General features: G+C 38.4%; 2 protein-coding genes and 1 non-coding gene across 4 annotated transcripts; 2 read left to right on the plus strand and 1 right to left on the minus strand.

The window, feature by feature from the left end:
- The first annotated feature begins 3,355 nt into the window (after nt 1-3,355).
- LOC134543284 (protein held out wings) lies at nt 3,356-77,542 on the plus strand. The gene is made up of 7 exons (XM_063388194.1): nt 3,356-3,518; nt 8,418-8,551; nt 53,903-54,031; nt 60,266-60,406; nt 63,372-63,471; nt 67,615-67,962; nt 72,811-77,542. The coding sequence occupies exons 1-7, from the start codon at nt 3,356-3,358 to the stop codon at nt 72,837-72,839; spliced, it is 1,044 nt and encodes a 347-aa protein (XP_063244264.1). The 3' UTR covers nt 72,840-77,542.
- Nucleotides 77,543-103,741: 26,199 nt separating this feature from the next.
- LOC134543115 (cadherin-23) lies at nt 103,742-227,701 on the minus strand. 2 transcript variants are annotated; one of them, XM_063387940.1, is made up of 34 exons: nt 227,605-227,701; nt 208,715-208,772; nt 161,790-162,034; nt 159,762-159,913; nt 158,836-159,054; nt 155,988-156,149; nt 153,830-153,959; nt 153,104-153,279; nt 150,321-150,518; nt 149,988-150,126; nt 149,191-149,318; nt 148,254-148,381; nt 147,167-147,292; nt 146,676-146,824; nt 144,378-144,706; nt 142,341-142,655; nt 139,551-139,824; nt 136,649-136,813; nt 135,846-136,088; nt 135,571-135,659; nt 134,242-134,399; nt 133,517-133,698; nt 130,525-130,748; nt 127,883-128,071; nt 126,754-126,886; nt 125,454-125,614; nt 121,552-121,791; nt 120,657-120,842; nt 119,222-119,358; nt 116,550-116,748; nt 113,072-113,264; nt 111,631-111,766; nt 111,426-111,536; nt 103,742-106,071 (listed from the first exon to the last, which is right to left on the minus strand). In XM_063387940.1, the coding sequence occupies exons 3-34, from the start codon at nt 161,938-161,940 to the stop codon at nt 105,918-105,920; spliced, it is 5,676 nt and encodes a 1,891-aa protein (XP_063244010.1). In that variant the 5' UTR covers nt 161,941-162,034; nt 208,715-208,772; nt 227,605-227,701; the 3' UTR covers nt 103,742-105,917. The 2 variants fall into 2 exon arrangements, with proteins under 2 accessions (XP_063244010.1, XP_063244011.1); XM_063387941.1 differs by lacking the exon at nt 208,715-208,772 and having other exon boundaries at nt 227,605-227,689.
- Trnaf-gaa (transfer RNA phenylalanine (anticodon GAA)) lies at nt 178,312-178,384 on the plus strand. The gene has a single exon. It is a non-coding gene; the product is annotated as a tRNA-Phe (tRNA).
- Nucleotides 227,702-235,304: the final 7,603 nt, after the last annotated feature.

Consider the following 235,304-nt stretch of genomic DNA (forward strand, 5'->3'; position numbering starts at 1 on the left):
TTGCGCATTTTACAAAAGCTTCATCTTGTACCATCTTTAGTTTGTGATTCACTCGTTGATGGTGGACTGGTCAAAGATCATAACATTGTATCTAATGACAGTATTATCAAAGATCTAGTCATTCCCAAAAATTAATTAATTCCTTACAAAATACTAGTGACTTCACAGGTAGAACTATGACTTCACAGGTAGAACTATTTGTAACAGCCAGTCGAATTAATTTCATTCATTTCATTAAATTTTGTACTATGCTTTAACGAAGCCAAATTTTGAAAATCAAGACGATTAAAAACTATTGAAACCTAGATGGCTCGGTCTCACGCAACATATTGACTTTTTTTTTCATTACTTTTTTTACGGTATCTTTTTTAAATTCTTTGTTCTGTCACAAACATTTTCATTGATTTTTTTTTGCATAGTGTAATATGTGTGCAAAAAGTGGTGATAATTACGAAGATTTACGCGTACTTTTACATCCACTATACAGTACATAAAATAATGACCCAGTTATACAATTTAATAATATCAATTGTAAGCGTTGAAATGGGTTGGTTCAAGGTTACAACTAAAGAGTAACTCAAACAGTTTCAGATAAGCGCGTGCGCGAATACTGCTTTGTTGTTTTCTCGCTTGCAACGCGAAAGAATGGCTCTTTCCCCAGTGAGAAGAGGGTGAACTTGTAAAAATTTTGGCTAGAGGTTGGAGCCCCTCCCCATTGAAATCTCTTTGTATACGTGGAAGTCCCTGGTCGTTGAATTGGTCGTAATGGTCGAGACTACAGAGATCTTTTTCGCAGGTCTCCACGTTCACCTGACATAACGCCATGCTGTTTTTTTTCCTCTGGGGGATTTATAAAAGATCGTGTCTACGTTCCGCCGCTACCTAATGAATTATCTAAGTTGAGACACGGTATTGAAGAGGCTGTTGCTTCCATTACTACGGACGTGTTAACCAAAGTGTGGGGAGAATTGGACTTTAGGTGGGATATGTGCTGTATAACTAAAAGTGCACATATTTAACATTTGTAAGAAAAAAACTAAATTAGTTTACTTTTAATTTTATGTGTGATTTGTTGTAACTAATATTAATTAAACTGTTATGTACCATTGAAACTGGGACTCGCCTTTATGGATACCGAGTGAATATATGTTGAAAATATTTATGACAAAAACAAAGTAAAGGAAGGTATCGTGTTAAAAAAAAATCCCTTGAAGAAAAGAAAAAAACTTAAAAATAAGAGCAAGAAGGCGCAGGCGAGGAAGAAAGCGCGTACGTCTCACTTCACTTTGGCCCGTCCACGTGGCTAATTCGCCGTTAACACGCCTGTCTTGCTTTGTTTATCGACTCGCATGGTAACAAGCCCACAAGCTCTCAAAGTTTGGTCGCTCGCGCCAAATTTTTTTTTCGTTGTCGACTTACCAGCGCACACACCCCATTTTTTATTCATTTTATTTTTCTTATCATAATTTTTATTTGAGAGAATTTTTTTTTTCTCTGTAAATTAATTCCGATTAGCTCTCTTGCGCTTGTCGTTGGGTTTCAAAACTTTATCAGCAGATATTTACTAACTATATTATCAAGTATCTGTCGAAAGTCTTGCAAGTGTTTATGATTGTGATCACTTTTTTACAGCTCGAAAATAACGTGTAGTAAAATGTCTCGTGAGAGAATTTGCGACCCAACGATTTAAGAGCAACGTTTATTTTGGCAGCTGGGTTGGTTGCCAATTATTCCTTATCTCTGCGGGGGGGAGGGGGGGGGGGGTGTCTCGTTACGTGAAGAGGTACCGTGGCGTACCGATGATTGGTAGGCGGGCGCTAGCGGTTCCCTCTGGTCCTTATTTATGATGGCGCTAGCCCCGACCACAGAAGTCGTGGTTATGCTACCCTCGGTTCAAGTTTTATAGACCGCGTACACTCAGTCAGGCTACGGGTGCGATATTTTTCATATTAAGGTAGCCATAGCGATTTTTTTCTTCTGTTTTATTTTTAAACAAACCTTCCCAATTTATACATCTTCAGTCCGGTTTCGTTCATTATCCAACTCGACCGAGATTTTTCATCTCTGTATTTTATGTATCAGTTTGTAAGTGATTTGTGGAGAATTAGGGCAGTTATCGTGTTAAAGTAATACACACATATATACATATATTTTGAGATGGATATGTTCTTTGGTGTCTATGGACCATGAAACGGAACAACTGTGTAACAACTAAAATAGGAAGTTTTTCTCAGAAATCTACCTATAAAAAGTTAGCGTACGTGCCATCAACACCCTTCTCTTTCACGCAGTATAGTTCCGAGGAGTGGCTGCCTGAAGGAGATCAAACGTTCTCTCTGCTTCGGCGCTAATGTATTGTCTCCACCCTGCCTTCGTTTATCCTCATTTTCTTCTTTTCTCCCTCCCCCCGTTCTTTCTCGTGGCTGTTGCCAGCTGTGAAGTAGCTTTGTGTCCACGATTTATTGGGTTGCCTTTTACCCACAACTGCAATTAGGCCGTCCTACATTCACCCACCGCATGTCTCTCGCCGGTCTTAAGTATTGAACACCCGGATGTTATATATCAGCTAATTCCCCTTTCCCTTTAATTTTTTCTTTCTTTTTCAGTCCGCGGATCGCCTAGTAAGTTCCACAATCGCCAGGCTCTTAAGAATGAATTCGGCTGTAAGGTGTATTCAGCACCAAGGATTGATTTTTTTATCTTGCAGGGTGTGTTGATTGAACGTCCCCTGCCGTGTGTTGGAGGGCTTGTTGGGCGGGCAGCTCACGTACTAAGGGCGGTATTCCAAGACGTTCGGGTAAGGAAGCGAATAAGCACTGCCTTATTGGGGTGCAACCGTAACCTAAACGTGCGGGACACGTATTCTAAACCGAATCCCAGTCAAGGAAGCAAATCGGCAACCCTTCTTTTACTAAACAGTGCCCTGCGCGAGGCTAGAAACTGGTTTCAACGCTTTATAGCTGAAAGTTTTGCAACCACCGATACAATTGTTATGGCAGAAATACTAGAGATAGCAGCACAATCGCACAAGAATAGAACTGCCATTGTAATTTTCTAAAAAAAAAATTTAAGTTGCGATTTTTTCTTGTTAGCACCATTAAAGTGTACAAAATGTATTCCACGATAGTTTCGCTATCATGAAGTTTCATTTTGGTACACCTACACGCTTATGCCACTATTGTTCTGTTAATAGTGTCCGTAAACACCTCCAGGTGATTGTCAAGATACTTAAACAAACATCACTTGCTTCTTTGCATGTTGACACTTCTTGAAATGGGCAACCCTGGTACTGATTTAGAGAACAGTCACGATTCGATGCAAGTTACACAAGACACAGACTGTACACGCGAGCGAAATGGAGAGGAACTCTCGTCTCAAGATTCTGGCTTGCAGTGCTGCAGATGACCCGCCGCTGACCTCTGCGCAGCTGCAGCTGGCGGGAGACGGGAGGAGCTATCGGACCGAATCTCTGCGGCGAAGTGCTACATCTGCGCTCTTGCGTTCAAACATTGAGGAGGGTTAGGTCCCCACCGTTTTGGATTTTGTAATTTTTTTTTTCTCTGATTACAAATTTGTTTATCCCAATTTTTGTCATGTCAAGGCATGAATTTTATCTCCTAGACCTTCTCTACTTCGTTGCAACCGTATGCACGAGTATTTACTAACAGGCTCCAGTCTCCCGTGGAAGACTACTTTCACGCGGGCGACTACAGCTATCATGATAATCCCACCAGTGCACAAGTGTTGACTTCAACAAGCAGCCAAAGCTAAGTCCTATGCCGTGTCGAGCAAAAAAAAAAAATTACTGAAGCTTTATGCAAGAGGTATCAAAATATGTGAAATTTCCCGGCTTTATTCGCCATGCTAGATTTTTTTTTTTTGTTAGTTGCTGATTCCTGTTCTTTTTGAAGACATCTTGCGAAAATGGGACTGTGGAAGTAAAGTTGATTGCTGAAGTCAACATTCCTGAACTTGTGCATTTGCTCGCCTTTAATAATTAATCATTTTCTCCCCGCTGGCGCTGTTACAGATAGAATATCAGGATATAACGAGATACAAAAGCTCTTAAGATGTTATTTACGCTTTTTAATGCTATGCATTTCGATAAATATCTCAAAATGGAAATTATAGCAAAAATTGTGGAAAAATCCTAGATGGTGGGTCCTAATAATAAGTTTGACAAACCGATCGTATAGGTATAAAGAAGAAGAAGAAAATACGGGAATGTTTGGTGTGTGAACAGTCCTAACAGTGAATGTTGTTGTACTCCCCGTTGTATCTTCAAGAAAACGAAGAGGGTAGGTCAGTTACGGGTGGGTGAACCGGGATGAAATGCTATTACAGACTGTCTCTCAAGGTCCAACTGCTCGAACGACGCACGCAACTTGGAAAAGGTTAACTAACCTTGTCCTTTGTATGCCCGGTTCTTTTTTACCGGTTTGGTTGCCAGTGCGTGACGTTCTTCGGCCGTTCAACCCGCGAACCGAAACACGCGTACGTCTTCAAATCGAGCTGCGTTCGTGACACTTGTGCGCTGGAACAATCAGGAAAATTGTTCGGCTGGCCGTCCTTGGGAAACACCGAAAAGCGGCAGTTACTAAACGATGGTGTGACGTTCAAAATTGAGGAAACGCGATTTGAGTTGTTTTGAGAAGCAGCGCACAGTACAGAGCCCACAAACTATTGGCGAAGTCCGTTACGTTTTCCGTATGTCGATTCACTGGTTCTCCCGTGTCAAGCATTGCAGTTGATTTTTTTTTTGTCTTGGCAGCTATGAAATAATTTTACTGTTGCGAGACTTTTCGATTTTAAGTGTACCGAATACGCAAGCGTAATGTTGTCTTTTTTTTTTAATGCGCATGTTATTCCCGTTGTAACAACGAATACCAAAACGAAATATTAGTCTTTGGAGATCATATCTGAATGAACCTATTCTATTTGTGTGCAATTCATTTTGTTCACAGTGAAAACTTGTCAAGGCTTCAACATACCTAAGTCATTACTTTAGCGTTTTTAGGGCATGGAGTATCCGACTGTGTGTGATTGTTTTCAAATCACTTCGAGCTAAATTTTCTCATGGTATGACTCATTTTAATCGGTAAAAATTTTTTTGCTGTACTTGTTGTAACACACGGAATTTTCATTTTCTTTAGCTTTTGTATTAACGATTGGCTGATTGGCTGATTGGCTGTGGAACGGCAATCATTCAGTTGGCAGTCTTTCGCACTGTCCACCACTCGTCGTCACACCGGTTCGAGCCCCGGAGATTTTTTTTTTTCGCAAGTGGAGAATCGTGGCTGTTGCTGCTCGTAAGCAGATGGGAGTTCCTCGTGGATTCCTGTACGATTCCCAGGGGGAGGATTTCTGTATTGGGTGTGATGGTTATGATTTTGCAAGGACAATCTGTAGGGAAAGGGGAGGGGTGTTGGCTAGGGCCCGGGATGCACGCCTATGCATTTTGTCACTGCTCCATCCACTACACCCGTCTTTGTCGTCAGTGACTTCGACGGCGAACGAGACGTCAGGTCTACCAATTCATTCAGCCATTATTAATCCGTTCATTCACGCAGTGTCTGTCTGCTTGTGGTCACGAGCCCCTAGAGTGTCTGTCCCTCCCTCCCTCCCTCCTTTCTCGCTCGAACCTGCAGCCACTTGTTGATCGCTACCGCATTAGCCTCCTATTATGCTAATACGGGTGCGTGTGAATGGCTGGCGACGGCTTTTGTGCCTCACAATTCCCCGCTCGCCGGGCCGGGTCCCCCTCGAGGGAAAATAATAAGCTGTGGGGCAGCGACGAGGAAGTCCTAGTGTGACCACTTGGTTGATGGGGGGGGGGGGGGGGCGGACAGCCGCGCGTGGCACGCCTCCCCTCTCCCCCCTCAGACCTTCCTTCCTTCACCAATTTTTGACTTCCTGCTCCGAGTTGCGCGGCTTGTTTACCGTGGTCCGGCTCATGGCAGCAGTCTTGACAGTTCTGCCACTGTTCTGTCAACAGTGCGTGTGGACAACTTGGCTGTGGCGGCGTTGCGGACCCTCCCCCCCCCCCCCCAGGTTCTTTTCATTCCGTCAGTGCTCAATATTATCACGTCTCCTCCTCAGATTTTCTAACGACTGCGATGTCGACGCGCACATATGTTAATATGTTGCACATGCCCACGCGTATGTGTAAATAATTCGGTCAATTATTATTAATGTACCGGATGTTCCGGAACTTAATTACAAGCTGAGAACAGATTATAGGCTAATCAGTAACTTTTCTGAATTTAAAAAAAATGTGAGTACATACTCGTCAGAGATGTGTAACATCTAACCTCGGTAACTGCCCGAATTCATGTGTTCTCATGTTGCAAATACACTTGTAGTACGAAACTTGGATGCGAATTTTAAAGTAGAACTCTTTAAAGTAATGCCGAGTGTGATGAACATAAGCAGATTATGTTTTCAACTAAATTTCGTGACGTGAATCACACGTAGTTTCCGCACCCGCCGCTAGATTTCGCTGCGGAAGCAACTACGTCGACTATTGAATCATTTAATCAGCAGACATTATTTTTAAACTAGATAAAGAAACGGTTCTGATGAAACCGAAAAAAGACTTGAAAAAATAATTAAATAAAACTATAGTTTTTAAACGGACTAAAACAAAAAAAAAATCCTCTAACCCCGTACAGGTTCCTTACCCCGTACAGGTTCCTAACCCCGTACAGGTTCCTAACCCTACACAGATTCCTAACACCATACTTATTGTAATGAAAATTTGTGATTGTAAGTTTTTAAATACCCATATTAGAATACTTATAAGGTTTAAAACTAAAAATAAGGGGCTCTTGCTATAGATAACAGTAAGAAAGACAAGCTGTGACGTACACACCAAACAACAGTGTGTGTCAAACAAATTTGTAGCAAACAAACATACAAACTGAAATCAAAACAAGTTAATGTAGCATTGTCATTATATTCTGAGCTATGTTCAAAGTTTCAAGTCTCTAGCTCATCGGGAAGTTAGTTTAAAACCTATTGCATAATTGGTACTGAACAGACAAAAACACAGACAAGAAAGCTAGTTAATAAAAATGTTTTAAAATACCAATCTACCTACGCCTGTAGGCTGTGCCGAAAGGGATTTTTTTTTTTAATTTTAATCCTTATCTGTAAGTCTAGTAGGGTTATTCATGATTGCGGAATACAAATTTTTAGTCGCAGTATCTAATACATTGTTTCAGGTTTGGAATTTTAAAATTTTTGGGAAAAGAATGGCTGTAACTCTGAAACTACGACACTTTTTATTTTTTGATGTGTAAACATACATCTTAGCTCTCGGTAGGAGTAATATCGTGAAAATGGAACGGAAATCTATGAACGGAAATGTGACACAAAGATGGCAGGCCCACGTGTAGCAACGTAAACCCACATATAGTCAATTTCGTAAACATGGGGGGGGGGGGGGGGACATAACCAAACGCATAGGTGTGCCGAATGAACTTTACGATAGTGAAACTACCCCGTAATATATTTGGTTAACTAAAATAGTCATGGTACATAGTTATCATATCGTTACAATGATTGTTATTCATATTCTCCTTTTAAATTCCAAAGAGGCTTCGTAGCACAGTGGTAGAGAGCATGTGATTGGTAACATCTAGGGGAGTGGTTCAAATCTCGTCACTAGAATTTTTGACGTGACGTCTAATAAATCGATGTACACCGGCTGCACGCACGAAAATGTGTCTCGTTACGCACATTGTTCCTTTACGCTGTGTCCCGTTACGCTCATTGTTCCGTTATGCTGTGTTCCGTTACGTTGTCGGCGAGTGCAGTAATAATAGGTTATGTTACAATTGACTAAAAAATTATGGTGATTCATATAATTGATAATAGATATTTTATTACAGTTTATTTATATGAAAACTTGTTCATAATTATATTTAAACTTTATAGCTAAACGCCAGTTTTTAAAATTAATTACAAGTCATTTACATGTGAACTGTTTCGTCGACTGTTTATAAAGTGAAGTGAAAAGTTAATGTGGTTTTCATTGCTTATTACAACAACAATTTCGGCAATAAAGGTTAATTATTCTTGAAATTTTTTAAAATCTGATTACTAGTATAATTTCAAGTATTTATTCTTTTATTATTAAAATTAAAATGATTCAATTTTATTCATTAAAGTATGCAATCATTTCATCAATGTTTTGTTATGACGTCACGTTAAACTATCGTCCGTAAACCGACTTTACAGACATCCAAATTTTTATTTTAAATTCAGAACAATAAATAATTAATAATCAACTGTTCCCGGCTTGACGTAGAGTTCTGAGACAGCCTGTGTATGTTGTAAAGTGTCAGTTGGAACGTGCGTGTTGGATGTGTGCACCTCGACTGACCGCGCGGGCTCCTTGTCTGGTTTGGTTGCAGAGATCGCCAAAGTCCGCGCCAGCCTGTTCCAAATCAACGGCACGAAGAAGGAGCCCCTGGTGCTGCCGGAAGCCGAGGGTCCGCCCGTCACGCTCACAGAGAAGGTCTACGTGCCCGTCAAGGAACACCCCGATGTGAGTACCCAGTCCTCCTCCACCCCTTTCTCTCTCGGCTCTTGCACGCGAGTGACTTACCGTCGCGTCGCTCTGTCGCCGCTACGAAGAAACCAGTTCTTGTGAAGGGCATGTATGTACACACGAGGAGTGACATTTCCATGGGGACGCACCACAACGCCGAAATACCACAACGCCGAAATACCACAACGCCGAAATACACTAGCGCCGATAAATGTCATTGCAGGACTGCCACAAAGGTTAGGTTAGGTTAGACTAGGTTAGGTTAGACTAGGTTAGGTTAGAATAGGTTAGGTTAGACTAGGTTAGGTTAGACTAGGTTAGGTTAGACTAGGTTAGGTTAGACTAGGTTAGGTTAGACTAGGTTAGGTTAGGTTAGGTTAGGTTATATTACGCTAGGTTAGGTTAGGTTATATTACGCTAGGTTAGGTTAGGTTAGGTAAGGTAAGGTTAGGTTTGATTGTGGTATTTCGGCGTTAAGGTACATTTAAGAAACACACACAAATTCATTCAGTTGTTATTTCGGCGTTGTGGTAATTCGGCGTTGTGGTACACAGCAGTTTTCTAGCTGTCGGCGTTGTGGTCAATTTTGACATTCGGCGTTATGGTATTTGGCGTTATTGTACGTTCGGCGTTGTGGTAACGACCCCATTTCCATCGCCACAGCTGAAAAGACTGTACGATCATTCGCGATCTGTATTGTCGCCAAATAATAACGCCCATAATGATGGGCAGGGTCGTGTAGTTTTCGCACCCAAAAAAAATTAATCTGGATCGCTCATTAGACTACAATAAGGTTGGCCGCGCTTATAGCCTGTCTCACGCAAATGGCGCCCACTGTTGTCAGAATGATACCACCAGGCTTGTTAGCATTAAAATTAAAATTTCGTTTACTCTCAATAATTTTCATAAATTTTGGTGAATTTTTTAATTTTACTAATTTTTGATTTTTCCAAATAAATAAAATGATTTCTTTTGATAGTATTATTACATTTGTATAAATTCTGAAAGAAAAAGTAAATTCGAAATACCATTTAAATTATCACAGGAGAAACTATTTGTAGCAGTGGGTGACTATTAAGGCATTTCATTTGTCACATGGTCATAAAAAGCCAAAATTTTTAATAATAAAGAATATAAAAAATGACAAAAACTGTTGAAACCAAGATGGCGTCTTTCAGTTACGTTTTCTTAGAAGTAAGAATTAAATATTATTAGATGATGCCCTTGATGAAATACGAAAGAAAGTGTATTTACAGATTTTTCATTCCAATTTTTCCTTTTAATCACCAGTTTTTTTTTAAAAGTAGATTTAGAAGTGTTTTCAATAAATTATTACGTTGTTTTCTACAACTTGCATGCTATTTGCGTACATCTGGCAACAGAGCGCACTGAAATAAGGACAGCGCTAAAGGCAGATATCGTGCACTGGAAAGAGACGGTAAATGCAATCTTAGGACGAGATACGCTGCAGCGATTGTTGCCTCGTTACTTGGCGGCCGTCCGAAAAGAGAAGCACTCCAGCACTGGATGGACATGATTTGGTGTGCTGACAGTGTACACGTATCTGAAGTGAACCCAGCCAACCAAGAAAACACTACTAGACATCGCTGCAAAGTTTTAATGCCCCAGCTGGTCTGGAAATCTTTTTCGCGAAAAAAAAAAAAAAAAAAAATGCATGGCCCTAATAATTGAGCGTACCGCCAGGTAAAACGCAGGTTTCACACAAACATCTCCCGCCGCGAACACACAAATTCAGCTCGGGTGCTTTCGTATAATCCTAGGCACGCATCCTTTTCGTAAAAATGTTGCCCCTCCCTCCCCACTATATATATATATATTTTTGGCAGAGGGTTGTAGCGAAAGCTCACGCCGTTCCGAGGAAAAACGTGTCTCGTGTAGCGAGTTTCGCGGCAAACGGCGCAGTACTGTGTACGGCACCGCGGCCGCAGATCAGATAGCGCGCGGGCATTGTCTCGCCGTGACACGACCAAGCTGCAGATGTGGCGTAACGGCGTGTGCTAGCGCGGCTGCGCGCCAGCTCCGGGGTAAACACCAACCATCGACCATCCGTGTTTCGCTTGCTTGTTCGCTTCGTTGGCCGCACCGCAATGATAAAGCGGTATTCAGAGATGAAATTAGGTATTAGCAGTAATTATTTTATTTCTATTATTTCGTGTTGTTTCTTGATTAAAATAAGCACATAATTAATTTAACCATGGTTTACTGTTTATAGATGATCACGTATGTTTAACGTAGTCTAGGTGTTTTGTTTCATTGTCTTCAGCAACTTAAATATTTCAAAGCTAACATGAGATTAGGACCACGTCCGAATCGTGCGTTATAAATTTTTGTATTAACTGTAGTAAACTTTTTTTAAAATGAAATCATTCATAAAAGAGTAAATATTTTAGTTTACCATAATCATAAAAACCATACTTTTTCAGGGTTTTGGAAAAAAAACTAATTTTTATTGATTTATGAATGTTGTAAAATAATAATTAATTTTAACGATGAATGTTGCATTCAAACGATTAATATGAAATTGTGTACTACACAATGTCAGTTCATGCCTGGATTGAAAAATTTAAGGTTCTTGAAACCATTACGTAAACGCTTATTTAATTGATAAAACAATTTATAAAGCTTCAAATAAAATTATGATTCAATTTAAATCACTTAGAAAATACAAAATTATAGAAGCAAAATAATTTAGGAAGTGTTCCGGGTTTTTTCTCTGGAAACTTCAATTTCTCTATCAGCCCGTCTGAATGAATGTTATAAGCTTAAATTGGTTGCTGTGAATACATATTACGTCGACCCTAGACTGAAAAGTGTTTTGATAATTTTGTATAGGTTTTTTTTGAAACAGTACACCATGCTTGTGAAATGAAATTCAGGGAAATAAATTTATAATCAAGCGAATTATTGTTGTTAATAGTTTGTTAAATAAAACTAATATATTAATAAAAGATATAGTGACAACAATAATGAGTTTCAATATCACTACAATCGTATGATGTAATAGTATTATAAAAACACTTTTCTTTTGCAAGTTTAAAGGAAAGATTTTGTATTATACGGGTGTCGACTCGGTCTTGTGCGGTTTATTAATAAGTAGAGACCCGAAAAATTCGCGGATTCATTTAACGATATGCTAGAATCCAAACAACTGTGCCTTTATATTGCTTCTGTGATTGGCTTACAGTTTATCTGAAGGACTTTGAGCCAATGGAAGACCTTCATCAAAAAAAGTATGGAATCGCAAGTGTCCCAGTTGACAGGTGTCACGAATCAATAGTCAATGAGCAAGTGGCGTTTGCCTGAGTATGTAGGGGGTTGTGGAGTCTATCCTAGAGGTAATAGGAAGCGCGAATTTTTCCAGTCTCTATTAATAAGTTATGCTTATGGTTTTGTACTCCTGGTATGAGACCTATATTTATAAATCCACTCGCCTTGTACCTGGCGAGGAAATATTTGAGTAGGACGAGAATGGAAGTGAAGATGATCTTGCTCGTCATTGTTTAAGTTGGCGTTCCTGGGAATATCGAAGAGTTTCATTTTAAAAAAAACTGGTTTATACTCTTGTGTTTTGCAATTCTTTCCGTGTTTTAAAACTGTTGTTAACCTTGAAGGAAAATCGGGTTTATTTTGAAAGCTATCCACTTCACTGATCACGGTGGTATTGTCGTTCTCAAGTCTTTAAAACGTTTTTAAGAACCCAAATTTCGTATAAGCTGTCATTTTCTGACGGTGATCGTAGCCTTTCATAACGACTTGTTCGTGGTTACTGTAGCTAAGAAATAAGCTGTCTGTATTGAAAGAAAAGCTTTTAGTACGCACAAGTTGTTTTACTTGGATGTAAACCTATTCTTGAGGTTATGCTGGGATTATATGTAGGCCTACAATCGTGGGTGGTATCCAATTTATTCGCAGAATTATATTTTATATTTGGAGTAATGGGCATGTTTTGTTAAGGTGCATTAAAACCCATGTTATTTTTTTTGTATTTAAACTGAAAAAAGTTATAATGTTATGATATTCCGGATTCTGAAATTTTATAAGTTTATAGTTACTAAATGAGTTTTTCTCGGTTCCCTGCTCAATATTGCAGTACAATATTGTAGCTGTACACTCTTTGTTAGAGGATTCCAGAAATAAACTAGATGAAATATTAACTTTTCACTAATGTATGTCTTTGGCTCAAAACTGAAAATCGTACTTTAAATTTTGTAGAATTTTCAAGAGTGGCTCTATACACGCAGTAGAAAGGCACCATGGATACAATTGTGTGACTAGGCGTATGTCCGTGAAATTATTTTAAATCACTCATGACAGTGTTTGTGGAACCCCTTCACCATTAATTTTTTTTTTAAATATGTTTTTCATTATTATGGATAGTCATAAATTTGACCATGTTTGACTTTGTTGTAACTGCCGCGCTGTTAGCAAATAACAGTTGGCTTTGGAGGTTCAAAGCTAAGACGTGTGGCCAATAAAAAAAGTGTTTTTATTTAAATGTTCATGTATAATGTTTATTTGTATGTTTCATTTTTTATTCATTCTGTGAAAATTTCGTTCCATTTTGCACGCTCATTGTAAAATTTCAAAAAATAGGTTTTTTTGTTTGCCTGAGCCCTCGAGTATCTACCATTGTGGGTACCGCCCTGAGGTCCTTTGCGGTTTGTAAATTCCCCTTATATGAACGTACGTCCTTTAATATTTTTGTTCGCTGAAAGATTGTATTAGATGGTGCTATCTCGTGGGGTCATGAAGAACGAGAACGAGGTGCGCGATGCGCGCGCGGCGAGGCGGTGAACTCTTGAACCGCGAGGGGGGGGGGGGGGGGAACCCTCTTTGACGCGTGCTATGTTTAGCGGCCGGGGTCGTTCCACCCTATGCCCGGAAGGGGACTTCAGCGATGCTGCGAGTTGATGGGCCCGACGGAGTTTACGGCACGCCATCGTGCTTGTTCGAGACCGCCGCGTGGGGTGGAGAAAAGGCCTTGCGAGCTTTTCCCTCCCCCCTCCCCTCTTAACCCCTCTTCTTGTTCGGTTGGTTGATTGGCCAAATCGCTCTCATTCGTACATTACGTCAGTGTTTAGGGATGGCAAAACTTTTCAACACATCGATATATCGGTCGTTCGTAATATCGCTTGAGTTATATCGATATTTTCGATTGAGTCTATTATAATATGCAAACTCAGCCCGCTACTATAGACCCTGGCTAAAACCCGCGTGGTTGGTTGCTCGGACGAACAGTCTCGTGTTGAAATACGGTGGCGTCACCCCCTGCGCCTCTCTGATCACCAGCTCCTCTTCGACCGCTAGCGGTTGTCGCGAAGAAGACATTCCAAACTTGATCTCCTCCTCTCCTCGTCCTGTTAGGAGCCCGTGTTGATGTCACGTTTCGACACAAGCCCCCTCTGATGAGATGCACGGTTGGGAGCGGAGACTCGGTCGAGTCTGCCGGCTCCGATCGGCGGCTGCTGTGATGGATGGTCCCCGCGTGACACGAGGGGATTCGTGTGCGCATGCGCGACCTTCGCCCCCTCCCTCACTCCCTCCTTCAATCTATCTCTTCATCCGCCACTCCTAGTTTTATTTTTATTTTTTTTGTTTTTGTTTTTCACGTCGCGCCGGTTTTGCAAACAGATGGCTGAGGTTCCCGTACCACATGGGTGGCTCGGTCTTTGTAAACTTTATCAGGCAGTACCGCTGCAGGATGAGGAGCTGCAACTGCAGTGTCATCATCATCATCATCATCATCATCATAATCATCGGTGTCCAACCAGGTGTTCGTGGGTCCTAATACAGGAAATTATTTACATGTAAATACAAGAGAAATATGGCACTTAATTGGGCAATTTTCAACTGACAAACATTTTTTAAATTTGTGTTTTTAATTTTTTTTTAACATCCCTCCGTGTTGGAAATTACCCCCTCAGAAATGATCTCAATGGTGCAGTTAGCGCCATGCATCTCCCGTGAGGGTTGGCGTGGTCATCACGTCCATTGCAGGCCTCGAGGCCAGAATGCCGGACTGGGCCACGGAACAGCGGGGTCGTCTATAGAGTTCCACGGGGCAGAGAGTGCCGCCCGCAGAAATTAGGTTTCTGGATTTGGTGATTAAAAAAAAGGGATTTTAATCGAGTTCTATAGTGTTTTTTGAATTGAACACGTGGTGTGGGGTCGGGATTCGAACCCGTGCTACGCCGAGGGTCACTTGTGTAGAGACTCTTGAGCTCATGAACTGCAGCGAGGGATCAAACCCGCGATCCTGGCCGCTCATTAGGAACGCGCTCTCGCCAAAGCATCGGTGGAGAATACGGCGGGAACAAGTGGAAGTTCATCTGAATTTGGCAGAAGTCATTACCAAAGCCAGCGTAGATTTTTAACCGAGAAATTATTTTAGTATTGTACCGATTCCAGTGGAGTTTTTCTCTCTCTTCTTCGATATTCGTGCTACATTTCTCACGATTCCAAATTACGTAAGCGTTAATATTTATTTTATAAACTTGTTTTATTTGGCGAAGTTAAGTCGTGGCGCGTTTATCACAAGTGTTTTGTGTTAGTGAGTCGGGATGGTAAATGCGACGCTTGTTGATGCTTCTAGCGCGGTGTCGCCTTTACGTGCAAGGCTGTGATCTGGCGCGCAGTCTTCTCGTCGTGCGTAGGACAACTGTGAGATTTCAATGGCGATTATATTGCGCCATTATATGGCGGAGAAATGAAGATAGAGGTGTAACGTAAGTCTCTTTGAGTGTTTTCAAGAATATCTACCATATGTTTCATGCCTAAAAATTATTCTGAAAACACGCGTTTTAGCCAATTTTCACTATTCTATAAATACCGTTTAAAATGAAATACGGAAACAGAAATACTCATCTGCCCTCTGCGTGTTATTTAATGTATTTCTTAAACAGAGACCACTGTGAGATTTTGAGCAATGGTTTTTTTTCCCCTTAAGCTCAGCACACCATATGTGCCCAGTTGGCAGGACCCTCTACTGGAGGTCTCGTGAACCAGACACCTTTAGCCGTTACGAACTTTGATCTTATTTTGAAGACCGTGCGTAAAACGAGGTCCTTGTGGCCGGAAACACACTCGGGGAAGGAACGGGCCGTGGGAAACGGATTCGATCGGGGGAGGAGGTCCTCTTTGTAAATGCGAAAACCGGTAATAATAATTATCTGAAGTTAAAATCTTCTTCGCATCAGAGCCGGCAGGGTGAATCGAGGCGATGGAGGGTCATCGGAGCGTTAAACGATGGTGCAGCGTTCACAGCGGGAAACGGAAAAGTGCCACGATCAGGAAGCGGAGCGAGTGAAGGTTGGAGAAGAGGGCGCCCCCACGAGTGGGGCGCTCGATTGCGTGTCTGCACTGTAGTAAACTTGCGCGTTCTCGTGTTTGCACACATGTTCCTTTACAATTTTTTTATACCCGTGCCTGCAAAGCAGGGGCGTAGCCAGGGGGGGGGGGTTAGGGGTTCAAACCCCCCCCCCCCCTTAGCTCCAAATCTTTAATTAAATTTCTTATTCTTACTCAAACAAATTTCATATTAAAAATTAATAAAATTGTTACCATTACAATATTTAAATTTAAGAACCGAAAACTGCTAAAATAGCACTATTTTACACCTTAAAATCCAGATTTTCCCGGGGGGGGGGGGGGCGGGCATGCTTCTTAACACCCCCCCATACACAAATCCTGGCTACGCCACTGCTGCGAAGTTTCCACTCGTCGACGCGCGTGGCGTACGGCGCGGCACTCCACCGCCCGGCTACCCGGGTCGCACCCGGCGGGCAAGTAGGTCGCTCGGACTGCGGGGTCCCGCGGAGAAGGCGCGCGGGACACACAATGGTCATTGTCTGTCGGGGCCTGGCTCATTACCGACGCGCGGGGCCGGACTTTGTTAGGGTAATGAGCGCCTGCAGTCTTGCGCGTTACCGACCGCTCCCCCCGGCAGATGGCGCGCCGCGCCGCGGCAGTCGGTAATTCATCTCCGAGCATCTCCCTGAGTCTGCTGCTTACACGCTGCAACGGAAACGTGACGAACGGCAATACATGAGTTTGAATTTCACGGTTACCAAATACCTATTAAATAATTTAAAAAAAAATAGCCACTGCGCTTTAAAGCTCATAACTCGTTCAGTACATATGTGAAATAAAACCACAAAGTAATAATATAACACTAGATATTCTTCAACTTGAAACAATTTTTACGTAATTATAGCATAACGGAAGAGCGGAACGTGAACGGAAGAGCTGGGCATCGCCGAGCTAATCCGGACGGGTCCGCTTCCCGTGTCATTGTAGAACACAGGTGATTATGTGGGTAGTGTAAATAGAGCGAGTGAGAAAATTCTCGCTACTACCCTCGTGCGGACAGTTGGGCAAGCGCTCAGGAGAGTACTAAAGCTAGCTGTTGGAAGAGTCGAGTGGGACAGCACACTGCAACCCCCCCCCCCCCACACCCCTGCATTTACCACTGCACGCTCACCAACCCGGGTACTATACCCGTGTGGACCAGAGCAGTCTGGTGTAGCTGGCGAGCTAGTTCATAGACACGGGTGCTCAGTTCACTCGAGATGAGTGCACCGCGAAAATGAATGTGTACGGACCATTGGTAGTGTGCATTACAGAAACAGGGACTTGAGACAGGCAGCCTACGAGGATATTCTTTTCTCCCTTCCAGGAATGCTCTTTTAAATATTATCGTACCTCTTGCAACGATGGTTTCGCACAACTTTTCAAACGTTTTCTTATAGCACGACGACCACACGATAGCGCATTGTGTGCTGGAAGATCCTTCTGTTCTCTTAACCACCCCATTTTGGAATTGTGTGCGTGGACAGCTACTCTATCTACCACGTGCAGGATGATAGATCAGTCAGAAGAGTTCATTTGTCTAAAGGGGCGATTGGTTACCCGTGTAGAGAAAATGGGATAGCTAACTAGGGCAAGTAACAGGATTGATTACACTGGTAGAGTAAACGGGATAGCATTACTTGCCCCTGTTACTATCCTGTTCACACTACGTGTGTAATCGCCCCTTCACCGACACTCCTGCTGTATTACTCGCTTAAACCAGGCAGTACCGCAGCAAAAGTAGGTACACAGAAAAAATAATTTCTGTACTTTTACAAAAGATTTCTTTATAAACTAGTTGATTTTTCATTGAAAAAAAATTAATCCTTGGAAAAGAAAATCGAATATTCAGTAATTGTACTTTATTTAGTTGTATCATATATTATTATGCGCGCAGTTAATACTGAAAAGCTGTTCAGGGAACTGTTTACAAAATAACTTGCTGTTGGAGGTACTGGGACATCACAAAGCATAAATGCTCGGGTAAGGATCCGAACACAACATTGCTGCGAACTACATTTTGTAGTCATGCAGTTGTTTTCGTGGAAATGTACAAATGTACAAATATCTGTAGTTTAACACGCCCTTTTGGCCCGGATGCCAGGACCAGATATCAAACCGCGGTAGAAACTAGGTTTTGATTGTTGTGTAAATTATGGATGTAAAGTGACATTAATCTGTGCTCGAGTTGAATGACTACATGCGGGGAGTGCTGTCCGGGCACTGTGCCGAGGGGGAAAAAAAAAGTGGGCGAAATCCTGGTTCAGTTCCCGACGGGGTCTGAAGTTGAAATTTTCTGCCAGTGGAGAAACGTGGCGGACGTTTCCGTGAGCCAAAATAGTTTTTTTCTCCCTCCCGTCGTTCTACCCTCCCATTTCCATTCGCTCTTCCCATTGCATCCCGTCGCTGCTTCGACTCAACCGTCTAAAGTCCTTATGAATTCGATGTCGACTGACGTTAAAACACGAATTCATTCATTGTCGTTCATTAATTTAAAACTCGCAGCGCGTAACTCTTCTGTGACGCGCAGGAGTGTTGAAGTAATAGCTGTGTAATTTGCTCACAGCATTTGAAATGATCGTCCAGATAGGCTACTGTTGCGTTTCTCTGCTCAGACTTCGTTACGAAAACTGGACATAATTGTGTAGTTTCTCAATATTTTGAAGGACGTTTAGCCGGGAATGATATTCGGGAAAATATTTAGGCTAGTGCTTTTTTAATATTATTTATGTTATTATCTATACTTACCAGACTACACGGAAATTATGAACTGGTCGTCATGCAAATAAGGCTGTCAGGCGTGTTCTCAGCCCAGCGTATAAGCGTGTTCTGCCGATCTTTAAAATTTCCTGCTCGCTAGTGTCTTGTTCGTGAATGGTGAGAGTCGTGGTTTCGAGCCCGACCATTCTCCCCTCCCCCGTCGCCGGTAGTTTGGACTCCGTTTTACAAAGCACCCAGTCTGCAACCCAGATGTTACACAGCCCACTTTGATCTTGGAGGTGACGGTCTGTTCAGAACCAGTAACCAGCGAGACGTAAAGTACTATTAGTTTTTTTGACAATTATGTTGGCATGCGATCAGTTAGTTGGATATCGCTGACCTTGACCTCTTAGTGTTCCCTTTTTTTTTATCGAAGCGACTCAAATGGACACACAGTACCCCTTTTTTTTTAGGCTTCTTTTCCCCCTCCTCACCCCCTGAAGTCGAGCCTGTTGTCCTCACAACAAGTAACTTGCCTCAAATTAAAAAAAAAAAGTTCTTTAAAAATACATACAAATATTTAGTTACTGATGCAATGTTGACAAAGTGGTTTGCAGCATACCCTGAGCAAGTTTGCTGCGCAGATTCCCGCAGGTGGCGGAGCTGCCGCCATCTTACCTCTGGTGATGGAACTCGTTGTCGTGATGAAAACGGAAATAAAGAATTTAGTCCATAACATCACTTTGAAGATAACAGTTGTTGTTGGGCTGTACAAGTTTGCAGGTAAACAGTCTCAAGCTTGCACGGGTGAAATAAGGTCGAAAATTACGAGAGACAAAAAATAAGGGTTTAGGTGTTGAATATGCTACACCTGTTCCTTAACCGTATCCCTAGTGCACGAAAGGACGCGGCCAGTCCCTTATTTTTAGGGAATGCATTTTAGTGTCCTGTTCGTTGCCCAGATGCCGAACATGCGTAGAGCTCATTTTTCGTTGATTTCGTACAGATGGCGGATTCGCGTCTGACGCCATTAACTCGTATATAGTCACTTTAGTGTTCATCGAGGGACGTACCAAGCGTTTTGGTGAGTCAAAAAAAATACGATGGCGAAACTATCCGGGAATATTTTTTGTACTCTCTAATGGCCATAACAGGAACTAATCGCAACTTTAAAAGTACTCGAGAATATTTGAAAGGCTGCCCTATTTTTGTGCGATGGTGCTGCTGTCTCTAGTATTTTTGTGCCGTAAAAAAATTGTGCAGATGGTTGCGAAACATCCGCTATAATGCGTTGAAACCAGTTTCTAGCCTCGCGCGGGGCACCGTTTATTAAAACTGTTTTCGATTTGGACGCGTTCTGGAATGCGGGACGCGAGTTGGGTTACGGTTGTATGTATCCCAACAAGGCAGTGCTATTTCGCTACCTTACCCGAACGTCTTGGGATACCCCTCTTAACTGTTGGATGGAATGAGAGAGATTCGAATGCATGGGTTTAAATCTTCGATTATGGACAGCGAATTATAGCGGCGGGTGCGGGAACTTAAGTGTGATTCTCATTTAGAAATGTAGTTAAAAACACAACTTGCGTATGTATGTATCACGCTTAGCATTATTTTAAAGAATTCTTTCGTTTTTTTTTTTTGTGTTTTAAGTAGTGTATTTGTAACATGAGAACACATGGATTGGCTCGTTACCGAGGTTAGATGTTGCACATCTCTGGCGAGAAGTGAAAGACTCCCCCCCCCCCCCCTTTTTTTTTTTAGGGATACTTCCGTCAACTCCCCTCCACCCTCCCGAACGTTGGCATTCCGTCGCTGCTCCGTTCACGTCGTTCCACCGTTCCACCTTTGAATATATATACTGTATAGAAGTCGCGAGTGGATAGGATTTACTCTACGTTTTTCAGAAGCGAATGATGAGCAGCTCGGGAACTTCACCGCTGCAGTGCGCTGCCGTAACGCCCTGTATCGTCTTAGTTGTTATTTACACGTTAGAGCGCAGCGCTGTCGCCTGCTGTCATACCCCGCACCCCCCAGCTATCATTTACTGCAGCTCAACGTCGTTCAACGGGAGGGGGAAGGGGTGTTTGAAGAGTTCGAGACTTGTCCGCTAGGGACCACCACAAGTCGATGCCCTAGAGATGGTGGCGATTGCGGCGGTGAATTAACCAACTACCTCAAAACCGTATTAGAAATTAATACCTGGGCTGGCGACTTCTATACAGTGTATATATTCAAAGGTTCCACCGTCCCTAGCGAAGTTCCGCGTCGGCGAGAGAGACGATTCGTCCGTCATCTGCTGCACTACGTGTTTTCCCTCCGCGGCGATCGGCGACCGTGCGCGACGTCACGTGACGGCCGACGACGTAACGGGATACCCTCCACACCTCCCTTCACCTTCCCTCCTCCCTCCCCGGCTGTGGTCGTGTGTTTGTCCTGCCGGGTTCCCGTTAACGACGACTGATGCCCCGCGACCCCGCCTGTTGCGTCCGCGCTGCGGACCTGCGCCGTCCCCCGGAACTGAGGGGCGCACCGCCCGTTTCCCGTCCCGCGTTTGGGCTAATCTTTCAGTACTCGCCAGAGATGTGTAACAGCTTTGAATATATATATATATATATATATATATATATATATATATATATATATATATATATATATATACTGTATAGAAGTCGCCAGCCCAGGTTAAAATTTCTAAATCGGTTTTGAGGTAGTTGGTTAATTCACCGCCGCAATCGCCACCATCTCTAGGGCATCGACTTGTGGTGGTCCCTAGCGGACAAGTGTCGAACTCTTAAAACACCCCTTCCCCCTCGCGTTGAACGACCTTGAGCTGCAGTGAATGTTGGGTGGGGTTTGTGCGGGGAATGACAGCGGGCGACAGTGCTGCGCTCTAACGTGTAAATAACAACCTAAGACGATATAGGGCGTTACGGCAGCGCACTGCAGCGGTGAAGTTCCCAAGCTGCTCATCATACGCTCCTGAAAAACGTAGAGTAAATCCTATCCACTCGCGACTTCTATACAGTATATATATTCAAAGGTAACAACCAACCTCGGTAACATGTGTTCTCATGTTGCAAACACACTTGTAATACGAAACTCTCACACCAAATTCAACGTAGGATTCTTTAAAATAATAATTATGAGCGTGATTGATATAAAAAAAAAATTGTGTTTTCAACTACATTTCTTGACGCGAATCACACGTAGTTTACGCGCCCGCCGCTAGAATTCGTTGCTGCTACGTCGACCATCGAATAATCTGATTAGCAGACCGAAATTTTTAAACTATATGTATGTTACCGTTTTGCCATAACTGTAAATGTGAACGGCGTGTATTGCATAACATGTCTTGTTGGCAATGAACACGTTTATTCGCGCTATTATCAGGGTAAACTCTCGTGTATTTAATAAAAAAAAATCGTCGAAACTGACACCCTAGCATTCTTGCGGCACCCTCTGGCCGGCTCTGTCTAGAGACAGTCATCCACGACCCCGGTACAGCGCTGCGGTGAAGTGCAAAGGTCGTGGCCCTCAGCCCCATTGGTTGCTCTGGGCGCAGTTTAAAATGCTGCAAGTCTCCTCCTCCCCTCCCCCCCTCCTCCTCATCGTTCCTTCTTCATCTTCGCTAACCATTTCTCCGGAGGCGCCCCCCCCCCTTCCCTGCCCGCATTATTTATAGCCGTGATGCTCTGCGTTGACGAGATTTCCCGCCCGCGTCTGCTAGGCCTATCACCGACTCCGAACGCAGACTAGTATCCCACCTCGTCCGACGGCCGACCCCGATGGCCTAACGGGATCTCCGCGCGAAGAAGCGCATGTGCTGCACTGGAGGCCGCCACGAAGCCTTCATCCTGTGTAATATTGCAGGGGAATAAAACTTATTAGAGATAATGTAATTCTGCTATCGCAGAATAAACTACTTTGAGGATACCTCAAAATTATTTAGCTGTCACCGCAAGATAAAATTCCTGTCTGAATTCCAAGCACGAACTTCGGCCGCAGGTTCAACTTGAAGAAAAAAAAGTAAGTTGAAAACATAGGTACGATTTATTGTCTATAAAGTGGTTCCCAAGGCTCATATGCACCTTCTACGTGGTACCTGAGCAACTGGTCTCTTGAAATAATGGTAAAGTGTTTTAAAACGAAACTCGAAGCGTCTGGGTAAATGTTCTATTATTGAAAAAAAAGGTTCTACAACCACCTGAATTTGTTTAGGAAAAGGTCACGTGCGTAGCAAATGTACAATTTTTTTGGTGAATTTTTCGTACTACATTTTAAAAGTAAGGGCACCACCTACCTGGGCACACATAGGCTACTGTGTGCAGAGCTTCAGAAAAAAAAATTGCGATTTGAAAAGTGCTCAAGATACCCGAGTGGTGTCTGTTTACGAATAATAATAATAATAATAATAATAATAATAATAATAATAATGGGCTGAAGGCGGATGAATACTTCTGTTTCCGGATTTCGTTTTAAAACCGTGATTTCAGAAAATGTAACTGGCTATAGCGCGTTAATTTTTTTGGGAATACTTTTAGGCATGAAGCATCCGGTACAGATTCTTGAAAGCACTCGAGGGACTTGCATTATCCCTTTATCTTCATTTCACCGCCTTCTAATGTTAAAGGTCATCGCTCAAATCTCATAGTAGTCCTATGCACGACGAGAACACTGCGCTCCGGTTCTTAAGGCATTGCCGCGCTAGAAGCACCAGCAAACGACACTTATCATCCCGCCTCACTAACACAAATATATACAGCATGTCCGTAAAATAACGTCCCAGTAATAAATCTTAATAGCATCAACTGCAAGTGTTGTTAGTGTTGGTTCAAGGTCACGGAGAGTAACTCAAACATTTTTCAGATAAGCGCATGCGCGAGCAATGCTTGGTTGTTTTCTCGCTTGCAGCGTAAAATGGCGACTCGTGAGCGTAAAGCATTTCTGTTGTGCAATTTGCTAAGAGTGATTATGTAGTTTAAGTCCAACGTACGTTTCGTTTAAAGTTTAGTTGTGATCCCCCATGTGGCAAAAATATCCGCCGATGGTATAGCCAACTTGAGACGACAGAGCTCTTTATCGCTGGGCTCCACGTTCACCTTACATAACGCCAGGCGATATTTTTTTTTTCTGTGGGACTTTATAAGAGATCGTGTCTACGTTCCGCCGCTACCTAGTGATTTGCCAGGAGTTGAGACACAGAATTGAAGAGGCTATTTTTGCTTCCATTACTCCTGACGTGTTAGCTAAAAGTGTGGGAAGAATTGGACTTCCAGGTTGGACGTGTGCCGTATAACTAAAGTCGCGCATGTTGATCATTTGTAAGGAAAAACTAGGTTAGTTTACCTTCAATTTTGATGTAATGATTTGTTGCAAATTGTATGAATTAAACTTTTATAATTGAAACTGGGACATTCTTTTGTGGACTTCCTGTATTTTACAGTGTGTGTGTAAACGCCGGGGAAGGACGGGTCGACTGGTGGGAAGCCTTCTTTTCACAGACGAGAGAGCCAAACGCCCGATCGTGCATCTTCGGTTTTTTGTTTGTTCATTGTAAATAAATATGGCGGTGTTGATAAAAGAATACTAATGGTCAATTAGGTTAGGTTAGCTACATTATAAATACTTTAAAACATTGTGGACGGTTGATTTGGTTGGGATAGCTACATTAAAGATACGGAAAAAAAAGCATGAACTTCGGGGAACTTCGGGTTTTGGCTCTCTCGTCTGTGAAAAGAAGGCTTCCCGTCGACTGGTGTCGCGCGGGGATTGGCGGGGCGCCACGGTGCGTTTCAGATCCGCGCCCAACCCGTGCCATCCACTCACTCACCCACCCCATCCCGCCCGTCACTCAGCCCGCGATGCGATCTGGGCGTCTCGGCGCTCTCATCTGATTCCCGACCTGGCGTGAAATTCGCCCGCCCGAAACTGCTCCGAATCCTTCACTGCTGATGATTTGTTCAAACCGCTCCATTTAAATCAGTAGTTTCCTACAGTTCTGTGGTCATCACTATTTTTTTTTCTTCTCCCCCTCTCATCGATTTAAACGTTTTGAGGGGATCATGTCCCGCCATCTTGGATTTTTTCTCATATATATATATATATTTTTTTTGTATTTCAAGACAAGTAATAAATCTCAGACCTTCTGTGCATTTTTACTACGCGAGGTAATAATTTATTATTTCACGCGGGCAACTACAACTACCCTGATACCCACACCCGTTCGTTCACAAGTGTTGACATCGAAAAGTAGCCAGAGATAAGTCCTATGCCATTTCAAAAAAAAAAAAAAAATATAGCACGGAAGCTTTATTTTTTTTTGTAAGCAGTATCAAAATATATTAAATTGCAAGATGGCGAGACCTAATCCTCCTTAATCTCAGGTTCATAGTGACGTCCACTGAATTAACAGCTAGTAACCACATGTTACCACTATTTTCACCCAGCTGGTACAGGGATGTCTAACCTCCTTAGGACAGGGGGTGTAGGGTGTTGACTGAAAAAAAAAGTATTATTCATGCCACATCGTTTCAGGTTTATTTCCTGTAAACTAAGAACAACACACGAATAAATAAATAAATAATTAAATAAATAAATAAATGTAAATAATGTCAAGCTACTCTGTTCACAATAAACAATTAAATACTTCTATGAAATAAACGATTTTTCATATTCTTAGCACGAGTATTAATTTTTAAAATAACATGATTAATCTCGACACACCTCGACCCATCCTTAGGCTGAAATTAACGGAAGAAATTTAACATAACGGGATTCCAAACTGCCTGCACTCCTGGAACATTTCACTTATGAAGTGTGTACGTATAAACAATCATTGCATATTTCGCTTTGCCAAGACTATTTTTTTTTATTTCGAAATGTTTTGTTTTCGGTTTGAATTTTAAACTGTTTTATCGTACTAATAATTATGAATTTTTCTTCAGGTGACTCGTTTGTTTCTCGTCCTTTCCCCATTCCCCTCCCCCCTGATCTAGTCTCCCCCTTCAAATAAAATACGTTTGCATTGAGGATTTGCAGCACTCAGTTCAGAACACAATAAAAGGACTCCCGAGACCAACCAACCAATTACAAATTGTGTCACGCGCGGATTTAATTATATATTATAATCAGCAGTATGACCAGAGATCCAAAATATCACAAAAATTTATCTTGCACTTTGCTGTCACATGACTGTAAAATGGTTTTGCCTACACATAATATAGTCTGTATATTTAGTGAGAACTTAATAGCTAAATTTAATATATAACCATTACAATTTTACATGAAATGCTCTTTTAAATAAACAATGTTTCCAAGCCACGGCCAAACTTAGCATTCATCAAAAATTTCGAAATGTGTATAAACTTTTTAGAAAATTAGTTTTAGTATATTATTTAATCGGCCATATGATAGGCTTTCCTTTGAAATTGAAATTTTAAATAACGGACTACGGTCAAACCAAGTTCTAAAAAGTGGAACGGTGAAACGTTGAACACGCATCTGAGTGGTGGGGGTTGAATTCAGGTTCCTCAAAATCTGGTATGGTCCCTTGTACTAAACCATGGCCGATGGTTACTTCGTCTGTATCCCTGACTTGTTCAGTGGTTTCACATATTAATGACTTCGTTGTCAACGAGACATAAAATAAAAATAAATATGGTCTTGCAAGAGCCAGTCTTTCAGTACTCGCCAGAGATATGTGACATCTAGCATCGGAAACAAGCAAATTCATTTGTTCTCATGTTGCAAATAAGCTTATAAATTCGAAAATTGAACATAAATTTATCGTAGAATTCTTTAAAATAATACCGAGCGTGATAAATATAAGTAAATAGTGTTTTTAACTACATTTTTGGACGCGAATCACGCGTAGTTTCAGCGCCCGCCGCTGGAATTCGCTGCCGGAGCAGCTTTGTCGACTATTGAATAATTTTATTAGCATACTGATATTTAAAATATAAAAACTAAAAAAGAATTTAAAAAAATTCAAAACCCCGATAAGGACCTGATTTTTGACAATGAATTTTATTAAAAATACTGCCCATCTTGTGGAAACTCACTAAGCAGTTAGTACCTACTGTAAAGTTTGCCTTTGGCTTTGTGAACACTGGTTCGCGCCATCCTCCACATATGGCAGCACCTCGGTTACACATTTCCGTTCCAACTTAATCACGCCTACCAAATTCCGTATATCGACAGCTGATATGTTACATACGTATTAAAAATAATTGTATTTTTTTTCGACAACCTGGAAGTCTCTACACGATCAAAACTTTCTGTGTATATCGCGCGGCGTACTATTACTTTCCCCCCTCCTCCTTTTTGGAGCTTCTCTCTTTTTTTTTTCCATTAGCGTTTCCTGTATTCTGCGGTGTGTTGAAAATGGAGAATTGGGGGTGGGGGTGGAGGTAGGGGCACCGCAATGAAGCGGTGGGCGTTGGGACGACATCTCGCTGTTTTCCTCCGCCGCCGAATCACGATTTAATCACACGTCTAGGTGCTTGCTTCCCCCCCTCTCCTCACCCCACCGCTCACACCACCCATCCTCCTCTTTTTTTACCGCGACGATTTCGCTGGGAGGATCGCGTAACGCGGAGACAGGAATCACGGCACACCAGCAAATAATAATAATAATAATAATAACAATAACAATAACAGTAGTAATAATAATAATAACAATAATAATAATAATAATAATAATAATAATAACCAATCTATGTTGAAATGCTTGGCTCGTGGGTTTAAGCCGCGCGAAGAGTTGCCATCGTCAAGCCTACGATCCTTATTGAGAATATCAATTTTGATTATTTTTTATCTCCCCTGCACGCCTAAGTCTTGCCTGTATTTCTGATGTGTAACATCAAAGCTCTCGGTATACAGCATTTGGTAGGAGTTATTACGTTGGAACGGAAATGTGTAACTGCGGTGCTGCCATCTGTGGAGCATGGCGCTAACCAAAGTTAACAAAGACAAAAAGGGAAACTTTATAATGTAGTAAGAACTGTTTTAACGAATTTTAATAAGGCGGGCGGTATTTTAATAAAATTCAGTGTCGGAAAATGAAGTCCAAAGCCGTGGTTTAGTATTTTTTTCAAGTCTTTTTTTGTTTGTTTTTATCGGAGCCATTTCTTTAAAATTTCGGTCTTCAAATAGAATGATTCTTCAAAAGACGTAGCTGCTCCGGCAGCGAATTCTTGCGGCGGGCACGGAAACTACGTGTGATTCGCGTCAAGAAAGGTTTTTGAAAACACTAGTTGCCTATATTTATCACGCTCTGCATTATTTAAAGCCATCTACGTTAAATCTGATACCCCGAGTTTCGTATTATAGATCGTGTTTGCGACACGAGAACACACGAAAATTTGCTCGTTACCGAGGTTAGTTGTTTGAAACATGACTGGCGAGCATCGACAAACAGGGCCGGATTTAGAGGTCTGTAGGCCTCGGGGCAACAGAGGAGCGGAGGCCCCCTGGCCCCAAATTATTTTCCAAATAAAATGAACTTTTTTTTTTTCAGTCGAGTTTTCCAATAAATAATTTATTGTGAAATCAAGTAGATTCTCTTAGTATTAAAAAAAACATACATAAATATAATCGGGGACAAGAATTATATGAAATTAAATTTTAGTGTTAAACCTTCCGAGCTTTTTTCGCCGAAAAATCGTTGATGATTTCGCTGAAATCCAATTCTCGGAGTAAATCGCTTTCGATGCTCAGGAGATAAAGCTTCGATGAACGGTTTTGTCCCATCGTGGTTCGGAGCCTATTTTTTATAATTTTTCATTTTTGAAAATGAGCGCTCTCCAGTGCAATTTTTGAAACCATCAAAACCAAATACATTCTCAATGCAATTTTCAAGGTTTGGAAATGTAGCTCTGAAATTTTGATCTGCGAGAATTTGGTAGTAAAATAGTTCCGGAGATTGGTCTTTTCCATAGTCCTTTTGGATGAGTCCGTTCGTGGGGGGGCCCTCCGTTGGTGGAGGCCCCGGGGCTTTCGCCCCGGTTGCCCTACCCTTAAATACGGCCCTGTCGACAAGACTCGCTCGCATCTTCGCGAAGATCCATCCGTGGATATTCACGCGTTCCCGTGTATATGGTACGTTGGGGGTGGACTCAGGAATCGGGGCATCCCCCTAGCTGAAGGCGCGGAGTTGCCGGCCGATGTTTGAAGCGCGGCCTGTGGTGGAGGCAGACGAGAGTCGGTGCTGGGAAGCAGGTTCTCTTGGCCGGCGTGTGAGCAGCGTTTGGATGGAGGGAGTGGTAGGGGGGGGGGGGAGGAAGGAAGGAAAAAGGTATTTCGGGCCCGGCCCGCGCGCCAGGAATAGCCGGGGCGTCTGGTCGGCGCGTGCGCACGCCGGCGCCCGCGGGCCCTGGTATCGGGAAGCCTTCTTTTTCACCGACGAGAGAGCCAAAACCCGAAGTTCCCTTAAGTTCATCCTTTTTTTTTTCCGTACCTTTAATGTAGCTATCCTAACCAAATCAACCGTCCACAATGTTTTAAAGTATTTATGAAATAGCTAACCTAACCTAATTGACCATTAGTATCCTTTTAGCAACACCGCCATATTTATTTACAATGAACCAAAAAAAAAAAAAAAAAAAAAACAACCGAAGATGCACGATCGGACGTTTGGCTCTCTCGTCTGTGAAAAGAAGGTTCCCTGGTGTCGCCTACCTGGTCACACAGACGGTGCGCAGAGCTTCAGGAAAAACAACGCGATTTCAAAACTACTCAAGATATCCGAGTGGGGTATGTTTACGAAAAGCATTTAAGAGTTTGCTGAGGCCCGAAAAGTACTTTTAATTTTGGATCATTTTTTTTAACTGTATTTCTAGAAGAGTTAAAATGGCTGAAACGCATGTTTTCAGAGTAATTTTTAGGTGTAAAACAAGTGGTACAGATTCTGCATTACACCTTTATCTTAATTTCCCCGCAATTTAATGTTACGGTCAACGCTCAAATTTCACAGTTATCCTGTGGCGACTAGAAGTCTGCGCGGCAGTTCAGAGCCTTGCGCTTAGAGGCTACACCGCGCTAGAAGCACCAGCGAGCGTCGCGCTTATCATCCCGCCTCACTAACACACATACACCCCTGACGAGGCGGGCCCCTTAAGCTGGGTGCACAAGGATTTGAAAAAAAAAAATAACGGTAACTGTAACAGTAGCGGTCGTGCGCACAAGATTTGACCGCAATGTTTTCCAACCTACTGACTCACAACAGCATAGGACGGTCGTGTGTGTGTGTGTGTGTGTGTGTGTGTGTGTGTATATATATATATAATATTTATTTATATATTTATATTCTGTTACGGACGCATGGCGCAACACAAAAAATTAGAGTAGAGTAGAGTAGGAAGCCATTTTGTCGGGACTAAAGAACTGTTTAAAGTTTAAATTTATCAATCATATTGTGGCTAGAAATTGTCGGGATATTACAATGCTCAGGTGTAATTCCTGCTTCTAAAATTAATTAATGGTATCATTTATAAATCACTAGCGAAAATTGTAAAAAAAAGTGTCGTTTTTTTAGAATGGTATCTAAAAATTTGATGAAACCCTTGTTTATTTGTATGTTTAAAAAACGCTCACAAATTACTGGTCAGATGTCACGGGATAATAATTTCGTAGTTAATATAGTTACTTACTAACACTGCCGACAGATGTCGACTATATCACGAAATCTCATTGGCTAAAATTAACACTCGCTTATGGTTTTTAATTGTAAACCCAGCGTTAGGCTAAAGACCCTGTCACACTGTCAAATATTTGTCTCTAATATATTTGACAATATAGTTGGAGGGGAAGTATTGGGCGGAAAATAGCTTCCAATTTTCTCCATATAATATATTTGGACAGATAGACTCAAATATGTTTTGAAACATGCAACACAATCCAAGGTTTTTTTTTTGTCTGAGCTATCTCAAACAGTTCAATTTTAATCTCATTTTTAAATTAAATAACGCATCACAGTGCTGGGTGGAATTTTTAAACTTGTTATACTATTCGCGCAATGTTAAATGTATAAACTTATGTAAATTATAACTCACAATAATATTCGGTACGTAAGTTATAGCCTACTTATTTGGCGTTTGCATGCAAACAATTAATGTAAATAAAATAACAGAAGGACTGGAGTTATACGGTTGGTGAAGTATAAATTCAATCAAATTAAGACATTTAAATGCGCGTGATTGTTACAAATTAGCTTTGTGAACGTTATTAATTGGCGTAGCGTGGAAACGCGGTTAGCTATGACGTTGATTCGGGTGTCATTGTGAAGACCTAGCGAGGCACAAATTGGACCCAAGTGAGACAGTAAAAATATTCGCCGGAACGTAAGTGTAAATCGGTATTAAATTGCAAATTACAAAGTAATTGTAGATGTCTTATATACCTCGTAAATATGCTCTGAATTATCGAAAAATAAGCGTCCGAGGAAGATCGCGTCGAAAGAAATTTAAAAAAAAAATCTCGTGCCGAGCGAATGCGAGAACTATTCCAGCGTCGAAAAAGAAATGAATAATGAGAGTGATAATTAAATTACGTATTAATACGAAACACTTATGATTTTATTCTGACGTTTTCACGAAAAATCTACGGCACAGACCCGAGCTGCGCCTTTTGCTGTGTCAAACTTTTTGATAACAATAATAATTCACGCTTACCTTCGTTTTACACAAGAGCTGATCTCGTTAGAGAAGTTACTTACAGGTATGTCTCATAAAAGCAATTAGCATTAGGCTTGATTTCACACGTCTTGGTCTTGTCTTTAGTTTTAATTAAGGGATTTGCTTTTTTTAAATTTATTCCAATAAATCGTTTACGTTGGTTGTTGGGTTGCAAATTTTTCTCATCAGATGTTTTCTAAACGTTATTTTTGAACTGTAAAAAGGTCACACAGTTGGTTATAATAATGAACATTTGCGTTACTTTTTACCGCTACTAGGATGGTATTTAGTAAATATCCGCCGAAGAAGAGTTGATACGGAACATAATATGCGAGAACCAGGAAAATCCCTCGTTTTAAAATTTAAAAAAAAAAAAAACATGAAGCGACACATTGCGTTTTGAGACCGAGCATTAAAGGATGCAAATTTTTTTCAAACAACGACGGTTAAAAAATAAATAAATAAATAAAAAACAACGTTGATTTCAAAATGACTACTATCGCTTCCCTCTTTTATAAAACACGGTGTACTTGCGCTGCAGTAACACAGTACGCAATGTTGGGCGAAACAGAGAAAGTGAGCTACCATCTGCAGTTCCTCTGCTGCTGCCCCCCCCCCCCCCCCCCCTCCCGCACTCTCATCTTCGCGGCGTCCTACTTGGGTTGCGCTGCCGCGCCGTTGTCGTAACAGTGACGTCACTTCCTCGCGGTATTTCCGTGACTCAGGCTTAGTCACGGCCCGTGCGAGGCGCCGCGTGTCTGTCTGCCCGCCGCCATCCACGATGTGTGTTGTATTTTCTTCTGTTTTATTTGTTGCGCATTCTTTGCGACCCGGCGAACCGTGCGTTGCATGTTCTGCAACGTCGGCGTTACGGTGGGAATCAAGGTTATGCGTATTTGCATTCAAAGGTGAATTATTGCAGATTATTTTGGTCACCAGTTAGACTAAAAACCATTTACCGTATCATTGTTTCGATAAGAGATGATAATTTCACAATTATTGCTACGCCTTTCCCGTCCACGACTACTTATAGCAGTAGAGACACGGAATAACGCCGACCATTTAAAAGGAGAGGCATAAGAGTATCATAGGTCTGTGAATTTTAGCCTGACATCAAAGTAGTATGCGATATTTCCGGGCCTCGTTTTTATTGAGTACCTAGTCTATGTACTCGGCTTTTTCTTCAGGAAGTAGCTTCTCAACAGTTTTATAGACGAAATAAGTGATTTCAGTTAATTATAAGCGCAACGTAAGAAGCAGTTTTATAGTTTTAGGCTATAATAGACAATGCTGACGAATGCCAGTAACAAAAAGTTCATTAATATTAATAATCACAGTACTTTTTATTTCTTTTACTTTTTCCGGTTTTCTACCATATTTAGCCTTTGATACAAACTAAAAATAATTTGGCATGTAAATCCGCACAGCGGTTTAATGAAGTTAAATTTAGAAATTGTGAAGTCTTCTTAGTTGTTCACAAACCTAAACTTTGGACTTCATTAACGATATTTTATTCGTACATTGCGGGGTAACGAATGAGAAACGCTGCAGTTAATGTAACCTTATGGGGGGAATATGACCACAAAAATGTGCGGAAAATACAGAATGTATTAAAATTTAATAAATTAAATTTGTGAGTAAATTTATTCACGTTTGTATTTCATTATAAATTGAATGATTTGTTGACGGGTTGTTGTATTAAGTTTAATTTAAAAAATGGTTTTTTAATTATCTTGCAAGCAGTGAAATTAATATAACGTGGATGCCCAAGCAAAGTGGCTTTGTTTAGTAGATGGTTACTTAACACGAACCATGTGATTTTTAGGTAATTTAGAGTTTTTCGTCCTAGAAAATTTGATGATAATATTGCGTCGGTCTTGCAGAATTATACAATATGAATGCGGCTAGTACACAACCAAAAATTCTCAAAGAGCTGTACACACTACATTTGTCACCACTGTGTTGACAAAAATTGTTTGCAGGTTAGTGTTCTGCCCATGATAGATATAAATGTGTGTGGTTTTCAGTCGTATGTAATACTATTACAAAACTAGCACACATTATACACTTTTGGCCACATTGTGAGGCTGACAATCATTACATAAGATTGTTCTGACGGACACACTAATACACATTAATATCCTATTTACGTTACAACATATTATAATATATTTTTATTTGCTGTAAAGTAAATGAAACCGTTACAGTCGGCATTGAAGTCATTTTCGGGGATGACTGTAACTTTAATAATACTGTTTATAGACACTATGACTGTAACTTTAATAATACTGTTTATAGACTCTTTTTATATCTTGATGTGGATATGCTCGCCGACTTTTGGCTCGGCGGAGCATATCCGCTAGTGTACGGGGGCCCTGAAACCATGCTTTTGACAAAGGGAATATTTCCAACATTCGAGGTCGAAGATTTGTTATGGCGCGTGAAACTGTTTGGAGTGAAGTCAAGATGCGAGTGCTAGGACGCTGAGGAGGGAGGGAGTGAGGGAGGGAGGGAGGGAGGGAGGGTGCTGGTCCGCAGGACATCGGCTCCACGAGGCGGGCCGCGGTTCCGGGTCGTCTTGCCCCACGGCAGTTTGCGAAACTCCCGCGTCGCGACACCTCCTCCCCCTCTTACCCCCTGCACGGCTGGCCCGTTGCCACCGCCGCCTTCTGAAATACAGGCCGCCGCGACCGTCACCGCCCGTGCAAACCTGGCACCGCGCGCATCCCGAGTGAGCGGGGAGGGGAACTAGCAAGGCTGAGATCACCAGGATTAATTGCCTGGTGGTTTTGGCACCGGTTTTGGCTGCTTCTTCGCACATTTCATTACCGCGTCGTAAATATGTCGCGGGATGGGGCGACTCGCTAATGAGTGTGCGAGAAGAAACACCACTGACGTGTATGGATGCACTTGTTTTTCTTCTCGGTTTTCTATCCGAAATAATGCCCTTCTTCCCCCATCTAGTTCTCTCTCTCTCTCTCTCTCTCTCTCCTGTCCCCTCGTTTCTCTCTCTCTCTCTTTCTCTCTCTCTCTCTCTCTCTCGCCTCGTTGTGGCCACCTGGCCATATTAGTAATTTGAAATTTGGGAACTCTTACTGTCAGAATATCTTTTTTCCACCTTAAAGCGTTAGTTAATTTTTAAATCCTGTTCAATAAAAATTTTGCACTATCTATGTATTTTTAATGTTCTCTTGTTACTAATATTTCATTTTGAAAATTTCGTTTAGTTTTATACTTTATTCTCCAACGTTTTAATATCATATTTAGTTTTTTTTTAATAATGTTTAGTATCTGTTATTTTCGTAGTTTCAATTTAAGCAACTGCCAAAACGAGCATAACGGGTTTTGTGGCGAATGTTACATTTTCCATTACAGTTGATTTTCACCTCGGTGATAAATGCATGTGTTAAGCATTGCGCGTTTCGTTGTATTATCTGCTGACCTGCCAAAGCGAAGCTTTAATTTTGGGCACTCTCATGCTTTTTAAAATGTGCCTTCTTTCGCTCGCGCGTGGGCAGATTACAAGAATAATGGTAGTTTTTTTTTTCCTTTCAATTTTTAGTAATACTTTGCCCAGAGGGCGTTTGGGGACGTGGTTCACCTTTCGTTTTGGAGGAAAGGTGAGCTACACCCTTCCTCCTCTTTTCTCTCTGGTTCGACTATTTATGCACTTTCAGGGCTCAGCAATTAAAAATTACGTCTAGCCGACGAAATAAACCCCGGTCGAATTCCGTCAGGTGTTTCAGATTCTATTATATTTTTTTTTTATATTCACGTCACTCGTGCACGATGCGACCTTTCCCCGTCCTCTGATTAAGCTCGTCACCTCCTGAAGGCTCGGAACAAGCCTCAGATTGGACGAGGGCGGACCTGTCGCAGCCCGCTCATTGCTCCCGAGGGAAAAATTGTGTCCAATCATTGGTTTCATCAGCTCTCGGCCTCGTGTCTTGTCGAGGCGGCGTGCTTCGATAGCCGCGGAGGGAAACTGGAACCGTTATTAAAGGCTCGTTTACCCACCGCGTGGGTTCTTTTTCTTCTTTCTTTTTTGGTTAGTTGAATATATATGGTGCAGGGGCGCAACAACAAGGGGGGGGGGGGGGTGGGCAAGGGTATTTTGCCCCCCCTCTGAAACCTTGAAGTGGGGGCAAACGGGGGCAAATAAAGTGCTGTGTAATCAATTTTTAGATAGTAAAACTGCTTAAATAGCACTATTTTCCACCTTAAAATACAAATTTTCCCGGGGGAGGGCTTCAATAGGGGGGATCGATGATTCTTTATAAAAAGGTATATTGCCCCCCCCCCCCCCCCCACCCTTTTGGAAATTTAGTTGGCGCAACAATTATATATATATATATATATATATATATATATAGAGAGAGAGAGAGAGAGAGAGAGAGAGAGAGAGAGAGAGAGTTCGTATGAGCAATTCGTGTGCCTTTACTGAAAAAAAAAATGTTTTATGGCGAGTGATCATGACTTTATTAGTCAGGCAGAAACGTTAATCACGAATATTTCCTGATTTTATTTACTAACAACAGAAAACACATAGCAAGTAAAAGTACACATTTTTCCCCCACCCCCTAAAAAAAAACAGAATAGGCTTTAACGTTGAAAAAATGAAAATCCACGCATTGTTTCTCACCCGAGGCAGGTCAACAACTTATCCAACTTAGTTGGCTAATATATTATTTTTTTCAAGATATTATCCGTGAGTTGGGTATACTTAAAGATATTATATCTAAATTACACATACACACACACACATATAATGCATAGATTAAAATACGAAGATTAAAACATCTCGGGGAGGGGAAGAGGGCATTGAATAGTCGCCAAAATTTGTAGCCGATCGTAGATATTATTCTTATTTCTTAATGCTTTATGGCGTCATTGAACGGTATGGTCATTTGTCTCTTCCGTGTCAAGGTTCAATTGTTGTGTGTTTGATTTCTTGTCTGGGTTCTCGCTTCTTCGTATTTACCTATAAAAACTTGCTCGAAGGACAATGTTACTGGCTAACAGACAGCTTGATTGCGTCAACATGAGAAGAACCGTCAAGAAACTCACGTGAGAAACATTTTATTGGCAGGTCAACAGTGATGGAGTATGTGACTTGACAGTGTTGATTTGTAGGGGTGGGGGAGAGGGTGAGGGAAGCGCTTAAATGAAACCCACCGACAACGCACGCCATGTTTCCCATGTCGTGGAAAAGTCCGTGTTGTTAAACTTGACCGCCTGGTATCGCCTTTTATTTGCCCGCGTTTTGAGTTCGCTCATTGTTCATTTTATTATTTTTTTGGATAACAGATCTAAATCACGGACTCAACGTAAAATGTATTAAAAGAGTTATTGAAACAGTAATGATGTGTGTTTTTCTGTTTCTGTAGAGTAGCTTATTATTGATTGTTTTAAATATCATTGTACTCTATTAATTATTCTTTCGTATCCCACTTAAAACTGTGTTGACGTTCGCTAATTCGGCAGGATCGCCATGGTCAAAAGAGCTAGTACCGTAATAAATTATATAAATAGAAAATAAATATATGTTAAATATTTCACTATTATTTATTATAAATCCAAGCGTAATCGTTTTACAAATGAAAAATAAACACTTTTCCATCATTTAAATGATATACAATTCTTAGGAGGTTAATCAAATAATTTTGTGAAGTAAAGGATGTTTGTGTACAGTAGATATGTATTTTAATTTTAGTGACATACTTCGATTTGTTACTCTTTACTGATGGACAACTAAAATCATAATAAAGCTATAAATTTTGGTAATGACTCTTCATCTTTTATCTGGTTTTGATATTGATGCTTTGGAGTGGGAGTTTTGTGATCTGACCTCTGGACTTTGTTGGAATACTCGGTGAATAATAATATTAATAATAATAATAAATGACCTATAATATGTGGAATATAACTTGTCTCAACTTTGATAGTTCTCCAAAGTAGTACCATTGGCGTCCATTTCTCAACTGACACTTGCAAAGCATCGCGTGATGTTTGTTCACGAACTCTTGACAACCTCATGAAGTTTGTTTATAGAAACCTGTTGACAGAACAATTGTGGTAGAAGGATCACGTAGGTCTGAAAAAAAAAACTGTCAAATATGAGAAAAGCTGAATACCGCACACTGTATAGAAAAAAAAATATCTTCTGTAATTCGGGAGGTGGAATCCTAAATTATTGCGTTTCGCGGTTTCCTTATTGCGTTTCGCGGTTTCCTGAACTCGCGAACGGATTTTTACCTGGGAAAGGGTGGAAGAGAGAGAGAGAGAGAGACACACACACACACACAAAATAGTCGTCATTGTGTGCGGCGCGGCGTGAAACGGGTCTGTGTGGCAACAGCACCTGGGCGTGACGGGTAAAGTCGCTGTATACGGTCTGGACCCCGGCTTTCTCCTTGCAAGGACACGTCGATGCCCTGCTCTCCCTTCCTCCTCACTTTTAGTGCAGTCTCGGACTGAAGATGTGTTTCCTCACTGACTGAAGATGCGTTTCCTCACTGACTGGAGTTGTGTTTCCTCACTGACTGAAGATGTGTTTCCTCACAGGCTGGAGTTGTGTTTCCTCACAGAACTGGCGAAATCAGCTGCCTTAAAGCGGGTAGAATCCAAAATAATTTTTCTTCTAATATTTCGCTGTTTTGTCACGATTTTTTTTTTTAAAAAAATAAATTCACAATATAACCAAACTTAATTTTTTTTATAAAAGCCGTTTTCTACTAAAAAAGACTTGATTTAATGATTTTGATGAAATTAATTTTTTTTGCGCGCGTCCTTAAATGTATTTTAGCGTAATTAAAATGTTTTTTCCCCCCAAAACCTGAGAAACTTGAAATTTTCAGGGCTAGGGAAAATTAATATCAATTGATTAAATGAATGATATACTAAAAATAAAGAATTTTTCAAGACGAAGGCTACATGCGAACAGTTTATAGAAAAATGTACATTCTTTCAGTTCATGTTAGGACTGACATTAAAATTTCCCTTTCAAGATCATACAAGCCATTAAATAAGCACTCTCTTAGTATAGAACACATTAAAAAAAACAAATAAGTTTTTATCATGAATTAATTTTATATCATGTGAAAAACCCGAAACGTTAGGAACGAAAGAATTTGTTTGTGTGCAAATGGGTAGCCGACAGACAGGCACATTTTTAAATAGTTTAAATGTAAAGTAATAACATTATGTTAATCATATTTAAATGAACTGTAAATTAAATAGTACATTCGTCATTGAAAAGTAGACTTGTAAGAAGTGCAATTCGGTTTTATAATCGCAACAGCGTACCACCTGCGGAAGCCATGACACAAGTTTTTGTAATAGTTGTATTCTCATATAAGCCCTTCATTGCCGGCTGGTACCCACGCGTAATTGAGAAAGCCATAACTTAAAAGTCTTATCGCAACAAGGTACGTAACTTAGAACTGTCATAAGTTGGAACGATGATAATTTAGAAACACATTATAACTGTCTTAACTTAGTTACACACTATTTAAAACCATCAAAAATTTGGAAACTCAAATTGTAGAACTATCTAAAGATAGCCACACAATTGACGGTTGGCATAACTTGAAAATCTTGTTTGTTTCTGAGTTGTGTCTTAAGTTGCGCGATTTAAGTTTGCGTGATTATTAACTTTCTTTAAATTATTCATGCAATGGGGAATTTTGATTTAATGCAGTTTTTTTTTGGACACACTCCATTGCAGTTTTGCACTGTTTCTCATGGAAAATTCCGAAAAGAAAAAAAATAATTAAGAAAAAAAAAATTACAGAAAACAACACTGAATCAGCTGATGGGCCAAACGGAACCGACGATGAAACTTAACAAGTATTATGGACAACACATTTTTTGTCCGAGGTGTCGTCGTCGTGTTGTCTATGATTCTTGTTTAGTTTCATCATTGGTTCCGTTTGTCCGACATCAGCTGATTTTTTTTTTATCTACATATTTTTATTTTTTTTTATTTTTGGAATTTTCCGTGACAAAGAGTACTAAACTGCAATGGCGTATGTCCAAAAAAAACCTGCATTAAACACGTGATTCTTGTTTTTTTTGCGTGTTTCTAAGTTGCGTGCTGGTTACGACAGCTCCTCCGGGTACAGACATCTACGTCTGCGCAGCATGCAGCACGCGCCGTGGGCTGGGGCGTGTGTACGTGAATGGAGGGAGGGGGAGGGGGAGGGGTGTTGCGCACGCGCGCGCGTGTTGATGTGTGGGAGGACCGGATTGGGTGGTCGCTCGCGAGGGCACTATTGTCCTAGCAGTCGTGTCTGTCTCGGGTCGGCTGGCTGGCTGCATGCATGGATGGATGGATGCATGCATGCATTAGCTAGGGACCGGAAAAATTCGCGTATTCAATGACCTCCAGGATAGACTCCACGATCCTGTGCAAACTCGGGCAAACGTCACCTGTTAATTGCCTACTGACTCAATTGGGAGACTCGTGATTCGATACTGCTTCGACTGAGGGCCTATATAATTGGCCCACACTCCTCCAGGTTAACAGTGAACCAATAGCAGAAGTTGAGTAAAGGTACAACTATTTGCATTTCAGCATATCGTGAAATGAATCCGCGAATTTTTCCGGTCTCTATGCATTACACACTCTAAATGCTTCCTAAACGTACCTTGTCGAACACATGTGCCAACTTGCAACTTTTTGGAAATAGTAATTTGACTGAAGTAAAATGTATTTAAAACCGTCCAGAAGTACCCAGATTAGCTTTTTTTCTCTCTCGTAGGTTTACAAAAAAAAAAATTAGGGTTGACTATTAAAAAAAATTTACAGGAAGTGTTAACATAACAGTGGCGGAAAGGGATACGTAAAACACCTTTAAAGAGAACTGGGAAATTTGAGAAAAAGTTGCTCAGTAAATCACGGTAAAGCTAGTTTAGACAATTATTCTCGGTAATATCAGCACTTCACATTACCGGTATGACTTTAACCGTGCCCGTGAATGCAAAAATAAGTGTTACTTAAACATCGCAAGACATCCAATCAATCAACCGAGCGTGATTCATTCGTTTGTTGGTGAAGTCTCGGGCTTTTTATCAACCCGGATGTTGTTCCTCGGGGACGAAGGGGGGGGGGGGGGGGATAGACAAGTCCCGAGTGCTTCCGATCCGTCGAACGACTTCCGTGTCGGCGTCTCTCTTACCCCTCCTTTTTTCTCAACGTCTTTCCTCCACCCATTTCTCCTCCAAACATGTCTTCCCCACACGTAACTTCACCCCTTTCTCCTCAACGCCTCTCCACCAACTGGTGTGACAATATTATGTATTTCAGCAAAACATGCCAAATTTTGAATATAAAATTAAAATATATTATTTATGAAATGAATAATTTCTTAAAAGAACCAACTTTGTCATAAATTCAACCAACTTTACGTTATTTAAAGTAAATTTTTTTTTTAGAAAACACCAACTACGGTTATATCTACGCTGTTCTGTGTAAATTTGTGCACGGACTTAATAAGCGATGCATTCACAATATTTTTTTTAGCAAGCTTTGTAATAAAAAAAAACAACATGTTCTATATAAATTAGTACGAGATGCAACATTTCTGGTATGCCACACCACAAAATATGTGACTACCAAAAATAAAATGTGAATTAATTTTCACTAGTTTGTTTGTCTGATAATAGCTTATGCATTACTCCTCACAATCAATAGAGCCACGTTAGTAATGTATAGAGACCGGAAAAATTCGCTATTTCAAATCCCTAAAGGATAAGACTCCATGATCCTCTATGCACTCGTGCAAATTACATCTGCTGATTGGTTACCGACTCGTAACAACACCTGTTGACTGGAATGATCGTGATTCGCTAATTCTTCTGTTAAAGATTTTCCATTGGCCCAGAGTCCTTCAGATAAACTGTGGGCCAATCACTGAAGCAAAATAATGTCAAAAGTATTTGTACTCTATCCTATCGCGAAATTAATCTGCGAATTTTACAGGTCTCTAGTAATGTACATATTATGAAAGCCACTATCTAGCGGGTGGGCCCCAAAACTACTTCAAGAAACCAGGTCTCATCTGACAGCGGTGTCGGTTGATGTAGGTTCCTCAACGTAAGCTCAGGAGACGACTCGTGATGGGATTGGCCGAGACCGTGGATCAGGGAGGGGGGGGTAACGCGCGGTGGCTGATGGGTAAGAGGGGTGGTGGGAGGGAGTCGATGAACGAGAGTGCGTGGGCGGGCGGCGCGCACGCGCCGGGGCAGGTAATCGGCCGCTTCCGGTGCCGCTCGGGCGACCCCGCCGTCGCCTGCCCCGCGTGATTGGCGTGTTCATTGGCGCGCGTCCGTGCGCCTCGTGAGTGAGGGAGGGAGGGAGGGGGTTCACACGGCGCGTGGCCGGGCGAGGCAAACGTCTGTCGCCAGGGGGAAAAAAATATAATACTGCAGAACTTCCTATTTTACTGTTTTTCGGTACTGTAGGTATATTTCATGTAAAATGTGTGTGGCTAAGTGTCAGAGAAGACGAAAGCCTTAATTTCGCCACGGAAAAGAGAAAGAAAATATAACGAGTGTCTGAACAGTGTGTTAAAAACAATTGAGTTTAGAGTTGTCAGGAGACGGCAACTTTTTAGTTGTTGAATTTTACCTCCCCATCGCCATATTGCATCGTTAGGGGCAAGCCTTTTTTTTTTCCCCCCCGCGAAAACGTGATTGGGTGAATTTCTTTCAGGTATTTTGTCTACTTTTTGAACACCAATCACAGTAATTCAGTGCGGAAACAAGCGCGTCCTGAGTTGCCCGGTGAAATAAGGCAATGACTTCTCTTGCTGACGGCAATTTCAAGGGAGAAACCGCTGGGTTGGGCATACCTTATTGCAGTCTAATGAGCGTTCGGATTTTTTTTTCGCGATAAATACATGGCCCTATGCATCGTTAAAAACATTGCGGAAATGGTGGTTTGAACACGCCTGGTGATGGTTAGTAAGTACGAAATAGAATGCTCGTCGTTAAAACACACGCCCACTTCCATAAAATACAGCCATTTACTAAAAATTGTTTCCACACTTAAGCCAATATTTCGGGTTTCCCGCAAACATGACGTCGACCGTCAGCTGGACAAGAAGCGGCCTCATGCAGTAGGCATGTGTAATGCATGCGTGGGCACCTCCTGGTCTTTACACTTTTTCGAGGGATTTATTAGGTTTTCAGGACTATGCTGTGTTGTGTTATGTATAGAGACCGGAAAAATTCGCGGGTTCAATGACCTCCAGGATAGACTCGACTACACTCTACACACTCGGGCAAATGCCACCTGTTCATTGGCTGCTGACTTGTGAGTCGTCTCGACCGAGTGTCTGTGATTCAACACTTCTATGGCCCTCATTGCTCCAGATTAACAGTGAACCAATTGCAGAAGCAGCGCTAAGGTATAATTATTTGAATTGTAGCATATCACGAAATGAATCAGCGAATTTTTCAGGTCTCTAGTTATGTAGTAAAAACACTGGTGTAGTATATTTAATTTTTTAATCAAATTGTCCTGTGAAAAATAACATGTAAAACGAATTTATGTAGCTTATACATATAAAATAAACAAAAATATTAATTGCACTTTTTTTTAAATAAACATAGTTAAAGCTATAATTTCCTATTTCACGTCAGTGAGAGTTTTTTTTTTTTTTTACGCATTCTGCAAAACATTCAAAATGAAAATACACCTATTAGAAAATAGTTCAGTTTGTTAAAATTTATTTTGAGCGTAGAAAAAATGCGAGGAAATATTTTGTATTGATTAAAAACACTATTTATACGATTTAAAATATATTTGTACGTACGTATAATAAAAAAAGGCATGCGAGTCTTTCAGTACTCGCCAGAGATGTGTAACATCTAACCTCAGTAACGAGCAAATTCATGTGTTCGCATGTTGCGAACTCTTGACATGAAATTTAACGTAGGATTCTTAAAATAATAAACAACAAATGTCGAGCGTATACGCAAATTATGTTTCCAGCTACATTTCTGGTCAAGAATCACACGTAGTTTCTGCGCCCGCGACTATGATTCGCTGCCGGAGCAGCTACGTCGACTACCGAATCATTCGATCTGCAGAGCGAAATTTTAAACTATATAATGAAACGGCTCTGATAAAAGCGAGAAAGACTCGAAAAAAAATGTCTATATACAAAACCGCTGCCTTAGATCTGATTTCCTACAAGGAATTTTATTAAAATACTGCTCATCTTGTTAAAATTCATTAAAAAGTAAATGTACTAAAATGGTTTTCCTTTGTCTTTGTGAACTTTGGTTCGCGCCACCCGCCACAGATGGCAGCACCACGGTTGTTTTACGTTTCCGTTCCTTTACTTCTGTGGCATTCACGGAATTACTACCACCAAATGCCGTGTACCGAGAGCTGGGATGCTGCACACCAATAAACTCTCAGTAAAAGCTTTCAAAGGATGGGGAGAAGTGCAACATGCCGCCCGTGTGTGTGTGTGTGTGTGTGGGGGGGGGGGGGAGAATGAGGGTTCCAGAGGCTGTGCCATAACGTGGGCGGGAGGGCGAGTGGGGGGGGGGGGGGGGGGAAACACTAGAGAAGGATAGCCGTGCCAGTGCTACATCACGTGGTCTCTTGTCTGGCCGTGATGCATGGTCCGACAGATAAGGCCCCCCTTCTTCCCTCTTCAAGCTTTCTTCCACTCCTTTTTTACGCTTCTTGCCTGTTGGGGCTGCGAAGTCTGGGTTCGTGTAATAAAGTCTCGGATCTGTTCATGTGTACACCAAATTATTGATACAAATAATTCGTACGATAAAGTACATGCTAAATAAGGAAGAAAAAATAGCTTTGCAGTTGTCACAAAAATATTTTTATCAATATAGACCTCACCAAATATATTCTGCCATTTTTTTTTTTTTTGGCTCAGTTAAACCATTTATTATTGACAACAAAATCTAGTTGTCACTAATATATACGAGTATTACCAAATCAGTTTTCCTCACAATAAAATATTGAGGGTCAATATTGGCAAAATTATTTAAGGCAGCCGAAAACTATGTTATTTTTGATCCAGTATTTATAAAAAAGTTTCGAATATTATCTATGTTGTAATATTGAACAATCTCCTGCTTCTAACCGACGCGACGGGAGGAAATAACTAAACAAAATTTTAAACACTGCTGTCGTAAATTGCTATTAAATAAATAAAAAAAGTGCGTGAGGCCGTCTCGCGCGTTAGAAGTGAAACTTCACACTTCATTTGTAGTGATAGGTAGTTGTTTTCATGTAAACGTGCGAATACAAATGAAAAATATCTGTAATTTTTACATGAATATTTCTGTTCCGTTTACAAAAAAAGGGTGCGTGTACTTACATACGCGCGTCAGAATGCGAAATTGTAGTTTTTTTTTGCTACACCAAGTGCATGCAAATAATTAATTAAAATAAAAGAATAAAAGGACTGGAATGACCAGAATTCAATATCAATCGCTAAAGCATGTGATTTAAAAGTACACGTATAAAATTTTATTTGTTTGTAGCCTGTTTTCATCCTGTCAGTATTTTGTTGCATGCACAGTAATAATTCGTTCTCATCATTATTTTTGATGTGACAACGTCTAATAAATCGATGAACACCGGCTGCACGCACGAAAAAATGTCTCGTTACGCTCATTGTCCCGTTACGCTGTGTCCCGTTACGCTCATTGTACACTTGCGCCGCATCTATCTCTCTTCCACTCGATTGAAACAACCATCGATTTGACTTTTTCTAGGCACATTAAACTTGAAACACTCCCATTCGTTTCCTACTTTTCCTATCATCGTCCTATCCTTAACAGAATAACACAGATTGGAGGAAGTTAAATAGCAAACATGTAAGGTACTTGCGGGTAATAAGGCCATACTTATAGATGGAGAGGGAGATAGATATACCTATATATTGAGAGGGAGATGGATATATAGATGGCGAGGGAGATAAGAGTTAGGACTGGCGTGTGAAGTTCGTGCGCACTTCGTGCAGTTGACGCGTGGAAACTGCACCTCGCGATTCCAGTTATAGAGCGTTTCGCGGACTATTTTGGCATCAGTCCCGTCGACTTCAACACATCCTCCCCCGCAAGGTTCACTCCTCATCCTGTTGGGGGGGGGGGGGGGGGCTGAGGCCGCCTGTTCGCTCCGCGTGTGACGTGGCATCAGGTGTCCGCCGCCTGGGGCTATTTCAGTTTACATGTCCCGTTCCCCGCATCCTCCCCCTTCTCTACACCTAGATGCAGGAGAGAGCTGAGTGCTGAGTGCTGACGATGTCACTGGCAGGGAAATCAAAAGATGTGTCGCCCTTCCCCCCCCCCCCCCCCCCCCAGCATGGTTCCACGCCTTGGCACAGTCTCTTTTGGCTTTGAATGTCGCAACTGTTTGCTCTTTCGGCAGTGCCTATACCCTTGCGGCAGTCAGATGTTCGTTACGAATAGCGAGCTAAATGCACTCGAGTGAACTGTTTTTTCGATTAAGTAGTTTGACACAGCTTTCGTTTTGGTTAGGTAAAGTAACATAAACCATCGTTGAACCTAAAATATGCTGCCTTAAAGTTTAATCCCATGATCTCTTTATAACACCAAAGCTAGTTTGTGTGTATGTATGCTATTAGTCGTTTTATTATATATACGGGCTGTATTTATTCTATAAAATTTCCAAAAGATTTGAATTAATAATTAATGCTAGATGTATTAAAATGCAACTAACAAAGGAATACATTGATTGATTTATATATAATTTAAAATTACAACTAAAATAACATTTAATTTGCAAGAGCTTTCAAAGGGAATCTCAAAATCAGTTAAAATATCCAGCCATAGGTCAATAATTTTTTATTGGATTTTTTTTTGTTTAGGAAGAATAGCTAAACGTTTTTGGAAGCATAAATGCTAATGTTCATTGTACAATTATTTTGAAGTACAGAATGGTGATGCCTCTTCGAAACACGACGAACAGTAAACCTCTTCTGAACTTCACGGAAAAAAATTAAATTTGACTAGCGAAATTAGTAAATAGGGCGTGTGACTGTGCTCCCTTTAAGTGTAATTCTAAGGGGGTAAGGGGAAAGAAGTAGTAATAAATACCATGGCTAAAGACCAGAATAGTATTCAGGTATTTTTCAGTGCGGTTCAGACGGTTCTGCACGGAAAAGAAAAAAAAAATACTTTTGACAATCAAAGCAGCAGGGAACAGGAATTGGAATGTGCGCAAGAGTAGGCCTAACGCTATCTTTTCATCGCTGATTATATTGTAGATTCAATAGAATACAAACGAAAATGACAGGCGGGTCACCGAACAAGGCTTTCATACAAGTGTGCACAAACTGGAAAAAAACAGGGAAGAAAAGAAGGTTTAAAAGCATGAGATTAAGACAAAGACCCGGATTTGTGAATGACAAAACAAAAAAAAAATAAAAATGAACGGAGGAGAATAGTTTTACACAAATAACCAAATCGTGTTTTTACATCGAAAACATTGGCTTATTATTGGCATCAAAAAATGCCAGAGGCTGCGAAATGACTTTACGGGTTGTTATTGACTAAAATGTTGTGTGGCGACCACATAGCTGGTGTTTTAAAGATGGAACACGTATTCCAAGAAGAGGCACGCTGCATACGAGTCGAAGCGATCGACAACAGAGGATCTCGAGAGAGCATCTTCACGACCCGAACTTGGCACTGGCCCGCGGGACCACATCAGATGGCCATCTCGAGGGGCCTTGACCGACAGAGCTCGCCTCGCCGCCCGGCCAGTCGCGGGCTGGGAGGAACGGCCACGGGCTGACGGCGCGCGGAAGCGAACAAAAACTGCCAATGTGATGCCATCACGTTTTCTTTCCCTTCCCCCCCCCCCCCCCCCCTTGGATGCACGAACCTGGTCCTCCCTCGCCGCTGTGACGTCATACGCTGCTGAAACCCGTGCGGCCCGATGGAAGGGGTTCCCATACGTGCCCCCATGAAACCTTCCCCCCGGCAAAAATAACTGTGTTCAAGCGGCCTTGGACGTTTCAGCAACTTGCCAAGTACCTAGTTTTAGTAATAATTTTTTTTTTTGCGTAAGGACACACGTGTAAAACATCTCATTTTGTGGCGTTGTGCACAGTTAAAAATATCAACGATATTATTTGTAGATTAATTTCAAAATATTTATATATATATATTTTTTTTTTCACTTTCAAGTTAACATTATTGTACTCTATTAAATTTGTCTTGCTGCTTGCCACTTTATACTATATATTATATTTGTCATCACATAACTTATAAGGTTTCCAATCAAGTAGCAATAGAATTGAATTTTTGACGTGACAACGTCTAATAAATCGATGAACGCCGGCTGCACGCACGAAAAAGTGTCCCGTAACGCACATTGTCCCGTTACGCTCATTGTACGCTTGCGCCGCATCTTATCTCTCTTCCACTTGATTGGAACGACCACCGATTTGACTTTTTCGAGGCGCATTAAACTTGAAACACTCCCATTCGTTTCCTACTTTTCTTATCATCGTCCTATCCTTAACAGAATAACACAGATCGGAAGAAGTTAAATAGCAAAACATGTATAAAAGTTATAGTTAAAATAATCTGTTCGTTAAAGTAATAAACATATTTGAATTAATGAGTGCAAATGAAAGTAAAATTATCAAAATAAATTGTAGATTTCATTTCACTCCTTCTTTGTATCCATACAAAAAATAGTAATGATTCGATAAAAAAATGATTCAATTTTATTCATGAAAGTATGCAATCATTTCATCAATGTTTTTGTCATGACGTTGTCACGTTAAACTATCGTCCGTAAACCGACTTTACAGTCAAACCAATTTTTATTATTTTTTCTCCTCTCTTGTGAGGGCAAACCACGCATCACCCCATTCCCCCCCCCCCCCCCCATGAGAACTGAACGTAAGCCCCGCTGGTGGACGGCCCTGTGCGTGCGCGGATCTCGTCGCTGGTCGTCGCTGGTCGTCGGGGTGTGAGGCCACAAGGCCCGGCATTGACGGGCTGCTGACCTCCCTGGGGCGCCACGGTGATTGGCAACAAGGCCGCGCTGTGTGTGTCCCCCCCCCCCCCCTACTACCCTATCTCTGATCTCGCTGCTCCCTCGAGACACACGGCCGGGGTGGCGCAGCTGTGTGGGCGGGAAACCTGTGCGGGTCGAGAAATGCCTACGTCAAAAGTTAATTTTTAAATATACCTAAGGAAATGTTCACCGACGTTTAGGTCGACCTTGCAGTAGCCATCATCGGGGCAGCAGTTATCTACCCAAAAGCCAAACAACTAATATGAATTTTTTTTTATTGGTCAAGTGGATTAACTTATGAGTAGAGACAAGAAAAATTCGCGAATTCATTCCGCGATAGGCTAAGATACAAATCGTTATACCTCAGTGCTGCCTCAGCTATTGGTTCACAACTCACCTGGATGACTCTTGAGCCAATGGGAAACACCCAACCAAAGCTTTTATCGAATCACAGTCTGCTACGCTGGAACGTCTCACAAGACAGCAGCCAATGAGTGGGTGGCATTTGACCGAGTGTGTACGTAGAACTATGGAGTTCATCCTACAGGTCATTGGCCCCGCGAATTTTTCCGGTCCCTACTTGTGAGGGTAATTTCACTCCTAGGGCACGTGGCGGACACGCACCCATACTCTCCCCCCACCCCGGGTCAAGAAACACAGCATCCGTTTTCGCAACGCCCGAGGACAAGACAGTCAGCGCGCGGCTGGCCGCACGGGTAGAAAGACAACGTGAGCTGGACATTAAACAGTTCCGCCAGCGGCAGGGGGAAGGGAGAGGGGGAGAAGACGCCGCGTCCCCCCTTCCCAGCAAAACAAGCAATGCCCTTCCATTCTTCGCTGTTAACCTCCATCCAACTGTCAGCGGGGTTCCGTTACGTTTGTTTGTCTGATGTAGCTTTACGTCGCGCGGTCGTGAACAGAGAGGCTTTAAAGGCAAGCGAACCTCGTAAAGACAGTGGTGGACGCAGAACTTGTATAAATACGAGCCATGTCGAGATATTGGGAGCAATTCCACGTCAGCGCTTAGGCCCCGGTCTGCAATGGCACGGGAAACGGAGACGGATCTCCAGGAACAACATTCCACTATCGCGTCTGCGGCTTCCAGAATGCACGGGCAAGGTAACAAATGGCAACCAACGAGATTGCATAACATTGTTACGAAATATTAACTGAATTACAAAATATGTATACTTCGAGATCATATCACTGGCAGAATTTACATAAATAATGAAAATAAACGACAAAGTTATAATAAAACACTGTATATCCTTGTACTAGAAACATTTTTTAACGTATTTAGAACATAAACAAAAATGGCTGCCGCCGCGGCCAAGTACTCGGCTTCTATTGGTCGACACGGAGCATCGTAAACTGAAGAGCTCAGCACTGCCGAGCTGATCCGTGTGGGTCAGTCTCCGTCTGCGTGCTATTGTAGAACGGGTCTTAAGGGGCCGGTTGCACCAATAACTGTTCGGATCCGAGATCGCAAGATCTTTGTTTCAGTGTGATCTCAAGTCGAATCTGAGATCCAGTGTATATGTGTTGCACCAAAGTGAACTTTCAAGTTCAGACATTCGATCTCACGATCTAGGTTAGGTTGGTAAAGATCGATTGTAAAATGAAAGCAAGTTTTCAATTGGCTACTGAATTCCGTCTAGTCACAGAGAATTTTCTTTAGCATGTTTGAAGTTCTTGCTGTAAATGTTGGCATCGTGATATTTAATACATAAAAGCCTATTTGTTTATTGATTACAAACTTGTGGTCGGTTGTGAGTTGACTGGGGTACACGCGGGTACACATGACGATGGAAAAGAAAATTTCAGTACCTAAAAAATGTTTTTTCTCTGGAAAAAAAAATCATCCTTGTCGATTTGGTGCAAGAAAGACTGGATATTTTAGAGTGTAAGAGAACTGATGGCGTGTTTTGTAAGCAGAAGGAAGAATCTTGGCAAGATTTGGCATCATATTTTAAATAACATTATGATGACAATTACCGTACTTCGGGCATACCTAAAAATATATAGGCCTAAATTTCCTGTAAACTATTGTACCCCATCAAAATATCAATTGTAAACAAACCAGTATCTATGCGAACACGACTACAAAACACAACAAACTAACGAAAAATACACAAGATCTCAGATCCAACTGCTCTGAACCATCGATTTCGGTGGTTCAAACAGAGGTTCACCTTAATCCTCTGTCAGAAGGTGAACTCGAATAGTGCAATCCGTTTGTGTGTCGATCCTGGTTCATTACCTCGTATGATCTCGGATCGGCCAGCGATCTTCAATGGTGCAACCGGCCCTTAGTCTACGTTCCCGATAACCCGTGGACTTAATTTATTTCACCGTCACCGCCGATCCGCGGGGCAAAAGAACAAGACCAGCTCCGGCGTGAGACAAAGGCACGCGAAGAGCAGGGTTCGCTGTGCGCGCGCACGCGCATACACACTCACACACACACCTACCTCATCAATAAAACATGTCCGCGGCGCGAGGCAGCCACATTCCGGCCGCACCCCGCCCGTTGACATCATCGAACAGCGCACCAAGCGGCGCGGCCTGCAACTACGAAACACCGCACCGGGTAAAGTCACTGCCCAAGTTAGATTCCGGGACGGTTTGCGCAGCTGACGTAAACGGCATCGTTTATAACCACGCCACCTATTATTATTCATAACCCGCTGTGTCTCATTCCTCTGGGATTGGCAACACTTCGATCAGGTTTATAAATTTTGCAAGAAACACTCGGTAAACACAAGAAAGCTACGGTAGTTTACAAAACACGCATGTTTACCCTGTAACTTCAAACTGTAAAATTAAAGAAAACCTGTTATTCATTGGACTTATATATTTAATGGTTTTTTTCATAAACACTTGTGAAATTCTTAATAATCTAATTTAAAGGCATCATTGTCTTTCACTGTAGGACAGTTTAATAGGTGACAACGTGATGCACGTGATAGAAGAAAATTATATCTCTCACTACACGAGTCTTCATTTTTAATGTTTAACAGTAGTATTTGGAACATTTCGCTGTAAATATGGCAGGTGGAAAGGGAACACAGGCCAAAATGCAAAAAAGTTGAAAGTTGGTCAAAGTTTGCATTGCGGGTTTTGCATCTTGTGTAATTTATAAAGTGGTATCTAACTCTATGCATCTTACATTTATTGCATTCTTGCATTTATTGCATAATTTACAAAACTGGCTTTTTTGCAAAGCGATCAATGGAAGATTCATTTTCATGCTGTCTGTTTTCTTCTTGATTTGTTTTGACATCTTATTGTTGTAGCCATGGGACTCGGATGGAAACTGTTATGAATGACAATTGTTATACACAAGAAGACTTTTTGATTTTCCCACTTATTATATTCCCATCTCTATTTTTATAGTGAGGGTTTTTTTTTATTGAAGGAGAGGAACCATGAGATTTTTGGAGGGAACGTTTTATTTTTCAGGAAATTCCTTACTCTTCCTTCTTTTGTATGAGTGGTTTAAAAATATGCATCTCATTGATTAAGCTATGCAGTATTAACGGTATTATCAATCACTGTTGATACCACTGTTCTGAAGAATATAAACTACGTACATAATCATTCTCATTCACTCCAGAACATCATACTGTACCATGAAACGCTTTGACGTAATAAGGCTGTATGAAGTGGCTATAAGACTGGGATGTAAATGCTGGTTTTTTAAACCAGTAATGTTTCTTCGGTCTGTTTTTGACGTCGCGAGATTAAGTTTCACAAATATAATTGTAAGATTCTACTACGTTTGCAATTGTAAGTACTTCTAACGTGATCCCTGTGATGGGACGAACGTCGACGAGCCAAATGATAATTATTGACTATAGAGTGTGTGTAGAGGACTGTATAGTCTTAGCTTGAAGGTCATTGAATCCGCATATTATTTCATGCCCCTAATGAATACAAGGGAAGTTTTGGGTTCAGCGGCGGATCCAGCTATTATTTAGGAAAGGGAAGGCTAGGTTTCTACACCATGTGTGTTTATTGTCCCTGTTGGATGATTGTAAACAGGGGCGGCTGCAGGGGCGACCAATCAGGAAGGGCCCCGCGCCTAGCAGACCCCACGCTGACAAATTTAATTTTAATTTTTCTTGTTTGTCTAGTTTTCTGTGAAAAATATTGGAAATTAATGGGGAAATGAACAATTGAATTGTAACTAGCAAAGAATTTTAATTGCATACTCATTGATTTCAATTGGGTTTTTTCGTAGGATTTAAAAGATTTTGTTGCCTCATGTAATGACACGATTTGAACAGAGTTTGATCGTTAGCATTTTTTTTTAAAGTAAACGCGAGTATAATTCATCAGGAAAGACTATTTAAAATTCTTAAGCCAATTTAGAAAAAAAACACATAATCAAAATTTAAGTTCTAGGTTGGCTTAAAAATGTTGTTTCAAAGAGTTGAAAACCTTAAATATAAAAATTAACAAACAAATATCAATTATTTAAGCATCTCTTCATCGAAGATGAAAAAAAAAAGAGGCCTGGACAGGTGGTAGAACCACCCCAAGCATTAAGTAATAATAAAAATTGGTTAATCACATTTTTAAGTACATGGACAGACTGTGTGTGTGTGTTGATGTTTCTCTCAGTGGCAGTAGAAAAACTCAAGAAGTTGGCAAGAGATGGAGCGGGTGTCTGCAATCTTTGCCATGTGGATAATTCAAGTCAAAAAGGGCACACTTCCCCACGCCCATTTCCCATGTGGATAGCAAAACATATATATATATTGTTAGTGATGAAGTTTTAATACTAATTCCTTGAAACAAGTTTGTTTCATGCTATTAAACAGACTTCCAGACATGTACTACTAGCTCGCTGTAGGAAAGGTTTTGGTGGAGATTAAAAACTGACGAAAACTAGCTTCTACTGCACAGCTTAGGTTCTTCCCCTTCCTTCTTTGCGACAGAGAATTACCGTCACTCCCCTCTCTGTCGCAAAGAAGGAAGGGGGGGAACCTAAGCTGCGCAGTAGAAGCTAGTTTTCGTCAGTTTTTAATCTCCATCAAAACCTTTCCTACAGCGTGCCAGTAGCTTTGAATATATATACTGTATAGAAGTCGCGAGTGGATAGGATTTACTCTACGTTTTTCAGGAGCGTATGGTGAGCAGCTTGGGAACTTCACCGCTGCAGTGCGCTGCCGTAACGCCCTGTATCGTCTTAGTTGTTATTTACACGTTAGAGCGCAGCACTGTCGCCCGCTGTCATTCCCCGCACCCCCCACCAATCATTCACTGCAGCTCAAGGTCGTTCAACAGGAGGGGGAAGGGGTGTTTGAAGAGTTCGACACTTGTCCGATAGGGACCACCACAAGTCGATGCCCTAGAGATGGTGGCGATTGCAGCGGTGAATTAACCAACTACCTCAAAACCGTATTAGATATTTTAACCTGGGCTGGCGACTTCTATACAGTATATATATTCAAAGCCAGTAGTAAGGGGTTGCACTGCCAGCCAGAGTGACCCGCGGGAGCGTGAAGGGTGGCGAGGTGAGGCGGGCTCGGCGCTGACCGGAGGGGGTCCCGTGTGTTGCAGTTTAACTTCGTGGGTCGCATCCTGGGCCCGCGGGGCATGACCGCCAAGCAGCTGGAGCAGGAGACGGGCTGCAAGATCATGGTCCGCGGCCGCGGCTCCATGAGGGACAAGAAGAAGGTGGGTCTCCAGGTCGGTTCAGCCCCGCCGCCAGTAAACACTCCCCTGTATTATTGTACCGCGTGGGGCGCCGCGGAGATGCCCGCCCCCCTCGGCTGGCCCGTCGCCCAGGTCCGTGCAAACCGCCCTCTCGTTCTTCTGTTGCAACCACCCTCTCTCCCTCCTGCCTTACTTCCTTCCGCACCTCTCGCCCGGGATCACGGCACGCGACAGCGGGGTTTTGCCCGCGCGACATACGCGACAGCCACAGATGCGTAGAGAACAAATATATATATATATATATATATATATATATAATTGCGAGCGAACGTAATGAAAGATTTCTCAAACAAATCCAGGAAAAAATATACTCTCAGGGGCGTAGGAACCGGGGGGGGGGGGGGGACAGGGGGGACGTGTCCCCCTGAACTTTTTGTGTGGAGGGGACTGTCCCCTCCCCCCTCCCCAACTTTCTAGACCGCGATATTTTTATTTTATAATATTATTCTGCCCAATTTTATTTGTAATTTCTTCGCTCATCAAATTTTATCTTAAGGAAACAATAATAATTTTAACATCAATGTATCCAATGGTTAGATACAAAAACTGCTTAAAAAGCGCTATTTTGCACTTTTAAAATCAAAATTTTCCGGTGAAGGACCCCCGGTCCTCCCGTATTAGTAAGAGGGAAATGGGTTTACATGGCATCAAAATCATTATTTGTCCCCCCCAAATTTATGAACACAGCTACGCCAATGTATACTCAGTATTACACGAATAATGATTGTGTTACTAGTGCACCAGTTTAGTCATCCACAGATGTTTACAAGTTCGTTTTAACTCATCTGTTGTAGAAAAAGAAAATCGTTTGATTCAATTTGAATATTTATCCGAAATAAAAAAAAATATTGCGAGCGAACATAATAAAAGATATTTAAATAAACAACTTAATATTACACGAATATTGATTGTTGGAAAACAAAAGTTCTGATGCTCAATTCAGTAACTTTGATGCGTAACCATAAATTATGTGGCATCCCGTGAACGTTTTGTCGTGCTGAACCCAGTGACGTGTCGGACGTGATATTGGTTGTAAAATAATAATTTTTACTGGCATCGCATCCGTCGCTTGTCGCGTGCTTGTGGTCCCAGCATTGGTACTCGCTTGTAGACTTGGCGAAGCTGTTCCTGGTCCTCTTCCCGGGTTGTTCTCGGGTACTTTCGACTCCGCAGTTGGTCCGCCCTCTTCTGTGACTTGCGTCGCTACCCGCATGAACCCCCGCACATCTGTGCATGGTCCTGTATGTACTGTGGTGATGGGCAGTGGAATGCTAGTCCAGCTACCAGAAATGTAAAGTAGGGGGTAAGGTGGGGTAAATTGATGGTCGGGTCAACAGGAGGTAACATTTTTTGAACAATTTTTCCCACCTTTTATACTACTTTTATTGATTTAAAGTATGCTGGAATTGTTGCTTATCTTATTTGGCAACATTTAAAAATTTTACCTCGGATCTACGCGACCACTGATTGCCCCCATATTTCTCTTTGTAGTTCAAACTATAAACTTTTTTTTTGTAGAAAAAAAAAGTTTACTTTATAATATACAAAAAGGTTGAAATATTTTAATGCTTTAAATAGGTAGATTTATTTTTAAAATGTGACATTTAAATGAACATAACATTCTAAAGGTTAGAGGTGAGACATTCTACAATACATTCTTTTTTTCTTTGACGAACTTTTTTTACTGTAGTGGATGTCTTATTGCTATATATTTTTCCAGGTAAAAATATTTCATGTGGTTTTGTGTATGTATAATGTTCTAAAAATACCATATTATTCAAATGTAAAATTTTTATATATATATATATATATATATATATATATATATATATATATATATATATCTGGTACCAGTTAATTCTATACTTGCTGCTAAGTTGGGCTACCTATGTCACAGTAGGCTTACATTAAATGGATAACCTGAGAAATCCAGTGAATTTGAAAGTGGTTTTAGAAAACTTGAAAATGTCAGGAGAAAACTTGAAAATATCAGGCGAAAACTTAAAATGTCAAGAGAAAACTTGTAAATATCAGGGAAAACTAGGAAATGTCAGGGAAACACTTGTAAAAATCAGGGAAAACAGTCTACTTTAATGGATGATTTTAACCTGAAATATAGTGTTGGATAAATAATTTTTTTGAAACCATACAATTATTCTAACTGCAAAAATAATAGCATTGGGTGTCAGTGAAATAATTTTGAGTATGAGAGGAATCAATATTAAATAAATGAAATCATACTAAAAAAGTTAACCGACGTTACAAACTTTTCGGCTTAAAACAGCTGGAAATTTTTGTATTTTGGCTTGCACATTTGGTTGAAGTAGAACTTTTTAATTTTGAAAATTACTGTAAAAATTTTTTTTGTCAGAGAAACCTTGCAATGTCAGACTAAGTTGATCCTGATATTCTGTAGCAGCCATAAATGTGTTTTCAATTATATGATGATTTAAATAGTAAAGATAAGCCATTTTCCGCAACGTTGTGCAATCTGACGGTGCTATGGGGACAGGGTTTCGAGCGCCCTCGAGACTATTGCACAGTTATTGTTGAGGTGCGTGTACACTGTGTACACTGTGTGTTTACTGTAGATAGCTGGTGGGAATTTGGCTGGCTGTTTATTTTCAAAGAGGCTACGCTACTGCATGCAGTTCCCTCGGGGAGGAGGGGGGGGAGTAATAGTCAGGGGGGTGGGGGGTACCCCTAGTGGGTGAACTTGTGTGGGAGAAGTGAAGGAAGTTTACGTTCTGTAATGGTTGTAAGAGGGTGAGGGGGAGGCTGTGTGTGGACTCCAGATGCCTTCCTGCTACCCCGGTTGCGTAAACAACCGCCATCTTCTCTTTTGCAGCGTTGCGAAAATAACTTTTGGCTGCGAGAGTTAGCTGCCATCTGCACTTTCAGCCTGATTTCCTTCCCCCCCCCCTTTTTTTCCCCCCCCCTTTCCAATGTGGAAGTAATGTTTTAATGCCTCATAGTTTAAATGTGTGTTTTGTTGCTATACAAAACACTGATATAGAAATGAGAAGTTAGTATATTTTTTTCTTATGTATTTATTGCATCCAGTTAAGAAACAAAATTATTATTTTAATTAACATTGTTCTTAGTTAGTTCATTCTCTTTTAAGATGCTCTAATAAATATATATATTTTTTTTCAGCCAGTATTTTTTGATCATCTTACACATAGCTTTTTGAATACTGCAGACTATTTTGTATGTGATTTTACTCGAGAATGTTAAATGGCAGTTCAGTTACTGGCTGTTCCTTGGTGCTGTAGAAAACATTTTTTAACATTGATTGTGACTTATTGTTTCCCTTCTTAAATTTTCATTAATTTTACTCTAATATTATATGATGTGTAATATTTATCAGGTGAGTAATATTTGTTTAATTTGTTCAATAAGTATTTTCAAAATATTCTTCTCATGTGTTACTTTAATAGTACTTTTTTTTATGTAGTTCCTAAATAGTTTTTGGTTTGTTGTTGTTAACTGCCATGACTATATCTGTGTTTTAGGCATTTGAAATGTTAAATGCTCATTATTAATTTCCTGTGAGGTACAGTGAATTTTTATTTCATTCTAAAATCATAGATTTGTTTTGATACAATTATATTTTGCAAAGAAAAGATCATTATATATTTTAACTTTACAATTAAATTAATTTTATGCAACTAATTTATCATGTAGCAGTTCAACATTGTATTTCAAAATGAGAGTTGATTTTGTTAATTTTAAAAGTCAGAAACTTTGTATTATTAAGGCATTTTCAGACATACATGCACAAAATAATTTTAATGAGTAACTTGTAGGTATGAATAGTAATAATGTTTTATTTTATGTGGAAAGTGCAACTTGTTTGGAAAATTTTTGAAAATTGGTTAAAATAACCCTACGTTAGTATTAAATCGTTTTTGATATCTTTTTCATGCAGCAACACAAGTATGGCATAAATAATAATTGCAGTAAGTATGTAAGACAGTTATGGGTGGATGTGATAATTTACTTTAAAATGGGTTGAATTTTTAATGTCTTGGTATTATAATTTTTTTTTAAATTGTTATATATTGGTTAAATGGGCTAAAAATATTTTAGACAAAATTAGATATTTGTGAAAATCTTTATTGGATGATAGAACTAGCTTGTCACTGACAGCATTCTATGGACATAGACACATCATCAGTATTGTATCTAAAACTATGATCATTATTTAAAATGGTCCTGGAATAACCTTTTTAAGACATGTTTATTCTTGCTGAATTGTGTTTATTTCACAGATATTATCTATATAGAAGTACAATGATTAGTTGATATTAAAAATAAGATACATTTTTTTAGACATTTTGTAAACTTTATATCTCCCTGTACACATTGTAATGTTTCTTAGTGTTTGTAATAATGGCTATTGAAAACTAAGGAACACAAAAAACATGCTTTTAAAAATGTTCTTGAAGAAACACTTCACTAACAATTTTCTTGAATAATAAGAGCTGTAAGGTTGAATTATTTTTCACATGCTGGTTAGTAGCTCTTTTATATTGGCAATGTTTGAATTATTGTAGTTCAGTGATACTTGGGATGTTAGAGTTAAAGGAGTAACATATAGTGTAACCACAGAGGCTGCCAAAGTTTTTAACTGTTGCATATAATGCAGTAAATTACCTGTGATTACTAATTTGCTTTGATTGAAGTATTACTTAATTGCTACTGTAAACTTATGGGTGTAGTCATTTTTTAAAATTATAGACTTTTTTTAAACATTTTGAATGTGTAGGTAGTAATAAATTTCTGAGTTACTAGTGCAAACAAAATTTTCACACAAGCATTGCATTTTCAATTTTTACGGTCCCAGAAGTAAGCGAAAACAGTTTTGTCAAACTTCAGAAGCTGTAGTCACATAAAAGATAAAAATGTGTTATAAAATAAAAATTTTGTCCTTAATCATAAAGTTTTGTACAAGGTCTTAAGGCAACGATACCATTAATAATGTAGTGGACTTTGGACCACTTAGGTACCAACTGTCTGCTCATATTGAGTTCAGCAGAAAAAGTATTCTATCATTGTGAGCTCTTCCTCTTTGAGAGTGAAATTTTGGACTAAAGCCCTCTTCCAAAAAATTTTTCCTTTAGCATTTGAGGTGGTACATAAATACTTTAGTTGTCTTTAAAAATACCATTTTTTTCCAGCGTATTGTACGTACTTCTAGTGTGCGCTAGGACTTTCCAGTTCCCTATGGAGTGAACTGGCACAGTGGTAAGACACTGGCCTTACACTCCTGAGAACCTGGGTTAGAGTCCCGATACGCCCATCCTTATTTCGAGCTTTCATAACTATAGGCCATGGTTAGAGACTCGTGTATTCTCAAAACGTGGGAGGTTTTGCGCGCCGTTATGGTTGGTAGAGTAACATTAAATATGGCGTAGCTAGCCAATGGTGGACAAACCTTGGATGTTCGGTTGTTCAGCGGCAGTGTTCTCTTTGGCCCGGTCATGTGTGTGGAACTGCATCTCTCACCAACCACAACCAACGATGAAATAAATTTCGCGGAACGTCATCACAGCGTGTCCACGTCCATCCGGAAAGTCAAACACGGTTGTCTCTAGCCTCGGCCTATTCTCTTCCTTGGTCCGTCTCGCATGTTAAGGAGGTTAAGCTTTGTTCCCGTGACTTGGGGGTCACTCACACTCAAGGGCGTAGCCGGGGGGGGGGGGTGTTTATGGGTTCAACCCCCCCCCCCCCCCTTAGCACCAAATCTTTAATTAATTTCTTATTCATCACTCAAACAAATTTCATATTAAAATTAATAAAATTTTTACCATTACAATATTTAAATTTAAGTACCGAAAACTGCTAAAATAGCACTATTTTACACCTTAAAATCCAAATTTTCCCGGGGGAGGACCCCCGGACCCCCCCCCCCCTTTTTAATATGGAGGGGGGGGGAAGCCATGCTTCTTAACACCTCCCCTACACAAATCCTGGCTACGCCACTGCTCGCACTACGACAAAGTTGTGCCGTGCTGAGGCACGTCATCCGTGGGACCACAAGCCCTTGATGTCCGGGCATTCATTGTCGCTTCACGGGAAAGGTGGAGCTACCGGGAGCCCAGCTGTGCGAGGTACGACAGGCTCGCCCCTGTCCCCTCGTAGCCGGGGGGTCGCGGGAGCCCCTGGGGACGGGGGCTGAGGTTGTTTCCGGCCCTTGCGCAGGAGGAGGCGAACCGGGGGAAGCCCAACTGGGAGCACCTCAACGACGAGCTGCACGTGCTCATCACGGTCGAGGACTCGGAGAACCGGGCCAACCTGAAGATGCAGCGTGCCGTCGAGGAGGTCAAGAAGCTGCTCGTTCCCGTAAGTCTTTCCCCAATCCTCCCCGGGGATCATTTCAATCCAGTTTTTACTTACTGACGGGGTAGTTTCCTTGATTATTTTGCTCATATAGGTTTTTGGTTTCTCCTCGAGGATTAAATGGACGGTCTCCGGGTAAAAGGTAACAAGTCACATTTTGGTGATTTTTAAGTTTATTCCAGCAATAAATTCTTAAGTTTACTTAGGATATATACCTAATGCATTTTTAATCATTGGCAACTATGTTGGTAAATATGTTGGTAAATAAAAGAATAATGCAAGAAAATTTTTTAAGTATTTAAGTTCAATTTTTATCTAAGAGTTTTTTGTTTCTCCTGCAAAAAGTGAATTCTTGACTTGTTAGCTTTTACCCGGAGACCGTCCAAATTACATTTGCATGGAGGAAGGTGATGCAGTGACATGGCACTGGACTCACATTCCAAAGGAGAACCAAGTGAGAACCGGTACGACCATCCTGATATTGATTTTTCGTTGTTTTCCGAAATCGCTTCAGGCAAATGCCGCGATAGTTCCTTACTATAGGCTCTGGTTTGACGTCTTCGCAAGTTATCTCGAGGAGTTCATCCTATATGATGACCTCGCTGTCGACAAGACGCTGTGGGACCTGCCTAGTCAGGGGTGTATTAGTGTTAGTGAGTGGGATGATAAGTGCGGCGCTCGCTGGTGCTTCTATAGTGCGGTATCACATCTTGAAGTGCAAGGCTGTGTATTGGTGCGCAGTCTTCTCGTCATGCATAGGACAACTATGATCCGAGTGATGACAGTGACATTAGATGATGAAAATTTTATACCAATGTAAATAAAAATGAAATAAATAATGGTATGTAAATGTAACATGTTAAAAAAATAAAACATTTCAGAAGTACTGTATACTGTATAGTATAACTAAATAAAGCTCTGTGATAAAAAAAACACAAACTTTTTATGTAACAAAGTTGTTAATGTAAGTCCCTTGATTGCTTTCAAGAATTTCTATGGTGTGTTTTATGCCTACAAAATATTCTGAAAACACACGTTTTAACCATTTGCACTTTTCTAAAAACACTGTTTAAAAACAAAATATGGAAACAGAACTACTCCTCCGCCTTTAGCGTAGTTAAATTTTTTTTTTGTAAAAATGACCCCAATTGATATCTAGAACAGTTTGCAAATTGCGTGGTTTATTTTCTGAAGCTGTGCACACCTTAAGTGTGCTCAGGTAGGTGAGGCCTTTAAGCTAATTAAAAAAATCATTTAATTTGTAATATAGTAAGAATGGGTCTTAAAAAATTGGTTACAGCAATCCAATAAGAGTTTATTTAATGTAGATAGGGCCACTGGATTAGATTATATAATTGAAAATTATTTTACTCTCTTACATTTAACTTATAAAGTAAACGTAATTAGTGATCAAATTAAATATTAAGGCTACAAATTTAAGATAGACCCTGTGCTTGGGTTAGATATGTGTTCCAGAGAGAATTCTGGACAACAGGAGCTCATCTGTAAAAAAAAATAAACTAACCAAACAAATTCTTTTTCAGGCATTAACTCTCCAACATTGTTATTTTCTTGGGGGAATTTGTAATACAACAAATAGTTTTCTACCGCTTGATAGTGGTAAAGCCAAAGTAAGGGGTCCTGAAAAACTCCTTAATTTTTGATTGCATGAGAGGTTACGAAATATGTCCAAGGGCCCTTTGCTTTAAGGACGTGGCTTCAACACAGAAGCCAAGAAGTAGTTTGTTTATATAATGATAATGAAAAAACCTTAAAACTCTAGTATGCTCAAAGAGCATGAATTTACGTGAATCAAGCATTAATAACCTTAGTCTTTAATCTATTTAGCCATAGGATTTCTTTCATGAGTCTCAAAAAATGTGGTTTTCCCAAAATTCTGGAAACTGAATTTGTTTTGTAAGAGTTTTTTGGAATATATATATATATATAAATTAGAGATTATGAATGAAATTTTACAACTAATCAGACATACAACATGCTACATCAATTACTCAAAACGGTACACCACATGATCAGGTACTCCCGGGTAATGCTGCTAGAGTTGAAATTTGAATACTAATTAGTCATAAAGGTTTTAAAAAATATGAAATAAGCACTTATTGGATTAAAAGAAACATATTCAAAATATATGCAATTGTTATACTACAAATTAAATTTTTAGAAGCTAAATAACTTGGGGAAAATGGTATGAGTAAAAAAGATATGCAAACTATCAACAGTTGTGTCATTTAAACGCTAAATATAAATAGTATACTAACCTTTTGTCATCAGTTGCATGTGAAATACCTAAAAGACTCCCACAAAACTTTAGGTCTTCATTATTTGCTATAGTAAAGGTAAACCAGCAGGATTTTATCTGTGACCTAGCTGAGATAACCGCTAATAACCATATAATAATATGGTCTAAAATAACTAATAATAAAATAATAAAAATAATATTAATTTTTTTTTCAAAATTTCTACTAGTTTTTTTTTTTATCTCTGTGGGGGGAAAATCGCACCCAATCTTCTTGGAGTTGTGCTTGTATCAAACTAGCTCACAAGAAATAATCGTACTAGATTAGGTGGTAAAAATATTAATAATTTTTTTATATTTGCATTTTTGTGTGGGTGTTTCATACTTTGTTGGTGTAATCGTGTCTGGAAAATGGCAGCCAAAAAGTTTTGGTTGTAGTGCTTCTTTTAATATATTAATATATTTACAGTTTTTTTTTTGTGTTTAAACGTTTAAACACATTCCTTTAAGTGCTGAACAAAAAAATTCCAGAGCATTGTTACAGGTGTTAGTGTTTGTATTACTGAATTATCCTTCCTAATTTTTTTTTCTTTAAATTTTAATATTTCCCTGGAATATCAAATCAAATGCTAAAGATTTGATGGTGCGTATTTGAGGATTTGACTGTGGCATACCTAAAAAAAAGTTGTTTCAATTTCCAAACGCTTTCAGGCTGACGGGGAGGATGAGCTGAAGAAGAGGCAGCTGATGGAGTTGGCGATCATCAACGGGACGTACAGAGACTCTAGTGTCAAGGCAGTTGCCGCAGCAGGTACGTGCATCTTGCCGCCCCAGTGCGTGCGCAGCATTGACACTTGATTCATCCAGGGCCATCGAAGGAAATTAAGCTCCTGGGAGCAAATAATTTTGTTGAGCACCCTCCATATTATCTTTGAATATATATACTGTATAGAAGTCTCCAGCCCAGGTTAAAATTTATAATACGGTTTTGAGGTAGTTGGTTAATTCACCGCCGCAATCGCCACCATCTCTAGGGCATCGACTTGTGGTGGTCCCTAGCGGACAAGTGTCGAACTCTTCAAACACCCCTTCCCCCTCCCGTTGAATGAACTTGAGCTGCAGTGAATGATTGGTGGGGGGTGCGGGGAATGACAGCGGGCGACAGAGCTGCGCTCTAACGTGTAAATAACAACTAAGACGATAAAGGGCGTTACGGCAGCGCACTGCAGCGGTGAAGTTCCCAAGCTGCTTATCATACGCTTCTGAAAAACGCGACTTCTATACAGTATATATATTCAAAGGTAACAAGCAAATTTATGAGTTCTCATGTTGCAAACAAACTAATAATACGAAACTCGGACACAAAATTTAACGTAGAATTCTTTAAAATAATGCCAAATGTAACAAACATATTGATCAATAAAATGTTTCCTTTTCAAATTCTAGATGTGAACCACACACTTTCTGTGCCCGCTGCTATAATTCGCTTGCCTGAATCGTAAACGTCACTTGGCACCATCAGTCGCAGATGGCAGCACAAAAAAAAAAAGGGAAATTTTAAACTATTAGAAGAAAAAATTCAGAACGCTAACATTGGACATGATTTTTTACTAGGAATTTTATTAAAATATTATCCACCTTGTTAAAGTTAATTTAACAGTTAATACTATAAAGTTTATGCACACGTTATATATTATACTTCTATGACATTACTAAAATATTAACCTGAAACATTAAAAAAAAACACATGATAGCAGTAAGTGTATGTTTGTATATATATTTTGGCTTAAACTACTGAAATTAATCTGTGAATACTTCCTACGAACATACCTTAACCTTATTGAGCTGATTAAAATGATTATAATATTATAATTTATAATGCTATTAAAAATAGTTTAAAAATTTTTTTATCAGTGATTATATTTAAAACACATCCCTTGTGGTTACCAAGTGCCTGCTCTATCGCTGTACTAGGATTTTAAAACTTTAGTTTACTTTTTAATGTGACTATTTTAGTTTACCCAATGTATTCCAAAAAAGTTTCACACTCATAAAGTTTCAGAAAGTCTCGAAACTTGTCCCCTTCCCCCTTCCGGAAGCCCCAGCATATTTAGTGATTTTCATTAAAACAATTTATCTCAATTATTTTACTAAATCAAATAATTTTTTTACACATATTTTTATTAATATTGAATACATACTTAGTATTTAATTAAAGTAAATTTCAAAATAGTTCAGTGTCTTAAATCTAAAAGAAGTATAACTTATAATGCACGTACATAATTACACACACCTTTTTTTTCTTCTAAATTTGCTAAACTAAGTACTTTTTTAATGTGCTTTAATTAACATGTTGAACTATTTCACCATGATTTTGAAAATTTTTCAGTTAGCCTTAAAGTGTTTTCAGCTATGCATCTATGGTTATGCGCAAGTTATGTGGCATGATGCGTTTGTGTTTTTAACTTGTATTTCTTGTCGAAAGCAGCTAAATTAACAGTGTGCTTATGCAATGTACATGTCATAGTCATACAATGCCAGTGTAGATTTGTTTTATAATTTAGCATTAGTTATATCTAGGGACACCTGTATTTCATGATTTCATTTCATGTCAAGGTATTTCACAAAACACTGTAGCTTTTTCTAAGAGTCATGGCAAATTGTGAGGGTGCAACAGTACGTTGACCACATTCTCATTGGCCCCGTCAAGAGCGGGACGACACCTCTCACCGACCTCAGCCAATAACCACAGGAGAAAAGCAACAGTATTTTGTGAAATATATTGACACGAAATGTATTCGCGAAATACAGGTGTCCCTAGTTATAACATTAAATAATTAAAATAAAAAAATCCATGTCTGTTGTTACAATTCTGCCACTCCATATTTCATTACTATTTGATAAAAATATTTTTCTGAAATGGAGACTGTCTATCCAAGTAAAAAAATTTAACACCAGACCAACAACAGATATATAGAAAATCATGTAACAATTCTATGGTAATAAGCAGGTTTCTTCAATGTCAGCAAATATGGGTAGGATTAATATTTTTGAATGAAGTAATTCCTGCTTCATTTTCTTTCTTCCTCAAGTTTTACCAAACATTTTATCACATTATATGTCTACAGGACTTGGAACAAGATTTTGTTCAATTTTGGCTAACTTTGAACTACTAAAGTAAAATTAATTAAAATAAAATATTTTTGGAGGGCTAAGATTTAATGTCATTTGGTTTCTACATAATTTATTTATGGTCTTATGTTATTTGCCATTTGTTGAAACTTGCTTCTGATGAGTAGTGTACTTATTTACTTATGTATACATATTACGTGCCACTGCCCTCCTTAAACAAATCGTTATCATCCAGGCTGCCCAAGTTAGTCAAATTTTTATATAAAAAAAAAAGGATCAGTTAAGGACCTGTTGACAAAAACTGGAATCGGTCAAGGATGGCCAATGGAATAAATGTCTTAAGAAAACTACTACACTACTAGTAACCAACACCTTGTTTAGAAATTGTGCAAGATTTCACTATAAAATATCTGCCTTGTCTCAAATGGTGTAGAATCCATAGGCCGTGAATGAACTTACAGCACCTGTTATTGGCCCTCGGCCCTGAAACTCTAGCCACCAATCTGTTGCATGATCTAAAATAAGAATTATGATATGTAGAGACTTGGAAATTTCGCAAATGATTTTGGTACGTAGCTGAAAATTGAAAGTCCCCTTGTGTGATGTTCCCACATTTGTTTTTCCAATGGCTAGTTATTAATTTTTGGGAAAAAGAAGAGTAGAGAGGAACTTGGATCCCTATTTAGTGAGCTGTTAGTGATTCACTCACTTACTTACTGTTAAATGACCGTTATTGGCTTACAGTAGCAAAACGGCGTGTCAGAATAACTGCTGCCTAATCATATACTGGTTGCCAAGTTTTTGGGGTCTTACTTGCTGCAGCCAAATTAATCTGCGAAATTTCCGGGTCCCTGATGTTGTGTAGAGCCTGCCACTTCGCAGTGTAGCCAACCAACAGGCTGGACTATGCAGTCAATCATGTTTGAGGGAAGGTGATGTGTTCTTTGGCTGCCCATTACGTCTTTTGTGTATCCATATGGAAGTCACACTAACAATAGCTAAAATATTAGCATTGGCTCTATGTCTTTTAGCGCGTCAGGCCAGCCGAAGGTTCCGGCCACACATTCCTCGAGAAGTCAGGCAGTTACGAAAGTAACGAAAATGTCCTGAAACAAACACAGTGCTGGAAGTATTGCTAACTTGCATTTTGTTTTTTGATGCATCACTTCAGTTTATGGTCACGCATTAAATATAATGAGTTGGAGACTGATCATTAAATCATTTGAAAACTATCTGTGAATTTTTTTTTTTTTTCTAACATTTACAGTAGGGTCTCAATGAACAGAACAATACACAGTACAAGTAGCACTAAAAAAATGTAGAACTACACGATTTGAGCTTACTTAAAAGGTCAGGTGCAGTTCGGAATAAACTAGTTTTGTAATCACTCAAGTTAATTAGGATTTTTACTGTGTTGAAAAAAGGGGAGGGGGAGGGTGGTGACAATCGCTCCCCATTGTCTCTCCCATAGGACCGCCACTGTGTTAATAGCACAATGCGGAACCTCGGTTAGTTGAGACTCCACTTTAAATCGGCTCGTTCCTAATAGTAGATCTATTTCTTATAATGTTTGATTGTGTCTGTTATGTATGAAAATAGACGATTTGATACAAAAAAAAATATTGTAACAAAATTATTTTGAAAGTTTAAAAAAAATTGTTCTGGTATTGGTTCATAGACACTTTGGAAATGCATAGGTGTTTGTAGGACAGCAGGGAGGTAGAACTGCGTTGCGAAGTGGCAGTGTTGTTGTTGTGTGAAGTGTAACGGCTGGGTCGACAGCAGGAGGGACGGGGTCCCCGCTAATCCGTTGCAAAAGCAGAGTTGTACGGCATGGTCGCAGCTTGCGACGAGGAGTGGCGCCGGCTGACGGCGGCCGCCGCCGCGGAGACCCAGCGCCTGCTGTCCCCGGGCATGCCGGGGCTCGCGGCGCCCATGCGCTCGCCCGCCACGCCGCTCGGCGCGCCGCTCATCCTCTCCCCGCGCCTGCCCGTCTCCACCACCGCCTCGCTGCTGAACGGCTCGGCCCACCACCACCACCACCAGGGCGGGCCGCTGCTCTCGCCCCACGACCCGCACGGCCTCATCTATGCTGCTGCGCCCTACGCAGAGTACGCCAACTACGCGGCGCTGGCCGCGTCGCCGCTGCTCGCCGAGTACGACCACACGGGTGGGTTGTTCGCGCGCTGATGCCCCTCTCCCGCCCACCCCCCCGGCCGCCCCTCCCTCCCTCCCTCCCTAGCGGCATCGCCTGTCGCTGCTAGCGCGGTGCAGACGGACACCTGCCTCTGAATACAGTGGGAGTCCCGCCGATCTCAACCCCACTCATCCGAAAGATTTTACAGTGAAAAGTATTTAAAAAAAGAAATTGAATTTTTTCGTATTTAAAAACTTTTTTTTTTTGTGTGTGCCAATATAATTATCAACATTTTTAGTGATTTCATGCTTTCAAAAGCGCTGCAGGTTTTGTCAATGTGAATTTTTATAGAGATGTACGTGCCACGTGCTGTTGCATCGCGACAATATTATTTGGCCAATCCAGACGGGTCTCGGTCCCGATTAAGTTTGGATTAGCGGGACTCCACTGCATTATGTGTATAAAAAAATTTATCGAAATGTCCTGTAATTTTTTTCAATCGAATTTTGCGTTGCCGTGGGTAGTTCATTTAACTATCTGATGATGTTAATTTAATCTCTTGCTCTTCATTTTTGGAAAAGCACGGGGAATATGTCTACAATTAAATTTTTTTTTGTGATTAATTTATAGTTCATTTTTTTTTAATGAGCTTAGGATTTTAATTATTTCAATGACACCATGGATGATAGGAACAGATGTCCTCAACCCTTAGTGAAAAATTGTAGAATGAATGCAAAGTGATTGTCATTGGTGAGGCACGTTGCACTCATTGAACAGCAAAAAAAAATCAAATTTTTAGTGTGATTACTATTTTCTTAAATCAAATTACTATACTCCAGGTGATTAACATTTATTATAGTCTTTTTTAGGTGCCTGTGAATTTCATAGCAGTAAGAAAGCTGGGGAGAGATATTTACTGATGTATAAATGAGGGGTTTACTTGGTCAAAACGTATATATACTAAAGTAGGTAATGAAATATATTTTATAGCATAGTAGGTAACTATTTATTTGCTTGAATTGTTTCACCATAATGGTGCAATTTGTTTTTAGTCATTTTCCAAGTTGCGGATGTGAGTAGGTTAGATACTATATTTTGTACTTAGATTCATTATGTTGTGACTTGGTCTTTTTTGAATTTAAGTTTTAAGTGATGACATAGCAAATTTATACACTTAGTATAATTGTTTTTAAGGTGAAGCATTTAATGCTTACGTCAATATGTTTATTTGTTATGTACCTAATTCATCTTGAATTGGTTTCTGTGCAATAGGTAATGTTTGCAACTTCCTATTTGGTTACAGAGTTAAAGTTAAGCATACTTGTTCATTGTTCATTAAAAAAATAGCTGTAGTAGTTTCTCCAAGAAACTGATATTTGCTTACTTTGCAGACAAATGTGCATTTTACAGATTGCGACATATACAATACATGTTGAATCTTTGTCCCTCAAACACTACATACTTGTTAAATAATTTTTATTTTGCATTTTAACTGTATCATATATTTATAGCATTTATAGCATTTTCTTCTTATATTCAAAATCATGCTTGACACCATTGAAATAAATGGGAATTTTTTTTTTTAATTTGTTTGTACGTTTAATGATATGAATTTTTATAGATTTCTTGAAGCTAAAAAACTTGAAAGGAGACTTAACTAATAATTTAGTAAGTCACATGTATTTTTCAGTAGCTTATTTAAAAAAAAACTGGATAAGGTAAAATAATTTACGGAATTATAACAGTTAAAATGAAAGTAGCAAACAGTGTTGTGGAATGTTCTATTCTTAACAGCTGTTTAGTGAAAAGAGAAAACACAGTAACTGTTTCTATTACTGATTTAAATGTTCCAAGCTCAATGAAAGTTATGTAAAATGCACAGCTGTTAATAAGTAATGAATTGATGAGTACTATAGTACTCTTATTTTGCACAAATTTGCCTCTTACAAGCAGGCTTTAGCCATTTAAAGCCATAACAAACTTCAAGTCTGTGATCTTTTTACCAAGTGTAATTAATAACAATAAGCTCTGCTAGAATTAACCTAACCCTTAGTATACTAGAGCTGCTAAGCGGTATATTATTTGATTTTGAGAATCCTGTTTTGTGCATCACGAAAACCAGTTGGTTCCTTGAACAATGATCCACTTTACTTCTCTAAATTTTGTGTGTGTTGGAATCGTGAACATCGGAGCAAAATATATCTGCACAGTACTGTTTAATTCTCGGAAAAATTTGAACCTTCCTTTATTTATTTTTTTGTAAAAAATTATTCATATATCATTGTATTTGTTTTACAAAGGGTTAAATTCTGTTTCTGGACTTTGTATTAACACTAGCATAGAGATACTTTAATTTCAGTTTATCTTATGTTTTAACAATTTTTTTACATGCACCATCATGGCCATACACACACATGTAAGATATAGTAAGATGATGTCACCTGCCGGATAAAAGTTTGTATTTATTTTCTTTTGTAATAGCGCTTATGTACAATTAGTTTTTTCTTTGAGCAAATAGTCCCTGATTTCTTATGTTTTTAAAGCTTTGCTTTCTTCTAAGACCTACTGTTTTCTGCACAGCGGAAGATAGGTTTTCATAAAAGTGAAAGGTAGAAAAGCCTGTAGGATTGTTTGCTTTCCCAGTACTACCTAGCAGCAACAAATTAACATAGGGTTTTTCTTTAGTATCTGCAGAATAGAATGGGGATGGGGGAAGTTTATCTCAGGAAAGAAAAAAAAATCTTTAAATGGGCCACTATTATTAATATGTGTAAATATTCATAACTCATGATGAAAGTAAGCAACGTTGGATCCACTTCTATAAACTTTTATTAAGTTTCTGTAAACTTTTCTAGTTAACAGTATTACATTTTCGTAGCATTAGGTGAAATATTTTACAGTGTTGTGCTCATTATCAATTTTCAGGATATTTCGCTTTACCTTATTATAAGTTACCTTTTGTTTTTGATGGAATACTCACTGTTTCTATTGCCTTTCTTGGTAGCTCTCTCTCTTTCCCTTTGGCTTTTCTGTTCGTACCATTTTCTTCTCAGGCTCTGTTTGTGAAATCTCCCATCCCTATTGATGGGACAGCTTTAATATGTACTCATTATTATTGGCAATTTACTTTTAATATATATCTTTTGGAGTAATAATTATTTTCAATGAACTTTTTTTTGCTGGTTAATTAAAACTTTTGTCGGTCAGTGGTCAGTTCTATTGTTGGAACTCGACAAATAGTCGGACTTTGCTTTTCTTGTGTCTAAAAGTGACAGCTATTTTTTGTGTTTCAGCAAATCCTTTGTAGAAAATTAGCTCAAAAAAAATTGTATTCCAATGATAAAAGTTTTTGAGACATTCATCTCTTCATTTTACAATTTCTCTTCAGAAATAAAACTGTTTGTAATATATATATATTTTATATTCTCTTAAAGCTTAAGCAAGCTAAGGTTGTTATACTCGCTTTTCATGTTGACTGTTGAATGTTCCTATTTGGTGGTCCAAAGGTTCAGATTCCGTGCATGTACTGTGATTTTTCAGGTTGAAATTTTTTTTTCTGTCATGGCTCAGAAAGCTTTTGTTTGTACGTTCACCTTAATTATGCGAAAGGTAATGGTAAAACACAGTAGAACCACCCTGCCATTTTTTTTTTCTCAGTCGTATCTCAATGGTGATGGTTTGGGATCAAGTTAAAATGCTTACCCTATTTTGGGTGAATTAAATTTTGTAATCAAAATCACGTGGAAATTCTTATAAGATGAATTTTGATTGATTTCATGTCTATTCAATCAGCAGTGCAGTGGCTAGATGTTAACTAGTTGGTAAGACTTGAACTACTTCATTACCTCGTGATTAAATAAAAAGAAAGGAATCAAATATATATTGGTATTACTAATTAATTTTTATGGGGATAAGAAAGATAGACTGTTGGAAATATTAGTACGTAGTTAAATGCACTAAAATAAACACGATTGACTCAAAAATTAAATCAAAATACTTTGCCAAATTAAAAAAAAACTAAAGTTATTAAAACAGGCAATAATAATTCTCAAAACTTTTGATGTGAGTTCTAAATAATCCAAGTGGATAAGTTTTTTTTAAATTAGCTTTTTTTGCAGACTTTACTTTTAATAAAGCCATTTTAATATTATTATTCTAGTTATGTCAATTAAAATTTAAATACATTTTATTTTGCTGTTTAGTGAAGTTTTAAATTTGTTTGAATTTGATGGTTTTTAATATTTTCTGAAATAAGTTTACTGTGAAAAATATTGGGTAGGATTCAACAAAAGTAATACGTTCTGTTCTGTAAAAAGTAAAAACGACTTCTACCCTGATTTTGTAGTCTAAAACGGAATGCAAATTTTTCTTGTCTACCGGAAATGCTACTGTTAACATTACATAAGTAGTTAATTGTTTATATGTATACTTATTTATACACTTATTAATAAATAAAGCAAAAATTTGCGTAATGGTTTTAGAACCACCACACAATTCAATCTGTATTATAAAACAGAAAATATTGGTTCGGCATACAGTTTTGCTCCGACTATAAAGGTTTTTTTTAAAAAAAAAAAAAACATATAAACTTGTACGGGGTTTAGTTTAGCCATACCTATTGATGCTCAATGTTTGCTATCATTACCTTATAAATACATCTTCATAAAAAATGCACACAAACATATGCTAGTGCATGTTGAAAAAAAAAAAATTATTATTTGTTTTACATAGCAACATCAGGTCCAGTGGAGCAGACAAATTAATTTTCCTGCCTTTTTTTTTTTTTTTTTTTTTTTGCATGGTGGGTGGATACGTGTGTGTGCATGGCCAGATGGGAAGGGGTAAATAGACGTGTGTCAAGATCTCCATTGGTCATTCCAGAGCAGCGGTGGGTCACTGCTGGGGTTTGAACCACTGGTTGCATGCGCGGTGGCCCGACCAACGGTAGCTCCGTTCCCTCGAAAACAAGAAGGATCGGCAACCGCAGCTCTCTTGGAAAAAAAAACACACACACACACACTTTCTCGTTGATAGTCGTTTTGACTCTTCGCCGTTACCATCTTGTTGTGCGTTGGTCGTCACACGGTCGGCGACCGGCCCGTCGGAGTTTGCCGCGGCAGGGTTGAAACAGTCTTTGTGTATGGTCGACATCCCCACTGTTCCGAGGGTGTCGCCGGTTGTACTTTCATGCCATGACATTAGGTGTTAAGCTTGAACTGTGTGTTATTCCTGTGAAATATGAACGATTGCAATTTCGAGGAGCCCGCCTACCTTATGCTGTTGTGTACTGCTAATTTACGTTTTTATAGAAAACTACGGAGTGTATTCGCTATTTGATTTTCATACGAGCAATGATGTTGGATTTCTACTTTCAAGATTTTGCAACTGGTTTAATATTAACTTTTAAGCCTCGGAATTTAGTCTAGTGTTGCACACTTCCATGCTGCTGTTTCAAACCTTCCAACATTATATCTCTTAAACCACCCAAGCAAAGGTTGTGCATTAAACTTTGTTACATGTTTTTCAATAATGAAATTATAATTTCACGGCATAGTCTCGTAGGTGGGTACATCACGATGAAACCTACGTGCTTTTTGCCTTGCTCTAAAGGTAACTAGGCATTTGATGCACTTTGCAGATGTCTGGCATAGCATCTCTTGGTTTTTGTTCAAATGATAAAAACTGTAGGTAGGCGGACCCCTTTATGTATAAAGCAGGATATTTTTTTGTAGGTATTGCAGAAAACTTGCTAGAAATTTAAACATGAAGCTGTACAAGCTTGCAAGAGTACCTAACAATGTTGTCACTTTTAAGCTGTGAGGATTAAGTGCTTTTTTTTTGTCAAACAGAAGGACAATATTTATCGTGGAGTACAAATTAAATTTTTGCTTTTTGGCTGAACCAATCAGAATAAACACTCGTTCAGTGGCTTGGATATTTTGACGTGCTGTATTTACGTTATTTTATCGAAAAAAGTTTTGTTTCTGTATCCATGACATATTGACTGCTTTATCCAGAACATTGTTGTAATCTTTGAGTGGTGTAGTAATTGCATTCAATTCTTACAAGTGGCTGTGGGCAGATAATGGGTACCAATACCAAGTGGGTGCGGAAGGAAAAAAAAAAAATTCCGTTGGTTCTGCTGTAGACGTACCACTATGGAAATGCGTGCACGCATAACAAAATGTTAAAGATGTAGGAATGTTGGATGTAGGCTTTGCTCGCGTGACTGTGTATTTTACCAGAGTTGCCGTAAAATGTTGGCGATGCTTCATGTGCACATGAAGTTATGCGCTGCTGGATTGTTTTGCTGGGCGTGCTCTCTATTGTCAGCCTCTGTCTGACCACAGCTGCTCATTAGCTATCAAATAGTTGCTTGAAGCATTTTTTGAAAACAGTGCATTTGAAGATGACATTATTAACCTAATTTCATTCAAATATCAGCTCAGAGACATATTTTATTTTACATCATATCTTCACACGTGTATTATGTATATTTAAGAATTCTAGTGATATATTACAGTGTATATATAAATATTTGAACTAGATATATCTAGGGAATATTCATGATTGGAATCATGTTTATTATATATGTTGAATATTTTTTATTCTTATCTTGGTTGTTTGTCTTTTAGAGATTATAGGAATGTGTTAGTTTGTAAGTGTTGAATTGTGTGTAGGTATAGTGAATACATGTTTTGTTTTTAAACTTTTAAGAATGAATGTGATAGTTAAATGCAGTAGATGAGATTTTTCTAGCAAATTTTCAAATGTATTATAAAAAAGAAGACTTGCATATTGCGGTGAAGGGTACTCAAAGTATTTTAAGTTAAAAAGAAGTATTAGTGAATACATTATTTTATTCCTAAATAATTATATGAATTTTTTTTTTTTTTAAAGTGGAACACTTGGTGATGGTTTAAACAGTAGTTGCTATATTTAATGTTTGAGCATTTCCATTTTGCTACCACTTAAATTACTACATAACAGAGTTTAATAGATCCAGCCTTCATAATTTTAGTGCCTTTTTTTCTATCACAGTAACATTAAATAGTGTGAAAATTCCAAGCGAAAGTTCACACAATAACAATTTTTAATTTTACTAAAAAGCTCGTGGGACCAAATGGTTTAAATAAATGAAGACTTTACAGTTACTCTGCTCCCATTTACTCAGTAACGCAATAACATTCTCACATCTTCCCCCCCCCCCCCCCCCCTCCTCAAAAAAAATGCAAATATTAACAACCTAAACGTTAATTTGTTTAGTTCAGCTTTTAAATTTATGAGTGAAAGTTATGGTGTGAGTGAGATATAAAGCATGTAGTATGAACCTTGACCTTTATAACTATCGAAAGCATTTCTAAAGAATACAATATCAACCATCTTAGATATTTGTAAATAAGTCATATTTGTGAAAATATTTACAAATAATTTTTATTAGTTTTAAATTTGTATATTTTTAATCATTTAAATGAAAATTCTTCAAAATTTTAATATTTTAAAAATATTACATGTAGATTTTGAGCAAATATGATTTTATAATTTTCTCTGTAGTGCCATATTTAAAAGCTACAATTTATATTATGTACACATGGTGCTTTTTAAAATGTGTTATTTTAGTAGGTACTGGATGAAATCCATGTCAAATAATTTAAAATAATTTATAACTGTTCACTGACTTTGTTGGTGAATTTGGGTCACAGTGCTTTAAGATGTAGTAGCATGTAAGTTAAAAGGTGTCATTTTTGTCAATGACAGATAGGAAAAATATTTTTGTTTAGGAGTAGCTCCTGTCGTAAAAAAATTATCAAACTATGACTATTGTATTTTTAATAGCGCTAAAATATTGAGAAAAAAAAATGGATTTAAATATCAGTAAACTGTCCGATTCTGATGTCAATTAGCTGCTTTGAATACACACATTTTTTTTTGTTTCTAGTAAAAATTACGTAAATAATTTTTTCCTTTGTTTTTAAGGGGTTGTATTTTTGGCACAACATCACAATTAATGTTCAGTTTGTGTGGAGACAAATAATGCATACAGAAAAGTCATTTGAGGTGCTGTTTACGACTGTCACTCCTTTTGCAGACTGCATTAGTTGACAACAGGCACAGTCATTAATATCTCTCTTGATATTTACAGAATTTAAAGTTATTTGATATTGAACAAAAATTATTTAATTATTAATAATTTTTAAAGTTTTTAGTTGATTAAAAGTTTTTTTCATCACAAAAAACTTCTAAGAAATTGGAAAAAATTAGACATGTTGTTGAGAGCGCAAGGTTTCCAAAATAAGTAATGGATGCATTATTACAGTCCCAAGTTGGAGAAGATGTTTGGCCACTAAAAGAAAAAAAAAAATTAAAGAAAATGGTTTGGGCTTAAAAAAAAAACGCTGGAGATAGATAATGTATTTTCATGAAACACTTGCTTTAAAGTGGCTTGTTTGTGTGTGCCTGAATTCAGGTGCGGCAGCTAAGCAGAGGAGACATTTGACTCAGTTGCGGGATCACCCGTATCAAAGGGCAGGGGCCCTATCCTGAAAAAATTTCTCTTTCCCGTGCCAAGGTTAGTTAATGTGTGTTCTCTTTCTCCCCGACTTGTATTGTTGTCTCGTGTTTGCAGTATCTCTAAAGTTGAGTTTCTGGTGTGGAATTTATTTTGTGATAGGTTTTCTGAAGCTTTCTTCTTTTTACAGTTAGCACCAAGAAAACCTTTTTTAAAAAACTTTTCTTAGTTATGAAGGTTTTTTATATAGAAAAATCTGTAATTTTTTGAAAGGAAGTCATGCATAACTGTAAGAAGAAGCTAAGCTTTCTGCTACAGAACGTAAACAAAGAGGAAGGAAGGCCTATTTTCTGTTTAATTTAAAATTTCTATTCATGTAATTCAGTTATCTTATTTTTTAGTATTTATCAGACAAGCGTAGTGATTACAAATGTTAGCCATCTAAAATAATACACAGTTTTTGCTGCCCTTGTAGTTGTAGTTTGTAGAGGAATATATTCCTGTCACATTATCTAGTCCTATTTGCAATATACTTCTCTACTGTTTTTTCTGTAGGTTCAGTAAAGTGCACCTTTCATCAGTTTAGCATAGTGTGAGTTTAAGACAGTGGAATGTTGGAAACTCGAGATTGGTTAGTTCTTCAAACCTGTATTGAAAAATGTGATACTCAACTATGCTCTCTCATAAAGTTCGCAGATTTTGTTTTTCAAAAAACTTTATTTTCGCAAGTGGTTGTGATATAACTAGCTTCCTGAGAACACTGAAACCAATGTTTGCAATTTTTATGCAGAGTTGTCCTTCTTTCCTCAACGCTCTATGCATTGTGATGGAACAGTGAGTTTCCTGATGTAAAGGGATTGTACTGCACAGTGTATTTTTTTTTATCAGTTGAGGGAAGGACAAGCGACACTCTTTTATTATATTTGTGTATTCTTTCCATTATATTTTGCATTGTTTTTTTGTGTATTTTGTTGATTTTAGGCAACTTGTGCCAGTGGAATTACAATGAGATATTTTTTATTTTTCACTGGATTTGTGTATGATTCATACAAAACTCGGAAACCCCAAAAAAATAAGAATAAAGAGAAAATTAGTGAAGCAAAATATGTTATGGCTTTGTTTTATTTTAATTTTCTCTCTACCAGAATAACTTAACCCTTTGGTGGATGAAAGCTAAGCGAACAGTAAAGTCATGAATTTGGATGCTAAAAACAGGACAGTTATTAAAAGTACGTATTTGAGTATGGCTGCTGTAATTATCTGCTAGTTCGTTAACATTATTTTTTTTTTCCTCTACAGTATTTATCTTGAGGCTGAGACTAAATTTATAAGATAGTAACACAAGTCCTAAACAGAAAAGTTTTGTAAAGCACAAACAAACAAAAACACACACACGCTGGGTGACCAACATTTTTTTTGTGTGATATAAGTTGTAACATCTCTTAGTAGGTACAAACTCTTTTTTTGGCAGAAAGGGCTAGGACATTTTAGAGAAAAGTTGCTGTTTGTTGTAAATTTAGTTCAGGGCCATCTAGAGGTATTGGCAGGGGGTGTTGGGGGGGGCAAAATTCCTGGAGCTCTGGCACCAGAAAGGGGAAGGGATGCTGGTGGGGTTTTGAGATAATTTTTAATACTTGGGATATTTACTCTGATAGGATGATGAAAGTTACTAGTCTATTGTTAAGGGAAATTAGGCTCAGACATCTTGGATTTTCTCATCTTTTCGCTATAATTCTAATCTTGAACTATTTATCCAAAATTTTTGGCATATCAAGGCATAAAATCACATCTCCCAGTCCTTGTATACCTTGTTGCAAACCACACATTTACATACAGGCTCTAATCTGTGAGTGCCACGAGGAATTAATTACGACAGTTGTTGTGATAATCACACCAGTTCACAAATGTTAACTTCAGAAAGTAGCCAAAGCTACGTCCTGTGCCATGTCAATCCAAAAAATAGTTAGCATGGAAGCTGTATTGTAAGTGGTATCAAAACATTTGAAATTGCAGAATGGCGAAGTCTAATCCCCTTAATAATTATTCATAGGAAATCTTCCAATTAGCTATATACGTAGGTCACAGTTATGGCCACAGTAACATTTGCGAGTTATTAGACTTTTTTTTAAGTATGTGGGGTTTGAAGGTTTGTACATTAAATAATATAGTAGGGGGCCCGAAAAAAACTACGTATTTGCATTGGGCCCTTGTTTTTTCTCGATGGCCCTGTGTGAAATAGTGAATAGGAGTGAAGTAAAATATGTATTAGTGCAGGTTAGAGTTGTTGTGTCTGTGTTCTGTGATTTACGGACAAAAATTTTCCTCTGCGTCGTGAACTTCACACTGTTATTTGGAGCCATCGGAACTCTAGCTGTGCATCTTTTAACCTTGCAGTAAACCAGGGATGGGCGATACGGATAAAAACAGATACCGATCCAATTGCTGATGCATTTCTTTAACAGATCTTATAACCAATACAAAACCGATTCAATAGGTTTTTGTAAATAATAACATTAAAAGTCTTCAGATTTTCAATATTTGTAAGTAATAAGTCGGTACCCCCTTGATAACATTCTTTATTAAAAGGATTTTTGGTAGGTGACAAAAAATTTATTACAGAACAATTGTAGTAAAAGATGCCTGTGGAACTATAAAGAGGCGAATAGAAAAGTTGGGTGATGCCAGAATGGATGAAATAGCACATTTTTCATGTGTATGGGTTTTTTAGGTATTGGTAGGAAATCATTACATTGTAAATCTAGAACATTGGGAATATCTGTGGATACTGATAGTAATACATCGCTATAGTAAACCACCACATCTAGCATAGCAACCTTGGTGCATTGTTGCTCTTTCGTTCGTGCAGAGCTCTTCCGTTCGTGCAGAGCTCTTCCGTTTTTCTCCACACATTATTTCCCCCTGCTACCCTCACTCTGCCACGAGGTCAGACTTCAACCTGTGTCATCGCAAACCACGCAAGGGGTGGCCATCCAGGCTTCATGTTTGATGGACAAGGTTTTCTTTCTCGTGTCTTTATTTGCAACCGTCTTTTCTGCAGGAACTTGTGATACTATTTTATTTAAGTTAATTTGTTTTTCATTAGGAGTTTGTGTCTGTTTCAGAATATATATTTAAAAAAATTCAATGAAACACAAAGCTTTTTTAATGAAAGTAAAAGAAGTTCCAGGGGCGGGTGATTTTCATATACTCTATCCATTATTAAGTTTTTTTTTTTTTTAATTTTCCTACAGCAATGGAACAGACTGATAATTTTCTCCTACGGCGAAGAAGGCTGTCTACTACTGTTCATTTTGAAATTTTTTTTTGTTTAGCCTTGCAAAACTTGCTAAATGATGATTAAGTGTGAATGTGTGTTTTAGTTACAGTCATAGGTGCTTACAATTAGTGCTTTTATTGTGCAACCCATTTATTTGGTGATTTTGATTTGAGTTGAAATTCTTAAATGAAAATATTTTCTGTAGTTGGATTCTGGTGCCTCATCATCATTAGGTTTTTGTTTGTGTGCGAGAAAACGTTGGAAAATTTTTGCTGCTTAAACCATCCAGCAACTTATTTTCCCCGACATTCAGGTAACGGAATGTTCTTTCCCAGTTTTGCCACACCAATTTAATTTTTACTGTGGCAAATTTTCTTGTTTTTGTATAATAAAAGAGCTGATGTGTTACATCTTCTGTGACATTTCATCAAAAAAGGATGGGTGGTAAGTTGTTTTTTCTTTTTTTTTTTTTTCTTTTTTGGGATTTGCTTATGTTAAAATGTTTACTTCTCTACTTTTATCTCACTTTAAAATTTAGTTATATAACTAATTAGCACAAAAAATTTTTTTGTTCTATTCTCAGTGTCGATACATATTTTTTAAAATATTATCATCTAATTTTTTTATTTACCAATTTATATACATAACTTGTGTATATTAGTGTTTTATGGTAAAACAAATGCAGATGCAAGGGTCAAGTAAATTAAATGCAACACAACATTCATTTTATTTTTTAAAAATTTCTTACAACTTTTTAAAAACTTTTTTAAAACTTTTTTTGTAAGATATGCTTATTTGCACCTAACTCAAATAATTTATCATGTAGTAGCATTTACTAACGTTCACTTTGTAATATAATGGTTAGCAAGAGATGTTTTTCTGTGTATTGTTATAAAAGAAGCTGGGAATAAGTGGTGGCTTACTATTAGACATTACAAAACAGAAAACTAACTTAATGTCATTGAGCTCATTTTTAACGTTGAAGTAATTTTGTAATTATTTGATAAAAGATCGCGTGTTGTTTTGCGTGTGTTTGGGGGTTTTGTATTTATTTTTTTATTATAAATTTTTTTTAGTTTGACTGACTGAATTTTTCTGAATTGCTCAGTATTCAAAAACATTAAGTACTAGGAAGGGAAGTTTATACTAGACGGTGAGAAATGTGATTAGTTTACAGATGTATTTGGCAGCAATGTATATTTAATTTTCAATTAATCTGACTTAATAATTGAATGCACATAATGGCATGATAGTTTTTGTTAAATGCAATAATTTTCAAGCGAAAAGAGAAAATTTGTTAAGTATAACAATTCTGTACAGAATTTTTTTTGCAGACTATTTGTTTTTATAGTGAGTTGTATGTGTTGGGTTATGTTGCTCTAATATGGTTCTGGTTTTTTTCTTTATAACTTGTAATTTTACTAACATTCTTAATTTTGTAAATAAACTTAGCTCATTGATAACACTAAATTTTTAGGATGTGGTATGCTTAGGGGACGTAAACATTAACAGCATCAAAAATGCTCACACGCTCTTGTCACAATGGGTTGCACAGTAAAACGTAATCACCTTGTGAATGTTCTCTGCTCGGAAATCTAATGACTAAAAAAAATAGTAACGTAGAGTGACAAAATGAAATGTCGGCGAAATATGTTTTTCTGTCTCATTTATTTGGGGGTCATGGACTAACAGCGGTGAACTGATCTGTTTGCTTAGTTTGTCTGTGTCTGCCACAGCTCACATCCTGGTATTCGTTAAGTACTAACGAGAAACTGAATATCCACTTGGCCAAGTTACCTCTAACAGGAAACTATCTTCCTTAAGGAGCCATTGCAACCAGTGAATTTTTTTTTGTAATATTTTTTGTGCTCTGTGAAATTGATTTCATCGGGAAAGTAAATAATTGGAATGTAAACTGATGAGGGTGGTACTGGATAGGTACCGGGACATTTCCCGCAGTGCAGTCCATGAGAGGTAGATGACGCCCTGTTTAAGAGTGCATGCAGCGTCTTTTTTGTTTGCATGGTTGGCACATTTAGAACGTTTCTTTCTTGCCCAAAGCCAGGCAAACCCAAAATAACAAGTGATTTATCAAGTTGTAAGTCTGAAAAACATTTTGTGGATGAACTCTACAAGATAAAGTATATTAGTACTAGAGTTTTCAATTTGTATGTCTGTCATTTCTTGATTTCAACCAATTGTAGTACATATTATTATTATTTTTTTAACAAATTCACCTCAGAAAAAATGTTTGTTCTGATAATGTGCTGCAATGGCTTCTTGTATGCTTTTTTAAAATGTCTTCTTTATTTATTTTGAGTGTGGATTCAAAAATAAATAAATAAAAATTCCTAAGCTAATGAATTTTTGAAACATTGTTTTCACTGTTACCTTCACTTAAGTGTTGTGTGTGGTTTAGAAAATAATTCTATGGTTGAATGTTTAGAATAATATGTTCACATTAATTGTAGTAACAGGCAGAAATATCATATAGCAGAACTGTCAATATTTTCATTTTATTTTTGTCTGCATTTTACTACTGATTACGTTAGTTATTTCCTTGGTTCTCTATTATGGTTTTAAAGCAGACAATATTAAAATTAAATGGTAGCTGACACTTCTGTTATTGATGTTTTAATTTTAGGGGGGCTTTGTAAATGGGCTATATATATTTAGGGGAGAGTGGTAGAGCCTATTTGTTTTTTTTTTTCTTCTAAAAGTTTAGTGGGGGAAAAATATAATGATTCCTAGATAATGTGTTGCAGCTACATAATTATTATTTTAACAATTTAGGGGTGTAAACTTTAACCTTCATTGGCTTGCCACTTTCTTTTAAAAAAAGTTTAATTTTTTTTTTAAATTTTAGTTTTTTTAATCTGTGTTTGCATCTTATTTTCTCAACATTTTTGGTATTTACACAAGTGTGTGTGTGTATGAGGCAGTGTATGGAAACACAAGTTTTGACTAGTATGAGATGAATATTTCATAACAAAATGTTGTTAAACTTTATGTGGCCTAGGCAGATGGCCATCTTAGCTTCCAGAGTTGTTTGGCCTTGAGGCAGTCGTCTTTCGACAGTTTTTTTACAGCTGGAGTCTAACAAAGTTAATTTTCCTGTAATTCTGGATAGTCGTGTCTCCTATGTAAACAAAGTAATAAAATCCTAGACATGGTTTTTGTTTCATTCTTGATGATTTTGTAAACATGGCTTTGGGATGTTCCAAGTATTTTTTTCTTTACCTGAGAAGATGTTGTTTTGCGGTATTTTTTTTATGTTGGTGTTTTATTTGCACCGTATTTTAAGTTTGTTCAAGTATTCTATGTTACTGCCATTTGTGTTGCAAGAATTGAGAAAAACTATCCTTCAGTTGACTTTCCTATTTATGTTATTTTTATACGTAGTTTTCGCACGGTTTAGGGGATTGTATCTAAAATGATAGGTTTGTTCGGTTAAGTCAGTGACATTTTAACACAAAAAAAAATCATTCAAATGTATTTATTCTTGCACAATGATTTCCTCCTTCTCTCCCTTCCAAAAATGAAGTTGCATGAGCGACAGGTGAACTTCAGATGTGTTAATACGTGCTCACATTCTGCTTTTTTTTTGGTCATTTCATGCCTTCTGCATTAGTAAAACTAGTCTTTAAGTTCCATATGGTGCTTCATATAAGAGGGAAACTACAAACTAGATCTTAAAGCTTTTTTTTTTGGCTAAAGTAATTTTGGTCTAAAAACCTTTAAATGAATTGCATACAGGCTGGCTGTATTTTATTTGGTCGTAACTTAAATATGAATTGAAAGAATTTTGTTACATAATAATACATGGTATAACATACGTATTTCAAAATAACTTGTGTTTCTAGACTGCTTGGAAGTGTAGTGTTGGACTGGGTACAAAAAAATGTACAAAATGCTTTAAATTGACAAAGAAACCACTTAAAGTTAGAGCGCTCTATTTATAAACATTTTTATAACTGTGCTTTAGATTAACCATTTGAAATCGTGTAGTTTAATTAAAAGCAATGCAATCAATAATTTTTTGACTATCTGATAAATGGCATAATAATGGTAGTCAACATATAATTATCGTATTAATCCAGTTTAAAACGTTATTTGGAAACATAGATTTCAGCTAGAGCTATGTTTATTTTTAGTTTGAATTTTTTTAAATAAACACACTTTTATGTGATTGGATGGTAATTCAAAAGAAAAGTTTTGCATTTCACTTTACTTCAATTGGCAGCAATATGTTTCTGTTGCTATTTTTATTTATTCTGTAAAAGCAACTTACGACACTTGCATGACTATTTTATGAAGAAAGAGTTGCATATTTTCGTGCTTTGCTCCAACATTACTAATGGAAAATGACTGACTGGATGCCTTAATGAACATTAATAGTAAACTCTGTCTTGTTGCAACTTGCATTAAATGTAATTTATTCTTGCCAGTAAACATAAAAACACTCTAAAACTGTTTGTCAACTATCTTGATAAAAAAAAATTTGACATCTTTGGCTTTTAATTTATTTCCTTAAATTAAAAAAAAAATTGTTGTTAAGTAATGCCTGGAGTTAACATTTTTTTAGAAGCATGAAGTCATTAATGTTGATCAAAAAAACTTTTTGTGAATAAATTATTTTTCTTGATTTGCAAAAATGTGTTAATGGAAATATGAGTTTTAATAAAAAAAACTGTTATTAATTAATACTCTTTGGTTTTCGTAATAAAACTCACAAAATCACAGAAGTTAAATGATACAAAGGAATCTTTTGCAATTATTATACATATGTACTTAAAAAATCTTTACATATAAAGATGTAATTAACTTACTTTTTTTGTAAAAAAAATTGTAAATTTTGAAGTATGCTATATTTGATAAAATTAAAGAAAAAGTAAATGGAACCATTAATTTGATCAGTATTTCCTTTTATAAAACTGTTTCTAGGTGCTCATATTTTTATTAATATTTTTTTTCACTTCACTTCTAACATTAGATAACAGTGGAATGCAAGCAGGTTTAGAGTGTTTAGAGTGCAGTTTAATTTCAGTGGCTTCTGTGCAAGCAGTATTGGCAACCTGGTTCCAGATGCTACCCATATTTCCGGAAAACGGTATAAACTTCCCAGCGTCTTATTTTTTTCATCCCCTTTGGTTTTCTATTCCCAAAGTTTCAAAAATTTTGTGAATGATCATTTTGGAACAGGTTGCCAATATGTATTAAAAAAAATAGTATCTTGGGGTGTTTGATTTTTTTTTTTTTTTTTACCTATTAAATGTACTTGTTAGCTAAGATAGAACCACTGTAAAACATACTAACATATTCTGTTTTTTTTCTTTTCTTCTTTTTTAACCCCTGGTTGCCCACGATCTATTGGTCCTGGCCTTGCATAGGCTTCGAGCGCTAACCACGGAACCCTAGCTTCCTCGTCCACCCGCCTCCGTGTTCTCAGTAACAACTCTGCACGCACGTACGTACTCTGCAGGAACTGCTATGCTACTCTTACAAAGTTTAAAAAGACTTCTTCTTGTATTAAAAAAAAAAATTAATATTTTTTCACATGAATCTTTAATATTGACCCGAGCATCTGCACTCTCATAGAGAATAAATTAAAAAAAAAAAAAAAAGGCATGTGAGAGGACCGATGGAAGAAGTTTGGGAAAGCAGCTACCAGTGCGGTGTTGTTCTCGCGTGATTGGCCAACCTCTTCGCTGCAGCAACGCGAGGAGACCATCGTCCAACCACGCCATTGCAGCGAGGGTGCAGTTCGTTAAATTAATTTCTTTTGTTTTTATTGCAATATGTGTGTGTGTTTCTTGCAGAGAAAATTTTTTTTCGTGCAGCTATTATTTAGATTAAAGTTTTTTTTGCAGGTAAAATTATTTTGTAAAGTTTTAATATGAGTCATAAACTTTCATGTGCTTTAACTTGTTGTTGGCTGCTAAGTAGTAACTATTTTTTCTTTGAATATATATATAGATAATATTTTAATGATACTTTATTACACCTTAACACAAAAAATATATTATATAATTTGTGGGGTGGTAGGAAGGAAGGTTAGTATTTTAGTGTTTCTTGAATATTACAACATAAGTAAATATTTTGCAGTTGAACAGAAGTGGTGCAATTCCTAGCTGGCCAGTCATATTACCTAATACTTACAAATTGAAAGTTGCAATATTTTATTGTACTAATGATTGACTGTGTTATAACATCGTAAATTTTATAGTTGACTTTCTGTGTGAATTTTTTCTCTAAATGTTTTACTTTATTAATAACCACATCCAAACACAACATAAGAAATTGTATGTTTAATTCAAAGTAATATTTAAAAAAAAAATTTGTTTGATTAACAGTATGATCTTGTCTGCATGGAAACTGCCATCATATTTAAAAAAAAGTTGAGTATTACACAAAAGAAATTCAACATTCTGAATTTTATAACTAAGGTAAAATTTCAATCTGTCCAGTAAACATAGAAAACTACACAAAAAAACTACAATTTTGGGTCAAGAACTTATGTGAATATAAGTTACTAAATGAAATTTGCTTGAACATTAGCTTATTCAAAGCCTCCGGAAAAAAAAAAGTATGGAAATAATTAAATTAATAAGTCTGACCTTTTGCTGCAGTACAAAGTTCAATTTTTACTGATTACTGAAAGTAATATAAAGTAATACCTATGTTATTAAAACATTTTTGCATAATGTACATATTTGCATATTCAGCTTTTTGGTTTGGTTTCAGTGAAAGCACTTAAACAATATAACTCAAAAAATCTTTTTTTTTCTCTCTTTAAAAATTCAAATTCATTAAGCTGACTGGTTACAACCAATCAAATTAGGACTTTTAAATTGCCTTGACTTAGGTTCTGTATTAGATAAACCATTGCACAGATTATTCTTGTGGCTATCATATGTATCTTGTTAGCAATATTTTTTAAACATTCAGAAGCAAATGTAATTATTATCATGGTAAGATTCATGAATATTTGTATTGTGGTGCTTTTATTAAAAATTGCCTTAATTTTTACAGTTAATTTGATTAGATATCATTTGTTTGATATTAGTGTGAAATATATTTAATGTGAATAGAATACTGCACAGTTTTTAATTGTAACAAAGTTTTAGTTATTCCATTTAGTGGAAGTCATTGTAAAGTCAGTTAGTTGTTTACATCACAAGGGCAACTTACGGAATGTAGGAATCAGCCATTATACTACTGCGAGATACTGCGTCGTGGTAACATGTACTTCAAATGATGACTTGTCAATTTTGAAGGCTTCAACATTCATTGATGATCAAAATCTTCATGCGGTAATAATTTGTTTCATAAAAAAAAATTATAGTGTCTTTTGGTGCGTAATGTAAATGTTCCATGCACTTCAAGTTTGCCAGAGAAGTTTATCAGAGCAGATTTCCTATTGTAAAATATTTGAACTGGATGCAATGTATTTTTCCTATCGCCGTAGGCCAGGCGCCTTGGCTGAAGTTTAACTAAAATCTCCGTCCATAATCACTGCTTTTGATTATTAGAGCGTATAGGAGGTTATGTTTTTTTGCTGACATACAGCAAAGCTCATAAGTGGCGTTCAGTGTTGAGAGCTTTGTTGGTCAGTGCGTGCCATCACAAAGCCGGTAAATGGACTGTATAAGGCAAGAGACTTATCATGAAGTTGAACAGGCCTCAGGCCTCGACTTATTAAGTGTCCACTTATTTTGTTCAACTCTAATTTTATTTAAAAAATATATATATATATTATTGTGGCAAGACAATTTCTTTGTGGAACTGAATTCTCAGATGATGCGTTCAGTACACATTATTTCTTACAGTATAAATGCACCTAAACAATATATAAAGTTGTGAAATTTTAAGCAAAAAGAACACTTATTTTATTCAAGTTGAAAAAACATATATTTGTTGTGTAGTGGCAAGCATTATTTTTTTTTCTTTTCATGTCTATATTATTTTATAATTGGAAGACAATTCTTTCAACAATTATTGTTTTGAGTGTACTAGTTTTGTTAAGTACAATATTTTATCTACTTAAAAGCATACAAAATGTATCAATTTGAGAGATGTCTATGAGAATATTATATAATACTCCACGAACTTTTTTCGTGTGGTAGGTATTGTTTTAAAGAATTTATATTGATAAGCGGTTTTCCAGCACACTATTCATGTTGCCTTGTTTTTCCAAAAGCTAAGTGTTAGTTACAATAACTTCTTTAAATAAAGAAGTGAACGTTTGATCAGGGACAGAGTGTTAATGCATTGTCATAATGATGCTTTCATGGGGTAGGAATTAAAATACTACCTGGATGTAGTCAGATCTGAATTTGTGTGTGTAATGATATTAATTTTACAAACATTTTCTGCTGCTTGGGTTAGGGTAATTTTGTAACATATTTTAATGTAGAATACATACCACAATGTTCATTAATTTATACGTATGTAGAGACTAGAACATGTATCATTTGGACCTTATTAGATTACTTATTTACCATGGTTAGATCTTGTGTGGGTAGAAACTAAGGGCTCAGGGGGCAAATAATTTTGTTAGAGACCCCTCCCCATTTCTTAGTGTACAATTTTTCAAACCCCACAATTAAAAAAAAAAAAAAATCTTAAGGACTGGACTGTAAATGCTACAGTAGCCATAACTGTAAATCTAACTTGTGCGTGTTGCATAATTGTAAGTTTTCCAATGAATTATATTAGCAGTAGGCTGTAATTTTTGTCCTACTCTCCGAGCAAACTGAACACTCTTACATTAAAAACAATCTCGCAACTATGGTGCTCAGGCCAGGCCCCAGGTATTTTCCCCCCTCCCCCACCAACCAACATTTGTGTCTGGTTTCCAGTCTTTGGTCAAAAATACAATGGGAGCACCAAAGCCTTATCTTGCACAAACAACTTTTATTATTCTTTATGGTCAAAATAAATAAATGTATGCTTAACCTGGAAACATTTTGTTTCTCTATTTTTACATACGAATAAAGAGCCTGGAGAAATTATGTTGCTTCATTCTCGCACCTCGGTCAGGTTTTGAGAGAGAGAGAGAGAGAGAGAGAGAGAGAGAGAGAGAGAGAGAGAGAGAGAGAGAGTGAGAGAATGACGAGCCATTATGTAAACTTTCTTGTTTTCTCTCGTGATTCTAAGTACACATGCCCCAAATTAAAGCATCTGCTGTTCAATATGGCTGAAAAAATAATTGATGTACATGTACATGTTTCAATACTGAATATTTGTATTCACAGTGTATAATAACTTGAAGGATATTACTCACACAGATTAAATACCAGTTTGCATTAAGGACTTTGTTCAAAATTACTTTCGCCTGCCTCGGCAAATGTCCGAAGGCATTTGTTTTAATTTTGCAGGACTTTCTGGTTGGCAGTTGCAGTCTTTTTTTACATTCTTGAGCTCAATCTGAACTTCTACTTATTTGCACTTTATCTGTAATCGTATCTGAAAAAAGAATGTGTGTGATGGAAACTTCATAATATATAAATAAAATAACTACTTTTGTGTGATTATTCTGCAGTGTTAAGGATATACATCTATCCTTGTACTGTCAGACAAATTGATCAGCATAAAAAAGTTGTTCATGATCGCATACATCAGCCGTAAAAATTTGCAAGCCCGTCTGTTTCTGCTGAAAAAAAGGTTTGATTTTGGCACTATGATAAATAACTATCTAGCTAGCTAGCTGAAAAGGATAATAGTCATTGGTGGTTGAGTAATCTGATCCGTTAAAAGAAACAAAATCACCAGCTTAAAACACTTAACACGACTACAACACTAAGTATAAATTATGGTTTCATACAGAATTGAAACTAATGAATATTCTAGTGTGCTGGAAAACTTTACTATCCACATGGTGCAGTTGTGTTTGTGACTATCATGTTACAGATATAGGTGTATAAAATGTCTGGTTTGTGCACTGTTTTGTAATGTTAGTTTAGATTTCTTTTTAGACTTGATACGCAGCCTATATACTGAAGCGAAGCTGTATATTGAAGATAATGTTAGAGTTTAGCATTCTGTTGCATGCATTTCTGATGTGTTTTATGGATAGATGTTACTTAGTAAAAATTTTTAAAAAAGAAAAAAGAAAGTGTGATCATAGATTTTATAGTGTCCAGTGTTATAGAATGTTGTTACAGGTATATTATATGATTATTAAATATATAGAGTTTCTTTATATGTTTTTCACTAGAAATATTTGTACAAGTATATGTGTATTAAGCAAAATTATTAATTAAAATGTGCCAAATGTGAAAACATGTGGAAAATACTTTCCAAACATATTTTATAATTATTATATCCCTTTGTTTTTATTTATATTTGTGTTAGTGGAAAAGCAATAGTTATGGGTACTTAAAAATATGTAATAATTATATGTTAATGTTAGCATTCAAATCTAGTGTTAAAAATACGTGATTTTTGTGTTTTAAATTTCACACAACCTAATCAACTCATTATTTTTTAAGCACGTATTTCAGGGATTGCATTCTCAACAATTATGCTTTATGGTGATTCTATTTGGTTATGATCACAGTTGAGAAAGACATTGTAAAAGATAATAATTAATGGTTTGTAACATATACTTAAATTTTTTATGATCTCCATCTGCATCTTGAAGTTAACTACTAAAAAGACATTCTCTTGGTGCTACTGTGAAAAGTGAATAGTACAACTATGTATGAAAAGTTCTCTACAAATAAGCTTAAAATATGAATATTTTATAATAATAATTAAATCATTTCACCCATCAACAGCTAAATAAAAATATGAAGACAATTTAAACATTTATGTTAGAAATTTGCAAGGTTTATGTTTAAAAGTAATTTGGTGTAAGTTTTTATTTTGTGATATTGGTTATTGGAATTCATGTGACTTTCTATCTTTACAAATTTTATGTTGAAATAAACTTTTCCAAATTTTAGTCATAAGGTAAAATAAATAGGTTTTTGGTTTGATAATTAATTTCTAATATTGTACAGTTTTTGAGCACCAGTTAGAAACTATTATTGTGTACAGAGTAGAGTTAAATCATTATAAGAATATTAATCACAAATGCCATATTGCAATATGCAAGAAATAATTATTTTGCAAATGGTATTAATTATCATTTAAATGTATTTTTATTTTTAACATTATTCTATTAAAGAAAATATGAATTTTATGTAATTTCCAGACATTTATTTTAACAATTTATGGAAGCAACACATACAAGCTGTAAATAGTCTAATTTATTCCCACCTTTTGTCATTTTAATTTTCAAAATATTTACATAATTACAGGATCAAAATATAATTTTTGTGATTTTTCTATTTTATTATTTACACTACATTGTAAGTAGAGTGCATGATTAAATGTGAAATATGGCCTATATCTCGAACTACTGTAAAAAATCTTCACCTGCCTTTTAAATGTTTAAGATAATCTTCATTATTTAAATAGAATTTATTATCACTTACGCTGTCAAGATGATGTAGTCACAGTTACTAAATATTTGCAGGATAGTAATTGCCTTTTACACTACCAGTACGTTAATGATTTTTTAAAATCAATTTTCTGGCTTAATCTTATAAGTTATAAAATAAAAGAAACTGTATTAAATAGTACTTAATAATAATTCTGGAAAAGTAGTGAAGGTGCCATTGAAAAATAAAGCTGCAAAATATATAATAGAAACATTAATTGATGTATAAATTTTTTTAAAAATTTTTTACAAGTCTATATTGAATCTTTCATTTAAATAGATTTCAAATAACTTGTAACTTTTGAATATGAATTAATTATTTTAAGAAATGGGTAAAATTAACAAAAAAAAACTTTTTTTTTGATGGACAAGCAATGATTCAATTGTTATGACTTATTTGTCTTAGATATGACAATAAATTTTAATGCATCCCATAGGGTTTTATTTCTGAACCTATTTCAGCAAAATGCTTCGAGGAAAAAAAGTTTTTGAAAATTAGAAGCATAGATACCTTATAAAGGCAATACCTTAAAATTAGGTAAGTGCAAACAAATTATACAGATTGTAAGGCTTTCGTATTCTTACAAATTACATTGGTGAAAAGTTTATAGCTAACTAAAATGCTTCATTTACAAAGTTGTGATTATATTAGACTTAAATATAATTGTTTCATACATATGGAAATTCTGTAACCATCTCTACCTGGAACTATCAAGTTGGTCCCATTGAAATGTCATAAATTCAAATATAATTTTTTTTTTAGTAACAAGGTTGTAGTTGGAAATGTTTATGTCATAAGTCATAACCATTATATTATATTTTAACTGCAGCAAGCATTGATTTTTTTTTCAATATGAAAAGCTGTGGGCTGTGTGTTCATTTCAGGAAACAAATAAAGAATCATGATTGAGGTAGCAGTCTCGGTTATTTAGATTCATAGAATAACAGTTTGGATGCTTGCTTGAGCCCGTTGGGATGTAGACTGAGATGTAGCCAGGGGTGTATGCAAGGGAGGGGAATACAACCTTCTCCCAGGTCCTGAAAAAAAATCATGAAAATAATATCATGCCCACCACGGGCATGGATCCTGGGGGGGAGGGGAGGGGCATCAGGGGCCTCCCCCCTCACTGAGGGGGCTCGCTTGCACTTGTAACATCGTGACTGAGAAACAGGGTTGATAAACACAAATGTCAAAACTATGTTTTATGGGAAAACTTTTCTGTACATTTTAAAGTTTTCTGCTTATCGTGAGCATGTAGGCAGTGTATAAGATACGAGCACTGCATCCGGAGATGACTTGTGTTGGTTAAAACGTACGCCCAAAATTCTTGGGCCGCACAGGTTCCCTTACGAATTTATGTACCCCCCCCCAATTGCGAATCCTACAGATTTGCACCAACAAAAGGAAAGAAGTTGAAAGCAATCAGTGGGCAAAGTGGTTCTATTCCCCCCTCCCCACCACCCCCAACTTCTTTCTGAATTAAACTCTGCACATGTTGTTGGTTGCGACCTGCATTGTAGTGAAATATAAAAAAGATCACTAGGAGCTTTACAAGACTTCGAATTACATTGTAGAATATTATTTCCCTGCCAATGTATTTTTTTTTTAATTTGTCAAATTCATCTAGTGCAAATATTTGTGTCTCAAAAACATAATTTAACAGGTTGTCCACATTATGAAAAGTCAAAGAAAGTCAGGGAATTTACTTTAATTCCTGGAAAAGTCATGGAAATTTCTCCGTACTAGTAATTTGAGGGGGAAGTGTCATGCTATGGTATGCCATAACCCAGACTTTGAACACTTTTATTTTTCAGTTGGTGTTTTAGTGCACAGTCATACACACTGTAAAATGGTGTATGCAATGTTATGTTTGAGCTAATGTAGTATATGGCTTGTCTTTATTTCTTTCAGATAATTGCAAAATAGGTGTATTATTTATCTAAAAAATTAACAGGGAAATTTTATAATTTCCTTGTGTAAAGTAATGGAAAATTCAGGGAAATTATTCTACAGAATTGTATGGGCACCCTGTCTGATTTAAAAAAAAAATGATATTTTCATTTCAAATTTGTACATTTTTATGTTCATTAGTCAGAACAGTTATAATGCCTTTTTTTTTTACAAGTAATCTAAAATTATATGTTTAAATGGAAGATCCTAGCTGCAGTTATCATTAAAATTTTTTAACTTGATAGTTATTTTTGACTTTTTTTTTTTTTCACTGGCACTATCAATATTTGCTTGAGCATATAATTTTATACACAAATGTTTCTGCTGGCTGATGCAACTTTGGATGTATTCATCACATTAGGTATATTAAAGGAATGTATTTTTTTTTTTTAAATTTATTATGGGAACTATGTTCTAATAAATTTTTATAGTTATGTTTGTTGCTGCTTAAAGAGAGAAAAGTATTATGACAGTTGTACGGGATACATCAGGCATGATTCTATAAGGGGAAGGAAAAAAAACCTAATTTTTAAGTCAAGAAATACTCATTTACTGTAAAGTTTTAAAATCATGAGTAATGTCTGGCTGCTAATAGTGTTGGTGGTGTGCATATACATTTAATTATTTAAACTTAAATTTTTGAAATTATTTTTGCAAATGTTCTTGGTGAAAATTTTGTGGTACAAAGCTAATATTGAGTAGGGTATTCATTGAAAAATTTATATTTTGGCTAAAACAGTTAATGCTGTGGCATCATTGCACTATGTCATTTTCAGTGTAATGGAACACTTTCAAGAAAGTTTTGATTTGAAATGAAAATTATATTCTGTAAGATCTTATTTGAAAAATGTTAAGATCGATTGGCCGTATTCAGTTTTTATAGAATGTTTCTGACCGCACACTGAAACAGTGGCGTAGCGAGGACCATGTTCCGACGGCTGCCTACCCTACTCCTGCCCCTAGAAAAAACTAATATAATAAGATATCTGGTACAGAATTAAAAATTTTATGGGAAGTGTTATCGACATGCAACACCGTCAAATAGACGTATTTACATGGGGTGTCGGAGAGCCTCTGCACGTTTTTGCTACGTGAGAATGGACGGTAAATGGGCGCCACCATGCGGAAGGGCACATGACCCCGGCGAAACTCTCTCAGCAGGGTCGCGACATCACCCGTGTGTGACGAGACTTGAACTCTGCTCCCTGGTACATACTTGCCTTGATCCTCCCGATCTGCCTGGCAACGCTCGACAGTTGCGACGCTGTGAGCTCTCGAAGGCATCCCACGTGTCTGGTGTCAGCCGTCAGGGACCTGTGGTCGCAAGATGCGGAAAGGAACGTCTCACAGTTGACACGATTTTATTACTTAGCTCCCACGACTCTCGTGCAGTTCTTCAGCTAACAGGTGAAAGCCTCGCGGCACGAATCGTACGTACTTTGAAGTCGGTCACCCTTGTGGCCGACACCTCTCACGTGTTGACTTCAAACACCCCTAACGGAGTAGAAATAACGAAGTAAAGAAGCTCACCCACAAGTCAGGCCCTGGAAATAAATCAGAAAACAATTTGAATGATTCAAATATGGGAACAGAATTAATTAATCAGTGATGGCAGACGATGAAGTCTCCGGGTGCACAGGCTGCCTGTTTGTCGGATGATTGATGATGAACTAGGTGGAACACTGGACAATAGCGACTGACTAGCGACCCCTCGCAATTACTGTTGCAAGTATTCAAATTCGAGATACTTTCATTTGAGAATTAATACATGTGTATGTACATAAAAATAACCCTTAATAATGCCAGTTATTAATTAAATGTCAAAAAGTGTTCTGCTTCGGGGAATCCTCGGCTTCTGTTCGAAAATGTTTGGGATATGGCCTTGTTGCAAAATCTATATTTACTACAAATAAAAGCAATGGTACATAGTTTAGGATACTGTAGAGAGAAACAAATCACTGGGGTCAAAAACAAACAAATACAATATTACTTTGGGTTATTTAAGGGCTCATGGCACAGAGTGTAAACGCAGTTGCACACTCCCTCTTCTGGGCTGAAATGTACGCGTGACAACCGCTATGTTAATCACGCTAACAGAGTGGAAAGGATGTGTCTCGGAAGGAGGTGGAGACACATTGGGCTCAAAGGTGTAGTCCCGGTCGATGTCACATGAAAGGGCCAAAAAAACTATTTTAACTTTGGGGCCCAAGATTAGGAATTTTCTTTACAAAGTGACATTCTTTATAGATATCTGAGTAAATTTATTAAATTAATTTTAATGTCCCAGTGCCAGAATATTGACTTTCTAGTAGGTAATATCTAAGTTCATAAAAAGAAACATTTTGCATGGAATTTTTGCCAATTTAAAATATTTATGCCATATTAACTAAAACTTGTGCAAAGCTTAGCAATGGTTGGACCCATTACATAAATAAATAAGGTTTAGTGGTCTTGAGTTGCTTTTACACTGGCAAGGATAATATGAGATATTAAGATTTTTTTTCACGGTTTGCGACATTTTTTTAAAAAAATATTTATCAATGATGGATTCAGATGCATTAAAAAAAATGGTTGCATCTTGTTATGCTGTTACATATGCAAAATGACACCTAAAAAAAGTTGAGGTAATACTAATTTTCACATTTCTCAAATAAGTACCACAGGGATAAAACAATATTTTATTATCAAGCTTTAATCACACAAATAGTTGAGATGTGTCATGTCGGCTTGAAAAAAAGATAAGTTTCAACTTCATGTATCACTCTACCGTTACATTTACTCTGTGCTAGGCCCCTTCCCGAGCCAAAATCTTGGCTACGCTACTGTATTAAAATTTCAGGGAAAATACATTTTGTATAATGTTTGCATTTCTCATCTGCAAATGCATAAATACACTTTCTTATCCCAACATTGTCTCCAAGTTATTTTATTCTATAAAGAATAAGATATTCATGCATAGCTAATGAAAATAAATCCTGGAAGGTAAATATTTTTAGCTAATATTTTATTTTCAAGGAATGCTGACATGCTATGAGTGTTGCTTGGTCATTAAATAAAATTTATTGTCCAATACTCAATGTTTGTGCACCACTAATAACCTTTTGTGTTCATTTGTAGCTATGAGTGTTAAGTGAAAAACAAGTGTATGTCTAGTAATGTTTGCAATCTCTTTTTGTAGGTTAAGATATGTGTTGTGTAATAAAATATATAATTAAAGATTTTGTGTTTTATTTTCTTCCTGGTTCCTACATTTCATACTGCAAAAGCTTGGCTCTTATCAACATAAAATACAGTATGTTCAAAACATTCAGATGGTGGGGTTAAAATATCTTTCTGGTGAAACTTTTAAGGAAAATAGTTTTTTCTTGCCAATGAATGTCCAACCACCTCTTGGATATATTTCTTTCAAGATTGAGTAAATATTATAAAACTTTTTTTTTGTTTTACAAAAATTCAATCTGTTATTGAACAGTTGATTGTGGCATGTGAACTCATGAAATTCAACTTGCAGATTCTTGGCTGGATTTTATTTTTACCATTGTATTTCAATAATAGGTTGTGGCTGTTGGAAGGTAATTTTCATTTTGTTTATTATGTTGGCACTGGTAGAGGCAATAAGAGTGTGTAATAATAAAAATATATTATGAATAAAAGAACAAGAAAATGTTATATAAAATGGCGTATGTATCTTGTGGTTGATTGTAATATTGGAACAAGATGTATTGTGATGTGATATAAAATAAAGTGAGTAATAGTATAAAGAGCAGTGTAATGATTAATAGTGAAAAATCCACACTTCACTAATAAATAAGATAAAAGGGTGAATCAACAGGTTATGGGCCCAGGAAGTGTAAGTGTGGGTAGGATTGCGATCGTAAAACTTAGTGTGGCATGTGTAATATGTACCTAACAAAAGAGTGGAAAAAAAAAAAAAAAAACATCAACGTAATTATGAAGGAGGAGGAAAGCGTTGAAAAACTTAAAAACATTGAGAACTTTAATGTGTGGAAGTTCCAGTTGAAAATAATACTAAAATCTCAGGAACTGTGGTCGATAGTAGATGGCAGTGAACCATATAATCCTGAATCGAAAGAAAAAACTTTGTGGATGAAACGTGATGCTGTAGCTCAGAAGCTAATAATTACCACCATCGAAAAAGGACCGCTTATACATATAATAAACTGTGAAGATTCGAAATCAATGTTTGACAAATTGTGTAAAATTTATGAACGGGACAGTGAACAACAAAAATATAACCTATTACAGGAGTTTTTCAATTTTTCGTATGAAAAAAACCTGGACATTGCCACCAACATCAGTAATCTTGAAAATCTTTCTCACAAACTGAAAATTCTGAAAAATGAAATCACGGAGGAGATGATCATTTCGAAGATTTTGTGTATAATACCTGAACAGTTCAAGTATTTTATAAGCGCCTGGGAGTCCATGCCAGATGACAAGAAGACTCTATCTACCCTAACCTCAAGACTTATAGCCGAGGAGATCAGAAATGAGACTATGAACAATACCGGTACCGACAATGTAGCGTTCAAAACTGAAATAAAATGCTTCAAATGTAAAATGACTGGTCACATAGCTCGAAAATGTACTAACAACAGTTTTCGACCAGGGGTAAGTAGGCCTAGTAATAGTAATAATGAAAGTGTAAAGAGATGTTTCAACTGTAATGACATTGGGCATTTTGCTTCACAATGCAGAAAGAAAAAATCGTGCTCAATCTGTAAAAAGAACAATCACTTGGAAAAAGACTGTTTTTTTAGAAAGAAAGATAAAAATACAAATCAGGTATCCTTCCTTACCTCAAACAAACTTTCTTCTAATATAAATGTAGATGCTAAGATTGAGTTTGTGATTGATTCTGGAGCAACCTCACATATGGTTAATAATAAAGAAATAATGAAAAATGTAGAAAAACAAAATGTTGAAATAGGTGTAGCAAAAGTAACTCAGACTATGAATTCAAATTTGAAAGGTAATGTTATTACTGAGGAGTGTAACTTGAGTGATGTATTATATGTTCCCGATCTAAGTAAAAACCTAATTTCTGTGAGTGCTATAACCTCAAAAGGTGGTTCAGTTAATTTTATTGATGACAAAGTTCAAATTAAGAAAGGTGATTGTATCATAGAAGGTCAGAAATTAGATAATAATTTATATTCAGTAAATTTAACTATGAACTATCAACAGGTTAGTCATGAAAGTAATGTAGCTGTAAAGGAAAGAGATGCTCTAACATGGCATAGAAAGTTAGGGCACATTGGTTTTAAAAATATGAGTAGCTTTTGAGTATGAGTCATGGAATGGATGTTTGTAAGAAAAATATATTGTATACGTCCAAGAAACTGTGTGAAACCTGCGTGACGGCTCGCCAAACAAGGCAGCCGTTCAGTAGTATAAGAGAAAGGGCTAAGTACTAGACCTCTTCAGATCATTCATACCGATCTTTGTGGGCCGATAGACCCAGATACTTGGGACAAGAATAGGTACTTCCTTGTACTTCTTGATGACTTTACTCACTTTGTTATGGTATATCTGCTAGAAAAGAAAAGTGAAGTGTTTGATCTTATCAAACAATACTCAGCTGAAGTAGAAACAAAATGGAACTCAAAAATAGGTCGGTTTAGGTGTGATAATGGAGGTGAATACACATGTAACAATTTGAAAGAGTGGTGTAAGGGAAAAGGGATTGTCCTTGAGTATACTGTTCCATATTCACCTGAATTAAATGGGAAATCTGAAAGAATGAATAGGACTTTAGTTGAGAAAGTAAGGGCTCTTTTATTTGACTCAGGGTTAAACAAAGAAATGTGGGGAGAAGCTGTTAGGGTTGCTGCCTATCTGATGAATAGAAGTCCCACTGAAACTCTTGAATGTACTCCATTTGAAAAATGGAATTCAAGAAAACCAGATCTTTCCAGACTCCAGATTTTTGGGAGTAATGCTTACAGTCATGTACCAGGACATTTAAAAAAATTTGACAGTAGAACTAGAAAATATATATTCATTGGGTATACTGTGAATGGATATAGGCTGTGGGATTCTAAAGCTAGAAAAATTGTTATTTCTAGAAATGTAGTTTTCTCAGAACAAGTTCAATGTCAAATACAATCCGATGTTAGTAATAAGAGTAAAGTACAAGTAAAACTGATAGATGAAATTCCTGAGTGTGACAATGATGATTCTTTAGTTGAAATAGTTGGAGAGATAAGAGGAAATTGTGAAAATAGGAATCAAGATCAAGTAGTAAATGAACCTATACAAGGAAATGTGAATCAATACAATGAAGTAAGACCTCAAAGAAATAAGAGAAATCCTGTTAGACTTAATGACTATGTGTTGCTTACTTATGAGGAAGCTATAACAGGAAATGATAGGGACATTTGGAAACAAGCAATTGAAGAAGAAAAAAGATCTTTATTGAAGAATAATACTTGGGAGTATGTTAAAGAAAAAGATCTAGACAATTCTAAAATAATTAGTAGCAAGTGGATTTTTACTATCAAAGATAATGGAAAGTATAAAGCTAGACTGGTTGCTAGAGGGTTTGAACAGGAAAAGGGCATTGATTACCATGAAACATTTAGTCCAGTAGTCAGTAATGCAGCCTTGAGACTCATTTTTGCTGTTGCTGCAAATAAATGTTATAAGATGATTCAATTCGACATCAAGACTGCATTTTTATATGGTAACCTTGATGAAGACATATTTTTGAAATTACCTGAGGGGTTTGAAGAAAAAATAGTAAAACTCAAAAAAGCTTTATATGGGTTGAAACAAGCTCCACTGAAGTGGAATCAGTGTTTTTCAAAGAGTTTAACTGAGAATGGATTAAATGCTGTTAGTGTTGAACGATGTATTTTTAAGACTGGAGATTCTAAGATAATCTTAGCACTTTTTGTTGATGATGGTATTGTGATAGGAGATAATGAAGTAGAAATGAAAAGATTGTTGATTAAATTGAGTAAACAGTTTGAAATAAAAATAGATTATAAACCTAAATATTTTTTAGGGATGACAATTGATGAGAAATCTGATAAAATTATATTGAAACAGTCAAAGTATGCTAATCAAGTAGTTGACACGTATAACATGACTGATGCCAAAGTATCTAGTATTCCTATTTGTCAGGCACATAAAAATTCAATTACTGATAGTAGAGTCAGTAATTTCCCAATGAGAGAAGCAGTAGGCAGTTTGCTTTATCTATCAAGTAAAACTAGACCTGACATTGCATTGGCAATGAACTTTGAAAGTAGACATCTGGAAAATTTTTCAAGTAATGATGTTATGAATGTGAAACAAACCTTGAAATATCTGAAAGGATCCATTGATAAAGGTATTTCTTATATGAAAGATGATAATAATAGTAATATCCTTGAAGCATTTTGTGATTCCGACTATGCTAATGACATTGAAACTCGTAAAAGTATATCTGGGTATGTAATTTTCTATTCTGGAGGGCCAATTGCTTGGTGCTCAAGGAAGCAACCAATTGTTGCTATGTCCAGTACTGAGGCTGAATATATTGCTGCCGCTGATTGTGTAAAAGAGTTGTTGTATCTAAAATGCTTACTTGAAGACATACTTAACAGGGAAGTAAAAGTAGTTATGAATTTGGACAATCAAAGTGCTATAAAATTGATTAATAATGGAGTTTTCAATAGAAGGAGTAAACATATTGATGTACGTTATCATTTTCTTATGGAACAATTGAGGGAAAACAAAATTGAAATAAAATACATTGAAAGTTCAAAAAATATTGCTGATGGTCTAACAAAACCACTTAATACAATAAAGTTTGAAAAATTTAAATGTGCTGTTATTGTGTAGATACTTTATCTTTATAATTGTATATTACAGATGTTGACTTAATCTGTATTGTTTTTATAAAAGGGTGTTCTGAAATGATGTAACTTGTAAATGTGATAGTAAGATGTGATAAATTACTGATAAGTGATTTTTTTTGTAAATCTATTTTGTAAAAGCAAAATTGAAAATTAAGGGAGGATGTTGGAAGGTAATTTTCATTTTGTTTATTATGTTGGCACTGGTAGAGGCAATAAGAGTGTGTAATAATAAAAATATATTATGAATAAAAGAACAAGAAAATGTTATATAAAATGGTGTATGTATCTTGTGGTTGATTGTAATATTGGAACAAGATGTATTGTGATGTGATATAAAATAAAGTGAGTAATAGTATAAAGAGCAGTGTAATGATTAATAGTGAAAAATCCACACTTCACTAATAAATAAGATAAAAGGGTGAATCAACAGTGGCTTACAGCTGAATGATGGATTACATTGCAGAGAGTATGTTAACTCTAGTTGTTGGCTATGTAGTTCAGGGTGTCTACCAGATCTATTAAATGAAATTCCCTGATTTTTCCAGGTTTTCCAGGTCTAAAACTGAATTTTTCCAGGTTTTCTTTAACACAATTACGACATACCACGAAACTGAAAAAAAACTGCATAACAGTGCATTGACGGGTTTCAAAGTATTTAAACTCAATTAGTAAAAAAATTACCTTCTTCCAGACGTGGCCAAAGTGACTCAATTGATGGCAAATAAAACACGCTGCTACAAATATTTCACACACTTACTTTTGCAAAAACAATAGTAAAAGGAAGCTCCCATCAATTTCGCAGTGACTCAACTTTGGCGTCTATTGAACTTGCTTCAGAACTAGCCAAATCCAACACTCGAGCCTTCTTCAACTGTAATGCCTTGATCTCCTCTTCAACTCTTCTTTTTTTTTGCCTTCTTCTTGTCTGTAGCTTCCTTTTCTTTTTTGTTGTGTTTGCAGGGCTTACTTACGCCTACAACTAGCATTTCTTACATAGTGTAACGTGGACTTGGTGATATCAACATGCTCTACAACTCCAGAACGTTGAACAAAGTCGTACATCTGTCTTTGTGCGATCAGTATTTCTTCCTGCAAGTTTTCAGTCAGCAGATTAGAATTCACTGAAAATCCTCTTTCCAATGATGCATTTCCATGGGAAAGTACCAACATCATCCTCACAAACTTAAGAAGGCCTGTTTTTGCAGCTACTGTATGTGCCTTAAGAATGAGCATCCACAAGTGATCAAGGCGCCCGTCTTCTCGAGAAAAAGACGAGAACAGTGCTTCAGAATCTTGCGAGGAACATACCAACCGACATGATCACTCAATGTTATCAGCTTCTTGTCCTGATAGCCACCTGTTTTGAAGACAACATTCTAAACTGTTTTTCACACGCTGTTTCCTCACACCCAAATTTATTAAAGCCACAGACAGACATAAGCAGGAAATTCCCTTGGTAAGTTTGTACTTCAGGGGACTTTAGTCTTGAAGTTTTTTTGCCATAACCTTTAGACAAGTCCAAACATAATTTTTCAGTAACAGGACAGACTTTTCTGGTACTTTTTCTTGATGGCATGGCGTACTGCATAACCCAACTTGATATTGTTAGCAGTTAATAGATTTTCTTGGTTATCTACATCCAATCGAGATACATTGTGTTTCTCCCTAAAGCTCTTCAGTACCTCTGGTTTCAAAAACTTTCCTGCCAAAGCTAATAAAATGGATACCAGTGAATCACAGAGAAAAGGTGCCATGGGTGCTTCATTTTGGAACATTGTGAGAAAAAATTCCAGCTCTGATGCCAAAGAGTGGAAGAATGTCAATTTTACTTCTAGAAGATTATCTTCAAGAGCAGTTTTCACTACACTGAAAGAGACAGATGAAATAGAAACTTCACTAACAAATTTCTTTAAATGGGGTAACGTTTTCATGGCACGCTCAGCAACTGCAGTATTCCATCTAATTGCACAACATTTCTTGTAAAAAAGCTCTGATCCAGTTATTCTAATGTAATCTGCCCTCCTTGCAGGTACATGCTTAAACAGTAACTGTGCCTAAAAAAACTAACAACGTCCCATTGTGTAGCAGAAATTCCAATTTTGAAAGCACCATGGACCATATGAAGCTCACTGCTACCAATTTCTAGCAACGATGGCGAATCTTCACCAAAAGTGTCTGTGATAAGTATTTCCAAAGCTAAAAAAAATGCCCAGTTTATGTTGAAGGCATCCATAGATACTTAAAATTAAATGCACCTGTCGGTATAATCCGAACGTGGGAAGTACATGCTGCAGCACGTCACGTCAGCAGGATAACAGACCAGCTTGAACCAGTTTGTATCACGTGATTTGAAGCCACTTCCGAATCCAATGGAAAATAAAAGAAAATGGATGTGGGAACTGTTCGTTATTCGCCATTCAAAAATAAAAATGGGAGGGGATACACTTGATGCTACGTCAATGCAAGCTGATCAATAAACAAAAAACGTATTGCCAACTACAACCTACCAAACAAAAATTCCCTGATTTTTAAAAAAATCCCTGATTTTTCCCTGATTATTCCCTGATTTTTTCCAGGTTTTCCAGGGTCGGTAGACACCCTGGTAGTTGTGAAAAGAAAGCATTACACTTATCTTGTAATCGTTGTTGCACAACTTACGTTGTGACTGGTTTTACAGTATCTGTCAGAGGAGTCATGCAAAAACAAATGCAGACTTGAAACTCAGGGTTGGGTTTGAATATTAGCACAGTTTTTTTTTCTTTTTTTACAGTTTTATTACAAATTCACACAATTTGAACTTAATTTATGTTGGTACCGTAGCAGAAAAATACAAAATTTCGATGTATTATTAATTTCAATAATTTACACTGTCTTACAAAATACATACATATATTATTTACACGTGGCATAATATACAATCACATTTCACAACCAAAAGTTATCCTCTTTTTTTTACCTTTTATATGGTATAAAAATAAATATTAACCTACTGAATTAATAGGCAGTGATAAATGCCACACATATTCTTTATTTACAATGCACAAAAGTTTTAAGCTTTGGTGTAGCTTGCATTTATTATGACAGTGTTGCAATAAAATTTATTCTTTAAAGAAAGATCCTGATGCAGAAATAAATTAGGTATACTATTCTACATAACTAAGCTAAATTAAAGGCTAAGGTTGTGCTTTTACCTTATATTGAATTTCCTGATTTGAAAAGTTAAGAATTCATTGAATGGCGATAAGCAATAGTGACCCCAAGTGCTGAAACACAAATATTTAAATTTCCTAAACTTCCCGCAAGGTATGTTTTAGTGATCAGTTAAGTGATACTTACTTTAATTTTTGACCAACATTTTTAAAAGAAGGTTTTGTGAATGATCTATTGCAGGGTTTCTACAGGTAACAAAAGTCACAAAAGTAATTAAATTGGATAACTGCTCTTGAAAGTCTTGATAAAGTCCTGAAATAAACAAAAAACTGCACTGGGAGTACGAAACTTTGATTTTCAGCAGCCAATTGCTAACTTGCATTTTGTTTTTTTGACACCTCTCTTAAATTTGTAGTCAGTCATACATCCTTTTTCATCATGTGGAAATTTCTCCGAAAAGGTTTTATCTTTCTAACCCAAAATCGGCAAGTTCCAGAAAATATATCTATTTTACTATTACGTTAAATGTTTCTTATTATAAACAAAAAAAAATACTCTAGATAAAAATAGCTGTAAGATATTTGTATTAAAAATTAATTAAAAAGTCCTGAAATTGGTTCACAATGTATTTGTAGACTTCTGTATTGTCTCTGTTATGATTTTAGCACTTGGTTCAACATTGCTAATAGCAATAACAGTTTGAAACTTAATAATATTTTACAAAGAAAGTATTAATTTGTAGCTGTTTCAAACCTTACAGATTCCATTGCTACTTTTAATTGACATTGATTGTCAAATAATTTTAAACAGTTTACACGGTTAATAAAGGTTTAATTTAGTATAGTAATAAAAACAATGAGTAATGGTTTAATTTCTAAAATGTGAGCTATTCAGACAACTGGACGTGTTAAGATTATAATAACTTAAGGTTTATTTTTAAATATTCACATATTTTTCTTTCAGTTTTGATTTTGAAAGAGTGAAAAGACAATCAATGCATTACTCTTTAATGCAATAAGGAATGGTGGAAGGACAGAGGAAGATGAAGACATTTTACTTGGATGACCCGGCCACAGGCTGGAAAAAGTTGATGATGATGATGATGATGATGATGATGATGATGATGATGATGCTTTAATGTATTTTGTTCAAACGTGGAGTATTAAAAAAATGTTAGCTGAATCATGTTAAGATGCCAAGAGCTGCAGGTGAACGAAATAATGAAAATCAGCTCATTGTTTCCGCCATTCAAGAGGCGAACTGAACATAAACGAAAGTCAGTTAACGAGTGCAGCTGGCTGGCCTGTCTGAGTGAGAGAGAAGATATTTCTTGCTGAGGTCCCCTCTTGGTGAATACTACAAAAATCGCCTAGCAGACGTTAAAAGTCGGTGAATAATCCAATTACACTGCAAAATAAAAATAACGGTTACAACCTGAGGTAGCGTTTCAAAGTACGAGCAGTTTCGAGCTTTTATTTTCCACACCACTTGTTCCCACTGCAACAACAGAAGTTTATAACACTATACTCAAATAGTTACTTGCTATATAAAAAAAAATTACGCTGCGTATCTTCAACGTTGTCCGCAGCATGAAGGAGACTGAAACACACTAGAATTTTAGTAAAAAAAAAAAAATAATCTTTGGTATTTTCTCGTTTTGGTGAGTGGAATGAAGACGCACAGGGATGGTGCGCCGATGCTCTGAGGTTGAGTTCGAGCGCGGGGCGGCGAGGAAGAGCGGCCCCTCACAGCTCCGTGGTCTCCAGCTTCTTCGCGATGAAGGGGTTGCTCAGCTTGTCCAGATGCTGGTACAGGTTCTGGTGGAACAGGAGGCCGCCGGACCTGTTCAGGTCGTTCTGCTCTTTGAGGCCGGCCGCGTCCGGCCGCATGTTCGAACGGCTGGAACGAGAGGAAACACACGTCTGTGCAAACAAAAATTGTAGATGTTCGTTCGTTCGTTCAGAATCTTAAATCTCAGAAAATTCTTCACCGATTTGCTTTGAAAATTTGAAGGAATGTTGCATTCCAATACAAACAAGTTTTTATATACCTTTGTCACACCTGTGACATGTAAGAAGATAGATAAAAATATAGATTTTTAATATTTTCATTGCTATAGAGACATATATAGAGAGATGTAAAGATATACATAGAGATATAGATAGAGAATTAGAGAGATGGATGCTTTGTACAGTAGAACCTTGATTAATGGGGGGGAAGGGTCAGCTTGGATAAGCAAAAATCACGGATAATCGAATGAAAATGTATTTAGGTTATACCATGGGGAGGAAACTGGTATAGGAATCGGTTGCAATGTTATGTAGCTTTTTTTTTGGTAGTTTCTGTTATTCCCGTGCCAGCGGAAAGTATCGCTAGTTGTAACATATTAGATCATACTGGAGACTTTTGACAATTATATTTTTACATATTAACGTAAATAAGTAGCTTTTAACAGAAATATTAATAATTTTTATTTTTAAATTCAAAACTATGTTTTACTTAAGTTATAAGTAATATTGTAATTATATATTTGACACATGTAGTCATAGTAGTGTGTTTGTTTGTGTTTGTAAGTTGGAATTAACGTGCATCTACGAACATACAATTATTTTTCATTTGGAATATTTAATTTACACAGTTGGAGATATACCTACTGATAAAACATGAAACTAAAGCCAGACTTTGCATGGAGAGGGAGGCGAGTGCAGTGGCATGCAGGTTGAGGACATGCGTTGTGATTGTGCCGTTTGGTTTGGTTAGGCATGTTTTTGTGCTCTGGCAGAGCAGTGAATTGTAAAGCCGTAATATCCTATGAAAAGAGCCGCATGCGGCTTGCGAGCCACGGTCTGCGACCCTAGCTCAAGGGGAATGATCCAATAGTTCCATTCGTATTCATTTCTTTGCTCTTGTTGATAGACGATACCTACGGACAAGAAATGAAAAATTCCATTGACCTTTATGAAAAGAAATTACATTTAGTGCTGGGAAAAATTGTATCCTATGTTGCATATGTAAAATTTAATTCTTGAGGAAAGTACTATGAAAACACAAACATTTATAAAAATGTTTACAGATTTCCAATTTCATAGTAACTACAAAAATGATAACTTTTATGTACAAGTTCTTGGCAATTGTTGCGGGAGTAATTTGGTAGACATTAATTTAGCAGCTTCTGCGAAACAATCAATGTACATATTTATCAAGATCTTTGAGAATATAACTTTTTGTCACATGTGGATTTTTATTGGTGACTTTTGTTTTTAATGATACTTTCCACATGTGCCTATGTGCAGGGCAGAAATTTAGGATAGGTTTGCGAGATACATATGGGTAAAACATATACCGTTATTTTCACACTCGATTATAATTGTGCAAAATTTGTATGTAACAGGACAATTGAGAGTTTTTTAAAATTTCGGAAAAGGTATACCTTTTTACAGATAAATGTGCATAGTCTATATTAGCCTGCCACTATAGTTCAGCCCCATGATATTTTGACACATTTATTGTAATATTTAGCATGGAAAATGGATTGTGTTTTGCGGAAACAATGGAATAGTCCGTATTCAATTTAATGTTAAGTAGGTAAAGAAAAATTCCCAGTATAACTTTTGTTTTGTTAATATTTAAGAAACTGTTCGAGTTCGACACTGCCAACCACAGAAACAAATGTAATATATTTGAAATTTAAATTGTAGTTCATGTACAACCCAGCCCTCACTAACATGGAGGATTTATTATGACAGGTTCTAAGTAGGGGCCCAATTATGTGAAGATTGGTTTTTTTCTATGCTTATTTTTTCGTATAACATACCTCCAAGTAGGTCACTTGAAACTAAACTTATTTTTTCAAAAATCTCAATTGGTTACTAAAGTTTAATTGAAGTCACTTGTCATTTTTTGTACGTTTTTGTAGGTTATGACATTGATCAACATTTATTATAACTTGACATTGGTGTTAATATATTTCTTAAAATAAAAAAAAAATTTTTTGTGGTTACGTAGTTTGTGTTATGAAGAGGGGTAAAGATGACGCTGGTTATTTGGTTGCTATTCTGGAATCATATCCTTAATTGTTACCATCCTGTTTCTGAGATTGTATATTCAACATGTTTCCCTACACATGTATTGGTATTGATTATGTGTAATATCGGTTGCTTAAATTTGTCAAGTTTATATGTTCACATGTTAACTTTTATAAGCCACTTTTGTAAAATCTATTCTTTCATTTAACATATTATTCATTTGTGAGAGCTTATGGTTTTTTTTGCTTGCATTTTCATGTTTTAATAGAACTTGTTAAATGAGTGTATATACTACAGAGACTTATGAAGATGTTATTTATTTCAGTGCCTTGCTGCCTGACTAAAAATATTTGTGTTTTGTCTTATCAGAGTGATAAAAGTCGTTTCTGAACTGTAGTTGCATTGGTGACCATGGTGCTTCACAAATATAGCTGTCAGAAATTCTTACATTGTTGATGTGTCACATTGCAAATAAACTTTCTCTACACTTGCATTAAGTTAAAACTTTTTGATTAATCTAATTTCCTTTTTTTATCATCCTGTAGTGTAACCTGACAAGCAGAATATTTTTCTCCACTAATTTGTTAAAAACTTCTGTTAATTAATATTTAAAATAATAGCACATATAGGTTTTTCTGCTAAAACAAGATAATATAACTCATAAAAATACTAATTAATTAAATAGTGTACATAACAATTCAATTAGAATGCTAACTCATATTCCCAGATGAGAACATATTTTTTTAGTATATGGTATACCCTTTTGATGTTTGTAAACATGTTTTTATATTCATTAGGGAAACTTTTTAACAGAGGTGTTATTTTCTCCCCAAACCTGTCCCCTTAAAATTAGCATTTGTAAGTAAATTAAAGTTGTAAATCTGGGATAAAAAGTTGTGTATGTACTTTTGTATGAGAGTTTCTAGAATATTTAATAATAATTTCGTTTACTATGTTATGGCATGTAATTTACATTTTAAGCAAAATTCTCGTGATATCCACAAGTTTTTACAAAAGGAATATATCAATATCCTATGTCAAATCTATTGCAACTTGAAACAATGTCACGATGCGTCTTAATTTTAATATACGGAGGCGGCAGCAATTAATTATGTAACATGTTAGAACCCACATGTATATCACGTCATAAGATTAGCAGCAAATAAGTATTACATCCGAAGCTGATCCAAACTCCATTATGCTTTGACAAGAAAAAACATTTTCATGGTTACGTTACCGCTACCAAACATAAACAAACAAAAAAAAACATGAATGTGTGCGTGCGTGACAGCTTCCCACTGCGCATGCGCAAGTTGTTAGTTCTTATTTTGTCCGTGCCAGCGTCAACTTCGCTGCAAACGCTCCATAGCAGCCATGATAGCAGTCTGCTTATCGTGACACGCGTTTAACATGGGAGTTTCCACTCTTTCAGAATGATTGTATGCTCGTTGGGTTATACAATACAGCAAAATTTCATAAGTAATTTATACAAAACTAATGTACAAGATTTACTGACACTAATTATTAATTGTTTTAAATATGTATATATAATTGAAATTATTTGTAATGATCTAAAAGACACAGTTTCAATGAATAATGTGAATTATATTTACAATTTAATGTGTATATTTACGTGCAATTTAACAAATAACTTGCCTTGAATAAACAAACAATTCTGAAAATATGTACAAATGTGTGTACTAGTTACATTTTAGTAAAGTACGTAGTCTGTTACAAATTTTTGCTTTTTACTTTTGGAAACTACCTTTCTTATTTCTGTTTTCATATTCCTTGAAGTCTAATACGGGCAATTCTAGTATTTTTCTTTGTCGGTTCATTTCCACTTTTAATAATACATAGTTTATAGTTTTACTACTTATCCTTTCCCTAATGAATTACACTTCGCGGGCTTGGTTTTGCCTGCTTCCCCCCCCACCCCCACCCCCCAATCTTTCCCTTCCAGGCTGAAAAATATTTTTTCAGAACCCGGTTAACAGAATGCCTGGTTAATCGGGTCATGGATAATCAAGGATCTACTATATATGTGTACCTACTTCAAACATATTACAAAAAAAAAATGATTGAGGCATTGCAACACATTCCAGCACTAGCAGTAGGTGATGTAATTAAAGGGGGTTGGTCTGGACCAGTTTAATTTTTCAAATGTTGACCATATTTTCACTACGGCTTATTACATTTAATAACTCAAAAGGTAGGGATGATTTTATGGTTTTATTGTTTATGTATTTATACTTTGTCTGTGTTCATCAAAATAGTTTCTTTTTAGCTGACACATTATGTACTACAATAATATCATTAGTAAAAATTTAATAAGCATTTCTGGAACAGAACTATTAATAAAAACAAATCATCAAATTTTTGTGTGTTTGAAAAATGTGCCAAGTCATTAATGTAAAAACATCATAACTAATAACAAATGCAAGATTAAACTATATGCAATATAAAGAGATGCAATACTAATTTAATTCATTTTGCTACAAAATTCATGCTAAACAAATTACATTCAATGAATTTTACATGGAAAAAGATAAAAAAATTTGGAATTTGAGTTAAGTTTTGTCGAACTGCTAATTATTTTCATGTTTTTGTTTGCATTTTTGTGCTAAATGGTGTATTAACTTGTATTTCAATGTTACACGTTGTGTTGACCTGTTTTGCGATGTTATTTCACTTTTATCGCAATTCAGTGTATAATCTTTTCCTTATCAATAGGGCATTGAACTTAGCTTTTAACTCTCGGGGTTCTCACACTCTTACTCTAGACAATTTCCCTGAGTTTTCCCTGGCCAACCAAATAAATAAATGGTCGTGTGGACACTACAGGCATTAAATGTGAAGCTTCACACACAGGGATAGAAAATACTGCAGGGCACTCAAATATTTAAAACATGTGTACAAGTGTGTAAGTATACAAGCAAGCAGGTGAGTGTACAGGTATGTGAGTATATAAGAATGCATGCAAGTATGTGAGTAGTAAGTATGCTTGTACACAAGTATGCAAGTAGGCAAACATGCCATCATGCACCGTTGCAGTCATCTGGGGTTTGATTTGATGGCTAAATCTTATACATAACTTCATGTGGCACTTTTTTTACCCTCTCATCGTTACACTCATGATGACATCGATTCAACTTACCTTTTGGTTCCAAAGAAGTTTCACTAACCCCCTAAATGATGTACTACTTTACTAAAGTATTGTATTCCCACCTGTTGCAGGTTCCTAGTGGGCGAACTATAAAGGCAGTTCCATTTCCCGTTTGATGTGTTGTGTCGTTGGTAACTGCATTTTCGTCAAGCGAATCCCTCTCCGATGCTTGGCTGTAACAGACAGTAATGACAGTTAGCTTGAGCACGATATTTAATGCTGTTTGATTGGAAGGAAGAAAGTAAGTATAAAAATCACTGCCCCTACCTTGTAGAATCTTCTTCTTCCTTGTACCATTCATTCTCGTATGCTTGCAGCCATATGGGGTTTGAGCCTTCTACGCTGTGCTTGTTTGTGTTGGGTACTCTGCCGGTCACATGGTTCAGATCTGACTCATTTGAACCTGAAAAAAAAAAAAATGACAAAGCAGTAATGATTGAAAATGCAAGGGACAATTAACATTCTTAATTGGGATAATTAACATTCTTAGTTCACAAGGAATGGTAAAATGTTTGCACACGCACACACTTATATGGACACACACACACATACACACACATGTACACACACAGACGTACACACGTTTGTTTGTCTGTCGTGTATGTGTTCCAATACCATTCTTCCGATTGCGATGAAACTTTGGTGAGTTGTTGTGTGCATGCCTGTGAAGGTTTCTGAATCAGTATGATCATTTTAAAATAGGTGGCAATAATAATAATAATAATAATAATAATAATAATAATAATAATAATAATAATAATAATTTTTTTTTGTAAAAAGTGAACTGACAAAGTATTTAGATGTGAGCCACTTTGGACTTAAGTGGCAGGCCGGGGGATGAGAGGTGGCTACGCTGTGCTGGGTACTGGCAGGTTTTGCAGCTGACAATGTCACTAGTTGGGAGTGAAACGTACAGACAAGGCCTCCCCAGGCTGATGTAGTCTGAACAATTTTCAATGCTGTAACCGTACACTATTTTGACATGATTTTATTCGGGAAAACTTGCTTAAGTTTTATTTTATAATAGTTATTTTACATTTAACTGAACATCATATGCTATTTTGGGTGTTTTTGTAATTTTTACTTAGCATCACTGTAATAAAAAAATTATATGTGTATATGTAAAATTATTCAAGTTATTTTATGAAATAGACTAAAGTGTTTTTCAGACTTATTATGGGACTGTAGAAATCTCTTAACATATTCACTGGATATTAAGCATAATCAAGTAAATAATACACATTCCTTTTGAGAAATATACATTTCTGTGCATTCCATTCGCCTGCTCACCAACTGAACTAGTAGTCAAACCTCAATAATAATACAGGTTTGATATTTCATTGCAAGCTAATAAATATGTTCCAATTCAGAACCCTCCCTTAACATATTGAATAATTTCAACAAAAGTGACGTATCTGTTAGGAGTAAAAAATTGAAAATTAGAGACACTGCATTGTTTTCAGGAGCGTACGCATAATTTAATTTCAGGGGGGGGGGAGGGGATAGAACAACTTTGCCCGCTTTTTTCCTTCTAATTTTTTCCCTTTTGTTAGTGGGAATGATAGGTTTTCAGGATTTTGGAAAAAAAAAAAAAAGGAGGGAAGGGGAAGAAAGGGGAGAAATATGCTTCCCCCCCAGCTCTTGTTTGTGATTGTGTGCATGGGCAGGAATGTGACGGTCCGGTCGGCAAGCGGCGGTGACGCCTCACCGAAGGCGGCGACGGTGGCGGCCTTGAGCTGGCGCTGGAACCTCAGCCGCTGCGACAGGCAGATGGACGTCACGAGCACCAGCAGGAGTCCCAGGAAGAGCGTGGAGCCCGCCAGCCACGTCAGCATCATCACCTCCGAGTCGCCCTTCAAGAGCTGGGCTTCCGCCGGCTGGGTGTCCAGCACGTTGAAGTCCTGGCGGGCAGTGGCGTAACCAGGATATCTTTATTTTTTCCCTCCCCCATCATGTTTTTCTCAAATATGTTTCAAGTACTTGGAAGTTCTCTTTTACTCAAGCCCACTGCCTTTGATAGATACTAACTACTTATTCATTGCCTCATTATTATTATTCCTCGTCATTAACATCGTTTGTTATATTTCATTGCTGAATCTCATTCCACATTTTCTCCAGTATGTTAATCCCAAGGCCTCTTGTTGTTCTTGTCCATCAACAGTTCTGTATCTCAGAATCAAATGATGTCTCCATGGGCAGTGGCGTAGCCAGGATTTGCATATGGGGGGTGTTAAGAAGCATGCCCCCCCCCCCCCCCCAAACGTATTAAAGCGGGGGGTCCGGGGGGCCCCTCCCCCGGGAAAATTTGGATTTTAAGGTGTAAAATAGTGCTATTTTAGCAGTTTTCGGTTCTTAAATTTAAATATTGTAATGGTAAAAATTTTATTAATTTTAATATGAAATTAGTTTGAGTGATGAATAAGAAATTAATTAAAGATTTGGTGATAAAAGGGGGGGGGGGGGGGTTAAACCCCTAACCCCCCCCTCCTTCCCTGGCTACGCCCCTGCTGGCAGGCAGTCAGCCGTACTTCATCCCTCTCAGAGCACGTTGCAAGCATTCGAACCTCAGCAGAGTCCCGACAATCCAGTACTAGATCGGACCGGACCTTATATTGGAATGAATTTGCCTTCAAAAAGCACCAAATACAAGTTGTAATTATATAAAACTATAAAAAAATCAAAATTTTTTTAAAAATACTAGCTGCCCGACCCGGCTTCGCACGGCTATACTAATGGAAAAAAATTAAGCCACATCTCCCATTTACAGTAATGGTAAATATAAAAAATTCAGTGAAAATTTATTACAATGTACCGGAGAGAAAATGAATAGCACCGATGGTTTCCCGACTCGTGCACGCAACGTACAACTGATGTACCCGTACTTCGCTACGGCAGTCTACAGGCAGATCACTCTTGCGCCGCTCATTATACATGCCCCTCCTTGTAGGTACGCCACTGCCGCGCGATGCCCGTTGCCATGGAGACGCAGAAGGCATGAACAATGCAAAATCCTGTTCTCATGCAGACAAAGTACCCACTGTTGCCTGGTTTTAACCACCCATTGGATCTAATTTTCGGAAAAAGGTCATCCTGCATAACATAAGGAACATTACTGTGAAGTTTCAAATTTTTTACAAATATATACTTGAAAAAAAAGGCAATTTTTGATATTTAAAGTACCCGCAAAATTTCAACGGTGATGAGGACTGCACTAACAATGAAATAGTCGTTGCCATAGAAACGAATGAAGCATCAACAAAGCAACAGCCGTTGCCATGGTGATTTCCTACCAAAAATAGAAATTAAAAATTTTGTCTAAAAAATAAAAAAAAAATTTAGGGGTGGACTACCCCTAACATTTAGGGGGATGAAAAATAGATGTTGGCCGATTCTCATAGATACCGGATAAGCACAAAAAATTTCATCAAAATCGGTCAAGCCGTTTCGGAGGAGTATGGCAACGAAAACTGTGACACGAGAATTTTATATATAAGATAAATACAACCTTTTCCTACAGTTGAATTTTACTTTTAATACTACTGTACATGGATACCTAACTTTTTTAGCTTGCGAACTGATTTAGGATTAACAAATCAAAACAGCTTTGTGATTAAAAATAAAATAAAAATTTATTGATTAGTAAATCCTGCTTTTTTTTTAATCCCTGACCGGATTGACCGGGTCTCAAGACAAGCTGGATTAGTGGGACTGTACTGTTGAATGTCGGGCAAACGGAACCAACGACGTTTGTGCCTGATGACGGGAACATAAGTCAGTTCCCGAAACGTCGCAACTTTTGTCACTGGAAACCTGCTGTGTTCGTCAGTGCTATCGTCGTTGTGTTGCCCATAATACTTGTTTATCTTCATCGTTGTGTTTATATGTTTGTTGCGTTGTCCAGGTTTGTTGTCTGCCTGCATTTAATCTGTCTCGTTGTTGTTAGCACACTGTGTGTAACAACCCAGATTACAGCCTTCCTCATGCAATCCAGTAATATTCATTGGTTATAAATTTTTTTTGTCAAATTTCAGGTTTAATGTAAAGTTTTTTTCCTTTTAAAAGTTATTGTAAACGTAAATATCCGGGTTTATTGTTTTTATTTTCAAAATTCAAAAATTTATATTTCAAGGTTTTTTTTTTTTTTTTTTTTTTGCTGGCTTCTTTGTGTGGGAAGGCGTGCTGACGTGATTCTTTTTTTTTTCCATGACCGAGGCTTTGTTTCACACGCTAGGCGTGTGAGTCACAGTCACGGGACTGTGAGAAAGAGAAAAAATCGCTGCGTCGTGGGAACAGAAGTAAGCATTTCGTGGAAGCCTCTGTTACCATGAATAACTTTGAAAAAAGAAAAACTTTAAATCTAACCTGAAATATGACAAAAAATTTATAACAAATTATTATTGATGAATGGCATGGGGAAGGCTGTAATCTGGGTTGTTACATGTGTTCTTCTGTGTTGTTATATTATTTTTCCATGACTTAAGTTTCTTCAACGGAACTCTTGTACTGTATGATATTTATATGATGAACATTTTTTGTCAATGCTGTTGTTGTTGTGTTGTCCATAATACTTGTTTAGTTTCATCGTTGGTTCCGTTTGCCCGACATCAGCTGATTCCGTCTTGTTTCCTGTGAATTATTTGCATATTTTTATTTATTTTTTATTTTTGGAATATTTCCATGACAAACTGTGCAAAACTGCAATGGCGTATGTCCAAGAAACTGCATTAAATAAAGACGAAATATTATGCTGTCGATGTCGAGTTTCGAAAGTACTTTTGGGACTGGGATTTTCTCTGGTAGGAATACAATCTCTTGTAACAAGTCAGGCTACCAAAGAAACGGTGGGTGGAACCAAAAAAAACCTTCCAGGTGGTTTTTTTTTTTAGTTTTAAGCGTTTTAGTTTTTAGTAACTGTAGCATTATCATTTCACCATGTTATAAATAATGCTCAAACCAACATATATTTTATTTTGCTTTTGTACATAATATATTTGAATTAAGTGTGTATCAGTCAGTGAGTGGTTGTATACCGATGGTGTGTGTTCAACCATTTATCGGTATATATTTTCTTGAAGTATTATTGATGGTTGAATTTTAGTCAGAAACTTTTGTTTTGTAGTATTTTAGAAGTTTTTGACCCTAATGATAGGGAGCACCCCTACAAAAGTCCCTTCCTGTGGTCCTACCTTGAACAGGCGGTCGAGCCTCTCTATGTTCTGGTCGATCAGCCACAGCACGTCGCTCACTTCCATGATGGAGTGGTCTCGCTGGCTCACAAAGTGCAGGTACAAGTCTGTCTTGGTTTTGTCGACTGAAGCGTCATCATTTTCGTGTACTTTGAACTCGTCTACATTTACTATGGCACCAGTCACGTTTCCAAGCACCCTGAAAAAAAATAATTAATTATTCAAACAACCATAAAATTATACACTTGTATTTTTAATTTAAAAAAAATTAATTAATAAATTTTTAAATATAGGGACTATATGAAAATTATTGTTTCAAGTACCTAATATTATTTATTCTACTAATTTTCTTCAGTTCAATTTTCTTGACATATGTAAACTACTTTATATGTTGATAATATGCTCATAAACACATAATTTGAAGTTATAGGCTTACTGTAGAACACTACCGCAAACTCTTGGAGTGATGTGAATAAGTTATAATATACCAGTAAAGTTTGTTTTTTATTTATTAAGTGCGATTGATAGTTGTCCTCTGTTTCTGGTTTTTAGTTATCATAAATACTGCACCACTGGCATCAAAATGAACACCCCTAATGTTCAAATAGCTTGCAGCTAAGCATCAACCATGTTAAACTCCGTATTCCAGAGCCAAACAGGCCGAAGTCCCAATTCGCCATTTTCTTTTTTTGATTATTGCAGATTATGTCTTAAAAGTTCATTTTCTGTTAAACCATAACATTGCAGATCACTCACAAATTTTTCTGAAGCATTTAGCTAGTGTTATGAGATCCTAAATCCAAAACTTTAGCTGAGCTAGAGAAACGTACTGTATTGATCTGTGTATGGGTATCACATTTTATGCATATTTTTAGTTTTAAAAAATGTATAGCGGATTTATAACTTTCGGTAAAAAAAAATATAATAGCAGTGTGTTGTTGAGCGTGTGTAAATAACTCTCCTGTGTTGGTTTTTAATATGTATAACATCACGAGCAATAAAAAAAGGTTTACAAAAAGAGGACCGTGTTTCTTACGTGCAATAAAGACTTAACCTGTATTAAAATGTATTCTACTGGAGACAGATATTTGTTGCGATCTGTATTCGAGGGCTACCCTTACAGCAAAAAAAAAATTGGATTTTTATGACCAACATTATAGGTGCGACCATTCTGCGGGTAAATACGGCGAGTCCAGTTACAATGTTATGCACCCGTGGCTGTTGGAAAAAAAAGTCACTCATTAGGAAGAAATTAATAATAAGTCTCGGGAACACGCCCATGGAGGCATCATTTGATTCTGAGATACAGAACTGTTGATGGACAAGAACAACCAGAGGCCTTGGGATTAACATACTGTGGAATGAGATTCAGCAATGAAATAGAACAAACGATGTTAATGACGAGGACTAATAATAATGAGGCAATGAATAAGTAGTTAGTATCTATCAAAGGCAGTGGGTTTGAGCAAAAGAGAACTTCAAGTACTTGAAACATATTTGAGAAAAACTTGATGGGGGAAAAAAATAAAGAAGAAAAAAATTAGAAAAAGGAAGTGACAGTGGTGGTAGCAGGAGGGGGGTGGGAGATAGTGGGAAAAATCACCCCGGAAGTTATAAAAAAAATATGTGGGATTGCAGTGAAAGCAGTTTATTTTCATTGATGCAAGGTGAGCTGTTACAACACCTGGAACAAGTCACACAATAAGTTATGCAAGTTGAGAATAATAAAGTAACTGTCTAAACCCTTTGTTGTTAATGAAAGTTTTTCGAATACAAATGAATTTTTTTTTTTAATCCCCTCTTGAAATTGATTCCTGTATCCACCAATGGGAATCAGTGAGAGAGGTAGTTTACATACACATGAAATATTAGATGTAGAAGAAAAAAATTGTCACTGAAAAGCCAGCAAAGTTATTGGTAGTTGATAACATTGATGACCGAGAAGTGTAAAACAGGTTCTCTGAATTTCAAGGAAAGACAAGATAAGGGTCGATGATGTACAAGCCAGAGCAGGAGAAAATAAATCGAAGGAGCATGTCAGGAAAAAGAGAATAAGATTACCTACTAACAAAATTAATAACAGCTGCAACGTACAAGAAACACCCCCCAAGATATACAAGTTAGAGGGAGAAAAAGCACATTGCTACAAGTTTGCTAAAAGATGGGAATGGTAAGGAAAAAGGGTAATAGCAATCCTTTCATACTGCTGAACCTTTCACTGGCTGGTGATTCTACTGGGTAGAAATGATTTACCGCCAACAGCAAACAACTTTCCAGTACTGATAATCACACTAAGCAACAACACTCTGTATTCAGTATAAAAATCAGTAAAGTTTACACACTTACTGGAAATTCATCCACACAGAGTTGTGTACATGTTTTAAAATCTACTTGCACAGTTTTAATCAAAAAATTTTAATTAAGAAATGCTTTTTCAAAGTCATAGTATATTAGATAAAAAACATCAGCTGTAAAATGTAGAAGCAAGTGTAATAAAAACATAATACTATAAAAATTGTAAATCGTTATCAAAAATAAACGGATGATGTGTACGACTACGTAAGTGCAGCATAATGCATGATATTGTTAAGAAAAATGTAGGTTTTCAAGCAAGAATGAAATTCCAATTCAAAGTAGTACTGAAAACTATCAAGAGTCATACGTATACTTACTCTCTGAACACATCAATTCTCTCGCGAACCTCCGGAGGATGTTGTCGCAGCACAAACTTCACCCTCTGGTCCTCCCGCAACAAGTAGATGAAAACCCGGGCCAGATCCTCAAGACCTGCCGAGTCGTTTGCGAGGACCTGTGTGGAAGAGGTGTTATTGATAGTCTAGAAGGAAATCCAACTAGACATGACATTACGAAGGAAAGTAAAAACACGGAAGACAATAAATAGGCCTGACTGACAATCTTAAACAAAATAAAGGCAAATGAAGTCTTTTGTGCATGGATGTAAATCCTGGTGGGCTCCCCCCCCCCCCCTCGCCACAGAATCAATAAGCTTCTCACTGAGGGGGCCCGCTTCTGCTTTAAAATATTAACTGTGAAGCAGGGTTGATAAACGTAAACGTCGGAACTATGTTATATGGAAAACTTTCTGTATACATGTATTTTAATGTTTTCTGCTTGTTGTTTGCATGTAGGCAAAAATATGGACAGTATACAAATACAAGCACCCTACTCAGAGTTGACTTGGGTCGGTTAAAACCCACATGCAAAACTCTTGGGCCACACGCACCCCCCTTGCGATTCCTACAGATTTACGCCCCTCTTCATTGGAGCGATAATGATAGACCTGTGAAAATATGTTTTACTGCTTAAATACCTGCTCTTTGTTGCTCATGTGAACCACTTTTGAGCCGGAGATGTGTATCATTCCTCCGGAGTGAACACCTTTCTGAGTTCCCGCTGTAGAATAGCTAACAGACTACCAAGCTGATTAGCTAGGAGACTACTAAGCCGATGAGATAGCGGAATTCTCCCAACCGATGGGCGTGGTAGGTTATTTCAGTGTTCCCGCGAAGACACGAGGGTACAATTTACAGGATTTATTTACAGTACGTAACCTTTGTACATTTCATTTAAAATTCTCTCATAGTTTCTTCAAGTAGATGCTCTCATTTTAACTAATGTTCAGTATACATTTTTTTCATGATTTATTAAATTAATGTTTCTTTGACCTACTTATTTAAAACATTCTGCTGCATTTTGTTGGCATGGTTATAAGGATCATGGGCTTGGAAAAGAAGAGCTTTGGGTAATAACCAAATAACCCCTTCATCACCCTCTCCAAAAAAAAAGAAATGTAACTTGAAATAAACTTCTAGTGGCATTGCATATTCTGAGGATTTACAATCAGTTGAAATGATAAAGTTAAAATAGTTCTAAACATTACATCCAGAAAAAACAATCGGATGTTTGACAAAACTGACCAACATGCAACTCAAATTTGTAGGACTAACAGTAAACCTTAATAATTGCAATGACATTTAAGTTTTACATCCATGCAGAAATTTCGTTATCTCTCGTCAATATAAGTCAGGTTCAGTATGCACAAGTACGTAACACACAAAAACTTGGACTTGGGCAAATTTCTATTACCATGAAGTCAAAGTATCCTTTCATTCCTTTCTGGGGATCAAAGTTCAGCTGCACGGCACCCGATTCTCTGTCCACGAGGAAGGCCGGCATGTGAACGTTCTCCAGACCTTCCGGCGACGTCATCTGGATGTCTCCCACCTGATAGTACGTGACCACCGCATTCTCTCCCTCGTCCACATCCACAGCCTGGAACAGGCAGAAGTGATCGGTGATGCCAGGTACCAAGGGTGTATCCAACTCAAAACAGAAGGGAGGGCATTTTTTTTAAAATTCAATCTCTTTCATTTGGGAAGAGGATCCATGGTGGCATACACTAATAAACAATAACCCAAGAAAGAAGATACTTTGAAAAAACAAATAATAATTGAACAATAATACGTGAGTGTTATAAAATGTTTCAGGTTAATAATTTTAGTAATGCCTTAGAAGTATAACTTTTAACTCACAAGTACACACCTTTTTTTTAATGTATGCCCTAAACTACCTACATTGAAAATAGCATTTTCGGAAGGTTCCAAAAAGGCTGTACAAGTAATAAATATGCACTGACCACAAGTCTGTTTCAACAGAGACGTGGCATCATCAGCTAGGGAAGTTTAGAATAATCAAGTGAATATACATGCACTTGCAAGTATTTCTGGCATATTGCAAAACCATGAGAATTGGTTGGTGCATGATAAATGGATAAAGAAATTTATGACTTTGTAAGAGAAGAGGAGTAACCAAAATGAAGCTTTGTTCCATCTTTCGTGCATTCGGTCGATAGAAAACATTCCTTCAAGCGAAACAGGGACCGAATTGGTTATGCTACAACAAGGTCATTCAAGTTTTGCTCCAAGTGGTTTTCAAGAAATGCAAAACAAGTTTAATCAAGTCTTGTAAGCTATAAACTGACCTTTATGTGCATGAACTCTGCGCCAAAGTCGGCCTCAGTGGTGACGCCCCCTGTGAAAACCTTCTTGACGAAGAGCGGAGGGTTGTCATTAATATCTTCCACGTTCACCAACACTCGGAGCACGGTACTGTCTGCTGGGTCGTACGTGTCTTGGAGAGTTGGAGAGTGGATGCAGTCTTCTGTTGCCTTGACGAGTAGCTCGTAGGTGCCTTGCACTTCGCGATCTAGCTCTTGCACCACCTAGAAGCACATTATTTCACTACTAAGTAATTTAAATTACTTATATCTTTTTTTGTGATGAACTCATTTCAAAATTCTCCCTGTTAGGGCCCAGGGCCCTTGTAACTTCCCCCCACTTCCCCCCTCTTTTTTACTCTTTTCTCGACAGCACTGTTAATGACCAATTTGCACATGAATGCAAATTTAGTGCTGCTGTACCTTAACTTACATCCTATTTGGGTCAACTGCCGACGTGTTAAATGTAAGTTTTGATTTTAATAGATTGCATATGCTTTCAAATACCTAGAGTACTATCATAAAGCTAACACTTAATGCATGCTTAAAAATTCTATGTAAAATTTAGGAAGTTCAGTTTGCTATAGTCATATTCCAAAAACTTTTCTGGGGAAAGTGGCCCCCTTGGAAAATGTGGCCACAAGAGCAAATTCTCTTTTCCTCCCCCCCCCCCCCCTCCCTCCCCCTCCCCAAAAAAAAAACTGGGCCCTGGGTCAGGTGCTTCCATGAGTTATGAACTAAGACAAACTGCTTCATAAGGTAACTTAATCCAAAGCAAGATCATGCTCAAATGTGCATTTTTCATCAATCTTTTGTATGTCTGCTGCTTTATTTCATGATTTGAAACTGGTATTTTGATCAGCCCTTATCTAATTATTATATGACTTGCTGTTTTTCAACAGAAAAAAAAATCTAATACAGTTCAAAAATTTATTAGATATAAACCTTAGATGATTGAAAATGGCTAGAGGGCTTTAAAATTTTCACATGAGTAAAATACATTTTTTACTTTGCTCAGAGGAATGTTAATGAATAGTTTTAGCTGAAATGCATTTGGATTTATTCAGTTTAACAACAATTCAGCCCATCAATTAATTTTCTGTGAGGAATTATTTCTGAGCAACCTTAGAAACTGTGGCTGTAAACTTTCTTTCACATTTCCATACATTTTGCTTCATACTATTCTCACATCAAACCTAGATTGCATTACATACCTCGAAACAGAATAATGTGCATTGTGTAATGTTATTTATATACTTCAACAAATCTTAAGATTGTTTATAATCCTTATATATAGAGACAAGATTCATTATTTTATATTTAGACCAAATGTGTTTTTAAAACAGGAGAATTCAGTGTTTTTTTTTTATGAAATGAATTCTTTTTATTCATAAAAGACAGCATATTATTCAATAACTTAAATGTTTTATGCTACCTACTTATTTCACAAAAAAACTATATAATTTTGACTAATAAATTATTCACATTTACAATACATATAATGTTTTAGAATAAGCAAGTCTAAGTATTCAGAACAAAAAAAAAAATTGTCAAGTATTTGTGTTTTTTTTAAAAAATGTACTAACATCGTTGACGTCAGCCGGGGCTTCGCCCCACGTGCCTGATCATCCTCCATTCCCTTTCCCACCACCTTTCCTACCCGGCATTTGTGTCGTGACGTACGTAGCCGTGTGAGATTCAAACTGCGCGCCACGAACTACAGCAAGAGGGCGCTTAGATGCAGTGCACCGCACCCCTATATGTGTTAATAATTATTGTAACCCTTTTCTTTTCGCCCCAAAATAGTGTCACGACGATTATGTATGTGAGTGCTTTTGTTTCATTAATTTATGATGTTTTTGTAATAAAATACGTGCAAGCACGGACAAGGACGCTCCCTAGCGGGTGACGGAGGAACTAGCATATAACATGATTTAAACTGTTTTCTACCATATAAGTAATAATTACAGACGGTCTGGTCATGGGTGAGATGTGCTAATTTTTATAAAGAGTTCATGTTATTTTCAATAATAACCCGGGGCACGCAATAGCTAAGATGTTAACGGTAATTGTGTTCGGCGCGAAGGGCGCCATGTTGCCTGCCGCAAGCCCTTGTCTCAGCCCAGTCTCCTTCTACAGCCGGCCGAGAGCGGACGTCTCTGCAGACACCCCGAGGACATCACTGTTGTTTCACCGAGAAGTAGTTCTGTTAAGTAATTTATTCAAATCGTTTTCATTCTATCCTCGGAGCCTCTCTCGGTCGGAGAGACTGCTTAATTAATAATTCTCCGGAGTTTTTGGTCATCCGCGTATTAAGTAACGACTTGAGGCGACCTCGTGTGTGGTTCGCCTCCTCACCTAAATCGCTTCGTGCCTCGGGCGTTTTATAACAGTATCAAGGAAGGAGTGTATAAGGGCATGTAACGTGAGTAAATAAAACCAACTTAATTGAGTCACGTGTCTTTGTGTTTGGGGGGGCCAAGTGGGTCCTTAACCAGTCAGTGGCGTGTGGGACGCCCTAAGAGCCCACTGCGATTAATTAGAAGCGTGCCCGACGCTGAGAGCGAGCTTGGTTAGGAACAGGTGTGCATTAAAAATCAGGAGGGCTAATATCTCGCCGCACACGGGCCACGTAACGCCCTGAGTTAGAGTTTCAAGCCGGGTCCACGTGCCCACTCACGTGGTGGCGCCCACTATTTTCACCAGTAATTCGAACCTTAACACCGGTACGCCCTCATCGTAATGAGTTACTAATAATAGTTGCTAGATAAAAAAAGTTTTTTTTTTTCAATCTCTTTAGTGCATACATTTTTGTATAAAACTTCATGAGGAATAAATTACATTCATTGAACTAAAAATAATATTAAAGTATTATTGTTTTGTGATACAAGTTAAGTTTTGATTAAAAATGTTGTGAAAATTTTTATGATTTTAGTTGCATTTCAGTGCTTTATGGTTTATTGACTTAAATTTTGGTGTTATGGTGTACTGAAATATTGTTCGGTGTTATTTTGGTTTTATCGCAATTCACCACATAATCTCGTCCCTACTTGTACACAGAAATTGTACTTTCCAATTGAACATGAATTTGTACTGACATAAATTAATGTGTAGCCACCACAACTGAGACCCAGTGGGGTTGGTTGGTGCAGAAGTAAGACATTGGACTCGTGTACCAGAGGGCCCGGGTTTGTATCCTGATTTGGCTGGCCATCCTGGATTCCATTTTCTGTAACTTAACATGATCACTCCAGGGAAATGCCGGGATTGTCCTTAACTATAGGCCATAGTTGAGTTCTCGCCCAATATCCCTTGCGTGCATGGTTGTGTGTTATATTCTCTTATGATGACCTCTGTTGATAATACATTAAGCCCAAAATGAAAAAAAATAAATAAACATGTGAGCGAGTCTTTCAGTTCTCTTCAGTGATGTGTAAACATTTAACCTCGGTAACGAGCAAATTCATGTGTTCTCGTGTTGCAAATAAACTTATAATAGGAAACTTAAACACAAAATTTAACTTGGAATTCTTTAAAATAATGGCGAGCATGATAACTTTACGAAAATTGTGTTTTCAACTAATCACACGTGGTTTCCACACCCACCGCTACTATTCACTACGAAATCATTCAATTTTCAGAGCGAAAGGTTAAACTATATAGGTAATGAAACTGCTCCGATAAAAGCAAAAAAAACTTTAAAATATACTAAACCCGGCTTTGGACGTGATTTTTGACAAGGAATTTGATTAAAATACAGTTCTGTTCCATGCAATTTCCGTTCCGCTCATGAAATTAATCACTCCTAGCAAATGCTGCATACCGAGAGCTAAGATGTTTACACATAAAAATAAAAAGAGCAGTGTCCCAGCAGCATCCCGACAGACCGTGATCTCGTGTCGGAAGGCCTCAACGGTGAAGATGTTCTCTCCGTCACCCCCGACGATGAAGTAGCAGACGGGCGGGGGAGGATCGTCCAAGTAGTCGACCTCATCCCGATCGACCGTGTCCACCAGCTTCCTCTTCTCAACGCCCGGCGGTACGTGCTCTGCAGGGAAATGCAACACAGGTTTGTACGACCGGTATACACTCACTCGATTCTTTCGGAAATATCAGTCATATCCAAATTTTGGTCTGTAATGTAGCCTTCCAATGTAGCTAGTTTTTCCATGTTTGGTCGAAACCTTGTTTACATTTATTAAGATATTAAACAGTAGTGCAGCCTTCCACAATAGTAGTTTCACACCAAAATTAATATTTCTAAAGGCCCTGCTTAGCATTTAGTTTAAGCAACCTTCCATCACCTGCCTATATAACACTGTGACGAGCTTAGTAAATTGGAGGCTTGCGTCGAGCAAGGCGATATGATACTATAGATGAATGGTTACATGGTCGAAAATGTAAACGTTTTTCCATCAAGCTATAGATTATTCAGGCGTACACAGACAAAAATAAATTATTTTTAGAAGCTTCCTATTTACAACACAGAACATTTTGTAAGATGTAAAGTTGAATAACTAATTTTCTTGCAGTCTAACTAGGTGTGTGCCAGAATGCTAGTATGTTGGATGGTTCATTCCACAATTTAATGTATTTTCCAGCTGACTGCACCGAGTCACAACCGAAGGGCTCCCAACCAGAAATTAGAAAAGTTAAAGTGTCACGTGGTTGCTCAAAAAGAGTTAATTTTTTTATAACTCCACGAAATAACACAGCGACAAAACAACATTAGTATGTAGAATGATGTTTGCGCTGAAGTAAAGTGATGTAGGTTTTATAGTAAAATAAAAATAAATCTTCTAAGTGTTCTTCTTTTACATCTTATTTCTTTAGTTTCATGTCCATTAACAGTATTTTATCTTAATGTTGAACTGATTTCACAGTTGGAAGTAATGTTTATGGAAGCAACATACAGTACAGCATTAATGCACATCTTCAGTTATTTGAATTTTTGAATTATCGCAAGCAATTATTTCATATTTTGCATTTAAACAATTATTAATTTATCTGTTTAACCATTTTCAACCTATCAGTTTATGATAGACGTTGTAGCAATTTGGCATGGGTAAACAGATTCACAATATAAAGTGAGGGTTGCATACCCTACTTGAAAATAAAGTTTCAAGAGTAGTGCACGAACATTACATACACTGTGTCAACATTAATTTGGACATCCTGATAACTTACCTGTAAAGTTGACTACCATCTTGTCCACCAGAAATTGTGGTTCATAGTCATCAACATTCCTGATGTACACTGTAAGGTCAAGGTCGGTCGACAGCGGAGTAGGAATTCCCAAATCGTATGCCTCGACCCGAATCTACAGTGGAAAAATTACAGTCATTACGCACGAAGTAAACAGTATGAAATCTGAATTCGAAAAACTTCTAATCAATCTTAATTCTGATGTACCCATGACTCGCACTGACATTTTTGACCAGCATTCAAACAGTAACCCCCAATGGTTGGCAGCTATGGTGCCACGTAACTTTTAAGGTGTAATGAGCAAAAAATTGTGTTTTTTAAATGTTTTACCATCTTATGGTAATGTTTATTTACATTAGACTCTTAAGAAATCCATTGGAACACATTTTTATGTACTACTTGAAATTTTATCGCAGACGAACCCAATCGCATACAAGGATAGCTATGTTTAAGTAAGGGTTTGTGCTACTATCCCTTATGTCATTTACTCATTTACACATTAGTAATGCAGTGAGCCAGGTTTTTATGTTGTTATAAAAAAAGCAGGTTTCTTCTTTAAAAATTGAGGATTTCATATTTATCATGATTAAAAATAAAAATAAAAACACATGTAATAAGTACATATCAAGCACAATAACTTTGATCAACTGCTTTAACAATTTGTGGTAAAATACTAAAATGTGTATTAAAAACAATACATGAATTGATAAGAGTAAGTTAAACAAAAAACTCAATTATAACATTCAATATGTATGTACTTAAAATATAAAAATATATACTTCATAAAAGTCTTCATTAAAAAAATAAACCAAAGACCTACATCAGGACTTGTCAGTAAATTCCAACATATCAACATATGACTTGATGAATCATTGTTTTACTTTACTAGAAATAATTTTTAACATATACCTAATAGAGTTCTGACTGAAAATACACTTTAGTCATCATCTGCCATATATTAAAACTATACCTATTGTTATTACTTATAATATTTTTTTTGGCAAAACATTGATTCAAAATTTAATGAACAATATTAGTCAAAAGAAAACAAATAATAAATAATGTATCAAGGAATGGCTTGAAGCTGGAGGGAACAACCACAAAATCTCACCTCATATATCTTTTGTTTGGCCCTGTCCAGTCGTTGTCTCAGAGTAACAATCCCAGTTCTCTCTTCGATGCTGAAAGTTTTCCAGTTGCCCATCAGGTCCTGCCTGAGCCGGTATCGCACAGCGCCGTTCGGACCAATGTCGTTGTCAGTTGCGTGGACTTGTATTACAGTGCTCCCTATTGTGGCATTCTGCAACACACATCATCATCAATGAAATTCAAGTTATGTGGAAGGCCTGAGCGAATACTGGGTTTTTGGATGCAAAATGAATGTTTATACCAGGGGCGTAGCCAGCGGGGGTTTTAGGGGTTCAACCCCTCCCCCCTTCCCCTTAGCACCAAATCTTTAATTAATTTCTTATTCATCACTCAAACAAATTTCATATTAAAATTAATAAAATTTTTACCATTACAATATTTAAATTTAAGTACCAAAAACTGCTAAAATAGCACTATTTTACACCTTAAAATCCAAATTTTCCCGGGGGAGGACCCCCGGACCCAATGCTTTAATACAGGGGGCCATGCTTCTTAACACCCCCCATACACAAATTCTGGCTACGCCACTGGCTAATACTAAATCGAATGCCAAAAATATTCATGAAGTTGAATCAAACTGCAAATATTTTTCTCAGGAAGGCTGTTATAAAATTAATAATAATAAAATATACTGAAAAAAGGGTTAATTAAAAAAAATAATAATAATTTGGTATTGTTTAGGTATTGAATTAAAGAATAATCTTTATGATACTATTCAAACAAACATGTAGAAAAAAAATCTTACCAAAATGTATATTAAAAATTGTAATGAATATAGTCAGACACTTATTTTACACATAATAATTTATTGACTATTGGAAATCAGTACTATGAACCTGGAAAATTAACATTATTTGTGCACTAACATTAAAACTGCAGTAACTGAGAACCCATGAATATAAAGCTTTTCATGTTTCGAGTTTCGAGAATCATGTGAGCTTTACATCACATTCAAAGTACGTATTAAACGAAACAAATTTCTGTTTTCTTGGTGTTAGTCAAACTGAATATCTAAAAGCTCTTCAGTTTAATTCGCTGAGTCGAAGCTTTAAACAGGCTTATTGTGCACATATTAGTATTTCTGGTGCAGACATCAGTGGACATCTTTACTGGTTCGGTATGACGTCGATTATTCGTTAAATGTGGCTTTTAATTACATGCAACCACAATTTTCCTTTCCGACCTGTCGACTCACTTGTTAGAGCTTCTGGCTGATGAAGCAAAGTTTCCTCATTTGATTCTAGGTTGGGGATTTTGCACTTAAGAATTGAGGACTGGGTGATGTGGAGTCCCTACACCATACTTCTGAAGGCAATATGGCAAACTATTGTAGGATCACCTCACTCAGTCCTCCCTAGTCACCCCCTGGCCACCTTCCTGTGGCCAATGACATGATAGTGAAGGGGGGGGGGGGAGGGGGGGGGGGACAAACCAACTTCCAAGATGATCAATCCTTTACCATTTACAACACAATTTTTTTTAAAAATGGTAGAATTATTAGGGTGATCGAACATTACATAAAAATGTTTTAAGTTTTGTTATTTTTTGTACTTAATACTAACAGATTTGTTGCATGTCTTTTTATTTGCTTTCTAATAGCACAAAAATAAATGAATATATTTTTGCAAATGCACGGACAATAATTATTAAGACATTAAACAGTGATGCCAACTTTCAAGAACAATAATTAGTATTAGGTGAAGGCAGTCTGTAAAAGGACTATCAGAAACACTATACAACACTATCCTAAAAAAAACTACAGAAACTTTTTTTTTTTTTTTCATAATACAGGAAATTTGTAAACTTCATGGTAGAACACTAGAATATATTTATTTTCTTGAAATAAGCAGGAAAAACTTCTGGTTAACCTGCAATTAAAAGCATTCAGGACTACCAATACATGTCTCCAAAGCGCGAGGCGCCAGCTTATCAACTTTCCTTCTTAAAGTGTCACTAAACAAAGACAAATTAGCATGGAGAAAATGACACACTACTGAAGAGGATTTGTTGAATTGTTGAAGCTTAAAGCGCAGACTGTTCTAGACGTGTACAAAATTAGACTAAATATTAACTTAAATTGTAATGTCCGAAGTGCCATTCGTAAACCACGTAACTGTGAAGGAAAGTTCATATCTGTTACAACAGATTCATGATTGTTGGCATGCCTGAGCAAATAATTCTGCGACTTATCAGCAGTTGACTTACAGCTGCACAGTGGCGTGCCCAGGATTTTGCTCTGGCGGGGGTCAGGCAGAAGGCTAGGGCCATTCCGGGGGGCCTGGGGGGTATGGAATACCCCAGCTAGGCGGGGGGTCCGTTTACAGTAGTTTAGTTACGCTAAAAATGCAAAGTGAACTAACTTTAACTAAACATTTATGCTTGTGTCATTGAATTTATTTTAATATCATACTAAATATTTTTTTTCTTCATTTTATGAATTTAAAATTAAAATATTTTTAGCCCTGGGCGGGGGGGGGGGGTGGGGGGGGTCCGGTCCCCCCCCCCCCTAGGCACGCCCCTGCAGCTGCATGGATGCCAACTTCTGGCATGTAAACATGACCAAACCTGCGGCACAAACGCCGGGGAGGGTCCCGCTTGCCTCACCTCGGGGATCCTGATGGTGGTGTTGTGAGGCGGGCTGGCGAACCGGGGCGCGTTGTCGTTGAAGTCTGTGACGCAGATGCGCACCTCCGCGGTGGCTGCGTTGGGGGGCGTGCCCAGGTCCTGGGCCCTCACCACCAGCGTGTAGTTGCCATACAGGCCCTTCAGCGGCCGCACAGCAGCGATCCGCGCGCTCGAGTAGTCCAGGTTCTCCACCCGGAACAGATCTGCACACGGAAAAATTACCTAATTACCATTTGGTCTCAAAGAAAAACCTAATAGTTTTAACTATTAATGCAATTTTATAACCTTGTGGATATATGACATTACAGTTTGCTATACAATGAAATTCGTAATTATAGTTTAACTCTCGAAATCTCGAAATTCTTTTAATGTCACTGTGTTAATTATTTAATTTACATATCTTTCTTTGATACATCATATTATAAATACTTACGTAATAGTAGCCTAATTTTATTTTTCACTGCTAGTATTTTTGAGCCGTATTAAATTAATTTACAACTTTTGTAAATATTCGTAATACTGTTCGAATCCATGTACATACAACGATTCCGGGTTCGGGTAATTGTGGATTCCAACCGTACCCGAAAATATCGGGTACTCGCACATCCCTAGACATTACTAATTTACACTATGTATCATAGAGAAAAAACCCTAAGAACTGATGAAAAACAAAAGATGAATACCAAGCAAATATCAAATGGTTAGTGCATGTCAGTACAGAGAATACCAGAGAAGTAATTATTCAGAACAATATAGCAGCACAGAGAAGAACCCAGTGGGCTGACGACGACAAGAACAGTAAATGCAGACAAAATACAACCTTGGACAAAAACATTGACAAACAGAGGAACCCCAATGATGATTCAAAACAGATAACCTGGACAGCACAATGTAAACAGTGACACATATGCAAAACCCAAAAACGAAATTGAACAAATACGGTAACACCCTGAACTTTCCCGATAGGTGGGACTGAGCGACAACCGTGTAAGTCGAATTCACATAAGTTGGGGTACAATTTTGCATATGAATATATATATATATATATATATATATATATATATATATATATATATATATATATATATATATATATATATATATATATATATATATATATATATATATATATATATATATACATACATACATACATACACACACACACACACACACACACACACACACACAAATTATAGTTCAATTGGGAACAAAAAGTAATTAAAAAAAAAAAGGTATGTAATAAAATCTTAGATAATACAACAAATTATATTATATTTTGCAAAATTGTAAACAGACATTATTTTGACGTAGAAGGCTTCTTAAAATCTAACAGTCATTTATCAGATCAAAGATATTTTCTTCTCACTGAAAATTTCCTTCGCATGAAACATTTTTGAACATGTCATAAGTTGAACAATAGTAGAGCGAAGTGGAGAATCGAGAGTCGCGAGACGTAAAAAATTGTGTAACTCCGGATTCACGTAAAACGGGGTAGCTTGAATTGAGGTATTGCTGTATTCTGACAACAGAATGACAACACAGACAAACAAAGTATGCTTTTTGAGACAAAACAGCTGTTGATGTTTCGGGAACTGAGATCTGTTCCTGTCATCAGGCACAAGCAAACTATTCTTGTCGCAACTGTCTCGTCGTTGTCTGTGCCGTGATATTGTTCTAATTCCTCCCATGGAATTCTCTGTGTTGTCTATGAATTTAACATTTGTCATCTGCTGATTTTAGCTTGGTTTTCTGTGTATGTGTTTGTGTATGTATCTGTTTGGACTTGTAAATATTGTGTGTAATTTAGTGTATAGTGTTTGAATTTTGAACTTCCTGCGCTGCTTGCTAGCAGCGCCAAGTTTTTCAAGTTGGCTGCATGCCGAGGTGTGTAGCCCTGCAGCTTCCGGCAACGAAGCAACAGTTGTTGTTGAACCATCATGGCGGTAAGTTGTGCTATCGTGCACGCTTGCTGCCGATCGAGTTGTTTGCAAGTGCATCGTCATTAATTGTGTCATTTTATCTGGATTTTACAGTCTCGTACGTTTCTAGACAAAACAGTATCTTTTGTTTGTCTGTTCTTCAGGTTTTCTCTATGACACACAGTGTAAACTAGCAAGGCCATGCCCAACATACTGTTTAAAACAATCTGCCTCATTGCTATAATCATTCAAAGAATGTATTAAAACCTATAGCCTACCTGCAATTGCAACCTTGAAGGAAAATACAATTAATTATGATGTACATAAAACATTTCACATAAGTCAATTTTCATGATATATCCTTGTTTAATTTCTTTTTGGATTTATGTGTACCATTTTTGTAAACAAGGAGAATAAAATCTTTTAGTTGGCATAAAAATAAAAAATATAACTCTCTTAAAAAGTTTTTATGTAAAACTTCATAGCTGAGAGATGAGTACATATTTACTACTTACAGAGTTGTATATTTTTCGTACATCTGTCAAATGATCTCTTCTGTTGAAGATAATCACTAAATATTTATATTTATAGTACTTATATGCAATAAGAAGTCTTAAGGTTGTTTTATGTAAAAATATTAAAATAAGTATAGTATAATTTAATTTCAAAAAATGTTAATACTTACTTATTATCTACATTTAATTACTAGCAGAAAATATTGCTTAAAAATAAATATTTAAGAAAAAATTACTGTCATATTTTCAATTGAAATGAAAAGTGTTTCCTCAAAATAATTGTAGATGTTTTACTGATCTAGTGGTAACTCATTACAAATTATCTCGCATTGAAAGGATTACTTTAAAAAACATATTTTAAGATCCCTATGAGACATTTTACTTTTAGTAACACTTCAGTACAAAGTATCATTATTAAGTACCCAAACTGAGGATGTTTTTCAGATAGATAGGTACGCTTTAATAAGATTTCACTGATAGTGAATAATATAACACAATTATCTTAGAGCAACCATTCTTGTAAACTCTTCTCACCCAGGTCATCCCCAGATACGATAGAAAAGACGATCCTGCCGTTGGGAGTGTTGGGGTCATCCAGATCTGTTGCTTTAATGGTCGTCACCGCTTCCCGTAGTTCGTGGAACTCGGTGATGGTAATGCAACCAAGAATTGGCTCAAACACCGGTGTCTCATCGTTCACATCCACGATGTTCACCCTGATGGAAGAAACAGCAAGTGAATGATGGTTCTGATATTTAATATAAGTTATGTTGCTTGGCTCTAACCTTAATTTTTATACAAATAACAAGCTAATACCTGGCATGCTTGCAATGCCTCTTTCAAATTTTTTTTATTTTGATTACACTTATACAAAGCTTGCCTCTCTTTCTCTCTCTATCTTTCTATCTCTATATCTCCAATTCCATATACATATATCTTTCTCCTATTTCTCTCTATATCTTTATGTATCTTCCTATCCCTCTATATCTGTATATCTTCATATCTATCTTTATATCTTGCTTTTTATCTGTATCTGCAGATATATCTGCAGATATTTAACTTAAGCAAATATTGTAAAATAAGTATAAAGACTACCAAAATATTTTTGGTAGTGTGAGATAGGTACACTTTATTAACATTTTTTTTTGCCATTTTCTCTGTGGCTTAGAATTACTGAAATGCGTATATAGTCAGTAAATAGAAAAAAATTTAATCTTTTAATTTTTCTGAAAGCAATGTAGACTGAGGCGCGAGCTCACCCAATCTGCTTGAAAGCATTGCGACTTTCGCCGCTGGCGTAGCCGAACTGGTAGTTGTCCCACGCTTCAATGATGAGCATGTATGAGCTCTGCTCCTCGCGGTTCAAGACATCAGACACATTCAGAACGCCCGTGGAGGGGTGTATCTGGAACTTGCCCTGGTGGCAGCCACAACAGTCTCACAATCCCGTCTCGTGGGGAAACCTTGCTTGCAAGCGACACAGCTAAATACATAACTAAAACTCAAATGTTCTGCTGCCTAACAGACCAATATAGGTACTCACTCCATGACTCCTGTAGATTCATCACAATAGCTCTCTTGCATTTCTATATTTCGTCACAAGTTTTGTCACCACATATTACTTAACTGTACTTGCGAGCTTTAATAAAAGGTACACAAGAGATCACAATTATAAGCATTTGATTGACTTTTTACTGCACTTAGATAACAGTTACACAATATCTGGTAACAAAATTTGTGATGAAACACATAATTGAAGAGTGTTATTATAATAAATTTACAGGAATAGCTCTAAAATAATAGTACAGACATAGAAATAAAATAAACAACATGGTCTAAAGTGTGAGCCTGAATTTCACAGTTGACTAAGCTTCCCCTGTTTATTGAGCTGTATCCTGAATGAAATCTTATTAAGTAGGTAACCTACTCATTTATATATACTTTGTTGATGTGTTTGCTTGCAAATGTAGGGAGTTACCAATATTGCAATATTGTAAGCTGCACCCTATTTCTAATTTAAAATAATTTAGAAACCATCACTTCTTCGGAGGACCACGCAATCGCAACCCAGAGTCCATAACTCTCAGAGTTCGATGAATTGAGATGTATTTTGTACTGAGCACTCGTGCTTATCGTGCACACACTTGCTCACAGTTTTTCTGACTCACACTACCAACATGCCAGAAACAAATTCTTCACAATCTTAAATTCCATATGTACCGCACACAAACATGCTCAAATACATTAAAAACATATGGGTATGTCGTAAAAACAAATAATTTTGGTGAATATAAGAAACTATCAATTGTAGGATATATCCCATTTTCTGAGCTCAAAATTGAGGTTAATATAATCACGAAAATTCAGTACTTTACCATTGCAAATATATACACTCTGACAAAGTTTTTTTTTTTTAGCCAGGAAATCATGTAGCTTTTTTTTACCTAATTTGAGTTATTGAGGCTATATATAGGGATTATTGACAAAAAGCACTCCTGTCAATTACTATTTTTACCACTTTATAATTCTGTAAAACCAAATTTATTAAAAAAAAATTATAATAAACAGCAAAAAAGAAAATTAATTACCTGTGAGGACATACGATCCAGTAAGTACGTAATTGTGCCGAAATCTCCAGAGTCAGCATCCCTTGCTTCTATGAGGGCAATTTCAGTACCTTGGCAACACACACATTTATTAATCAATAAACACCAGAATAAAATATGTCAAATAGTGCAAGTATCAAGATGTCTAATAAAATTATGGTTAAGTAGGGCTGTGCATGTTATAAACTGTTACCAGTTCAGAAATATTTTCACAAAGTTGCGGACAGACAGCCGGCAACGAGGAGGAGTGGACTCACCGGGTGGGGCATCCTCCCGCACCGTGATGTTGCTGACGTCGCCCACGAAGTACGGGTTGTTGTCGTTCTCGTCCAGCACCTGGACGAACACTTCCACGAACGAGGCCCGCGGCGGGACCCCGGAGTCGGTGGCGCGCACCGTGAAGTTGAGCCACGGGGTCACCTCGTGGTCGATCCTGCTCGCCACGACCACTTCCCCCGTCTCCTCGTCCAGGTACAGGAGGTCCATGATGGTCCGAGAGCCTGCCGGCAGTCGGTAGGCCTCGCTTGTCGCCGAGGAAAACTACACAATAGGCAGTTAGCGTGGCGCTGGTGGGCACCAGGTGTACCGGGTTCGATTCCTGGCCACGTCTGGGATTTTTTACTTGTGGAAAATTCCCTTCCTGTGCTAGGGACCAGTCCTTTCCTTGTGCGCTGCAGAAGACAGTAAGCAACCATTGCAGAATCATCTCGCATTGTCTGCCTTAGCCAGGCCGTGGCCATATTCTCGTGGTGATAACTGGAGTTTTAAAACAGCTTCTGATCTGATCACTCCCTTTACCATCACAATCACTTAACATATTTATGTTTAAATCTGTTAGAAAAACAGAATATTTATCACATTGGCATGCTTTATGAACAGTGGAAAACTTTTTCATAACAATACAGCTGTGAAAAAAAAATGCTGGAAAATATTTTATAGAACAAAGTCTAGCAATATATCTTCTTGCAGCACCAGCAAAGGATAGCAAGGAGGATAGATATTTTTTTCCAAGCTAGTGTCTTTTTACAATTTATTTATTTATTAAGAAGATAAATTTTACCTTCTAGCATGTATTTTATTGTTCTGTTTTTGTCTGCATCATCAGCAACCACATTGATGACAGTCACCCCGTTCTTGCTGTTCTCAGTGACCGAACGTCGATAGAAAGGACGGCGGAATTTTGGGTTGTTGTCATTTTCATCTTCCACAATAATGGTGAGTATAGCTAGAATCAATTGAAATAAAATAAAAGAAGTTCATCTCAGAAATATATAACAAATATAGCACCTATTAATAAACTATTAAATTTTATTTAACTTATTTGCAATATTTCAGCTCTAAGGGTAGTTAAGGAGTATAGTTTGGTTTAAAAGAAAAAAAAAATTCATATTTCCAAATCTACCAGATCAAAGGGTTAGAAACTGAGAATGACCAACAAGCATATAGAGTTACAAATTTTTTTTTTAAGTTATCCAAATTTTGTCTTTTAATGGTGTGAAAAGGGTGTAAATGTTGTTTTAATAATAAAAAATTCATAACTCCATAGCAAACAAAGTTGAATGTAAGGATATTAGCATAAATAACATGAATATGTACTTAATTACGTAGAGTACTTTTACAATTTTTCAATTTTGACCCCAAAAAAAGTGAAATATGGGTACATTAGTTTTTAAAGTAATAAGTAATAAATCGTACATCCAAGCAAATTAAAATGAAGATAAGAATCTGAGAAGGAATAATGTTCAAAATTATGATTTAATATCATGTTTAAACCCTTAACATTGACGTTGTCCGGGCCTGCGGCCCCCTTTGAGCCCGATATGCCACCGCCCAAACACCACCATCTCTGTTCAAACCTCTCCCGCTTGTGCGTGCGTGTGTTGGTAGCCCGGCAAGAGGGCACTTAGCTGCAGTGCGCCGCACCCCATTATGTATTAATAATTATTGTAACCCTTTTCTTTTCGCTCCAAAATAGTGTCACGACGGCTATGTATGTAAGTGCCTTTTGTTTCATTTAATTTGTGATGTTTTTGTAATAAAATATGTGCAAGCACGGACACAGACGCTCCCTAGCGGGCGACGAAGGAACTAGCATATAACTTGATTTAAACTATTTTTTACCACATAAGTAATAATTACAGACGGTCTGGTCATGGATGTGATGTGCTGATTTTTATAAGGAGTTTATGTTATTTTCTATAATAACCCAGGGCACGCAATAGCTAAGATGTTAACTGTAATTGTGTTCGGCGCGAAGGGCGCCATGTTGCCTGCTGCAAGCCCTTGTCTCAGCCCAGTCTCCTCCTACAGCCGGCCGAGAGCGGACGTCTCTGCAGACACCCCGAGGACATCACCGTTGTCTCACCGATAAGTAGTTCTGTTCAGTTAACCATATTCAAATCATTTTCATTCTATCCTCGGGGCCTCTCTCGGTCGGAGAGACTGTTTAATTAATAATTCTCCGGAGTTTTTTAGTCATCCGTGTAAGAAGTAACGACTTGAGGCGACCTCGTGTGTGGTTCGCCTCCTCACCTAAATTGATTCGTGCCTCGGGCGTTTTATAACAGTATGAAGGAAGGATTGTATGAGGGCCTGTAATGTGAGTAAATAAAACCAACTTAATTGAGTCACGTGTCTTTGTGTTCGGGGGGGCCACGTGGGTCCTTAACCAGTCAGTGGCGTGTGGGACGCCCTAAGAGCCCACTGCGGTTAATTAGAAGCGTGCCCGACGCTGAGAGCGAGCTTGGTTAGGAACAGGTGTGCATTAAAAATCAGGAGGGCTAATATCTCGCCGCACACGGGCCACGTAACGCCCTGAGTTAGAGTTTCAAGCCGGGTCCACGTGCCCACTCACGTGGTGGCGCCCACTATTTTCACCAGTAATTCGAACCTTAACACCGGTACGCCCTCAACATTTTTCTATTTTCAACTGCAAAAGGGGTGAAAATACCGGTCAATTTTTTTTTTATTATAAAATTCATATCTCTGAAGCTAATCAAGCAGGATATAAATTATGCGCTATGATTTATAAACATGCAAAATCAGCCAAACATTTTATTTTACAAACTGCTGATGTTTTTTTTTTTAAAAGGTGAAATATTGTAAATATGGTTTTAATATTAAAAAATATCTTTTGATCAAATCAAAATTAATTTATGATTTCGGAAATGATTAATAAAAGTACTTTCAGCATCTTCTCTTATTCAACGTTCTCCAAAATTATAAGTGTATTATAATTATTTTGGAATTCACATGTGTGGTAAAAAGGAAAATCCCGGATGAGTTTGGTTAGTGTATTTTAACATATTTACTTACCTAGTACTGAATTTTTACATGGGCATCATGTGTGAAAAGAGGAGAGAGGTAAAATATTTGGGAATTTTATTTAAGTAATACATACTAAGTAAAATAAGAATCAACTTATATGTTGGATAATCAATTTGATATCTGTACTCTTAATTTCAAATAAAGATATGATTGTATCAAATATGCTCCAATAATGGGAGGTATTTGTAATATGGTTAAATTATTTAATTATTCTAACATAGCTTATACGACAGTAAATGAAAGTATTAGTGTAAATTGTAGTATATTAACCTAGTTAAAATGAAATAGGTGTATGTTTAACTATTTTTGAAATTGTCTACCTCATGAAATAAAATGGAGGCAAGGGTGATTTCATCAAGGTAAAATATATACTTGAACACTATAAAACAGAAGTTTTAAAACCAGATTCTTGATCTATACCTACTTAAAAATTAAAAAGGCCTACGCAAATTCATTTTAAAAAATAATTTTTTCAAACGGTTTTGTCATGAAATAAATTCTTAATGCACCTGACAACTTTGTGTGTAGGTGTATTTATTTAGTAAAAACGTTTGGAATTAATCACGTAGTTTTCTTTCAAAGGTAAGATTTTAGCAATACCCTGAACTTGCGCGAGGTAACATGAGGTTGCCAACCTTTGGTGACCTGCTTGCCCTTGACGGACGCCACGTCCTCGACCACGAGCCCCAGGCGGACGGTCTCCACCTTCTCCCGGTCCAGCTGCTTCATGACGCGGAGGTCGCCCGTGTGCGCGTGCAGCTCGAACGCCCCCACGTAGTCGTAGTCGGAGACCTTGACGATGGTGCCTTCCTCGCTGCGGGCCTCCGAGCTGCCGGCGTCCAGGCGGTACTTGAGCACCGGCCTGGCGTCGGGGTCCACCGCCCGCACCCTGTGCACGTGCTGCCCCACCTGGCGGGCCCACGCCAGTCCTCCTCCTCTCAATCAGATATCAGAGTATTCACGAGTATCAAATACTTTTCAAATCAAATTATGTCATGCAGTGAAACTTTTTTTCACATTTCACAGGAGTTCTATATAGAACGATTTGTCAATTCACTACATGCAAATTTATTCATTCAATTTTGTGTTATTGTTGAGAACTTATGAAAGTAATAATATAAACAATTCAAATATTTTGAGAATATATTTTGATCTTATATTTTGTCTTAAATACACACACACATGCACACACATGCACACGAAAACACGTTACACTTAACTTGCACTGTGGCAAATGATAAAACTAAAACACGTGGTACGTTGTTCACTAGGGTATGTTCTAGCGGCAGTCTCGGGGCGAATACTTGGCGGTTGTTACTGTAGTTTACTTATTAGCATGTGACCCAACGAGGTTTTTCGCTGGCCATGGATCCACATTAGGTTTATTCTGAGTTTGTCTCGTTGTGGCCGGCAGGCAGGAGCGTGGCTGCATTCGTACAAGTTCTGTGGCTGGAGTCGGCCGGCGCCGTATACCGTACACCTCAACACGTGTTGCGTGGAGGTTCTTGTGTTGAAGGCGGCGGAGGGCGGGCCTGGGACGCGCGGGGACGTAAAGCAAAGGTTTCAGGTGAGTGACTGTATTTACCAGCAAAACGAAACTCAATTGAAGGAAAAGTTGTAGCTTCCCTACGGGACGAAGTATCCGCCCTGGGCCGCAGTCCGCGAGAGACTGCCGGAAGATGGTGACGCGGAGGAGGGGGGCCCTCTCATTCCGAGCAAAAAAAAAATACTTTTACGTGAAAACTTATGAACAAGACATAAAACAATCATCTTGAATAAGGAATTGGGCTGTGTCCTTTATCGCTGAGGTCTTAACATGCCTTGGTTGTCTAAAACTTATACACTAATTTTGAAATTAGGGTCAAAGTTTGAGACTGTTCATTCCTTGCGTTAGCTACTCCATTGGTATTTCTGGATCACGTGGTTCGGGCGATGGGTGTGTTCTGCCAGCATTGACAGCTACTGGTGGGGTGGGGACCGGGATTTACTACCACATATCCTTGCTCTTTGTTTAATAAAACCTATTTATGTTAAATGCTTAGAACCTATTTAACCTGTTTTCACCAAATTTGCTTCTTAGCCATGTTTTAATACACAATAACAAAATGAAGAACATCATTTATTAAATCATAAATGGGTTGTTCTTTTTTCTACTGTTCCTCCTCCCCCCGTAATGGAGAAGATGGAAAAATCCTAGGGCTAGAATCTAGTGTTCCACTTCTGCTAGAGAGAAGGCAAATTTCCAGTTGGGTGCAGTTTAAGTTAGACTCCATCAACATCATTCACTGAAACACTTGTGATAACAATATTTAATGGCTGAGTGATCACCCCTGGTTTCAGTTCTGTAGGCACTTGTCACATAATCTCTTGTCCAATCAAATTTTTATATGCTCTCAGATTAAATTAGAAGAATGTTGGGTCTTTCCGGCTCACTATTAAAAACTGTATGGGCAGATATAAAAATGCTAATATGTAGAAGCATACCTATTAATGCAAAGTTTCCCAAAATTGTAGACAAAGATAACTGATTTGGCAGACTCTGCTGACATAGTTTTGTTAGTATGTTTATAAGCTAATTTATTGCCATTTTCTTTATAATAGAACTAAGGGTAAAAGAGCTTATTTGTTTTTGTTTTGGAGACTATAATATATAAAAAAATATATTTGGCATCAATTACAATACCACTTCTTTTAAATACTTGAATATTGGATCTGGACTGATTTATAAGAAAAAATTAAATATTAATGTAAGTAAAGACCTTGCAAGATGATCAGAGAGAGAGAGAGAGAGAGAGAGAGAGAGAGAGAGAGAGAGAGAGAGAGTGAGAGAGAGAGAGAGCATGTTCAAAAACTATTTTTGTTTTACACAAAACAAGTTTTTGTGAGCATTACAGACATAGTTATTGCTTTTAATTGTGCACACACTCGTAATTGTATCGTAGAGTAAGTTTAAAAGCTGTAAATGTTGTTCGTAATTAATATTAAAGGACATTTTTTGTGTAATAATATTGTCTTGTAGTGAATTCTCCAAAACTTCTGCATTCAACATATAGATTATTGTCATCCTGAATTGGCTCTGTACCCAGTTGATTCACGTAAACGAGGTTTTCACTGCACATTGGTGTAAGTTCTATTAGAGGGGTGATGACCTCCCTCCTCCATTAAAAAAAAAACAAAAATTCATGTAACTAAAAAAAAAACAGTCTACTCCATACCACAACCGCCTTTGACGAAGGTTTGATTTTTTTTTTTGTTAAAATGAGTAATCCTACATGTTTCAATGTTGCTGTACAAAGTACAAAATTTTTTTTGTGGCGTCAGAAATGCGTTAAAAGAGCCTTTTAAGCACGCAACCAACCAAAACTCTCCTATCCTCGGCCCCTTTCAAAATTCGTGGCTGCTGCGCATTGGTAACGACCGCTCACCTGCGTGTTCTCCCGGATCCTCACGGTGCCCGGGTCCACGAACACGGGCGGCTTGTTGTTGACGTCGACGACGGATATGTTGACGTCGGCGTACGACTGCAACTGCTCGGAGCCGACCCCTCCGTCAAGCGCGACCACGGCCAGCCGGTAGAGGAAGGAACGGGGCTCCGTGCGGTCGGGGTCCAGGTTTGCTCCCGCCGCGACGCTGATCACCCCCAGCTCCGCGTCGATCACGAACTTGTCCTGGGCCCCGCTCTGGATGCGGTACACCACGGCGCTGTTCGGCGCCGAGCCGTCTCCGTCCCACGCCCTCACCTGGGCACGGTCCACATCACGGCTACAGGGACGTCGGAACCAGCAGGGACAGCGCGGGATTCAAGTTCAAAGTCGGATCCCTTTCTCTGGTGAACATTCCACGAACAGCCCCATCCCCCGCCCCTTTCCGTAAGCACACGTGCACAGGGCCCCGGTAAGGCCTGTTGTAGGAGTTGGTAATGACTTGAGTGGGAATGTCGGTAGAGACGGTCGGCGGACGTGAGAGGCTAGCCAGTTGGTGTTGTTGTATTTGAGGATGTGGAATAAAGATGAGAGTTGTGTAAACAAAGTAATGTAATAAATATATCAAGAGTAATGCCAATAATACCAATGATCACTTAATACCTGTTAAGATCTTCAACAAGGCCCTTCTCCAAAATATACGGCCCGTAAAAGAAAATGGGCTCGGGCCCAACAGAATCTAGGTCCGCCACTGCACAATGATATATATATATATATATTTTTTTTAAATTGAATTAACTGTAGCTTAACATCTCGTCAAACAGAAAAGTCATCAGAGACTGATGAACTCAAAAACATAGTGTAAGGAAATGGCAATTTTCATATACACTACTGTTAAGGAACGATCCCACATTCGGATAGGGTGATTTTGGGAAATCGTGAGAAACTGGAATCAGAATATTGTCGCAACTCAACCACAGATCTAACTTTTTCGTATTTATTTTTTGTTATTTTTCAAGTAGGTTTCTGCGAATACTTTTTTTTTTCATTTCTCACATGAGTTGAAGAAAATTTGGTCAAAAATACAGTAAAATATAAACGACAGAAATATATATATGAAACCCTAAAAGAAAGATGTAAAATGAAAGTAAATAAATAAACCTGGCAATACATTTTCTTAAACCAATAAATATTTTTAAGTTTGAAAATTGTTTGGTTGATCCAACTGACAAAATACATAAAAAAACCAGGGTATAGTTAGAAATTTAAAATCCTAATCACAGATTATTTGTCACATTAAACACTGTATGTATAATATTGCAAAAAAAAAATCTAATTTTCTCAATAAATCATCTTATCTTCATGCATTTAAATTTTTTTAAATTAATTATTTTACGATTGTGTATTACTTGGTGTACCTATTGATAATGAATAACTTAGATTTGATATTTCGAAATGAATATAAAATTATTTACGAACAAAGAATATTTTTTGAGCACACGGAAACCCCTAATTTTAAGGGGTGTACGGACCCTACAGACATGGGCGTCGCAAGGATATATTTTTTTTTGGGGGGGGGGGGGGGGGGAGAGACTTCAATTTATTTAGTTGTTGAGGAATATCCATCCCCTGGGGGAAAAAAAAAAGGTGTTGGGGGGGGTCCTCCCCCGGGAAAATTTGGGGTGTGAAGGTGCAAAAAAGGGTGGTTTTTAGAGCATTTTTCTTTCCTAAAATTTTCTAATTATAGTCGGTTGCAATATACCACCTATAATTTATTTTTTTATAAAAAAATATTTTCAGAGAACACATTTGTAAAAAAAGAAAAAAACGGTTAACATATCTGCTGGTGCTACATCCACGCGAAATCATTTAATTTAAACATCAGGAGAAACTGCGAAACTACGAAACTAAATATGTTATTGGAGGGGGGGACGATGAAATTGAAGACTTTTACTATCGGGGGGGGGGGGGGGGGGGGGGTGGTACGTGTCCCCCCCCCGGTTGCGACGCCCATGCTGCAGATGCCGTGGGGCGTGGTACCTGCAGCACGGAGGTTCCCCCGGGCGTGTCCTCGCGAATGGACTGCCGGTAGCTTGCGTGCTCGAACTGGGGAGCGTGGTCGTTGGCGTCGTGAACGTATACGACGACGCCGACCCGGGACGCCAGGCTGGGGTCGCCGTGGTCCCTCGCCTCCACCGTGAGGCCCACGGGCCGCACGGCGGCGCCGCTTCCGCCCCCGCCCCGCGCCGCCAGCTCCTCGAAGTCCAGGGGCAGCGCGGGCTGCAGAGCGCCCGTCACGGGGTCCACGCTGAAGTTCCCGCGCTGGTCCCCGCCCACGATCGAGTAGCGGACGCGGCTGTTCCTGGTGCCTGGGAAACGATAACCGGGGGCCCGACGACTCTCAGCCAGGGGCGTAGCCAGAGGTGGGTATCAGTGGTTCAAACCCCCGCCCCCCACCCCCTCCTTTAGCACCAAATCTTTAATTTTATTTCTTATTCATCACTCAAACAAATTTTCATATTAAAAATATTAAAAATTTTCTACCATTACAAAAATTTAAATTTTAAGAACCGAAAACTGCTAAAATAGCACTATTTTACACCTTAAAAATCCTAAAATTTCCCGGGAGAGGACCCCTTGACCCCCCTCTTCCCACCGCTTTAATCCGGCTGAGGGGGGGGGGGTCCTTGCTTCTTAACACTATCCCCCCCATACACAAATCCTGGCTACGCCACTGCTCTCAGCAACGTATCAGACAAGAGGCCAGCCGTTGCACAAAGAAACTGTGCAGTTGCAAAACATGACTTGTAAGTATTTTAAAATTTTTATGGTTTCGAAAAACGGAAATTTTAAAAGTTTCATACAACTTTCGAAGAAAATAAAAAAAATTAACAAATGATTTAAGTATTCATGTAAACATAACTATACCCTACAAACTAAAAAAATTAATAAAATTACGTCTCGGGAGAGGCTATCACCTCCCCACTGCCCCTCGTTTGGAGCAGCGCTTGGTATCAGAGTAAGGAACCCTCACATTAAAATGTCCTTCAAATAGCATGATCATGCACACATACAAGGGCATACCCATGCCCCCCTCCCCCCCTCTAGAACCAGGTTTTTTTTTTCAATAATAATGCAACTCATTAACCAGCTTTAGTGACTCAAGTATGGCTCCAATTTTGGCCGTTGAATAATCAAAATGAGAGAGTAACAATGTCATTAAACACATAAATGCACCTGCCTATGTTATAATTTTTTTGCCATAAGTAAACTAAACTTGCAAAAAAGTACTAATGAGTTAATCCATTTTCTGCGACTCACTCTACAATTGATACAGCTCATTTTCCATTTAAATTTTGACACTTAACATTCTATTTTTAATATGTCTGTGGGTTGGTTAAGAAAGAAAATGGTATGTATCTTTGATTGGGTCTTCTCGAGGTACCGTATCCTTTTGTAGGGTCAAGTTTTACAAGATTTACCAGTGTTAACAATTAAAAAAATTATATAATGTATATTATTTAATTTTTTTTATGATAATTTTGTAAATTGTCCCTAATAACAAGTATTCCAAAAAAATAACTAAAATTACCATATTCATCCAAAAATAATGTGACTGAATATATGTGACACAAAACTTTTTGAGTATAAGTTTATGAAATTGTAATTCAATTACATAGCACTTGAAAATTATTTAAATTAGTAATATTATTCCATATTTACTTGACCTTTCCTGGTGCCACTTTTGTCAGTAGCGTGATTTACACTGCCTATTTTGAAACACCAAGCCACAGTTAGAAAAAAAATATTGTTTGTTGTATGACTGTAATTCTATAGCGGCTGTTCAGAAAGCAAAGAATGCGGTCATGAATATGGTTGGTCGCTGGGAGGGTGAAAGAGGAGAGAGGGGTGCCTTTGCCAGCAGACACGGTTGAAGAGAAGCAGAAAAAACCCTATGACAAACTCCATTTGCAACCTCTTTCAAAGTGTTACTCTCCCTCATCTGTCATGTCTATCATGTCCAGAATCCCCAGCCTAAAGTGGCGTAAGTGACTCAGTTTGCAGACAGTGTGTGTAGTTTTTCAACTAATCCGAGGTTCGGTAGGCGGTAATCAACCAACGTCTAATGTTGCATAAGTGACGCATTTAAGAGGCAGAGCTTGAAGTTTTTTTTAACCAAGCTGTTCCGAATGCAAGATACAAGTTTGCGATTGTAATGCACGCATTAGTTTCAGCAGTTTTGGTAGAAATCATCGCTATATATTATGGTAAATATGGTACATACTAGTTACGGCATGTTAAAAAAAAAACTAATTTCGAATTGTAACGTCTACGTACCATTCAAGTCAATATCTCGAGCTTCAACCTGCAGGGGTGCTTCAAACTCAAGTTTGTTTTCGATTAACCGAGCTTCATATTTGCTCTTCAGGAACTGAGGAGCATTGTCATTCACATCCTCCACGTTGATGACCAACTGTGCAGTGTTCCTGAAAGACGTAATTTACACTACTATAACTTAGAAAAAAAAATTATTGTGTTGCTGTTATGTTAGCAGTAATGTCTTTATTTTATATAAGATGTTTCCTAATACTAGTGCCAGTTTGAGAAATATCCCTTTTAAGAATGTTTTTACTTAAATAAACTACATGTTCAAAAAAATACACCCAATTACTTGCCAATACACCTTTGTGCCTTTAATGAGCGAGTTCTTAACGTACAATGTCTTAAGCATAAGTTTATTTTTAAATTAAATAATACTTGAGTGTCTCATCAAACAAAAACAAAAAAAAAAACTTTTTATAAAAACAAGCTAGTTTTAATTTACTTACCGGTTTCCAAAACCCAGATTGTCTCGAGCTTCAACAGTAAGGTAGTGTCTAGACAGCAGTTCCCGGTCAAACACAGGTTGTTTTGATTTGGTGGTGATGATTCCTGATATTGGGTCAAGGTGTAGCCTAGAAGTGAAAATTATTTAATTTAAAAATTTCAGAAAAAGAATTTTAACAAATTATTTTTTAACAGGCTTATAGCATGTGAATCACTTCCAAATATTAAACATTAGTAGAGGCCTGTGTGAAGCTTACTACACAAATAAATCGAAGCTCTTTTCAATATTTGATTTGACACCTCCAGGAAACTTGCTATTTGTTTTATTTGAAACTTCGGTTGTAATGTAAAGCTTCACAGCTGATGAAGCTTTGCATTTGTTGCAAAGCTTTACTTAAAACATTGGAAGCCTAAGTAAGATTCTCTGATGAAAATATTTAGTTTTTTTTTTTTTTGTGTTGTATATGTTTTGCTTCAATAAAGTTGGTGCATTCATGAATGCTCAATATTAATATTAATAGTTATTTTATAATTTATTGAATTATATTAAATATAGGGCCCAATTGGTTAATCGCTTAATCAGTTCAAACTTTACAAATTTTAAAAGATTATATATTTTTTAACTTAAATCTTGAATTTTATTAAATTAAGTTTAATACAGTTTTGCTGAGAACAATATTAGAAATTTTATTTGACTTCTCAAATATTTAAAACATTTAATTTGATGGTCACTTCGCATCAAGAAACTTAGTATTGGCACAGGCCTACACATGACTAAAATGAAGTAATGCATAGGCCATACCACGATATACCAATTAAATTACAGTACAAAAGTAAAAGTAAAAAAAAAAAACATGACTTATTTGATACCTCCATATGATGTCATAAATTATTGTTTAGAGTTATAAAAATAAATTTAGAAGAATTAAACTATTTTTAACGAGCATGAGATAAGTGCACACTTAATTTTTCTGGGTGTATTTTTAGGTTCAGAACTTGCAACTCACGGATGAACTTGTCATCATCGAAATAAACGAAAAAAGTTCTGTCAGTCTGGAGTGTGTTCTCCGACACTGCTACCCAACTCACAGTTCCGACACGCTGCCCCCGAGGTTGGTGTAACGTATGCCTCGAGTGCCGAAGTCGCCGGAGTCTTCGTCGTGGGCTTGGACCCACGCCACGGTCGCGCCCGTCCGGGAGTTCTCTGGCACCGTCACCTAGGGAAACATTCGCAGTCATCATCACTCGTTCATCTTGAATTTTGTAATTTTGTTTTGCTATATAATTTTTTTTATCTAAATTATTGATACGATGAAGGCATAAATAAACAATATTACTCGTGTTTGCTTTGTTAATATATCTTATTAGTTAAAATACTCCATTGTGTACCCATCGGGAAGAAACTGATTATTTCACACAAATGACTGCAGACAATAACAGTTAAACTAGACCCTTGTTGCTGGCTTCAACGAGTGTCCACAGCAAAGTTTTTGGCAGGGCCTTTGCTGAGGGTGGGGGGGGGGGGGGGGGGAACATTCCCAGTCGAGTTTCAAGATTTTTTTAATGCTTACCCTAATAGGATGAAAATAACAAATATTTTGTTAACAGAATTAGTAGGAAACCTTAGGTGCAAATTACCCTTACAGTTAAAGCCACAGTAATGTTTTCAGTTTTTAATTTATTTTTTTTAAATTAAGGATTTGAAAAATTGTGCATTAAGTAAATGGGGGTCCGATACATTTATTTGCTCCTGGACCCTTTGTTTCTATAATTGGTCATGGTTCTTGGTAGAAGTTGATTTATAAAAATGGTTAAGATTTTAACAGCTATCCGCAAAATTATTTCTAGGAGTGTCTTAAATATTGGTGGCGGCATATAACTCGGAGAAGAACTACATGGAAGTAGATTAAACATGATTTTCTTAATTTTGCTTCTTAATTTTCTCTTTGTGTCAAACCTTACATGTACTAAAGGCATGCAACTGTATTGTCAGCTAATATTCTGTACGTCTTGCAGTGTGTCTCACCTCGTACATAGGATCTGTGAACTCTGGGAAGTTGTCATTCATATCTCGGATGTGCACAGTGACTGGAACCAGACTGTACTTAGGATTTTGGGGTACAGTTTCTCTTGCGATGAGGGTGAAATTGATTGCTGGAGGAGGAAAGATAACAATAAGAGCATTTATCAAAAATACTATCCCAGATGCAATCTAGACTAACAGAAAACACTTAATAAAATAATATCTATACTGGACAATGTAAATTTGTATATACACATTACATATTTATTTCCTAATGAAAATATACAGTTTATAAACTTAATAATACAATAATAGAGTCCAAACGATTGATGTCATTTATTTAAAGTGCAAATACACACTTGTGAAACTATCCAAAGCTGTAAGGACAAAGTAAATTCTATACATTCAACCCACAATCACTTAATGTCACTACCCAAAACTTTGTTGAGGAACAAAAAATAATAAAGCATACACTGAACATTTTTGAAATAACCTTTGATGACAAAATCCCAGCAGGTAAGCACATACTAAGAGCATGAAAATGAAAACACTTATTTACCCATTCAAGCCAGCAGAAAATTAAGAGAATTATTGAATTTTGAAATGCTTTTGAAAAAATATTAAATGGCAAAACTGTTAATTTAAAAAAAATAGTATGTATGTGTGTTTTACACAATCAACACACTGGCACAGGCCACTATAGGTTCATGGTATTGTAGCAGGTTAATGGGTTGAAGCAAATTTTTCGAACATGATTAATTCTATTCGAGTGATAGTAACATATCTTACTAAACACATACCTGAGATCTTTTCATAATCAAGCTTGTTTGGATTCTTGACTCTGATGAGAAATGAAGCTTCGTTGATTCCGGTGTGAGGTGTAACATCAAATATCCCATGATCTCCATCAATAAACATGGTAAATGTTCCGTTAGTTCCCTGTGTAAAATGAAGGTTAAAACAAAACAAATTCTGCTATTTCAAAATATGCTGGATAAAAAAAAAAGATCCATAAATTTTTGGTGATATCAGGATGTTGTACTGGTATCGGGAATTGGTATCGCAAAAGGAAGTATAGGAACAGCCCTAGTTATAATCAATCCCTCCTCTACCGGTTTCAGTTTGACACCTACCTGGTCGTGGTCGAACACTTCTGGTATGGCGTTGTCTAGGAATGTTATGGGGGTGTTGGCCTGAGCATTTTCGTTCACCTCCCCTACGTAAGACTTGCTGCGAAAGGTTGGAATCTCATCGTTGATGTCCGTCACTATGATGGTAACCTCTGTCTTCACCACTGGTGGCGGGAACATTACTTCAGTTTCTTCTTGAGCCTAGACATGACAGAAAAATAAATGTAAATCACACATAGGGTGTAAAAAAAAGGTTTGAAAAGAGCTTATTTACAAGTAAGAAATTCCTACTTCTGCATGTATTGTGCAGATGTGGATGCAAAAACTCATACAGTCACCTACACAACAGGAGACATAACTCTTAATTTTTCTTACAACAATCTCTAGTTTCTCATGCATCAGAAATGTATTTCTTTACATATTATTTACCGCAGTACATATGTATTTTTCTATATGTATCAGAAAATTGTGTAGTTTTTAATTATTTATGGTGAAGTTAAACACCTTGTTCTGAGAAGTGTCTTTTCTACAGATTGGCTGTTACAAAAACTTAATGCATGAAATGGTGTGATACAGTATGATGATGCTAGCTGCAAGAGTCTACCTCTAAAGGCTTTAATGCTAAACTGATCTCACAGAAGAGATAGAGGCAGTGGAATTCATATGAGAGAGGCAAGTTGTTTCGGGCCAAAGCCCGGCCAAGCCTCTACACCTCCACCTCCTAGGTCTGAACCCGTTAGGGTATACCAGGAGCACTAACTTTTCTTCTTTTTCATCCAGATGACAGCTGGTGTCTCGCTGGGCATCTGGATGTTGGCCTCAGATGTTCTATGTGCCAAGTTGGAATGGTGTTCACCATTCTCTTGCCTCGACCAAAAACAACTTATCCATTCTGTTCACCGCCGTGCCAGCAGCCAGAATAAAGCTTTGTCAGTATATAAATTTCCTTGTCCTCTTGCGTCCACGCATAAGATGATTGCACGACGGTGGTTGTTTAAAAACACTGCTTGTCAAGCCACGTGGGATCTCACGCATGTTTCTGCATTGGGACGAGAGAGGCAATGGGAGTGATTGCTCTTCCCCTATAAACCACCCCCTTCCCCCTACCAAAAAAAAAAATGAAGTGATGCCAAAATAATCTTTCCCAGGCCGCACCATTTTTTGTAAAAATTATTTAATATAATTTTTTTTTTAGTACTAATGGTTAATGGATTCAAATAGCCTTTTCAGGAGCTATTAGTTTTCAAACATTTTGACTTCCCATTTAACTGAAGGCATTCTATACCATCATAAACCCTCCAATCATCTCTCCTCAAATAATTTTAAGCGAAGTCCACCATTGGTTTTATTAAAGCGACTTTGTGGAGACATGTTAAACGCATCAATGATTAAAGCCAGGAAGTGTCACGGTAACCCTTACAAGTATTCTGTGTAAGCGAGTTGAGTTAGCGCAAATCATATGAAATACATCTGTACTGTTCATGTTTTTTGCAAATAAAATTTAAAAAATGATTATTACATCTTAAATTGAAGTGATGGGGTCCATCCCTTGCTGTTCGCCCCAAGTCCCTGAGACGTCTGTAAGGGGGTTTAAGAAATAAACCCTATCACAGTAAACCTCTCAGCGGCGGTTGATAAACCAGAAACGCCCCAGTTTAGTGGCTAAGCTGTCGCACAGTCAAACAAACATCCTCTCTATCTACTCGTCCCATCTCCCTTTAAATAAACATTTCCCTTGCACACACTAATCTGTCTTCTTTCATAAGCAAACCTTTCCACTGACGAAACACAAGGCAAAAATTTTTTTATATTGTGATTACAGTTAAGTCTGTCTAATAATTTTAAGTGATTTTGTTCCTGCCATGTAGTCAAGTAATGTATTGTACAGTTTAACAATATTTAATCTGGTGCGTTCAGGATCTCTGCAATGCTGGATTAGCAATATTACTAGATTATCGAACGTCATAATTTTAACGGGAATACCAAATGTGAAAGTACGAAATGTGACCCACTCGGAAACAGGAAATGGTGTACTGCAATGAAAACCGACAGTAATGATAAACGCCGAGCGAACTAAAAATGCCCGGCAATGCAATGATGCCACATGGCGGCCAAGGTCAACTGCCGAAAACCCACTTGAAAAAATCTGAACATGAGCTGGATTACATCATAATGTGCCAAACAATATAATGCTATATTCAAGAACTTTCACTGAACTACCTTGCATTTACTTGACTTAAAGAGGATTATGATATAAAAGCTTTATTTGCAATAAAGCTTTAGTGATGAATTTTTTGCTTTGACATGGCATATGACTTGTTGAAGTCAACATTTGTGAACTGGTGTAGTTATCATAATAGTTGTAGTTGCCCGGGTGAAGTAATGAGTTATTTCCTCAGTGTGCTTACAGACTAAAGCCTGATAATAAATATGTGGTTGCAACAACGTAGAGAAGATCTGGGAGACATGAATTATGTATGCCTTAAAATGTCAAAAATTGGGGCAAATAGTTCATAATTTGAGTTATATCAAAAAGATTTAAAAATCCAATATGGCAGGGACTAATCGCCTTAAATTTTGAGACCAGCAGAAAAGCTAAATGACATATATTAGTAAATGTAAAAAAAAAAATTAATCTGACAGAGATGTAACATGAAAATACTTAATATTCAGTAACAATTAATTACAAACACGATCAATTTAGCATGCATGTGTATCCCTCCCCCAAGCTTATGTTAATCACGTAAGTCAATCTTTACAATTACAGATATGCGTGTTACAGGTACCGTAATTTCAAGGATGAAAGCCCCGTTGCTGTTTGCTGGATCTTCTCTGTCAAGCTTGCTCGTGGTGAACACCACGCCAGTGTCGCCATCAATGCCAAAACTTCCTTTCCCGGGTCCTTGAGTTATAAAGTATTTGATGTGGTTATTTATACCACGATCCCCATCGACTGCCTTTACTGAAACACACATTTAAAATATGTATATTTTCACAACATTTCACTAACATGCACCAAAAAAGTAATGATTTATATTAATACAAAATGTAAATGTTTGTTCGTTCAAAATCTTAAATCTCCGAAAGTTCTTCCCAGATTGTTTTGAAATTTTGATACAACATTGCATTCAAATATGCACATGTTTTTATGTACATATGTACACATATTACAATAAAGATAGAGACAGATGCTTTGTATATGAGTCTAATTTAAAAAAAAACTGAAAGATGCATAGGAATGCATGCTGGGCATTAGCTGATATTAAATAAAAAATAATAAATTAAAATATAAATTAAATAAATTATATATAATATAGAGAATAGAATAATCTTTTACATACTAAAAGTTAAAAAGTTAAGTAGCAAACTGGAAAAAATCTTTCAAAAAAAATTAATTTTAGTTTTGAATACCTACATAAAGATTCTTTATTTGTACTTAAAACCATTTTTTAAGTAGGCCTTATTCATAAGAAGAGAACTAGTTAAGAGGTAGAGCTAGTTTTATTCCATACCTTGCAGGACCGAGGTGCCGATGCGGGCGTCTTCGCTCACCCTTGTGACGGGCGAGGCGACCACGAACTCTGGGGGCTGATCCTCTACGTCCTGGACCTTCACGACGATGGCAGCCGTGCCTGTGTTCACCTGGGACACCCGCACGTACGTCAGCTAACATCGTTACACCTGATTCCCGCGTGGTCCGTTACCATAGCCAAGACTCCAGTGACACACACACCCATCAGATTGCACATCACGTTGAAAACTTTTAAATTGGGATGCCAGTTTGGAAAGCGGAGTGTGATGAAAATAGAACGGTTTTGGAAACGTAATCTATATAAATAAAAATGTAAATGTTCATTCGTTCAAAATCTTAAATCTCCGAAAGTTCTTCCCAGATTGCTTTGAAATTTTAAGGCAACATTGCATTCAAATACGCACGTGTTTTTATACACCTAATTCACACCTGTGAAAGGTAAAAAGATAGATAAAAATATAGATAGGTAAAAATATATATAGATGTATGAATGTTAGTGTGTTGGTCTTCTGTTTTGTAAACTTAAAGATATAGACAGGAAGATACAGACACAGAGATATAGAGAAAGGGAGATACACAGATATATATAGAGAGATATTGAGATATAGAGTGAGGAATGTACCTATGGAGATATATAGAGAGATGTAGAAAGATATAGATAGGGAGATATAATGATATAGATAGAAACATAGATGCATAGAAATATATAGAATGATATAAAAAGATAATGGATAGATATGTGTATAGAAAGATAGAGAAAATATATTTATATACATAGAAATATAGTGAGATTTATAGAGGGACATATATAGAGAGAGAGGCTCTGTGTATGTTTAATTACTAACTTCAAACAAATTAAAAAAAGAGGCGTAGCAACACATGCCAGGCATTAGCTAATAAAAAATAAAACTGGCTCAGTATATTCAAATTGCACATATATCTAGATAGGGTAAGGGATTAGGCATGCATCATTTATACAATTTTTGTATATTTACAGGTCACTGTGAATAATAGCAAGTTTCTCTAACGTTCAATCCGAGTGATTTGTTTATTTGAGAGCTGATATTGGACACACACATTAACCAATTTCAATCAAATAAAATTCATTTTGTGCAAAAAATAATGAACTATTAAAAACATATTTGAAAAGTTTTAAAACATTTACAATATAACAACTGTGAGACAAAATTACAAAGAATAGTGCAAAAAATTTACATTGTTGAAGCATATGGTGAATGTTTACAATCAGAATTGCAAGAAACAACAATTAAAAGAAAGAACAATGAAGTTGAATCAAATTGTGAATATTGTTCTCGACAAAACTGTATTACACTTATTTTTATAAAATACAGGAATGAAGTGAAAAAAAATTATGTTTGATGTTTATAATGTTTGAACTGATTAAATGATTGATCAATTGGGCCCTATTAGTAACATCATTCAATAAAAAATTATAAAATAACAATGCATAATATTCATATTAAGCATTCATAAAAGTAAACAGATTGCCAACTTTGAATATTTTAAACAACCAACTTTATTTAAGCTAAATACATACAATAAAAAAAATAATAATAAACATTTTCATGAGCGAATCTTAGGCTTCTAATGTTTTAAGGTTTTATAACAAATGCAAAGCTTCACATCAGATGCTAAGCTTTGGTGAAGTCAAATTGAATATTCAATTGATTCACTTAGCGAAAGCTTCGCACAGGCCTACCCTCAGTTCGTAATTTTGTAGGGTACTCACAACCCATTTTAAACAGAGATTGTGAGTTTCCAAACACACAGTACAACAATGGTGGATCCAGAGGAGAGAAGGGGGGCATAGCGGCAATCCCCCGCCCCCCAACCCTGAATAATTTTCAGATTTTCTCCTGATTCCTCACATAGTTTACCAAACTTACTAAAGTATTATTTTACGGCAGTGCTGTAGGTAATAGGATCGTTGTGCACCACAAATGAAATGTAATAAATATTTCAATTATAAATGTACTAGAAAATTTAGTTTGGCCCTCCCCTGACCGTCAACCTGGATCCACCCTTGCAGCACCCTACAGCCGGACCGAGCTCTGCAGCGGGTGCCGAGCACAGCAGCTGGGGCGAAGTGTTCCACGTGGCGCGCACGGTGCACCGACCCTGTCGTTGTTGGCTCTGTCGACGGCCAGCACCCGCAGCTGGTACAGGAACTTCCTCTCGTAGTCGAGCTGGCCGACCAGGCGGACGACTCCCTTGCCGTTCTCCGTCGAGATCGCGAACAAGTCATTCTCCCCTTCCAGTTCTTGTAGGTGGTACACAACCTGGAGAAGACATTCATGCAGGTAACATTACAAATATTTTTATGATTGTTAAAATACAACTAGAGTAATTTTAATGCCACGTATTTAAAGGTACTTATAGTTTGTTATAATATTTAATAAAAAAGAAAATTCTGGAACATACTAAAAATTGTTTTGATAACAATTCATTAACTTAAATGTTATATTAGTTTAATATATTATAAATTATTGTGAGATTTAAATATTATGTACACTTATTCTTTTTTTAAAATATAGCCTGTAGGTATAGGGCCTGTAAAATATACTTGACACTAATTTATAATGTGCAGCAAAGTGTACAGGTTACATTTATTTTTTTAAAATCTATAATACAAATTGTTTGAAATTCACCAGTAATGACATCACATACTGACTGAAACTTGAGTAGACAAAGCAATACTGGGTTTCATAACCTACAAAATGTACCTGACATGACTAGTGGTGGATACAGAAAAAAACTCAAGGGTGGGGTGGAGGGGGGAAAGGAGATAAAAGACATCTTGAGCTATGTACGCAATAACAAATCAAGTCATTTCAAGCAAAATATTTAGATTTTATCTTTAATAATGAAGTCGTTCTTGGTAATTCTATGAACGCGTTCGAATTGCATTGTATAACATGGGCAGTGGGGGGGCGCCCTCCCCTTGCAGTGAATCACGCTCGATGCTGGGGGGGGGGGGGGGGCAAGGGGGATGGCGCGTGTCCCCCGCGTCCCCCATGTATCTGCCACTAGCAGTGACACACTATTCTGACAGTTCTGTTGGCAGATAAACAACGCTGTCTATAGTTTGGCCCAAACATCTTGCGAGCTGTCAGCTCAGGGGGTGACAAGTGTCACTGTTAAGAGGTACAGAAGGTGTAGAACGGGAAAGGAATACGTATCAATGGGTTGTGGCCAAGGAGACTGAAAAATCTCCTTGGGCGTTGCGTTTTTCTTCTTCCTTGATTGCTATACCTGTTTAAAATATGTTGACAATGTAGATACACGCACCAGTGTCATTAAGATGATTCAGATGTTTTTAGAACAGTTCATATGTAACTGGACAGTGCCAAATCAGCAATATTTGGTTCCGTAGGGCTCCACAGGCTATTTGGCTCTGTTGGTGTGTCCCGAGTAACGTGGTTCCATCGAACTGTGCAGTATGACACGCAAGACGTATGACAGAGTATCTTAGAACTCTACATCAAGATGAAAGCAGTAGATAGGCCAGTTAATGAGAAAATGTTTAAAAACAAACAAAGAAGTACATACATAAAAAAAATTGAAACACGAAATCATTTTGCATATAAATATGATTTTTTTTAATTGGTCAGGTTTGTACTATTAAGAACTTGCTTAAATGAACTAAGTATATTTTAAAATACCTAACTCCCCAAGTTAGCGCACTACAATTTTTTTTTTTTTTTTTTTTTTTTTTTTTTGCAGTTTGAATTGTTAAATTTACCTGATTTTCACATAAGTCATATGAAGAATTTTTTTCTGAAGTGTTATTATTATTAATAGTAGAGTTTTTCAGGATTGCATAGCAAAATCCTGAATATGGAAATTCGTAGTCACAGTATGTATTAGCATGTAATTTTAAGTGCTGGTCAATAACCTTACGATTTCCATTGAGTATTCATGATCTCATTTTAGAAAAACTTTCAAAATTTGTATTGGCTCATAATGAGGCGATTTCACCGGAATTTCATTGTTGGAATTCACAAAATCAACTGAAGTATAATTTCCCAGGAAAATTATTTCAAAATTTCTTAAGATAAATTAGAAAACCATCGTCAAAATAAAATTCCAGTTTGGTTTAAAAGTGCTGTTTTGAAGATTTTATTTTCCAATTTTCCCTAGGAAGGTTTGTTACATATCCCTCCTCCTTCGGCCACCACGGCGCCCCGCAAAGTCTAGGGACGCCACTCTATGTCTGTTGTTAAGGGCCTATGTACAGCAGTCCAAACCTGTGGGCGGTTCCTGTCCCTACCCTAATGTGAATGACGTCACATTGTCAAACGGAGAACTGCCCTATATAAAATTGCGATCTCAGAATATACTGATTTCTGAAGTAGTCACTAGAGAGCAGTAAATAAATAGCGCCAAAATTTTGTCTTGGTCTTCTTAGCTTCCTATCTCATCGTCAATTCCTTTCTGTTCAAGAGCAAATTTTTGCAATGAAAACAGGAAACAGAAAATATCATGATTGTTCTTCTTCTTCTACGCTACCAAAGGACACAGAACTGGGGGGAAACAGTTCAAGTTGACCAATGTATTCTGACCACTGTCCACACAATCCATGACATCGTAGGACCACGTGGAACAATCAGTGATCAGTGTCCTCCGGACACATTTCGGGACATTGTTGCTATTGTGGACGGGCCTTTAAGACCATGGGTCCGGACTATTGTGGACGGGGCCCAGATTGGGACACAAAGTTCAAGATTACCAATGTACTTGGACCAGGCATTTTTGGACCATCGCTCACACCACGCGTGATGTCAGATGGTCACGTGGGCCAATCAGTGATCACTGTCCACCGGACACAATTTCGGACTATTGCAGACGGGGCCCAGATTGGGACACAAAGTTAAAGATTACCAATGTACAATGTACCCGGCAGATTCGGACCATCGCCCGCGCAGTGATCGGTTCGGGACGCTGCAAGTCGTGGACGGGTCTCACCTGGCCGTACGGTCCCTCGTCGCGGTCCGTGGCCTCGAGAGTGGCCAGCACCCCCGGGGGGCTGTCCTCGCGCACCTCCACGGTCGGCTGGTACGGCCGGAACACGGGCTCGTTGTCGTTCACGTCCTCCACCAGCAGCAGCAGGCTCTGCGTGATGAAGTTGCCGTCGCCCAGGTTGCCGTCCGTCAGCGTCAGCACCAGCGCGTACTCGTCCTTCGCCTGGACATTGGAGTCGTTTATTATCTTTGAAAGATTTGTTCAATGGGAGTCAAGGGTGCCCATACCTATCGGCAGGATGGGTCCGTGGCTCCCCGTAGCTTTCAGGCAAAGAAAAAAAAAATTAGGTGTTCATGAGCATTTTTGGCAAATTTTGAGTCATTTAAGGCCATTTTTGGCCATTTTTTTTGTCATTTGAGATAGTTTTCCCCCCTCCCCCTACAAATTCTGCCCCCCCCCCCCCCGCCTTTACAAACTTTGATATGGGCGCCCTTGATGGGAGTGCATGACTTGATGTAGGCTTTTGGACATACGCCATTCCTTAGCCCTCAGAGAAATATGCATACCGGGTCCATACGGGAATTGATATTATCTTTGAAAGATTTGTGCAATGGGAGTGCATGACTTGATGTAGGCTTTTGGACACACGCCATTGCTTAGCCCTCAGAGAAATATGCATACCGGGTCCATGCCGGGCATTGATATTATCTTTGAAAGATTTGTGCAATGGGGGTGCACGACTTGATGTAGGCTTTTGGACAAATGCTTAGCACATAGCTAAGCAATGGCGTATGTCCAAAAGCCTACATCAAGTCACGGAGTCGTTTCTCTGCCTGACCTAACTTGCTATTGAGTGTGCCGGGGAGGGTTCCGGATTAGGGAAGCCTTGGCCGGGGTCCCAGCACCGGTGCGGCATCTGCGCCACTCACCTCCCGGTCCAGCTCCTGCTCCAGGTAGACGTTCGCCTCGTTGGTCCCCAGGTTCTCGATGCGCAGCAGCTCGCGGCCCGCCTGCTCCCTCACCCCGAAGGTGAGCGGGTCGCCGTCGGGGTCCACGCCCCGCAGCCGGTAGATCAGGCTCCCTGCCGCACGCCGCCACCCTCTCAACCACTCGACCCCTCGACCCCTGGAGGCCCTGTCGCACGGTCAACTACACCCGCGTTCGAGGCAGGGCCGGTGCAAGGTAAATAGGCGCCCTAGGCGATAAACCTTAATGCTCCTCGCCCCCCCCCCCCCCCGGAACCCCTCAAAAAAAATTTTCTCTGCCTCAAAATACATCACGTAAGCCTAAGATTTTGTCAACAATCAAATGTATGCAGGCTTTTTTTTTTTTTTTTACTTTTTGACTTATTACATACCATAAACAGGTCACCGTGGACTTTAAATAATTATTTATATCAATATAAACATTCCAAAATGTTACAAAAGTCCATTTTCATCTAGTTTCAATAATCGTTAAACATGTTATATCAGCTGTTATGTGTCGTGCTGCGCCGCCCCCAGCTACTTGGCGCCCTAGGCGGTTGCCTACTTCGCCTGTATGGACGCGCCGGCCCTGGTTCGAGAGGTGGTCTTGGACGGGAAGTGGCTTCCAGGTTCCTCCAGTAAATGAATTTTTATCAGATAACCTTCAATGTGGTTTAAATCATATCACACTATCAAAGTTGTTCTTTTTTTTGGTCTGAGCTATCTCAAACATTTCAATTTTAATCTAATTTTGAAATAAAATAATGCATGGACGTAATTTTTGAACCTGTTATCCGAAGCACTAAGAAAAGTCATAATTAGTTGTTTATATGACAGACTTCGCGACAAATCAACCCTTTTTTTAAAATGCTTTTTATTTTTATCTTTCGTTACTTACTGTCTTTTAGTCGGGGATTTTTCAAAACTTGTATTTAATCCTTTTTCGATTACAACGTTTACATCCGTTGTAGGTTATTCAAAATTTTTAATTTTGTTTTTTTATTGCGTATATTAAATTCGTTTTTTCGAGATAATACTTTCATACGAAAATTAGCGCATAAATTTGTATTTTAATTGATGTTTCATTCAAGAATATATATTTTTTCAAACCATTGAAAAAACTACTCGAATATTCAACAATTGAACTTTATTTTGTTTTACTATGCTTAATAATGTGCGCAGATCGCAAGTAATACTGGAAAGCTATTCAGGGAAGGGTTTACAAATAACTTTAACTATTGAAGGTACTGGGACAACCCAAAGAATAAATTCATGGCGAAAGGATCCAAACACAGTATTGCTACGAAATCTATTTTGCAGTGATACAGTTGTTTTCGTTAAATTCATAAATTTACAAATATCTGTGATTTTTACATGAATATTTCTGTTCCATTTACAAAAAAATATATATTACTGTATACTGGGATCTGTTTAGGCGGCTCGCACACGTCAACTAGCCGCCTAGGCCATGGTTGCTGAATGCGACACTCAGGAGATGAGGGTTAGTGGGTTCGATCCCATCTCTCCGGCACTGACAAGGTATCCAAGTGATTCTGAGCCCATTTATAATCTTGGAGGTCTTGTCGTCTTAAGGGCGAGACACCATCTCAGTTCAAACAACCATTAAGCCGCAACAATTTTCTACTGTCTAATTTAAAGTAATGTTTGAAGTTAATAGTGACTGGCAGCTACAAACAGTTTCCATTAAGACTGTAATAATAATGTCAATAAACACTGTTGGGAACCAATGTTTGTGAACCAGGTTATAGTTAGGCCGTTTGCCGCCATGTTACTTTTGTGGAACCAGTGTGAACAATGATGTTAGTGCTCAAAAAACACTATGTTACGATCTTTGAAATTCTTTTGATGTGTAATCCGTGGCTTAAAAAAGGGTAAATATTTCAAAATAAAACGATACGAAATTGTTTCGGAATAAAAAAAAGCTGTCGGAACCAACATGGCGTCCGTCGGTTCGAGCAGACGTGGACTCACCGACCGGCGTCTCGGGGCCTTCCTTGAGCCGCAGCACGATCTCGGCGTGGCCGTTGATGAGGAAGCGAGGGGCGCCGTTGGCGGCGGCGCCGCAGCACAGCCACGGCCACAGCCACAGCCACAGCCAAGGGCCGGCGGCCGCGCTACGCATGCTGCCCTCCGCCGCCGTCGTCGTCAGTCCTCCTCATCGCCGCGGGGTCACCGCCGCCCGCGCAGCCTCGCGTCCGCGGCCATCCCCGCTCCGTCTGGAGGCACAGCAATCCCGTCAGCTCTACAATGGCACGGCAACGGAGACGGATCTCACGGAACAGTGTTTCTACAACAGCACGCAGACGGAGACAGATCTCACGGAACAGTGTTTCTACAACAGCACGAAGACGGAGACGGGATCTCACGGAACAGTGTTTCTACAACAGCACGCAGACGGAGACAGATCTCACGGAACAGTGTTTCTACAACAGCACGCAGACGGAGACAGATCTCATGGAACAGTGTTTCTACAACAGCACGCAGACGGAGACAGATCTCACGGAACAGTGTTTCTACAACAGCACGAAGACGGAGACGGGATCTCACGGAACAGTGTTTCTACAACAGCACGCAGACGGAGACAGATCTCACGGAACAGTGTTTCTACAACAGCACGCAGACGGAGACAGATCTCATGGAACAATGTTTCTACAACAGCACGCAGATGGAGACAGATCTCATGGAACAGTGTTTCTACAACAGCATGCAGACGGAGACAGATCTCACGGAACAGTGTTTCTACAACAGCACGCAGACGGAGACAGATCTCATGGAACAATGTTTCTACAACAGCACGCAGACGGAGACAGATCTCATGGAACAGTGTTTCTACAACAGCACGCAGATGGAGACAGATCTCATGGAACAGTGTTTCTACAACAGCATGCAGACGGAGACAGATCTCACGAAACAGTGTTTCTACAACAGCACACAGATGGAGACAGATCTCATGGAACAGTGTTTCTACAACAGCACACAGACGGAGACGGATCTCACGGAACAGTGTTTCTACAACAGCACGCAGACGGAGATAGATCTCACGAAACAGTGTTTCTACAACAGCACGCAGACGGAGACAGATCTCACGAAACAGTGTTTCTACAACAGCACGCAGACGGAGACAGATCTCACGGAACAGTGTTTCTACAACAGCACGAAGACGGAGACGGGATCTCACGGAACAGTGTCTCTGCAACAGAACGCAGACGGAGACAGATCTCACGGAACAGTGTTTCTACAACAGCACGCAGACGGAGATAGATCTCACGAAACAGTGTTTCTACAACAGCACGCAGACGGAGACAGATCTCACGAAACAGTGTTTCTACAACAGCACTCAGACGGAGACAGATCTCACGGAACAGTGTTTCTACAACAGCACGAAGACGGAGACGGGATCTCACGGAACAGTGTCTCTGCAACAGAACGCAGACGGAGACAGATCTCACGGAACAGTGTTTCTACAACAGCACGCAGACGGAGACAGATCTCACGGACCAAGTTACTACAACAGCACGCAGACGGAGACAGATCTCATGGAACAGTGTTTCTACAACAGCATGCAGACGGAGACAGATCTCACGCAACAGTGTTTCTACAACAGCACGCAGACGGAGACAGATCTCACGGAACAGTGTTTCTACAACAGCGCGCAGACGGAGACGGATCTCACGGAACAGTTTCTACAGTAGCACGCAGACGGAGACAGATCTCATGGAACAGTGTTTATACAACAGCACTCAGACGGAGACAGATCTCACGGAACAGTGTTTCTACAACAGCACGCAGACGGAGACAGATCTCACGGACCAAGTTACTACAACAGCACGCAGACGGAGACAGATCTCATGGAACAGTGTTTCTACAACAGCACGCAGATGGAGACAGATCTCATGGAACAGTGTTTCTACAACAGCACGCAGACGGAGACAGATCTCATGGAACAGTGTTTCTACAACAGCACGCAGACGGAGACAGATCTCACGGAACAGTGTTTCTACAACAGCACGCAGACGGAGACAGATCTCATGGAACAGTGTTTCTACAACAGCACGCAGACGGAGACAGATCTCACGGAACAATGTTTCTACAACAGCACGCAGATGGAGACAGATCTCATGGAACAGTGTTTCTACAACAGCATGCAGACGGAGACAGATCTCACGCAACAGTGTTTCTACAACAGCACGCAGACGGAGACAGATCTCACGGAACAGTGTTTCTACAACAGCGCGCAGACGGAGACGGATCTCACGGAACAGTTTCTACAGTAGCACGCAGACGGAGACAGATCTCATGGAACAGTGTTTATACAACAGCATGCAGACGGAGACAGATCTCATGGAACAGTGTTTCTACAACAGCACGCAGACGGAGACAGATCTCACGGAACAGTGTTTCTACAACAGCATGCAGACGGAGACAGATCTCATGGAACAGTGTTTCTACAACAGCACGCAGATGGAGACAGATCTCATGGAACAGTGTTTCTACAACAGCATGCAGACGGAGACAGATCTCACGCAACAGTGTTTCTACAACAGCACGCAGACGGAGACAGATCTCACGGAACAGTGTTTCTACAACAGCGCGCAGACGGAGACGGATCTCACGGAACAGTGTCTCTGCAACAGAACGCAGACGGAGACAGATCTCACGGAACAGTGTTTCTACAACAGCACGCAGACGGAGACAGATCTCACGGACCAAGTTACTACAACAGCACGCAGACGGAGACAGATCTCATGGAACAGTGTTTCTACAACAGCATGCAGACGGAGACAGATCTCACGCAACAGTGTTTCTACAACAGCACGCAGACGGAGACAGATCTCACGGAACAGTGTTTCTACAACAGCGCGCAGACGGAGACGGATCTCACGGAACAGTTTCTACAGTAGCACGCAGACGGAGACAGATCTCATGGAACAGTGTTTATACAACAGCACTCAGACGGAGACAGATCTCACGGAACAGTGTTTCTACAACAGCACGCAGACGGAGACAGATCTCACGGACCAAGTTACTACAACAGCACGCAGACGGAGACAGATCTCATGGAACAGTGTTTCTACAACAGCACGCAGATGGAGACAGATCTCATGGAACAGTGTTTCTACAACAGCACGCAGACGGAGACAGATCTCATGGAACAGTGTTTCTACAACAGCACGCAGACGGAGACAGATCTCACGGAACAGTGTTTCTACAACAGCACGCAGACGGAGACAGATCTCATGGAACAGTGTTTCTACAACAGCACGCAGACGGAGACAGATCTCACGGAACAATGTTTCTACAACAGCACGCAGATGGAGACAGATCTCATGGAACAGTGTTTCTACAACAGCATGCAGACGGAGACAGATCTCACGCAACAGTGTTTCTACAACAGCACGCAGACGGAGACAGATCTCACGGAACAGTGTTTCTACAACAGCGCGCAGACGGAGACGGATCTCACGGAACAGTTTCTACAGTAGCACGCAGACGGAGACAGATCTCATGGAACAGTGTTTATACAACAGCATGCAGACGGAGACAGATCTCATGGAACAGTGTTTCTACAACAGCACGCAGACGGAGACAGATCTCACGGAACAGTGTTTCTACAACAGCATGCAGACGGAGACAGATCTCATGGAACAGTGTTTCTACAACAGCACGCAGATGGAGACAGATCTCATGGAACAGTGTTTCTACAACAGCATGCAGACGGAGACAGATCTCACGCAACAGTGTTTCTACAACAGCACGCAGACGGAGACAGATCTCACGGAACAGTGTTTCTACAACAGCGCGCAGACGGAGACGGATCTCACGGAACAGTTTCTACAGTAGCACGCAGACGGAGACAGATCTCATGGAACAGTGTTTATACAACAGCACTCAGACGGAGACAGATCTCACGGAACAGTGTTTCTACAACAGCACGCAGTCTGAGACAGATCTCACGGAACAGTGTTTCTGCAACAGCACGCAGACGGAGACAGATCTCACGGTACAGTGTTTCTACAACAGCACGCAGACTGAGACGGACGCGCACGGATTAGCTCGGCAATGATGAGCTCTTTTGTTTACGTTGCTCCGTGCTAACCAATAGAAGCCGAGTATTTGGCTGCGGTGGTAGGAATGTTAATTTGTGCTCCAAATACGTTTGAAATAATTTCAAGTACAAGAATGTCTAGTGTTCTATTATTAGATACTTTGTGGTTTATATTTATTATGAATGTAAATTCTGCCCGCGCTATGATCTCGGAGCATAATATATATTTTTAAATAATTTTTTGATAAGAGGAACAATTGTTGCAATTGGGTTAAAAAATAAAGTTGTAAAATTAAAATATATAATATTTACGTACTATGTGTACTATTAATTCCGCTCTTTTTTTTTATTATAAAACCTTAAATTATTATCTACAACTTTCGTCTGAAATAATAATTCTAGACGATCAACTATTACTACAAGGACTAGAATAAACAAGGGTTGGAGGACAAAAAAAAATTCTAATCCATCCGTAGCCACACCATCAAATTCGTTCGGATTGTTTGTAAATATTATAATTTTCATCTAATACTTTTGTCTGAAACAATTTTTGATTAGATGAACCATTGCTGCAAGGGATTGAAAAAGTGAGGGGTAGAATTAAAAGTATTCATAACCCCACCGAAAGGCCAACGATCTGTGCAACTTTGCAGTATGTTCAGTGAGCTGTACCGTATTTCAATTTACAATTATTGTAATTTATTTACTGTTTATTCAACCAGCAAACACACGAAAATATTTCAAAATCAAAATTTACATAGAAAATTCACACAGTTACCTGACAGAAAAAATTATAAATTTTTCTCTCTTCTTGTATCATTGTACGATAAAAACCGGACGCTGAAAAGATAAGCGCTTACAGTTATAAAACATCACAATCGCATCGAACGCTGGATTACAGTTTCCAGGAAAATTGGGAAACTGGGATTAGTTTCAAACGGTTTCTAACATGATACGTACCACTTTCCTGGGAAGCCATCTCCACACAGTGCGGGGAAAGGTTCTGCAACCGACGGAGCTTTTCCTCGAACGACAAATACTCTGAACGCGGGGAAAGGGGAAGTTATTTAATGTCAATCATTACACTCTTTCTGGTGGAAAAAGCGAGTTTCCAGGTCACCGCGACGTCGAAGCGGCGTGCGATAGAGGTCAAGGGGCCCGCCTGGTCGGGGCGTATCTGTGTTAGTGAGGCGAAGTGTCGGTCGCCTGTGTTTCTAGCGCGGTATCTCCTCGAAGCGAAAAGACACTATGAGTGGTAACCGTAACTTCAAATTGCGGAGAAACGAAGATAAAAAGTGTACTGTAAGTGCCTTGCTTGATTTCAAGAATCTCTACCGGATGAATCGTACCTAAAAACTTATTCTGAATATTACAGTTTGGCAACGAAACACGGAAACGGAACCACTCATGATTTTCCGTAAAAAGACGCCACTCGGATATTTCGAGAGGGTGTTTTTCTGAAGCTTTCCACTTCACGTGTGTGCCCAGTTAGGCGAGGTCCTGAGGAGAAAAAAACCCCTAAACAGAGCACTACATACAGATAACTCTTTCCCCCAACAGAAGATTCCTCGAAGCTGCTGTTTTGTATAAACGACTCGAGTGTCGATTGTCCGACCTGTAGGGCTGGCGAACCGAACTGCCGGGTTCGATTCCCGGCAGGATCAGGGATTGATTTTCTTTTTTCCTTGTTTTATCCCTTCATCAACATACTGCGAAAGGTAATGGTTGATCACCGCAGTTTACCTTCGCGATGGCTGGGGGGTACAAGCCAGCTTGTGGGCTAATCACCCTCATCATCATTGTTGATTGTACTGTAGTGAGCGAGATAACCAGCTACTCACCTGAGAACACACTCGTTCCAAACAACTGTGTAGCTTAACGCCATCGTACTGACTCGCTAACCTGTTACTTTGATCTAACGAATAAAGTTGAAGGTTTGCACTTGGTACCCGTTTGGCGTTGCTTCTGATTGGTGTTTGAAGTTTCAGTTAACATTTTAAGTACAAATAAGTTATGTTTAATATAAACAACATTATTATTGTTTATGGACAAAAAAATTACAACCTTGCTGGGCACAGTATAAAATCCGTTCGGAGATTTAAAACAAAGCGAAAAGCTGCTTGATAAATTCAGCGAACATGTAACACTTCTAAATATTATCTAAAACTTTTGTCAGAAACAATTTTTGGTGGGACCAACTTTTACTTAAAGGGGTGGGGGGAAAAAATGGGCAAATGGACAACACATTTATAATCCCCCAAAGTATACGCAGTATCAAAACCGTTAATTTATTTAATTCTCAGCTCATGGAAGTAATTTTTTGTAATGGAAGTTTTTACTAGCGGCACAGCACAGAACTTGGGTACCTGTTCCAGACACATTGTCAGTCTCAGTTTTAATGCCGTTCTCATAGAGAATATAATCCATTAATTCTACAAAAATTCAGGATGCATCGAACAGAAAACATTTGAAACATTCCGACTACTGCAGGGAATATGAGAAAATTGTAGATCGATAATTTTGGAATACTTAAAAACAAAAACAAAAGGGGTTGTCTGTAAAGTCGGTTTACGGACGATAATTTTACGTGATAACGTCATAAGAAAACATTGATGAAAAATTGCATACTTTTTAATTTTAAAATATTATTTACAGTTTTTACAAATTTAATATAATAATTTGTTTAAATATAATCACGAACTATTAGTTAAAAAGCCCACCTTAACCTGTTTGATATTACAGAAGATTTTCTAGCACGGTGGTTGGCCGGTTCTTGCACGCTCGGCTCAGGCGGAACGTGACAATTTTTCGTGCGTGCAGCCGGTGTTCATCGATTTATAAGACGTTATCACGTCAAAAAAGAAAGTAGGGTGTTTTGTACATAGTGTTTTCAGAAGGTTTCAGAAGTTTTCGGAAATTTGCGTTTGCAAAATCGTGATAAAAGTAAACGTCAAAACTATGTTTTATGGAAAAATTTCCGTATATTTAAAGTTCCCTGCTTATTGCAGGTATATATCGGCCAACATAAAGGGCACATTATACAACATGCAATGACCCAATTCAGAGATGACTTATGTCGGTTAAAACGTACGTGCATAACTCGTCCCCCCCCCCCCCCCGTCCCCCATCACAACACACTTGTGACACTACTCCGTGGGGCTTACCTTACAAATACTACAGATTTACGCCCTTGCCAACAACCAATATATTAATATAAATATTTTAAATAATTGCTTTTATTTTCACCTCGGAATCATCCTTGATTTCTACTTCCCCCCCCCCCCCCCCCCCCTTACACCAAGTAAACAGCATCGGGCAGTATCGCCGCCCAATGCCTCAGCTCTCCAACCGGTAATTGAGTGACCCGGGGTTGGGTGGGGGGGGGGGGGGCGGTCTCTCAAGCATACGACCACCGCCACCACGAGTGCAGTCATCAGATCGGTACCGTATTTTCAGTTCCACCCCAACGATTCGACGAAATCCGGAGCGTGGCGATCCCTCGCGCGGAATGACGCGCTATTTGTCGGCTTCCCACGCCCCCGACCGCCGACGTCGCGGGCCCATTCTCCCGCGGCAGGGATGAAAGGAAGACTCTATCTTCCCACGGCGAGTTTTGTGTACCGTTCCGCGGGCGGAGCGGGAGACCAGGCTGTAGCGGCCCGCGACAGCGGCGCACGCGGTAGTCCGGGGACAGGGGAGCCGGGAGCCGGATTTCGGATTCCTGACCTTTGACCTCACGTTTTCAAATTCCTCGAAATTTTCCTATCCCCCCCCCCCCCCCCCCCCCCCCCAAATACGGCAAGTCCAAAAAAATAATAATGTCGCAGTTATAAAATTTGATAGTATCAACTGCAAGCGTTGTATAGAGTGTTTGTTCAAGGTCACAATCAAAGAATAACTCAAACCGTTTTAGATAAAAGCGTTCGCGTGTACTGTTTTGTTGTTTTCTCGCTTGCAGCGCGAAAGAGTGACTCTTTTACCCAATGAGAAGAGGGTGGACCTGTGAAATATATTTGGCAACAGGAAGGTGCCACTCCCCATTCGAATCTCTTTTTGTGCGGGAGTGGTTGAACGTCGACGTTCTTGACCGTTGGATTGGTCGTAATGGTCGAGAACGACAGAGCTCTTTTTCGCTGGCCTCCACGTTCACTTGACATAACGCCGTGCGATTTTTTTTTTCCTTTGGGGTATTATAAAAAAATCGTATTTACGTTCCACCGCTATTTAATGATTTGCCAGAGTCGAGATACAGAATTGAAGAGGCTATTGCTTCCAATACAACACATGTTAACCAAAGTATGAGGAGAATTGGATTTAAGGTTGGATGTGTGCCGTTTAACTAAAGGTGCACATATTGAACATTAGTAAAAAAAAACTAGGTTAGATTACATTCAATTTCATTTATGATTTGTTGTAAAAAGTCCAGATCTAACTGTAATAATATACCATTGAAACTGGGACATTCTTTTATGAACATCCTGTATTATTATTTATTTAGCTTTAGTTAAAAAAAAAAGTATTTTATTTCTATTAATTCAAATCCAATTTGTCATTTTCTTTTCGATTGACATTGTAACTAGAAAACCCAACATCTTAAATACATCAAATATGTATCGAAAATCGCATTACTATTTTAATTACCTAAAGTGTTATATATATAATTTTCAAGCCATATTTCAGAATTAAATTGACTTGACAACCATCATTATATCTATGTTTATAGTTATCGCTATAAATTATCAAGCAGGCCAAACTAAGCGAAATAAAACGTTTATTTATTTACCAAATATTGAATGCATAGTTTACAGAAAATCAAATCGATATAAATCAACTTCTGTAGTTGGTCCCTGCCCTGGGGACTTCTCGATGGTCCAGCTTACAGGGTTGTTGGCCGCGTAATGAGAGATCGTGCATTATTTTAATCACGATGGTAGATAAGAGACCTTCCCTGTGGCTTCGAATATATATACTGTATAGAAGTCGCGAGTGGATAGGCTTTACTCTACGTTTTTCAGAAGCGTATGATGAGCAGCTTGGGAACTTCACCGCTGCAGGTATTTGCCCGCACCCCCCACCTATCATTCACTGCAGCTCAAGCTCGTTCTACGGGAGGGGGAAGGGGTGTTTGAAGAGTTCGACACTTGTCCGCTAGGGACCACCACAAGTCGATGCCCTAGAGATGGTGGCGATTGCGGCGGTGAATTAACCAGCTACCTCAAAACCGTATTAGAAATTTTAACCTGGGCTGGCGACTTCTATACAGTACATATATATATTCAAAGCCTGTGGTCGCCTGGCGGTGAGTGAAAACACGGAAACTCCGCAACGGGAGAGGCGGTGCTGCTATACGAGCCTGGATTCACGAGTTTGCTCGTACCAGGATTCGGAATGTGGCATTCATTCGAGTGAAACAAACGTCTTCACAGCCGGCGTGGTAACGGAGGTGAGTATAGATAATGGAGGTAACTGATATTGCTTGATGACGCAGGTTTTTTTTTGTTTTGACGTGACAACGTCTAATAAATCGATGAACGCCGGCTGCGCGCACGAAAAAGTGTCCCGTGACGCACATTGTCCCGTTACGCTGTGTCCCGTTACGCTCATTGTACGCTTGCACCGCATCAATCTCTCTTCCACTCGATTGGAACAACCATCGATTTGATTTTTTTCGAGGCACATTAAACTTCAAACACTCCCATTCGTTTCCTACTTTTCCTATCATCGTCCTATCCTTAACAGAATAACACAGATAGGAAGAAGTTAAATAGCAAACATGTATAAAAGTTATTGTTAAAATAATCTCTTCGTTAAAGTAATAAACATATTTGAATTAATGAGTGCAAATAAAAGTAAATTTATCAATTAAATTGTAGATTTTATTTCACTCCTTCTTTGTATCCATACAAAATAGTGATAATTCAATAAAAATGATTCAATTTTATTCATAAAAGTATGCAATCATTTCATAAATGTTTTGTTATGACGTTGTCACGTTAAACTATCGTCCGTAAACCATTTTTTTAAAAGATATAAGTACTAGGGATGATGGAGTAGGGAGAATCTTCTACTTAATAAAAATTCTTAACACTGACAGACAATGCACAGCCTAAAACGATTGACATAAGAGATTGTGAAATTGGGAGGAAATATTCATTTGAGTATACGGTACACTAAGGAGGAATTTCTGAAATTCAATTTCTAAAGGGGTGCAAATGGGTAGTAATGACTGTATGTATGAAGCGTAATGCCATTCAATTAAATTTCGCTTGGGAAGGGGGGGGGGGGGGATAAAACCAATTTTCCCGATGTTTGCTTTCAAACATTTGTCTTTTATTGATGGCAATAATAGTTTGTTTTTTTTGTTTCAAGAAAGGGGGATGATGTATATACCCCCAATCACACATCTCCCTCCCTGGGTACGCCGCTGATGATTGATAAAAGTTGTATCCCAACAAAGCAGCTTTATGTTTTCGTTGCAAAATTAATTGCCAGATAGGTATATGCCACGCGTTATCTAAAAACTATTGCAAAATGCCAGACAAGCATTTTCTGTTTCCACAGCTCAAATTGAACTTCTATAATCCCATTATATATATATATATATATATATATATATATATATATATATATATATATATATATATATGGAATTAGCTGTAATACTAAAAAAAAATTGGTTGTCAAATTTGTCAAATCGATGGTTTTTCCAATCGAGTGGAAGAGAGATAGATGCGGCGCAAGCGTACAATGAGCGTAACGGGACACAGCGTAACGGGACAATGTGCGTTACGGGACACTTTTTCGTGCGTGCAGCCGGCGTTCATCGATTTATTAGACGTTGTCTCGTCAAAAAAAAATCCAGCATGACGGACGACGAGGCCGCACGCACCTTACTGCGCGGGCGAGGAACTCGTCAGTCAGACACGGGCGGAATGCGCCGGTGACCTTGACCGACAGCGACAGGCACGCAGCGCGCCTGAAGCGGGGAAGGAAAGAGGTGAGGAGGGGATAAGTGCGACGCTCGCTGGTGCTTCCAGCGCGGTGTCTGTCGCCTCTGAACTGGCGCGCAGTCCTCTCGTCGCGTCGTGCGTAGGCCAACTGTGACACTTGAGCGGTGACCATAACGTTACACGGCAGAGAAGCGGTGGTAAAAGGTGTAATGAGAGTTCCTCGGGTGCTTTGAAGGGAGCGCTATCTTCGCTTTCGACGTTTTTCACGGCGGGAGAAGGGAGAACTAAAATTCGCCGACCACGAGTCAAACTCCCGAATAGTCCGCGTTCGTGCGTTTTAGGATTTTTATTTTATTTTCTTTTGTAAAAGCTAGTTTTTTTTTATCCCCCGGGCATGAGTAGGTAATTTTTAAACATCTAGGTGATCGTTATTAAAATAAAATGTTTTGTAAGTTTAGGACTCTTACACAAATATTACGTAAAATCGTTGTTAGCCCCGTTCCGCAATGACGTGGAAACGTACAGAACAGAAACGGATCGCGTAAACCCAATATATTTGTGTTTCACTATCTGCCTGTTGCTTCCAAAGTGCAGATAAACGTAAAAAAATGGTAACCGATGAGATTATCACATTAATTACGTGGAAAATCTTGACATACGAGAACAAAACACTTTCGGGATTTACATATATAATTAAAAATATACCACAATGGAATGGTCGTATACAGGTATAATTGTATTTAAATCAAGTTTTAACGTATTTAAAACGTAAATTAAACCAGGCAACCACCGCTGGAAATACTCTGCTTATATTGGTCGCACGAAGTGAACAGAAAAACTTGGGGTCACCAGACAAATGTCATAATTTTTCTTCTGCAGATCTCCCAAGAGCAGTTGGCAAGGGGAAAATTTGGGGGGGGGGGGGGGGGAAGAAAAGGGAAGGGGAGTGATAACAGAATAACGTGAGATTCATTTGCAAATAATATACACACCTTGGTTTCATACCATTACATTCTAAATTATACAATTCACTAATAGAGGTAAGTTGGCATTCCGTAATCTAGGACTATTTGCGGGCCTTTAGTTCAAAGCCCGGTACATTCCAAAACACGAGTTTCATATAGCTATGTCAACCTTTGGCATACACAGAAATTATTCTTTGGGGGAGGGGGATTGGAGATAAGGGATTTCAGAAAAAAGGAAGGTAAAGATGTATTTTTTATTATTTTAGTTTGCTGCACATGTACTTTAAAGAGTGAAAGTAATCTTAGGACATTACATACGTAATGGATAATGTTGCACTTAGTTTTTTTGACTGCTTGTACTTGATATTTCTTGGTTCATTAAATTTACTATACACTGTCGGATCAGACCATCACAGCGTCGCGAGGTCTGGAATACTCTGAAGCTTAGTGCGTAAACAATTTCAGAGATTTAAGAGATAACAATAGTAAACAAAAAAAACTTAAAAAAAAACACAAGGATAATAATATGATTACCAATGCACCAGTTCACCCAGCTGTCGTAAACGAGAATTTTGTCACGTAGCCTATCTCAGTAACGCCACGCCCGCGACGCGATGGAAAAACAACATATTTCCAACAGGGAAGAAAGACATCGTCGCGTTGTCACTCCAGTTCGCGGCTCGCTCTGGGCGCGGTACAGTCTGGTCGAGCGAGCACACGGTCCGTGCTAGAGAGTTGCGCGACAAGACGAATGGCACTGCGTAGCATTCGTTAGGGTTTTTTTTTTTTTTCCCCTTCGACAAAGATTGGGGAAAAGGGGAGGGGATATTTCGACCCGGGGTGTTCGGGAATGCGGTCCGGGCAGTCGGGCGACTTGCCCCGGTTCGCCGCGAAGCGCAGATGGTGAGAAGGGAGGGGGGGGGGGGGGGGGGGGAGTGCACGCCACCCTGATCCTGGGTCCCCAGAGCCCCGGGTATCTCGCCCCAGTAAGGATCTAGGCCAGCCGTCGCCGAGGTAAAAGGCTGCATCCTAACACCAGCCCAATGGATCCCTTAGCCGAGTGCATCGTAGTAGACGCGGCCATCTTTTTTTTTTTAGTTTCTTCCGAATTATCACAAGGGCTGCATCGGCTGCACCTACATACGTCCACTGATGTGTCCCTGCGTCAATTAACTTCGTAATCGTGTTTTACTTTGTTTTTTGTATAATATCAGCTGCACCCGGCGTTGGCCGTGCTGAAAACACGGTGATATATTGTCCGCGAGTTAGAGCGAAATGTAAAGCGCTAGGTATTTTACAGTGTGGTGGACATAGAGAAATGACACGCAATTGCTGTTTGTATGTCTGTGACCTATGATTTTCTGTTTACCCGTGGCGATAGGTTGAACGGTTTAGAAGTTGATGCGCGGCGAGTTACAAAAAAAATGGATAGCATAAAAACCTTCTCCATGAAAAAACACTTCGATGTGCCAACTTTCATGGTAATTGGTTCGAACGGTGACACAATTTATCGACGTCGTACATACATACATACATACATACATACATACCAACATCCAATTATATATATATATATATATATATATATATATATATATATATATATATATATATATATATATAATTTAGATTTTTGGCACAATATTTGCTTGAAACGTTATAAGCTTAAGTGATAACTCAAATAGAGACAAATAAAAACCTTAATACAAATTGCCGAAAAGCGAACTTAAACTTACAGGGGTATTTAATCATCATTATAAATATTTTTAATGTTTTGAAATTCAAAACAATTTTTTTATATAAACCAGAGCTCTGATATGTGGTTGGTTAACATTTTTCTTCTGGCGTAGTTTATAAACCAAGCCTAAATCACAAAGCAACGAATATAATTAGTCGCAACTCTATGCTTTAACTAACGCTATTATTTTATTTGGAAATCAAGGAACTGTGCGGTATTTATAAGCAACCTAAAAGTCGTTAAATTTTTTTAAGTAAATTTTAAGCAACCTTGATTTTTTTGTGGTCGTTCGTTGCTGGGAATATTCGTCATTAATGTTTAAGATTATCTATTATGCAATACGGAACAACAAAACAGTATGTTAAAATACTTTATCATTTGTTTCAAAAATTAAAAACTGCATAGCCGCAGAGTATGAGTGTTGAAAATCATAACTTCAATTTTAATAGAATAAAAAAATTACACACGAGCACACGTCTGCACATGTGCACACGGCAGCCATGCTTATTTCATTGCTACCAAGATAATTCAACATTGTCCAAAATTATTCCAAAGTATAATATATTTCGGAACTACCTATACTCAATACGCCACTCTGTTAGTACACCATTCCATAAATTCTGGTATAAGAATGTTTGTGAAATTATTTTTATTTAAGTTATTATTTTTTAAGAAATTTCTATGTTTACTTTATGTTTAAAGCTTAATTTTTGATGTCGGCATTTCTCACCGCACCACACCGCGCCCCCCTGGCTTAAAGCGCGATGCGATGAATGCGACTGTTTTATTGCCAATCCCAATCGACACATCCGTGTCGTCAGCGCGACTTAAAATGGCGGACGCGACAGACTTCCCGATTAGAAAGATGTTCTATTCCCATCGCGTCGTTACTGAAATGGATGTCCGAATTTTGTTTTGGAAAGATGGTTGAACTGGATGATTGGTAATACCTACTTTTATTATTTGAGGGTTTTTTAAGGTTTTTTTTTTTACATTTATTTGTGTATGTCTGAAATGTGTTCACGCATGATGAGTTTCCCCCCCCCCCCCCCCATTTTTTTTTTTCAATTGAATATCAAATCTAAATTAAACTTTATTTTTTCCCAAAAATGTCGAATAAGAAAAAGCCCGAAAGCGTTGATAGCTGTCATAGGTTGGTTGAGTATGTCGTTAGCCAGAAATATTTTTTTTTATTTAATAGTATATTTTGGTTCGTCGCATGGGTAAAAAAAAAACCGCATGTTCACAATAACGCGGTATTTCGCTGTCGCATCGCGTACTACGAGTCGCGCCGTCGCGCCGCTGTGCCGTTGTGCTTCCAGAGTGAAGCTGGATACGTAAACTTGACTAGAAGCACAAGGACGCAAGTTCGCAGCACGCAACAAACGCAAGATAACCACCGTAGTAAGGTCCCGTCTCACTGTCAAACTTTCGCTTCCAACACCTTCCTCATGTATTAGTGTCAAAATAAAGATGGAGGGTCATGACGTCACCAAAAACGTCATTGGAGCCATGTTTGTTAGACAAGTGGATGACGTGAGTTTCCATCAAATATTTTGCACATAGGACGGCTGAACACTTATATTTATTATGTAACTAATATTATTGTGAGTTAAATTTATACATGTTCAAATATGTAATCTTAAAATGCACTAATAGCATAACAAATTCAAAATATCCACCCGACACTGTGATACATTATTTATAATGAGATTAAAATTTAAAATATTGAGATAGTTCGGAAAAAAAATCTTTGATAGTAGGCCTATGGCATGATTTAAAACAGGGGTGCCCACACGGGGGGGGTAACGACGCAGACTGCGTCATTAAAATTTCAGGGGGGGGGGGGGGGGTGGTTAAAAGACGAGAAAAATGTATATATTATTTACATAATTATAGCTTCTAATGTGAAAATACGTTTCTGGTGCTTTGATAATTGAAAGGGATATTGTAAATCAAATTGGCAACCCCACACTTTCCTCAACAAAAGCAGCTTGGCATCTGTCGGTTCAGGATGGAAATATTACCTGATATGACCAAAATTATTATTATTATTAGAAAATCAGTTTTAATTAATGCAAAATGTGATTAAATATAATACTAAAAAAGTATAATATTATAAAATAATTGAGTAAATCATTGAGAAAATGGCATAAAAATTCGGTGGGGGGGGGCCATCATTAGGTTTTGGGGGGGGCATCATTAGGTTGGGGGGGGGGTGAGTCATATTGTTTGGGGGGGGGGGGGGGACCTCTGTTAGAAACATATTTGAAGTTATCTATCCAAATTTATCTGATGGAGAAAACTGGAAGCCATTTTTCGTCCAATACTTCCCCTCCAACTCTATTATCGAATATAGTTGGAGAGTGTGACAGGGGTTTTATGAAACAGCAAATCGCAAGACATCAACGAGGGGAGGTTTTGATAACCTGTTTTATCTTTGTCTGCAAATCCCTATAACGCATGTGGTGACGTCATGGCTACGATGTATAACATTAGCAGGTACACAACGAATATAGCCTCACAGAAAACTGCAAATGTAAAAAAAAAAAAAATCTAACTTCACTACAGTTAGTAATTATTTGTGTATTTGTTTCGATACTTGCTACATAATTATATATATTTTAATAATTGCTTCCACAGTAGAGCCTTATTTTAACTGTTTCGTATGATATATACATTTCTATTTACTGGAGTGCAGAAATACAGATGTAATTTCAAACAAAACGAAGATTAATCATTTTTAACCATATTTCCTTTTATAATACAGTAATAGACAAGCTTGTCAACATCCGCCGAAATAGCTCAGCTGGGAGAGCGTTAGACTGAAGATCTAAAGGTCCCTGGTTCGATCCCGGGTTTCGGCAAAGGGATTTTTTTAAATTAAAAAACTTGTCAACCATCACGTTACTTTATATTTATAATTGAAAACTTATTTAAATTTCATTTGAAATAAAAGTATTTTATAAACTTTTTCACGATTTAACATGATATAACTGCAAACTTGTAAGAAAATGAAATGATAACCTGAAGATGATTGCGCAAATCAATAACTCTTTACCACACGAATACATAAATTGTATATACTTTTAATAAAATAAAAGAAATACTGTTCAAAAATTAGCCGTTACAAAAACTGTGGAGTAGACAAACAACATTACAAAAAAATTCATAGCATTACTGCTGCGTCCATTGGCGTAGCCAGGATTTGTGTATGGGGGTTGTTAAGAAGCATGGCCACCTCCCCCCCTGCCCATCCCCCGTATTAAAGCGGGGGGTCCGGGGGTCCTCCCCTGGGAAAATTTGGATTTTAAGGTGTAAAATAGTGCTATTTTAGCAGTTTTCAGTTCTTAAATTTAAATATTGTAATGGTAAAAATTTTATTAATTTTAATATGAAATTTGTTTGAGTGACGAATAAGAAATTAATTAAAGATTTGGTACTACGGGGGGGGGGGGGGGGGGGGGGTTGAACCCCTAAACCCCCCCCCCCCCCTGGTTACGCCCCTGGCTGCGTAATTTCTACCTCTCCCCTGCCGTGTCCCCTGCCGACCGTTACAACTAGCATATAACATATAGCATGCTTACTTTTGAGTGGCGTCGCCGCTGACGCATTCTCCTGATCTATCGGTTCCCCACCACGTACCTAACTATTCCCCTCATGCGATAGAAATTTCCGTAACGCTCAAAAATTGTAGCCCCTTCAGCAAAGAAGTTTCACTTTAAAAAAGGAGTTAATAGACTATTCAGGGTATATGAATTAACAAGCAGATTTTTGAAACATATATATTTGCATCTCGCTACTACTACCGCTACTACCACTAGCCAAGGCATTTTTCTTATTTACAAGGTGCCAACTTTCAGTCATTAGACTATAGTTGTATCTGTTGGTTGACCAACGGAAATGAAACACGTGTTGTGCTCGGTGGAATTACAAAAAGTTGAAATAGAAAAAAATGGGAAAGTGGAGGTATGGGGATTGTGGACTAGCCGCGTAATAATTAGATACAGAGGAAACGGAATTCCTATCGAGAAAACCTGTCTCGCTTCCGTTATTTTCACCACCATCGGCGTGGGCCAAATTCAAATTTTAGCCATAGGGACGTGAAAGAACGCTAGTAGACAGACAACACACGCTTACAAGCTTATGTTACGGCCGAATTTAAAGAAAATAAAAACTCTCAAAAACACGGAACAGGGAATGTTTTCTCGCATAACAAATACCAATCCCAGCAGCGAAACTTAGGCTGAACAGTCGACTCATTTGAGATGACGATAATGACGTCGCCTTGAAAATGGTTAATTATTTCAAATCTTCGCAACCATATGTTGCATATGCGTGCATACGCATTTAAAAAAAAAATTCATTTCAAGGGTGAAATATCTGCAGATTTCGCAGGGGGAAGGGGAGAGTACACGGAATCTCCGGCCCAAGGTTTTTGCAGTGGGCCTTAGTGGACTACAAGCAGAAAGCTTTATATGTATACATTCAAAAAAAAGTTTTCCTTAAAAAAGAATTGGCGTTGTTGTTGCGTTTATCGTATTCGTTTCACAGTTACAATTTCCTCCACAGTGAGAGGCTTTTTAACTGGAAGGGTGCCCAAACCCCCGTGTCCCTTGTAAAGTGCATAATAATTAATTGGTGGAGGGGGGGATATGGGTGTGTATATGGCCACACCACTTCCCTCCCCCCTCGTAATCCGGAAATCCTAATATATATATATATATATATATCCCAACAACAAATGGAAAGAACTTGTGGGCAAACTGCGGGCAAAGTTATTCTAAAACTCTCTCTCTCCCCCCCTTTTCCCGCAAAGAGATGAACGCTGATGCGTCATGTTCGCGGCTGAACAATGGCGAGCGCGCGCCCAGCCTCGGCGGAGCGAGAAGACGAGGACGTCTGACCAAGAGCGAGAGCGGAGGAAGCGTCCAGCCAGGACGAGCGCCTCGGAGCACTGCCCTCTGCCCGAGAAGTTGCGCCACGCGCAGCAGCCGGGCCGCGCTCTTCCTGGAGTCGCTGGACTCGGCCGACTGCGCCGGTCCCGCCAGCATCCGCGTCACTGAACACGCCCGCGGACACAGCAGGGGCGCAACAACAGGGGGGGGGGGGGAGGAGGGGATGGGTATTTTGCCCCCCCCCCCTTCTGAAACCTTGAAGTGGGGGCAAACGGGGGCAAAGAAAGTGCCGTGTAATCAATTTTTAGATAATAAAACTGCTTAAATAGCACCATTTTCCACCTTGAAATAGAAATTTTCCCGGGGGAGGAGCCCCCGGACCCCCCCGCTTCAATAGGGGGGATCGATGATTATTTATAAAAAGGTATATTGCCCCCCCTTTGGAAATTTAGTTGTTGCTCCCAAGAATGTTCTCTTCTTTTTTTTTTCCGGGAGGATATACATATATCGTTCACGAGTAAAGTTTGTGAGGAATCTGGGTTCGTAAGGGATACCCCAATTAATTAGTTCAAATGTGCGCACTTTAAATGTACATTTTCTTGGCTTCTGGGTGTACGCCGTGAATTATCTGACACGGCCTACACCCATCAGAAGCCAAGAAAATGCAGACAATAGGCCGTGAAAGCCTGCGATCTCTATTACTATAAATAATGCAATTGCACTCGATGTCTCTGTCCACAACAATAATTAGTCTTACGCTGATCGTTCAAACATTAACACTCAACTTTCCACAGGAGCTTTGGCTCGACAGTGGTTCGCTCTTCTGTCCGCATCTGACCGCTTCCTTCGCACACTCCACAGTCCCCGACTATCGCTCGTCGCACCCGACTGGCTCTCGCCGGGCCTTAAATCGCAGGTATCGCCTCCCGATAGGTCCGGTTCGCTCACCAAGGGCTCTTCTTCACCTCTCGCTGATCGTACGGGTATATCCAGTTTCACTCCCCGAGGAACAGACTCTCTCCGCTGCTCCGCTCTTCTTCTCTTAGCTCCAGCGGCGAGCCGCAGCACCGGCCAGGACTGTCGCCACTCGCAAGGACGTCGGAACGTTTTCATGAGTAGGGAGGCGAAAAGATGTATCACACTTACCTCAGTCCTAGAGCGGGGTGGGGGGGGGGGGGGGGGGTCCGGGGGCCCTCCCCCGGAAAATTTTGGAATTTTAAATGCAAAATTGTGCTATTTAATGAGTTTCCGAACCAAAATATTAAATATACCATTCCAAGAATTTGATGACGTAGTAGGCCTATGCATTAAATACTACTCTGACAGTAGATGCAGTAACAATTTAAATAAAATACCATCTAGGAATTTGCAATAATTTTACAGTATATTGACAATCATAAATTTGATTTTCTAATCAATGTGATCACCAATGGAACGTTTGTAAACTACTGGTTCAGAAAAATACTACTAGGACCAAACATTTATTCTGGGAAAAGGAGGAGGGGCGAAATGCTACTCTCGCCCCCCCCCCCCCCCCATGCATAACAGCACGGGGGCGACTCGCCCCTGCTGCCCCCCCCCCCCCTGTTCCGACGCCCTTGCGCCACTGTCGCCCCGACTCCTGCCGAAGAGGCTCTCTCTCTCTCTCTCTCTCTCTCTCTCTCTCTCTCTCTCTCTCTCTCTCTCTCTCTCTCTCTCGCGCGCGGGTCACCCTCGCTGGTGTCGCCACCCGGTAGCCGACGTAACAGTCGCTCCGATGCCCCTGCGCGGGTACAGCCGGTAGGTAGAGACATCCTCTACTCCAGGAACACCAGAGGGCAGAGGCAGATAATGACTATCACGATCGGCGAAGGTAAAGAAAGGAATGAGCAGGATCTGAGCTGCGAAGCTCAGGCGGGTGCACGTTAAAAGATACGAGCACATCATCATCCGCCCGGCCTCAGAATTATCAACGGAACTGCAAACAATGCCTCTGAAAAACCCTTCAGACTTTGCCACGTGGTTTAAGGTGGCCGCCAGCCTGGGTCGCCAAACGGCTTGCAGAGCTCCGTGGGTTGACGCGTCGTTTAAAACGCCGCTCCAGATTTATTACAAGTGTCTGGTTACGAACAGCATTTAAGAGAGCCACTGCACTTGTCTGTACAAGTTTCTTTCCATGGTTTAGACAGTGAAAAGGGGTAAAATGGGTGTTTTCGCGGACGTTTTTGGATATGAAAAATTTCACACACGGTATTGTAAATGTTGTAGGTATACGTTCCATTATACATTTATAGGGCCACAGCCTAAAGTCCCATAGAGGTGCGTTATGGACGAGATGACTGCACGTCAGTTCGTTGCCTAGAACCTTTGAATATATATATATATACTGTATAGAAGTCGCGAGTGGATAGGATTTACTCTACGTTTTTCAGAAGCGTATGATGAGCAGCTTGGGAACTTCACCGCTGCAGTGCGCTGCCGTAACGCCCTGTATCGTCTTAGTTGTTATTTACACGTTAGAGCGCAGCACTGTCACCCGCTGTCATTCCTCGCACCCCCCACCTATCATTCACTGCAGCTCAAGTTAATTCAACAGGAGGGGGAAGGGGTGTTTGAAGAGTTCGACACTTGTCCGCTAGGGACCACCACAAGTCGATGCCCTATAGATGGCGGCGATTGCGGCGGTGAATTAACCAACTACCTCAAAACCGTATTAGAAATTTTAACCTGGGCTGGCGACTTCTATACAGTATATATATTCAAAGCTGGAACGTAGAGGCGAAGAGGCGTGTGCTGCGCGAACCAGCGTCACCCTTAGCGCCCAAGCTTTTTCAGAGCTCCTGTCTCCAGCCATAATTCCTCCTGTAAGTCAGTAGATTTAAAAAAAAAAAAAAAAAAAAAAAACATTTTAAGTTAATGGAAAGCAGTAATTGTCTAGATAGACCACCATATATGAACGTGGTAACTTCTTGTACAGTAGTGTCTCGTTCATCCGATCTTAGCTTATCTGACGTTCTGTATTATCTGACGTCACACTACCAAAAAATAAAAGTATCAATCTGCAACAAGAATGCAATTTGCGAGCGTGAGCGTGATCTATTTTAGTTACTCCCGACTATACCTCAGCCTTTAGGTACTCCAAATGTTTTTTTCCTTCAATTGTTATGTTGTAAAACACGATTAATAGGTTCGTAACATTTTAAATTGTAACATACATACACGTTTAACAGGCATTTTCTTAAGACCTCCCTTTTATCCGATATTTTTTGCTTATCCAACGTTCTACCGGTCCGTTTATGTCGGATAAGCGAGATACTACTGTAAAACTATAAAAGTGTTGATCGCCAAGGGCAAATCCCTTTTTATTGCAGAAAATCATAGGTAATAGACATACAAACATTGAGAGTGTGCCATTTATCTGTGTCCGTCACACGGTCATATAGTAAGGTTTGGCAACTTCCTAGCCTTCTCCTTGACGAGACCCGTCACTTAGTAGAGCTCGTGGCGGCTAGCGAACTAACGGCGCTAACAACAGGTTAGTTTTTAACTTCGTCCATAAACGGATGGATAAGGTACTGCAGCTTGTAAACATATTTAAAAAAAAAAAAGGTCGTAATTCGGGTGAATAAGAGTCCGAAAAGTGATGCAGTGAACGGGAGTCTGGCATAAATATTGAACACATTTCCCATGATTTGTATCTGGTGAAGAGTGAACTGGTAAACTACCCGCACCCCTGTCAGCTGCAGACAGAATAGACGCGCCCGTGTCCGCCTGCACCTGGCGGGAAGCCCAAGACTCACCCAACCCCGATCAGTCCCGGACACGTTCCAAGTTCGCCGCTCGCTGATACGAATTCAGGGTCGGAATAATAAAAAAAACAGCGATAATTCATGCACTGTCAAGATTTAAGAGTATTTAAATTTTCACTAGCATAACCCAACCAACCTTTCAAATCAGTTAATATCACTTAGACGTGTAAAAACTTACCCTCGTTGAAAAAAAAATGAAGAACGTATATTTTTTTTTGCGTTTATTGCATTTATATAACAGATCTGATCTAACCTGCATTTAACATTTACAGCACAAAAAAATAGACGAAAATTCACGAACATGAATTATTAGAGCGTCTGACTCGGGTTCAGTGAATCTTAGGTTCCTCGCACCTGGCTGGATTATCCAGTGTGGGTGTGTACAGACCGTAGTCGACAACGGGGAGGACATGGGAATAATGGTTGCGCTCTTTTTTGTGAGGGGAGGAAGTGACTCGAGGACACGCAAGAGGGGTTGAGCCAACCTCCCCCCCTTCCCATACTGGTGGGTTTGGCGGTCACACACCCTAGGCCACGCATCCGGCTGAACACAGACCTCGCTTCCTGTGGCGATCAGATTTCCGAAGCCATCGGCAGGACGGACAACCAGCCGTGAGGCCGAAGTCAAGAATTGGTTCGCCCCTCCATGGAGTGAACTTCGTTGGCTATTTGGATAGTGTTATGCACAAATGAGTTAACCAATAAAAGGGAAAAAAAAAAAAAAAGTTACTGAAATAAGTGTGTAGGTAAAATTACACTTTTAATTGAGCTAAATTTTTTTAACCGACATTCCTTGCTACTATGCCATCTTGCGACCAAACATTCAACGCACTGCCACAATACCGGTTATTGTGTGTTCAACTTTGAGCTCAATTTACTCAGTTGAAAATGTTTGTGGGTTGAACCATTTTTACATAACACCGTCCATTTAGGAAGTTGGGGGGGGGGGGGGGGGAGAGAGAGAGAATTATGAATGTTGTATTTTTGCTCCAGGGATAAGCAAGTAATAGATATTGCACTCCTGGAGTTTTCTGAACAATTTTTGAATTCTTTCTAATCTGATTATTTCAACCAAGAAGACACGCTGCCATAAACTAAACTATATTAGCCCTAGTATAGGGGTGCTGTCGTAACTCAAACATGCGTAAGAATTTTCCAAGTTATGTGGCTGATATTGTGGTAGTTCTAAACTATGTATTTCTAACTTGTGATAGTTCTGTTTGTTTCTAACCTATGGCAGTGCTAAGGAGTACCAATGCTACGACGGACACGACACGACAAGGTCGCCGTGACGTCACCCCGACAAAATACGTCCCCCGACGGCTCGCAAGGAATGGATTCTATTTCTAATTTTGTCGTGTCGTGCTGCCCGACAGAAAGAAAAACTGAAACGGAAAACCTTACAGAACTAAAATTCAAAAATATTTGTCTACTAGGTAAATATTTATGCTGAAAAATTAAATTTCGTTTTACATGAGGGTACACTTTATTATTAGTGGCTTGCCTTAATCTGTTTATATAAACGGATATCATCGAGTTTATGGCCAATGTTGGTGAAGATTTAATCTAAAAAATGGAAGAGTTCAGCCAATAACTTTTAATTAATAAAGTTCAGGCTAATGGTATTTAGTGTGACACTGGGATGAAGGAGTACAGAAATCACCAAAAAAAAAAAAAAAAAAAAATGCACGGCTGAGACAGCATGTTATTTTTCTCTTCTACGCTGTTTTTAGCGCATTCTATACTGGATTACGTGGAAGTATTTGTCTTGGAACGGTTTACCGACAGCCAGATCAGAAATCGTTGGTTTTATGTTGCCGTGGTATTGTGACCCTACGCTAGTAAATATGTCGTGCTGGAACGCTATATGACGGTTTGTCGGGTTTGTCGTGTTGTGTTGTGTGCGTCACGGTATTCTGACTCCAGCTTTAGTCATCTCTTGAACTAATTGAGATTAAGTTTATTTGAGATTTCTACAAGGAAGCAATATATAGAGGTATGATAATAAGGGACAGAAAAATAATTCCGCTGTTAGCTATGCGAATAATTAAAAATAAACGTAATAAACAGTTGAAGATACACTAAAAATGTGAATGTGTACCCAAACGTAAAACTAAATTTCATTTTTAAGCCTAATGATTTACCATTCAAAAATAGTTTAGGTAAAAAATTTTGAAATTTTGTTTTGTAAGGTTTCCGTTTTGCTTTACGTCGTGCGGCACAATACAACAAAATTAGAAATAGAGTCTACTTCTTGCGGGCCTTCGATGCGCGTATTTTGTCGATCAATATAGTAATTTTGTGATCATCGAAGGACGAACCAAGCATGTTGGTATGCCGTATGAAACCTTGTGATAGCGAAATTTGAAGTGACTAGATGCACTCACAAACAAGCTTGCTTTCGTGAGTACTAAATTTCCTGGTTAATTAAGTGAATATTGTTAACAAAGTGTAAAAAAAAAAAGAAAATAAATTATTATTATTATTTTAAAAAATATATCCTGGAATACATTTTGTACACTTTAATGGTCATAACAAGATACAATCGCCACTTTAAAATTAATTGAAAAATAAGAAAGGCGGTTCTATTTTGATGCGATGGTGCTGCTATCTGTAGTATTTTCGCTGTACCAATTGTATTGGTGGTTGTAAAACGTCCACTAGAATGCGCTGAAACCAGTTCCTAGCCTTTCGCAGGGCACCGTTTATTTAAACGGTTGCCGATTTGGTTTCTTGTTGGTATTCGTTTTGAACACGTTCTGGAATACGGCCCGCGAGTTGGGTTACGGTTGTATCCCAACAAGACAGCGCTTACGATCTCATCGAAGGTTTTATATATATATAAAGTGATAATACATTTTTATGGCTTAAAACTTTTGAAACCAATATGGCGTTTTTTCAGTTCTTAAAAAAAGGAGAAAAACTAGTTCTTAAAAGGCAATACAAGATAAAACTAAGCCTGCAAGATTTCTGCATACTTGCAATTGCCCATTTTATTTATAGGGTTCACCACTGTACTATGTAGAACTTAGCTGAAGTGATATACCACCGTTTCAGCGAGAGAGGAGGAAATGTTAGCGACACTGGTTTACAACATTCAATTAGAGAGGCGTCTTTAATCTCGATTGTTTAACGGTCAGGCTTCTTCTTTCTCTATTGTCTAGCGCCGGGTGACCTCGTGGTGAGAGGAGAATTTGCGGTCGCTGGACCTTGATGTTAACACTTACCTCCATGCACTTAACTGAATCGAGGATGCAACTTTCACGCTCTCTCGTTGATGTCAGTGCGATATGTGAGCATGCCAGTGCTTTCAGGTTTTTTAGTCTCGGGCTTAAGCGCCATGTTGGTTATCTCATTTTCTTCCTACTTGAGGGCTTTTGCAGTAGCCTACACATATCACGATAGTTCTCTTGAATTTTATGTTGAGTCTCAAATTTTCTCAGCAGATATCCACTGAATGTTATCTAATCTAATAGCGGTGTTCACAATTATGATCGCATGTGCGAACTTTTACATCTCGAATATAGTAGGTATTTAGCAGTGATTGGTCATATCCCAATCTTCTCGAATTCGAACCCCAAAGAGTACATCTCGAATCCGAATCTAGATCACAAAGGTCAAATATAAAATAAAATTAAAGAAATTTAAAAAAATATATATTATCTACGATGTTGAAACATTCAACTCTATAACTGTTTGGTTCACAAAGTTTTCAGAATCAATACATCATGTAATATTTATATATTAATTGTTAAAAGTACAATATCTTGGGGGGAATGGTAACAGGATAGGTATGAAGAAATAAAATTGACATAGTAATCTTAGAGATTATCAGTATTGAATTTTTTTAAATTACTTTATTTCTCTAATTGTTTTCGAAATTTTTTCCTAGAATATCGAATCCCCCGAGTAGTAGATTGGATAGGATTTGAGGATTTGATTGGCCAATTCTTATTGTTCAGTAAATATCTCGTCAGGAAATTGATGGCCCAATAAAAATTGCAAGAGAACTATAAGAATATATTAATGAAAAATATCTCAATTAATAGTCATGACAATGTACGAAGTAACCAAAATAACACGTGTGACTGAGTCTTAAAGTATCCGGCTCCCATATATCATGGCTTGTGTCTGATTATAAAGTTTCCGCTTGCGGTAGTGCCAGAAAGACTCCATGAAAAGTATTTTCGTCCGTGATGTTTTCTTTTGACTCTGGAGAACTCAAAAGCACTTTCTTTGGGGAGAAAGACGTGAATGAATTAAAAATTTACCAAAGGAAGGGCCCACGGTACACTGCGTGCAACGAATTAATTAATTAATCTGATAAATAAATTATGAATGTAACGGAAATTAAGATGAAAAATAACCATATAAATTTTAATAATAATTTGGGTCGAGTAATTAAAGTCTAGTTAGGATGCTTTTCAAATAAAAATTACTTTTAAAAACACATTTGTTTATGGAGGTGAGTTCAAAGCCCCCAATTGTTCGAAACACGAAATTATCGATGTACGTTAATTTTGAGGTTCTCCCGCGGCATCGAGGCACCCCCGGATCACCCCAGGGAGGGGGGGGGGGGGAAGTCAAAACCCCCGATTTCACGGAACATGAAAATAACGGAATAAAATACAGAATTAACGTACAGCGATTATTTCGTGATCCGAGAAATAGGAGTCTTTCGTCCCCCCCCCCTCCCCCCACAATAACCCCCCCCCCTCCAGGTACATACGGTGAGGTCCGGCGGTGTCCGAATGCCACAGGAGTACCAACTATCGGCGACTTAGACCCCCTTCGGTGGGGAGGGGGGAATCAAACAGTTCTCAAAAGCCTTGGACTTACAAATCGTCAAAAAAATATTTAAGTCCTTATACATTGTTATCCCTAAACCGGGGGAAAATACGCACCCCCCTAATTAGTATGATTGATACAGTTGAAACGTCTTGTCGAAATCGATTTAAGACGAACGAGGAGTGAAATGATCAAAGGAAGCAGCGACAAAAGGCACTGGAGACGAAAGACGAGAGCACCCCGAGAATACCCGCCTGCTCACGGTTCCCCCATAATGGTGTTGCGAAAATGAGTAAAATATTGTACTATGTATTAAGGAATTGGTATTAACTGATATCTTGAGGTAAAATGTATTGATTTTTTGAATTGCAGACAATTTCTGAGCTTGACTCCTTTGCAACTAGAGAAATATTCGTCTGATTGAAAACTGTTTCCTACAAAAGTTGCAAGAAATGTCATGCTCTTTAATTTTTGTAATAGCATTTTTTTTACATAGGTGGCGCTGGAGAGAAGATATTTATTTTCGGTACAATTTTTCTAATATGGCGGTGCGAGCGGCTGTCTCTCAAGATCGAAAACTTGGAATATTAATAAGGACACCAATCTGTACAAACTTACCATTTACGAACTTTCCTAGATCTTTCTTGACTGAACTACCCCAGTATTTACGAAACTTATTATATACATGTTCATGGTCACAGATGCGGGCCCGTTATCTGGACGAAATCAACGGAAAAGTTAGCTCTGCGCATGCGCGGCATTTTGGGCAATGGATAGGACACCGAAACCGTTCCCTAAGGGACTGGCCGTGTCCTATCGTGCACACTACACTGAAAGAAATTGTTGAATATTTTACAAGTAAAATCCTTGGAAACCCTGTTGCCAAGGATATAACTTGTACAACTACAAGGCAGAACTTTGTACCATGTGCGATTTTGCAAGGCTCTGCCTTGTAGTTTTGCAAGAAATATCCTTGGCAAAAGGGTTTCCAAGAATTTCCCTTGTAAAAGTACAACTTTTTTTTAGAGTGTATGAATACGGTTAGGGAACAGGCGAAGCATAATCAACACCTAAACCCTTTATTTTTTTTTGTGTCTTGGAATACCGGCCATTGTGTTTTACGCCTCCGTGGTACATAAAATTGTTTTTTCTTGGGATATCGGGAGAGGGTGGGAGGGGGGGGGATAATTATACATCCCCCCACCCCCTCAGCCCCGGGCCACTTGCTCGCTGGTTCGTGGCCCGAACACCGCCGTAACTGGGCCTACTCGCTACCTGGCCGTGACGCGCCGGACAGCCGCCGCCCTGGCGTGGACTCGGCGGTCGAGAAGCCTAAGATGCACATCAAGTTCTGTCCCTGCCCGAACACGCCCGAATATTCACCTTCGGCCGAACTCGGGATTTGTTTTTATTTTTGCGCATGAAAAATTGAATTCAAATATTAAAAGTGGTCAGTTAGGTTAGATACATTAAAAAAACTTTAGAACACTATGGACGGTTAGTTAGGTTAGTATAGCTACATTAAAATAAACAGAGAAATATAAATATATATATATATATATATATATATAAATGAACCCGAGGTTGGCCGAAGGTGAATATTCGGGCGTGTTCGGGCAGGGACAGAGCTTGATGTACGTCTTAAGGCTGGGTTCACAATTAAAAAAAATTAAGCGAGTGCATAGAAAGCCATGCACACGACCTGTGCACACAACCTGTGCGAACTGCGAAATCGGTTCACAATTGAATTCTTACTGTTAATTTCAGCCAATGAAATTTCGTGAACTATGCGACATCTGTTAGCAGTGTTAGTAAATAAACATATTAACTTTCAAAATAACGATAATACTATTATTATCTCGACATTTTCTTACCACAATATGGTTAATAAATATAAACATATTTCTAGTCCCGCCAAAAAAACACCCTGTCTTCTCTCATTGACTGTTGTGCCATGCGTACGCGACCGAAATAAAATATATTCATTTCACTCCTATGCGCACGACCTCGCTCCCATGCACACGACCAACTTTCTGCTATTGTGAATCGTTAGGTTAGGAAACATGGCGTGCACATCCTATGCACACGACCTACTGTTACTGTTACTGTTATTTTTTCAATTGTGAACCCAGCCTTAGGCTTCCCTCGGCGGTCGGCCGCGTGTCTGGGGCGCGGCCCTCGAGCCGATCACGTGCCGACACGCTCCATTTCTAGACGGTCTGAACATCCGAACACTCGTGCCTCCGTGCTGCGTCACAACAATTTCCCAGAGTAGCGACTTCTCCGTGAAAGAAGGGGAAAAAAAAGATCCGAAAATATTGTTGTAGGTACTATCATGAAGTTTAGTTCGGCAAACCAATACGCTTGGTACATCCCCCGATGTTCTCGAAAGTTAATATGTACGGATGAATCCCGAGGGTCCGGCCATGTATGGCAGCACCATGTTTACACATTCCGTTCTCTCTGCCGAGAGCAAAGATGTTTTTTTCACATCAAAAATTTTACTTATTCTAGAATTACAACCTCTTCTCACGTGAAATATCCATTGATATACTTGTTTTAGTTTAATGTTTTCATATGTTATTTCGTCATAATTACCTTTATATTAATCGAAATATTTTTTTTAGTTAAAACCTATTGATGTTTCAGACTCCGTTTCGAATTAACATTTAATTAACAGTCGTTACTAAAATTCGAAATATGAGGCAGCGACTCTACGTGCTGCTATCTTTGTGGCAATCGCATCGCACGTAAGCATCAACGCGGCCAACGGTTTTCCCACTTGTTACCGCGGCCTACCCCCCCCCCCCTCCCTTCTAATTCCCCTCAAAGTTAATTAACGACGCCCCGCTCGCCGCACAAGGATCGCTGAACAGACCTCTTCGTGGACGCACGGGGCCGTGAATGGCGGACGTCGAACCCCCCCCCCCCCCCCCCCTCCCTGCACCGCCCACGGTACAAGCAATCTCGCCTTATTCTATCTTCCGCGGGGGCTGAACTAGTTCACGTGCTAGCTTCGAGTTCCCGAACCAAGAGGTCCGCCATCGGAGGTGTATGTGTGTCGGCGAGGCGGGATTACAAGTGCGACGCACGCTGGTGCTTGTAGCGCGGTGTCGCCTCTGAGCTGGCGCGCAGTCTTCTCGTCGCGCACAGGGCAACCACGAGATCTGAGCGGCAACCCTGACATTACATACATCGTGGAGAAACGATGATAAGGGCGCAAATTCAAGGCCCTCGAGTGCTTTCAAGAATCTGTGCTGGACGTTTCACGCCCCGGTAATTGTTCCGTAAACACGCGTTTTAGGCATTTACACCCTCCTAAAAATGCAGTTTAAAAATTAAATCCGGAATCTGAACTACTTATCCACCTTCCTGTCGTAAACAGACTCTGCTTTGATATCTCACGCAGTTTTCAAATTGTGAGGTTTCTTCTGAAGCTCTGCACACCGTGTGTGCGTGTGCCCAGCTAGGCACATCTTATTGAAATGAAACCTTTTTTTCACAACCATATAATTAAACGGCTCCGATAAAAGCGAAAAATACTTGGGAAAAGAAACAACTAAACCCCTGCCTTTGAACCTGATTTTCGACAAGGGATTTTATTAAAACACTGCCCATGTTGTTAAAATACATTAAACAATTTATACTATTAATTTTTCTCTTTGTATTTGTGGACTTCAGTTCACGCCATCCGCCACAGATGGCAGCGCCGTAGTTGTTACACATTTCCGTACAATTGCGACTTCCGTTTCATTCACGAAATCACTCCTACCAAATGCCGTATACCGAGAGCTAAGATGTTACACATCAATAAACGAAACAACGCCCTTCATAGTTCCTTGAAAGTTGATCTTCGAATAGAATCTGCACCAGATCCCGAGGCCTTTGGTTCTGTTACATGGGCGAAGATCCCGCGGGAGGGGGGGGGGGGGAAGTGGGGCCCGAGCCCCACTCTATTCTGAAATTAAGAAGTCCCTCACTAAGGGGGGCCCTGCATGCAATTGCAAAAGCGTGACAGGAAAACGGGTTTGACGTCAACACTATGTTTTATAGAAAACGATAGTAGGTATATTTTAATGTTTTCTGCTTATTGCATGCATTTAGGCCAAAATATGGGCAGTAAACGATCTACAAGCAACGTATCCAGAGATGACGTGTCGGTTAACCCCACGTACAAAACTCTCGGCCCAACCCACCCCACCCCCTTGGAAATTCCCCCCCTGCGGCCCTGTTCAGTCGTAAAGAGGGTGAGCACGCACGCGTAGGGAATAATATCGTGTTTAATGTGTGCTGTTACTGCTCCAATATAATTCATGTAAGTTCATGTTCCAAGTACAGTAGACTTCCAATTGTCCGGCATCCAACGGTCCGGAATGACCGATGATCCGGCATCAACGAGGAATGACGGACTTCAGCTGACCAAGCGAAACCTATAATTTTTAGCTGAGGTCGAAAACGCTTTTAAATAGTACGCACGTAAGTTGTAGTCGGAAGTGATATGCGTACTTCTAGTTCCTTTAGTCTTGTCACTTTAGCTCAGTGGTTAAATGTGTCGTATCTAATTTCTAATCCCGTTTCTCCAGCGAAACTCGGCAGTCGTTGGTAGAAAATTTAGTTTTAGCCTTATTTGTGTTGAAATGTTTATCCTTGTATCACTTCTGACCATTCTGAACAATATTTTCTGCCAAACACAAATCTTACAGGTGTCTTTTCTCTACAACTTTTCTTTCAGTGGTCGCGGGGGATACCGCCCGATAATCCGTCATTTTCAGTCATTCTTCACCTCATAGTCCCAAACGTGCCGGATTATCGGAAGTCTGCTGTACTTAAACTCAAAAACTGCAATTTCACGAAGCCATCCGCAAATCTAAGAAAACTCCCTAGATTATTTGCTAACATTTTTCTTCGTAATTTTAAGGTGAACGTTTTTAATATTGTGTGGGAAGGGATTGGGTTTGTTTGATGGCGTTTTACGTCAAACAGTTATGCACCGAGACTTAAGGAGACGAATAGGACATAAGGATGACTCTTGCTTTCAAGGTTTTTTTTTTTAGACCATAATGTAAAAAAATTGGTTTTCGTAACATAACAGTATATAATTTAGTGGAATGCTCGAAGTTAATAGTGACTTACAAATAGTTTCCCCTGTGAAGTCATTGGCGTTTAGTGTTGAATTAAAAATTGCTAATGACTAAAACTGTAAAATTAATGTCAAGAGCCACATTTGTAATGTTTAACGTTAAAAAAAACTGTCAGGGCAAGAAAACTATTGAAACCAATATGGCGTCTTTCGGTTCCAATTTCTCTCTGTTAAGGTGACTAGTCCTCCAACTATTGACGGCACGCTTGGACCACTTTTAACTTCGCCATCTCCATGTTGTTCCGTCCAAAACATTTTTCGAAAATGGTGCTTGACCACGCCTCACGATGGTAAGTATGGATGAGAATCTCCGTCGTTAAAAAACACTTGCATTAAAAAAAAAAGAAGATAATTTTAAACTGTTTCCACAAAGCAAACACCAATGTTTTGGACCGTCTAACCAATATGGCGCAACAATTGAATGAAGGGGAAAACATGGGGTCTACAACTTACCATGTAATATACAGACGTGGCCACCCCCTCCCTCTAAAATTACAGTGGGTTCCGATCCAGCTGCTGAATTAAGGGTCTACATGAGCGCGACGCGTCGGCGAACACGATAGCGGGAGGAGGGGGGGGGGAAAGGAGGGGAAGGAGGAGGGGTAGAAGGGCGGGTGGAGAAGAAGACGAGAGAGCCCTCGCTTCCGGCGCGCTGCACGCTCGGCTGACCCTCTCTTCCGGCCGCACTAGGAAGACCGCGGTGCTACGTGCCCGGAGGTGTACTGGAAAGTGTACTAACAGAGTGGAGGAGGATTGGGGGGGAGGGGGGAAGGTAGCACGCCAGCCACTCACATGCACTTCGCACTCCCGGGGTCGAGGACATCCGAGGACATCCGTGGCCGCCGCGCCGGCCGTAACGGTCGACGCACTGGTCGCCGCGCCGGTTCCACCACCGGGCGTCGGTTTCTTGCGGACGTAACATACGTAGAGACCGGAAAAATTCGCGGATTCATTTCGTGATGGGCTGAAATTCAAACACGTGAACAATTCTGCTGGTTCTGCTATTTGGCTCGTGGTTTAACTGGAGCTCTCTGGGCCAATGGGAGACTATCGACCAAAGAAGCGTCGAATCACAAGCTACCCAGTGGAGACGCCTCACAATTTAGTAACCCGATGAACACGCGTGTTTACTTGACAAATGCAGAGGATAATGGAGGCTATCCTAGAGGTCATTGAATCCGCGAATTTTTCCGGTACCTAAACATACGTTATTGTTAGGGACTGGAAAAAAATTCGCGGTTTCAATGACCACTAGGACAGACTCCACGATTCTCTATGTACTCGGGAAACTATCACCTGGTCATTGGCTACCGACTTGGGACACCTGTTTACTGCGATTCTTATGATTCGATACTTCTTTTGTTGAGTGTTTGTCATTGGGCTCAGAGTCCTTTTCAGGTAAACTGCGGTCCAATCGCTGACGCAGCATCAAGCTAAACGAGTTTGGATTCCAGCCTGTCTCGAGAGGGAATCCGCGAATTTTTTCCGGTCTCTAGTAATGGTTTTGAACGGATCAGATCATTAACATATTATCTCTCGGTGTACGGCATTTGGTAGGAGTAATTTCGTGAATGGAACGAAAAAGTCACATGGAAAAGAAATGTTAAACCACAGTGCTGCCATCTGTGGCGGATGGCGCGAACCAAAGTTCACAAAGCCAAAGATAAATTTTATAGTATTAACTGTTTAGTGAATTTTAACAAGACGGGCATTGTTTTAGTAAAATTCTTTGTCGAAAATCAGGTCCAAAGCCGGGGTTTGGTATTTTTTCAAATCTTTTTCGCTTTTATTGGAGCAGTGTCATTATACCTATACCTAGTTTTAAAATTTTTGATCTGCAAATCTAATTTGCGTCAAATAAATGTAGTTGAAAATACAAATTGCGTATCTATTTATCACGCTCAGCATTACTTACAAGAATTGAGTATCCGAGTTTCGAATTAATTTTTTTTTAACATGAGAATACGTACATGGATTTGTTTGTTTCCAAGGTTAGATGTTACACATCTTTGGCGAGTACTGAAAGACTCGCTCACATTTTTTTAGTATACTTTTTTTATGACGATGAGTTATTTTCAAAGGCGGATATAAAGAAGGGGGAGGGTATAAATTGAATGGTCTTAAGGCGCCCGCTTATTCTGGAGGTACAGTATATCCGGGGGTGCCCACAAGGGAGGGGGGGGGGGGGGGTAACGACGCAGTCAGACTGCGTTATTAAAATTTCAGGGGGGGGGGGGGGGGGGTGTGTTTAAAAGACGAGAAAAATGTATATATTATTTACATAATTATAGCTTCTATGTGAAAATACGTTTCTGGTGCTTTGATAATTGAAAGGGATCTTGTAAATCAAATTGGCAACCCCGCACTTTCCTCAACAAAAGCAGTTTGGCATCTGTCGGTTTAGGATGGAAATATTACCTGATATGACCAAAATTATTATTAGAAAATCAGTTTTAATTAATGCAAAATGTGATAAAATATAATACTAAAAAAGTATAATATTATAAAATAATTGAGTAAATCATTGAGAAAATGGCATAAAAAATTTCGGGGGGGGGGGGCCGCATCATTAGGTTAGGGGGGGGTGAGTCATAGTGTTTAAGGGGGGGGGGTACCTCTGGTATATCTGTGTTAGTGAAGCGAGAAGATGAGTGCGATGCTCCATGGTGCTTCTAACGCGCTATCGCCTCTAAGCACTGTGAACTGGCATTATATGGCGGAGAAATGAAGATAAACGATGTCATTCTTCCAAGATTCTTCATCGGGTGTTTCATGCTTGAAAAATATTCGGAAAACACACGTTTTAGCCATTTACACGCTTTTAAAAATACAGTTTAAAAAATAAATACGGAACCGTATCCTCAAATGCTTTTCGTAAACTGACCCCACTTGGATATCTTGAGAATTTTTTTTTTTTTGCGTGAATCGTAAACGTTGTTTGCCACCTAAAAAAGGCAAATAGCAATTAGGAGTAGAAACAACCGAAAATTTTAAAGTATTAAAAACGGCTCCGATAAAACTACGTATTTGGACCTGATTTTCGACAAATATATTTTTTTTAAATTAATGCCTATCTCTTTATATTTACTAAACAGTTAGTAATTGAAAGTTTCCTCACAGTTTAGAAGTTATACTTCAATGGCATTACTAAAATATTAACTTGAAACACTATTACACTAAGTACTATATGTTTGTATATTTGTTTTTGCTGTCACGAAGGAAATCTGTTTGTAAATATTTCCTACAAACAAACATTAACCTTAGTGAGCTGATTCATCATTATTGCGTAATATATTATAATGTTATTAAAAAGTTTTTAAAAAAAAGTTGTTTTTTTAGTGACGACGTTGGAACTTCGCCCCTTGAAATTACAAAGCGCGCGCTCTACCACTGTGCTATTAAGTCTCTTTGAAATATGGATGAAGAATATGTGTTATAATCATTGTAATGCCAACTTTCTTAGATATTTCAAAACATGTAATTGCTTTTTACTATGAGTATTTTAGTTGATCAAATATATTCCAAGGTAGTTTCACTATCATAAAGTTACATTTGTTACACCAGTAGATACGTTTGGCATGTCCCCAAATCTTTACAAAAGTGACTATAAATGGGTTTATGTTGCTACACGTGGGCCCGCCATCTTTGTGTCACATATCCGTTCACCGACTTCCGTTCCGTTTTCACGGAACTACTCCTACCAGATGGTGTACACCGAGAGCTGAGATGTTTACGCATGAAAAAAAAATGGGTGCGTAGCCGCTACGTGTGTTTGAAATGGAACTTCGCACTTCGAAAACACTCGGGCGATGAAACCAAATATTTGACTACGTATTCACTTGAACGATAAAACTGAAATAAGTACACACAGTAACACACTAAATATCATCATGTCTACGAAATGCGCACCCGGTGACGGCCTAAGTATGTTTGTCACAGTGTTTCCAGCGAGGAGCGGTGGTCAGCAGGACTAGTGTGACGCAGTGAGTCAGCTGCGTAACGGAAAATGCAGCGCTGTAGCTTCGTTTCACTAAAACTTGCCCCAGGGTGTGGGAGAGGGGGTCCGTTCGATATTACCCTTCCCCCGTCTCCACCCTCGACCACATCCCTCATGAGTAGAGACCGGAAAAATTCGCGATTTCAATGACATGTAGGATAGACTCCATGATCCTCTATGCATGCGGGAAAATGACATCTGCTCATTGGCTACTGACTCGTGATACCTGTTAACTGGGACGCTAGTGATTCCATACTTCTTTTGTTAAAGGTTTTTCATTGGCCGAGTGTCATTCAGATAAACTGTTGCCCAATCACTGATGCGGTAAAAAGGCAAACGTTTTTGAATTCTAGCCTATCGCGAAGGGAATCTGCGAATTTTTCCGGTCTCTACTCATAAGCATTATGTACATAAAGTAAAATACATGCGTCCTTGTGCCCTTTTCAGGGGCCTGTGGCTTATCTTCATTAGAAATGTGCCACGACAGTGAACAAACTGCCGTACACATATTTTAACTGTTAATTTAACTATCGTCAATGATTAGGGACTGAAGAAAAAAAATTCGCGGTTCGAATGACCCCTAGGATAGACTCCATACAATCCACCGCATACTCGGACAAATGTCACCTGCTCATTGGCTACTGACTCGTGAGACCCGTCAACTGGGATGCTACTTCTTTGGTCGAAGGTTTGTCATTGGCTCAGAGATAATCTGTGAGACTTCAGATTCTAACATATCGCGACATTCATCCGCGAACTTTTTCGATATATATCAGTGATCACTTGAACACAAAAAAAATTGCTTGGAATGAAAGCAGATAAAGGGTATCTGTTTTGATACACCAGACACCAAGTTGTGTGACGAGAAAATTGGGACATTGTTCCCCAACTAGTTTCTCGCTCAAAGCAGCTTTTATATAAAAGGATCCTTTACTAAGGGCTGCATCCTTACAATTCGGAAACAGCGCATGTTCAATATGAGGTTGAAAAATTTTTGACAGATACTTCAGCGAACATAGAGACTTTGACAGCGGAATATTTTAACTCAACAAAGGGAAAAAAAAACATATATTCACATATCAAGATAATAAAGTATAATTTCTTATTTCGTTGATTGTATACTAATGTTCAGGTGAACAGGTTTAATTAAACATGTTTACAGAAGCGAAATGTATGGTTACACAGCAGTTGGTGTAAAGAATGTTCAAATCCAAAACCTATTGTCTACTGACATCGAATGAATGTTTTATGGATCCTATTTGTTTAGTATCTAGAACAACTTGGGTTTAGAGAATTACCATCAACAGCAATTTTAAAACAATAAAATATTTACCTGTTGATCTTTTTTGTTGTAGTAAAATATTACATGAACCTGTGCCAGGAACATTCTCCATCTTTGCACAAAGGAGTGTTTATACTCTCAACTCTCAACAGCCAATCAACGGCTTGTGTAGAAGAGATGTTGTTATGAACTACTTTGCCAACCTATTTAGTTTGAATAAGAAATGGCCTCTAACGAAACATGTTCATACTCTGTGCAACCGCACGCAATTTTTACCAAGTAGTTCAGAGTTCCGTGTAACCGCAAAGTCTGAATCACAAAGCAAGGAGGATAAAGAGTCACAACTCAATGCTATAACTAACGCTTTTATTTTCTTTGGAAATCGGCAACCTAACAACTTCAAAGTTATTAACTTTTCGAAATAAAATGTTGGCCACCTTGGTTTTGTTTTCTTTCGTTTCTGGGAAACGTTTTAAATTTTCTATCTTCCAATACGGAACAACCAAAACGCAATGTTAAAGTGTATTATCTTTTGTTTAAAATCTTAAAATCTACATAGCCGCAGAGTACGAGTGTTTAAAATCATAACTTCAGTTTCTATTGCAAAAAATACATACGAGCACACGCCTGCACATGTGCACATGGCAACCATGTTTATTTTATTGCTGCCAAGATAATTTAACATTGTCAAAAAAAATGTCCAAAGTATAATAGTTTGCAATTATACCCAATACTCCACTCCGTTAATACACCATTCCATAAATTCTGAACTAATAATGTCCGTACAATTACTTTTATTATTTAAGTCATTTTAAGAAATTTCTATATTTTATTTATATTAAAATTAATTTTTGATGTTGGCATTTATCAATCGCACAGTTTTTGTTTGATGGCCATATTCTGCCTACTCAGTTGCGACTGATTACGAGCACACACTTTGCGTTATAAGTTGCGATAAATAACGAAGGTTTGCGAAGAATATCGCAGGAACCAGCAACGTGATTACGAACACATCCTTTTTCGTTAAACTTCGAATATTGATGACGTTGTGGCGGTATATATCGCAAACTTTGATTACGAGCACACTTTTCAAGTGATATTTATCGCACCGGAGCTACGTTATATATCACGAGCATTTCAAGTGGTGATACGAAGGGACTAAGGTATGTGATATCACTAATATTTAAAATAACATCCTTTTGATATCTGAAAACGAAATTATAGTTACTCAATGTTATTTTCAAGCTGAATGATAAGCCAAAAGTGAAGTTTAACATAAACAAATGTTTGAGGTTAGTGTTACTGTTTTATTAGTTCTGCCACGTAAATATTATCTTTTGAAATCCGCAGTATTTAAAATTAATATTGTGTGGTTTAAGTACGTTGATAGGTTAGCTACATTAAAAATATTGTATAATGAGATAAATCTGGTGAAAAGCTACTTGACCATGTTTTTTTTTAAATTTATATATTAGTTTTCAGACATTAATTCCAATAATTATCTAAGTTACAATAGGCTGTTGAAGTGTAGTTTATGTTTAGGGCTTTGTATTTGCCCAACAACCGTATTTGTTGAAACAGTATGCTTATGTAATGAAAAAAATAATTTGGAATTGATGGCTACCCAATGTTTGATTAGTGATATTTTTATGAGGATTTGTCATACATGTTTAACATTACCTAAATGCTTGAAAACCTGTAGTTAAACTTAAGTTTGTCTTTGAGCTTTTTCATTTGCACTTTTTTGCTAACTTTACTTTTAACATTTGGTACTTAGCCTAATTGAAAACAAATGGGGCCGATTATTATAAAAATAAGTTTATGAAAACGGTAATTTTGAGTTACTATTATTAACCTTGATACTTATTTCTGTTGAGATATTTCAAGTTGTTTACTGTTTAAATTGTTGGTTTTGTGTGGTTAGCTACACTTCAAATAGTACTGCAAACCTATTCATGTCTACAGTTGGTAAGGTTAGCTACATTTTAAATTTTAAATCTGGTGAAAAGCTACTTGTCCATATGTTTTTTAAAATTTATTTATTAGTTTTCAGACATTAATTCCAATAATTAACATAGGCTATCAATACTGTAACATTGTTTTACTAATAGAAAATTAAGCTTATCTCACCTAACCAACCATCTACACATATTTTGTAGTACAATTAATGTAACTAGCCTAACTTAACTAACCATTCACACAGATCCACACTATTTTTTTGTTATTTTTAATTTATCTAACAAACCTAATGGTGGGAATGGCTGGTTAGATTAGGTTAACTAAAAATACTTGAAAGTAGTGTAGACAGTTTATTAGGTTATGGTAGTTATATTAAATATACTGTGAACTCATTTTAACAGTTTTTAAGAATTATATATTGTAACACAGCTAACTCTAACCTAACCAACCACACTACAGTTTATACCTATTATTTTTGTTGGTAACATAACTTAAGAAACAGTTCACAAAATCACACAGTATTTTTAATGTAGCTTACTTAAGCCAACCAATCATTCTCATGTATTAAATTTTTTGGATTTACCTAACCTAACAAGCTATTAAAATGGCATATTTCTATTTAAACTGCTTGAAGAATTACAACACACTCATTGAGAATTGTTGGAAAAGAAGTCGAAAAGTTAAAATTATTTTTAGAAATTAAAGAAAAATGAATGCAGTTATGCGTTACATCGAGGAATATTAGCTCAATAATACCATCTTAAAAATTATTTATATTAATCAGGCCCTCTTGTTAACAAGTAGTAGCCTACCAAACTATATTACACTAATTTAGTTAATGTTTGTAAAATATTTCAGGTTCTACACAATGGCCTTTGCTGCCTTTCTGCTAGCTATCGAACTGGAGGAGAAGGCAGAGAAGATTGTTAAGAAACCATCAAAATCCCTTCGAATTGCCAGATTGCACCCTCATAGCAGTTGGAAAACCTTAGAAAATGAAGAAACATGAAGAAACGAGCTATGCAATTTAATAAATACTTTGACATTTAAATGTCATGCAGATCACTAAATGAGATGAATATTTTTTCATCAAATGTAATAGTTTGAAACTACAAAATGAAAGATGTATGCATACATTACAATATGCATACATACAATCAACCACATTGCTCCTGTTTGTTTGCCAAAAATGCTATCTTTAAATACAATATACATTAATAAAAACATAATCTAACAAGCAAGATAAGTGTGTCTCTTTTCTTCTCAACATGCATTTTAACAGATTTTGTTTCCATATTGGTTCATGCTAGTATATCAAAAACAAGTTTTATTATTATAGCAAATAGGTAACTTCAAAAACATTTTAAGTTTGGAATCACAATCAGTTGTGATTAGCTATACTTACACGTTCAAAATACTTCTTATAAGAAAAAAAATAATCATGTTTTATAATAATCCTATTCCAAGCAGTTATGCTGCAAATTTGGCAGTGTAAATCCATTTTTTTTTATCAAGTTTGTTGCATTTATTAAAGAAATTGTGAAATTAGTGTTCACTCATTTCCATGTTACTTTTGAGTATAACTTGGATATTATATTAAACACATGTTAAGTTTTTGTTTTCTGGTTTGAGCAGATGATCTAATTGTCCTGAGAGAGTTGGCAGTGGCTTTTTGGACCATAGTTTTTTTTTGTGTGTAAAAAATAGATACTATGAATCATTTAATGATAGGTTATTATTTCAAGTAAATCTCATACATGGGAAATTGCTTGTGTGCTGCTTCTTGTTTACAAGTTTATTAATTTAAAATTTGGCAATTTCAGACTTTGTTTTGGTTTTAAACGAAAAATATTTAAAAAGAGTGTATTATTTAATATCTCAATTTTTTCCATGGATGGTTTTAATTAAACAATTATTAATATTAACTATAAATAGCCTGTCCAATAAAAAAATCAATGCACATGTCTGTAAGGAATCATGTATACAAAAAATGATTTCTTAACACAAAATTTTCTCATAATTGGCAATTTCTAGCACATGCCTCTAGCATGCCTTTTAACTTTTCTTTAAGTTATTTGATGCATTTTTAATAAAATTGCTGGTTACCATTTCAGAAGCACATATTCCCAATGCTTCTCATCAGCTGCCAGCTGTCTTTCTTGAATGCTGCTCAACTGATCAAATACTTTTATTATTTTTAAATTGTTCTATTGATCATTACCAGTATGAATTGTATAGGTAACACTATCATAGAGGCAGAGTTATAATAAAGGAGGTGCTAATAACAAAATACACATTCTATAAAGTATGCTGACTAAAAGTATTATCAAGGTTTTTCCAGTCAAAGATTTCACAATGCTTGTATATAACCATTCTTTACTTTTTTTGTGTAAACAAGATATAACATGGAAGAATTTCATTAGACTAGCTGACTATCAATGCAAGTTCCAGCAGGTACAACTGCTTGTTGTTGCCTGTGAGCCCATTTGTATACAGTATAGACATTTTTCATGTGGACGAATATAAAAAAAAGATTTTGAACTAATTTTTATTATTGTAAGTTTAGAATCAATGTAGGTATGTTTAACTGAGACAAGTACAAACAAATTAAATGACACACATTGCATTTAGCTAGATAATTCAGGAACAAATATTGACTTAGTATGATTCATCTTTCAATAAAGTTTGGTACAGCTCCATTCCTTGCACCTCCCCAGTCAACACTCTGCATCTTATGAATTGTTATCATCACTCAATGTTCTTATCTTTCAATTTATCATCAGAATAACCAATAACCATTAAATCTGTGCTTAGATGTGTGTGAATATTAAAATAAGCAATTTTTGTAAAAGTTTAACCAGAAGCAATTTTTGAGCTAGTATTTAGAGATCAAATCAAATGTTTCTGAAAATATGTGATGAAACCTTTGAATAGCTTATTTAACTATATTAAGTAAAATTTAACTTAAATAAAAGACTAATACAGTAAATTAATATGTAATTGATTGTGACTAATGGCCATTATAACAAATATGCATAAAAAAACTCTTAGGTTTCTTGGCTATCTTATGATAACACAAGGTATATAAGCGGTCTTGTTTTAATAATGAACCTACTAGGGGTATATGCAGGGGGAAAATATATGCCTCCCCCAAAATCCTAAAAGAAAAATCTATATTCACCCCCCCCCCCCCCCCCCAAAAAAAAATTTAGAGCCAACAGCAGGCTAAGTGCTTCTATACCACTTTCCTCCTTCCCATCCCCCTTCCTCCCCCATAACAAGATTCTGCATACACTTCTGAGTAGAACAACTTTAATTTTTTTTTAATATGAACTATTAACACTTCCATGTTCATGCAAGTCATTTTTTTTGTGTTTCATTTTAAATGTAGCACACCTCCAATTTCTCTCTGTCAACTTTCAAGTATCTTACTTAATTTTCACCACTCTTATCTTAAACCCACTACACCAATTTAAAACAACAAAATTGGAAGCATACCAGTATTGAAAAAAATATATATTTAGTTTTCAAATAAATGTTTGGAAAAGTATAGGATAAACAAAATGCATGACTACCACAATATAATGTCTACCAGAGGTTGAGGGACAAAACCACCTTCTAGAATCTACATAATTCCCAATGATGATGCTGTACCGAAGATTTGGATAATTCTCTGGTCAAGGCTGCTCAGAAATATAACTTGGATAATATTGCCAGCTGTTATCTTAGCAGCTTTTGCTTAAGCTGCTGTTTTTATTGCAGCATATATCATATTGATCCATTACTGAATTTTAAAAAAAATGGATTAAATAATTGGTATGCATGTACATCAGAAATTGTTCAAACTGAATATTATTTTACATATTAAACCATCCATTTTTAAACTTGCTGAGAAAAAGTAATCTATTAATTTATCTTAATGGAAAGGGGGGGGGGGGGGAGAATTAAAATTATTGAATATTTCAAGACTGTTTTTAAAATAATTGCAGCATATTAATAATTTACATACATGTTGGATCATTAACCAACTTGAATGCCATCTTGAAAACAAAGTTGTTTACAATATTACTCAGTACTTAGTTTCACTTGTTTAAGTCATTAGTGAGATTAAATTAAACAGCAATTAAAAAAACACATAGCAATGAACTTTCATATCTTCACATTATAAAAAAAAACTGTTCTTACATTGAAAAATTTCAAGAACTGTTCCACAATAACTGTTTAAAATGTCAATCTTTTTAAATTGAAACATTATGGGCCTAATTTTATCCTTAGAATATGCAACCCAACACACTGAAGAGTTTAAAACAGACTTCAAAAAATGAAAATACAAAAAGTAGCCTATATCTTCTCCATTGTAATTGAAGGCTGCTGCTTACATAAAAATTGTAAGGCTATATTCACTAAAGAAAAAAAATAAGAAAACTAATATTTGATACAAATATTAGCAAAATTATTTTTATTTACGAATGGTACAAATATCTTGTAAACATTGTTTCAAAACACTTGTATATAAAATCCACGAAAGCGCATGAGTATTAAAAGATATTTATAACATTTCAACTGATCAGATTACATAAACTAGAAAGCTCACCGCTGGAAATATGTTAAAAAGTGTTGTTTTTATTAGGTATGCTAATAACCACTTAAATATATCATTAACCACATATATATGTATAACTTTGAAGTATAAGGTTATGTTTTTATACAAGCACACCAAACTTGACTAAATATTTTTTTAAATTCCATTCTTGATATATTAATAATAGGTAAAATAAAAACAATCACGGGTTCGTGGTAATTAGTTGTTCCTTTAATTTTGTAACCTGTAGAGTGGCCTCATTTTCGTTCTATTGAAGTATTTATACATGCTTCTCGTTCGATGTTTATGTTTACATGGCAAGACGCAGTTAGCCACAATGACGACACGAAATCTTTAACTGCATTTTTAATTCAAACTTCTACGAAAAAGGCCGCAAAAAAGCTTTAAAGACTTTATTTAAGAAATTAATGCATTGAAAAAGATTATTTTGTTCCCAGTAACACTAAGTAGTCATGATTCACTGACAAAATAGTCTGTTGGACGAACATATTAATTGTTCATTTGTTGCTTGTCCTCTGACGTCATGGATTCGTATCGCAGGTTAGCGTTACCGTGGAAAATAACGAAACGCATATCGCAAGGTGGGTCGTAATCACCAAATGCGATACGTGTTTCGTTACCGCGTGAAGAATAACGCAAGTCGTCGATGGTGTTCGTAATCAGCCCGCTGGTCAGAATGTTCGCTGAAGTATAGTGACGTCATCGACGGGTGACGCCACGCGGTCCGATTATCCCCCTTCCCCCCACGGTCCGGTTCTACACAACGGGAGCAGGACGTGTTTGCGTCGAGAACCGATTACGTCACAAGTGTAACTGTTGTTGGCTCGCAACTGTCAGCTGTTAAGTGCACCTTCGCTGTTTTATGGCTCACCTTTAGCCCAGATAAATGTCCTTTTACAAAAGGCTATGCATCCGTGATTCTGTTAAAATCCTTGCAGCTATTCCGGAAGGTCGACACAATGGCTGCTGACTCCCCTTTAAGGTTCACTTTCCAAGGATCCTTTAGGCTAAATAAATTGTCCTTGAAACAGGTGTTTGGAAAAAGCCAGTGTGTATACATCGAAGGAAGGCCTACACTGTTATAAATTACTATACATTTACAGACTTTTCAACAAAGAATTTAACTCATGTAAACGTAGAGTTCATCGTAATTTAAATTTACTAATTATTCGTAGAAACTGTGCCATATTTCGACTTCTGAGTTGTATGTTTCGTTCTAAACAAAAGTATTCACACACGTGGACAAAAGAAGAGTGCTCTTATTGTAGATTTAACCAGTTTTGGAATGTTTTGTGAATACACCTAGAACCTTATTTGTGATTCACGAACAAAGTAAGTGATCTCAGTGTCCGTAAATGTACGCAGATAGACGTAAATTCACGAAGATCCCTGGATAATTTTTAACCAGCATCTTCGTAGAGAGATGATGAAAATTTTTAACAGTGTAGTAATGTCGCCCAACTCTCGCTTCCAGAGGTACTTCGGCGATCACTCACCCTTGGAAGACGACACACGTGTCGACGAGGTCATCACAGACGGACACGTGAGAATACAGATGAGGTTAAGTTCGTGAAGGAAATCGGCTTCGACCTCCAGTAAAGTAATCGTACCAGCCAGTGGCGGATTCAGGATTTTGGTTTGGGAGGGGCTTGACCCAGCTGAAGCTAGGCTTTATCAAGGCAAACACTAAAACAATAGTGGACCCAGATGCTTTTGGAGGGGGCTTGAGCCCCTTAGCCCCCCCTCTGGATCCGCTACTGGTACCAGCATCTTCCTGGGGTGAGCTCGGGAACTCGTGCAAAATCGAAAATCAGGGCGGTATTCCAACACGTTCGATTAAGCACTGCCTTTTTTTTTTTTTTTAAAAAAAAAAAAAACCCTAACATAACTCGCGGGACGTATTCCAGAACGTGTCAAAACCGAATCCCAGTAAGGGAACAAATCGGTAACCGTTTTAGTAAACAGTGCCCTGTGCGAGGCTAGAAACTGGTTTCAACGCATTTTAGCGAACGTTTCGCAACCATCGATAAAATTGTTACGGCAAAAATGCTAGAGATACCAGAACCATCGTACAAAAATAGAAACACCTTTCTAATTTTTCAAATACTTTTTTAAGTTGCGATTATTTCTAGTTATGACCATTTAAAGTGTACAAAATGTATTCCAGGATAGTTTCAGTATGACAAAGTTTCATTTGGCACATCAACACGCTTGGTGCGTCCCCGATGATCACAAGAATGACTATATACGAGTTAATGCCACCATTCGCGGGTTCGCCAACTGGACGAAATCAACGAAAAAGTATGCTCTGCGCATGCGCGGAATTTTGGCAACAGATCGGCAACGGAAAGGACACCAAAATACGTTCCCGAAAAACAAGGGACTGTCCGTGTCATATCGTGAACTGGAAACACGGTTATGGTACATGTGTAGAATATTCATCACCTAAACCCTTATTTTTGTGTTTTGGAATTATCGGCCAAAAAGTCAAACTTTTACCGTTGCTTTAAATAGCTCCATTTGTATATTGCTGCTTCACTTTTGAACTAAAATGAATATTCTACGTGTTTATCTCAATATAATATTGTGTGGCACACGCCCACTCAAGTTGACAATCCAAGCTACTCAGTTCCAAAACTCTCTGTTTCCGTAATCGCTAACCCATCACGCTATTGTGCCGATGGTCGGTTGATACCTATAGTACATACATTATTTCTGACTAACTTAAAAAATAGTACTTACCGTTTGAAAAATCCTTTCTCTTCTTTCTCCCTTTGTCACAGGGGTTGTTAACGAAAAACTGAAAACACAATTTACAGAGGTTAATTAAAATATTCACTAATAATAAAAAGAGAAACTGTTATAAGTTAATTATTATATACTTTAAACTATATCCATTATATTTATTTTAAAAAATTACTACCTGAGAGTACATAATTACATTATTATAATTTCTTAACCTGAAATAATAACCAATTAAAAATAAGTGGCTATTATATGACATGGAGACAAGGGAATAACAATATATAGCTTGTTAAAAAAAATTTTTTAAGAGGTTCGTATTGTTTGAAAGCTCTATTTATAATGAAATTATATAAGTAAGTACTATATTTAATGGAATATATTTGCAACAAATTGCGTGCCAGTCAAACAATGTAATTAGTAATGGTAAAGCAGTTCTTCAGCTAGATGAGTTCGCTTCATAACTCTTCCTGCTTCGTACGACAGCTTCGTTCGACTGCACGGCTTTTAATGATATTTACAAACCATTTATAATTTAAGCTTAAGTTTGTCGAAGGCTTAGCCCTATAATAATAAATGAATGAAAAATATTATGGCTGTATTTTATACTAATTCTAGAAGTTGTAATCAAGTTCTGGGGACAATTTCTTCCGTTTCGAACTAGTTAAAAAATTTAAGAAATCAAAATTATTTTCGCGAATACATTTGAATTTTATGCCAGAAACGTGTTTTATTTTCTATAGACGCACACGATTGGATTAAATCATTCTAATAACAGTGTAAGTAAAATGACTCTGAACAATGGCCAGAACTTCTCTTCTCCAGAAATGCAAAATTGACTTTTAGCTGAAAATTACACTAAATAGTTGACCAAAAAATTTATGTCACTGTTGTTCTGTCAATAGTGTTTGTAAACAACTTCGTGTGATCGTCAGTGTTGGTAAACGAATATTGTGTGTTTTTTTAAGTGACACTTGAGAAATGGGTACGACTGGTACTACTTTTGAGAACTGTCAAATTTGAGATAATGTGAAAGAGATATACTTTAAGAATAAAATGTTTTCAAGAAAGGCGAGCTTGTCTCCAGCCGAGTGGAAGAACGGACTAATGACTCCGCAACATGCGTGTAATTTTATTTCTTCCACGCACCAGAACACGTCGGAAAACAAAAGCTTCGCTCTTCAGACTGAAGGAAATGAGGCAACGCTCGTCTGTTGGTAAACACCCTTTTTTTTTTGTTCCATCCTTTTTCTCTGCAGCACAATGCACAGCGTGTAGATGGCGTACAGATACGTTCTCAGTTTACTTTTCGTGCCGCTTCTTGCTGTAACGGAACAACAGATTTGCATGATGTTCGTTCTTCTCTTCTGAGCGATGGCATGAGCGCGATCTTCTTCTTTTAGGTATGGGATATAACTCCTGTGCCATCTGCAGGAACATGGTGGGACATGGTGCGAAATGGTGGGAAATTGTGGGAAGTAGTTGGACATGATGGGACATGGTAGGACATGGTAGGCATGGTGGGAAATGGTGGGACATGGTAGTACATTGTGGAAAATGGTGGGACTTAGTGGAACATTTTACACATGGTGGAACATGGTGGAACATGGTGGCTGCACCATGGCTTCACCACGGTAGGACATGGTGGGACATGGTAGTGAAATGGTGGGATAAGGTGGATGTTGTCTGCGCCATGGCTTCACCATGGTTGGACATGATGGCTACTGGTGTAGGGCTGCACCCCTACAAGTTGGACATGATCTAGCACAAGAACTGTTATGGTGATTCCCCGGTTATACTCTTTGCGGCTCAGACAACGGATACGAAGGCGTTGTCTGGTTGGAAATACTCGTCGGCAGGGCTCTGCGAGTGTGGTGGCAACCCTAAACATATTTTATTTCTCACATCCTGTGTCACATGTGTGTTCCTCCGACAGTTTTTTTTTCTTTCCTCTGCCTCTCTTAATAGTGCTTTTCCTCATCTCCATCTCACCCTAGTTTTCACCATCTAATGAGAGGATTTCTCGCATGTAACTTTCTTTATTACCATGTGAAGTACAAGGGTTTCCGATGCTCATAAAAGCAAGTCTTTAGGTACCAACATGTAGGAAAAAAAATGCCGGCATGCAGACTTTCCACTATGGTAAACCGGGTCAGGCTGCGGGTTATCTTAGGGTTTTCTTAGAGTGCTCCTGTTTCTCCTTATTTGCCGTACATTCCATCACTGCTCTTTACTAAGTTATCAAGTGTTGAGGGAAGAAACTCAGAAGTATGTAGGTTATGTAGGTCAAATCTGTGTGATTGCACTTCAGCATGTAAGAACAGCCCTAATTATATATATATATATATATATATATAAATTTATTTATTATCGTGAGTGGATGAAAAGAGAAGTAAAGTCCGCCTGCGCACGTGAAAGTATAAAGTGAAATAAACGTTAATACGTGCATCCCTACTTTAATATAAAATGATTTTCCTTCAGTGAGATGCTTAAAGATAAAACCACTTATCCAAGATGAAAACGAGGTTATGTTTAAAGCTCAGCATCACCAACAAAGTTGGTTAGTTGCATTTCCATACCATTAAGGTCTTCGAATGTTTCATTGTGTTGGTGCGTGTGTGCATGCGTGTGTTTATAAGCATCGCATATTTTTTTTTTTGCTGAAGGTTTTGTCACTGTTATTTGTAAAAGTCATACAAGTAGGTATTTACCTATTCATAATTTTTGTCTGACTAATCATTCACTAGAAATTCAGTTTATTATTTCCACTTGGCTTCATATGCAACATTTTCATAATACCTAATAATTAGCCTAATATCTGCTAACAATACGCAACAAAAAATCAAACACGCCGAGAAAACTGAGTCTCAAGTTGAATTAAATCAACCACCTTTAGGCAGTAATAATACCATATAGTTTCACACGCTATTTATGTATTTCCTACCCGGCCGCCGAGTGTATGGCATGAGGCTAGTCCTAGCAGGGAATTTCAATATGCTTGCTGCTTCCGGACTTGGAAGAAAAAAATACTAAAACCCAACAAGGTATTTTTACTAAAACACTGGCCATGTTAAAATAAATAATAATCAGTCAAGTTTCCCTTTGGCTTTGTGAAAATTTATTCGCGCTATCCGCCACATAATGGCAGCATCGAGGTTACACGTTTCCGTTCCACACTCACGGAAATTACTCCTAACAAAAGCCGTACTACGCCGAGAGCTAAGATGTTGCACATCGAAATCGCTCACTGCTCCCTGTAGAAGAGCCTATGATGTACATTCTGTATTGCACAGACCCGAAAAAGCCCGAATATCTACCTTCGGCCAACTTAGTCAGTTTTTTTTGTTTATTACTTTACAAAATTGTGGATGGTTGGTTATGTTAGGTTAGTATAGCTACATTAAAAAAATACTGTCAAATCATTTTAATGCCGACGTTGGCCGAAGGTAGATATTCGGGCTTGTTCGGGTCTGTGCAATACAGAATGTACATCGTAGGCTTCCCCTCCATGTAGTGTCCTACCTGTGGGTGGAAGATTGGAGAAAAGGGGGGGGGGGGGGTGGAGTGTTTCAGCTCGTGCTGCGGCGCGGCGGCAGGAAGTGACGGAGGAAGTTAGACCGGGGGGGGGGGGGGGTTGGACCGGGGAAGAGGGGGAGCAAGGGTGCAGGAGAGCGGACAGCGAGGGAGTGCGTCGCGTCGCGTCGGGGTCCGCTCGAGGCGTGACGGCGTGGGGGGGGGGGGGGGGGGGGGGGGGTGGGGGGGGGGGTCATTGCCGCGCGCAAAGTCTGCGGCGCCGCCAAACTGCGGCCGCAGCTGCCGTCGAAAACACTGCCGCGTCCTGCCCTGCGCGAGGCTACGAACTGGTTGCAACGCATTCCGGTGGACGTTTGCCCAACCATCGATACGTCTTGCTGGAGATAGCGGCACCGTCGCACAAAAAAAAAAAAAAACCAACATATCCAATTTTCTCAAGTATTTTTTTTTTAAGCTGCGATTATTTCTTGCTATGACCATTAAACTGTACAGAATGTTCTCCACGATAGTTTCGCTATCATGAAGTTTAATTTGGCACATCAACAAGATTGGTACGACCCCCGATGATTACGAAAATTACTATATACGAGTTAATGGCGCCAGAGGAGGGTCCACCATTTTAACGATATCAACGAAAAAGTGAGCTCTGCGCATGTGCGAAATTTTGGCAACATAATGGCAACTGATAGGACAGCAAAATCCGTTCCCTAAAAACAAGGGACTGGCCGTGTCCCATCGTGAGTAGGTTTTAAAAATATTTATTACGGTTAAGAGACGATTTGTATCATAATCTAGATCCAAATATTATTATATTAAATTTTACTAATGGTGTTAAACTTTTGGTTAAGCTTTTGTCAGCGGGTGACCACGCCTGCGTGCTTAAATTGTAATCGCGTAAAGCCTTTTTTTCTCTCTAAGATAGTTTTTGCGCCATATTGGTTGAAGTGTAGTGTTTGCATTGTGGAAACAGTTCTAAATGTTATTTTTTTAATTTTATTTTTTTAATGGAAGTGACTGTTTGACGACGGAGATTCTAATTCATACTTACAAACCATCATCAGACGTGGTCAAGCAACATTTTGGTTCTGGCAGAACCATGTGGCGGTGCCGAGGTTAAAAAGTGACTTCAACTACGTCACAGAATGCCGTCTCCTGACAACTCATAACTTCATGGACTCTCTGGTAGCATGCAGATCAATAATGATGATGACTATTGAGTGGTCAAGCCCAGAATCTGGTTTCGCTTCCAAAGCCATCGCCATAGAGAGATGACCGTAGCATGACTGGTGCAGACTGAGCGAAATGATACTGCGATGGTTCCACATTGCCTTCCGCGGCGTGTACGTAATGGGACAACACAGCACCCAGTCCTTGCAACGGAATCACAAAAGCGCGATGGACGCGATGCATTGGGCGCGAATATTTTCTAATCAATAGCTCTCGATCCATCCATAATGTCAGCACGATGAAAATGGCGGACGCGATAGTCTTTCCGATTAGAAATATTTGATATTTACATCGGAAATTTTGCTTTTGAAAGATGGTTGGACTGGTGGATTGGTAATACAATTATTATTCGTATATTGTCAAGGATTTGTTTACTAATTTATCTGTGCAGACTCTGAAATGTGCGTGATTATTTCCAAATAAATGTTAAATTTATATTAAACATATACTTATATTTCTAAAACATGTATATTTAATTTTAAAAATCTGCTAATGGCTATCGTATATTTGATACGTAAGTAATGGCAAGAAAATTTTTGTATTCAATTATAAGAATTATCTTAGTCGCGCGGGTGAAAACTTCATGTTCACATTAACGCAATATTTTGCTATCGCACTACATCATTCGCGATCCCAGGATTAACGCGGGGAAATGAAGTTTTTTACAAAATCGAAGAATCCCCCCGATTCGGCCGTAAATCGAACCTGGGACATTAGGCCCACCTGCAGGGCCGGACAGAGAAATGACTCAGCCCATTAGAAAGTCTGAGAGTTAAAAAAAAGAGATAGATAGAGAGAGAACGCTTCCCATCTCGATATCGCATCAGCGATCGCACCACGTGTGCCTAGTCCGAGCTGAGGACAATCTTGGAGATGCGGTTATCGCTTGTTTGCCGCTCCTCGTCACAACCTTCCCCGCGGGTTGTGACGAGACTGATAAATAGAGACCCGGAAATTTCGCGGATTTATTTAGTCGCAAGCTAGAATGCAAACCTTCACACTCTCGCACTGTGTTCATGATTGGCACGCAGTTGTTTGGACACGCCTCTCTACGACCGTGAGCCAATGATGCCCAGCTAGGAGAGAAGTAAGCGAATCGGGTAGTGCCAATTAACAAGGATAAAAATGTTCTCGCTAAGAAATCAACCAATGGGAAAGTAAACATGAGTCGAGCACACCTATAACTTTGAATTCTATCCTGAGGCCAGATTAATCCGTGAAATTTCCGGGTCTCTACTGATAAACAATCCGCGAGTAGTCTATCACTCGCTCGAGATAGTCCCTGACGCAGGGGGGGGGGGGGGATATAATTTTCGAGACGACAAACCACGGAGGGTTTATAAACCACGCAGGGGACGTCGTAACCAAAACAACACGCAGCCGACGCAAGAAAATCACGGTCGTTTGTAAAGCACTGAAGTCGCAAGACGTCACCAACCTTACAACTTAAAACTTTTCTAATATTCACAAATGTCTGCGTCTTTAAAAGTTTCCGGAACATTCCACTCCAGATACGGAAAAGCGGAAACGAAACGCAAGATGCCGATGCTTGCGTTGCGTTCTTGCGTGGCTTGCGTAGTTCGTAAACCCGGCCTAAGGTCGGTATCACAACTATGTGGTTCCATTTACGAAATTAACTCCTACCAAATGACTTAAACCGGGAGCTATTTAAGATGTTACAATTTTAAAAAAAATCCAACGTAAAGTCACATGTCTTACGTTTTCAGTCGTCCCAAGTTCTGAAGCAATAGGCTAATTAAAATAATTGTTAGGATGAGATGGAAAGCACTACAGCGACCTGTTACGGCTTGCGATCGGTTTGCGTCACTGCGCGTGTTCGCACACAACACGAATGATGACGAAGTCGAAAAACAATCCGCTGCGCAAACATTTTCATTCTGCTGAGGAAGGTGTTTACAAAACAGGTGTTCACAGAAGAAGAAAAAAAAGGCTCTATTGTCCACCTCAGCGTAATACGTTCGCGTCGGAAACAGCACTGTTGTGAACACAATCTAGGCACGCCGCTCAAATCCATCACGTAGTGATAGGTTAGGCCCGGCCAATCCGTGACTTACGAACCGTTTTGCCATCTTATGGCCTGCCAAAGCCAGTGCCAAGAAATGGACAATTGCACGTCGAACTAAATGGCGATGAAATGTCGTTCAAAACAGACCACAAAACGGTTGCAGTAATAATAAAAAAAAAAAAAGGGGGGGGGGGAAATCCAGCTATATTTTCCCTTACCGAGTCCCTTTGCTTGGATATTTAAAAATAATAATTTAATGTATTTTAAAATATAATATATTGTTGGTAAATGTATTTAATTATAATTTTAATATATAATTTTAATAATTTATTGTTGAATGAACAAATAGTGATGAACGATAACACTAAGTTCTTAAAAGCCGACAGCAAATAACCAATTTTTATTTCAGATAAAAATATTTTTATTATAATAAAATGTTTGTTGTAATTACTTATACAAACAAATATTTTGTCGTGTTAGCCGAAAAACCTTAGTCCACGGAAATCTACGACAAAACCAAACCAAAATAACTAAAAGATACTGTAAATTTCACAACATAAAATTTTAAAATAAAAATTTGTGACCATCGTTTAACTAGATTAAAATAATATAACCATGACTTCCTAACATTAACTTGCTATTGTACTTGCATGGCAATTTGTTAATTAAAAGAGAGATTACGAAATAGATAAATGCAATTTTTTTTACATAATAATTTTTAAATAATTAAAATATCTGTTATCCTTTACTAGGCAGCAAGCACACATTAACAAATTTTCTGACACTATTAAACAATTGATAATTTTGTCATGGATTAGAATAGGATATCCTTAAGTAAAATAAAGGATGATAACCCAATTGATTGTTCTCTCTCCTGTAATGTTAAAAAATTTATCAAATAAATATTGTGAGCGAAATGAATTTTTTCCTATAATTATCAATTTATAAAACTCATAATTTTTATCACCAAAACAGAAGACTTACCGGACAGTGTAGGTTTGATTTTCTGCTGATGAAATATAGTTTCTGTATACCTGACAATGATTTTTATCATATTATATCATTCTTTTGATAATAACCCATTAAAACATTATTGTGCTTTGTTTTGTAACTCGATACGTATTCATTATTTAAGTAAGCTATTCCACCAATGCGTTTCAGACCTGAACAACCAGTAGGTCAGACCCGTCCAGACAAGCAGGATCATGCTTGCAAACCCCTCGCGAGTAAGCTGCGCTCTGATTGGCAAACAAGGCACGTGTCGCCACCCACTGGTCGTTCGGGGTTTCATTTCGTCCGAGAGAAGCGTGGCAGTTGAGCCTCGATTACACTGGGCGAGTACTCTGCATAGGCTTAGGCCTGGAATAGGCCTATAACCTACGCAAGAACGCCAGAACACACGATGCAAAATGTTCAGGCGCACATTACGCAAGGAGCAATAAAGCATCGCAAGAATGGTTCAGCTTCCCGACTTGCGTGCGTTTCCGACGACCACATTTGAAAGAGAAGTGTTCCGAAAACTTAAAAAGACGCAGACGATATTTGCGTAGAAGACCACGAAGTTATTCTATACAATATTATAGGGCCTACAACATGTTTACACTTCTTGTTAAAATTCGCACAATGAAAGAGAATAGCAATTTTAAATCAAATTATAACCAATTAAATTTGTTTTCGTGACTATTAATTATCTATTAATTAACTATTAATTATCAAAATAAGCTATAAAAATAAATTAGTTTTCTACTTTCTTACTATATATATATATATCCCCACTTGCGAAAAAAAATGTATCGCCCAAGCGGTAAGTGAAATATCTGACCACCCGACACCGTGTATCCGTGAATGCTTATTAAATTATTAAGTATAGGAAAAATAATTAATTGTCTTTGGCTAAGGTCGCAGATAAAATATATATGTATATATATGTATATATATGTATATATGTATGTGTGTGTGTGTGTGTCAGTATGTGAGCGCTAAAGAATGCAAGTATGCAATTGTGCCTGCATGTAAGAGTGTGCAATTGTGATAGTATTCGATTGAGAAAGCACTCAAGTGTGCAAATATGCGAGTATGTAAGAATGCAATAGTGCAAGTATGCAACTGTGCAAGCATGCTGCGTCATTCCTACCTCTCCCTGTCGTCTCCTCCTCTACCGATTCACCCACCACGTACCTAACTATTCCCCTCGGAATTTCCGTAACGCTCGAAAACTTGAAAATTGTAGCCGGCCCCATCAGCAATGAAGTTTAGCAAAAAAAAAAAAACATTAGGTACACCTGACTCCTCGGCCGAGAATCGAACCCTTCACAAAGCCAAGCGTTCCAACCAACGGTCCCGTCTATTCCGTCTAGCGTTTAACAGTCTCTGATGACCTTATCCTCGACGAGACGTAATAATTACAACAACAAAAAAAAAACCCAACTAAAGAACGGAGGTGGCGTCGCAGACTTGCCTGTTCCCAGGCCCCGACCCAGTTCCCCTCGCCGGAGTCCGAGGGGGAGGAGGTCCTGGGAATAAGGATGAGGACACGCCGCATTCCGAGAGGGGTGTCCGCGTGAGGATGGTGAGTGAGGGGGGGGGGGGGGGGATAAATGGGTCAGCGCGCCGTCGCCCTGTCCCGACCTTGCGCGCGCCCGCGCGGCGCGGGAAAATCTCACGAAGCTCCGCGATGCTTATCTGCCCTTCTCCCCTCCCCCACTCCCCCACTATCCCACTCACCATCCAGCCCGTGTGCTCACCTAACAGTATACGAGCTCATTATATATATGTATGGGTGCGAGTGTATTTTGTTCGCGCGTGAGAGATTATACTTACTTGGCGTAGTAAAATAAATAACTAATTATGTAGGCAAATATTTAATAGAAATAAACAAAAAAATTGGAGTGATATAAATTACGAATGGTAAAGTATAAATTCAATCAAAATAATATATATATATATATATATTAATACTCATTCAATGTTTATATACACACGTGTATAAAATTAGTATTAAATTTAGTAAAAAAAATCGAGATAATATTTAATTAATAATAAAAATCAATAAATATGCAGAATTTTAATTTATTAATTTTATTTATTTATTAAATAATAATGCATTGATTTGTAATTTATAATGCAAATAAATTATACATACGGGAAAAAAATCGTCTGTAGCACTCAGAAATAATGTGGCTTCCTATTAGTATTTATGTTTAACTGAACAATGTTCTTCAGCTACCGCGAATTTCGTCGCTTTGGCCAAATTATTTCATTGCGATAATTAGGGAAAATTCCTTTATTATCTACATATATTTTGAGACGTATTACCGTCCCGAATGATTTCAATGAACTAATTTTGCGATAGTAACAAAATTCACGGTGGTTGTAGAACTTCGTCCAATTAGACATAATCCCGACGCTCACTGTTCTATCTTTCTCCATTATTTACAATAACATTGTTGTTAAGCTCCAACTTGAAAAACTTTAAAGCAATAAATAAATAAATAAATAAATAAATAAATAAATAAATAAATAAATAATGTTTTCAACTTATTTTATCGTGGTGAAACTGCAGCCGAAGATTTGTCGGTCGAATTCAGACTCATTCTGTGTATAATTGTAAACTTTCCCCGCGCAGTGAAATTCGAGAGACGTTCAGCCGACGGGAAGTGGCCGACACCCTCGAGGTGATTTTTTTTTTTTTTTTTTTCCTTACCTAACTAAAACTAAGTGTATTTTGGAGGGGTCCGGGTTAGGGAGGGACCTAGGTGCGTCTCAGGCCGAAGCCTATACGCCTAGTCATGCTGGGATTAGCCATGCAAGGAGAGGGTCGCATGCATCATGTGCTAGGAGGGGATTGGCCAGCCATGGCAGCGATTGGCGCCATGACTAACTCCCCTCACTCTTAAATCTAGACTATAACTAGAGATAGGTTGGGCCCAGGTAAAACCTGCATAGACACAGGGAAAACCCTGGGCACATTCATGCGGGATGCAAATTGGCATGCATTACGTGTAGGAGTTTACAGGAGACAGAGGATGGTCTGGATGAAGTGTTGGACAGAGTAGAAAAGAGTCTACCATGCGGGGGTTGGGCACTTGGACTAGTAGTCCGCTTTGCTTTTTATCCAGGACTGGATTTAGTGACCAGGGACGCAAGCGCCCCTGGTGGTGAGTGGTTGCACTGACCACTCACTCCGCCGCCAGTCTCCGCGGATCATGCTAGCCGAACGCAGCCGAATAAAGCCGAACGCAGCCGAATAACGCAGAGCCAGAAGAAGCGCGGTGCTCGTGGATGCGGCAAGGAGGAGGAAGGAGAAAGCTGATCGGACGTGGTTCGCGGTTAATTGAACACCGCCGGGCCTATTCTACAGTGGCGCGTAAACGGAGACGGATCACGTAAACGGAGACGGATCTCCCGACACATTTCACCACCGCGTCTGCTGCTCCCAACAATGCACGGAAACGTAACAAACGGCAACCAATGAGATCGCATTTCAAGGTTACGAAATATTAATTTAAAAAATGTATGCTTCCAGATCATAACAAGGGCAGAATTCACATACTTATATATAATAAAAATAAACTCAAAATAATAACAGAACACTATATATTCCTGTACTTAAAACAAATTAAACTTATTTAGAACATAAACAATCATGGCTACCACCGCGACCAATACTCGGTTTCTATTGGTCGCACGGGACACCGTAAACGGAAGAGATCAGCATTGCCGAGCTACACTGTACTAATATATAAACTAAAGAACAATAGTAACAACATCTATGTTCCAAACAATTTCGTAATTTCAAACACGTACTGTTTTTAAATAGGGAATCTTTCCGGTGTTGCAATTGGCTTGTCGGTTTTTTTTTTTTTTTTTTTTTTTTTCGGGGGACTCACGACTCACATTTTTACTCCTTCCCCAAACTCACTCCGTCACTGCTCCGTGTTACCTTTGCGTCCACTCACCTGTCTTTTATAATCTTTATGTCCATGAGACGTTAAAAATAAAATCGAAAGAAAAATGTTTGCGTCTATAAAGGTGCGCCGTCACGTTATTCTGATTCCATCATTGTTGTGAACACAACGGATTTTCCCACTCGACTACAAAAACTAAACGATTGTATGTAAAATATTCCTTACTGTTTCATATGCACTAATACGAAACCCACCAATGTCGGCAGGTTATTTTAATCGATTTGTTTGAGATAAATTTGTTTAATTCAAACGTAACGTTCAATTGTAAAAATCACTGAGCATAAACATATTCAAGAGATTTCACCGATAAATTAAAAAAAAACATTATAAATACAATAATAATAATAAATTTATCCAAATTTCGAAAATAAAATTCTGACAACCATTTCAGTAACGCCTCGCCAGCGACGCGATGGAAATAGAAAATATTTCTAATTGGAACGTCCGTCGCGTCCACCATTTTTTGTCGCGCTGACGTCACACATGTGATGAACGTGATTGGTTAAAAATCTCTGCGTCACTGCCAGCCATTATCTACCAGTTGTGCGACTTCGTTAGCGTAAACATAACAATAAGTAATTCACTCAGGTTATTTAGATAGAAAAGATGGTCAATAATTATAGTTTACTAGCTGACCCGGCGAACTTCGTACCGCCTTAGCGTAGCAATGATGCACTACTTTATTTTGTATAGCTGACCTATCTTAGGTATGAGTACCTATTCAATTTGAATCACTATAACTGAAAAGGACCTTACTGATTTAATTAAATAAAAAACAAAATATATATTGTCAAAATAGTGTTTATTCCATAGGATTCAATAATTCCACTAATGTTTTTACAAATTGCTATTGAACAACTTGGCATTTTTAAGTAAACAATGAGCTCAATACCACGCGCGCTCTATAAATCAACTAATAGTCTCTGTACCCCTCACTGCTTCTCTCTACTCTAATGCTTTTTGATAAACTATATTTTTAGTTTTATGTTCTGGCGCGTAAATAAATAATGTTGATGGTTTTCCGACACGGGAACAGGCGACATATAATTGGCCTATAAAAAACATGGATTTTCTAGGTTGATGCCACATACACTTAGCGACTGCCCTTGCGATTTATTTATTGACATTGCAAATGCAAGCCGCACTGGAAACTGTAAACGCTTAAAGCTGAATGTCATAAGGTTACTTTAAAAATATTTATATTGTACAAAGTGTTGGGTTAGTTTGGAAATAATTTTATATATGGTATATGGTTCAGTATTCTTAAATTTTCTAATTTTCCGTTAAATTTTTTCTTTCATAAGAACCTTCTCGTGACAATAACAAACACAACAAAAAAATAATTAGTGAAATCGGTTCAGTCATTTACGCGTGATGGCGTGACCAAGGGAAATAGGAATTCATTATTCTTAAATTTTCTAATTTTCCGCACAATTTTCTTAATTTTTTCTTTCATAAGAACCTTCTCCTGACCATAGCAAACACAACAAAAAAAAATTAGTGAAATCGGTCCAGCCGTTCACGCGTGATGCCGTGACCAAGGAAAACGGGTTTCATTTTTATATATATAGATTAATTATAGTAATCTTAAATTTACATTTAAACTTCCATGTAAGCTACGTTTTAGGTTTTCAGTAGAATCACTAACTCTAGAACATGATAGGTATATTCTTTGAATAAGTATTGCAGTGGGGAATATTGATTTAAAACATTTTTATGGACATACTGTATGTTGTAGAGAAACGTCAAGAATTGGCAACAAATATGAATGCACAAACACACAGAAAAACCAGCCAAAATCAGCCGATGTCAAATGCGTGAACGCACAGACAGACAGCACAGAGAATTCCGTGCAAGGAATTAGAACAACACGGCACATGCCAACACAGTAGACTTCCTACGACAAGTCAGTTGCAATGATTCGAGACTGTGCCCGAGGACTGAGTAACACTACTTAGCATACGAACATGAACGATATATGTGCAATAGATCGAGCGTGTTCGCTAAGCTAACAGACGACTAAAACAAACAAATTGGACGGACAGCGACACGGACTCAACGGCAAAAAAAAGTTTATGAAACTGTTATTCCCCGCGACACGCCCAGCCCGATACTGACTTGTCGTTCAATTGTTTGAAGACATCAGATAGCGCTGCCGTCTGATAGACAATGCGCGATCGAAGATGCTCCTCTTGTCACGAAATCAACCTCTCCCTTTAACGGGATAGTAACCAATATAATTTTGCTTCTATAATTTAGTTGTTTTTTCGTGATTTATAAATTTACCGTTTATGAGATTAAATCAATTAAAAAATGTGTGTAGTTGATTGTTTTTAGAATCTTAATTTCAACCCTAGTACGAACTAAGAGCATGTAACCATGATATATACAGTTTTGAATCCCTTCGTTGTAAAACTCTTTAGTTGTATAATATAATTTATAAACAAAATAATTGATTTTTATTCAATAATAGGAAACTGAGATTTTAAGTGTTTAAAGAAAATATTTTTTTTATTGTAAAAGTAAAGCGTTTAATGACAAAGGCTTCATAAAGCGATTAATTCAAAATTGTATACCACGTTATTTCATGTATCAATTCATGATAGCTTTGAAATATAAATTTTCCTTCAAGGTTCTCAAAACTATGAAATTAAGTGTTAATGGATTTACCTAACCTTGTTTTAAACAATCTACGAATATTATGTTACGATTTTATTAAAAACTAGTTGAAGAACCCGGCTTTGCCCAGGCTAAACACACCATAATATGAGGAACATTACTACCAAGTTTCAAGTCTGTAGGACATACACGTGAAAAACGGGAAATTTTGAATTTAAAGTCACACTGATTGCACAATCTCGGTGCATCAAGGCTATGCATCAGCAAAACCGGAACGCCAATCTTCAGAGTCATTTTGTGGAAAGGCAGATAAGCCCCCTAGGCAAGATGTGACGAACGCACCAAACGATAGCACGTTACAAATTAAAGGCAACGCCATCTATTGACGAAGTTCTAAACTAAATTGTTATTAGCGCCATAAATTCACTAGCAGCCGCGAGCTTCACTATGCGGACGGTTCTCGCCAAGGAGAAGGATAGGAAGTTGCCAGACCTTACTATATGCTTTGAATATATATACTGTATAGAAGTCGCCAGCCCAGGTTAAAATTTCTAATACGGTTTTGAGGTAGTTGGTTAATTCACCGCCGCAATCGCCACCATCTCTAGGGCATCGACTTGTGGTGGTCCCTAGCGGACAAGTGTCGAACTCTTCAAACACCCCTTCCCCCTCCTGTTGAACGACCTTGAGCTGCAGTGAATGATAGATGGGGGGTGCGGGGAATGACAGCGGGCGACCGTGCTGCGCTCTAACGTGTAAATAACAATTAAGACGATACAGGGCGTTACGGCAGCGCACTGCAGCGGTGAAGTTCCCAAGCTGCTCATCATACGCTTCTGAAAAACGTAGAGTAAATCCTATCCACTCGCGACTTCTATACAGTATATATATTCAAAGCTATATGAGCGTGTGGCAGACATGGAGAAACGACATTAATGCTGTCATTGACGTGAACTTACGGAAATACTTCTGTCACTGAGGTAAAAAAAAAAAACTAACAGCGCTATCTATTGGTTCTTTGGTGTACTACGCCGTGATGTTCGTCATTGAGGTAAACATCAGAAAATTTTCTGTGAGCGCCTTTTAAAAATCAACTAATGAAGCTCCATATTTTGACTTTTCTACGAACTGTACTAAGCTGAGAAGACTCCTAAAACTTTAAATTAAGATATTTTCCCCCCCTTGAGCCGATTTTGATGAAATAAAGTCTAAGTGTTACCCGAAGCTACGCTCTTGTTACCTGTGAAAACCCCATGAAAATTCGTCTAGTAGTTTTAGAGATAAGCTTGTTCAAGCAGACAGACAAAGTTTTTAAAAATAGTCTTATTGTATTCTGTTAAACTTCCTACATCAACCGCAATCAGTTTTCGCCAAAAATATTCTCAATGAACAGACACGACAATTCTACAGTTTTATTCTAGTATATATCATGAGTACATTCATGAAATTATACACGAAAAAAAATCATTCAGGATACTGCCCCTTTACCGAACTATTGGTAGTCAGGTACGTTTGAACATTAGCGCACAAAAGAGACCGCAATGGCCTTTTTTTTTTGTAGCCCACGCTTTGTTATTGGGTGGCTATCGGGGGCTCGATCTTGGCTGTCCGTGGACCAGTTCGGCGGCCAGTTCGAGGTCATCTCGGCACACGTGACGTCACGCGGTCGTTGCGAGTCGGAGCGCGGAGAGCGTAGCACCGACGCCAGCTCCTGCCAGGACACGGCGCTTCGAACTTCATTAATTACTGGCTGAAGCACCAACCGTTTATCGGGCTTTACGCAGTGAAGATGCTTCATTCAGGGAGAAAAGGATACTTTTTTTGATGTGTAACATCCTAGCTCTCGGTATACGGCATTTGGTAGGAGTGATTTCACGAATGGAACGGAAATGTGTAACCATAGTGCTGCCATCTGTGGCAGATGGTGCGAACCAAAGTTGTTCGAGACAAAGGGAAACTTTATTAACAATTTAATAAATTTTAACAAGATGGGCAGGTTTTTAGTAAAATTCCTGGTCGAAAATCAGGTCCACAGCAAGGGTTTAGTATTTTTTCAAGATTTTTTTTTTTTTTCGTTTTTACCGTAGCCGTTTCATTATATAGTTTAACATTTCGCTCTACAAATCAAATGATTGAATAGTCGACGTAGCTGCTACAGGAACGAATTCTAGCGGTGGGTGCGGAAACTACGCGTGATTCGTGTCCAGAAGTGTAGTTGAAAACAATATTTGCGTATATATTTTAAAGAATTCTACGTTAAATTTCGTGTCCGAGTTTCGTATTATAAGTGTATTTGCAGCATGAGAACACATGAATTTGTTCGTTACCGAGGTTAGATGTTACATATTTCTGGCAAGTACTGAAAGACTCGCTCAAAAAAAATTTTTATCAGACATAGTCAGTAATTTTCTCCTTATTTTAACGGCAAGTTAGTGAGCAAAATTTGAAAAATAGTACCACAATTTTGGTTTTAAGATTTGGAAAAGAGGGATGTCATGTAGACAAACACCTTCCTCTCTTTTCGAAATCAGATGTAAATTTTATTTTTTTTCTCATTTTGGACGTCAAATTTTCACCAAGCTGAGATTAAAATTATACTTTTATAGAAAACAGACAACAGACTCTCGTATTTATTTATATATAGATGTAGATTTTAGGTTCAAAAACCTTACAATTGTACTTTTGCATTAAAAATAAATAAAATACATGCAAGAAATTTTTTTTTGTGACAACGACCGTTAAAGATAAGCTTAAAGTTCATAAATCTTTAATTGATAAAAACTTTAAAACAAAGAAGATCACGTAACAAGCGAAAATTCAAAATTAAGATTAATTTGGTTATTGAATGAACCTTAGTAGTAATTTTCTGCAATTTTAGATCAAGTGTAAAGTTTATGTAAACAATTTCCTAAAAAATTTAAAATATTTTTATTCACATTTCAATTGCATTTCAGAAATATAAAATATTATTGACTGAAACATTGTAATATTTTAGCAAAATTAATTACACGTACGTATGTATGGGACATAATGTTCTCAGCAATTAAACCATACAGTATAGCATATAAAACAAAAATTTCCCTCCCAACCACAAAAATATTTATCAAATTAAATTATCATGCCAAAAGTGGTCATTCACACAAAAGCGTTGATTGAAAACGCGAACCAATAAGGGGTGAGGGTGGGGGAGTTTAGGTTAAAAAAAAATACCTGGGCTGTATACGAATACGTAAGGATGCGTTCATAGCACACACATCCTTGCATCCCTTAGCGAATGCAGCCACAACGTAAAGGACGCATTTATACGGGATGGATGGTATCCAATACTTTTACTGCTAGCACTATGTGTGCTACTAATATGCACTGAGCCAACTTGAGTCGTGCGAAGATTCAGCAAAACGTAAATAACAACGACCAATCAACAACAAAAGTAGCTTGGATGTTATAAAAGTTAGTGATCAAATTAAAATTCTGTTATGAAACTAAAATATTTAAAATAGTTATATTGAGCATTAAGTTCAAATTTAGGTAATTTTTACTAACGTTTAAATTTTATCTGTTAAGAGTTATCACTTATGTTTGATTATAAAGTTTAAACAAATCGTATGCCAAAAAACTGAAGTACCTAATATGATATACAAACAAAATAAAATACGATTCTGAAGCAATGGATGTAGGGACGAATCAGTGGATTGATTGTCGAATCCACAGAAATTTCGATTTTAGTGGACGCATGTAGGGATGTGAGAATTCGGAATAAACGCAAGTATAGCCGCGTCCACTAGGATGCAATTTTACTGGACCCCTCATCTAAAGAATCCTTTATGCTAGTATTCGGATGCAGCTAATGTGTACATTCTAAATTGCCCTCCCGTCTTTAACATGTGTTTGGATCCGTCCCTATCGATGATGATGGAGTGATCAGTCTGGGAGTGGACTTATTACCCCAAACTACGCCACGGGGAGATGAACCATAGTGAACTTAGCCGAGGTGAAACAACGGTGGTCCGGCATTGCCTTCCCCAGCATGGTCCCTGCCAATAGGGATAGGTAGGTTCAGAAACGGGCAGACGAGTGCACGCATGGGGGAGAAACTCCAATTGCCGAGATCGAGACCTAGCTTTTGAAGACTTTTGGGGCCCAACCGCTAGATAGCAGCTTTTATAAGATATTACTAAAATAGTTAATTTGATTGTGAGAAGTAATGCATCAGCTGTTACCAGGAAAGAAACCAGTTAAAAAATAGTTCACTTTATTGGTGTGACAAACCAGAAATTCTGCATCTCATCATTTATGTAGAACATGCTTTTTTTTTACATGCCAGTTTTGAACTAAGCAATTAGTCATTAACTATAAAGCTAACAATTTAGATTTGAACCCCCCGCCTGATTTTTTTGTTTGCTAGAAGTTATGGGCCCACCCAACAGATACCGTCACACGTCGCCTAAAATATTGTTTCAGTTCCCAGTAAAAAAGTCGCGCTTCTGTATCTCCCCTTGTTCTACGGGTGCACGTACCTCGCCGCCGCCGAGAAGCCCGCTACTCCGCGCGCTGACAGGACCTGAGAAACGACTAGCACGCACGTCCACCCGCGCCGGCGACCCGCGGCCAACTGGCGGCCGCGTGGTTCAGAGGGGCCCGGGGGAACGGACTGCAGCTGAACTTCCCTTTCCCCCCGCCGTCAGGCCGGGCTAGGGGGAGCACACCTGCCCTTCCCTTTCGCGCCGCGCCGCGCCGCGCAGTCACGTGACTCGTCCGACAGTTCTAGAAAGTAGTACCGAATACCTTATAGACTAATACCGGACGGCTCCGAGATTTTTGTGCGAAAACCTGTCGTTCTTTCCACGCAAGTCCTTCCTGTATGAACAATATAGCTGTTTTAATGCATATGGTACCGATAATATGACACCGAAGATAACTTTCTTACCTCTTAGAAAGACTTATTTAGGGAGGGATATAAATCTCCATTGCTTCAAGTTTTTTTTTTTAAAAAAATCGTTTCACACCAGAAAAATTTAACGATTTATGTATAAAATATTTTGCAATCGCACCTCTTGCCGTCATGTTATTTTTCACTCTCTCGCCTGTGTTGTTAAGTATAAAGCTGGCCGGTGTACGTTTTTAGCGTGTTTGGTAGTACCGTTCAAGGGCGTATCCACATCAATGCGTTAAAAATAGAGGTGAGGGCATTTTTTCTGGAATTGTACCTCGTTCACGGGGGAGGATGTTCCTTGGTGCCATACAATAATAAACAATAACAATATGAATTTTTAAAAATGTCATTATACTCTCTTGGTACCAGTGCTACCCATTTCCCCAAATGTTACTCGCAAAGCACAACATGTGTTTTCTATTTTTACGAACACCAACCACGTGAAGTTTGTTTACTAACACTGTTGGCAGAACAACGGTGGCAGAAGCATAGGTAGAGTATTTTATACTACTTTTGAGAACTGTCAAATTTGACTAAAAATTAATTTCTTGGACACACGTCACTGCTGATTACAGCAGTTGTGCCTGATGACAGGGGCACATGCCAGTTCCCGAAACGTCGCAAGGAGTCATGTTACTGTCGTTGTTGTTTTATGCAGATTATCATTTTAGTTAGGCCTACATCGCTGGGTTCGTCTGTGCGGTGTTGCCTTCTTCGCAAAATGCGCACATAGCGACCTTACCGATGAAAAACCAAACAGACTGTACAAAATTCTAATTGTATGCATCTGTTTTATTTTTAGTTTAAAAACACGATAACACGTTACTTTACATTTAATTTTTTTTAAAAATTCTAAGTCTATAAATAAATGTGTTAAATTTGAATTACCTGGATGATAGACAATACGTAGTACTTGTATGTGTCAGGGTGGTTGTGCAGCAAGGGGCTCTCTCAATGCCTCGTGCGTACTGCGGGTTGCCAACTTACAGGCAATTAAATTTTAGCATTGGCTTTATTTTCTTCTCACTTCTGGGAAAACCAGTGAATTATTTTTTCGTCTTATTTTCTCGCCAGGGAATCACCTTCGAGCGTTGTCCGTGTTGTTCGTAAACTTCCTGTTTGTCCACCAATGGACCCAGCTGAGGCAAGCATAGAACTGGTTGTGCGTAACAATATATCATTTGAGCAGTTAAAATTAGTATGATTATCTTACATTCATTTTAAGTGGCTTTCATTTAGTAAGAGCGTAGAAAATAGCACCTACAATTGTGTATGAATTCAAAAAGTTGTTTTTCCTTTAGCTTCCAATCAAAAAATCAAGTAACAATAATTGTAAATTTACTCTGATAATTTGTTTGAATCTCATAAAAAGTGTTATTTTGTTTAGTTTAAAGCACCGCACCGATAAAACGAATATATAATTTATAATAATGTACAATAATGTAGCACTCTTGGTACACAAGTAAACATTATTTTTTACGTTACAGTTTGCTTCTGTAAACGTACGACATAAGCTAGATGTACGACTGAGCATTTGTCATGAATTAACTGTAACATTTTTCGTGTGTTTAAATATGACTCTGTTTAAAAGTGTGGGGTTTTATGATTGTTGCTATTGGATATGGCTCGTTTGCGAATCAGCTGTTGTCTTAATAATTAACAAAGCTTGTTATCTATTATATCTGAATATCAAGTTAGGTGCAAGCAGCCAATTAGAACACAGTAGAATATGTTGTTAGCACTAAATGCTGTTTTATTGGCAAAAGTAGGATGGGATGAGTGTATGAAAGGTAAAGCAAATAAGTAATCATAAACAGCATGTCAAGAGACTTTAGACTAAAGAGTAATATGGCCTAAATATGAAAAGTGGTTTAGAAGGAATCATTTTTTCTGCGTTCGAATTCTAGAACTTGCTTATTTCATTACAATTTGTACAGAATAGATTCACGCACACATGAACATAATCGATATAACTCATCGAGATATGTAGGCTCGGTAAATAACATGTCACCTAATCGCTATAGCCGACGTTGCCACAACCAGTTAATTATTTATCGAATAAAACGTCTGATCGTTGATGCAGTATAGCTGTACACGATTATGTTGAAAAAATTTAAGCTGAAGTTCATGTTATAGACCAGATGACCAGCGATTCAAGTTTATCACTTCTTATTTGGAAACAAAAAGGACTTAACGTATTGAACATCTTACACCTTTAATTACTTGAAGCATGTCTGCTCTCGCATACCTTGCTCCACTACCCTGTGTTATAGTGAAATGGGAAATCATCATGCAACAGAAATTGTATTTATGTGGAGTCACATTCGCACCACATGGATGACAGTTATGTAATTGGAAATAAACTGCCTCTGGGGCAAAGAAAAAGATGAAAAAGGCTTCTGTGTATAATAGGCCTGATGGGTGTTACCATGTGACCGAATGAGAACGATTATGAAAGAGCCGGGACAATCAATAGAATAAACAGGTTGTTGGGCCCTTCAGTTCAGTAAGTGTCAAATCCCGGAGTGAGTTGATGATGAACTCGCCACTCGTTTCTATCCCAACTGGCGGCAATATTGCTCGAGAATAATTTTAGTGGTGTGCATGCTCTATTAAACTGTGTACAACGAACATTAAAAAAAAAAAAAGCGTGTTCATTAAGCTACAGTACCTATATTGTGAACTGAGTTTGTAGTGTTCTAGTGTTTAAATGTAGTAACAGTAGTAAAATTTCACACAGGACATTTTCAGTTTTGATTGATGTCTTATTTTTTTAGTTCTTATCTCAGCAATGAGCGCATTGAAAATTGAATACTTAAAGTAAACAATAAACTTTTGACAGAACTATTGTCAAATCATAGGTAAGAGACGGACCTAAATGCTGACGAGTCTCTCACTGATGCTCTCTCTCCTCACACAGGTCATTATAATCTGTCGCCGCCCCAGAAAATCATTTGGGATGACTCTGTGCGCAAATGCACCCTGTTCAGCACGCCATATCGCCTGATCGACTATCGCCAGTGTGACAGCTAAAATATCTTTTAGGAAAGTTAGAGACAATAACTACCATAATTGGCAAGTAAATCACTATCAATTAGCACAAATAATGTCCCTGATGAATAATTTCCTACTTGCAATGTTGATGTGCCGTCCTGCTAAGGCCCGGTGCACACGTGCGGACATTGTCCGCGCGGTGCCGTTGCGGCGCCGGAGATGCGTTCTCGGAAGGCTTGACTGATAAGAAGTAATGCACACACAGCTGCGGCGCCGCAGCGGCACCGCACGTCCATTGCACGTCCACTGTGCTTACATTTTTTTCCGTAGATCCCACAGGCACGCTGCGGCGCCGCACGTCCAACTACGTTCCTTAGTACATTGGTGTCAATCGAGCAGTGCACACGTGCGGTATGTTGCCGCAAAGTGAGATGGCAGCACCACGTGAATTTGAAGACATATTAGATGTTGAACTCTTCATCGCAGAAGTTAAAAGTTATCCAAAGATATGGAACGTAGCCGTTGAAGAATCCATGACCGTAATAAAAAAAGATGTGCGTGGATCAACATGTGCCGTAAATTTTGCGAATCGTTTGACGAAAAGGATGACAAGGAAAAAAACTTGTTGCAAATCTGCCTCTCAGGAGCATTGAGTCGGTGAACAGATGCACCCAATGTTTCCTAGTTGTATCCAATAAACATTTGTATACTAGGTACACAAAGAATACCCGTTTACGTTTGTACACGTCCATCTCGTAAGTCGGCATCGTTCAGACTGTGTGGTATTTGTCCGTACTATGTGAATGTGTTTCTGCGGCAACGTTGCGGCGCCGCAGCGGCGCCCTGCGGACAATGTCCGCACGTGTGCACCGGGCCTAAATGTGTTGGCGACGATGTGTTGAGCCGGGGCACTACCTAATGGATGCTTCACCTGCATGCTAGGTCACAGAAAGGTTGCGCTCATAACTTAGAAACACATAACTTATAAGCACACAATATATAATTTTCTAATGTATGACAGTACCATATTGTATTTCTAAGTTAATATAGCTCTAAGGTCTATATTTCTAAGTTAATATAGCTGAAAGGTGTGTGTTACTAAGTAATGATGTTTTTAAGGTATGTGGTTCGGCATTGTATTTTCCTAACGTATGTGTTTCTAAGTTATAACAGTTCTAAGTTGTGATAGTTCTAAGTTATGATTGTCTAAGTTATAGTGTTTTAAAGTTATGTGTTTCTAAGTTATAATCTTTCTCTATTATGACAGTTCTAAGTTACGTGGATTTTTGAGACTTCTTAGGTATGACTGTTCTAAGTTGTGTGTTTCTAAGATATATGTGGATTCCACCACAGAACACGAGACTCTCTTCTCTTGGTCGTGATGTCACCATGTGGCAAGCAGACGGCAGGTGGATGTGCAGACAAAGTACCTACCTCAGAGTTTTTCAGCCCACCCTTCCTTTTCCGAATGCTATTTTACTGATGAAGAACAGGATGTCACTAGCAAGAGTTATTTATTGTTACTTAATACATGTTATTTTCCCATCACTACTGTGGCCTGTTCCAATCAGAGCCAGGACTCTTCATTGTTACTCGTTATGGAGGTGACATGCAACTTATTATGGAATTTGTTGCATCACCTGCGTGCGGAGAAAACTTAAGAGCCAGAATATTGCGTTACTACATGATCTGAGACATTGCAGACAGGTTTTGGTCGACCCGGAACTAAATGGAAACACGCACACACATAACCGTTCGTGAAAAACATAACCCTACAAGTTATACAGAAAACAATTAAGAACTAGGAGACTAAGTTCGTATCATATACAACATGGGTTGAGATGATGCATGCGGAATTAGGCCAAACTGGAATTAAATGGAAACACACACATGGAACACATTACCCTACAAATTATACAGAAAACAATTACGAGCCAGGAGGTAAAGTTCGTATCTTATGCCACCTGACCCACTTTTTAACTAGGCGATGCCCATAGTCAGTTCCAGTAGCGTAGCCAGGATTTGTGTATGGGGGACGGGGGTTAAGAAGCATGGTTCCCCCCCCCCTAATTAAAGCGGGTGGTCCGGGGGTCCACCCCCGGAAAATTTTTAATTTTATGGTGTAAAATAGTGCTTTTGAGCAGTTTTCGGTACTTAACTTTAAATATTGTAATGGTAAAAATATTATTAATTTTTTAATAAAAAATTGTTTGAGTGATGAAGTAAGAAATTAATTAAATATATTTTAATCAATCCAAGTGCCTTGTCCAAGTCCACTCAAAATCATAAATCATGCTCGAAGCTCGACACTACAAAAAAAAAAAAGGAATAAAAATGGTTTGGTTTCGGCAGAACTGGCCTATTCCTGGAAAAAATTAGCTTTAGCTTGAAGAGTTACCCAGTCACCACCTGCTTATAATTACCACGCTGGTTGAAAACAATAGGTGTAAGATATTTGAAACTTTGGGACTCGTCACGGCGTCACAACCTTATAGCTTCTGCTCTGACAGGGGTAGGGGAAGGGAAGGAGAATCGGTAGGGTTCGCTTACTCTTCCCCTCCAGTGCAGTGGCCGGTGATAGCAGTAAGACACCCAGGCTTTTAGCTAACCTGCTTTCAGATAAGAAAAAAATGGTGCTGGGGGGGGGGGGGGGTTAGAACCCCTAAACAACCCCCCCCCCTGGCTGCACCCATGGTCAGTTCTAACGCTTTCTCCCACTCACTTATCATGGTGTATATATACCTCTGCTCGATGGTCCGATCAGCACTTCGCCTGCCTCAGAAGAGTCAGCAGCAACTCGTCATAGCCAGCCGATTACAAACCTGAAGACATGCCCTATGCCAAGACAAACTACTAAATTAACTTTGTTGAGATGCTTCACACCTTAGCTTTGTTAGTGTTAGGGTACTCATCAGCCATCTTCTCATGCTTCTCAAGTGAGTAACAGTATTGTTAATAAAACTGCTTGCTTTTTAATCACTATAATAATAAATTTTGCACAATTAAATAGTTTTGTTAAGAATTCAACTTCTTCTTGGCTACTTTACAATATTTCTAAAAAAAAACAACCGAAAACACGGAAAATACTGGGCCAATATCACACTGGTGACAGTCAATAGATGTGGGATGTGTTCATGTACACAGTAATCATGCAAACCCTACTAGGGTGGCAATGGTGCATAATGGCCTGTGTAAGTAGAAGGAGTCTTGGCAACTGTGGTCAAATTCCCCCTCCCCCATTAACTAATGCCATTATGCATGTCAGTGTCCTGTATCATACACAATGCCTAAGCCTTTTCACTGACTGCTACACTGGGGGTGTGTAGTTTACTCTTATGGAGAAGGGGTTACATTGAAGGTGATGTTACCCAAGTGTCATGGGGAAGGAGTTGTAGCATGCAGCACCTAGGCTTTTTGGGGGTATTGTTACATTGGAATGCCCTGTGATGGGCCCATTGGTCGTCCCACTCGACCTTGTTGGGCTCCAGGCAACTGGGCAGGACCTGGATCAATCACAGTCCCAGAGCCTACTATGGGAGTGTAGGTGCTGGTTGTTCGATGCACCACTGTGGGATGCTTATTGGGTGATGTTTGCCTGTCCTCTACCTGGATCCATACAAGTGTGTCGCATGGTGACAACGAGGGGTGTTCGGGTTCTCCTCCAAGGTTCTCTTCTCCAGGATCCAGGGACATTACGCTTAGAGTATTTGCACCTTCGAGGAACACCATTGTTAGGGGGCTGCCATGTGTGCTGGTGTTTCATATCCTCCGGTAACTAAGTGTCTAAGGGGTCGGATTACTTTATTGTTACATACTGTGAATCTGGCATTGGTGAGATTGTCATCCAGGGGCCATGTCTGAGCCTGAGCCTCTTGTTCTTGTTGGGAAACTGGATGGTGGAAGGGGGCTCTATGCCCATCTCTCTTGTGGCATTGTTGTAATATTGTCACTTAGTATTTTAACTCTTGTATTACTGCACTGATGAATGGGAATGTGAAGCCATCGGTCCAGTAGGTAGTTAAGCCTCATGTGTGTGCCATTGTGTCCTTCAAAGGTGATTGGTGGTGGTTAATGGTTCCCAAAAGCCCAGCTGGGAAGGGGGGGGGGGGTAGTTTTTTTTTAGCCAGTGTCTTCTTGGGCAAGTGGTGCTATGTTTCTGATGGCCGCTGAAGAAACTAGGTGTAGATCTTCCCTGTGTACTTTGGCCACTTGTCCACCAGTTTAGCCAGACTATGTAAGAAGTGGGACACTGTTGCCGAAAATGTTTTCTGAGTTATGCCGACGAGTGGC

Source organism: Bacillus rossius (assembly GCF_032445375.1).
Source record: "Bacillus rossius redtenbacheri isolate Brsri chromosome 9 unlocalized genomic scaffold, Brsri_v3 Brsri_v3_scf9_2, whole genome shotgun sequence".
NCBI lineage: Eukaryota > Metazoa > Arthropoda > Insecta > Phasmatodea > Bacillidae > Bacillus > Bacillus rossius.

Excerpts from the sequence above, each read along its gene's own strand:
- LOC134543284 (XM_063388194.1), top strand. The coding sequence starts at position 3,356 with ATGGAGAGGAACTCTCGTCTCAAGATTCTGGCTTGCAGTGCTGCAGAT. Across the intron at positions 3,519-8,417 it reads GCGTTCAAACATTGAGGAGG|AGATCGCCAAAGTCCGCGCC; the intron begins GTTAGGTCCCCA and ends GTTTGGTTGCAG. Across the intron at positions 67,963-72,810 it reads CGCCGAGTACGACCACACGG|AGCAGCGGTGGGTCACTGCT; the intron begins GTGGGTTGTTCG and ends TGGTCATTCCAG.
- LOC134543115 (XM_063387940.1), bottom strand. The coding sequence starts at position 161,940 with ATGCGTAGCGCGGCCGCCGGCCCTTGGCTGTGGCTGTGGCTGTGGCCG. Across the intron at positions 148,382-149,190 it reads TCACAGATCCTATGTACGAG|GTGACGGTGCCAGAGAACTC; the intron begins GTGAGACACACT and ends ATGTTTCCCTAG. Across the intron at positions 111,537-111,630 it reads GAAGAAGAAGATTCTACAAG|CCAAGCATCGGAGAGGGATT; the intron begins GTAGGGGCAGTG and ends TGTCTGTTACAG.